The sequence below is a fragment of the Podarcis bocagei genome (genome assembly GCF_964188305.1).
Source record: "Podarcis bocagei genome assembly, chromosome: 2".
Classification (NCBI taxonomy): Eukaryota; Metazoa; Chordata; class Lepidosauria; order Squamata; family Lacertidae; genus Podarcis; species Podarcis bocagei.
In genome coordinates this window covers 48,543,603-48,831,960 of record NC_138126.1, presented here as the reverse complement: position 1 = coordinate 48,831,960, position 288,358 = coordinate 48,543,603, and the positions used below count along the sequence as shown (strand labels likewise).

At 41.3% G+C, this 288,358-nt stretch overlaps 8 protein-coding genes and 1 long non-coding RNA gene across 15 annotated transcripts in view; 3 read left to right on the top strand and 6 right to left on the bottom strand.

Annotated features, from left to right (window-relative positions):
* Positions 1 to 24,560, bottom strand: part of IL17RD (interleukin 17 receptor D) — a 57,647-nt gene extending 33,087 nt beyond the window's left edge. Inside the window, exon 1 of the mRNA XM_081184094.1 lies at positions 24,268 to 24,560. Coding sequence (XP_081040220.1) covers positions 24,268 to 24,408 — 141 coding nt within the window. The 5' untranslated portion in view covers positions 24,409 to 24,560. The remainder of the gene's footprint in view (positions 1 to 24,267) is intronic.
* Positions 24,561 to 50,559: 25,999 nt separating this feature from the next.
* On the bottom strand, positions 50,560 to 59,177 carry HESX1 (HESX homeobox 1). 3 transcript variants are annotated; one of them, XM_081184342.1, is made up of 6 exons: positions 58,563 to 59,177; positions 56,804 to 56,942; positions 56,397 to 56,596; positions 55,972 to 56,073; positions 54,169 to 54,231; positions 50,560 to 52,449 (listed from the first exon to the last, which is right to left on the bottom strand). In XM_081184342.1, exons 2-6 carry the CDS (start codon positions 56,823 to 56,825, stop codon positions 52,105 to 52,107), a joined length of 732 nt encoding a protein of 243 aa, XP_081040468.1. In that variant the 5' UTR covers positions 56,826 to 56,942; positions 58,563 to 59,177; the 3' UTR covers positions 50,560 to 52,104. The 3 variants fall into 3 exon arrangements, with proteins under 3 accessions (XP_081040468.1, XP_081040467.1, XP_081040469.1); XM_081184341.1 differs by having other exon boundaries at positions 56,804 to 59,177; XM_081184343.1 differs by lacking the exon at positions 50,560 to 52,449 and having other exon boundaries at positions 53,830 to 54,231; positions 56,804 to 59,177.
* A 5,527-nt stretch (positions 59,178 to 64,704) lies between these two features.
* Positions 64,705 to 97,106, top strand: APPL1 (adaptor protein, phosphotyrosine interacting with PH domain and leucine zipper 1). The gene is made up of 22 exons (XM_081184112.1): positions 64,705 to 68,135; positions 74,326 to 74,424; positions 75,310 to 75,369; positions 76,041 to 76,112; positions 77,901 to 77,988; positions 78,419 to 78,460; positions 79,036 to 79,094; positions 80,927 to 81,073; positions 81,669 to 81,751; positions 81,854 to 82,012; positions 83,169 to 83,357; positions 84,236 to 84,278; positions 84,903 to 84,959; positions 86,506 to 86,597; positions 87,853 to 88,035; positions 91,175 to 91,224; positions 92,043 to 92,217; positions 92,319 to 92,355; positions 92,699 to 92,845; positions 92,978 to 93,028; positions 94,684 to 94,773; positions 96,155 to 97,106. The coding sequence occupies exons 1-22, from the start codon at positions 68,082 to 68,084 to the stop codon at positions 96,302 to 96,304; spliced, it is 2,127 nt and encodes a 708-aa protein (XP_081040238.1). The 5' UTR covers positions 64,705 to 68,081; the 3' UTR covers positions 96,305 to 97,106.
* Positions 97,107 to 100,208: 3,102 nt separating this feature from the next.
* ASB14 (ankyrin repeat and SOCS box containing 14) lies at positions 100,209 to 117,971 on the bottom strand. Of its 2 annotated transcripts, XM_081184189.1 has the most exons (11): positions 117,898 to 117,971; positions 116,580 to 116,809; positions 114,351 to 114,402; positions 113,580 to 113,715; positions 113,330 to 113,488; positions 111,893 to 112,138; positions 110,283 to 110,454; positions 108,398 to 108,941; positions 107,791 to 107,944; positions 105,799 to 105,982; positions 100,209 to 103,834 (listed from the first exon to the last, which is right to left on the bottom strand). In XM_081184189.1, exons 2-10 carry the CDS (start codon positions 116,699 to 116,701, stop codon positions 105,804 to 105,806), a joined length of 1,764 nt encoding a protein of 587 aa, XP_081040315.1. In that variant the 5' UTR covers positions 116,702 to 116,809; positions 117,898 to 117,971; the 3' UTR covers positions 100,209 to 103,834; positions 105,799 to 105,803. The 2 variants fall into 2 exon arrangements, with proteins under 2 accessions (XP_081040315.1, XP_081040316.1); XM_081184190.1 differs by lacking the exons at positions 116,580 to 116,809; positions 117,898 to 117,971 and adding an exon at positions 116,032 to 116,228.
* DNAH12 (dynein axonemal heavy chain 12) lies at positions 117,823 to 222,421 on the bottom strand. 2 transcript variants are annotated; one of them, XM_081183904.1, is made up of 74 exons: positions 221,982 to 222,421; positions 219,229 to 219,404; positions 214,744 to 214,834; positions 212,656 to 212,682; positions 212,005 to 212,194; positions 209,770 to 209,845; positions 207,730 to 207,888; positions 206,716 to 206,911; positions 205,491 to 205,679; positions 203,628 to 203,784; positions 203,439 to 203,530; positions 201,586 to 201,764; positions 199,510 to 199,645; positions 198,437 to 198,562; positions 198,065 to 198,199; positions 196,621 to 196,814; positions 196,114 to 196,357; positions 195,531 to 195,716; positions 194,773 to 194,973; positions 193,747 to 193,941; positions 192,864 to 192,985; positions 192,461 to 192,743; positions 189,285 to 189,404; positions 186,097 to 186,253; positions 185,229 to 185,401; positions 183,265 to 183,417; positions 181,350 to 181,589; positions 179,877 to 180,122; positions 177,975 to 178,094; positions 175,363 to 175,472; positions 173,454 to 173,637; positions 172,896 to 173,036; positions 171,307 to 171,390; positions 171,028 to 171,216; positions 169,933 to 170,052; positions 168,337 to 168,525; positions 166,022 to 166,173; positions 164,755 to 164,893; positions 162,518 to 162,684; positions 161,892 to 162,147; positions 160,507 to 160,806; positions 158,427 to 158,605; positions 157,183 to 157,375; positions 156,293 to 156,454; positions 155,623 to 155,817; positions 154,640 to 154,773; positions 153,465 to 153,627; positions 152,388 to 152,468; positions 151,739 to 151,915; positions 150,829 to 150,960; positions 150,477 to 150,566; positions 149,648 to 149,788; positions 148,083 to 148,324; positions 147,637 to 147,784; positions 145,029 to 145,174; positions 142,650 to 142,864; positions 140,935 to 141,127; positions 140,616 to 140,808; positions 138,460 to 138,632; positions 138,074 to 138,214; positions 137,187 to 137,345; positions 136,295 to 136,439; positions 135,846 to 135,996; positions 135,351 to 135,604; positions 134,238 to 134,378; positions 132,381 to 132,518; positions 131,160 to 131,393; positions 130,351 to 130,539; positions 129,159 to 129,262; positions 127,738 to 127,942; positions 127,399 to 127,536; positions 124,579 to 124,670; positions 120,826 to 120,893; positions 117,823 to 119,340 (listed from the first exon to the last, which is right to left on the bottom strand). In XM_081183904.1, the coding sequence occupies exons 1-74, from the start codon at positions 222,396 to 222,398 to the stop codon at positions 119,150 to 119,152; spliced, it is 12,318 nt and encodes a 4,105-aa protein (XP_081040030.1). In that variant the 5' UTR covers positions 222,399 to 222,421; the 3' UTR covers positions 117,823 to 119,149. The 2 variants fall into 2 exon arrangements, with proteins under 2 accessions (XP_081040030.1, XP_081040031.1); XM_081183905.1 differs by lacking the exon at positions 155,623 to 155,817.
* A 3,613-nt stretch (positions 222,422 to 226,034) lies between these two features.
* Positions 226,035 to 231,465, top strand: PDE12 (phosphodiesterase 12). Its single transcript, XM_081184182.1, has 3 exons — positions 226,035 to 227,454; positions 229,198 to 229,276; positions 230,302 to 231,465. The coding sequence occupies exons 1-3, from the start codon at positions 226,159 to 226,161 to the stop codon at positions 230,742 to 230,744; spliced, it is 1,818 nt and encodes a 605-aa protein (XP_081040308.1). The 5' UTR covers positions 226,035 to 226,158; the 3' UTR covers positions 230,745 to 231,465.
* Positions 231,466 to 237,303: 5,838 nt separating this feature from the next.
* Positions 237,304 to 249,666, bottom strand: ARF4 (ARF GTPase 4). Its single transcript, XM_081184390.1, has 6 exons — positions 249,263 to 249,666; positions 242,947 to 243,027; positions 241,626 to 241,735; positions 240,120 to 240,191; positions 239,577 to 239,702; positions 237,304 to 238,560 (listed from the first exon to the last, which is right to left on the bottom strand). Exons 1-6 carry the CDS (start codon positions 249,327 to 249,329, stop codon positions 238,474 to 238,476), a joined length of 543 nt encoding a protein of 180 aa, XP_081040516.1. The 5' UTR covers positions 249,330 to 249,666; the 3' UTR covers positions 237,304 to 238,473.
* A 171-nt stretch (positions 249,667 to 249,837) lies between these two features.
* LOC308581687 lies at positions 249,838 to 252,730 on the top strand. Of its 2 annotated transcripts, none has more exons than XR_014005158.1 (3): positions 249,838 to 250,039; positions 251,037 to 251,139; positions 252,449 to 252,730. It is a non-coding gene; the product is annotated as an uncharacterized lncRNA (long non-coding RNA). The 2 variants fall into 2 exon arrangements; XR_014005159.1 differs by lacking the exon at positions 252,449 to 252,730 and adding an exon at positions 251,420 to 251,526.
* Positions 252,731 to 253,207: 477 nt separating this feature from the next.
* On the bottom strand, positions 253,208 to 279,170 carry DENND6A (DENN domain containing 6A). 2 transcript variants are annotated; one of them, XM_081184183.1, is made up of 20 exons: positions 278,794 to 279,170; positions 274,840 to 274,878; positions 274,720 to 274,762; positions 270,799 to 270,911; positions 269,610 to 269,690; positions 268,366 to 268,471; positions 267,967 to 268,046; positions 267,113 to 267,175; positions 265,569 to 265,624; positions 264,662 to 264,784; positions 262,751 to 262,846; positions 261,703 to 261,797; positions 261,099 to 261,164; positions 260,940 to 261,004; positions 260,717 to 260,806; positions 260,431 to 260,484; positions 260,240 to 260,349; positions 259,071 to 259,173; positions 258,418 to 258,492; positions 253,208 to 256,798 (listed from the first exon to the last, which is right to left on the bottom strand). In XM_081184183.1, the coding sequence occupies exons 1-20, from the start codon at positions 278,986 to 278,988 to the stop codon at positions 256,673 to 256,675; spliced, it is 1,779 nt and encodes a 592-aa protein (XP_081040309.1). In that variant the 5' UTR covers positions 278,989 to 279,170; the 3' UTR covers positions 253,208 to 256,672. The 2 variants fall into 2 exon arrangements, with proteins under 2 accessions (XP_081040309.1, XP_081040310.1); XM_081184184.1 differs by lacking the exon at positions 278,794 to 279,170 and adding an exon at positions 275,487 to 275,608.
* Between the last annotated feature and the right edge of the window lie 9,188 nt (positions 279,171 to 288,358).

The window sequence follows — 288,358 nt, the reverse complement described above, 5'->3', positions numbered from 1 at the left end:
TCTTTTCTCTAAACACATTGCATCTTTTGTCTTTTAGTCCCTTTCCTTCCAACTTCCAACTTTTTTTAAAACTGAAAAAAATGCATTTGTTAAGAAGTCTTCTAACTAAAAAGTATAAGCATAATCAAGCCCATTGGTTTTATTTCAGTATGGGAATGCTTCACCCATTAAACTCAACAAATTTACAAATGATGCAGAGTTTTGAGAAACTAAAACATAAAGTGCGAGACTGGCTTCATTATTATCAGATAATGGAGGCATACAATTTGGACAAGAAAATTGGCTTCCAGGTGGAAAAATCAAAATTTGAAACAGAACTGCTAGAACCCAAAACTAAGATTTTGTCAAAGATGTATAACTTGCTGTTGAAATGGAATACTCAGGATGAAACGGTGAAATCTGTTATGATTAAATGGGCACAAGATGTTGGACATAACATAATGATGGCTGACTGGGAACAGTTATGGACCACAGGTATGAAATTTACGGAATGTAATGCCTTAAGAGAGAATATTATGAAAATGATATACAGGTGGTACATGACACCAGTCAAGCTTGCAAAGATCTATCATTTGCCCGATAATAAATGTTGGAAATGTAAAGAAATTGAAGGTACCGTATTTTTTGCACCATAACACTCACTTTTTTCCTCCTAGAAAGTAAGGGGAAATGTCTGTGCGTGTTATGGAGGGAATGCCTACAGGTGGCATGCCTACGGATTTTCCTCCTCTAAAAACTATGTGCGTGTTATGGTCGGGTGCGTGTTATAGAGCGAAAAATACCTTTGGTGGACGTGCCCAAGGATTAAGGCTTTCTGGGAGATGATATATAATGAAATGAAAAAGGTATTTAAATATACCTTCCTGAAGAAACCAGAAGCCTTTCTCCTGGGCATAGTCGGCCAATTGGTGTCAAAGAAGGATAGAACTTCCTTTATGTACGCCACAACAGCAGCAAGAATACTTATTGCAAAGTACTGGAAGACACAAGATTTACCCACCCTGGAAGAATGGCGGATGAAGGGGATGGACCATATGGAATTGGCGGAAATGACTGGCAGAATCCGAAACCAGGGAGAAGAGTCGGTGGAAGAAGATTGGAAAAAGTTTAAAGATTATTTACAGAAATATTGTAAAATCAATGAATGTTAGAATGATGTTGGATAGAAATTAAGTGGTTTTTAGCTGTAATACTATAAGGGAATATGAAAAATGGATTACTAATAGGTAAAAATTTAATGTTACAATATTTTAAGATTAAAGACTAGGATAAATAAAGAGGGGAAGGATTTGCTGAACTAACAAATTGAATTGGAATACAAAAAAGGGAGGCGTGAGGAGGTCCGGGAAACAAGCTAATGAAAAATAAGTAATGGAAAGATTGAGTTGTTTTTAACTGTTTTTTATTTTGTATTTTTCTTTCTTTTTTCTTTTTTCATTTTGTAATATCTTGAAAATTTTAATAAATATCTTCTAAAAAAAACCCAACAAATTTACAAATGATTAACTCTGGCTGGATTGTGCCTTACGTATGTAATGCACGTACATTGTCTGGCAATGAAATAATTACACAAGTTATATGTATCCACAGGGGCTGTGAGTACATGTTCCTCAAGCAACAGTCTACCATGACACATAGCAAGGCTTTTTTCAGAGGTAACTCACCAAAACTCAGTTCCAGCACCTCTCTTCTAAGAGAAAGAGGGAGGCATTCATGGGGAGTTCCGGAACCTCTTTTTCTAGAAAAAAGCACTGCTACAAAGCATACCATTTTGGAAATGGAGAACACTTTCAAAAGCAGTCCACGAGACGACTGCTGCTCAAACTTACAAATCCTAGAGGTCAAGCCTTGGATCTGCCCAAGGTAGCTCTTTGGATCCCAACCTATATATTTTAAGTAACAGGAAAATATTTGTTTTGCTTCTTTTCAGTGGCCTCTTCCTGTGCAAAAGGTACTGTTTTCCAAGGAGATAAACCAGACTTCCTCAACCTTGGCCCTCCAGATGTTTTGGGCCAACAACTCCCATGATCCCTAGCTAGCAGGACCAGTGGTCAGGAATGATGGGAATTGTAGTCTCAAAACATCTGGAGGGCCGAGGTTGAGGAAGCCTGAGATAAATTGATGCACTGCACTAAGAAAAGAGTCCATTTTCAGTTTAAATGCAGTGTTTTAGACTTCTAAAAACGTACACAAAAGGAGGTGGAAAGTTCAGGCAACTGGATCTAGGTCTGCTCATTGTGTGTAAACATTTCTAATTTTTGAGCATACCTGTTGGTGTAAGTTGTCAGAGCCACTCTTTATTGAGCTATGCATAGAAAAAGGTACATTGTAAAGGTTTTTGGAATCCTTACCCAGGCAGACTGCATCAGAATAAAAGAGCAGCAATTACTCCTACTGTGCTTCAGCTAGTTAGCAGGTGTTGGGTTCCAAAAAAGAACGGAACACTAAAACCCTGCTGATACAAAGAGACAGGTGTGGCCCATTTAGATTCCTCTGTGATTTAAGACCAAACAGAGCATATAGTGAGATATTGGGTGTCTAAGGAAAGAAATATGGGAAAGGACCAAATATGAACTATGAAAAGTCTCATTTTCGTAGAGAAATAGATGTGTGCGTATTTTTTAAGAGATCCCTGGTAAAAGTTATGTTTTACAGTCATATTGCTAAAATATGGGACAGGACTGTTCCCGTGATAACTGGATGGTATACTCTATCAAAGCAACAAGGCAAAGTGTGTTTCCAATCCCATTGTTCCACCTTTTATGGAAACCTAGGGACAGTCCTTGCACTTCTTGAGTGGTATTGTTGCTTGCCCTAATAACAATTCAGTATGCCCCATGCACATGGCTGCTGTATTTGAAACACAGCCAGAACTGCTTAGAGAAGTGGTAAACATGATACTAAAGCAATTGAACTGACCTAGCAGTTGTGTGACAGCACGAATGAGTCTCCAACATGCTGTAGCAAGCAGGGCTTGAATTCCTTGATAAATGCATGTTGAGGAATTCAATATTTATTTTATTTAATCTGCACTGTAAAATAAGCAAAACATTTTTTTAAAAAAATTGCACTTTCAGTATTTAAGGTTTTTTAAACTTCCTTGTTGCTTATTGCTGAGCCTTTTGTGCTAGATTAAATACAAACACATCTTTGTAGAAGAGTAACTGGGGAAGCAACAGCTCATAATTAGCCAGTCATTAACAACCCTCTCTTAATCACACTGTTGGCAGGTTCTGCCTCACAGTGGCTTATCTAAGGACAGCATGATTTTAAAAAGCACAAGGTACCACCTGCAACAGAAGGTTAAGCCCAAGGGTCACCAATAGCAAATTCTATTGTATCCAATAAACAGCTTTATGCAAGCCCAGCTGCAGCACAGAGGGTAATTTCAGGGGGACACAGCTACAGAGGGATCTCTCTCCAGTTATGACCTCCCTGGCAGCAAAAATGCTCCTCGCCAGCCCACACTTAAGCTTGCTTCAAACCTAATTTCAGCAGGCAGGGGTGGGGAAAACAAAACCCTGGGGGAAAAACAAAAGCCTAACTGATTGCATGGGGGGAAGCGGGTGTGCATGCATGTATTTGTGGTTGCCATGCATGTTGTTGTGGTGGTGGGGTGTGTGTGTGTGTGTGTGTGCGTTCATGATAGCTTCTCCAGTTTGCAAGAGTGCCCATGGGCCCGAAAAGAGTGGCAACCCCTAGCTTAGCCTACACAGCATGTGCCATCTGAAGCCTTCCATTAAGCTTGGAAATTAGCAGAGCTCCACTTGCCAAAATGACAACACTATACTTGTTTTTCAAGCCTTTTGCAAGTAGAGACGTTCTGAACAGGCTTGGCCTGCCACATTTTTATTGTTATGCAAGTTGCTTGCTAGGAGACGTCCAAGCTGATATGTCACTTTCAACAAAAGCAAGCAAAGTGATGGTAGAAGTCTTCTGAGCGTATATCCAAGCTAATATGCATACCATAAAAGTTGTACTGTCTTGATTGCAGGAGTATAGTTTGTGGGGGGGAAGGGGGGAGAGCAGGAAAAAACCAGGACTTGCATGATTGAAATCAGAAATGAAATGAGAGGCTCTTTTCTACACTATCCCAAGAAAAACAAGGTTTACTATTTTGTACCAGTGGTAATTTAGATATAAGGTATAGAAACCATCTCCATTGTTCCAAGCAAGTTGTTAACAATGCAACTTATGCAAGGCTCATCAACCTCAGTGTAGTTACTCCCAAGTAAGAGTGTAAAGGAATGCAGCTCAAAACATTTTTCTCCTAGCAGTCTTTGCAGAGAAATGATAAATAATTTCAATATTGACAGTTCTGCTTACTATCCACTTAGGTATAAACATAGGTTAGAGGAGCACAGGAAGTGTGGCATGCAGCCTCCGTCTCTAAAACCTTAGCAAGCACCTGGAGATGGGCCAACAGATGGTTTCAATAGATTCCTCAGGAATGGGAGAAAATGAAGTATGCACATTTCAGGAGCGGGAGGGGGGCACTGAATGCAAATTCCATCATTAGTTTTCTTAATACTTATACCATACTAAGAAGTTGGAAGAGATTTCAGGGGAAGGAATGCAAAGGATCAAAAAGAAACACACACTGCAACTGTGTGCTTTGTGTCTTCAAATTTACATATATATATATATATAATTCCTGTCCCACCGCTGCAGAAATATCCCCACTGGCTAGAAACAAAAGTCTCCTTTTCATGCAAGGAAAACTGGGAAGTACAGGAATATCTGAAGGTGAAAAGACAAACTTCCAGTCAATTCCCTCTGTATTCCTAACTCACTTGTCCCCCAGGATATAAGAACAAAGGAAATTATTCCAAGGATCACAAGATTCTGCAGTAGAAATTTTAACCTGGACATCTGAACTGATCATTCAAGAGGAAAGAGGAAGTACTGAAATTTTAAAAGATCTAATTTAAGTAAAGCTGTGTTGAGCATCACCATTTGAGATGCAACAGTCAGTCATGCCCAATACAAATACATTCAATGTACTCCACTGATGTAATGAAATCCTGTGTGTGTGTGTGTGTGTGTGTGTGTGTGTGTGTGTGTATACACATACATACATACACACATCTGAATGTACGGCAGAGTAGACAGTTGTCGCAGTTAGCTACGTAGATGCAAAAAAACCTTCCCTATATACAATAACATAAGCTAGGAATAATCCGCCTGGCCAAGACTGAGTTGAAACGCAAGTTTTAAAATACCAAAATTCCATTCAGACCTTTCCCAACTGATCTCTCCATCTCCCTTTTCCTCCCAGTGATGATCGCTTGTGTGCCTAACCTATTGGACTGGAAGTCTGACAACAGAGCTTGTGTCAAATTTATGTACCCCATCAAGACATTGGGAAGTTGCCTTCCACCACATCAGGATACTTGTTCACCAAGCCTATTTCTGCTTAATCTGACTAGCAATGGCTCTCCAGAGTTTTAGGCAGAGGTCTTTCCCACCACCAGTTACGGTACTTACTCTTTTTAACCTGTAATCTTCTGCGTGTAGAGCATGTGCTCTCTAACTCTACTGCAGCACTTCCACCCACCCACTCCCTGCCCATATCTGGATGAGGGAAAAAAATAGAAAATGAATTTCATAGTTCTAACAAAGAAGCTTTAGTAATTCACTTATCTGTAAGATAAGGAGTTAAACTGGGAGTCAGCAAATAAAAGCAACTGTAGTTTGCTATGCACACACAGATGAAAACTTGTTTTTCTCCAAGCATTTCTAAGTTATGTTGTTTTTTCTGCTGTATGATTGTAGCTGCCTCTAAATTGTATATGATGAAGGTTTGGTCTTATTGTTTTATGTTATTTTAACAGGCTCATTATATACCACCCTGGTATCCAAAAGGATGAGAGCCAGACTAAAAATATTTTAATACACACCAACTTGTAAGATTGTCTTCTACCACCCAAATTTGGGACTGTCTGGCCAAATGCTATGTTCCACACCAGAGTCTCTCTTCCAATCCCCACTACCACTTGAAAATAAGTGGCATGTCCATTTACAGAATGCCCATCCCAGGAAAGCTCAACAATTGTGTCATTATTTAGGTACCCATTGGGGACATTTTAATTAGGCTTTATTTGCTTCAGTATACTTTTATGCTGAACTGTTATGCTGCCTTTTTCAGTTCTGCTTGTTGAGTTTGTGTGTTTACTTTTTAATTGTGCACAACACTCTGATGGGCAGCCTGAACATACTAATGAAATGCATCTCGTATATATTGGCTTGTGTACGACAATCATGCATCGTAAACTAGGGGGACAGCTCTCTTTCTTCTGAAGCAACAGTTAAAACCTATAGGGAAAATCCCTATCAGTAGATGCCAAACTAGGACACCAGGCCTGATGAATTCTGTATTTAAAGACATTCTGATTGGGGTACTTAAGTTTGCTTTCCTTGGGCAAAGGGCAGCTTTGGGACAAGGAAGGTGTGGAATTAAGAGTGGCAAAATAGCACTGGGAGGGTTAAAACTACCCTCCACCCAGTGCCTTTGTCTCAGTCTGAATCAGCCTCCACCCTGTTGCCTTCAACATCAATTTTCAAAGTGTCCTTGTTCAAAGTACCACCCAGTCCACAAGAGGGAGTATCAATTAGCAGGTTTGGGAGAACCTCAGGTTCTGCAGGAGAGCATAAAGCTGGCTGCACCATGTGACGGCACAACGGCACTTTTTCCCTTGGCACTTTTCCCCTTGGCGCCGTTGGGCCCGCCCTCACTTAAATATAGCGCACCCACCTCACAGAACACCAATTCCACGAATTCCTACAAACTACCACAGATTATTTTGTAAGGGACTTGTGTGAGTGAAAACTTAACAATTTGGAGTCTCAGGCAGGATTTGATCAAATAAACAAAGATTTTATTAAACAAAGAAAGTTTATGAAACAAAGTGGGTAAAACATAAGATACTTCAGATTATAATGTTATTTCACTTCAGTTCTTTCTCAGTTGTTGTACAGCTGTTGCTGCTTAAACAAGGTGGTACTTCCTGTCAGTTACACACCCCTTAGACCAGTCGTCAGGGATGATGGGAATTGTAGTCCCAAAACATCTGGAGGGCCGGGTTTGCCTATGCCTGCCTTAGACAACCCTACTCCTGAGGTACTCTAAGTAACAGGCCCAAGGGATCACCACACCCCTCTGAACAGGTTTCGGAGTCTTCTCTTTTTGTAGAAGAATCTCTCCCCTCCTGACGGGAATGAGACCTAAGTAGATTGTATTCTCACATCTTCTACTTCTCCTGGCTCAGCCTCGGCCTCCCAGTTAATTCCTGGCCTATTACTCTTACAAGACACCACACACCGTCCTTCACACTAAGCTCAGAGACTCCTTTCTCTAGCTTGTGATATATTCCTCAGAGTGGCTGTTTCTACCCAGAACCAACTCTCTTCTCTCTCCTGTCATTCCCTCTCTCCCAACCTCTATCCCAACCAAAAAAAACTCCCTCTCAAAATCCTCTCCTTTTCAACTCCCCCTCTTGGACTCCGTTCGTTAACCGTTTGCTGGCAGGGGAAAAGAAAATACTTGGTGACCCAACCTGCCCAGCAAAACAAACTTTTCCGTCACACACCACTCAACAGGAAAGCCCCACATGGCAGTATTTTGAATATTTTAAAACAAAACAAATCTATCCTCATAGTATCTTTTTTCCCCACTTCTGGGCAGTCATATCAACATCCAAAAGAGTTCTTGCCCCATGACAATAGGTCTGACAATACGTCTGTAGGGCAGGGAAGGTCCAAATCCCACTGTCCTCTCAAAACCGTAATGTCAGGTCAAACAACAGAATCAACTATTTTTGTAATTCCCAATTACTGGCCAAGATCAAGAAGGCAAAACATTTTCTGTATTCATCTCAGTTAAGGCCAGCTCATTTGGACACAATTCCAAGTGGGGCACAGGCTCTCCAAGATCTCAGAAAGACACTTTTCCTGGCCCTACTACTCAAGATTGCTTTAACTGGAGATGCCACAGAATGGCCCCAGGACCTTTTGCCTGCAAAGGCTAAGGCACCTTATTAAACCGGACTTGTGTTTCTAAGTTCTGCATTGTGACTGCATTTAGTTTCCACGCAAATGGCTGTTATTCACACAGATTTTGCACTTGGCATCCAGGACAAGATGGAGGGAGTGAGGGGTGGAAGCAGTCTGCAGTTAAAACAGCATGCCAAGTACACAGCGATGGCTACACAGGAGCAACTCCTCAAGCTTCTCCATTGAGGAAGTAGCTGATTACAAAAGCAGCCCATAGCTTTGGCTATGGTTCACAAGCTTATCTTCTTGCTAACCTCCTGGGAATGCCCAATTGTTTATCTGGAAATACATACTATTCTCTCTGCCAATGGGGGGAAAACATATTTCTAGCGCTCAGTACTGCAGACAGAACACACATAATATGTACAGAAATATTCGCTTCTGTTAAAAGCACAGAGGGGGGAAGAAAACACCCTAATGTTGTTTGAAAAGTGATAACATGCATTTAATCAACTAAAATGCCTTCATTACACACTATTCAGTGACTTTGCTGAAATTAGACACTTTTGCCCTAGACCATAAAAGATTGTAGTGATTTGAAATGGAAATATTTCCTGTCCACTCACTGCCAGGTTTGTTCCCAGAGTGATATAACAGATGACATCCAGTACAATAAATTCTTTTATTAACCATACATTTGAGACTGCTTTAGGGATTTAGAGTGTTCAGTTTCATGCTGAAAAAATGTAATGTTATCCATAGACTGTCAATGTGTGCAACAAAAACAGAGGCACAGGTTTCTCTACTTTGATCAATGGGGAAAGAGAATAAGAGAGATGTCTTAAACAGACCCACAACTTGAATTTAAAAAATTAAATTCAAAAGCCATTGATATTATTTGAGCCATTTGGCAATAATAAAAGTTCCATGTAACTAGATTAGAACAAATTTGGGCAGAAGGTGGGTTTCAGTCTAGCAATGAAGAACTACAGCAGAAAATTTAAGAGCATCAAGACGGTTTTCTTTTTAAAACAAATCAAAGTTGTTATTCTTGTCAATTACCCTCCTGGTTTCCTTTTACCATAAATACATTGTCATACTCACTAAAATTAGGAATTTTGCAAATAATTAATTTATATTTAATTACGATCTGTACATAAAACCTCCTGTTAATACAGTGGTACCTCAATTTACTAATTTAATCTGTTTCGGAAGTCTGTTCTTCAACCGAAACAGTTCTTAAACCAAGGCGCACTTTCCCTAATGAGGCCTCCTGCTGGCGGTGCCCTACCACCATTCGGCTTCCGTTCTTAGACCGAGGTAAAGTTTGCAAACCAGGACACAACTTCCAGTTTCGCAGAGTTTGTAAACCGAATACTGTGTAAACGGGGCTGTTCTTAAACCAAGGTACCACTATAATTCTAACTATAAAAAAACTTTCATCCAGACCTTGCTATTTGCAAGTAGCAAATGAAAATAAAGAAATGAGAGAGCTAGGAAAATTGGAAGCCATGGCCATAGAATTTACAGGATGAAGTGCTTCCAACTACGTTAACTGGTGCTATGCCATTAACATGAGGTTACAAGCTTCACCTGTACTGATGGGACAACATGTACCAGAATGTGACATGAACAGGACTAACTTCCAAATGCTCCAGTGGTACAAGGCAGAACCTCAATTCTCTGGCACTGGTCTTAAGTAAATCACTGCAGATTTTAGCCTTATTTTGACAGGAGAAAGAAGGTGAGGGTTTAGCACGCACTAGATTTGCTGTTCTTCAGGATTTCAACTTCCTCCTCCATTTCTCTAAAAGTAAAAACTTTTGACTGACACCACAGGTGCAGCAACTCTAGTGCACAAAACACTAAAGCCAGGTTTGCACATCATGAGAAGCTGAACCATGGCTTATAGCACAAACATGCAAACACTGCGTCCCACAGAGAGACTGTGGCTACTGCCAGTGGCGTAGCGTGGGGGGTGCAGGGGGGGCCGGCCGCACCGGGCGCAACATCTGGGGGTTAGGGTTAAGGGGCGCAAATCCACGGGTTAGGGGGCGCAAATTACTTGCCTTGCCCCGGGCCCTGACAACCCACGCTACGCCACTGGCTACTGCACTCCTCCCATAAGTCTTCCTGTTGCTGTGCTGCCATGAGTTAAGCTACGGCTTGGCCTAGTGTGTCATTTGAACATGGTTTCTGTTGCTCCAGACAAACCATGAATTGCAAACAACATTTGTGAGTAGTGGAATGAGAATTTTCCTTTCATTCTTCAGGTTGCAGGTCCAAATCCAAAATAAGAAATTTTTAATCTCTTTGTCATTCAGTCTTCTGTAGTAACACATGAAAAGCTTCTCTGTGGCAAGGAGGACGAAGGGTGCTAAAAGGTGGCCCAATCTCTAATGTTAACCCATCCCGCCGGTTACTGATATAAGGAACAAACAGCCAGGGGTCATGTCACAGAAGGATTCCTCTAGCAATGCAGTAAGGGTCAAATGTTTCATAAGGCAATGCAGAACCAAGACAATATGGGACACTCTTGATGGTCCCAGTCACTCCATCATTCCATCTGGATTTGGGCCTGAAAGACCAAGGGAAGTTGCGTGTGCATGTAAGGTAAGCTGTAAACAAGCACAATTTATGACACTGCCCAACATCACTGCTCATCACAGGGCAAGTCAGCAATGGCCTCAGTATTATTTTCCTATTTTTCTGTTTTGTAGAACTTGAACAACAAGAGACAGCCTTAACTCTGATTTTAAACCAGCAGATTTTTAAAGCACTGAATAGAAACCTATCACAAAAATACGTTGCATACAGCAAAATTCTGAAAGGAAAAGGAAAACAAGGAACACACACATGTCCAATATCACAAAGGTGGAATGAACATAGTTATTCATACCTATTAAAACTGTTGGATAATACAGGGGTTTTAGCCTTTCATTCAGTTTGCGGCTTTGATTCTTGCATTTACTGCTAACAGCCATAAAGAGAAAGTTCTGTCTTTGCAGCTCATTCTTTAGCAAACTGAATGTTCCATTTAAAAACTCTGCATGACATTTCACAGCTAGTGGTCCTTACTCAAAAAGTCAATGGCATGATTAGTGAATTAATCTTAGAAATGCAACTATTTGGAGATACCTAAGCTGTACCCTCTGGTATTATCCTGAACTTATGAATAAAAGATAGGAAGGTTTTTGTTTCTGCTGTTGTTCTGCAACACCACACATTAAGAGCTTGTCACCTGTTAAGGGACAGAGTTTACTGACACTTTAACCTCTTTTTTGTGATTTACACTTTATTTTGGTCAGGAGTTGGAGTATAAGTGTAATGACGGCTAAGTAATTACAGAACATTAACTCCTCAGGCATCAACCCAGCATCATATTAATGGAGAGAAATGTGTGACAGAGTTTCTTTACACACACATACTATAATTGAATGTATTATTGCACTACTAACTGACAAGGTTTATGTTGTACTTTTGCAACTCTGTACTATAGGTCTAAAAATTGCTATGATTTCCTTGGTTGTGACAAATGCACCAGTGCATTCTGGGGCTGCAAAACAAAAACAAAAGAGTGTTGGTATTTTGGAATGCCCCTAACTCCACATCAATAGCATACCAGACACAAGAGTATTTGTTACAGGATACTGTGTTGATGGAGATGCTACATTTGAGATGAGATGCAAAGCAAAGATTCTTACTTGCCATTATTAAAGGGTCTTTGGATGTTTCTGCAACTGTAGCAGACCTTGCTGAAATTTCACTTGCAAAATGAACCTGGAGTCTAATGAAATTCCCACTGGACTGGTGATGCATCCTTTGTTTCCAATTAAAATAATTCATGTACCGCTAGAGTGCATTATTTGCAACACATTGTGCATTTAGTAAGTGGCTGAAAGTTTTCCTGACTGCAAAAAATAACATGCATTCTAACCAACAAACACTTGGATTTCATGGCAGGAAGAACCACAGACAGACCTGTAGTATCTTAAAGACTAACAGATTTTTTATGACATAAAGTTTGTGGACTAGAGCTTATAGAGCTTATGCCACAATAAATCTGCCAGTTTTTGAAGCTGCCACAGTCTTCTTCGTTGTTTTTGCTGCTGCAGACTAACTTAGCTACCTGTCTGAAAATGCTAGGAAGATGGGACCACAGGAATTGTATCATGAGAAATGATATTGAAGAAAGCTATGCTAGATGACACAGTAAACATCAGTTAAACTTAGGTGGCATGCAAACACACCTGCATAAACGGCTTGAGCACTGTAGTCTAAATGCAGCATCTACATCCGCTGTCACATACCATGAAGCATCACACTACCCCTTCTCTAATAACCCCCTCTCCCATATACACCAAGCAGCACTATTTTAAAATTTCACCTCTACAATTAGGCAGCATTCAGGTGGACATGAGCAGTGGCCAAGCTATTCCAATCCAGATACGGCCTTGGCTGTCACACTAGACAAAGCTGTACTCCTAGATGCAGAGGTCACTTGGACTTCTAATGACAAAGATGCATACCTGCTCTTTCAGAGAAATAAGAATGGGAACCACCTGCCCACAAACAGAGCCTCTGTCTCAGCCTTCAAACTCAGTCTGCTGGATGCTCATCCAGTCCACCACTGCATTCAGACTCTGGTCCAGGGCTTGAACAGCTATTCTGGAGTTATGGAGTTATGGAGAAGTAGAGGTGTATTTCACTGGCACACTGGTGACACCACACTCCAAATTTCCCAATGATCATTTCCAATGGCTTTTTGCAGATGTTAAATTTTTTTGGGGGTGTGTGTGTGTGTGCGTGCGCTACTTCCCACCTACCCCAATCTTCTCAGACCAGCTTCTTCCATGCTTAATATGGCACAGGGTCTATTATTATTTTCTAGCATTTATATCCTATCTTTCTTCAATAATGGAACACTATAATGTCATGTTTGGGCAGACAAGAGACAGGGAACTTGCTTGCAAAGTCGGCCCCTGCTGAAAGCAGCCTTGAAATCTCCACCCATCAATCACTTTTGATCAGCAGGGGCCCAAAGCATAGGACAGAGCTCTCTGCAAGCTCAGTGTGTTGCTTTGAAGTCTCAATTATCATCGCCTGATGTCACTGTGATGTTAGGTAATTGACAGGTGAGTTGCCTCACCCACCTGTCAGGTTTGACCTGTGAGGTATAGGGCAGATTCCTCACCCTGGTCTACACTCACTGGCAGTAGCTCTTCAGAGTTTATAGCAGGCGTAATGACATCAAGGTTCAAGTCCACTGAACCCACAGGGGCCACATGTTGTGTGTGGACAAAAGTGGGTGTACCCTCTCACATTCCTTCATGCACTTTCTCACATGTATACAAGCACATACAAGCTCACAGCTCCACTCCTCAACTGATCCACACAGATCAGCAAAGGAGGAGGTTTAATCCCCTTTTTAAATCAAATGATTGCTTGGATTACTGGGAAGGGGACAATTTGCCATCTCCATTAGGGCGCAGAACTCTACCTACTTCAATGCTGTGTCTATGTTTTTCTTTTTGCAGCTAACAAAATTGGTGGGAGGCTTAGGGTCCAGAACAGGCCCTAAAGTGGGGAATGCTCACCCTCTTTTAGAGTATTTCCAGAATGTGCTCAGGCTTAAACTCTTACAACCCTGTAGCAGGAGGGATTTCCATATTTGGAAGACATCCATCATTGAGCACCACTCTTTATGCAAATTCCTGGCTGAACCAGAAACCCAGATGGTATCATTAAGTAGATGCCCTCGGTGGATTTCAAAGAGCATAACTGGGCACACAAGGAAAAACACACTTTACTACTATACACAGAAGGTATCAACCCTTATTTCAGTCTTGCTTAAGACCAATTATAGCTTGGACATTCATAGGTGAATCACTATATTGACTATTTTATCATTTTAAGGAGATTCAAACGTCTTAATGTGTGTGGGGGGGCTTTTTTAAAAAACTCAACTGTCTACTACATAAATTATCAAACCAGTATAGTTTAGTAATCCTTTGGGATTAAAGTATTAGAAATTTGGGAGTTTAACAGTAAGATCCAGCATTTCAGAAGAGTGCTATTAATTAGAACTCACAGCTTGAGTGGAGCACATTTTAGAAGGAATTCTTATGAGGATCACCTTGAAAGCGTTTGATGCTGAAGAAACACCATAACTTTTTTTCTTCACACAAAAGCAGCCATCAGCAGAGCACAACCAGATGTTACCTTCTCTTAGTTTCTGTAAACCTCCATGACCTCCTTCAAATTAAAAAAAGGCAATAGCATTTTTTTAAACCCGCAGGAGCTATCATTAGTGAAGCATTGTAAGGATTTTCATTAATTCATAGCCAGCCAACCAGGAATTTTCCCACAGCTACATACAAAAAAGTCAGGGAAGTCACTGAGTGCTTGGCTGGATCTGAATATGGTCAGGAGCAAGATCAGAAATATCTAGTCCCTCCCACTGGAGACAGAGAAGGGTTAGAAATTAAAACCTAAGACTGCCTGCTAAGATAATATGCTCTACCAAGTTTTGCTCCACCACTGAGTCCATTCATGGCAAACTACTCAATATACTTTTCATACTATTTAGAAGAGGCAAGAGAGTGTTCAATGCTTAAAATATATCTTTAAAATGAGAACAAAACCATGCAAAGATAATTAAATACCATTTTGTGCCTCAAACCCTTCTTACTGGAGATGAGTACTTGTTAGTACTTTTAATGGCAAAGTATTTTATAATGGGTGTGTATGTGCAGAGGAGACTAAATTAATTGTGACACAAATTGCAAGTTTTTTAAAGCCTTTCAGTAAATTTATAATTTTAAAAGAGAACCTACAGTTCATAGCTTTTTTTATTACTAGAAACAGAAGGAAGGTGCAGAAGAGCAAAGTTAATTCAGAAAAATTAAATCTAAACAGATTACTGGGCAAGTATTTGTTTTAACTGGAAACATTTTACAATCCTATAAACACAGAATTAACTTAATCTGTGCCTTTTACTGTTTGATGCTGGCTCCTCCTTGTAATCAAGGTGCAGAGATGCTTGGGCATATTCACCTACAAGGAAAAGTAATAAGAAAGACTGAAACTGTACTTTTCACTATTAACTCTTGTAGGCAGAATGTTGGGCAGAGTGAAAGAGATATTAGTGAAAAATACAACCAACTGCAGTCTACAAGTGCAATTTAAAGGCCTAAACGCCTGAAAAAAAAGGAATCTGGGCAGGAAATGCCTGTCTCCAGTACTACAGGAGGAAAACCTGGATAATACATTTAGGGGTTTAAGCAAGTCGCAGTCTATGCTTTCCACTGCTTCAGGCATTATAAGTTCCTGTGTGCATCAACAGCATACAGCTATACATGTGAAGCCTCCTGCCCAGTTATTTGTGCTTGATGTGCACATGTCAAGGGGGGGGGGTCATACCTACAAAGAGTGAAAATCAGGGATAGGGCTACTCAGCTCAACCCCTGCTCCTTGCTCCCATATTGTTATGTAAAGGGAACAAATAATGCCTGCATTGGGCTAATAATGTGTTGTAGAAGTGGCTTCCATAGCTCTGTCACACTTGCGCATCAGACGCATGCCAATGGGTTGTGCAGAAATACCACTACATATATAAACCTGGATTCCCTGTCAGTTTTTATACAGGGAGATGAATAGCCTTCCCATTGGCGGTGCAAAAACTGCTGCAAATATTTGCCTTTATTATTGTTCTGCTATCCATCTCTCATCATCAGAGTGGCCCGACAGTCCAAAAGGTCTTCGTTGGATGCTCTGCTCACTGCTCTTGGATGCCCTGCTCACTGCTCTGATCGTAAGTTGATGGCTAAGTGGTTTTCATGCTGTCTGAGCTATTCATATGCTATTCTCATTACTGTCTGCTCTATTCATATGCTGCAGAAGGGAAGGGCCTAGGGAAAAGGTTAGGCAAAGAGACCTGGACCAAGCAGAAGCCTGAAGCAGGAGAAAGCACAAATAATGAGAAAGTGCCTAGAAAGATAGGATTGGAAAATGGGGACAACATTGGTCCAGCTTTGAGGGCTGGCATGATGAAGAGCACTTTGAACCCTTGAACTGTGCAATAAAAATGGTAAATATAAATAGGTGGTGATTTTTACAAATCCCAATGACATGCAGGGCAATTTACAGTACATCTGAATGTTAAAATATCCTTGCACATAATTATTTTCCAGCTCCTGGACCTTACTATCTACTCAAAATCCATGTAATATCTCAGTATACTTGCCCTTACCCCATTCAACAACTGATGCTAGAGTTTGTGGTAGCCTGGAAAACAGCCTAATACTATTCTACCACTGCTTTGGCTACCATCCCACAATTCAGCTTCCTGTCCTTAGCCTGGACAGGTAGTAAATAACAGTCGTGGCAGTAGTAATGACAATACTTAACATTGGCATATCGCTTCCATGTATCTGAAAGTACATTTATCTGTTTGTAATCCTTACAACAACCCTATAAAGGAAGTCAGTATTATTTCCCATATTACTGATACTAGGACTGAGAATGATAGAGGCAGGCTCATTACAAACTTACACTTTGTAAGTTCATGGCTGACGCCAGATGTGAAGCAGTCACTTATCCTTCACACCACACTAGGCAAAAAGCTTGCAACATCCTAGTCAACGGTTTACTAAACTGTAGGGGTGGGGGGGGCAATCCACCCCAAACCTAGAAGGGACAAGATTTTATTTACTGCATTTAGATCCCACTTTTTTCTCTTGAGCTAAGGAGCTCAAGGTGGCATACCTATATCTCCCACACCTAATTTAATCCCCCAACCACCTTGTGAGGTAGGCTAGGCTGAGAATCAGGGACTTGCTGGAACCCATGGGAGGGGACAGTGCTCTTGTGTTCATGCTCTGCTTGCTTGTTTCTCACAGGCATTTGATTGGCCACTGTGAGAACCAGGTGCTGGACTGGGTGGCTATTGGCTATTTGCCTCCCACAGGCTATTCTTACGTTCTTATGACTGGCCCAAGGTCACCCAGTGAGCTTCATGGCTGAGGGAGGATTTGAACTGTGGTCTCCGGGGTCCTAGTCCAACACTTCACCACACTGGCTCCCTCAAGGGAAAAGGACAATGACAAGACATGTCAAGCTCATCGTCTTATTTTTAAATAATAGGATCTTTTAAGTGCTCGTATTTCGCACAGTGCAGCAAAATATGTTTTGTAGAATCAATGTCTTGGCACACGAGTAAAGTCTGTCCTGGTAGGGAACTCCTCTCAACCTGCCATCCAACACTGCAGAAGGAAAAGCGTTTAGTCTGGCTTTGGTGAATAACCTTCGATAATTTGGTGCTGTCAGGTTTCTAACATAAGGTGTTAACTTAAAGACATGAGAGTGGGCATTTAGTAGATCAAGGAAGAAATCAGCTGAACCACATTGAATCCACAATAGTGCATTCATGGCAGGTGAAACATAACTGTGGAAGTAAAATGATCTTATGGTTAAGGAGTGGCAAGACTAGGATCCTAATATCAGGTAAACACAACCAATTTTACCTTTGATCATTGAAACAGGACCATGTTTAACCAAGCCTACTGGAGGTATATATTTGGGTGTGCCTTTTCTATCACTCTATAGCTCCACTCCCATCAGAAGTCATAATTACAATATTCACAATGAAGTTTGGATGTTAAAAGATCGTTGCACACCAAAAACTAGAAGACGTATCTGGGCTTGCAAATTCTTAATTTATTTTCTTGAAAAACTTATATCCCTTTTACCCCTGAAGAAATTCAAAACTGCTTACAGGAACATACAAACAATAAAACCAAAATAAATTTATTAATTACCCATTAGAAAATAGCATCATTTTTTTTAAAAAAAGAGCAGAAGCAAGAGGAAGAACAAGAGAGCTCAACAACTACTTTGCCTCTGTCTTCATGGAAAAGGAAAGCAGTGTCCAACTGGAAGATAACAGAATAAACAATGCCAGGAGGGATACCAAAGACAGAAAAAGAGGTAGTAAGGGAACACCTGGCTACTTTAAATGAATTCAAATCTCCAGGGCTTGATGAGCTGCATCCAAGGATACTAAAGGATTTTGAGGATGTAATCTCAGAGCCTCTTTCTATAATCTTTGAGAATTCCTGGAAAACAGGTGAGGCAGGCAAATGTTGTCCCCATCTTCAAAGGCACCTGAACACAGCCCTCCCTGTTTAGGGAAGCTTTTAATGCTTAACAGACTATTGTATTTTAATATTTTGTTGGACGCCGCCCAGAGTGGCTGGGGAAACCCAGCCAGATGGGCGGAGTATAAATAATAAATTATTGTTATTGTTATTATTATTATTGTTATTGTTATTATTATTCAGAAAAGACCCAGGTGACTACCAACTGGTCACCTTGACATTGATACAAGGAAAGGTCTTAGAACACATAAGAAAACACTTAGAAAAAGATGCTGTGGTTACTAACACTTCATGGATGAGACCAATAGCGGATCCAACAATCAAGAAGGCAATTTCTGCACCTGCCATAGAGGGGCAGATGGGGTTCATCAACCTGGGAAGGTGAGCCATCTAGGAGAGGGAAAACTCTTGATCCTAAACCTCCACTGGCTTGCAGGATATCTTCAGGAGAAGAAAAGGCTAAGGAGTAAACCCTACACAAATCTGGAGTAGAATCCGTAAGATGATTGGATGGCACTTATTGAGGGAATTTTGTATGCTTACCCTGGTAAAGAGGAGACTGAGAGGAGATACGATAGCCATCTTCAAATATCAAAAGGAAGATAGAGCAAGCTTGGTTTCTCCTGCTGTGGAGGCTAGGATCCGAACCAATTGATTCAACATACAAGAAAGGAGATTCCGACTAGACATCAGGAGGAACATTCTGGCAGCGAGAGCTATTTAACAGCGGAACAGACTCCCTTGGGAGGTTATGGACTCTCCTTCATTGGAAGTGGTGTTACTATTACATTTTGAAGTTTAATTTGTCTGCCCCCAAATCATGAACAAAGCACAAGACATTAGCAACAACAAAACAGTACTGTTATTAACTAGGACCACTTTTTGTGGGATACCAAGTTATTGAACTTATCCTTCCTTCCCAGCAGATGGTTGGCGCTGCCGCAGCTGGTGTTCCTGATGCAGTGTTCTACAATTTGCTTACAGTAAAGAAGAAATATATGTGCATCCATGGGCGCTACATCCCCAGCTGCAGTAAACATTAAACCATGTGATAGTAGAAATCTGTTTGCATGGCTTAAACCCCTAATTAGATGGCTTTAGATCCATTTCAGTCCGGGTTCTGTCCTGGTTTTGGGACCGAGACAGCTCTGGTCGCCCTAACAGATAATCTCTGTAGACAACTGGATCGAGGCGGGTTGGGACTGCTGATTCTCTTATATTTGTCAACAGCCTTTGAAATGGTAGATCATGATCTTCTGGACCACCACCTCACCGACGTGGGGATACAGGGCATAGCCCGTAAATGGCTATGCTCTTTTATCTCTGGTCGGGGACAGAGGGTGGCGCTAGGGAGGGAGATGTCATCGCGCCACCGGTTTGTGGAGTGCCGCAGGGCGCAATCCTCTCCCCGATGCTTTTTAACATCTTTATGCGCCCCCTTGCCCAGATTGTCTGGCGCTTTGGGCTGGGTTGTCACCAATATGCTGATGACACTCAGCTCTATCTGCTGATGGATGGCCATACCAACTTGGCCCTGGACACACTGACCAGATATTTGGAAGCTGTGGCTGGATGGTTTCGTGGGAGCTGATTGAAACTAAATCCTTCGAAGACAGGGGTCCTCTGGCTGGGTCGGGATGGTATGGGGATGAGGGACCAACTCCCTTCTCTTGCGGGGGCCCAATTAGTGCCATTGCCTTCCGTTAAGAGTTTGGGTGTAATCCTTGACGCCTCCCTTTCCATGGAGGCGCAGGTTACAGCAACAGCCAAGGCGACATTTTTCCACCTTCGCCACATCAAGCAGTTGGTCCCTTGCCTTTCCTGCCCCGACCTGGCCACAGTGATCCATGTGAAGGTCACCTCCAGGCTTGACTACTGTAATTCGCTCTACGCGGGGCTGCCCTTGTAGCTGTCCCAGAAATTTCAGTGGGTGCAGAATGCTGCAGCAAGGCTCCTCAGGGGGTCTCTGCCATGGGAGCATATTCACCCAGTGGTTTTCCAGCTGCACTGGCTCCCGGTGGAATACAGGGACAGATTTAAGGTGCTGGTTTTGACCTTTAAACCCAAGCCCTTCACGGCCTAGGACCCTCGTACCTACGGGGCCACCTCTCCTGGTATGCCCCACGGAGGACCTTAAGGTCCATAAATAGCAACACCCTAGAGGTCCCGGGCCCTAAGGTAGTTAAATTAGCCTCAACCAGAGCCAGGGCCTTTTCAAGTCTGGCTCCGGCCTGGTGGAACGCTCTGTCTCATGAGACCATGGCCCTGCGGGATCTGATTTCTTTCTGCAGGGCCTGTAAGACGGAGTTGTTCTGCCTGGGCTTTGGCTTAGAATCAATTTGATTCCCTCCCCCTCTTTCTTTTTTCCTTTCTTCTCCTGTGAAGAGGCTGCATCTTAATGTTTTAATGTTGTTTTTAAGTTGTATTTTAATCAACTTGTTTTTATTATTGGTTGTTAGCCGCCCTGATAGTCTTCGCTGGGGAGGGCGGGGTACAAATAAAATTTATTATTATTAATTAGTTAATAGCATTAGTGAATATTATAATTATTAGGAGCTCTCAAAAATTCACAAAAGACATTTTTACCAAGAAACTTAAAAAATGGAGTTTTTTTTCCAGAGAGAGGATACACTAAAAAGTGATACAAGTGATAAAATAATACACAACACTTATTTTATTCTTCCAACTACAACATAATTGGTTATATCCAATGCTGCCATTCCATTGTGCAACAGACACATTGGATATTCTCCCTTCTGATTTCTGCAGCGCCCTCGCACGTGCTCAAAATCTGCGCCAGAGAATAGAGGGCCCCTCTGGAGCGGTTTTTGATGTGCATGTGGAGTAGAGAGGAAGGGGAAGCCCACTGCGTGAGCAGAACTCTACTAACACAGCACTGGATACAACTCACTAGTACAGTATTAGTTTAAAGGTATTCATGCCTATTACCCTTTGTACTTGACATAAATCAACCCAAAAAGTACATTATTTTTAGTTTTCAAATCCAGAAGAATTATTTTAGTCAATCACGAGTGATGTTTTACTCTTTAGTCGTATTTATTATATCATAGTAAAATGTCCCAGTCATTGGCAAGCACTCCTTTTACGATTTATTTATTTGAATGTTTATGATCTGCACTTCTATTTAAAAAAAAAAAATCAAGGCAGCTTACAACATTAAAAAAAAAATCAACCACTAAATATCTATAAAACATAATGAAAGAAATAGATAGATAGATAGATAGATAGATAGATAGATAGATAGATAGATACTGGTTTGTTAAGAATAAGAATTTGTATTTTAAGAACAAAAATGGGCAAGTTCACATCATGGCTCAGTCAGTCCTAACCTATCAGCAGCAGCTAATCTTTATTAAAAGGTCTTCATAATTTCCCCCCACAGCTTTAATTAGCCAATAGCTATAATACAACATTCAGCATAATCCTTTGCATGCTTACTTAGAAGTAAGTCTCACCAAATTCAAGGAGCGGGCTTGTTATTTCTTAAATATGCATAGACACACTTTCTAAAATCCCACTACCTCAGTTATTCTCCACCACACCAAAAAATGTTGTCGTCTCTCCCCCCCCCCCCCCGCATAAGATATTCTGCCCTTAGGTATTATAGTAAGTTATGCACAGCATTAAATTTTATAACTAGAAATTTGAAAAAACATGCTTATTATGATATCAAAATAATGGTGTTCTCACACTCTGAATGCTACTTGCTATTCCATAATTAGCCTACAAATATTTATACTCTTATTAAATTTTACCATCTGTGATGTTTCCCAGAGCACTCTGTGGAACTTAACTTCTGAATAAACAAACTTAAGGTTGAATTACAAGCTACCAACAGATAATTGACTAAAGAAGTATCACAATCCTCAAGCTGAGAACATTTGTGCAAGTCAACCAGCCTATTTTTGTTTTCCCTTCTTAAGAAGGCAGGAAAAAAATTCTACCCATCTTTCATTTCTACGATAACTCATTATAAATAAGCTACACTAAGAATATCTGTCTGAATGGGATGCAATTACTTCAGGGCTTGTGCCTTTTCAATCAGTCAGTGTCCCTGCAGTGTTTAGAGTGGCAGAGGGGAAGTGGCCTGTGGTTAAACAGAGGAAATACCAAGGAATTTTAATAGAGCAAATAGTCTTTTTACTTCCTACAGGGTAGCACTTCAAAGGCAGCCTTGCCCCAGAGCAGACAATGTGTTACAGGGGCCATCAGTCATTTAATAGTATGTCAAGTCTATTCAAAACTTACATACAGCCCAAGATACACAAACAGGACAATGGGTCTTATCCTGCAGTTAATGCTTGGGGAAAGCTCTCTGTGTGTAGTCCCTAAAACTCCCCCCCCCCCAAGAATAAAAACTGCAGGATCCTGGTCTGTATACATTTTACATTATCAGTGACAAATGTATTCCAATAAGTGATTGGCATACAGATTAAAGTTCCCAGTGCTTAAAAGCAAGTTATAACCTTAAGTTTGTTCTAACAGTACAAAACGTGTCAGGTTTTCCCTCACACCGTATCATAAATCTACAAAAGGCTGCATTAAAAAAATAAGGTTTAAATGAATAATGTTTTTTTCTTGCCTCAGTTTTATCAGAAAATTCACTTCCTGTCAGATCACTGAATATCCATTACAAACAAACCAAAATCAGTCAAGCATTATGGCCTTTAAAAAGCTAGTGCTGTTGACCTACAGAACCAGATGTATGTGCAGCTTTAAAATATGCAAATCAAATATCACTTTTGTTATGTGAAACACTAAACCGAAGCAGCAGCTGAATGCATTTTCCTACAGGACCTATCAGTTAACAAAATCCAAGATGCAAATAATATACCCATTGGAGAGTTAAGTTCCTGCAAACGTTTGGCTTCTTTTGTACTCCCCCCCCTTTTAAAGTATTTTTTGTGGACACTTGCCCTTGCACACATACAACTACTCCCTACAAATTCTACCAGTTTTTGGTTTTTTGTTGTGGTTGCTGTTAACTTTTCCCCTCACTCAATGTTATGATCTGAATCCAAGGAAATCTCTGTGACAGTCTAACAAAAAGGGGGAGGCAATGAAAGTCACTCATGCCCTTCGACAAGCGTTCTTCTGGAATCTTTAATAAGGCTGAAAATGGAATGGGGGGGGGAGAAAAATCCCCAAAAAGCGTTACAGAAGTCCTTTTTTCCTTTCCATAAATAAAACAACAAATCACACTCAGGAAACCCATGGGGGTGGGGGTGGGGGTGGAAGTAAACTTCGCAACTTAGCAAAAGCTGCTAACAGGGACAAAAGGTAAAGCCCTAAAACACTCTTTTATCACCTTACAAGCACACCCATTCCCCCCGCTTCCCCTTCGGTCTAATGACTAGGCCTGTAGCCAAACCAGCCTCCGATCATTAAAATAACAAAGCCCAAGCGATCGCCTTTTATCCCTTCTCTCCCAGGGCAGGTCTAGTTAAGGAGGGGGGAGGAAGGCGGAGGGGATAAAAGACCTGTTGAGTGACTTCCCACTTGTTGGCTTCTCCCCTCGGCCGCCCTCCCTCCTCCTCCTCCTCCTTCCCCGAGTTCCTTTGGTGAGAAAATCCAGCCAACCTCCGCCGCCACCGAGCCATCCCCGAAAGTTGCAGAAATGCCAACGCTTCAAAGCAACGGCCGCATCAGAAGAGGGGGCGAGAGAGAGAGAGAGAGAGAGAGAGAGAGAGAGAGAGAGAGAGAGAGAAAGTAAGCACTCAGTGGCAGAGACAGAGAGAGGGTTGGAGCTGCTGCCCCCGTTGCAGAAATGTCTCCCGCTGCCCTTTGCTGCGAGGTTGCACTGCACGCTGCTGCCCGTGCAACAGCCCAGACGCGCCACCTGCAAGCTCGTCGGCACGCGGTGCTCCAGGGCTTCTTCCCTCGCCCACCCCGCCAGGCACCCGCTTCCTGACAGACCTCTGGGCACCTCTCCCCCCAAGTTCTGCTAACCCGTGCAAGAAGGGCGAGGAAGCAAAGGGAGCCCCCGGGGGAAAGCCTGCTCAAGTCACCTCACCGCCGACGCGTAGAAAAGAAGCCAAACACAAAAGAGTCTTTCTTTCTTTCTTCCTTTCGTTTGTTCTTTCTCTCTCTCTCTTACCTTCCAGCCACAAGCATCTCCCGCTGGCCCCTTCCTGCCCCCGCTGCCGCTGGTCCCTCCCGCGGACACGGCCAGCCTCGGGCCGTCGAAGCAGGCAGTGAGGGAGAAGAAGAAGGAGCAGAACTTCAGCCAAGGTGCCATCGTCCGCCTCGCAGCTGCAGCAGCGCCCGGAGCCCCGAATGAAGTTGCTCCACAGGCAACTTCAGGTTGGAGAAGGCAAAGGAGCGGAGGGGAGGGAAAGGGGAACGGCGCGCATGCGCGCAGCAAGGCACTGAGACATATGTCTATACAGTTAGCGCGCTCTCTCTCTGTTTTCTCCTTTGCCCCCACCCCTACCTTGCCAAGGATACGATGGGGGAAGGGGGAGGGGCTGGACAACCACTACCATGTGTCTAGGTGCAGAGGTCAATTGTCCGCCCCTTTCTCTCTCTCTGTGTGTTTCCCCCACCCCGGCCTTCTAGGGCTTTATTATTTAATTTGCAACATCTGAGATGCAGTAAAATGAAGTGAGACCGTTTCTTTCCTTCCTCTGCCCTTGCATCAAAGGGAGAAGGGGAAGCTGTTCAAGAAGAAAAGAAAAGAAGCCCCCCCTCAAAAAACAAAAAACAAAAAAACCAACCCAGAAAGTTGAAAAGAGTGGGAGGTTTGGATCTTGACAACACCAAATAATTCACTCCTGGGGTGTTTACACGTCCAGAAGTACAAGCGCTCATAATCCACAAATAGAGAGTTTGGAGTGAATAGCAAAAGTAGTAGAAATGCTTGTTTCCCCCTCTTTCATTGCTTACCGTGGAACTGGAAGAAGAGTCAAACGACTTGATAAGCCCATGTCCTTGGAAGGATTCCAGGGTTTCCCTATTAAAATGAATTTCACAAAGTCCAGGGGTTTGCTGGTAGAGGCAGTTAGGTTCAACGTCTGATGCACCCTCATGAGCACACACACACACACACACACACACATCAATATTACAACCCATTCAAATGACGAAAGGGGGGGGGACTTCAAAAATACCCTCACTTCAGGCATATAAGGTTTGTTACACTGAGACACAGTGCCCAATATCACCTATTAAGCTTCACATTTGAGTAGGGTTGAGTCTCCTATTTTGACACAGTACCCACTTTAAACCACTGGTTTCCCATGTACTTTTGGGCTAGCAGGACATTCCTATAAAAACTTCAGCCCTACTGAATCAGATCAAAGGTCTGGCTAGCCTAGAGCAGCATCCTGTTTTCCACAGTGGCCAGTCAGGTAGGAAGGTAGGCAACTGCCTTATGCCAGCTCAGACCACAGGCCCATCTAGTTCAGCCTTTCTCAACCTAGAGTCCTTAGATGTTGAACTACAACTCCTATCATCCCTGACCACTGACCATGCTTTCTAGGAATGGTGGGAGTTGTAGTCCAACAACATATGGGAACCCAGGTTGAGAAAGGCTGGTCTACATTGAGTTGCAATGGGTCTCCAGGGTTTCAGGCAGGAGTTGTGGCAACAATAGCTCAGCCATGCAGTGAGCGAATAAATACTATTGTTTGTCTCTCCTGAACATGCTACCCTTCAGCTTCATCAAATGACACCAGATATCATTTCTCCACACTATGCCTAATTTTATACACCTTTATCATGCCCCTCTGACTCATATTTTTTTCCAAGCAAAAAGGGCCCCAAATATCATAACCTTTTCTCATAGGGGAGTTGTTCCAGCCCCTTGATCCTTTCCATTGCCAATTTTTGCACCTTTCCCAGCTCTACAATATCCTTTTTAAGGATTGGCGATCAGGACAGGACACAGTATTCCAGAAGTGGTAAGATCTTATATTTCTATTAAAAACATCACATTGACAGATTTATTTTCAGTCGCTAACATTTTAATTCAGTGTTGGCCCTATTCAGTGTTGGCCCCAAGATCCATTCTCCTGGTTAGAACTGCAGGTTCATATCCCATTATGTGAGCTTGAGACCGAACCACAATTGCCATTTGTTTTTGTTTTTTATAAAATATTTATTAAAGGTTTTAAACAATATAACCAACTTCACATTCACAACCAAAGAAAGAAAAACACCATCACAGTCAATCAAAAAAACCAAAAAATACAAGAAAAACATACGAAACATACAAAAAAACAGAGAAAAAGCATAAAAAGACATGGAAAAAAAAGAAAAGAAAAAGATTCAATTTCTTAAGTATTATTTCCATAACCCTCTTTCTTGACTCCCTCACATCTCCCTTTTCTGTGTTCTCATTTGCAGGATCTTATTCAGCAAAACTTCACCTTCTTTCAAATCTTATATTATACATTTCAGCTATTATGTCTCCAATTTTTTCCCCTTTATTATAAATTATTTGAGCTTGACATAATATTGTTCAAATTTCACCTTTGTTCTTGTAAACCAATTTTGCATACTCCTCTCAAATATGTCACTAATGCCATGTTATCTTCATATCCTGCATCATTCTAACATTCATACAGTTTACAATACTTTTGCAAATAGTCTTTAAATTTCTTCCAGTCCTCTTCCACTATCTCTTCTCCCAGGTCTCGGATTCTGCCAGTCATTTCTGCCAATTCCATATAGTCCACAATTGCCATTTGAATGCCCGTTTACCAAGACTGAGGAGATCCTTGTGGATACCCTTTACAGCTCTCCATTGCAGCAACAGTCCAATTATTCCTCCTCCCTGCTTCCTGCCTCTAATACCTACCTTACCGCTGCTTGTCATCCATGCCGGCACCTCCTGTATATTGCAGTATACATTAGCCCTACTGAGACATTAACTGGTGTGATGGGTAGACATGTGTTCAAAGCGCTTGTGGGACTACATCTTTAGCCCTGGCCCCTTCATTGCATGGCCATAGGCCATGGGTTCAGTGTAATAATCTCTCCTTTGGATGCCTCCCTGATTTCATTCTCCATTACAGGATCTCCCTTGGCTCAAGGGGCAATGGTACAGTCTCCAATGCTAAATTACTTCCATAGCCTGGTGTTGCTAACCACAGCAATCTCATGGAGGAAGATCTGCCCCTTCTGAGACTTATCTAGTTTGTTTGACTCTATGTTCTCTTTGACATACAGAAAAGGGGGCTTTCCGAATTCCTCCAGGTTGCCTTTCAGTGTTCACAAGTGAGACTAGCATATTTTGTCACTATAGATTAATTCTGGTAGCTGCCACCGCCTTATTCATTCATACCGAACCAGATCAGCAGCCGCCAGATGTAAAGCTGATATAGCCTTTAGACACAGTTATTTAAATCTACTTTAGGTGGCGTTTCAAACTACTGTCAATCCTTCCTCTATGTTGTATCAAGCAATGTTTTGAATGTTTGACAATGCTGCTAAATGGAAGAGCTGTGAATAACAGAGGGGCAAAGAATCAGCTAAACAAAAAAGGACTTATTTAGGCCAAGAGAGCATAGCTTCAGGCAAGAAGGAAGTGGCATTCTCACTGATGCATGTGCAGTACAATCCTGCCTATGCATGTTTACTCAGAAGTAAGTTTGATGGTGTTCAGTGGAGGAGTTTATTCCATAGAAAGCATGCTTAGGTTTGCAGCCTGGATTTGCATGGGTATTAAATGCTGGAGATAGAGATGGAAAGCTGAGGAATTCCTTTGATTTATTCAATATAATTTTAGCAACAAAGCAATGTTTGTGTCTCATATGGAAGAAATCAGTGATATATCACTAGGAAGTTTATCACTTAGAAGGCAGCTAGAATCTGAGGATGCTAACAGTATAATCCTACACATGTCTGTCATAAATAGTAAGTCCTATTGAGTTCAATGAGGTTACTCCCAGGTAAGTAGATAAAGGATTGCAGTCTGAGTCATACAGGACACTTCCGACCAAGTTATTCAAACTCAAGAGACATTGCAATTCTGCATGGGAACAGACTCTTCTTACCTGTGTACCATTTGTATGAATTTATGGCTGAGACATAAATGATTCATTCTGCATTTGTAAGAACTCAATCCTTTAGTGTGGCAGCACCCTGCACTTTGGAACTCCCTGCCTATTGAAATCAAGCAGGCTCCTTCACTGTATTCTTTTCAGGTCCTGTTAAGAATAGACAAGCCTACCCAGATGCTTAGAAAGTTGAGGTAATTTTATCTGTTTTAGTATTTTAACTTTTGTATGTTTCAAAGTAGGCTGTTAATTCTTCTCAGTTTTATTTTTATCATTTTGTAAACTGCTTTGAGGGTGTTGTTGTTGCCCCAAGTGAGTGAGCATAAGGTCCAGTTATGCTTTTTAAGAGTCTCATTAAAAGGGTTTGTCTTACCACCCAGATAGGCAGGAAGACACAAATTGTAGTGGAGAGACAAAGACACCTAATAGGTGAGAACTGGTTTCAATATACATTCCAGGAACAAACAACCTGAGATTCCGGGAGGCTGAACTTTTGACCCTAGGATGGTAAGATGGTTACAGATTCAATTCACAAAACAGACATGTTCTAGTATTTTGTCACAGTTACACATTCCAGCTCTTAAAATTTATTACATTCTATTGTATAACCACAACTTGTGAATACGGGCTACAATATAACTAGCCCTTTAATATTTTAATATTTTAACCCTTAAAGCCCATCGCTTCGAGGTACTGTAAAGGCAAAATAAAGCCATAAGGCAAATACTATTAAGTGCTGCAGATTCCTTAGCACAATGCATCTCCATAGTTGGGGTTTCAAATCCAGTTTCCTCTTCCTTCACAACAGCTTCTTGTTGCCGAATAAATATGAATACCTTTGACTTGGAGCCCACTCAAAAGTCATGGCTATCAGCATAATGAGTTCTGCAGATGGTTTTAGTTGCCATTCTCCTTTCTGCAAGCTAAAAACTTTCTCAAGCTTCTTCAGCAGCTGCTCCCAGATGGAGGAGACATGTGGAGTATGACAGTGCCCCTAAGGAAATGGACAAAATCTCAAAATAAGAACAGTAAAATAAGCAGTTTTGCAGAGTGATCAGAGGTTTCCCACCAGTCTTTCTATCACTTGTGGGAAGGGAGGGGAGGATCTTCCTGAGATTTTAGTACACATATATTACACCCAAACTCACATGTCTGGCACTGGCATAAAAGAATGCCATAAATCCCTCCCTGCAGGGAATACCACTTTGCTGGGCTCTTGGCTGTAAAAGTGGTGTGTGTGTGTGTGTGATGGAAATGTAGACTGCAGCCTTATGTCACTTATCCTAGGTAAATACTTAAGAAAAATGTTTTTAGAATTTGGCCTTAGACTGTTAGCAAAATTAACTTATTTCAATACAAAGTTTGCTTAAATCAACAGAGTTTGCTTCCGAGCAATTATGTTTTGGGATGTAGGGTGGATTAGTTAACAGGAGTCACTGAAAACAGTTATTCGCTCCTGGAAATCAGTTTCCTACATGAAACTGAATTTGATTATTACTTCTCATATTTGCACAAAAGTTTAAAACACAACTCAGCTGGAAACCTCAAAGTAAGTTTGGGCATGCCTCATGTCATATATCTCCCTAACCAGGGGACTGTCCCCTCCAAGATCTATGGCAATATTCTACAGTTGATACACTACAAAAACCCTACAAAGCGACTACAAAACTTTGGCACCGGTTTGGATGGGATCCAAGATTTTGGATTTGTAGTTAACTAAGCTGAAGCACTAAAAAGTTTCTTCAGTGCTCATGAATGAGTGATAACCTCAAGTGACAGTAACAAGTAAGAAACTACAGGTATGCATTCTGTAGTAAGTTTGGGGTCACCACAAATCATATACCCACACATCCAGGCAAATGTCCTCTATGAGACAGTATGCAATCATATCCACCCCAAAGCTTTCTTGAGGCACAAGACATTGTCAAATATGGCACCCAGTGTCAATCAAAGTCAAAATATGTAGAAATTCGTAAGAAATTGGGGGTGCACACTACCAAAAAATGAGTGCCACACAATATCCAGGACACAGTCCTCTATGAGATTTCACTGATTACATTCAGTTAAAAACTTTCCTTGGGTGCAAGACACTCTCAAGTGCATGCACCCATGTCAATCAAAGTCAAAATATGTATTTTTAAAAAATTAAAATGGAAGTAGGGGTGCATACCCCAAGATAAGCTTTGGACTGCCACAAATCACACACATATAGGACAGTGAAATGCATTCAGCCAAAAGCTTTCCTTCACAAACCATAATAAAAATAGGTAGAAATTAATAAGGAACTGGGGGTGCACCCCCCCAAAAAAGCTATTGAGCCATCGTAAATCATGCACCCACACATCCAGGACAGTGTTGTCTACTGTTGTAAATAAAAATATGCCCTTTTCCCTTATGGGGTATCCAAGAGCCCATATAGAGTCCTTACATAGGTTCCCTATTGGTAGGAGAAAATAACAGAGGCCAACCAGAGAATATTGAGAAGCAAAGCAGCTAGTAAGCTTGATCTTTATTGATCTGTTGCAACAGGGTACTCCCCTCACACGCAGGAGAGGAAGAGGACCCAGAACAATGGCCTGCAAGGCCTTATAAAGACTTTTGAAATTCCCCTTCTCTAGATCAGGACCACCCCCAGAAACATTATGCATACATCACAGAAGGGGTGTAACCTAAGACCACCCCTCAGATACATCCCACCTACATCACAGAAATTTAAATGTTGTTTTTCTCTTCTCCTTGTTTATCTCCTGTCTAGCAGGTTACTTGATTGGATTTTCTGGGGAGCCTGGCCATTCTTTTGTAGTGCTAAAATACTTATTTCCTGGGCCAGGTCACAGGCTCACACCTTATTCAAACACAGATTAAAGGAAGAGACAATGGGGAGGCTTTTCCATTTTTAACCTTGCAGAGAAAGGATTTGGTCAGTTTAGGAATCAAAATGGTTCCACGTTGGCCTTCCTGTACTGATCTATGTATGTGCAGTTATGAACATTACTATATATCTAAAACCATAAAATTCCTATCACAATATTCCCCCCTTTGGGGCTAGAATTTTTCTTAAAAATTTTTGCCCCACAAATAATAACATCGTATGTTGTAAATGGATGTCTTTGTATGAATATATCATAAAAATAACACATGCTGCGTTTTGCTACTAAATTACTTGTGGCATTCTAACACTTTGGGAGAGACCATTTACTCAATAGTGTTCTATGCTTTACACCTAGCAGGAAGGTAAGGTCCACTAATGACTGAAAAGTGCAGTTTGCTTCCCCCCCGCCATTTTTGTGTTCTCAGGTGTCAAGGTAGCTCTTCTGTGGTCTCACACTGACATAGTGCTACAGCAACACATCTTGTCTGTTGAATCCCCTCAGGGCTTTCATTTAACCATGTCGCCTGGCATTCACCATAGCTGGCACAGGTTTTGGGCATCTCGTGAGGGAGAGGTCTTCGCCTTGGCCTTTAGCTATGGGATTTTATTATAGGCTGTGGTCTTGGGCTCATGAGAAGTTGCTCACTTGCACTTAAAGGACCAAAAAGCTAATTGCAGCCTGGATACACTTGCCCAATTCAAACTGAGTCCAATTTGAATTTATCTTGCCCCATGGTTCTCAAGTCTTCAAACCAATCTGTTAAAGAAAACCATTCTTAAAAAGGGCACTTTGTCCAAATAAGTCAATTTAACTCTATAAGGGATCATTCCTGCTAAACCAAAGCATATCCACCTTCATGTACCTGGTGTTTTATGGATCCAGAAGTTTGTCCTTGGCAAAACGAGGTTTAACACATATTAAAATGGATAGGGAAAGATTGGCATAGTGTCAGGTGGGACAATGAAATGTGGTTATCTAAACATTGGACTACACAATAGTGTGAGCTATTAGAAAGTATAAAATGCATGAGAATTCTCCATTGGTGTGTAAGCAATAAGACATTAAACATAAAAACAGTTACACACAGAAAAAAAATTGCCCCCCTTTGTGGAAATCACACTGTCAGACACATTTCAACATTCTTACATAATAACACATAATACAAAAAATAATAATTAAATATCTGTTACATATCTTGACACAATTGTGATCTTTTACGTATGTATCTTTTGAATCCTGGAGCACAGTCTTAAGGTTCTAGTGAAAAAATGTCCTTGCAATTCAACTCCTCCCCCCTTTGTCAGGTCCACTCCCCCCCCCCCCGGCAGTCTATATCCTTTGAAAGAGATAGCTGTGGGCACTTTGAAAACTCTGGCGTTGCAGGTCTTGTGATGGCGAAGGGGTTGTTGCTGCTTTTCATCATTGCACATCTGTAGAAGTGATATCCTGTAAGGGGGCAGGGTTTTGGGGAGACTTAAAAACACAGACAAGAAAGAGGCAAAAGGCAAAAAGGATGTCCTCCAGTTTCCATGGGAAGCTGCAAATAATAAAAAATCTTAGCACATTAAGCATTTTATTTATTTCAATATTATTATCACATTTCCACATAATTACTGTTATTATCTGCTAAGTTTGTTTGCTTTCCTTCACTTAATTTTTGTTGTTGTTGTTCTTTTCATATTATAAAATAAAAAATTACTCCACATGTATAGAAAGAGAACTGTAAAAATACAAAGGTTAAAAAATAAAAAGAAAGCAAAAAATTAGATTACCAGTTAGATGAAAATGGACTTGACACAAAGACATCAGATTCAGAAAATAACTATTATTAAATAGTACAAAGATATTATCAAAACCACACAGATTACTACTGGACTGGGGGAAAAAATGGGAAAACAATGGGGAAAACTTAAAATTCACCGTGTGCTATCCAATAAAAGAACTTCATGAGACTGACTTTCAACATGTGATGAACATGTCCCCAAAGTAAAACACACACACACAAATGACCTATGAGGAACCAAAAATAAATAAATGCTAAGACACACAATTAATAAGTAACCTGAAGTAATCTGTTTTGGCATTCTAACATCCCAAATGAAAATAAAAGAGTGTTTCTTGATGTGACAACATCAGCTGTAATGTTAATACTGGGAAATGAGTTAATACCAATAAAAAATGAATGGCAATTTTAAAGTTGTGCAAGTAACTTGCACTAGCCAAAATGACAGAATTAATAAGAAATGCTCAGGCCAAAGGTAAACAAGTACCATTCCACAAACAATGTTTGGTTGTGCTTCGATTAACTTCATAGACATCATGGAGAAACTGATTAAATAAATGAAAACAGATTATTTGTAACTAAAAAAAAAATGTCAAAGGCACAAAGAGATAGAGGTCACTAATACAGCAGGGATTCAGACTTGTTTCACAGAACAGAAAAATGTCAAAGGCACAAAGAGATAGAGGTCACTAATACAGCAGGGATTCAGACTTGTTTCACAGAACAGAAAGAAAGTTGCTGTTTGGCTTTTAGGGAAGAAAGACAAAAGAGAAACAAATGCAATTACTTTTTATAGAGTATTTAAATCACTGTTTGCATCCCCTCATTATCATTTGTGCTGTGGGAGAAAAGAAAGGACACTCTGTTAAAAGGGAAAATTATTTCATGTGAGAGGTCTGTCAGGAAGTGCTGTTCCTAAAATGCATAGGCATATACACACACACACACCAAAAAAAAACAAAAACAAAAACAAAAACTTATAAAATTTAAATTCCATTGGGAGGCGAACCTTTTGTTAGCCCCTGGGGCAAGACATTAAGGGTGATTTCCCTCAATGGTTCAAAGTTTTACATAAAGAAATTTGTATAGGTTTCAGGCTCTCCAAACCTTCTCTCTCCCCCCCTCCTTTCTCTCTCTCTCTCTCTCTTTTGTAAGCTGATCTAGCCTCTGTGCATGTGCAGAGTTCATGTCTCAGCAAACCTTTTATACCATTGAAAATGTTGCATCTTTTGGCTCAATTAGAATAAGGAAGGGAAAGGTAAGGAGTAGATTTTAAAAATAGGGTTAGATTTTAAAACAACAAAAAAGAGAAACTCAGCAATTTAAGTATTCACCAAAGCTAGCAATTTCAGCCCAATCTTCCTTTATGTACAGGAAAGGGCTATCATTATTGGTCATTTTATCTGGTCATTCGCGGAACAATCAACCGCTCTCTTATTTATGAGTAAAAATGGCCAGGTAAGGAGTGGTTTTTTTTAAAATAGGGTTAGATTTTAAAACAAAAAAGAGAAACTCAGCAATTCAAGTATTCACCATTCAGCCCAAGCTTCCTTTATGTACAGGAAAGGGCTAATATCCCTCTGGCCATTCGCGGAACAATCAACCGCTCTCTTATTTATGAGTAAAAATGGCCAGAGAGTTAGAATTCATAGGATTTTTTAACATTCTCAGTCATTTCAGCCTTACCATTTGCAGACAAAAAATTATTATTATTATTATTAATATTATTATTTTCTGCGCCTTAATTTACAGGAATGGCCAAGGCTAATTGTACTTGATTATTCATTTGTATGTGCTTAAACTTTGAATTGACTTTTAAGTTTGATTAAAAAAAAATAGTAGACAAAATGATAAATACTGTAATCACTCAAATGCTTGATATTACCAGTTGTGCTTCAAAACATCATGGCTTTTACCTCTCACCTTTTAAAACTAAAAAGCAAAGCTAGGCTGAATTTCAACTCCATTACCACACCAGAATTTAAGAATTACCCTCCAATGCTTGCAGACACATGGTCTTCCACACAGCCACAAATTGGGAGAGTTGAAAGAGACCCTGGGGTCATCTAGTCCAACCCTCCAAAATATAGGGTTCACAGCAAGATTTCGCAGCAAGATTTGTACTACCAGAAACACACACATTCACCTCTCACCTTTAAAAACAAAGAGCAATCTGGGCTGGATTTCAACTCATCAGCCACAAATTGGGAAAGTTGAAAGGGACCTGGGGTCATCTAGTCCAACCCTAAAATACAGGGTTCATAGCAAGATTTGTACTACCAGAAACACACACATACTTATGTACACAGACACAACTGGGGAAGAGATCACAAGCCATGCGCCTATCACGAACCATGCGCCTATCATGTACTAAGGAAAAGGAAAATAAAAGTACCCAATTCTATACAGATCTTGAAGCTAGTTTGAGTGAGTGTTTACTTCCTTAGACTAAAGAGTGAAAATTCCTATAGAAATTATCTTTAAAAGAAGATTGAAGTTAACATTTTTCCTAAGATAGGGAGAGGATCTTTTATAAAGCAAAGTTTAAACAGCCATAGATTTGATTTAAAAGGAATACAAGAGTGAACAATTTTTCCTGAACTTGCAGAGGAATAGTAAGCCTAATTTATGCCCCCCCCCTTTGCAGTTTCCTTTAAAGGAAGCTTACTCGGGAGTAAATTTACCTGGCACAGAATAAGAAGGAGAAGGGGAAAAAACCCTGAAAGAGACAGAATGAAACAAGGGGGGGCATTTTCTAAGAAAAGAGGCCAGGACGTCTTATAGAGACTGATACCAGGAGCCTTACAATAACTCTTCTGTCCAACCAGATCAAAGTTAAAACTGGACTCAGATATTTTTCTTAGAAGGAACACCATACTTTCATAGGCATATGCTTAATGAAATTCATACACTGCATCTTAGCTTGAGAGAGCAGTTGGCTCAACTAGGCTTTTGCAGCAGAAACATTAGGTTAACTTAGACTGGAACACAGGTATACTTGCAAACTCAAAAGTTACAACAAAACATTTACCATTAGACTTAAATCGCCCTCCTCACTTAAACTAGAGGAAGGAGGTGGGGTAATTCCCCTTTCAGAACACAAGTAGCACGTATACAGGATTTTACCACTTGGGAGGAAAACTCTTTTAGAGCCTCTCTCAAATAACAAACATTTGCACACTCCATTCTCCATTTTGTCTTGCTTTAAGATTGATAAGGCTCAACATGGCTTCCTTAGATTTAGAATTGGAGCAAGCTTGCATTTTTATTTTAGATGGCACATTTAAGATAAGCAGCTGCTGGATGTTGCCTAAGCACAATTTAAACACTGGAAAAACGTTTCTTAAACACAAATTGAAGGGGACTGTCAGAGTCCAGGCGGGAAGTAAGCACCAACTGGGCTTCTTTCCCATCAGGAGTCTGTGGGTTCATTTCTTTTGATTGAGGTGCACCCATTTTAAGAATTTTAATAGCGCTAGCTTTTACTTTTATACTGCAGTCGGGGTTTTATCCCCACTTTTCAGGAAACACAATAAATAACCCACAGTACACTCAATTTGGACAACTCCGAGAATTAGTACTGTGACACACCGCCGTTCGTCTGGCCTGACTTACTAGGCTGGTACAGCTGTTGGCCTTTCCTGGCTACTAAGCTAACAGTGCGGTCAGCGATCTCAACCCCCCCCCCTTTGGTCATTACTCAGCCAGGGAGCCCACAGCAACCTCCTGCCTCTTACAATCTAACCTGAGAGTTCCCTACTGGACGCTTGCGTAGCGCAGTGCCAGATTGGGACTCAGAAATGACAAAGAAGGAAAGGAATCAGGTGCCCTTGCTTTCTCTGCTCACAGGTCATCTCTAACAAAGATCGCCATGGCAGAGGTGCGGCTACACCTGGGAGTTATAGTTTTGGGAATTATAGTTTTCAGTGCAGAAGAAATTGCACAACCTTTCTGGGCAAAACTCCGAAGGAATAGGTTGGCATACAGAGTTAAGTGGAAGAAATCACACACAACCTTTGCCTGGGCATACTCCGAAGGGCTAGGGCTGGTGTTGAGATTGAGGGGACAGAAAGGAGAAGGCAATTTTTAGATGAGGAAAAAAGTAGAAATTTTAGATTTGAAGGGAAAAGGAAGAATTAAAGAATTTTGGTTGCTGTGGTTTAGAGACCCCAACCCACTACCCGTGTTTCCTACTTAATACTCACTTCCGCATGCACTGTTCCTGGTGATCCCACGATGTCTTGACTGGTTGTTTAAGGCCGGCCTGATCAAGATTTGCTTCCTCTGGTTAGCCCCGCTGAACTCCAAGTTATTGCCAGACCCTGGGACCGATGGAAGACTGGTTATTCCTCCTGGCAAACTGCCTGGTGCGCGCTGGATAACCAGTCCTTCCTCGTTTCCAGAATCCGGGTAACCAAAAGTCCCTTCGTGCGTGGTCGCCATCTGTTGTAAATAAAAATATGCCCTTTTCCCTTATGGGGTATCCAAGAGCCCATATAGAGTCCTTACATAGGTTCCCTATTGGTAGGAGAAAATAACAGAGGCCAACCAGAGAATATTGAGAAGCAAAGCAGCTAGTAAGCTTGATCTTTATTGATCTGTTGCAACAGGGTACTCCCCTCACACGCAGGAGAGGAAGAGGACCCAGAACAATGGCCTGCAAGGCCTTATAAAGACTTTTGAAATTCCCCTTCTCTAGATCAGGACCACCCCCAGAAACATTATGCATACATCACAGAAGGGGTGTAACCTAAGACCACCCCTCAGATACATCCCACCTACATCACAGAAATTTAAATGTTGTTTTTCTCTTCTCCTTGTTTATCTCCTGTCTAGCAGGTTACTTGATTGGATTTTCTGGGGAGCCTGGCCATTCTTTTGTAGTGCTAAAATACTTATTTCCTGGGCCAGGTCACAGGCTCACACCTTATTCAAACACAGATTAAAGGAAGAGACAATGGGGAGGCTTTTCCATTTTTAACCTTGCAGAGAAAGGATTTGGTCAGTTTAGGAATCAAAATGGTTCCACGTTGGCCTTCCTGTACTGATCTATGTATGTGCAGTTATGAACATTACTATATATCTAAAACCATAAAATTCCTATCACACTACATTAAAGCACTGAATTACATCAAGCCCAAAGCTTTTCCGGGGTCCACACCTACCAGTCAGAACATGTAAAAAGTAATAAGGAACAGGGGGTGTGCTATCCATAATAAGTTATTGGCCACAACAGGTCATAAATTCACACAATGAAGAGATGTGTTTTGACACGCAATATTGTCAAGGGTGTGTACCACACCAGCAAAGCCAGAATATGTTATTGGGCGGAGGGGGGGAGGGAGAGGTCAGTTATGGCTCTTCTGTCCTACCTTAGGGAAATGAACATAGGCCACTTACCTGTTAAATGGAAGTGCTCCAACTGGAGATGCCCTTTCTGTAATCTTCTTTCTTTCTTTTAAATAAATACTTAAATTAAATTAAATTAAATTAAACAGCTCTTCCACAGAAGGGTGCATAATAGTTTCTTTGGTATCTGAAGCAGAACATATGTAGTTCCAAATCATAGCCAATAAAATCTCCACGCTTCAATATAATCTAATACATGTATCCGTCTTCCAAAAATTAAGTTTACTACAGTTGTGCTGTAAAGGTGCTATTCTACTAGGGAAATCCACAAGCACCTGTCCATTGCACCAACATGTACTTGAAAAGGAAGAGCAGTCACTTTGAATACAAAAAGAGAGCTTTTGTGGATTTCACTAATGGGTGGTGATTATATCTGTCTGGAAAGGGTGGGGTTGATAAAAGCTATGCTGACAACAAAGATTTATCAAAAGCTTATTTTGGGATGCTCACCTGCACTTCTATATACATGCCTTCATGTAGGAGAACTATAGCACATATCTACATACAGTGGTACCCCGCAAGACGAATGCCTCGCAAGACGGAAAACCCGCAAGACGAAAGGGTTTTCTGTTTTGGAGGCGCTTCGCAAGACGAATTTCCCTATGGGCTTGCTTCGCAAGACGAAAGCCCATAGGGAAATCTCCGGGGACCTGTTTTAAATTGCTGGCGGTTGGGAGCAAAGACTTTCGCCCACAGCTGGCCTTCAGAAGAGGTCCTGGACCTCTTCTGAAGGCCGGCGGGGGGCAAAAGTCTTTGCTCCCCACCCGCCTGCCTTCCCGGGACAGCGGAGACTTCTCCGCTGCCCCGGGCGATCTTAAAATGCTGGCGGGCGGGAGCGAAGTGTTCGCTGCCGACCCCCAGCATTTTAAAATCTCCCCGGGACAGCAGAGAAGTCTCTGCTGTCCCGGGCGATCTTAAAATGCTGGGGGTCGGCAGCGAACGCTTCGCTCCCGACCCCCAGCATTTTAAAATCTTTGGGCGAGTGTCTGCAAGCCTCGCGCGCCCGGCAGGAGGTCCTGCCGGGTGCGCGAGGCTTGGGGCGGCAGCCTGTCACCCGAAGCACGGGGAGCCCTTCGGAGAGCTCCCCTTGCTTTGGGCGAGTGTCTGCAAGCCTCGCGCGCCCGGCAGGAGGTCCCGCCGGGTGCGCGAGGCTTGGGGCGGCAGCCTATCGCCCGAAGCACGGGGAGCCCTTCGGAGGGCTCCCCTTGCTTTGGGCGAGTGTCTGCAAGTCTCGCGCGCCCAGCAGGAGGTCCTGCCGGGTGCGCGAGGCTTGGGGCGGCAGCCTGTCGCCCGAAGCACGGGGAGCCCTTCGGAGAGCTCCCCTTGCTTTGGGCGAGAAGTCTCTGCTGCCCCGGGCGATCTTAAAATGCTGGCGGGCGGGAGCGAAGCGTTCGCTCCCGCCCCCCAGCATTTTAAAATCTCCCCGGGACAGCAGAGACTTCGCTCCCGCCCACCAGCATTTTAAAATCGCCCCGGACAGCAGGGGCTTTTAAAATGCTGGCGGTCGGCAGCAAAGCCCTCCTGTCCCCGGAGCTTGCGGGGCGGGAGGTGGGAAGAAGGGCTTTTTTCCCCACCGCCAGCCTTCAGAACAGCCTTCTGAAGGATGGCAGTGGGAAGAAAAGCCCTTGCCCCCCCCCAGCCTTCAGAAGAGGTCGGGGGACAGACTGTCCCCGGACCTGGTCTGAAGGCGGTTTCCCTAGGAACGCATTAATTGATTTTCAATGCATTCCTATGGGAAACTGTGCATCGCAAGACGAAAAACTCGCAAGAAGAAAAAACTTGCGGAACGAATTAATTTCGTCTTGCGAGGCACCACTGTATTTGAAATGGCAGTGGCCATTAGGTTGATGATTATGTCTTCAGCCCCCCCCCCCCCAATATTTGGGCTGGGCTTAAAGGTAAAGGGACCCCTGACCATTAGGTCCAGTCATGACCGACTCGGGTTGTGGTGCTCATCTCACTTTATTGGCCGAGGGAGCCGGCGTACAGCTTCCGAGTCATGTGGCCAGCATGACTAAGCCACTTTTGGCAAATCAGAGCAGCACACGGAAACGCCGTTTACCTTCCTGCCAGAGCGGTACCTATTTATCTACTTGCACTTTGACATGTTTTCGAACTGCTAGGTTGGCAGGAGTAGGGACCGAGCAATGGGAGCTCACCCCGTCACGGGGATTTGAACCGCTGACCTTCTGATTGGCAAGTCGTAGGCTCTGTGGTTTAACCCACAGCGCCACTTTAATTTGGCAGATAACTGGCTTCCATGTGTTCACATGCACCCATCCATGCCCCTATATTCCCTGCATGTAGAATTTTCCCATGGATACATTCCCTGCACGCAGAAATCAAATATGTGTACACACCCTTGGCATGAAGTTCAGTGGGAATCATTCCAAATTAATGTCTCTAGGGTTACATCTTTACAGGGCTATCAAATAATTGAGTTTATATACATACTTAGGGGACATATTTTTATTAATTTATTAAATTTACATTCGGCCCTATACTTGCAGGTAAGAGGTTCGTTTATAATTATTTTGGGGAAAGGATTCGTGTTTTTTTGTAGCTGCATTGTTTAATACTTTCTGGATGTCCCGTTATCATATCATAAAGTAGTTATGTTCTATGTTATAAATCAAGTACTGCTAGGAATTTATTGTTTTTGTTTTTCAGTGTATTACTTTTCAATAAAATGTTTGATGTGGCATAAGCAAATTTTTATTCTGAAAGTGTGGCCCAGAGAAAAAGTTTGAGAACCGCTTGTCAAGAGAATGAGTGATCATTTGATGATATTTCTTTGCCTCCCCCCACCCCCCATGATAACACTTACCTGTGAATGTACTGTGCAGGAGCATATTTGTACAGGTGAAAGTATTTTGGATAGTGAACAGTGGGGGCTGGGAGCTTCTATGTGGAAGAATGAAGCGGAAATAGCATTACATGGCTTTTTAGCTGTAGCTGTCAATAATTGTTGTATAAACTTAATTAAGGGCTGGTTTACATACTGGGTTGCTTTAAATTGCTCCACATGGTAACTGTAACTGCACATCATTTGGTTGCAGTGTTTCACCACGGAAGATGAATATTTTTCAGCGTGTCCTTTTTTTCTTGCCACTTGTAATAGCTTGGTTTAAAAAAACCTTCCCACTCTCTCTTTCTTTGAGGTCTGACTATAGGGTATCCCAGAGGTTTTCAACCTTTTTGAGTCCATGGCTCCCTTGACCAACCACACTCTTTCTGTGGCACCCTTGTGGGACTCAGGAGCCCAGTTGTGTCACCCCTTGCCTGCAGAGCTGGCAGTCCCTCACCCCTTTTCAAACACCCTCCCTTGCGAAGTATTCCCTCAGCCTCCTCTCTTCTCCCCTCTCTTTGGGAGTCCTCCAGGAAGCTGCAGCGGCTGCCCCTGGTCTGTGAGCTGCTTCCCTGCCCCAAAGAGAGGTGCGTCCTCTTACTGCCCCACAGGGGCCTGGGAAGCACCCCCTGGCCAGCCCCAGAGGCATCATTCACCTGGGGAGCTTGTAGTCAGGGCTGCTGCAACAAACAGCTGTTCAAGCCTTTGGGAGGCAGAGACATGAGAGGGCATCAGAGGAGGGAGGGAAGGAAAGAGGGACAGAGGTTGGTGTTGCCTGCAGCACCCCTGACCATCATTCAAGGCACCCCAGGGTGCCACAGCACACTGGTTGAAAACCCCTGGAGTATCCTGATTAAGTCACTGCTCAGCCTTCCTGAAGGAAATTTGAAGCATAGGACAAGGGGGTAAAGATGCACAAAGATTGCCCTCTAGAGGAATAAACTCTTCTTGACCTCTCAGCTGCTTTCAGTAACATGGTATCCTCCAGAAGTGGCTGTCTGGGTTGGGGGTGGGTGGCTCTGCATTGTGATGGTTCTGGTCCTACTTGGATGGTTGTTTCCAGATCTTCTTCTTTACACCTGCAGATGTGGCAGTGGATGTGCTGGACCGATGGTTTTGCCTAAGTAATGGACAGGATGAGAGTAAACAAACAGAAGCTCAATCTAGACCAGATGAATGGGAGGTTGCCTGCTCTTGATAGGCTTATACTCCCTCTAAAGGAGCAGGTACTTGGCTCGGAGGTCTTTCTGATCCATTGCTGCTACTGGAGTCTGAGATGGCTCAGTGGTGCAGAGTGCCTTCCATCAGCTTTGGCTGGTGACCCAGCTGTGTTCCTATCTGAACAGGAAAGGCCTAACTTCTGTCATCTATGCCCTGGCAACCTCTACGTTAGATTACTGCAAAGCATTATACGTGGGGCTGCCTCTGGAGACACTTCAGAGACTTCAGCTGGTGCAGAATTCAGTGGCCAGGTTGCTCACTGGGGAAAGACAGCATATAATACCAATCCTGGCCTGATTGCACTGGTTGCCAATTAGTTTTATAGGTTAAATCCAGCACTTTGAATTGGGATTGTCCACAAAAGGCTTATTCCTTTTGTTTTCTTCACCTCTCCACTCCCATCCACTCGCAAGCTTCCTCCAGCTCTGGAAATGTAACTTCCAAAAATTCCCCTTAGGGATTTTCCGTGTCCCCCTCAGCATTTCCTTTACCCTAACACAGTGTTGCCCAACCTTGCGTCTCCAGCTGTTTTTGGACTACGATTCCCATCATCCCTGACCACTGGTCTTGCTAGCTAGGGATGATAGGAGTTGTAGTCCAAAAACAGCTGGCAACTTAAGGGTGGGAAACACTGTCCTAACAGTTTCCCATATTTTTTTTGTTCTGAAGGCTTTGTAGAAGAAAACATGCCATTACTTTTAATCTCAAGTAATCCTATGTACACAGAACAAAACAATGCTACTGGTTAAGTCAGGACCTACATTTCCCCCCATGACAGCTCTGACTTTGAAACAGCCTTAGGTGCTGTGCTCTTGGCTGAATTAGTTCATTGTATGAAAGCCAAATTAAGAAGCTGTGGTTGCAGTCAATTGCCTTTGCCAAACCCTGATCCATGTGGAATTCAGTAGAGCGCTTGGCTTTCAGAGGCTGCAGTTCGGTGGACAGACTTGAGTACATGTTTTGCATGCATAACGTTTCAGGTTGAATCCCTGGCATCTCCTGTTAAAAAGCACCTCAGGTAGAAGGGCTGGGAAACATTTTTGCCTGAGGCTTGGAGAGTCAATGCCAGACACAGCAAATAGTATTTGACTAGAGAAACCAAAGGTTTGACTCTGTCAGATTTATCAGAGCCAAACTAGAAGTGATGTGCTTGGTTTTTGTTTACCAAAGGCAATCATTGGGTGGGTAAATGGGTGGTCTGGATCAGGAGTGGTCAAGGGCATAGGTCAGTGGTACAGCAGGTGCTTTGCCTACAAGAAGTCCCAGGTTCAATCCCTGGGGGACTCTTGCTTGAAATCCTGGAGATTTGGCGACAGTCAACATCAACAACAGTCCCAATCCAGATTCCCACCCTTGCAGCTATTTGGTAAACAACAGCGAAGTATGCAAGAGCCAATAATGTAGTTAAAGTCAGGTCTACTTTGGTCCTAAGTCAGCCTAGGCTCATGCAACTGTGAGGTTTGTTTGACTTAGCCCTATTATTCTGGTACTCATATTAGGGCAATTATACACAGTGGATATGATTTTTGTTCTTCCCATGGGGCTTCTGTGCAACATGAAATTGGAAAGCACCTGAAAGTGCCTCATTTGAATCCCTGCTGGCTCCTCCCACACAATATAAAACTTACAGGATGCACACATAGACAGCTTGGCTAACAACACCCAGCTTTTTTTTTTAAGGCCTGATGAAGATTTCTGGGAACTTGAAGGTGACTATTTCATGACATTTGGGTTGGGCTAATAACAGTATTGCCCTAATCTGAATTTGCATTTTTCAAAACTTTTAAGCTGTATTATTCTGTCTGCTGTGAATAGCAGTGTGCAATTATCTCATATCATAACATTATAGTGTTCCTGTTTTCAGCAGACTGTTTTCACCTTAAGCCATATAGATTTTGATTATTACTGTCTGCTGGCTTTCTAACCTTGTAAAACAGGCCTTGTCAAACTTGGGGTCACCAAGGTTTTCTTTTGACTAGTTTAAAACTGCAAGTCTACACGGTGCCACCAGAGGGGGTTCATGACACACAAAACCCAAACTTTGCTGTGGTATTTGTGAGATGCTGAGAAGACACCAAAAAATGTTGAACAAATTCAGCAGCAGCCCCTTTGGAGACAATACATGATGCCCAACGGTTTCCCTCATGAGGGAAGTGTTAGGCAGTGGTTAGAAAGTTTGGTTTGGATTTCATGTCCCGACTTGGGCCTAGTCCTCACAAATAGATGAGGTAAACCTGTTTCAGGGGCACTTCAGACTGCAAGTGTGAGATGTCAGGGGAAAAGTGTTCTAGCCTAGACTTTCCACTGACATTTCACCTTCTGGGTGCAGGGCACTTTTGGGGGCCCCAACCGTAGACTGCAAAGGTACAAACTAGTAATCAGTTTACTAGTTCATCTGCTGTTTGTGAGAATGAGACTGCAGTAGTACTCATACCAACCTAGGAGTAAGGTAAAAGCTAAAGGACCCCTGGACGGTTAAGTCCAGTCAAAGGTGACTATGGGGTGAGGCACTCATTCCACTTTCAGGCCAAGTCAGCCGGCATTTGCCCATAGACAGCTTTTTGGGTCATGTGGCCAGCATGACTAAACCACTTCTGGCGCAACAGTGACTGAAGCCAGAGTGCACAGAAATGCTGTTTACCTTCCCACCGCAGTGCTACCTATTTATCTACTTGCACTGGTGTGCTTTCAAACTGCTAGGTTGGCAGGAGCTGGGACAAAGCAATGGGAGCTCACCCTGTCACGGGGATTTGAACTGCCCACCTTCCAATCGGCAAGTCCAAGAGGCTCAGTGGTTTAGACCACAGTGCCACCCTAGGAATAAAGCCTCTTAGAACAAAGGGGACTTACTTCTGAGTAAATGTGTATAGGATTTCATGTGGCCATGTGCCCTACTCCACAAAGGGCAGTCCTCTATTTGAAGGGCTGTCTGGTCCAAGTCCAGTTTAAACCATGGATGGGAGGGAGGCAAGGAGGGAAAGTTTCCCAACAAGAATTAGCCCTTGGGCACCAGACTGAGCAGGGACACAATTCTCCTAGTGAGATGTGCTACATTTCTATTTAAATGACAGCAATTACTTCTAAATTTGCATTGATATGTATACATTAACACATGCAGTTTTTATGCAAATGTGTCCCCCTTTGTTCTCTTTTTGGTGCTGCCTACATCTCCATTCTAATAGAATTGTGCAGTGAAGGGCCTTGATCACTATCTTGTTGGTGTGGCTACTATATTGTCCTGTTCTGTGCTAGCCAAGATTTTTCTTATCAGATTTTTCAATATTTTGCATCTCCTATATAAATCGCATCTCAACTGAGCAGTGTTAAGCAATTCAATACAAGAGCTAAATAAACTTCAAAAAGACAACATACATAAACAATGGAAGACTGGTGTGCGTGTTCACATTTTCCTATAAAATATGACTCCTAGAAAAGTGGAGTTAAGGCAGATAAAACCATTCAAAAAGCAAACACTATGCAGACAGGGGTACCCTGGGAAATGACTTTACCATCACAGTTATTAAGACTATTAAGAGATGTGAAGATTATGGGGGGGGGGAGGGAGAGAGCGCGCACAGGAAAAATCAGCAGAAGAGTATAGTGAACAGGCAGAAGTGGGAAATACATTCTGATGGTGTGATTTAAAATAACACTTGTGCATCATACAGTTAAAAACTGTATTCTTCACAAATTGTACAGCTCACTATGAAAATCTAGAAATTCCAAGAAAACGAGGCATATATATGCATTCCAATGAAAGCCTGCTACGTAATACAAACACCCTCTTAAACACACAACAACCCTTATCATGGTATACTAGATAAAGCAGGCAAGATGGTTACAATCAGTGAAATGGAGCTGATCAGACCTTGTGCCGAAGGAAAACAAACACAGTTAATTTATTGTGTTTTTAAATGCTTATAACTAAAGCAGCCAGCTCCTCTGCTCTAATGAGCAAAAGCGAGAGATCACAGGACACAGTATTAGGATCTCTCTGTTTAGTCCAAGGAGACAAGTCGTCCTTTCACTCTGGTGCTAGGACCTGTCTGAGACTTGTACCGAGTTGAGCTTTCTTCTTGTAAAACAGCAAGTGAATAGGCCCACAGTTAAACGTAGTGCTTATAATGCTGGCACTCCAGTATCTCACTGCCAAGAGCAAGTGCCCTGCCACCACAGAGATTAGGAGGAATTCAATTTACTGCGTTTTGTAATTTTGCCAAGTGTAGTGATTTGTTTTCTATTACTCATGCAGAGGTCATTCTGCAGAGGGTGAAAATGGAATGCAAACTTTAAGCCAGCTATGCTAGGCAACTGTGCTCAATACTTTCCAAGAGCTCATCTGAAAATTACTTCAGTACTACTGGGAATCCATTTTACCTACCGTGGGGCATTCCAAATTAATTTTTAAAAAGTACCCAGTTTGCGCAGCTCTATGTGCTTTTTCTTACTCCCACATCTGTGGTCAGAACTGGTTAAGAACTGCAGTTATGGAGACTGACCATAGGCAGGTATACTTGGAAGTAACTCCTCTCGAGTAACATGGGATTTACACCAAAACAATGTTATAAATCTCAGTCTATCCAGGTTAAGGCCATTGGCATGCTACTATAGATTTCCAATTACTCCATTACAGTCCAGTAGTTACATGAAAAATGTAGATCTCACTGGTAAGCGGAGATGGCATTTGTTCTGCTTGGTGATCATTGAAGACACTCTTTTCCTAGTCAGAAGTTAATTTACACTGTTTACAGTGCTGTTTTGGCATTTTCCAAACTTTTTTGCCGGAAGTAAATGAGGCTTTAGAGACATTGATCCAATTACAAAATAATCAGTTCTATAGAATGGAGAGAAAAAAGCAAATAAGATTAACAAGACAATGATTAAGGAAACAGTGAGTTAATCCACTGAATAATAACATTAGCTGCATCTATTGATTTCCTAAACAACCCTGGTTTGGAGATTATGAGTCACAAAGATCTCAAATTAGTGGCATTTAATGACACAGGTACAGAAAGGGGATGAGCAAAATGAAGGTGTTTGCAAATCTTTTGTTCAGTATGCCTTTTGTCAGAGTAAGTAAGATAAACTTCAGAAATCCTTGTTAAGTGTAACATTTCCTTGTATTAGAGCAGCCCATTAAAAGTTTGTTAAGCCAATGGAAAAGTATTTTGCCTTTGTTCAACATATACTGGATCCTGGATTTCATTTGGGAGAAAAACCAATCAAAGAGCCTTGTGGCCGCTTAAAGATTAACAAATTTATTATGGCATAAACATATGTGGGCTCGAGACCGCCTTATCAGAGGCATAAAGTGAAATCTTAGCTGAAAGATATATAAAGGAGAATTTTGTAAAGTGAGAGTTGAATGGCAATGAGACGCAAAAATTACAGTCAGCATATTTCCCCAACCCCAGTCCTTTCCATAGACTGGAAAGAGAAGCTGCTGAATTGCAACTCATTACCAAACTTAAAACCATGGAGAGACCTGAACAGAGACATTGGATTCTTATCTCACTATACATGACTAAGCCATTTCTCACCTTCTCACCCCTTGCCTTTACCTGTAAGACCTATTACAGTCGTTAAGAGTCGTCAACAGGCTCATCTCAGCTATCTGCCAATCTCCCATTCCCACCACCCTTCTGAGTAATACCCCTCCCCACCTTCTCACTATATAGAAGGATCTGGCAACTTCTGTTTCAGTGTATCTGAAGAAGTGTGCATGCACACGAAAGCTCATACCAAGAACTAACTTAGTTGGTCTTTAAGGTGCTACTGGAAGGAATTTTTTTATTTTGACTATGGCAGACCAACACGGCTACCTATCTGTACCCAGTCCTTTCAGAATGAGATCCTACTAATTGCATTTGTTTATAAAGATGATGTTTTACTTTATGAATCCCTCCCGTTACTTTTAAATCCCAACTAAGTGATGCTACAGACTATTTATTTATATCTGAACAATGATTAACAGCCTTGAAAGAGAATTTCAAACAACTAGACCTGTTCTGTAATCCTTTTCAGGAAAACACAGAAAGACTGCCACTTTACATGGCTAAAGAGAAAGCCACACAAGGATTCAATATGGCTTCTCTACTGTACACTTTGCAGTAGTCCCTGCGTATGAAAAATAATGACTCAGTGGCTTGGATCAGAACTTTGCTTTTAGGAACAGAATAAAGGTTAATGGAATGGGGCTTTCCTATCTGCCCCTTGCCCCTGCAAATCTGACCCTGGACAGATGGAGGGGCCTTGAGACTGGTGAGGGGTTTTCTGCCTGTGGAAGCTGCAGGAGGAAGTGGTCGAAATTCATCTCCTCCATTTTGCATGAACAGAGGAGCAGCTTAGAATCCAAGAACACAGAGTTGAGAGGAGCAGATTGCACACCATAACTTTTGAAGTACATTTGAAGCACATCCGCTGCCCAATAATTCCCCAAGGAAAGTGTTTGTCAAGGGTGCCAGTAACTGTAGCTTTGTGATGGGCAGTAGCAGCCAGTGAGGCAGTATGGCTGGGACACTTGTGGCTCTCCTGGAGCCAATCCAATGCTTCTGCCACCCAAAACAAACAAGATGAACTTTAACAGGGAGAAATGTAAAGTATTGCACTTGGGCAAAAAAAATGAGAGGCACAAATACAAGATGGGTGACACCTGGCTTGAGAGCAGTACATGTGAAAAGGATCTAGGAGTCTTGGTTGACCACAAACTTGACATGAGCCAACAGTGTGACACGGCAGCTAAAAATGCCAATGCAATTCTGGGCTGCATCAATAGGAGTATAGCATCTAGATCAAGGGAAGTAATAGTGCCACTGTATTCTGCTCTGGTCAGACCTCACCTGGAGTACTGTGTCCAGTTCTGGGCACCACAGTTCAAGAAGGACACTGACAAACTGGAACGTGTCCAGAGGAGGGCAACCAAAATGGTCAAAGGCCTGGAAACGATGCCTTATGAGGAACGGCTAAGGGATCTGGGCATGTTTAGCCTGGAGAAGAGGAGGTTAAGGGGTGATATGATAGCCATGTTCAAATCTATAAAAGGATGTCATATAGAGGAGGGAGAAAGGTTGTTTTCTGCTGCTCCAGAGAAGCGGACACGGAGCAATGGATCCAAACTACAAGAAAGAAGATTCCACCTAAACATTAGGAAGAACTTCCTGACAGTAAGAGCTGTTCGACAGTGGAATTTGCTGCCAAGGAGTGTGGTGGAGTCTCCTACTTTGGAGGTCTTTAAGCAGAGGCTTGACAACCATATGTCAGGAGTGCTCTGATGGTGTTTCCTGCTTGGCAGGGGGTTGGACTCGATGGCCCTTTTGGTCTATTCCAACTCTAGGATTCTATGTGCTGCACTGCACCAAACTCCCCACACACCTTGCCCCTCCCCTTGCTAAGCAGCAGCAACCTGCTGTGTTAGGAAGCCAGGAAAGACATTACAGGTGAGGGGTAAACTACAGTTCCCTGTATTCTTGCAGGGGGGTGGGAGGTATGTGCTTTAAAGGTATGGTGGCATCTGTGAACAGACTGACATTTCCATGTAAGGAAAGACCAGCTTTTCATTAGTGTATGTCTACAGTGTAAACATAAAGCAGTTTTGAAATAGTTTATCTATTATTGTTACCATTATCATAACTATATTAAAAGAATTAACCAGCAGGTCCCAAAGCGGGTTACAACAATTTAAAATTCAGTATTAAAAATACTTAAAATTGCACTACAGTCACAGGAATAGGGTCATAGCTGTCAACTTTTCTCTTTTCTTGTGAGGAATCCTATTCGGAATAACGGAATTTCCCTTAAAAAAGGGGGAAAGTTGACAGCTATGAATAGGGTGGGTCCTAAAAACACACATCTGGCAAAGATCAGGGCAAAGAGGTGTGTCTCCAGCATTCACCTGCACCTCTGTGGGCAGTTCCACAATTTAGGAGCTGCCACAGAGAATGCCCTCTACTAGGCCACCCAATCCCCAACTTCTGAAATCTGCAGAGCTAGTATCAGGAGACCCTTTCCTGCTGCTCTTAAAGCCCGAGAGGGTCTGTAGGGAAAGAAGCAGTCTCTCAGATATTTGGGACCTAAGTCATTTAAATTGAATTCAGAAATGAATTAGCAACCAATGCAGCTGTTTCAGAATGGGAGCTGTATGACTTTTAAAGGCAATCGGGGTGCTGAATTTTGAACCGGTTGAAGTTTCCAAGTTGTTTTCATCTGGCTACAGATTTCTTTAGATGCCCCCTAGCAAAATAGCACACTCAACATGTTGGGCATTATTTATTTATTTTCCAAAGTTATAGGTCACCTTCAGGGTAAAGGCCTCCCAAGGTGGTCCACTTAAACATTTTAAACCATAAAATACAACTAAAACATCTCATTACAATTTCAAAAGCTAAAAACAGCAGTTCTAGAATACAATATAACCCAGTACAGCAATGCAGATAAAACAGATTTTTAAACAACAACACAACAATTTAACAGTTAGGTACTCAGGCCCTCACCTTATTAAAAGCAAATTGAAATAAAGAAGGTTTTAAAGCTAACACAAACAGGGCCAGACATCAATTCCCTCAGGAGTGAATTCCATAAATATGGAGCTACCACTGAAAAGCCCATGCCCCTAGTGTTTGTCAGTCTAAGAGATCTTATTGACAGTGGCCATGTGAACAAAGCTTTCCTAATCTTTTTTTAAAAAAATTATTAATTTCCTTTTCTTTAGTTACAAATATACTTATAACATACAGCTTACATAAACGTCTCTCCCTCCCCCCTTTTGGACTTCCCTCAACTTCCATTTCTGATTTATTAACCTCATTAGTATATTCTGCTATTTTCTACAAATATCATATTTTTCCTTTTATTACATTATCTATTCTCTATCCATAAAGTTGTGAATGTTTATTTAAAGCCTATAAGATCAACAATCTTTCTTTGTATCTGCAAATATAAAAGGTTCCCTTTTTCAAAATCCCTATTGTCCTTTCCCCAAAGTCTGTGTGTCAGCTTTGCCAATTCCGCATAGTTCATCAGTTTTTCTTGCCATTGTTCTTTTGTTGGAATTTCTCCAGTCTTCCAATTCTGTGCTAGTAGTATTCTTGCTGTCGTCGCATATATAAATAATGTCCTTTTATCTTTTGGCAGGTCTTGTCCGAATATACTCAACAGGAAGGCTTCTAGTTGTTCAACAAATGTTATTTTAAACATTTTTTTAAATTCGTTGTAGATCATTTCCCAATATACCTTAACACTTTTACAATCCCACCACATATGATAAAATGTCTCTTCAACCTCTTTGCGCCTCCAACATTCCCTCTGTTCATAGTTATATATTTTGGCCAATTTCACCGGTGAGATATACCATCTATACATCATCTTCATGTAATTTTCCTTTAACAATATACAGTCTGTAAATTTCAGATTTACTTTCCAAAGTTTTATCCAATCTTCAAATTGTATATTGTGGCCTATGTCTTGCACCCATTTGATCATTACTGATTTCACTTCCTCATCTTTCGTTTCCCATTCCAAAAGGATGTTATGCATTTTCTTTTATAATTTTGAGTTCTCTTCTATTACTTCCTTTTGGAATTTAGAAATCCTGTATAAAAAGCCTTTCTTACTGTCCTCTTGAAAAATATATTTTAGCTGCCTATGATGCAACCAGCTTTGAAGATGTTCCTTTATTTCCTCATATTCTTTCAATTCTAGTTTCCCTTCCTCTTCTACTAACAATTCTCTATATGTCGGCCAGACTCCCTTTCCCCCCAATGTTTTTAGTGACCCCCAAGGTGTTTTGGGTTCTAATAGTTCATTATATTTGTCCCATACTTTGAACAATGCTTTTCTTATTATGACTGCGGAATCCTTTATGGATTTTTGTTTTTCCATACCATAGATAGATATGCCATCCAAACCTATTGTCATGTCCTTCCAAGTCTGTTATCTCTTCTCTGTCAAGTTTGATCCAATCTCGGATCCATATTAGGGTTGCAGCTTCATAATACAATTTTAAGTCTGGAAGTGAGAAACCACCTCTCTCTTTCACATCTGTAAGCATCTTATTTTTTATCCTCGGTTTTTCCCCATTCCAGAGAAATCTTGAAATTTCCTTTTGCCATTCTTTGAAGCATGCAGTGCCTGCTATTATTGGTATTGTCTGAAAAAGAAATAACATTCTTGGAAGCACATCATTTTTATTGCTGCGATCCTTCCTAAAAGGGATAGATTCATCCTGTTCCATATTTCAAGATTTCTTTTAACTTCTAGCCAAACTTTTACATAATTATCCTTATATATGTTAATATTTTTTGCTGTTTACCATATACCTAAATACTTTACTTTTTTGTGGGCTTCTATTCCTATCTTATCTGTTATTTCTTTCTTTTCATGTTCTTTAATATTCTTTAATCTTACATTCTAATCTTAAGGGCCAGGCAACTTCCTTTGGGTACAGGTGGACAGAGTCCTTCAAATAACTTTGTCCTGAACTGTTTAAAGGTCAATATCAGCACTTTAAACTCCTCTGGAAACTAACAGGCAATGCATCTGCTACAGTATAAAATACAAACAACATGGTTTCTAAAAGATGTGGGGAGGGAAGCAGGTATTTATGATATAGCCCAAGTTGTGTTCATTCTGAGAATGACGGGATGTGTACTGACTTTGCACCCTCTGAAAGGTCAGCTGGGTTGTAGTTATTACAGACTGGCAAATCTTGGCGTATATACACACTGAGCTGAAATGGTTCCAAAAAACCAACAAAGGGATCATCGCAGGAGCAACCTGTTTCCTGAGGAAAGTGGGAAGATACAAAATGCTTGCTCTCCCTCCCCAGGGATTGATCTTGCAAAGATTCCCATAATATGATATATGTTGCTTTCATATGTGAATGTCATTTTCTTCTTTTCATGAAGTTCCCACAAAGCAGAGACACATGCACACAAAGTGGGATGCCCCGTATCCTTTTGCTGCATAACATCCCGGCAAAAAGCTTTTTTTAAGTCAATACCCAATAAACATTTGCACATCTCTGGATCATAGTAGGAAACATAGCAGAAAAGATTCAAATCTTACAGAGAGAAATGCTTCTGCCAGAACAGGATTCCCTGCAGCTGTCTGTACTTAGCTTCTCATGTGGATCCTTTGGATTTTATAGTGCAGGCCCCATACATACACAGCTTCCTGAGGGCCAGAGACACAGCTGTAAGGAAAACTGAGCTACAGAATTGTATGCAAAGCCTTCTTGATGTTTGTAGCCCTCCAGATGTTGGCCTCAATGTCCCATTATGCCTGACCATCGGTCATGCTGGCTGGGGATGATGGGAGTTGGAGTCCAACAATATCTGGGAAGTCACAGCTTCTCCGCCCCGTTGTATGTTTAGTCCTCACAATTTACAATGATGCATCACTACCTCCTTTGGTTAGTTATCTGCAAAAATAGCTTCCCCCCCTTTCCCCTGAAAATAAGCTACTAAGCTGTCAGAGGAAATGCCCCCCCCCCTTATTAATAGGAATAATGCTACAATAGTATTTACAGCAGGGATAGAGAACCTGTGGCCCTCCAGATGTTGTTGGGCTCTAAGTCCCATCATGCCTGATCACTAGCCACGCTAGCTGAGGCTGATGGGAGTTGGGGTCCCATAACATCTGGAGAGCCGCAAGTTCCCCATCTTTGATCACCATTTATTTTCCTTCGCAAAATCATTCTTCTCTTTCAGAACTAGTTGACTAACATCCAAGCAAATTTGCAACGTTATAATTCCTCGATAAGAGTTTGCAGTTTATGAACGCTTCACATCACGCTTCAGCAATACACTAGTGTATTGGGTGGGTGATTCTATTATTTTATCATGTTTTGAGACAAATTGTTTTTCACCATTAGAAACTGAGATTCTCTGTGGGATCTCTTCAGCTTTGCCCGGCGATTCTGGAACCAGATCTGAAATTGTTCAAAAAAAAAGGTACGCTTGTTACAGATCAACCATCTTCATAGCACCACTTAAAGGAAAGGGCTATGTTGGAAAATGAAGCCTCAGTGTACAACCACATACTAACATAAAATATTGCCACTGTGAGAATAGGATGGTGGAACAGATGGGCCTTTGGCCTGATCCAGCAGGGCTCTCCTCCTCTCCTCACAATTCAAGAAGGACACTGACAAACTGGAACGTGTCCAGAGGAGGGAAACCAAAATGGTCAAAGGCCTGGAAACGATGCCTTATGAGGAACGGCTAAGGGAGCTGGGCATGTTTAGCCTGGAGAAGAGGAGGTTAAGGGGTGATATGATAGCCATGTTCAAATCTATAAAAGGATGTCACATAGAGGAGGGAGAAAGGTTGTTTTCTGCTGCTCCAGAGAAGCGAACACGGAGCAATGGCTCCAAACTACAAGAAAGAAGATTCCACCTAAACATTAGGAAGAACTTCCTGACAGTAAGAGCTGTTCGACAGTGGAATTTGCTGCCAAGGAGTGTGGTGGAGTCTCCTACTTTGGAGGTCTTTAAGCAGAGGCTTGGCAACCATATGTCAAGAGTGCTCTGATGGTGTTTCCTGCTTGGCAGGGGGTTGGACTCGATGGCCCTTGTGGTCTCTTCCAACTCTATGATTCTATGATTCTATGATTCTATGTTCTTTGAGCTATGACATACCCAATCTGGGTGCTAGATTGAAATGAACACTTTGTAGATAAAGGAGAGAAGAAAACTTGTGGAATGGCTGCATTTGGTGATTGGTTTATGAAATCAGACTGTCACAGTCTCTGATGTGGATCTATCCAGACTTCTAAGCTACTAGAAAGTGCGGGCCGTGGATGCTTGGTCATCCACTGCAGTCCACAAAAGAGACCTGATTTTTTAAAGCATTAAATGATGCAGTAAAACAAAGATAAAAGTCCATCATCAGCACCTGAAGCAGAGTCAGAAAGTATTCTGAACAGCATCCAAAACAAGTTGCAACCAGGTCAGAAAATACAAATTATGTCCACTTAGTAAGACATAACTTCAGTCTGTCTGAAGGCAGATAAAACAAAGTTTTTAAAACTATGTGGAATTTTAAATCAAATGTTGGATAATAAGTCTCAGATTGCTAAATGCACTTTCATCATTTTGTAGTTATAATAAATCCTATTTTAAGTTTCTCATTCCACTTAAACAGAAGTTTGAAAAACGTACAGCACCCAATCCCATGCATGTTTACTCAGAAGTAAGCCCCACTGTGTTCAATGGAGCCTACTCCCTGGCAAGCATGCTTAGAATTGTAGCCTTAGTTTTTGCTGACATAAATTCCTAATATAATCATAATTTTACATTCTCTTGCAATCCTAAGCACACTTACTTGGGAGTAAAGATAATTGAATTTTGGATGAGTTACCTCTCACTATACAATCAAGACATCACACTTCCAAGTCTTAAATCCTGGCAACATACCGTACATGCTTTCGGGTTAAATAAAATGCATTTCTTTTATAGTAAGTTTATATTTAGGCAAATATATGTGGAGTTAGGGAGTGCAAATATATGCAGTGTCCTGTTTTCTCCCATAAAGTACTCCAAAAGCAATCCCAAAACAGTAGGAGTCAGAATCTCTGCAGTTAATTATTATTTCCAACCACTGCGAGATCTGCTAAGCAGACAGACAGACATAATCACAGAAAGATTCAAATAATGCTATTCAAAAGTTACCTGGATCCTGTCTTCATCTAAATCTAATTTTTGAGCTAGTTCTTCTCTAACATCAATCCCAGGATAAGAGTTCACTCTGAAAACATTTTCCAGTATTTCAATCTAAGGAGAATAAAGAGGAACACTATTACTTATTTATTGTTCACTGCAGCAAAAAATAAAGTTGAATCGCCTGATAAAAACTGAGGTCAGATTCTAAACTTAAATACAAATCAACAGTAATCAACTAAGCTATTTTGAACAACAGTGATGATTACATGTTAACATCTATACGTATTTTTATTCAGTAAATGAATGATTGTACAGACTTTTGTGAAACAGGCATTTCTGGATTCTTGCTAATAAATACCCTCTTACTAAACAATGCACCAAGCAAAACATCCATTCTTAGATTTATGAATAGGTTAAATGTACTCAATCCCTACCTGGCTTCGAGTGAATGCAGTTCTTGGCCTCCTACCTCTGTACCAACTCAATTCCCTTTTGTAAGAAAGCTTTTCATTGACTGCAAAATAGTTTTCACATTTCCGAACCCTTTCTTCTGCCTCTGGGTAGCTGATCGCATTAAACAATGGGATTGCATAGGAAATGGCAGGAAACCGTAGAAAAGGGTTGCAATCCTCTCCTGCAAAGTCACAAATGCAGTATTTTAATACCATGAAATGTTGGGTTATACGTTTCAAACCTAAGAAAGACAAAACTGAAAGATAACAACCTGATTTTTTCTTTACAGCTTATTTAATGGATGTACACTGCTTGTTAATTATCTTTTTTAAAGCCCTGAACTCAGGTTAAAAAGTTAAGAAAACAGAAATGAAGGTTTCCCTCTTACCCAAATCACTGCATTTATCCATCCATGGCCTGTGTGGCTTTGCAGCAGTTGTGCCATCTTTTTTCCGCTCTAACCCCAAAATGCTTTCAATGGAAAATGAACAAGATGCCTTTTTGCTTTCCCCAAGATTGGATTTGTCCTGATGGTTGTGAGAAGTTGCATTAAGAGGACAGAGTGATCTGCTTGCCATTCTTGTACTGTCAGCCTAGGTACCAAATGCACCATAGTTCAGGTTTTTCTTTCCCAGTTCCTCCTTATAGCTTTGTTGACAAGGGGGTTGGATTCGCCACGTCATTAATTAAAATCTTTTATTAGAAAGTTTTAGCATGTCAATGAAGATTCTCCCACCAAGAGGCACGAGGAGTTAATTGTTTATTTGTTTGCAAGTAATTAGCAACTAATGGTGACACCAGGGGGGGGCACCAAGAGGGACAAAAAGTGTTATCTCGTCTAACCAGAGCATCAGACTTAACTTTCTCAAAAGAACCAGCGCACAAATATAGCACTTCTCTTTTATTTGAAATCATTAATGTATAAAATCAGGTTTCTTATAAAAAATAGCATTCTAATGGACTCCACTTACCTAAACATAACAGCATGATAGGAAACCAGTCAAGTAATAAGTAATCTCATTTAAGTGAATTTTCTTCCAATGAAATTTTAAAAATAATCTCTTAATGCTATTAGGGTAATCCTGATGAAAAAGCTTCTGTTTTTTCATATGCATATGTAATAGTGAACATGGTCAATAATATAACAATGGTGTTTGGCATAAGGCACACTGCAATGGGTTGGCAATGTTGTCAGAGCTCAGTGTAATTGTCTTCCAAGAGCATGGATTAGTTAACAGGAATTGTTGAACTAAGTAGTTTGAAAAGGTAGAAATTTGTTTGCTTCTCCCCAGCCCCCAGCACTTGTATTATGCTGATGTAATTTTATGCTGATATTCTAAGAGGAGCCCAACAAATACTTGTACAAAACTTTGGAGAACAATCCCAGTAAAAGCAATAGCAGAGGAACCTTTCGTTTTAAAAAAGCAGGATTGTACCCTGTATGCTACTGTTGCTTAGAGGGGAGGTGGTATTTAACATTAGTCAGTCTCATAGTATACCCACTGGAATCAGTTAAGTAATTTTCCATCAATTTCAGTGGGTCTACTCCAAGTTGCAAAGTACACCTTTTTATATCAGAATCTGTTATGGATGGTGTCTTGTATGACTCCTTCCGGCAACTCCTGCAGTCAAGCTGGTGCCAAACATATTGTTCTGCTTTCCTTTGGACCACATCCAGTGGTGGAGCTTCATGCGCGTCCTGGGGGCGTGGCACACCACCCACAGGGGCGTGGCACCCAGCGGGGGCAGGGGGCAGCCCTGATGGTAGCCACCAGGATCCTGCTGCCGGGGGTGGTGTGCTCCCCCCGCACTCCTCTTCCTCTGCCAGTGACCACATCAGTGAGGCTTATTGGGGGTCTTGTCATCCATACACACTGCCCAACCTTGTGTCTGGGAGTTGCTTTTATGTGCTAAGTCAATTGGAATTTAGGTATCATAAATAATTAGTTTTTGCTATCCTAGTTTTTATAATGAACTAATGTAAAAAGTGGGTGGCGCTGTGGTCTAAACCATTGAGCCTAGGGCTTGCTGATTGGAAGGTTGGTGGTTCGAATCCCGGCAATGGGGTGAGCTCCCGTTGCTTGGTCCTTCTCCTGCCAACCTAGCAGTTTGAAAGCATGTCAAAGTGCAAGTAGATAAATAGGTACCACTCCGGCGGGAAGGTAAACGGCGTTTCCGTGCGTTGTTCTGGTTTCGCCAGAAGCGGCTTAGTCATACTGGCCACATGAACTGGAAAAACTGTCTGCGGACAAAACGTCAGCTCCCTCGGCCAATAAAGCGAGATGAACACCGCAACCCGAGTCGTCTGCAACTGGACTTAACTGTCAGGGGTCCTTTACCTTTTTAAAGCATATAAAAGAAGGTTTGAAGTTAAATACATTTATTAAATGCATCAGTACTGTTTGTCTTTGGGATATTGTATTTTTTCCAATAAACTCAATTTCATCTCTGGACTCCACAACCTTGCTGTCAGAAAGCTCTTCCTGATATTTTGCTGGAATCTCCTTTCTTGTAAGTTGAATCCATTAGCTTGGGTCCTACCTCCAGAGCAGGAGAAAACAAGCTTGCTCCATCTTCACTGTGACAGCTCTTTAGATATTTGAGATGGCTATCATATCTCCTCTCAGTCTCTTTTCCAAGCTAAACATACCCAACTCCTTAACCATTCTTCATAAGGCTTAGTTTCCAGACCATTGATTGTCTTGATTGCCCTCCTCTGAACACATTCCAGCTTGTCTTAAATTGTGGCACCAAGAACTGGACACAGTATAAATAAATAAATAAATAAATAAATAAATAAATAAATAAAAAAAAATAATAATAATTGATCATTTATACCCCGCCCATCTGGCTGGGTTTCCCCAGCCACTCTGGGCGGCTTACAACAAAATATTAAAATACAATAGTCCTTCAGATATTAAAAGCTTCCCTAAACAGTATTCCAGGTGTGGTCTGACCAAGGCAGAATAGAGTGGTACTATTTCTTCCCTTGATCTGGACACTATACTTCTGTTCATGCAGCCTAGAATCGTATTAGTTTTTTTGCTGCTGCATTACACTGTCGGCTCATGTTAAGCTTATAGTCTAAAACCTCTAAATCCTTTTAGTATTTACTGTTGGAAATCCAGGTGTCTCTCATCTTATATTTGTGCAGCTGGTTCTCCCTACCTAAATGTAGAGTTCTGTCCCAATCTGTTAAAGACATTTTGAATTCCGATTCTGTCTTCTGTGGTATTAGCTACCCCTCCCAGTTTGATGTCATCTGCAAATTTGGTGTCATCTTCATCCTCTCAATCCTTCATCCAAGTCATTTATAAAGACATTGAACAACAACAGACCCAGGACAGAACCCTGTGGCATCCCACTTGTCACTTTTTCCCAGGATGATAACCATTAGTGAGCGCTCTGGGTTTGGTCATTTAACCAGCTGTAAATCCACCTTGCCCAGCACACATTTTGCCAGCTTCTCTGCAAGAATATAATGGAGAACTTTGTCAAAAGCCTCATTGAAATCAAGATACGCAAAAAGCCCAGAATAAAATTTAAAATATTAACTGATGCTAAAGAAAGAGGGGGGTTTGCCCTGCCAGACATGAAACTGTATTATGAATCAGCAGCTTTCTGCTGGTTGAAAGATTGGCTACTTCTGGAGAACACTGATATTTTGGATTTGGAAGGGTTCAACAATGTATTTGGGTGGCATGCATATTTGTGGTACGACAAGGTTAAAGCTCACAAAGCTTTCAAGAACCATATTGTCAGGAAGGCAGTGTTTAATGTCTGGACAAGATATAAAGATCTACTAGAAAGTAAGACCCCAAGGTGGTTGTCACCAATGGAAGCTAAGGCTCAGAAAAGACTCAATATGGAGGCCAATTGGCCAAAATATTGGGAGATAGTAGAAAAAGATGGAGATACATGGAGATTGCAGAGTTTTGAGAAATTGAAGGATAAAGTGTGAGATTGGTTACACTACGGTCAGATTAGGGAGGTTTTTAATAAGGACAAAAAAATAGGCTTCCAGGTGGAAAAATCAAAACTAGAAACAGAACTGTTAGAACCAAAAGCTAAAGTACTTTCAAGAATGTATAATTTGCTGTTAAAATGGAATACTCAGGATGAAACGGTTAAATCAGCTATGATAAAATGGGCACAAGACATTGGCTACAACATTATGTTTGCTGACTGGGAACAGTTATGGACCACCGGTGTGAAATTTACGGCATGTAATGCCTTGAAAGAAAATATTATGAAAATGATTTACAGGTGGTACATGACCCCAGTCAAGCTTGCAAAAATATATCATTTGCCAGACAATAAGTGTTGGAAATGTAAGGAAACTGAAGGAACATTCTTTCACCTTTGGTGGGCGTGCCCAAAGGTTAAGGCCTTCTGGGAAATGATCTATAATGAACTAAAAAAGGTATTTAAATATACCTTCCCCAAGAAACCAGAGGCCTTCCTTTTGGGCATTGTCAGCCAGAGGGTGTTAAAGAAGGACAGAACTTTCTTTATGTATGCGACAACAGCTGCAAGAATACTCATTGCAAAGTATTTTTTTTTTTTATAATAATTTTTATTGCGTCTTTTTCCACATTACAGATATAACAATAACAAAAAGTAAACAAAAAAAAAAAAGAACACGAAAAGGCAAATAAAAAAAGAAAAGAAAAAAGAAGAAACAAGAACAATAAAACCAGACCATTTCATCAACTTATTTCAAATTTCTATCGAACTTCCCCACGTCTCCCCATAATGCATTCTTGACAATAAAGTTATCAGCAAGTTATTACCTTGTTTCGTGTGTTTTTTGTATTTTCAATTACTATTCAAGTTTAAATCTCTTATATTCCAATTGTTTTAAAAATCTTACAATGTTTCTTTTTTACCCATTTAAACTTTGATTCTTCCATAGATAATTCAACTTTCATAAATAATCTGCTTATATTGCTGGGGCTGACATTCCAAATCATGCGACATCTTAAGATTCATATAATTTATAATACTTTTGCAAATAGTCCTTAAATTTTTTCCAATCCTCCTCCATCGCTTCTTCTCCCAGATCTCGGATCCTTGCAGTCATCTCGGCTAATTCCATGTAGTTCATCAATTGCGTCTGCCAGTCCTCCAGTGTGGGCAAATCTTGAGTCTTCCAATGCTTAGCAATAAGAATTCTTGCTGCTGTTGTAGCATACATAAAAAAGGTTCTGTCCTTCTTTAACACCTTCTGGCCGACAATGCCCAGAAGGAAGGCCTCTGGTTTCTTAGGGAAGGTGTATTTAAACACCTTTTTTAACTCATTGTAGATCATTTCCCAGTAGGCCTTCAATCTTGGGCAGGTCCACCAAAGGTGTAAGAATGTCCCCTCAGCTTCCTTACACTTCCAACACTTGTTATCGGACAAATGGTATATCTTAGCCAGCTTGACCGGGGTCATGTACCACCTGTATACCATTTTCATAATGTTTTCTTTCAAAGCATTACATGCAGTAAACTTCATACCGGTGGTCCATAACCTCTCCCAGTCTTCTGACATGATGTTATATCCAATGTCCTGAGCCCATTTTATCATAGCTGATTTAACTGTCTCATCCTGAGTGTTCCATTTAAGCAGCAAGTTATACATTCTCGATAATAACTTGGTCTTTGGTTCTAACAGCTCTATCTCAAGTTTCGATTTTTCCACCTGGAATCCTATTTTTTTGTCTAGCTTAAAAACCTCATTAATTTGGGCATAATGTAGCCAACCTTGCACCATACTTTGTAATTTTTCGAAGCTCTGCAGCCTCCATTTACCTCCAATATTTTCTATTATTTCCCAATATTTCGGCCAGTAGGCCTCCATATTGGGTTTTTTCCGAGCTTTGGCCTCAATTGGTGATACCCACCTCGGAGTTTTGCTTTCTAATAAGTCTTTGTATTTTTTCCAGACCATAAATATTGCTTTTCTGACAATATGGTTTTTAAACATTCCATATGTTTTTGCCTTGTCATACCACAAATACGCATGCCAACCTAACGAGTTATTAAAGCCTTCCAGATCCAGGACATCAGTGTTTTCCAACAAAATCCAATCTTTCATCCAGCAGAAGGCTGCAGCTTCGTAATATAACCTTAAGTCCGGCAGGGCAAATCCCCCTCTCTCCTTTGCATCAGTTAGTATTTTAAACTTTATTCGGGGCTTTTTGCCCTGCCAGACAAATTTAGAGATATCCTTCTGCCACTTTCCAAAACATTCCACTCTGTCCACAATCTGCAAGGCCTGAAACAAAAACAACATCTTTGGCAAAACGTTCATTTTTATAGCTGCAATTCGGCCTAACAAGGATAACTTCAGTCTTGACCAAATTTCTAAATCTTTTTTAACTTCTAACCAACATTTCTCGTAATTATCTTTAAATAAATTCAGGTTCTTGGAAGAGAGATTAACCCCCAGGTATTTCACTTTTTTAACAATGTTTAGTTCTGTTTCCTTCTGAAACCCTTCTGTTTCAGTAGCTGTCAAATTTTTCCCTAACACCTTAGTTTTTTGTTTGTTCAACTTGAAACCCGCCACCCGACCAAATTTCTGTATCAGTTCCAGTACTTTTTTTGTACTAGATTCTGGCTCCTCTAATGTTAAAACCAAGTCATCTGCAAATGCTTTCAGTTTATATTGTTTCACTCCGACCCGTATTCCTTGTACCTGCCGATCCTTCCTTATCATGTTCAGCAAAACCTCCAGGACTGAAATAAACAATAAAGGGGACAGGGGGCACCCCTGGCGTGTTCCTTTTTCAATCTGGAGTTCTTCTGTCACCACATTGTTCACTATCAACTTAGCTTTTTGTTCGGAATAGATTGCTTCTATTCCGTTCTCAAACCCCCTTCCCACTCCCATCCCTTCCAAGTTTTTCTTCATAAATTTCCAAGAAATATTGTCAAAGGCTTTCTCCGCATCAATAAAAATTAACACTGCTTTAGTGTTAATATTTGTTTGTAAAAGTTCCAGAATATCAATAATATTCCTAGTGTTATCAAACAAATGTCTACCTGGGAGAAAGCCTGCTTGGTCCTTATGAATTACTTCATTTAAAACCTTCTTAAATCTATTTGCCAAAATGTCTGCAAATATTTTGTAATCCACGTTTAGGAGTGAGATGGGACGGTAATTCTTGAGTTGAGTCTTTTCAGTTTCCACTTTAGGTATCAGTGTGATGAATGCTTCTTTCCACGTATCTGGTGCCCTTCCTCCCTCCATAATCTGGTTGCAAACCTCCATTAATGGTTGTATCAAATAGTCTTTTAACGTCTTATAGTACTTGGAGGTAAGTCCATCTACTCATTGCAAAGTATTGGAAGACAGAAGATTTGCCCACTCTGGAAGAATGGCAGATGCAACTGATAGACTATATGGAATTGGCAGAAATGACTGGCAGAATACGAGACCTGGGAGAAGAGACAGTGGAAGAGGACTGGAAGAAATTCAAGGACTATCTGCAAAAGTATTGCAAATTGTATGAATGTTAGAATGATGCAGGATATAAAGGTAACATGGCATTAGTAAAATAGCGGAAAAGAGTATGAAAATAACTGAATTATAAGAACAAAGGTGAAACTTGAATAATATTATGTCAAGCTTAAATATTTAAATATTGATAACAAAGGCTAAAATTGGAGACATAATAGTTGAAAGGTACAAATTAAAACAAGATTTGAGAGAAGGTGAAGTACTGCTGAACATGATTTTGTAAATGGGAACACAGGAAAGGGAGATGTGAGGGAGTCTGAAAAGAGGGTTATGGAAATTGGGTATATGAAATTTAATTATGTTATATGTCTTTTATATGATTTTCTTGTTCTGTGTGTGCTTTTTTATTTTGGTGATGGTGTTTTTTATTGTTTTTGGGTTGTGTATGTGCACGGTGTTACATTGTTTAAAACCTTTAATAAATATTTTATTTATAAAAAAATGAAATCAAGATACGCTATATCCACAGAATTCCCCTGAGTTGGGAATAACGGTTTAGCCGCATAGGTGAATTGTGCCATTTTGTGTCACTTTTTATTTTAAAATGAATGTTAAATTATTTCTTTTTGTTCTACAGTAGTTTGTACTGAAAAGAACATTAACAATAGCTCTATAATGCTGCCATCTAGTGTTGGCAATTTATTGGTGTAAGCTTTGGGGGTAAGGTAAATTATAGAGTTATTAAAAACATTAAAGTCTCTTTAATTCCTTATTCAAAAGAAATTTAAAAAATGAGAGCTTAATTAATCTATGAATAATAAGCTTACATTATTTTGAGTTAATAATCAGTTAATATTTGCATTTATCATAGTTTGTTTTCTGAGAATGGCTTCCATGGAAGGTAAAACCAGAGAAATAAATTACTTTATGTATGGCATACTACTGAAGCCTGCTTTGCTCCTTTCAAGTCCTTTTTTGCTGCCTTGGCTTAGTATGCTGACCAAACCCATGTTTGTGGTTAAGCTCTCTCCAGACTAACCTTAGGTTACCAGATGTACCCGTTTCCCAGGGACAGTCCCTGGATTTACAAATCAATCCCCTGACAAAATCTTATCATTCCTATTGAAGTTGAAAAGTGTCCCCAGATTCATTGAAAAAAAATCTGGTAACCTTAGACTAACCACGAGCTGTAACCAAAGTCTGTCTGGTTAAGCACAAGCCTGAATTCAGAGAACACATGAAGCCAATCCTTGGCTTATTTCAGCACAGGCTTGAAAAGGACCAGGGAAAAGCAAATTAGGTATAAGCTCCAACCAAGGCACACGTCCGTGCTCAGCCAAAGTTTAGTTCAGTGTGATGTGCACAACAACCTAGGGAAATAAGAGCACTCTGTTCCGCACCAGATGGAAACCCAGCAATGAAATGTGGGAAAAGACAGCAAGCAATCTGCAGCAGTGCAAAACATGCGATAAACATGTTCGACTTTAAAAATCCAGTATGTGTACAAACTCTGCTCTTCTTTGGGAATGCATTTACAAATAAAACAGTATTTGAAAGTTTATTGTAGAATCTTTGTTATCTGTTGGACTCTTGAAGTGAGCAGTGCTCTCAAGGTGTACGGTAACTATCTAGCTATACTTGTTCCAATTTTGCCAGTGAACTGTCTGTATTTATCTTCCGTTTAGGCAAGCAGGAAGGGTGGTGAGGGGTGCAGCCTAGGATAAGGAGCCTGGGTGTAGCTAGGGAGAAGGTATGGCCTGGAAAGAGTTCTGCAGGCAGATAGAGAAGGCTGGAGGGCTCCATTTGGCCTGCCTGACCTGAGGTTCCTCACCTCTGTTGTGATTTATGTGAAGGAGGCCCCCCCAGCCTGTTGACAGGTCCTTATATGATCAGTGAAAACAGTTGGTCCTGGCAAGTATTAACTGCTCTCAGTCTTAACATGATAACTGCCATTTGTCCAGATTTTAATTTGTCTGAATTAATTTGAAGATGTATTTTAATTAATTGATGCCTGTTTTTATGTATACTGTGTTATTTGTATGATGTTAGCCGCTCTGAGCCTGGCTTCGGCTAGGGAGGGCGGGATACAAATAAAATTTATTATTATTATCATTATTATTATTAAAATGTAAAGAGTGAATGGCAGATGTAGTATGGGTAACTAATGACAGTGTCCCTTATCTTCCTAAAGATGCAGTTACTACTGCAGAAAAGTATTTTACTCTGGAATGGGTTAAAAAACATGGTTGCACCTTGAGAGTAAGTGCAAATGCAGCCTTATTATGCTTTCTGGTGGTAATGTAACTTCAGTACATTGGAATTTTGATTTATGCTTTATTTATTTCCTAAATTTTTTAAAAAGAAACATTGGACTATTTGGATGTACTATTTTGATGTATCTGGCAGCCCAGCCAGTGCCATCTCAGTATACATAAAAAGAGAGGGGAAAAGGTCAAACCAGGAAAAAACCATAATGGCCTAGGCTGCAGTTCTATACACTTACCTGGGAGTAAGAACCACTGAATTCAATACTGTAGTGCTTATTTCTGAGTAGACATTAGATTACACTGCTAGTTAATCATTTCATTAAAGGTCTTACTTTTTCTAAGTCAGTTTGTATTACACATGGTAAATATTTGATAACGGAGTAATTCTTATCATAATGACTTGGGTTTATATATACTGTATTAATGTACTGCTGCATGTATCCCAGTCTCTGAGCAATGAGACTGCTGGGATTTCTGTGCTTACCTAGGGTTCTATTTTCTTGGAATGAAGGTCAGTAGAGATTTTGGTGTCTTTAGGATATGTGGTTGCATTTACACATATATACAATTTAAGCATAAGATCAGCTCACAGCATTAACACACAAACATATCAATTCTCCATTGTTCCAGGGAAGCTCCAAGCCACAGTGCTTGGGTCCAGCACAGAGCATGACATACCTGTCTCTTCAGCATCCAGTATCAGCCAAAACTTACCCACAAAAACCTGGCTACCATTCTTCTACCTTTCAAGGTGATCTTGATTCCAAGTAGGGGCAGAGTTAACCCCACTTGTCTATATGGCAGCATGGCTACGGTAAACAGCACTATTATACTGCCTGCCATTACCTTACCAAAGGAACAGGTTCAACTGGTTTCCTCACAGAGATTCCACCCCCACATACACTGGATCACAGGTTTGAAGGGGCCCATGGGTGTCATCCAGACTGACCCTGGCAAACTCACAACAGTATTCTTAAAGTGCTCAGTAGAACTTTTAAAAACAGTACTAATATATGATCAATTCTTTTTGATTGGCCTCAGACACTTTGCTGTTGGCTAGGTAAGCATAATGTTGGATAAGCAGAGCATACTCCCTCCTCCTAATGAGTTAACCAGCTGGCAGTTATTAATACTATGGACATCATTTTCAAATCCATCTGGAATTTGCAGATCCCAGGCTCTGCATGCCTCTTAATATATTTCGACCCATTCTCCTTTCGTATCCAAAGAATAAAATAATATTGTAAAGCCAAAAAATCCACACACAAATAAAACCGTGTTTAAAAGATCCACTTAGCAACAGAGATGTGTGCTAGGCCGCAAAGCAGTAATTTTAAGAGTCGGGGCTGGGAGGGCGAAAAGGGCATCGGAAGCGGCGGCTGGGATGACACGCAACATGGCGTGCCTGTGCCATCCTTTGCCCTCGCTTCATGGAGAAGCCCCGCTGTGACCGGTGAGGAGTTGCTCCCAGGTGAGCCTCGCGCAGAGGGCGACCAGCCGCAAACCCTCTGAGGGCCACACGGGGTGGGGGAGGCAGGAAGGGCCGCCAGCCCCGGCGCAACAACCCCCGCATGAGAGGCCAGGAGAGGAGAGAGCCTATGGATCCGGATTAATAAATAAAGAGGCCGCGCGCCTCCTCCTCCTGCTGCTTCTTCGGTTCGGAGTGGCCGCCTTCTCAGCCAATGGGAAGCAGGCGGCGCGCGGTCCGCCGTATCTGAGGGAGGAGGCGGCGGCAGCGGCGGCCTTTGCAGCCGCGGCCCGCTGCGTGGAAGTGCTGGGGCGGGATTTCCTGAGCTTCCCTGTTGTGGCTGCTCGGGGAGGAGGGAAAGGGGAGGCGCCAAGCGGCGGGCGAGCGGCCGGGCGAGAGCGCGAGGGTGGAGACCCGTCAGCTGGGTGCGTCGTGAGGGGGCAGCTGGGCCGGTCCGGCCTGTGAAGATCCGTCCGCCGACATGCCTGGGATAGACAAGCTGCCCATCGAGGAGACGCTGGAGGACAGCCCCCAGGTGAGGAGGGGAAGCGGCGGGAGAGGCGGCGAGCTGAGGGCCCTCGGCGCCGCGAGGCAGGCGGGCGGGCTGGTGGCGGGCTGCGGAGCCCCATCCCTGGCAGCCACCATCCCGGAATAGTAACGCTTCGCTCCCTCCCTCCTTCCTCTCTTCTCTCCCCCCCGCGCCGTCGCCGACCGCCGCCTCACTAGCGACTCCATAGCGACAAGGAGCCTGTGCAAAAACTGTCCCGCCGAGATCTGGTCTTTCCGCTTCGCCCTCTGTAGCATCTTCTCCAAGTGACACGGAGGGTTTGCTGCACCTCGCATGCAGAAGTGCTTCTGCTAAATCTGTGGGGAAATGGTCTTCTGCGTGGGCTCAGCGTTTAGACTTGTTTGGGGACGCCCCCTTGCCCTTTTCCAAGTCGCCACGGGGCGCTTAAATGGAGTCCCAGGAAGCATAATCACGCGACTGTCTTAGGCACAAAAATAATCAAACCCAAAAGGCCTTCCCCACTCCTTTTTTTTTTAAAGTCCTTGGCTAGTGTAAAGGAAGCACTGTCTCCTTTCTCCATGTCTGGGCTGTTGGGGGTTAAATGGGGATGTTGCTTCTGTCGAGTATAAAATCTGGAGGGTACTGGGTGGGACATAAGAGCTCTTTCAGCGTTTTCTTGAGTTTTATACAGTATTGTATTCCCCCACCCCACTGAAGGTCTTTATCTCAGGTCCCACAGAGTCAAGGGAGACAGTCTAGTAAGGGCAGTAGAGCCCAGTGAAATCTGTTCCTGCCTTAAATTGCTGTGCAATTATTGAAATTGCTGCCTCAGTTTCCTCACTACACCCTTACTCCTACATTTGGTGGATTTGTTTATCAGTGACTTTGAAATTGTTTCCTTACATGTAGTGTTAGCTCAATTGCCTTGTAGGGACTCCTGTTCAAAGATTACGTTTAATAATGTACCATTGCCTTATGCACATTTTCTTTGAATTTTGTTCTCTTGTAAGTGTGATTGTTTTCAGGTACAGTTACCTTGCAGTCCACTCCTATACACAATTAAACATTCATTTTTAAAAACTGAAATATAACAAAATTCTTGTGAACCACATACTGTCTCAAGAAAACTTGACAGATGCTTGCCTGTTGATTCTCAGAAAAGTAAAGATGTGTAACAATATACAGTAATGCTTTGAAAACCTTGTTTCAACCACTGAGTTGGTATGTGACCAGATTGGAAAGAGATGATTAGCATCTTCTGTTTCTTTTGAATAATTGGCTTCATTATCTCATATGTTGCTGTGTAAGAGATGTTTTACACTTCCCGTGATCTCATCTAAACAAGCTTTCAGAGTAGTGCTTTGCAGTCTCCTGTTTATGGTCTTGGCCACAGCAATAACATTAGTGTGCAAATGTTGTACGATAGATGCAACTTTGTTAGATTGAGAGAGTTTTTATACTAAGTAAGAGATGGACTACATATAAAATATGGAATTGATCTAGACCTAGTCTAGATATTCATTAAATCTAGAAGATACTTCTACCTCATCTACCTCATCTTAAAATCCCTTCCAGAATTATAGAAATTTAAAAAGAGGGGTTATTTAGTTAAGGGTTAGTCAACATACTGCACTCCAGATATTGTTGCACTACGTCTCCCACCATCGCTGTAGACATACTTGCTGGTGATGATGGGAGTTCTAGCCCAACAATATCTGGAGGGCACAATGTTTGCTACCCCTGCTTTAGTTCATCATGCATCAATAAGATGGATGGTGATTTTCCCCTAATGATGTAAATGGGCAAGAATTAAAGTATAAACTGTTTCAAAAAAGGATTCTCTAGAGACCAGAGGCATCCAAGTTGCTGCTAGCTTGATTAACAAACAACAATCAGACCTTGAAGCACAACAGATTTTAGGGGTACTATGCATAATTTCCTATATCTTAATGAAGTTGTTTTCAAACTGTGTTCTGGGGTTCCTCAAAAACTTAAGGATGCTTCATTCAGAAAATCAGCAATGTGGGCAAGTGCGCTCATTACTAGCAGTCTCCTTACAAAGCTACCCCTAGGGCCCATTTGAGAACTAAAAATTACTGAGGTCCACCAATCACAAAATTGTGCTGCAGAGGATGGATAGATGCAGAAATTGGCACCATCTGCTGACAATTACTAACATCCAAAAATCATTGTGCTTGTGGAATGACTTCATTGAGTGCAATGAACTTCTCCAAACTGGTATGGAGGGTTGGAGGAAGCCCCAAAGCAAATTTAGGGGTCCTTCCTCCTCTGAATGAGGGAGCTGCTGCTGCTAGCATCTGGCCAACCAAAAGTCTACTGTACAATCAGGGGGTGGGTTGTAGCATTGAGGCAGGACCAGAAAGTGGGCTGCAGGCCACTGTCGGTCCTTGAACCAGTTTGAGGAATGCTGCTCTACAACTCTCAGCTACAGTTTGACATATTCTGGGAATTTGGAATGTATTTTCAGTGTGGTGATATAGACCTGGACAGTGTTACTCCTGAATCAACAGTGCATGCTACTGATGCTTCAATACCCTCTGCAATGTACAAGAATTCCTTTACAGAAGTTCCTCATCAAACTAGCATAAACAGGTTTCCCTGAAAGTAGTAAGCTTTGCCATAACTCAAAGATCCATCATGCAAGCAGACAAAAACATTAAGCAAAGTTCTCAAGCTTGAGCATTCAACTGATAAAGTGTAAGCATAGGATTGTACTGTTGGCATCACAGGAATTTGTACCTATACAGGGTCATTTATCACAACCTCATTTTCTTATTCTAAATTTTTGCATCTGCAAAGTGTGAAGTTTCATTCCCTTGCTTTGCATAGCATAAGGACTCTTTCTACAGAAAAAAAATTCTCTTCCAGAGTCCAAAGGGGCCTTTGAGAGCATATCCATTAGTACACACCCCTATATAAGATAACTGAAGTTTGTTACACATACACTTTAACTTCACACTGACACAGCCTGTTTGAAGTCTATTATGAAAAGTTATTTGTCTCATTTAACCAGCAATGGAAGCTCTGTTGAATTGCAGAACTGGATCAACTCTGAAAGGTTGGCGGCAACGCACACTGAACAAACTGTGGCCTACTTAAATTCACTGCTTAAGCAAAATTTGACTCATAGTGTTCCTGACTCTTATCCACAATGCTACGCCAGTCTAGAACATTAATAAGTTTTTACACACATTATATTTTATCAGAAGCTACTATTTTAATAGGTTTACTTCCTTTTGGAGAAGAAAATATACATTCTATTAAAAATTCATTTTGACTCAACTTTTGGAGGCATGTGATTGCACATAAATTATAAAATGAATAGATAAGGCTATAATCCCAATATCTGTCAAAATTATTTTCCACTGAGCTCATTTGTTGATGAACATGCATAAGATAAGGATGGAGAGATCATTTAACATGCCAGTATTATAGTAATAATAATATAAATAAATAAATAAATTTATACCCCGCCCACCTGGCTGGGTTTCCCCAGCCACTATGGTTGGCTTCCAACAAAGATTACAAAATACAATAGTCCTTCAGATATTAAAAGCTTCCCTAAGCAGGGCTGCCTTCAGATGTCTTCTAAAAGTCTGGTGGTAGTTTTTTTTCTCTTTGACATTTGGTGGGAGGGTGTTCCACAGGGCGGGCGCTACTACCGAGAAGGCCCTCTGCCTAGTTCCCTGTAACTTCGCTTCTCCCAGTGAGGGAACCGCCAGAAAGCCCTTGGCGCTGGACTTCAGTGTCTGGGCAGAACAACGGGGGTGGAGACGCTCCTTCAGGTATAGTATTGTTACCATGTTAGGACAAAAACCACTGTACTCAAATTGCAGCATAAAGGCTGTTCTACTTCTCCAGAGGTGCAGCATTTAAACAGTTCCACAAATAAAAACATAAATATTTAAAATGGTGTTTTCCCAATCAAGTAAAAATTCATATAGCTGAATAATAAAAGATGAGCTAAAAATGTAGTGTCCTTTCTGGCACCAAAAGAACAGCAAGTTTGATGTTAGGCAAGTGTCCATGGTAAGCTGATTAGTAGTTTACAAGCACACCTAGGTAGTGTTTGTCATTCCAATTTAAATCCCAAAGTAAATAGAGATGGGTGGTGGCTCCAGTTTTAATGTCTACACTTCTAAATAGCTCATCGTCAGCAATACAAAAAGTAGGACATACGTTATAGGTGTTGGCATATGAAATAGATTTCATGCAGCCTTTGGAATCCATAATGATCTATGATGGACATAAGAAAATAGCAGGCCAGTGGGGGAGAACTTGTCGCCCTCCAGATGTTGCTGGACTACAGCTATCATTCCTGACCATGGACACAGCCAAGGGGGAGCAGCGGGGCATATGCCCCCCTAGAGCAAGTAAATCAATACAAATACTTAACTAACTGAGGTTCTGCCCCCACTAATATCAAGCCTGCCCACTAAAATAAATCCTGGCTACATCCATGTCCCTGATCATTGTTCATGTTGGCTTGAGCTGATGAGTCCAACAACATGGAGGACTGTAGCTTCCCTATTCCTGCTCCATCCCTCCCTTTTTCAAACAGCTGCTCAATGATCTGTGGTCACAGAGTATGCACGGTTGTTAATAGGTCTGCACCATAGGGTTTAAAGTTTTTTGTGCTTCTGCAAACATAAAGGTTAAATGGTTGTTTTGGCTATTTAAGGGTCAGCGCTTGACTATGATCACATTCATGTACTTGAGGCACATGCCTTCCCCCAATGAATCTTGGGAACTGTAGTTTACCCTAACAGCTACAATTCCCCGCACCCTCAACAAATTATAGTTCCCACAGTTGTTTGGGGGAAGAAGCTATGTGTTTTAAATGTAAAATGTGGATGTGACCTATGAGTTTGTTAATAGGACATAGGATATAGAATAAATGATTTTATTCCCCCCTCCCAAAAAGAAGTAAATACAGAAGTTTATGCTCTTTGAAACTTGAGATTTATGGGACATCTTAAATTGAACCAGAAGCTGTAAAGTTAGTCTTTCCCTCTCCCCCTCTGTGTTTGTTTGTGTGTGTATGTGTGTATTACATAGACCAGAAACTATATATTCCAGTACAGTGGTACCTCTAGTTACGAACTTAATTCGTTCTGGAGGTCCATTCTTAACCTGAAACTGTTCTTAGAGGCGTGCTTTCGCTAATGGGGCCTCTTGCTGCCGCTGCGCCGCCAGCACACGATTTCCGTTCTCATCCTGGGGCAAAGTTCTCAACTCAAGGTAACTCTTCCAGGCTAGCGGAGTTTGTAACCTGAAGCGTTTGTAACCTGAGGCATTTGTACTTGGTCTTCATTAGCAGCTAGGTGGCTGGAAAGCTCACAAGGAGGACATGCTGGAAATGGCTGTGCCCATTGTTTGTCATCAGGTTCCCCTAACTGGAAGCATAAGTTGTCTTCAAAGACACGAGTTCAAGTTCTTGTTATTACAGCATGTAGCCATCGATGAACCTATTATCCATAATTCTAGATTCAGGTAGGTAGCCGTGTTGGTCTGACACAGTCAAAATATATATAAAAAGTTTGTCCAGTAGCACCTTAAAGGTAAAGGTAAAGGTACCCCTGCCCGTACGGGCCAGTCGTGTCCAACTCTAGGGTTGTGTGCTCATCTCACTTAAGAGGCTGGGAGCCAGCGCTGTCCGAAGACACTTCCGGGTCATGTGGCCAGCGTGACGAAGCTGCAGCTGGCGAGCCAGCACCAGCGCAGCACACGGAAACGCCATTTATACCTTCCTGCTATAAAGCGGTACCTATTTATCTACTTGCACTTAGGGGTGCTTTCGAACTGCTAGGTGGGCAGGAGCTGGGACCGAACGACGGGAGCTCACCCCGCCGCGGGAATTCGAACCGCCGACCTTACGATCGGCAAGTCCTAGGTGCTGAGGTTTTACCCACAGTGCCACCCGCGTCCCTTAGAGACCAACTAAATTTGTTCTTGGTATAAGCTTTCGTGTTCATGCACACTTCTTCAGATAGTGTATCTGTATCTGAAGAAGTGTATCTGAAGAAGTGTGGTAGTGTCTTAGGAGGTCTTTCTGCTTCATGACTGCTAGACGCATGTCAAATGCCTAGTAGCAATACGTTTTATTCCAATATGGTTTGAGTCCCTGGAAACTAAAATGTAGCTACTACACTATAATTTTAATGTTAATGTTATGAATGTACATTGTTATTTTTAGACACGTTCCTTGCTGGGTGTATTTGAAGAAGATGCTGCAGCCATTTCCAGATATATTAGCCAGCTGTATCAAGCCATGCACCGAATTTATGATGCACAGGTAGGGTGATTATTGCAGAATGCATATGTTAGCTACTCTTGAGTTAGCTCTCCAAAATAGTGTGTTTTATATTTTCTATATTCTATATGTGTCTTTGCTTCTTTTTTTCTTTCTATTCTTTCCCTTTCTGTCCATTACTTCACACTCCAACTACTAACTGCCTTGTACCGACATTCCATGTGAATATGTGTCTTTTCTTTGGTTTTTATTTGCTTATTTTTTCAGCTGCTGTTGTCCTCCTGGTTAACTTGTTCACCTGCTCTGGAGCACTATCCAGCTGCTCCTTTCAGAGTTCTGAGGCTGCTCCCAAAGCTATGATAACTGCCTTCCTGAACTCCACTCTCCCTCTTCCCTCTCTCCCCACCACCACAGCACATATGAGCTCATGCATGCACACCGAATTATTACTATTTAACTGCCCCCTTTGTGGGTGTAGTTTTTAATATATGTATACTTCTACATAACTTGTCGTTTCCCCAGGGATGCAGCAAGCTTCCTTCTCATTTGTTGGGTTTTCTTCCAAACTGATTGGCAGGGGGCTAATCTTGCTGTTAGAGAGAATGATACTGCCTTTTGTTTTGAATGATGGTCCCTTTTACATTGGCTTAACAGCAATCTAAGTGTGATCATGTATTGTTGGTTTAACTTAGAAATGCCTGGTATCCGCAGCTTCTGGTTCAAAAGTGTGAAATTTATGATATGACAAAAAAGATCTTCTTTTTTTTACTTAATAGCTAAGCACCACCTTACCATGGTTAAATAATCCAGAAGGTTGCATCCAGAGTGGCTCTTTGCAGTTGTGTGGTGTTTTTATGAAATCTACAGTATATTTTCATTATCAGTGCAAAGTAGGAAATATTTCTTGTCTTTTTCCCCCTTAACCAGAATGAATTAAGTGCAGCAACACATTTGACTTCAAAGCTTCTAAAGGAATATGAGAAACAGGTATGAATGAACATATTTGGGTTATGTTCTTAGAACTCTACAATTCTATGTTACAATCTGAAGATTGCTAGCCTCTTATACTGGGTCAGCTTATGTTCATTTAATGCAGGGCGGGGAATTGGTGGTCCTTGGTTGTTGTTGGACTCCCACCTTCCATCAGCCCCAGCCAGTCTGGCCAGTGAAAATCAGAACTGTAGTTCAGCAACACACATTCACTACCTCAGCTTTAAAAGTAGCCAGTCATGTGGGAATTAAGGAGGTGAAGTGTTTCCTGTTTCTTTATTTCTGTGCCAGGCAGGGAAAGCTCCATTTGCTTAATTTCTTCATGTCATTCTTACTGTTAAAAACACAGAACCTGACTAGTAAAGAAACAGCATCCAAGTTAAAACCACCACGAATAAGCAAACTTAACATTTCAGTTTTAGAACAACATAGGCATTCTACTAACATCAGCTAACTTGTCTTTTTGTCAGGTATGTTCATTCAAAAAAGTTCCACAAATGCATTTTTTCTTGGCCTATAATCAGCCAGGAATTTCCATTCTTTGAGCATATCAGTGCTATTAGATACCAGCATATTTTGCTAAAGCTTTGGAGTGTTGTTCTAAATCTTTATAAGAAAAGTAAACGGAGGTTAACTTCTGAGTAAAATATGTGTTTTTGTTTTGGTAGCGCTTTCCCTTGGGAGGTGATGATGAAGTTATGAATTCTACACTGCAGCAATTTGCAAAAGTGATAGATGAGGTAAGTTTGTATGTTTGCTGTTCTTTTTTAGATTCACATTTGTCTATGTATTTACAAATCATAGTGATGGTTTGCAATAGTCCAATTCATACTGAGCCTTTTATGTAAAACTGGTGACTCTTCCCCTTTTCTGATGCTTTCAACGAAGAGTCTCAGTAGAATGCCTTAAATTAGGAAGGGCCTGTTTTGCTTCTAAAGCAACAGAGCATGCATTTCTTTAAGTTCATTTAAGAGTAACGTCCTACTTGTTATTCATGGTTAGTGCTATAATTGTACCAGAGGGCCTTGTTTAGGATTGGTACCCCATTGTGCTAAGTGGCGTAGTTCCTGATAAATTGAAAGAAGTCAAGTTTAATAGTTATGTTCTTTTGGTGACAGCATTTCATGGCTGAAGAAATTGGTCTTTAACTGTTGAAGAGACAGGTGACTGTTAGAGAAAGCTTTTAGCCTATGTTAAATGTTACTTTAATCTCCAGAATGTAAGTCTCAAATGAGGTAAAGGTAAAGGGACCCCTGACCATTAGGTCCAGTCGCGGATGACTCTGGGGTTGTGGCGCTCATCTTGCTTTACTGGCAGAGGGAGCCAGCGTACAGCTTCCGGGTCATGTGGCCAGCATGACTAAGCCGCTTCTGGCGAACCAGAGCAGTGCACGGAAACTCCGTTTACCTTCCCGCCAGAGCAGTACCTATTTATCTACTTGCACTTTGACATGCTTTCAAACTGCTAGGTTGACAGGAGCCGGGACCGAGCAACGGGAGCTCACCCCGTCGCGGGGATTCGAACCGCCGACCTTCGGATCGGCAGGCCTCCTTGTGCTTTATATCTCCCTATACTATAGTTTTGTAGGTGTGATGATATAGTTTGCATGGCTACCCACAGGTGGCCATGCCAACTTCAGTGCAACAAGAGAGCAGCAGGCAAACAAATGAGCAAGTGTGGGCGGGGGGTGGAGAGCCAGCCTAGGTGAGCTGCTGAGGAAGAAGAGATGCTTAATGTGTTGGGGGGGGGGAGCACTTCAGGGATAAATTTTCCAAACCACTATTTGAAGCACGTCTCACCGTTCTTTAAGTGCTGCTCCAGGAATCTGAGGATGCTTCATAGAATGCTTCAGCAAATCACTCTTTCATGCACCCTATCTCCATTAAACACATAACAACCTGTGAGGGAAGAACTGTTTGAGCAGGATGTGAAAGAAGCAGGCTGGGATTTGGTGTGGAATGAGTGGGGGAGTTTGGTCAGGTGTTAGGGAAGGGACATTGGCCAGGTGCGAGAGATTGGTGGGGTTGGGGAGGGGGAAATAATTAGATCCTTGATTGCTGTACAAAATTCATAAGGCAGTCCCTGTCCAAATGACCCTGCTACCTAACTTACACAAATACCATGAATAACCACTTTGAAGTTTTTACAATCAATTGACAACCAAATTTTAGGAAACAAACAAATAAACTAAAACCTGTTAAAGGTCGAAAGAATAGGACAGACTTTATGAAGGAAAAGAGTTGTAAGGACCACCCTGTGCATATCTGTTCAGAGAGTTCAGTGGCACTTGCTTCCAGATAAGGGTGTACAAACTGGGGTGGCTGTACGTAACTTTAATTGGCATTACTGGAATGTTGATGTGCTTAATTTTGGCTGGATTGTGCCCTCTTTGTCTGTTTTTAATGAAGACTTGTAAGTTATGTTCAGTTGAAACTTGATGTTTGCGTTAGTTGAAGTATTTGTGAAACAGGAGAAATCTCTATCTGTAGATAAAATTGTGTACCTTTGTGGTTTCCCCCTCTCCTTAGCTCAGTTCTTGTCATGCAGTACTATCAACTCAATTAGCTGATGCCATGATGTTTCCCATTACCCAGTTCAAGGAAAGAGATCTAAAAGGTACGGTAGTTACTGTCACAAATGATGTAGAGAAGTTGATCATGCTTCAGTTCACATAATTTGAATTTATAACATACTCTGGTTTCAGTAAACAGAACTCCAGTATTATATTTTAAATAATTTGAAAATTACTATTCATTGTAGTTTTTTGGTCTTCAGAGTCACTTTTGAGTAGAAAAGTAGGCTAATTTAAAAAGAAAATAGGCAGTACTCAATGCCTATTAGACAGTTAGAAATGTAAGGCTGAACCCTTATGCACATTTACTTGGATCTTTTTTTCAGAAATAGTTGCAGAATTGGTGTTCTGTACTGAATGTTCCGTTGTCCAATTATAAAACCCTGAATCAAGTCTTTTTCTATATTTTATAGTACAGTTAGCAAAATTGCATTGATATTATGTGCTTCCTTAAATAAAATGCATTCATTTCAGAGATTCTGACTTTGAAAGAAGTTTTTCAGATCTCAAGCAATGGTAAGTATACCTTAAATGTTAATTCTCTGGCACTTCTATAATGTTATGACGTATGGCTGAACTCTTGAAAATAGTGAGGCTTTACAGATGTTGTGCAGAGCTTTGAGAGGAGTGAAGCATTAACATAGTCTCCATTTCTAGCTTCAGTGGTTTGTTTTGCTAATTTGTTGGCTGAAGTAGGTATCTTTTAATTTGAAAGACATAGTTATTTTAAACACAGTGGATGGGAGGAAACTTTTTACAGGTTGGTAAGCCCTTGACATTCAGTTTGCTAGCAAACTCTTACCATAATAATATCTCAAAAGCTATTAAAATACTTCTGGAATAACTAAACGCATGGGGGAAAATCTTAGTAGCTATTTTGTATTACAGTATCCTACTATGGCATTTCATAATTTAAACAATTCTGTTGTGGGTAGTGTAACATAACTTCTATGAAGAGAAGCTTGTTTTATCCTTAAATTAAGCACTTACAGTATCATTGAATTGTAGAGTTGGAAGGGACCCTGAGGGTCCCTTAAACTTAAATTGTTTTGTAGCTGCTACTCAAATGCAGTGTAAACTTCATTTTGCAGATCATGATACTGCCATCACCAGATATAGTCGACTGTCAAAAAAAAGAGAAAATGAGAAGGTTTGAGAAATTTTCAATACAGCACTTAGATTTCATGTTATAGAATGGCTACAAAATCTGGTAATTCTTAAATGATGCACATGCTTAATTATATTAACTGTTACACACCTCCAGCAGTTCAGATAGTCTTGTATAGAAAATATATATTGTGCCATTGTAAATATGGTGTCATGTGGGATTTTTCTTTGAAATTACGTAGTTCAATACAGCAGAATGGGGAGAAGGCATTAGTTCTTTTTTTAAAACATGAGGTGTTTATATTTTAAATCTCCAGAGCTTAATGCCTGTTAACTACAACCTGGCCATGAATAAGGAAGCTGATTTGCTGTTGCAGAGATCTGGTTGGGTGGAACAACTCCAAATTACCCTCTCCTGGGTAATTTGGTGCAGCACCAGCATAGATTGAAAGGTAGAGGAAGCGGGTATTGCATCTATCAAAATGTCATCTCTTTTACAGGAAGCTAGTGTGCTTGAGTGCTAAATTTGAGGGTTGATATTTAGTGCTGGACCAAAGAGACAAAAAAAGGCATCCTCTAGGTATACCACCCACCAATAGTTTCCTGTCAAAGCTGGCTGAGGTGGTCTCAAAGGTGGTGTTGGAGAATCCACAGACAGTTGTACTGAGGACTTCAGCATCCATACTGAGGATGTCTTCTTAGGTCCAGCTCAGGAATTCATGGCCTCCATGGCAACCATGGGGCTATGTCATAAGAGCATAAGAGCAGCCTGCTGGATCAGGCCAGTGGTCCATCTAGTCCAGCATCCTGTTCAGGGAAGCTTTTAATGTTTGATGGGTTACTGTATTTTAGTATTTTGTTGGAAGCCGCCCAGAGTGGCTGGGAAAGCCCAGCCAGATGGGCCGGTTATTATTATATTCATACAGTGGCCCAGTTGCTGGTGATCGTTGATCTGGGCTTTGCCACACAGTGGACCTATCTGGTTCTGTGATTGGGGTGGTTGTCCTTAATACTTTCTCATGGATGGACTGTTTCCTAGTATCGTTTTACTTGACACCCAATTCCCCTCCATAGGTATGAGGGGACTGATTAGTATGATCTACCCCTAGAGGCTTATTAAATCTCATGAGTTCCTGAATTTGCTGGGGAATTTTCTGTTTGATGCTCCTGCTGAGGCCCTGGTTTTGCTGTGGAATGGTGAGGTGGAGAGGAGAGGCAGTTGGCAGGATTGCTCTTAAACACCTCTCACTCCAGAGCCTAAATTGTGCCTTGGTTTTCTACTGAGCTTTTGATGATGAAGCAGATCAGAAGAGAGCTGGTGCATATGTCCTAAAGTGAAGCCTATCTAACACTATATGCTGCCAGGCCTAGTTTAAGGTGCTGATGTTAACATACAAAGCTCTGCACAACTTGGCTCCTACGTACTTGATGCAACATCTTTACCCATATCAGTCGTCCTGAGCTCTGAGATTGGCTGAAGGAGCCCTTCTTGTCTCATTGGCGAGTGTTGCTTGCTGTATGTGGAGGTTACACTGGGCCTTCTTGGTGGTTGTGCCTGATTCTGGGCACTAGTTCTCCCTTGAGGCACAGGTGGCCACATCCTTGATGGGCTACTTAGAACATTCTTGTTCTCTGAGGTTTTGGAAGGATTTGGTTAAGCTTGCTTTGGATCTTGGGATTGGCTTTATTGCTCTGTTGATCTTCATTTATTATTTTAATTGATTTATGGTTTGTGTAACTATATAGGACAGTGTTTGTGAACATAGCATGTTAATAATAAAATAAAAAGAGTTGTTAATTAATAAATGTCATGTAAAACAATTCTTTTATTGGCACAATACACTGCCTTGAGTCAGAAATTCTGTTTCTCCTCAGGTCAAGTATGAGGTTACAGAAGATGTATATACTTCCCGGAAGAAACAACATCAGACCATGATGCATTATTTCTGTGCATTAAATACTCTGCAGTATAAGAAGAAAATTGCTATGTTGGAACCCTTGTTAGGATACATGCAAGCTCAGGTGAATGTCTGTGAAATAAGATGCATACATAAAATTATTCTGGTTAAAGAATAAGTGTACTTGGGATTTATGTCTAGGCGTGCTAGTGTTATAGGAGTGTTTTTGATGCTTAATACAATTTAAAAATATTAAAACCTCAAAAATAAATATGCCAGTTGCATGAAAATTCAGTACATGAGGAAATAGGACTGCCTTGTGCTACCATTTGCATTTAGTATCGGCAGAACAAGTCCTTGAGTGTGACGGGTGAGGTGTGGGGAGACTCCCAACATGCAAATAAATTGTGGAGACTGAATCTGTCTAAGCTTTTTGAGGAGATAAAGGCATATATAAACAGAAGTTAAAACACTGTACAGTCTGTATAGTTCTTCCTCCTTGTAATTAGTGGGGATTATTCTTTTAGTTAGGAGAAATTGTGAATATAGTCTTACAGGGGTTGTGTTTTTCTCAGTTTTCTCTTTAATCATATAGTGTGACTGATTATCCTGCTCTGCGTCTGTAGCTATATTTTTGTTTCTTTAAAAATACAATCTTAATTTCCATTATATACACCTAAATATTAATTGTTAAATGATTTGATTCTCCTTTCTAAAAGATAAGCTTCTTTAAGATGGGCTCAGAAAATCTTTCTGAACAACTGGAAGAATTTTTAACAAATATTGGGACAAGTGTTCAGGAGTAAGTTAACTTTTTTCTTTTAAAATGAATGGTTTAACGTCTTTTTCTTTTTTAAAAAATACTTATTACAGTTAAACTAAAGCATTTGCCCAATTTGTTTAGTGTTCGTAGGGAAATGGACCATGACGTAGAGACTATGCAGCAGACTATAGGAGACTTGGAGGCAGCCAGTGACCCATTGTACCTGCCAGATCCTGATCCTACAAAATTTCCTGTCCAGCGGCACCTTACTCGGAAAGCTGGTTATCTTAATGCAAGAAAGTAAGAATCAATTTCCTCTGTCTTTGTATGAATTGCAACAGCCTAAGCTAGTTTGTAGGACCTGAATTATTGCTATGTGCATTTAAAAATAGGAGTATTTCCTGTGTCTTCCAAATATTTGAAATGGTTTAAGTTTCTAATCTTTCCCCTAACACTGTGTTGAATAAACTATTTTGAAATGACATGCTTACATTTCATGGCAAGTGATGTAGAAAATTTAATAGAAGAATTTGCAAAAAGAACTTTTGAAATCAAATATTTTTAAAGAACTATGCTAGAATGCCAGTAAATGCTTAGATTACAAAGTTGAAATGCAATGTGTATGCTTTTGTCTTAATGTGGTAGAGACTTTTTATGTTCTTTATTTGCAGTTTTATAAGCAGCTTCACAAACTAAAGGTATTAAAGCAGTGTACAATAAGATAAGATACAAAAGATTACAGAGTTGGAAAACTGAACACCAATAAAATCATTTATTATAATTAATTCATTAATATTCCATAACATGACTGGGCCACACTTCAGGGAAAGCATTCTTGGAAAAAAATCTATTAGTGCCCTAAATACCAAGATGCTTGGTGCTTATCTAATTTCAGGTAACTTATTCCAGAGGGCTGGAGCTGCAACACTAGAAGCCTGGTTTCTAGTACATACTAAGTGCATCTCTGGAGCATGTGGCACACTCATCAGTGGCCCATTCCAGGAGTACAGTTGCTGGGCAGGGAAATATGGGGTCAGCCAGTCTCCTTGGCGACCTGGTCCCAAGTTGAGAACTTTAAATGCTAAAAGCAAAACCTTGAATCAACAACCTACCTGCTGCTTTCTGTATCAGCTGCAGCTTCCAGACTAAGCCCAAGGGAACCCCTACATAGAGTGTATTGCATTGTAATAATCCAGCATTGAGGCTACCAGTGCCAGAACCACAGTGGCACAGCTATATCAGTCCAGGAATGACCAAAACTGTCTTATCAACCAGAGCTGATAAAAGGCACTTGACTGATAAAATAGCTGCCACGCACACTCTTGTTAGATTGGAAAGTGATGATACGAACTTTACACCAGGCCTTGGATTTGTGAAAGCTCTTCTGTGTGGAGATGCCTGCCTATGCTCGCCTCCAGCTAGTAAAATATTAAGTTAATCTCTTTTCTTATTTCAGTAAAACGGGGCTGGTGTCTTCCAGCTGGGACAGACAATTTTACTTCACTCAGGGTGGAAACCTAATGAGTCAGGCAAGAGGTGATGTAGCTGGAGGACTTGTTATGGATATAGACAACTGTTCAGTAATGGCTGTGGATTGTGAAGACCGAAGATACTGCTTTCAGATAACCTCTTTTGATGGCAAAAAGTTTGTATTTTGTTTCTTTTGTTTTAACTAATGCAGCTGTTAGAGAGAAAATTGAAAGCACTTTGGGTTTGAGGGGGGAATTATTAAAAAGAGAATGTGTGGGTAGAAGGGAGGGAGGCTTCATTTTTTGTCCATCAGATTGGAGAAAATGGCAGGCATGTAAAACTTCTAGTAAAATCCAAATTTTTGATATGAAATCAGATCAGTTGATCAGGACTTGATATCATTCTGTGTGCTGAAATTTTAAGTAAATTTTGTAGTCCAAAAAAATGAGAGGATGTGCTGTATTCAATCTTTACTTGGAGTAGGCTCATTAAAACAAATGTTTATATTGGGTATATTACCATTTTAGATTCTTAGTTAATATTATTTTGGTTTATCTAGCCCTAGATTATATTCTACTGAACTCTTCATTATCTGCTGCTTGCCTGCCTGCCACCTCTGTTCTTTTACTGAGAGGACAGTATTGCACAACCCCAGGCAGGGCCAAATTCTTGTTATAACAGACACCTCAAGATTGCTGACTTTTACCACTCTTGTATCAGTGAGTGGCTGTCTCAGTTGCTTAGCTCATGGACGCAGCTGGATATGTGCTATTCACCCCTGGGACTTGGTAAGCCCCATGGCACATAGATAAACTTTCCAAATGTGAAAAATACACCTGGAGTGTATTTTATCTGGAGTGTTTTATCTATAGTTTAGAAAGCAGCAAAGTGTCAATCCTATATTTAGTAAAGAAATACACTGCCTAAATAGTATCAAAATTCCTTATATTATATTATATTATATTATATTATATTATATTATATTATATTATATTATAATTTCCCTTGAGAAATACATTTAAATCTGTTCATTTTTACTTACTTTTCTGCCAGGTCTTCAATTCTTCAGGCAGAGAGCAGAAAAGATTATGAAGAGGTAAGCTGCTGCACAAGAATGAGTGCTAAAATTACAGATTGTCTTGTGGCGCTTCAAAGACTTAAAGGATGAGCATCTGACAAAGTTGACTGTACACTGTGAAGCACCACCACAGTAAAACCAATTCAGCGCACCTTATTAAAGCAGATAAAAAGATGGCATCATCAAAAGTACCCAGAGAGTCATAACTGGAATTCTCACTTCCAGAACCAACCAAATTCCAAGTAATTCAAGAAAAGCTTGCACAATGAGATTAATTCTTCTCCTTATTATTAGACTTATTCTGTGTACCATTATGAACAACTGAAATGAGTATTGTCAGTAGGTCATTGTAAGGAATGCTTTGTACTTTTGACCAGGTATAAACAGCTTGCTCAATAATTTTTATTTTAAAAACAGCATTATCTGGAATCTCTATACTGTTGGTTTCCCGCGACTTTCCACTGTTGCCCCCATGTGATCAGATGAATCACATTTTTAATCTCCCTGAAAAATTAGCTGCTTCAGAAGTTAAATATGAACATGTAGAGGAAACAAATTACATGGAGAAAATGGAGTGAAAAATGTGGAAGAAGATTTTGCACTATTTTAAACTTAGTTGCACCTATTGGCTTTCTTTTTCAGTGGATATGTACAATAAACAACATCTCCAAACAGATCTATCTAAGCGAAAACCCAGAGGTAATGTGATTTATTTCTTCTAATGTCAGAGTAAATTTTATTTATAAACATAAATGAAAAGTTAAATTTGTGTTTTAATGAAATTTCCTAATCTAGTCTGTGCTGGGAAATTAAGAGGAGTGTTTTATAAATTAGTTGTAGTATGGAGTATGAAACTTCAGGTTTAAACCTACATTTACGATTTAAAGCAACTTACACTGCTTTCCTAAGCATACTATGATTTAGAGCTACTTGCTTGTTTTTGTTTTCCATTTGTTCAGCTTTTCTGTTTCAGTGTTGTAGCTGCCTCAGAGACACAACTATAGCTGTAACTTCAATTTGTCAGTTCATTCATTGTGCAAGCCTAGACTCTTCTTCACCATGATTTGGAATAAAATCTGAAGCTATAAGTAAACGAATCCTTGACATACCAAAGGCTTGCATGGCAAAAATGAGTTACTAAAATTTACCTATAATTTTGCACTTGTGTCTTTAGAAAATGATACAAATTGTATTGTGCAGTAATTGGATGGAGAGGGGAAAGTTTCATGGAGTTTCTCCTTCTCAGCCATAATGAAGTCAAATGTAATGCTTTGTACTGGAGAGAATGAATGGAATTTGTTAGAGTACTGATAATGAGACAGCCTCAATTATTCAAGATTTTACTTGCTCCATTTTAAATATTTTATACTTTTCCAAGCCAATAAATTAATAAGATTGGAAGAAACGAAACGCTATACAGGCTCCCCACCACCACTTACACATAGTTGACTCGTGTGTGACCATGCAGCGCTGGCAAATAAATAAATAATTTAATTCAAACCTGGAAATGGTGGGAGAGAGCTGGAGAGTCTTTGTGCCTTGCAAGGAGACTCTCCCCGGAGCCCAAAGAGGATGCCAGTGAGGAAGCCCCAAAGAGACTGGAGGCACAGTGGGGGCTTTGTTTAAGCTGCTCAGCCTCCCCAACTAACAGCGGATGTGTGCAGTAGTGCAGCAGCCACTTTTTTGCGCATCCTCCAGGTTCCAGCCGGTCTCAGTGTTGGAAACAGTATTGTTGGTGTGGACTGGAGAAAAAGTGGCAGAGAGGGCATTTAGAGGGTGCTCCCCACTTAATGCAATTTTCGCTTATTCACACAGCAGCTTGGAACATAACACCTGTATAAGTAGGGAGGGGGGTGCCTGTATCTATCAGCTTCATCATCAGTATGTGATAAATACACCTCTGCTATCATTTAGATGTTTATAAATTGCATTTTCACTATAAAGATCACTCTGTATTTGGGAAAGAAATATGCAAAGCAGCTCTGAGATGTGAATTCTTTTCTTGTACAGTAAGGCTCTTTATTCTAGAAATATGCCATTTGCACCCTTATGTGTCTACTGCATTTGCCAAAATGCTTACAATGGAGCAGGGTAAAGATTTAAACATAATTATTTATAAAAATAATTTTTGAGAGGGTAAAATACAGTTGGCACACAGCTTCTATATGACTGTCAGTGAGAAGTGTATATTCAAATTTAACTGAAAGGAAACTCCTTTTTTTTGTCGCCCTCCCTGCAAACATAGGAAATTGCTGCACGTGTAAATCAGTCGGCTTTAGAAGCTGTTACCCCCTCTCCTTCCTTCCAGCAGAGACATGAGAGCATGAGACCAGCTGTGTAAGTTGTAAAACAGCAGACTGATTAAAGATTATGTTCAGTCAAACCTGGTTATTTCTCCAGGAGCCAGTGAAGTTTGGATGGTTATTTGGGGTTGTTTTAAAATATCACTGAAGGTTACTTAAATCTTGCAATGAATTGCCATGCATTTCCTCTCAAAGTTAGCTTTGTAAAAACATTTCATTGATGGTCTCTTATTGCAGAAGTGGCTCCCATTGGTTTAGGGAGAGCTTGCTGATAATCTAAATTCTTTGATTTGTCTGAGTATCAATTTGGATTTGTGAAGTTTGTTGGCTCTTTCTAAAACTGTCCTGTTTGGGATGTTCTTCCCCTTCTGCTTTGTATTTCTTTTAGCAAGTCTGGAAGTTAGGCTAAGACAGAGTGTCAAGTAATTTTCCATGCAAGCTGTATCTAACAGTTTAGTCATTTCACTATTGCTTCTTTGCTCATAGGGTTTGATGCTTCCAATTGCCCTATTATGTGTTTCTGATGTATTAGTAGGTACTATTTGGGAGAATGGTATGTGGGATAACTCTCATAATATTGAGTTCCAGCTGCAGTTAATATTTAATTTCTTTAAAAAGCAAGCTTGGGCACTAATTCTTAAGTTACAGAGATATTGCAGAGAACAATAGGAATGGGAACATTTGGAGAGAAGTATAAAGTTCCTTGTCTTTAAGCAGAGCTAATGGAAGGGAGCTGCAGTCCTGTCTTTATACTTCTCTTACAGCTTGATGGAATGAATGCTGTAGGTATGTCACTTTAATAGCCTGTTTGACCTGGACATGATCTGAGGAATTATCACATTATCTTATTTAGGCCCTTGCTTATTATTCTTCATGACCATTCTGTTAAAGTTTCTGAATTGATGGTGAGGGTAACTGTTAGATAGGCTTTGAGCTGTCTTCAGACATCGTTGGACACCCAGTTCCCATCAGCCTTAGATCAGTCTTAGCCAGCATGGCCTATGGGCAGAGATGAAGGGAATTATAGCCCAGCATCTGGAGGGCACTGCATTGGCAATCCTGATTTAGGGTGTTTCCATGATCCTGAGTTTCAGGTGGTTTATTTAAAACCATTATACTGACTTGAAGTGGGATGACTGGCAGGTAGTTTCAGATTGGTAAGTGGGAAGGAAGGAAGTGATTATTGATGATGACAATGATGATGACTAGGGATTTCCCCAGAATCCACTGAAACATAAAATATTGTATAGCTTGAGACAATTCCTTCTGTTCTTACTTGTTTTTTTTAGACAGGCTCGTCCTCCCACGACTCGTACTAGCAGCACTGGGTCTTTGGGATCTGATTCAGCATCTCTATCAGCTCTTTCCTTGGACTCTCTTGTTGCACCTGACACTCCTATACAATTTGACATTATTTCTCCAGTAAGCGAAGATCAACCTGGCCAAGCAAAATCCTCAGGGCAGGCAGGCAGGTAAGATAAGAGCAACAAAAGATGTCCAAGTGCCAAAACACAACTGAAGCACATGCTGCTGATTTACAATATATAATGCCTTCTACTGATGTATCTGAGCCTATGCAGACTAATGCTCACAATTCTTTACAGTATTTGATAATTTATGTGCCATTCAAAATGATTTACAGAAGATAAAATACATATTACAGCAATTTAAAATGGGGAAACCAATTTGCAGACAATAAGGGAGACATGTCCAGTGCTACTTTAATGGGATGAGGAGCATGCTGTGGGATAGCTTGCTGTCTCCCATCATGGCTGTATGCTTTCAGTGTACCATCAGCTACTTTCATCAGCTTTAACTATGTTTAGTCCTAAATAGGGCTTGCTTTTAATTAAGTTTTAAGTTTAAAGGCTTGAAGCAAATATCAAATCTTTGGTTAAGAGTGAAACCAGAATAGCATGTAGCCACTATTAAGGTGTATGCTGACATGGCCATTACCTGTTTAAAACTCTGTGAGGAATGCATGCATGTAAAGGCAGGGGGCTGGCTTCTGAAAGTGTCTGGTTCCACAGCCTCTGGCTCAGTCCTTTAAGGGCTAGGTTTGCCAGATCTGCAATGGCCCCTCCTGTCAGAGAAGAGCTGCAAAATCAAAATAATGCACAAATGGAAAAGCGTGTGCTTGAACCTCTGTGTGCAATGTCTTAATTCTTGCAGCAGACTTCTTTCATCCTTCTGAGCAAACTTTACCCTGTATGGTTTTTTTAAAAAAAAAAAAAAAAACCCCCAAAAATCATATTTTCCTTTCCTACTGCTTGCTTGCCCCAGCACTTTGGGCATTTCCTCTTGGAAACTCAAAAGAAATGTGGTAGCCCTGCCTCTAGGTAGTGATATCAGACTGATGACTGTGATCCTAAGCTTAAAAAGGTTAGTGAAAATGATCTAGGCTTCTAGGGTCACATCTCCTAGGAAGATAAATTTTGACAGTTTTTAAAGATATATATTTCCTACCTATTCCCAATAATTTTATTTTAAATTTGACTATTTTAAGCATTTGCTTTTTATCAGATAAGTAAATTATGCTTTTACATATATGAAAAATGAAGCAGCAGTCAGTACCTACAGTAAATCTACAAGGCTCCAATAAATGCAGTTTTGTAACATGAAGACTAGTCTTAATGGAGAATGAGGAAAGTGATAGAGAAGCTTTAAAGCTAAAACAGGAGCAGGCAGTATCTGACTCAAAATACTGCATGTCTTTGTCTTATGGCTCTGCAAATATGCTAAGACTTCTGCTCTGGACAGAAATTAGCATGAGGAGAACTACTGCTTTCTACTTTATGTGGTGCCTTAGGCACCCTCGTGATAGATAATGGGACAGCCAAGTGTTGACTGAGACAGTTATGTCTTGGATTGATTTTTGTGAGCTAAAGGAATGAGTGAATTTCAGTTACCACTAAGAAAAGTTCAAAACAGGTACAGTGGTGCCTCGCAAGACGAAAAGAATCTGTTCTGTGATTCTCTTCGTCTAGCGGTTTTTTCGTCTTGCGAAGCAAGCCCATTGAAGGATTAGCGCTATTAGCGGCTTTTAGCGGCTTATCTGCTGATCGGATCAGCTGATAAGCGGCTTAGCGGTTTAGAAAAAGGGGGGGAGGGAAAAGACCAGCAGGAACTCGCAAGACATTGTCGGCTTGCGAAGCAAGCCCATAGGAAACTCGTTTTGCGAAGCACCTCCAAAACGGAAAACTCTTTTGTCTAGTGACTTTTCCGTCTTGCGAGGCATTCGTCTTGCGGGCACCACTGTAGAGAACTGACTCAAAGAGAACTGTTGGCAGAAGAAATGTGAGTTCATATTTAATATTTGAAATAAAATGTCTGTGATACAAAGTTGCCAAGAACTCATTTGAACACCACTACCAAGGTGCAATGACAGTAATGAAGCTCAGTTTCTTGAGCTTTGCTCTGATGGAGACACAAGCTATTTCGGTGAAAAGTCCAGAACTGAGTGATCATTGCTAAACTGAGTGAATTTCTTAAACTATGCTGAAAATGTCTCAGACTTCAATTAGTTCTGACCCCAAAGCTGAAGGCCAGTATTCCGATACATTTAGTTGTGTTGAGCAGATGCATTCTGGTTGTAATTCTGAATGGCACTTGGAAACTCCAGTCAGAAAATTAAGTCTAGTAGTTCCTATCCATGAAAAGACAGCAGTTTTTAAAGTTTCCTGAGAAACTGCTATAAATAAATTGGCATCACAATTTAACTGAGATAACCAATCATTTGCTGCTTATTTGTTTAAGGGGCTTCTGTTTAAAATTAACGTAGCGAAAGTTGCTCTTTTCCCCTACTATTGTGAAAACATAAGCTCTGAATGTGTTATACAACAATTGGGTGGTATTCAGCTAAGTTTTGCTTAGAGTAGACCCACTGAAATTAATGAATATGACTAAGTTGGGCCTATTAATTTCAGTAACTCTAATCTGAGTAAAACTTAGTTGAATACCACCCACTATATTCAAAAGTATTATTAACAAAATAAGACCCAATTTTTAAGTTTTGTTAAAGTTTTTCATTTGCCTGTGATACACACTAGAAGCCTAGAGAATTTTCACATTTAATGATACTTCTGCTGATAGTCATGTGTAGCACATGTTTCTTTTAAGACTAAATCCAATTAATGCTTTCAGAAAGCTGTATTTTAAATGGTAGTTGTTTATAACTAAATAGTATAACAAATAAATGGGATGGTATGCATTCTTGACAGGAGAAGATGGCCTTTTGCTCTGTTTGCAACTTGCAGTCTTGCATTGTATTTTTCAAGTGAACGAAAATTAGCTAACTTGTCAGACTAGAATTGAGGTACATAAAAGTTTCTCATGGGTTGCTTTTGATCTTCTAGCTAAAACATTGGGATGGTACTCCAAGCTACTGATCTTTTCACTTGATTTTTACTGAAGTGCAGCAGTTCTTCAGTAGAATAGATCTTCAATAATTTTGTATTGTGAAACCCATTGCTGCATATATCATCACATGATCTTAAAATCTTGATCGTTGTTTTGTTATAATACAGAATTAGATTATTGGGTTTCAGTGTGCAAGAATCACATCATCATTATTATTATTATTATTATTATTATTATTATTATTATTAACAGACGAACAAATCCATTTGGAGAATCTGGAGGAACCAAATCAGAAACAGAAGGTAGAGCAAAACTGTACTTAAATTGAAGATGTATTTAATTATAATCTCTGTAGCCCCCTCCTCCTCCTTCTAAATGTGTTGATAAAAAGTGTTGGCAAACACCTTTGCAGTTGAGCCTGAACAGAATTAAACAGTTCCTAGTTGGAGTTTTAATAATTTTCATAGCTAATGCCTCCTATTAGGGAAGTGGGGTAGGGTTTGAGACTAGAAATTCCTGTCTTTCTCCCAGTGTTCCTGTCCATTTCACACCTTGTTCATCCTAAGGAGAAAATAACTGAAAACTGGCCATCCTGTTTGCTTGACAAAAGGGTGAAAGACTTTTGATGGTGAGCGATTAACTGAACCATCTCTTTGTCTGCCTCCTGTACCATTAGCTTGAAGGCCTTCATTCAGGAGTTTGGATAGACTTTGCTAGCAGCTTGATTTGCAAGGCATGAAGTATTTCCTGAGATGAGGCCAGCATCAGGCTTGTACCAAGGTCAAGCAAGGTTCAAGATGGAGAATCTCATGTCGTGTTTAACCTATGTCAATCTTGTACTTATGCCATGATCTACAGAGTTATATAAAGTTCAGATTTGCACACTCCTGTCCACATCTCCAAAGGCAAGGAAGCACAACTTTCATTTGACAGCGCCTTTTCTTGTCCTTAGATTGGGGAATGCTTAAATTTGCTATATCCTTTTAAAGTAATTGAAACTGAATTAAATGTATGAAAATTGGGGCAGTGTGTATTGTTATTCTGTTAGGCCAAGGCCACCGGTTTTCTAGAAAGCCCAGACGTTGTTCATATCATTTTGTTTAATATGTGCTTGTTCCAGATTCTATCCTACATCAGTTATTTATTGTAAGATTCCTTGGATCCATGGAGGTGAAGTCGGATGAAAGTCCTGATGTTGTTTATGAAACAATGCGCCAAATACTAGCAGCTCGAGCTATACACAACATTTTCAGAATGACAGAATCACATTTGTTGGTCACATGTGATTGTTTAAAGTAAGTATTCTCATTCCAAACCAGCACATTTGTCAGTGTTTAATTACAGCTCTCTTTTTCTTTGTATCATAACTTATAGTTTCTTAAATTAACACTTCTAGGTTAATTGACCCTCAGACGCAAGTTACAAGACTCAGGGTGAGTTGCTAAAATCAAAGCAGTTATAGAAACATGCTTCATGACACATCAATACACTCTCTGTTTTCTGTCAATTATAAGTTGCACCCAAGCTTACCTTCCACTTACTATGTGTACTTTTACCACAACTTAACAGGTTCAGGTTCCACATATTTATCATATAACATCCATTCAGTAGTGTCACATTTACACCAGCATTTGTAACTTGTAACACTTATAAGTTATAACAGCAGCCTCCAGATGTTGTTGAACTACAACTCCCATCTGGCCCAGCAACTAACATTAAACATGTTTATCTGGTATTCAATGAGCTTTAAAGTTCTGTCATTTTTTTTCTTGACAGTTTCCATTGCCAAATGTAGTTCTGTATGCCACACACCAGGAAAACAAACGCCTTTTTGGATTTGTGCTTCGGACTTCAGCAGGGAGAGCAGACAGTAGACCAACGTCAGTCTGCTATATATTCGAATCAAATAATGAAGGGGAAAAGGTATTTATCATGCTCCAGCTAAAGTTCTCCAATATGCTGAACTATTCCACACTTGCAGCAATGTGATTTAATTATATATTTAAAGATGGTCACAGTTGATCATGTTTACTGACTTTTCCCCCTCCCATTTAGATTTGTGACTCTGTGGGACTTGCAAAACAGATTGCCTTTCATGCTGAATTGGTAAGACTTTCATTTGATGTAAAATATGTATGCATTCTGTTGGCACCACAGAATTAATGAGCTGAAAGGAACCTGAAGGCCATCAGTTTAGGCATCTTCAATAACACAATATATTTTGCCTATTAATCTTTTGTAGCATGTTCTGTTAACCAGTTTCTTCTTAAGTGTACTATGACCAGTGCTATGGGCCTGCATTTCTTCCAGTGTTTTTTTTTCTGCAGAAACATTTCTGTTTCGTAAGTTCTTTATTAACAGTGAATGGATGCCAATTGGAAATATATTAAGCAAGCTTGGCAGTTTGAAAGTTTTTTAGTTTTGTTTACTAAATACAAGTAAAATAAAGATGCTGAAGTAGATGACTCCTTAGGCCATCAGAAACTTTTCTGATGCAAGCTGCAAATTATTCTATGATTTCTTTTTTAATTCCAATTTTAACTTTTTGGGAACATCCATATCACTGACTTTTACAGAGATACCTGTAAGCAAACACTTTAGTAAAGCAATCCAGATCTGCATTGCATTTGGCATGAGTTGCTAGCTATCAGGAGTTGGAGAAGAAAAACCGTATTAACTTCAAAGCAAAATTAGAAGTGTCCTTTGTGACTCCGCATTTAACCACCCTGAGCTAGAGAACAGGAATGTATTTACAGCAGGGGTGGCCAGCTCCCAAGAGACTGCAATCTACTTACAGAATTAAAAACTGGCACTGATCTACCCCCATTTTGGGGGGTTTCAGGTCAAAGTTGCTGACTTTTTTTTTAGGGAGGGGGAAAGCCACGATTTTTAGGGGTACAGGGCAAGGTTGTTGAGCTTTATTTAGGGAGGAAGAAAGCCTTGTTTTTATGGGTTTTGGGAGAAAAAGAGGAACAGCTACTCACCAGCAGATCTGGGAAAACAAACAGCCTCACTGAGTAAACTCCGTCTTCGTTCTGCAGATCGTGCAACAATGGAGGGCGGGGTGAGGGGGCGGAGCCAAATTCTTTTTTACCAATGCTAAGGAAAGGGACCCAGCCATCAACTGTGATCTACCAAAACCTCCCAGGGATCTAACAGTAGATCGCGATTGACCTGTTGGACATCTCTGATTTAAGGGAACAGAGTTCCTTAAGCCTTTAAAGGCCATTGTCTCAAATTAAGGACTAGACATGCTGCCTGAAACCACTTTTCCAGGTTTTTTGGCTTTACAAATCCCTACCCACTGCCCAGCCATATCTTTTGAGAGCATGCTTCATGACTATCTGCCACTAAAGTATTATTAACTCATGGCATGTGGTCACTGTGAAATCATGCTGAGTTTTCGTTTAAAAAGCAACAAAAAACTTGCAGCATTGCAAAGTAGGCAGGAAATTCCTTTTCACACTAGTATTTGGTAGTGTTGCCAACAGTGTCCGGTATAGAAATTATCTGGTCTGGTAGTTTATTACATTTCTGCTGTAATCTGATGGTGCAGAAGAATCATGCAGGCAGTTCCTCTATTTTGAAGGGCAGCAGCAGATATTTATTAAAAATATTTGCTACGTACATCAGTTCTCTGAATTGAAACTTTCCATGGAACATATTATATAACATACTAATGCAATTTTTCATCAAGTATTTTTAATGTAGTATATTACTTTAACAATTATTAATGTGCTGTGCCTTTTTTAATTTTCCAGGATCGCAGAACATCAGAAAAGCAGAAAGAAATGGATAGAGTGAAAGAGAAACAACAAAAAGAACTCAGTAAACAGAAACAAATAGAAAAGGTATGTTGTTTGCCAAAATTTTACCTGGAAAAAAACTTGTATGCAAGAAAACAGATTTGTTCTAATGACTAAACTACAATGCAAATTTAGCTTTAGAATTTGCATGAGCTTGGGCCTTCAGAGGAGATGAAAGTGCTGAGAAAGTGGATAGATTTTTCTCTCTGTTCACACTGGAGCTTGTATTCACCTAATGAAGTTAATGGCAGTACATTAGGATAGACAAGGGAAAGCACTACTTCGCATAACACATAACGAAGGTTTAGTGTTCACTGTCAGAAAATATGCTGATAACTGTAGACTTGGATGGCTTTAGAAGGGAACTGGGTGAATTAATTGAGACCTGTAGAACATCTGCATTGAGAAGCATTGAAAACTAGTTACTGGAGAAAAGGCAAGCAGTGGGGGAGGCTGGTTGTCTTCATGCCCTGGAGTCTTCCAAGAATTGCCCAGTTTTATAACTTGTGGTTTGGTGGCCATAGTAAAATTCCTACTAGTCTTTTATGGTTGAAAATCATTGCACTATTCGTATGCCTATTATATATAAGAACATTAAGAATAGCCCTAGACCAAAGGCCTATCCTATCCCACAGTGTCTGGCCAGATACCTCTGGGAAGCCCACAAACTAGACATGATGGCAATAGCCCTCTTCATTGTTTCCCTGCAGCTGGTATTCAGAGACATGGTGAGAAATTTGTCGCACCCTTCTGATTTTGGCTTGCCAGACAGAACATTCCGCACTCTCCTCCCCCTATAAAGTTTCCTAGGAGTTCTCCTGGCTCTCCGGAGTGGATTTGAGGGAGGCACAGTGAAAGGAGGCAGGGAAAGCTCTCGAGGGAGCCCTGGCAGTGGCTTCTGCTAACGCTTAAGATCCCTTGAATTTGGGCCATGGTGTCACTGATCCTGGAGGTAGTATGCAGCCATCATGACTAGCAGCCATTGATAGCCTTATATTCCATAAATTTGACCAATCTCCTTTTAAAGTAATCCAAGTTGGTGGCTACTGCATATCATGTGGTAGCAAATTCCATAGTTTTAGCTGTGCATTGTATAAATGCTTCCTGAATCTTTCACTATTCAGCTTCATTGGATAACAATTCCTGATTCTAATATAATCACTTTCACCATGCCATGCATAATTTTATAAAACCGTATTGTATCTTCCCTTACTTCTCTTGTTCACCTTTTTTCTAAAACAAAAATCTTACATTGTTGTAAACTTCCTTTGTAGGCTACCCTTTCTGCACCTTTTCCAGCTCTGTAATACCTTTTGGGGGATGTGATCAAAATCTACACTGGTATTCTAAGTGTTTCAACAGCATAAATCTGTATAAATGCAATTGCAGTGGAAAGTCCCATTTAAAACTGAATGCTTTCTTTCAGGATTTGGAAGAGCAAAGCCGGCTAATAGCTGCTTCTAGTAGATCCAACCAGAGCACTGGGGAGGGACAATTTGTAGTCCTTAGCAGTAGTCAGTCAGAAGACAGTGATTTGGGAGAAGATGGAAAGAAGAAACGAGAATCTGAAGCATGAAGTGACTCTGGTGTGCAAGTCTTCGGACCTGTTGTCTGACATGGAAAGTCAGAGAAACAAAGGTGGTGGGTTTGCTTTATTAGATGAAACTCCATTGTGCTTTGATTTTTCTTAAACAGCCAGCTTAATGTGAGTATGGACTTTCTTCCATATCATAAGGTACCATGGTGAAACTTAGCAGAAGTATACATGGCTATATATGGATCTTTTTTTCTTCTTCACTTGCCTTGCTGTGCAGATAATTTCATGAGGAAAAAATGGTATAAGGTAAGCATAATGGACAAAAGCTTTTGTCTTCACTTTCAACCTGCATTGGATAACCATTTGGTGTGTTGTGGCAAAAACAGAGTCCTTTGACTCTTTTAAAGACTTAACAAATATATTATGAAGTGGAGTGTAGTCTGAGAAGGGCTCTGCTATAATAAATTTGTTAGTCCTTATTTTTTCAAAGTTCATTTTGATTCCCAAAGATTACTGAGAACAGAAACAGAGTGCTTGCTTGTAGTTTAAACATGTCTGAAAATGAATTGCCAGCAGAGAAAAGTTCAGGAAAACTGGTAATGCTGCAATGCTATTTTTACTTGAGAATGTACTTGGTGGTACTGCCCTTGGCTATTCTGCATTATACTTCAGAGCACTTTGGTGTAGAGGGTGTCAGAGACATTAAAGCACATATTAGAAGTTAGGCTGCAATCGCAGTATGTGTTTTGGTAACGTACAAATACGTTTTGTAACAGATGAGAAGAACAATTTGTATGGAGACATTGCCAACTATTATTTCAGATAAAACTGATTCTGTGATCCATGCCCATATTTGCACAATTTCTCTAAATACCATTTAGCAAGACTTACTGAACAATTCCACATACAGCATAAGTGCATTTACAGTAAACCTGCTGAATTACTGAGGAAAATTATGCTGACCCTCTTCTTGATCATTTTTAATTGCAAGTGCATGACAAGTTTAGTTATATCAAACGTGCATTGGCCTTTTCCTCCAGCAAAGTAATACTATTAATACAAAACAGTGCATCTGTTTTTACAATAGTCAGATCCTTTGGTTTTTGCAAAAAGAACAGTTGGTCTTAGCTGAAGAGCAGACTTGATAGGTTGCTAATGACTTGAATGAGTTGGGTATTATCTTATCGTGTGAAGGAGGCAGGAGGGCAAAGAGCCCTGGGAAGCAGGTGCGGTCATTCCTCAGTTTTATAGGATTCGCCGAACTCTCAACAGGCATTGAACTGACAGTAGGAATGAAAATTCTCTACATATGTCTGCCTCTCTCCTGGCTCGATATGTAAACTTTAAATAAACATATGTTGAAAACAAAGCAGCAACTAACCAAATTATCAATATCACCGCAGTCTATTCCAGGGAGAGGTCCCATTCATGTCATCAGTAGCCTATCAAATCTACTCTTCAGATAAGACCAATTGTTCTGTTTGATTCAGTTGCTGATGCCATGAATGGGATGAACGTATCACAGCTTTCCTAATTAGGGCGGGTCCCAACTGCAGTTACAGTGACTAAAGCACCTGTTGAAGGACTGCGTGCCCAGATAGCATCAGCCAAAGCAGACAGGTCCATTTTGTAATGCCTGGTGAATATACTTGGTGAGGACCAAGTAGCTGCTTTACAGATCTTTAATAAAGGAGCATTAACTATAAACACAGCTGAAGTTGCTGCTGATCTAGTGCAGGGGTCAGCAAACTTTTTCAGCAGGGGGTCTGTCCACTGTCCCTCAGACCTTGTGGGGTGCCGAACTATATTTTTTTGGGGGGGAAGAACAAACACCAGGCAGGCCCCACAAATAACCCAGAGATGCGTCTTAGATAAAAGGACACATCTACTCATGTAAAACACACTTATTCCCAGACTGTCTGCGGGCCAGATTTAGAAGGCGATTGGGCCGCATCCAGCCCCTGGGCCTTAGTTTGCCTACCCATGATCTAGTGGAATGAGCCAATATGTGCAATGGCTGAGGCAACTTGAGTGACTCGCACGCTAGAGGTGTGCAAGCCCTGCTCCACCTTTCAAAGGTGGAAGGAGCAACCTTTATGCCCATAGTTGAAAGGATATGAACAAGGAGTCAGTGATTCTAATGTCCTTTCAATAGACACCTCCAGTGTAGGGCAAACATCAAAGCTGTGCCACGTTTTCTCTCTCAGATGTTTTGGATCTGGACAAAAGATAGGTAGCACCAACCAACTCTTGCTGGACATGAAAGTGGGAAAGGACCTTCCGTAAAAAGGAAGGATCTGTTAGAACCCCTTTGTCTTTGTGAAAGATGCACAGATATTTAGCTACCAATAATACAGACAACTCAGACACTCGACATGCAGACATAATGGCCATGGGGAAGAGAACCTTAAAGGATAGATGCTTTACAGATATCTTGCACAAAGTTTCAAACGGTGGTTTCTGCAGTGTTAACGAATGAGTTTTGCAAATTTGTGAAATGGGGGCACTACCTGTAGTGCACAAAACTGAAACTTGCCTTTTTAGAGCATTTGGTTTCAAACCATTCTGTAGCCCATGCATTGAAAGTGTAACATAGTTGACATAGAGCTTCAGTTGTCCAGAACTGGAACTCTTATGTGGACACAGCTTCACTGTAGAAACACCAAGTTGATAAATTGGTCCAGGTTGCCTGATATATCCACACAGTGGAAGGTCTGCATGAGGCCAAAATGGTGAAGATGACAGCTGTATCCAACCCTTGATGTTTCAGACGGCTGCATTCAAATGTCATGCAGTCAAACATAGCCACTGTGGATTTGGATGGAACAAGGGTCCTTGCTGCAGTAGGTAGGACAACACCAGAAGATGGCAAGGACGTGAGATGGCTAGCTCTTGGAGCTCCAACTTCCAAGGCCTGCAGGGCCAGAAAGGGGCCACCAGGATGATCTTTCTATTCTGATCTTTTGGAGAACACGTTGCAGAATTGACTGTGGGGAAAAGGTATATAGGAGACATTTTGGTCAAGGTACCATCAAGGCATCCCATGCTTCCGCTTGACTGTCTTTGAACCAGGAAAAATAACATGAAACTTTATTGCAAACAGATCCACTTGACATGGACCTAGATACTCCTGGATCAGGTGGAAGACTTGCCTGTTGAGCATCCACTCCCCCGGATCGAGAAGGGAGCGACTCAGCCAATCTGCCTGTAAAGTGCTGTCTCCCGCAAGACTAAGGGTCGTCCCCCCCCCCCAGTTGAAGAGGAGCAATGATTCTTTTTGCAGAGAAATCAATCGTGTCCCACCCTGCCTGCAAATGTGTGATTTTGTGGTGGAATTGTCTGTGTGCAGCAGCACATGGTTGATGTGCAAAATGAAACATCGCCAGCCTGGAAGCTCTTCGCTCCAACCAATTTATGGAGTGCTTCTGATTTTGTGGTGACCAGCATTTCTGTACAAAGTGACCTTGATAATGAGTTCCCAAACCCTGAAAACTGGCATCTGTGGTGATCACAGTTCTCCGGATCACGAATGGGAGTTCCGTTCTGTAGATTGGATTCTGCCGTCCACCATCTCATTGGCAGCCTGACCAGCGGAGGTAACTTGAGCACATTGCAATGCTTGTGAGTGATTGTGCATTGATGAGGAAGCAGAAACCATTGTAGGTGATGGGCGTGATCTGAGAAGCTGACATACAGAGGCTCATGATTATCGATAGATGCTTGATATCAATTTCCTTGGTAGATTTCAGCAGAGATGCTGCTGCTCTGATCTTGTTGGTGCACTCTGGAGACAGAGCCACCAAACCTTTGACTATGTCCAGCTTGGCTTCCAGATGGATAAGCTGCTGTGATGGCTCAAGACAGCTCTTCTCCTTGTTTATCAGAAAACCATGGGATTGAAGGGCCAACATCATCGCTTGGAGGTGCTCCTTGAGCTCCTTGCAGGGTTGTCAAGACATTTCCAGAGCCGGTTTCCTTGATGTTTTCTACACGCCACACTCTCCAGTTCACACTGGCTGTCGATACAATGCACATCATCAAGGCAAAGATACCAGTCAGAAATGCACATAACTGGAGGCAAGAAACTAAGGACACCCATCTTACCACCAAAGATCCTTCTCTCGCCTGCAGGTGGGGTTTGGAGAGGAGATGTCCCAGGTAGACAATGGCAGGCATCGGTCTTCATGCAGATACAGTTCCGTGCAGGGGTTTTGCCAACAAGTTCTTCCAGAGTGTGGTGATGTTTTCAGGGGCTGTTTACTTTACTTTCCCTCCCTCCCCGTTTCACCCTCACCTGAGGAGATCTTGGCCATTCTCTTGACAATGACCCCAGTTCTCAGGCCTGATTTCTGTTTTCCTTCATTCCTCCTCCTGGTCTGGTTCAGATGGATATGGTCCATGTAATAAACACCAATCTGTTGATCATAAACAGTTTCCCATCCTAAAGGCAGTTCATTGCCAACACAGTCAGCAAATGTCAATGGCTTTGTAATCCACATCATCTGTCAGTGTCTTGATGTGCAAGTGAAACTTCAGCTTTTGAGTGCTGCTGCCTCTGCCCGCCTCCCTGCCAGGCTTTTCCCCGTCACTACAGAGCAGCTTGCGCCCCTCCTTGGCCCTTCCCTCAAGGGCCCCCTCCCAGCTCCCTGGCTGGTGCTTGGCCGCTCCTGCAGCACTCGCCGCTGAGTGGGAAGGAGCCCTTGCTAAATGCTCTCCTGCCTCTGTCACATGACGAGATAATACCCAACCCATTCATGGCATCGGCAACCAACTCAAATTGTGAGTAGATAACAAAGAAATCAATTTCAACCTGTTGATTCACCACTTTCTCATGTGGTCTGCCTTTTATCTAAATCACTTCTTAAAAGAAATCAACAAAATATATTTAGTAACTTTTTAGAAACAAGGTGAGAGAAGAAACCAATGTTCTTCTCAAGCATTGTAAAATCTATGCATCACTTCTTTCAACCTCAGCAGGTTTTCAGTTACTAAGAACACCTAACTTTGGGGAAAATTAACCCAAAGGAGAATTTAGGTCTTCTGTAGCAAAAGAAAGTGCAGCAGCCAATATTCAGGACCTTTCAGAACACGCCAGACCTTTTCCACCCTTCTCCAGAGAGCTGGGGGGGGGGTTCATTTTGGCCTTTATAACACTTCATTGTAATGTGTGTTAAGAAGCTTTTTCATACACATTGGGGGTGTTTCTGTTCTAAGCTATCTGAAGGAGAGGGATATCACTCCAGTAAACCGAATGGACTGCAGGAGCCCATTGAGCAGTAGTGCCATCTTCTTCTGTCTCCCTTAGAATAAGATTGAGGGAATGTCACCCATATAGTTCGTAGTTCTCTTCATTGTAAGGTAGACTAATTTTAATTAAGTTTTCATATTTTTGGGCAGCTCAGCTGGCAAATCTATATTAAATTATACCACTTTTTTGAGCCCTTAGAGCCATATTTAACAGGGCTCCCAGAAAATATAAAATTTGATATAACCAGTTTACTTCATCTGACAGATGAGTTGCATTGTTCTCATGTTTCAAGCTAACCTCTAGCAGTTGTCACCTGCAATTTGGACATGTATATGTGTGTGTGTATACATGTATGTTAAATCACTGTATTATAATGTGTATAATACCAAATTTTCTCATTTATATAACCAGTTATTTTTTATCTTCCTGTTAAATATTGATCTCAAAGGGCTTAATGCTCTTTGTGGAACTGAAACTTGTCAATTGTTCCCATATATAATCTGTATGTTCGAAACATTAAGGGAGAGTACGTTTATACCTGCATAATAGTGGAATTCCCATTGTCAAAGTCTAGACATCTAACCATGAATTTGCAAGTATCTGGTTTATGTGGTGTGTACATGTCCCACAACTTGCTAGAAAAGGGGCCACTGGTCTAACCTGAAAGGTTTTTCTCTTGGGTAATCATCCCTCAACTGAGAAAGGCAGGAAATGCATCAAATTCAAGAAAGTAGGTTGCTCTGCTCACTCTGCCCTAGCCAGCCTCTTTCACGATATGACCAGGACACAAAGATACATGAAAATAGAAATACAGTGGTACCTTGGTTTCCTAACATAATTCAAGTTCCAAAAAGTTCAAAAACTGAAAGTGGAGGCCTCAAAATGCAACCCTCAATATGGAAAACTCAAAACGGAAGCTGCGTTTCCAGTTCAAGTTCCAAGGTACGTTCGAAAACCGAGGCATTTACTTCTGGGTTTTTGGCATTTGAATTCCGAAATGTTTGACTTCAAAGGCATTGAGAACTGAGGTACCACTGTAACACAATCTGCATTGCTACCATATCTGCTTCCCCATCACAGTTATATATCAAACAGAAATAAACATAAAATTTGAAGAACATGTTAAAAAGTAGAAATTGTAAAACAAATTACAAGTTACAGATAACAATACATTAAAAGAAAATTCATTTGAAGATAATGCTGACTGACAGCTGCCCTTACCCCAACATATAATCTGAGGCCTTGATGGACTATCATCAAGGAGACATGTTTCAGGCGAGATCAACAGTGCCACCTTCTTGAATGATAGTCCAGCAAGTGGGATGCACAAAAGCAGGCAATATTAAGGTGGGGAAAGCATGCTGTCTATGTCTTCAAGACATATCACGTGCCTCCTAAGACATAAGTAACAATTTTATAATGCTTTGTGACTGCATTTGGTAAACCCATCAACCCATCACTCGGGTCTCAAAATAGATTCATTTGTAGGGAAGGCTGCTGTGGTTGTCTTAAATTTACTTAAATGAACCATAATGTTTCTTGGTACAGGTAACTTTAATGCTTCATAGGATGAAATAAATGCTGTTATAAGCCAACATGCTATGATAGCGGATGGTACCTTTTAACTAAAGGTTGTAGGATGAAAAGACACAAAAGAGGCTTTGTCTAAAGTTTATAATTCCGTTGATGTGAGGAGGGCATTAAAAGGGTACATTATCGCCTTTCTCACACCAAGGGAATGGACAAGATCAGGGCAAAAAGTTGACAGTGTTTACCATGGAAGCTAGTGTTAACCTTTGGCACAAAAGAAGGAACAACTCTTTATATCACACTGTCCTTATGAAAAAGCACAGATATCTTGCTAAAGAAAGAGCACTTAGCTCTGAATCCAATGTGATTGCAACTAAGAACACTACCTGGAAGGACAGGAGCAGGAGAGGCATAGACTTCAGTGACTCAATAGGATGATGCTGTAAGACCAAAATAATTTTGTGAAGGTTCCACAATGGGTTCCACATTGAGATGTCATTTAGACTTAAACGTTGCTGCTCAAGCACCATGCTGTCTGTCTCAACCGCCCTGGTTCTTCTTGTAATACTGGGTCCTATAACAGTAGATCTGGCTGAGGTGGCAAGGCCCAAGGGTGTGACACCAATAAATGAAGCACTCCTGAGAATCACACATGTCCAGGCCAAGAATCGGTTGTGCCTTTTCTTCCTGGAGCTTCCAGAGTGCAAGCAGTGAGGAATATTTGGGGAGAACGGAAGCATGCATAAGATCCTTCAGCCATGGAACTGGGAGCATATCCACTGGTTCTGCTTCTAGAGATGGATAGTGGGCAAAAAAACAACACATTACTGACTATTGTATTTTATTTTTACATTTTTTGAGAAACAAATGGAGACTAAGAGCACAATTGGCTAGACAAAAGGCAGGAACTGGACTGGCCAGGAGAAAGAGCACAGAAACCTAGTTGCTTGAATTTTTATGCATTTCTTGCCTTTGGATGCTAGCTGGCATGAAAAAAAATCTGATCACTGTGCAAATTCATTCTATTTATTGCATTAGTTTTACTATTGGATACGATCGCTGTATCTAAAACTGGCAATTTGGTCAGTATGGTCATGGTGCATAACTCACCAGTGCCACACTTCAAATTGTATGTTAAAAATGAGGTTTCCTACCCAGAACATGTTCATATTGGAAGATTCTAGTGTGTAAGGTAATGTCATGAAGCAAACTTACCCTTTTATTTTTGAAATAAAGAGTGATACAGTTCCACCCCCCATTGTCAGATTAGGTCTTTGAGTAAGCTACCACATTTCAAGTGGGACTTAATTTTGAGTAAAAAAGCATAGGATTGGGCTGTCAAGGAGCAGAACAGCTAAACTCCACAGTGAGCACAATTGCTTTATTATATCTTTTATACTTCAGTTTTGTAAACTAGAATGATCAATGTTTCAAGGCCAAAATTGAAGAAAGGAAGATTATTAAATGTTTGTGAGAAGTGAGCTTCCTAAGATGTGCTTTTCTGTGTTATCCAGAAATATAGCAAAACAAAAAATATTTTTGCATGTCCCTCTCTTCCCTAACATGCTGTAATTGAAATGCATTCCTTTTAATTGTTTGCATGTGAATCTGAGGTTAAAAAAAAAATCAGATCAGCATTCTCACTTGTGTTCTCTGCCAAAAAAAAAGCACTAACACCCAAGTTTGGTGAAAATTAATTTTTGAATTACTATTTCTGGACATCTCTTTTTAAAAGATCCTTATGTGAGTACTCCTCGCTCTGCAAAACTGAATTTGCAACCAGTAGACTAAGATCATGTGCTGTAAGCGGGTAGAAAGAATAAACCAGCACACAACTGAAGGAACAATGATCTATAGTGAGGTTTATATGCAAGCAAAGCAGCTTGTATAATTATTATGGGTGACTTTTATAATGTAGTGGATGGTCAAATTCTTACAGTAATGTAATGGTTTGGTTCTGTTCTAGTGATTGTGATTTTTTGCAATGTTTTAAGAATCTAATACAGTTTCCCTGAATACTTGTTAATAATATCCAGTGATTGTCAAGTTGGTATTGTCAACTGCAGACTGAAATCTAGATACTAAATAAACCTATCTGGGAAGGACCTTGGCAAAGTCCAGTCAATTTTAGAAGATGGTTTTCTGTAATGATTATGTAAAATATATTTTGTTTGCAATTGCTCCCTAAAAGGTCATCACCATCATCATGTTATCCAAAAAAATTAAAAAGATCCTGAAATTTTGTCAAATGTATTTTAAGTCTGTCAGTCATTCAGGAATCTTATTCATATATTTAATATAGTCAGAGATCATTTATTGTACTTAATAAAAAAAGTTAACAGCTGGAATAATGTCTTTATTTATTTCCAATAGAACAACAAACATGCGCTTATTGTTTGTAAGAGCTTATATATAATTTTTATTTTATTTTATTTTAGTGTGGTTAAGATTGGAGAAACTGAAGCCATGTCCCTCCTGATGTGACTGGGATTTTATTAATCCATCTGCTTTATATGTAATTTGCAAAGAATGAGTGGATCAGTCCCTATACCTAGGGATGTTTGACATCCAGAGATGTAAAAGGGGAAGAAATTGCAGTACTTTGCATTCTTAAACTTTGTTCTTTGTGGTCTCTGTGCTGCCACACACTTGGGCTAAATCAACTCTTTCACAAACAGAAGGACTCCAATAGCTACAACTTAAACATGCACAGAATTACATATAGGACCCCCTCCAAATACGACTCTATATATACCTGCATTAGTAAATTCCTTTCAGGTTTCCTTGTCCATAGAGATCATATTCCTTATAGAGAATGTAGTCTTTCAAACGGTTTGGTAATCGCAGAAATGTAAGGAAGACAGGGCAGCGTAGACGCAAGCGTCCCAAGCACTTGCGGATTTTCAGACGACAAAGATGTTGCAGAGAACGGGTGTTTGCTGGAGGAGGAAAGAACATGCATTCATCGTTAGGCCTGCTTTTGAAACTTCTTGATCTGGTGGGAATGGGTACCCAGGATTAAATCACAGGACAGCCAATGATATCTATAAGCACGACCTTGCATAAATCACTGTCTTTCCTATTTTTAAAAAAGGAGTGACTTATTTGCTTCCCAGAGTTGTGAAGAACATCTGGTGAGATAAATGGCTCTCAAGACAGGAAGAACTGCAATACTCTCAAGTTGCAAACCTATGCCTACTTACCGAGGAGTAAGGGCCATTGAACGCAGTGTGAATTACACTTGAGTAAACAGATTGTTATGCATGGATAGGAAAAAGCTCTCAGGCTGAATTGAGAGGTAACAGGAAACACTTTGAACACTGCAAAGTGTGATATAAAAAAGGCTAATACTTTTATTACATCAAACTTTATTTTGGTCATGTGTAGCCTCTGTCCTAGTGTAACCTTTGCAAACTGTGAGCTGTGACAACTGGTCCAGTGCCTTGATCAATCAAAGCAGAAAAGCTAGGTGTCAGCTCAGCCATCCCATTGTGGATTGACTCTTGCAAGTACACAGTGTGCTGAGTAGGATATAAATCATGTACTCAGCATTTGAATACACACCTTACTGTATCACTCATGCAGTGCATTAGTGATCCATTGGCAGCGTGCTGGAGATATTTTGGATTTGCTGAGTCCCAAGCCCCCTTGTTCTCCCACCATCCCCCTAGATAGGCCAAAAAATTGTGCAAACATGGGAACTTGCAAAGTTATTTTCCTTCTCAGTGGAAGGATTCCCGCCCCCCTTTAAAGCCAAATAGGCAAGATAGAGAACAGAAAATCATCCCATATCCACTCTTTTTGTCCTGGCTGGCACAAAGGGGCTTAGAAATGATGCATCCTTAGGATTTTTCTGCTCTGCTCAGTCAGTTGGAGAGGTTGTTGGTCCACAATGTCGACATTTGCACATAATGCTAGGCCAAACCATGGCTTAACATGAACGTGGTGGCTGGTGAGAAAGAGATCACAACACTTTGGATCCTCCCTAGTCCTTTTAGCTTAGTGTGGTTCAGCAGCTAAGCAAAGGTTTGGATTAACGTGAATGAATGCAAGATTGTGGTTAAACACTTTCATCCTTAAGCATGATCTGTAGCCAAGTTTGCTCCCGGCTTACCTTGACATGTGCACCATGCTGACAAGTCATCTTCTATCCAGAGGTCTGGATAACACAAGCGTAAATGTCTGTATCTCCTTACAATACAGTGAAGGGTTTATTATAGGCAGTCTAGGTGACTTCATAGAGACATGGGTGATGTCAGTATGACCCACAACAATTACACTGAGTACTGTGGCTTCGAGTCACATTTATCAAAACCAACCCTGGTGGATCTTTGTACCCATATCCAGCAATTGTTTTAATGATATTTTAAGCTTCTAAGGGTGGTGGTGAATGAAATACAAACGTTGCACTGCTACATCCCTACCCAACCTTGCCATTACATGTAGCATTTCCTCCCATTGGCTCCAACCACTGCCTGCCACATCCCTTTGGAGGCTGCTGACTTCAGAGCACTGGCATTGGTTGGACCAAGGTTGCTGCAGAAAGGGAGGTTCCAGTGTTGGGGCTCCTATGCCTTGAATGTTGGAAGAATACGTCTGATCTAGGGATTCTGGGAGGCCCTTGCAGGGACCACAAGTTTGCACCCTCAAATGTGATGCAACCGGTAATTGGAGGGCTACAACGTGCCCTGTCCCTCATATTTGAATATCACATTTCTTGAGATGCTAAAATGTACTTGACACTTACTCAAAATTTCGTGGATTTCTGGCCAGAGTTTCTGTTCTTGAAGTACAACTTGAAGCTTAGAGCAGATCTTGACATGATCAACATAATCTAGCATCACACGCACCACTTTCCCAGACAGGTGCTTTAACCACGCTACTGTTATCACCTCACAGAACTGAGAGAGAAAAATAAGAGCATTTGAGACCAGTTCATTCAGCATTTTGCATTATTAAAGTCCCCCAGAGGACTCAACCCAGTAAAGCCCTGGCCAAAACTGCAGAAAAGCAAACCAGCCATAGAGCAAATTCAGCTCAGAAAAAAATAACACCATTTGCAAACAGGATAACCAAGTACTAGCCATTTACTCTAAGGAGTGCCATCTTAAGGGTAGCATTCCCATATATCAGGCTCCCTATTTGCCTTGAAATGCTAATACACAGGGTCAGCAGATGGTGCTTATTTCTTCCACTGTGACAATATCCAGTTGTTTTTTAAAAAACTTCCCACTCATATGCAGACTCACAGTTCTGGAGTCCAGCTGGGGGGAAATGGCCTGATGGGTGTTGTAGGGGCAAATCAGAAGATGGTGCATATGTAAGCAGTCCTCCCTCCCATCAGAAGCACTCACCATTGTGTCTTTGATAACAGTTGAGGTCCACCCTTCAAATATGTACTGGGAATGCACACTGGCTCCATGAGGACAATCGAAGCAGCGGTGAACATTGTACCCATAATTCAGCAACATCCTTAACATTACTTCATCTTTCAACGTGTACTGCAGAGCTGATGGGAAATGTGTTGTGTTAACCCTACAGAAATAGTTCACATTGGCCCCATGGCGAAGCAGGATACCAATGAGCTCATAGTTGCCCATTCTCAAGGCCAGCTGGAGACAGTTAACTGGGTCTTGGTTTGGTAGGGCTCCAGCATCCAGGAGCAACTGAACGGAGTCAATATCCCCATTAGAGACAGCAAAATACAAGGCTGACCTCCTCTCGTCGTCATAGCCTTTGCGAATTCTCTGATGCAACATAAAATTGGCATCAAATCCAGATTTGAGAAGGAACTCAAGGCACTGAGGGTGTCCGCCTGCAGCTGCAGAGTGAACTGGACTGATCCCACTCTCCTTGATGGCAGCACTGTCCGTCACTGGAACCAAGATCTGTACAACTCTAGGGAGCAAAACAAATCAAATCAAAATATTCTTCAAGATAGCTCCTGCTTGATGAAGTTTTGACAATGGGTCATTTGTTGCTCCTCACTCAGGCAAAAGAGGAGAGGTTGTAGCTGCATGTGTTGGGAGTTTGTTCCTACAACTTCTGCATTTTTCAAAAGATGTAACATGGTGCCATAGGCACATGGGCAGACAAAGATCCCAAGAGGAAAAAGAAAATGCATAAATATATCCAAAATAAAACTGCAAATTGAGGAAATATATGAAAAAGAGGGTGGGGAGGAAGGTTGGTTTAGTTTGTAGCTAAAAGGAAAGGAGAAAGGTACAAATGCTGCTGTGGTACTGGTGGTAAGAAAAGAAATGAGTGGGAAGTTGCTGATCTTGTCTGCTCAGGAATGCACTTCAGTTGAATTGGTGGACCTTTGCACCCAAAACATTTACTGAGTTAGCCCTCAAAGCTTCTGTACAAGGGTTCTGTGCAAGTGTAGAACCTGTATGGAGAACTGCACAGAGACACTACCTGCCCACGGACTATCTCACCAGAGCAGTGCATGCTCTGGTTATCTCCCGCTTGCACTACTGCAATGTGCTCTATGTGGGGCTACCTTTGAAGGTGACTTGGAAACTACAACTAATCCAGAATGCGGCAGCTAGACTGATGACTGGGAGTGGCTGCTGGGACCACATAACACCAGTCCTAAAGTATCTTCACTGGCTCCCAGTACATTTTTGAGCCCAAATCAAAGTGTTGGTGCTGACCTTTAAAGCCCTAAATGGCTTTGACCCAGTATACCTGAAGGAGCGTCTCCACCCCCATTGCTCAGCCTGGACATAGAGGTCCAGCTCCAACGGCCTTTTGCTGGTTCCCTCACTGCAAGAAGAGAGAGTTACAGGGAATCAGGCAGATGGCCTTCTCGGTAGTGGCACTCTCCCTGTGGAACGTTCTCCCTTCAGAACTACATAACTTTTAGAAGACATCTGAAGGCAGCCCTGTATCAGGAAGTTTTTAATGTTTGATATATTACTATATATGCTGTAAGCTGCCAATAGTGGCTGGGGAAACCCAGCCAGATGGGTGGGGTATAAATAATAAAATTATTTATTATCATCACCATCATTTCAGGTTTTGATCAGGTTGTTTACATCCAACTTGCAGACGAGTATATGATAAATTATTGCCCTGCTCATCTCCCGCAAATAGTTATGTCACAAGGCAGATTTTGGGAGAGAGCCGACCTGTAAGGCAGTGTTGACATGCCCCGGGCATATGACTAACTCCACTAACCCCGCCCACCCACCTCCATCCCAATTGTATAACCTGTTGGCTTTCATAACTCACAAGAGGTGTCCTCTATAAGCAGCTCTGTGAATGGGCAGGTGACCTGAATGCTTTGGTACATTAGCATCAGCTCCATACTCTAGTAGAAGAGAGACACAATCGGGATTTCCTCCTCCAGCAGCTTCAAATAATATGGATGCACAATCAGATGCCTGGGAAAGAACATTGGCACCTAAGGGAGGAAGAGCAACAGAGATTTAGTGCAATAGTAATTAGCACCCTCATTATAGCAGCCCAGACTGCTATAATGTGAATTCTAGTTCTTTCAGAAAGAGTTGTGCTGGAATAAGTTGGGGTTTTTTGCAACAACTTTGAGATATGGGATCAGTATTACACTGCAACAGGACCAGTCCTGAATAAGGGTTCTTGTAGGCAAAAGTGGCGTAACACATTCACAAACCAGCAGATCTCTTTTTGCACATCCACACACATACATCAAATTGCTACAACAGTCTCAGTTCCCATTCTGCTTCCTGGTGCCTCTAAAACCTTATTCATCCTTTCTGTGTCCTTTATGCCTTACATCTGTGTTCTGAAAGTATGATGGAGCTAAAGAATCAACTTGCCACTAGTATCCCCAAACTAGAATGCAAATGCAACCACACCCAGAATGGGCCGTCTACAAAATTCCCACACTCAGGAGCCACAGTGGTCTCTGAACTTTCAATCGTGTCCTGAATATATACACTGAGTTTCATTCCAATGTTTCAATGCTCACTGTAATGTAATATCTACCTTATGTTTTACGTCTCTTGGCTCCTTTTTTGTAGTAGCTGAATTGGTGAACACAAAACATAAATGTGTGTTGGAGATGCTCGCCAGATATAGAAACTGAGAATGATGAATGAGCACATTTAAGCAAAGGTCTTTCTTACTTTGCTCATCCAGCAAAGTTTTTGCAAAATTCCCAGTGTATACACCTCTCCATCAGCATTGGCTCCTTCAGATTTGCTATCAACAGATCACTATGGGTTGGCTGCTGTGAATGAGCATTCAAAGACCAAGAGAGAAAACATATACAGTGGTATCTCGGGTTAAGAACTTAATTCGTTCTGGAGGTCTGTTCTTAACCTGAAACTGTTCTTAACCTGAAGCACCACTTTAGCTAATGGGACCTCCTGCTGCCGCCACGCTGCTGGAGCACGATTTCTGTTCTCATCCTGAAGCAAAGTTCTTAACCTGAATAACTATTTCTGGGTTAGCGGAGTCTGTAACCTGAAGCATATGTAACCTGAAGTGTATGTAACCCGAGGTACTACTGTATGTACTGTATTTTTTGCACCATAACACTCACTTTTTTCCTCCTAAAAAGTAAGGGGAAATGTCTGTGCGTGTTATGGAGGGAATGCCTACGGGTGGCATGCCTACGGATTTTCCTCCTCTAAAAACTACGTGCGTGTTATGGTCGGGTGCGTGTTATAGAGCGAAAAATACGGTATATGCCTGGACAAAAATCTCTGTCATCCACTCCGTACAGAGTATTTAAAATTCTATACCTGTGTTCCCTTAGTTAGAACAGCATTCTATCACAGGATTGCTCCGGCAATTACCAGAAAAACTAACCTTAGGTGCACCACTGAACTTCCAAGTAATTGTATAGAAGTCCTCACCTTTATGCAATAGAATTTCCAGAATTTCTGTATGCCCATTCTGCGCTGCCAGTGCTAGAGGGGTGAGTCCATACGCACTCCGTGGATCCGGATCTGCTTTAGACCAAAGCAAAAGCTCCACCATGTTTTTGAAGCCTAGCCTGGCCGCCTCATGTAAAGCTGTCCTCTTGTTGACACACTGGAGATTGACATCGGCACCAAATTGTATCAGCAAGGAGACAATTTCGTACGAATTGTGTTTAATTGCTGTAAAATGTTAAGAAAGAGCAGCATTTTACACGGTTAATGAAAAAGACATCAAATCCAAAAGCTTCCCTCTCTTGTGAAACCAAGACAGGAGAAACCATTGCTTGGCTGCCTTGTGCTATTTATATGCAGCAATAAAGGTCACGTAGCACTGCAAGGGGCTAAACTTAGAATCAGACTTTGCGTTCAGTCCCAAATTTAGCAAAATGCAACTAATATTGACAGTCTTCTGCTACTTTTGCAGGGTTTTTCAGAGATTGAAGAAACTCATCCCGAACTCCTTCCGATTCATGGTGGGCCTCCCTTTGAATGGGGTGCAACCAAAGAGGGAAGCAGCGGTGTCGCTTGATCTTAGTTGATCAAGGTATGGGGAGAAGCACATGATTTACAGTGGTACCTCGGGTTAAGTACTTAATTCATTCTGGAGGTCCGTTCTTAACCTGAAACTGTTCTTAACCTGAAGCACCACTTTAGCTAATGGGGCCTCCTGCTGCCACTGCGCCGCCAGAGCACGATTTCTGTTCTCATCCTGAAGCAAAGTTCTTAACCTGAAGCACTATTTCTGGGTTAGCGGAGTCTGTAACCTGAAGCATATGTAACCTGAAGCGTATGTAACCCGAGGTACCACTGTATTTGTAAAAGGTCCCAGGTTCAATCCCAGGCACCTCCAGGTGGGTCTGATAAAAGTTCCTTCCTCAAACCCTGGTTTCAGAGTTTCAGGAAACTCAGTGTTGACAATTCTGGGTGGGCCAATGGCAGCTTCCTAGCCAAAGCACGCTCTTTCATAAAGGTAGAGAGGGCTTCTGGGCAACTTAAAATGGTGTATGGCTGGGTCTCCATGGCACAGAGCTTTGCAGCACACCTAGATGCCCTGCAAACAAAAGGGGAAATAAGAAAGGGCAAGGTGATCTGAGTGCTGTCCCTCAGTCACAAACCTCAACCCTGCCACCGCTGTCTAGAGCTTGGACTCCTCCCCTAGTCCCAGCACGGCTCAGAGAGGGGAAAAGGTAAGACAAGGCAATGGAATGGAATGAGTCAAATTCAGGTCTGCTATTTGACCAGCACTGAAATAGACAATTGACCCCGAGTCTTTCTCAAAATGAGAAAAAGTTTTGATACACTCACATTATTTAAAAACACACAAAAAGCATCCAAAAAAATCACTACACGAAACTGTGCAATTTGATTTACCAATAATTAAAGCAGAATCTCCTTCTTCATTCTTCACATCAGGATTGAAACCATTGATGAGGAGAAATTTGACGTTTTTCTCAAGACATTTGTCCACTGCTACAAACAGAGGTGTTTCCCCTTTCAGGTTTGTCAGTTGCCACACCACGGGGTGTGAAGCTGAAAGATAACCAGGAGAGACACATGGCTTTGGCACCAAGTGAGCATACAAAACTGACTTGAGAACAAAGCTGGGGGGAGATCCTTCTACCTTTCAGAGTTATTTCTAGAATATTCTTGTTGGGTTGTGCTGCAGCTTCATGTAAAGGAAGGCACCCTTGCTGGTCTGCTTCCCGAAAAGCAGAGCCACACCTCATTAACTTAAGCAAAGCCTCTTCTTCACCTGTTAAGGGTGAAAGAGGTCACAATAATGCACTCTTCATGCTTTTTATGTCCAAAGATATATATGAGCATTGTTAACCCAATGAACTCTAATTAAAATGGTGAAGGGGGAAGTTTCACACATCAAGTGCTTTTTTTCGGGGGGGATGCAGAGGTACATTTTGTGAATCTAACGGGAGAATAAACTATTTTTTTTAAAAAAAAGTTTCTTCTCCAGCACGGTGAATCGTCAGTTCCATTGAATACCATGGTGAATCGACAGTTCCGTTGCTACCCCCGATGGCAGCCTCATTTCCTGTCACAGTGTTTCCTGAGTCTCAGACGGAAGCGAGCATTTAATGTGTGAAGCAGGAGTTGGAATCTAGTGCAGTGATTGGCCAGTTTCATTGTATTTACTGTATTTTTCCTGATTTGAACTATAAAATGGTGATTTTCTTGAATCAAAATAAGAGTACCCCTAGACATATATTTTTTTGAAAAAAAGCACTGCACACATCCATGTGCATCCCTTGATGGTTCATTATCAGTTAATGAATCCAGTGCTTTAAAAGTCTGTGCAAGATAAAGGAAATCAAGTATTCCTCTTTGTGTCGGAATCCCACTTAATTCCCCAAAGAAGTCAAATCAGATACTTAACTGTCCGAATGGCAGTGATGATCTTCCTGTAATCTGTACTTGTAGCAAAACTAAAGCTGAAAGACAACCAAAAATAATAATTAAAATCAGCCAAAACTATTCATTTCTCCCTCTTGTTGCACAGCCTCCTAGCATTGCTCCTTCAGGATATTTCACCCCCTAACATGAAAAGAAACAAGAGACAATGCTCACTTGTTATCACTCCAAATAGACATTTAATATGTTTGTTTTTTACCCTCTAGGCGTTTGGATCTGGCTCAGTTTCTTCTTGTGTTTTTTGTTGAATCATCCCCCCTAATACCATGCTTGGATGGTCAGTTATCAGTTTAGAAATAAAACAAGAGCACTAAAAATAAAGTAATGATATCTGCACATTTAGGGGACTTATTTAGCCACACAGAAGTATATCTACTTGCAAATTAAAAGAAAAATCAAAGTGTAAATATTTGATCCCCTAAAGCTCAACAATGGCCTATGGGCAGTGCTTTCCAAGAGCTACTGAACGCTGCAGGCAACTCCGCCAAAGCATGTTAAGACTCAAGCAGCCTTTGCCAATCTGGAGAAGAGAGAAGATTGTTCAATCTGGCAAGCGGCAATGTTTGTGCAGACAGAATATTCATTTAATTTCACTCATGGTTCTCTGTAGGTCTCCCATTCAGATATCTTAAAGCATGGGTAGGCAGTGGCGTAGCGTGGGGGGGTGCAGGGGGGGCCGGCCGCACCGTGCGCAACATCTGGGGGGGGCGCGCTCGCACTCGCAGCTCTCTGCCCCTACCTGGCTCACTCACTCTCACTGCAAATTACTTGCCTTGCCCCGGGTGCTGACAACCCACGCTACGCCACTGTGGGTAGGCAAACTAAGGTCCTTGGGCTGGATCAGGCCCAACTACCTTCTGGATCCGGTCCGCGGATGGTCTGGAAATCGCTGCGTGGATCACCAGCATGCGCGTGCGTTCTATCCCTCTCCCTCACACGGCAGCGCTGGCGGCACCTCCTCCCTCCCTCCTCTTGGCTTCTCCCCGCCCTGCCTAGAGGAGGAAGGGGGCTGGGCTTTGTTGGTGCCAGCAGCAGCAGCGCTTGAGCAGCTGCCATTTTAAGCAACCCCTCTCCAGAGCCCTTTCGCACGCCGCTCATCGTCCCTCCGTTGCTGCCGCCAACCCCTGCCACTCACAAGACACAGGGAAGCAGCCACCGGGGCTCTTGGTGCTCTTGCATCATTCCTCCCCCCCAAAAAAAAATATAGTCCGGCCCCCCACAAGGTCTGAGGGACAGTGGACTGGCCCCCTGCTGAAAAAGTTTGCTGACCCCTGTCTTAAAGAGCTGCAGCAGCATAGGTCATCCGGGGGGCTTAATTCTCCCACTAAAATAAATGGGATTTAAAAGCCCTTTGCTGTCTGTGTCACCAGAATTCTGACAGGAGGTTCGGAACAGTGTGGGAAAGGCTGCTATTTCAAAGACACACAATGGTACCTTTGATAGCAGCATTCAGTAGTGGACATACTTTGGGAGAATATAGGATTCATCATTAATGCGACTGCCAGCCTTAAAATTCTCTCTCTCTCTCTCTCTCTCCTTCTCTGGTGGCATCCCATAGCCTTAGACACCTTGCAGCTGAAGCTATGAGGGTCTGTATGTGATTGTTTCTAAATGTTTTAAATACTTAAAAAAATGTTTTGTTTCACTACCTTGTTGTTTTCCACCCTAGGCAACTTTGAGAGGAAAGTCAGGAGAAACTTAATTAACTGATGTTGATGATAACGATGCTGTATGGAGACAGCTTGCCTCTCTTTCCAGTGCAACAGGTGAACAAGACTTCTGAATCTTATGAGGAAAGGAACCGTAAAAGCGTGGCTAATGAATGTACAATGCTTCACTTTGGCTGAATCATTACTAAAATGACTATGTTCTTCTCTAGCCGTAACATAAAGCATGATAACCACTCACACTCAAACAAATACATAAAATGGAGAAAAACCCATGTACATAACACTATTATGCAAAATCACTGAATGTCACCATAACAACACTATTGAAAGAGTTTATAGCCTCCAGCATGGGTGTAGTCAAGATTTTTGTTAGGGGGGCAAAACCTCAGATTTGTATTGATTTTGATGAATTTAGGGGGAGCATCTTCCCCCTGCCTCCCCTTGGCTACACCAGTGCTGGCATCCAGTGCTATGTTTTGAAGCCGCACATTCAAAAGTTTCAACAATATCTAGAAGGACATACATACCTGTCATTTCTTGCTGTAGCCTCTTTCTCACTCTTCTGAATGTCCTGCAAACTTTGCTGAATGACATACTGAGTTGGAATGTCATCATCAACATCATCATATATATCTGTAGTATTGTACATGCTAAAACCACATATCTTGGGAAACAAGTAGGATCAAATAGCTGTTCTATGCTGCAAAGACGATTTCTAATTCTTTTATTTCTTCTGCACTTCCAGAAGCATTAGTAGCTATATATGTGGAAATAAATATATAGAATTAGAAACAAATAGAGCTGAAACAAAAGCAGAGATGTCTTAACTTAAAAGTCTCAATTTATCTCTTTTTTTAAAAAGCAACAACTTGATTTCCTGTCCACTGTCAGATTTTTCCCATGGTAGGAAAAAAGGGATCACATCAGATACGATGCTTAGAAATCTATTCTTGACCTTTACTATTGCTTTGCTCAATACTTGTTTAACTATTGGGGAACATACAGCTGTTGTGTTCTTGCCCCACCTCAAAAAGGTCATTGTAGAGTTGGAAAATGTTCAGAAAACGGCAATCAAAATGATCAGGAGCCTGGAGCAACTCCCCTACGAGGAAAGGTTGCACAATTTGGGACTTAATAGTTTAGAGAAGAGGTGACATGATAGCAGCTTACGAAATTATGCATAGCATAGAAAAAGTGGATAGATAAAAGTTTTTCTTCTTCTCTCATAACATTAGATGTTGGGGACATCTTTGCAATTTCTTCAAGTACTCTGGAAGGCATGTAGGACACAAAGTGGATTGCACCCATTAACAACAACCCCCCCAAAAAAATTCCAGAGTAAAACTGCTCAGAATTTAACTTCATAAATAAAGTATAGTAACATATAGCTTCAGAGCTTTTTCTCATTGACAGACAAGTATTTACATCTGTTATACAGATCTGGTTACTTTATGAAAGCACTAATATTTGCCATGCATAGCAAATATGGTGAAATGTTATTCTCTATTACTGTTCAGGCAACACTCCCTATGGTAAGATGGTTCTGGTTTCTACTATTCATGGATACCAAATAGATATTTGAAAAAGTATTACAAACATTTTCAAACTAAGCAGGTGGCTAGAGGCAGTTTGAAACAGAAAGTATTTATCTACTAAGCTACCAAACATTTTACCATCAATAATTTTGGCTTAAAGCAAAGCATGCAGGTAAGTAGAGGTTTTTAGTACTACAGTTGCAATAGGATTTAAAAAATGCCAGAAGTACATATATACTCTTTAAAGTTTTTATTGTTGCTTTTAGAATTTCATTAAAAAGATTTAAGAAAAAGCACAAATCCTCCTCACCTTTCTTCCACATTTGAAACAGAGAAGACCTCACACTCTAAGCAAATGTTAAAACGAAGTGTGACGTTTTATGTATTGAAAAATGATCCTTTGCTTCTTGCATAGCCCATATCCATTAATAACTTACTATAAATACCTGACCATAAGACACTCTGTTATGCATGCCCACAAGTTTCCTCATGAGGATTACACGAGGGTTAGCAGAATTCAGAGACATGAACCTGACATGTGAAAAAAAAGATCAGAAGGCCAGACATTTTTCATCACAATTCAAGAATTGCTAAAGGAAATACATTTCTCAATAGTACCCACTCAGAAATATCTTAAATGCATGGGAATGTAATTAAAACAGCTTCAAAAACACAATACATTAAAAACTGATAAATATCAGACAACATATCATTATCTACACTTTTCATAAACCTGGGGACATGATGTACCCAAATTTGAGGATTTTTAAAGTCCCATTGATTTTATTGCAAGATAAACCAACGGGTTCTCAATTACCATTGAAATCAATAGTGAATAAATGTGCTTAACTTTAGTTAGACAAATGCTTAGGACAAATTTCCAACAGGTTCTAATTTATTTACATATCTTTGCGTTCGCTGTGCCAGAGCATAACTAATCCTGGCCAGTACAATGTCACATTGCAACTTTTTAGTTTACCATTCTTTCTCCACCATCTGGGTGGGAAAGAGACTCTCCCCACAGTTTCTCCTTGAGCTTTGAGTGACTGGCTGCTGGCAGCACCACAGAAGGTGCTCACTAGTGGGTAACTGGCACTGCTTACATAGACTCTCTTCTTCCAGGATGCTAGGCAATTGCTAGTGCTATTATTCTGAATAGCACCCTGTGCACCTGTTTTTTCTGCTTTTCATGTGATGCCTTGCACCACTTCTTCTGAATCCACACTACTGCTCTGGGCAAGTTGAATGGACATTAAGAGATGAAAGGGGAAAACCAACATCTGTAAGCAACAGGAAAGTGATCCTTCAACAGCCTCAAAATGCTTTGTTGATACATTAAGTAAGCCATTATTTCATCCTAGCAACTGACAATATTGTTACAAAAGAACAGGAGAATACATTGGTAACTTTACAAAGGAATAACAATCACGTTTAATTTTTAATTGCAAAATACTGCAATCAATTTAGAAGTTCAAATGATCAAACTACATCAGTAACAAAGTTCTTCACTTAGGGGAAGAAATCCCCCGTCTTGTCACGCTTTGATTCTGAGTTTTTCAACATTAGTCATCCAGCTGGCAAAGCAGAGCAACCCCTCGCTTAATCCAGTGCTGGACTGGTTGATCAGTTAACAGCATTAATGCAATGACAAAGTTAGTAGAATGCCCAGTGGTCGAAAGGGTTCCTTTACGCTCACTTGTCTTGTAGAGTGGACACATGTAAGCATTTGATTTTTTTATGGCTGATTTTTTTGCTGTAAGGAGAAAAAAAACCAATTTTTATTATGCTCTGTTAAAAAATATTGAGAGTACTGTATTGCATAAATAATTTCAGTGCTAAATAAGTATGGTTTTTTATTCCATAGAGCCTAGGAAAAAATTACTGTTCAACCTTATGTAAGCAACAATTTGTAGGCTACCCTGTAACACAGCAGAATCGGTTTCATCAAGAGGCAAAACAGAACAGCCACCCAACATGATGCATCTGTTGCTGGATTGTATGAATTCAGGCCGCAGGCGGGGCTATCAAAGCCATGAGGGCTGCCCCAAGGGTATATTTAAAAATCCTACACCTACCAGATCTGCAAGTCAGGGAGGAGATTCTAGCTTAGACTTCTCTTTGACAAGTTAGTTCAGGGAGTTTGGTTTGGTTGTTTTTCTTTTACATCTATTTGTTTATTCAAAAATATACCCATGCTTTCAGCTCTGTAAGCTGTTGATGTGGTTTGGCAGGAATTAGAGAATAAAATCAAATGAGACCTAAACATATCTAGGAAATAAAATTTAACCCTCATCCAGGAACTGGGCACCATCTTAAACTAGTGACAGGAACTCTGCATGACACCAGCACAGCCAAAGTAAGGACTGGATCCAACAGCACTCAGAGTCTGCTTGAGCTTAACATCAGAGAGCATTCAAAAAGCCAGCCCTCCACCCAGAACATCTGGAAGGCACCCGAGTGGGGAAGGCAGCTGCTTGGCTTTTCAGCTCTGATACTGAATGAAGTCTTCGTGTACATCCAAGCTCCTACACGTGTAAGGAGCTGAGTAATTGACCTTAATGTATATGCAGTAATACATTGATTTCCAAATACTATTAACTTCTGAATTGTCAAAAGGTATTGAAGTTTAACAGAGATGCTGAAGTAAAAGAATGCAATGCTGGATAATAATCACATACTATCTATTTAAGGACAGTCTGAAAGTGAGCCCATAGATTTGACTTGGGAGCCACAGACCCAATTACAATTCTGTTTACCCATTAAGTCTAAGTTCACCATTAAGTTCACCCACATGCAATCCAACCAGACTCTTTACACATTTAGCTCTGAAATAATGGCCCTTTGATAACTAATATATATATATTGCTTCTATGCTTATGTTATCCTGACAAATAGGACACTACATGGATGAACATGAAACAAAATGCTATTCTTCTTTGTTAACCAGTCACTAGCAAAAGAAAAATATTTATGTTGCAGTTTCCAAACTATGTCCAGGATTCAGATTTAAAACATGCATTTCAAATTAAGTCAGCAAAAGAATACACAGGAAGGAAAAGAGTAAATCTCTTCTCCAAAGAAGATTTCCAGATATTTAGGAAAACAGAAAATATATATATATATAGTCAGAAAGTGCAAACAATGCAATCTAAGAGGTCACTGAAGATCAAAGAGATCTACTATACAGAAGGATGGGACATTTCCAGTTAATTATTTGCCAAATATCCAGTTTACTTACATGGCTTTATCCATATAATTGGCATTGCATCAAAGAGTATTTTAGGATATTGTTCAGCTAGAAGTCCTCTGATGAAAGAAAAAAAATGAACAGTGAGAAACAAATGTACACAACACACATAATACTGGCATAGATATTAAAGAAGCTCTCAAAAAGAAAGTGTAATAGAAATAAGAGGGTAGAAAAAGTGTTGTGAAGAAAGGAAGATGGAAGTTAAAAGATGTCAGAAACCTGAACTTCTAAAAGCAATTGCTCCAAAATAGTTTTCTGGGTGCTCTAATGAGTTAATGAAGCTTCTAAATTCAATTAATTGTGTGTCTTCCATTCTAGTTGTTAGAAAAAAAGGTTCCAGTTGGTGAAGCTCCAAGTAGTGTTAGATGGAAATTCAGATTAATGTCTTCATAAAGCGAGACTTTAAAGTAGTAGCAGAACCTTTGGACCGCAAACCTACTAAAGGCCCAGCAAGGGTCCCAATTGGGCCTGTGAGAACATTTCCTGTAACCATATTCTCTAGTCCCATATAGGATTTCATATGGCCCCTTTGAAGGCATCGTGACTGGTGCTGACAGTGAGCCCCTTTGAAGTTGTCAATTTGAGGGCATGATTTTAATTCAAACTGCATCTGCAACAGGACCAGCCCACCCATGAGGGAAGGTAAAGCAACTGCCTCAGGTGGCAGGATCCATAGGGGCAGCAGATCCCAATGTAGATTTTTACTCCCCTCCTTGTTCCTGATTGAGATCTTCACTCATCCCTTCTTTGCCAGTGGAAGGGTGGTGGTGCCATTTTGTGGTTTACTTCAGCTGTCAAAATGTCTTGGGCTGGCCCTAACCTACAAAAAGACATTTTTCTTCTGGAGACAGTTTTGCTAGATGCTTGGCTGCATCTGCAGATGGACAAAGGAGAGCTTGCTGTCATTGCCAATGAGCTGATCAAGCCCTTGTGTAGCAGTTAAAATGCTGGATTACAACCTGGGACACCAGGGTTCATATCCCTATGTACCAATGATCCATACTGGGTAACCTTGGGCCAGTCATTGTCTCTCAGCCTAGCCTACTTCACAGGGAAAGAGGGGAATATGTATGCTGCCTTAAGCTCATTGGAGGAATGATGGGATATAAATCTAATAATAAAAAAAAACATAATATTGACATCACTCAACAGACAAGTGAGTGGCCCCACCCACCACTGAAAAGTGGTCCATAGAGGATAGGACAGTTCTGCCATCTGGTGCTCAGGCTGAAAAAGGACACCCTCTGCCATTTTAAAAATAACTTAAAATCATGATTTGATATTGTAACATGCTGTAGGAATACTACTGTTGTTGAGAATGTTTTCAAATATTTCAAGCAGAAGTTTGTCTTCAAATCAATATAGCAAATAATACATGACTATATTTATAAAAAGTGTTTCGATGGCTAGAACAAATACATTCATATTGTTTTTCTTTTTAAAAAAAATAATATTTATTAAAAGTTTCGGAATTACAGAAAAGAAGAAAAAATAGGAAACAACACTACAATACATAAAAAAGAAGAGAAAAAAACAAAGCATAAAAACCAATACAACAATACAGCAAAAAGAAAAGAAAAAACACAAATCCCATATTACGTATCTTTAACTTCCATTTGCTTGTTTCATTGACCTCCTCACACCTCCCTTTTTGTATTCTAGTTTAATTAGTTATTTCAGCAAATTCTTTCCATCTTTCTCAATTTTTATTGAATAATTTATCTTAACAATTTAACCTATTAATTAACAAATCCTTTCCATCTTTCCCCATATTCTGTTATTCAAATTGCCTTGATTTATTTAACCTTATCTTACCGTAAAATACCTTAGAGCTTGAAACTTAATACTCAATTATACATAACTCCTTATATCATTTCTACTAAAGCCATATAGTTTCATTCCAACATTTTCCCTAATATTCATTAATTTTAGGCTAATTCCCTAAATAAAATTTTTTCTTTATAAATTTTCTTCCAATCTTCATCCAACGTCTCTCCTTCCTGGTCTCAGGTCATGTCAGTCCTTACTGTCCATTCCATCTAGTCCATCAACCTGGTAATCTTATGTCCGAGGCTCTTAAGTCTCTTCCATGTCCCTTCTGCAGATCTTCTTCTTCTTGTTTATACCTGCACTTTTCCTTGTCTTTTTTGGTCTCTTTCTTAATTTCTTTCCTTTCTCGTTGAGGAGTAGGTCTCTGGGAGGTTCCAGCCCAAAATTATCTCCATCTCCCTTCATCAAACCAGCCCATTCCCCACAGTCCCACTCCCCACAGTCATCAATGTAATCCAAAAAAATATTTAAGAGCATATTTCAAAGTCCCTCCGAAGTTAAGAACCTCCTCAGCTCCAGACTCCCCCTGGCCCACTCCAACTTCAATCTTCAAAAACAGCGGCTTATGCTCCTGCAGGGCCTCGGATCTCTCCATTTGTATTATTTGAGGTGCAACCGCAACCTCCTCCATTATCTTCTGCACTTGCCCAATCAATACATGTTCCTGAGTTGGTCCCTGAATGGTTTCTATATCAATATTCCCTGTTTGTCCACAGTTATTGACCACAACAGTCATTAAATCCGTTTTCTCATTCATCAAATCCATCTTCTCATGCATCTGTTCCAACAAAGCACTTGTCTTGCATAAAGCAAGCACCAAAACTTCCTCCCAGCTCATTTTTATTCAAGGTCAAAAGGACTGGTCCCACGATCTTAATCTCACAGCTGTAGAGTCCTCAAGTAGACTGCAGCAACAATTTAACAAGCTCCCTCTAGAGGAGACAATTTCTATTTGTATCCATCTTTTTAAGGCAAGTCCAACAAAGGAAAATTACTTTCATTTTTCAGATATTTTGTTTCTTTAGAATGCAAAAGGCAACATTGGAATCAGTTTATTTCTCTTCTTTAGCTATCTGTCAAAGTATTCCATTCACAGTCAGTGAACCTCTCCAACAATTTCTGTCTCTGACACCCCGTTGCCAGGTTTGAGACGATGGAGACTTATCTTTCTTCACTCCCTCTCCAGCAGGCTTAAACAAAGTCCCCCCCTTTTCTCCTGCTTCCAAGGGGGTTTTAGTGGTTATAAATGAAGGAAATTTAGACTTTTTAAACGACTTTCCAGACTTTAGCTTACAAGGTTTTTGCTTCAGTCTATATACAAAAAGCGGAAGGCGGACTTCCTGTTTTGAACCTTCCCGCTTCGGTGCCAAATTAGGATATTTCTTGATCCAATTTTCCGTTTCTACTCACGGGTACTTGTTTTAAATCCAATTGTCCACAGGAAAAAGTCAGCGCTCTCCAGCAATGGCTGTGCGGCTTCACTCCGTGAAAGTAGCAATCAGTTCGCAGCACCGCGCCGCTCACCCCACTTGACTCCAGAACCCCAAAATGGGGTTCCCCGTGAGTAGGGGAGGCGCTCCTGGTGCCCTGCCGAATCCCACGTTCCCAGGCTTCCTCCGCCTGGGATTTCTAGCGGGTCCCCACCTTCGCCGCAGCGGGAAGACCCAGTTTCCACGGAGCCAGTTCCTCCGATCGGAGGAACTCCGCCATTTGCCGATGGCGCTAACCCGGAAGTCCCCATATTGTTTTTAAATCTAATTTGATAGAGGAAAGTACTGTAGTCTTAAAATATTATTTCAATATTAAAAATATGTCAAGATATTAAAAGAAATTAAATATTAGCATGCATGAAGGACGTGGGAAAGCACTTTAACACATGCCAATTAACTGCACATTTACTGAATTACTAACTTCTTTCTGTCCCAGCGGGCTCCATCTAAAAACAATCCATGAATATAAACACCATCTTCTGGAGCAACTTTAGAAGTGTCCTTAGGAATAACCTAAACAAAACAGAAATACATTTTCAAAGAATAAATAAAGTTACAGTTCCATTTTTTTTAATCCTGCTGTGTTTTTTTCAAATGGTTTGTGGTATTGATGGTGGTGTTAGAAACACTATTTTGGCACCAAACTTTCCAACACAGACAGCCAAAGCATGAGGGGCTTTTCAGTGCTCCTATGCCTTTAATTTAAAATTTCCTATTTGCAGGCGCTACCCATCTCCTGCTTCTTGTTGACAATGGCTGAAAGAGTGGCATCTTACTTGCCCCAAACAGTCTTGCAATTTATACCTCTTTTAAAACAAATTTTGCTATACAGGCATTGACTGCATTGAGAGACAAAAGTGTGCACTAGGGCACAGGGAGGATCTGATTCAGGAACAGACAGGCAAGTCTCTGTAGGGCCACAGGGTCATAACATGGGCTAAGATGGGCTGATGGGCTGGTTTTGGAGCAGGCAGAGGAGAAAACCAGATGTGGCATGACAGAGCAAGTTTCAATACTTTTCAGCAGCTACTCCCAGCAATGAGCTGCTCGGTCTCTGAAGCAAAGATTTGGGGGTCTGGACTAGCCTATGGAGTTAGCTGACAACATTCAAACCATCTGGTACTGTAACTTAGAAGGTACCCTTGACTCACAAAACTTCGTCTGCTGTGCTTGCTGAAGAACCAGAACACTGACAGCACAGGAAGTAAGCCTCTAGTGCCTGACTGCTGTGAGCCCTGTGATAACACCTTGTTTGTAGAACTCTCCTTGGGGGGGGGGGTATGCCTGATGGTGTTTAGAAGACTGAAGGCATATTGGTTCACCTGGACTTTTGAAACGTGAAGGTTGATGGCAATCTTAGCAACTTGATATTTTTTCCCCATGTTTTCTGGCTTTAGAAATGTATTCTTGCTTTTAATGTTTTTAATATTATTTTGGACCTTCCATTCCCTCCCGACTCCTTCACACACACGCATATCCTCACAGCTCCTCAGTGTCCCCTCCATCCCTGCTTTATTCAAACCTCTGCTGTCGTTTAAAACTGTCATTTTAAAATCTGCCTTCTCTTTTGCTCCCCTCCTCCGCCTTGACTTCATGCAAATACAGGATTGTGATGAGGCACTACAAATTCTCCAATGGGGGCTGCCCAATGATAGCCTTACATTTTTATGTATATAGGAAGATTGTTCACCCAAGGCTCCCATGGGCAGAAGGGCAGTATACTGCTACATGCAGTAGTAGTGGAGGAGTAGTAGTAGTAGTAGTAAAAAACAACAACACTGCTAATAGGAACTTTTAATTAACCATAGAAAGGCTCTTTGCCTGAAGCTGAGACTCCAATACTTTGGCCACCTCATGAGAAGAGAAGACTACCTAGAAAAGACCCTGATGTAGGGAAAGATGGAGGGCACAAGGAGAAGGGGACGACAGAGGACGAGATGGTTGGATAGTGTTCTCGAAGCTACCAGAATGAGTTTGACCAAACTGCGGGAGGCAGTGGAAGACAGGAGTGCCTGGCGTGCTCTGGTCCATGGGGTCACAAAGAGTCGCACACAACTAAACGACTAAACAACAACTACTTACTTGTGAGTAACCCTCGTGGAAGGATCTTGGTTACAGAAAAGGGCACTGCTGGATAAAACAGCACTATATTAAGTGCTTTGTTTTAATTCCACTTCCAGCTACCGTATTTTTCGCCCTATAGGACGCACCTTTTCCCCTCCAAAAATGAAGGGGAAATCTATGGGGCGAAATTCGCCTATGGGGCGAATGCAGGCTTTCGCTGAAGCTTGGAGAGCGAGAGGGGTCGGTGCGCACCGACCCCTCTCGCTCTCCAGGCTTCAGGAAGACATCCGCAGCCTAGGCAGCTCTGCAGGAGTTCCTGCAGGGCTGTCTAGGCTGCGGATAGCAGACTGCTTCCCGGAGTGCCTGGCGTGCTGAAAGCAGAGCGCCCGGCGCTTCGGGAACACATCCGCAGCCTAGGCAGCCCTGCGGGCACTCCTAGCAGCCTGCCGCCCAGTGCACGGGGCACCCTGAAGCAGAGCGCCCCGTGTGCCGGGCAGACATCCGCAGCGTGGAGAGCCCTGCGGGAGTTCCCCGCAGGGCTCCCCACGCTGCAGATAGCAGCCTGCCACTCCGCACGCCGGACAGACATCCACAGTGTGGGGAGCCCTGCGGGATTTCCCGCAGGGCTCCCTACGCTGCGGATAGCAGCGCGCCGGGCTGACATCGGCCAGCCCCACAAGCTCGGGGGACAGCAGGGAGGCGCAGCGCCGCCATCCCGCTGTTCCTCGACCTGGTTTGGTTTCCCCAACCTGGTTTTGGGGAGGAAATAAAGGGAAAAAAATTCCCCTTTATTTCCCCCCCAAAAAACTAGGTGCGTCTTATGGGACGGAGCGTCTTATGGGGCGAAAAATACGGTAATTATGGAAAAGCAACCTCCTATAACAGCATTAAAGGGCTCTAGTATGGAAGTAAGCACGATTGGTTCTGAAAGTCCCCTTAACTTCAAAAGTTGTAGACCACTTGGCCTGGCAACTGCTTGAGAAATATAAGCCAAAGTCCCCTTGGGCATGTGAAATTAGTTTTCTTTGGATCTGTGTCAGCTATATTACTGAACAAGTGCTTGACTTCACACAACAAAAGAGGAACAGGTAGAAAACCCTTTACAGCATATGAACACCAAAGATTAGTAGCAAGCTGTATCCAGTCTGAAAAATGTGGCTTAAGCAGCTTGTTATACCTGAAATTCATATCCAAGTAGATCAATAGGAACAGTGTATTTTCGCGCATAGTTCTGCATCGCTCCAGTTAAAAATGCTTGCGTGAAGAAGAACCCTGACAGCCAAAAGACACAGGGCTTTCCAGATTCATACCATTCCTTAGAAGAAGAACAGGAGATTAACATACTGGCTATAGATGTATCATATTTTACAAACATGTAAGTAAATTATGCTGGTAAAAAACTCCTTTACTGACAAGATTCCCAAAATACATTCCAAATGTTATGAATATTTCTTATTAAACTAATTCATCTATTAGAAATTTACAGTATTTAGTAACACAATACTTCTTGCTTTACCTGTAAGAATTTCAGCCTTTCTAGGAAATCAAGGATATAACTTCCCAGTGGTTTCAGACTTGGGTATGAACGCTTAGCCCAGTTCTCAGCAACCTTTCCAACGAGGAGACTGCCACAAAGAGCTTCCAGTTCAGAATCCATCACAACCAGTCCCTTAATGGCTTTCTTCAAGTTCACCAAAGTTGTACGTATGGTTCGTATTAAACTAAATATGCAGAAACACAAACACAGACATACAGTGGTGCCCCGCAAGACGAATGCCTCGCAAGACGGAAAACTCGCTAGACGAAAGGGTTTTCCGTTTTTGAGCTGATTCACAAGATGAATTTCCCTATGGGCTTGCTTCGCAAGACGAAAACGTCTTGCAAGTTTGTTTCCTTTTTCTTAACACCGTTAATACAGTTGCGACTTGACTTCGAGGAGCAACTCATAGAACGCAGTGTACATAGTAGCCTTTTTTGAGGTTTTTAAAGACTTTGGTATTTTTGAAGCTTTTCCAAAATTTCTTTTGCAGCAATTTGGTAAGTTAAGCTTTTAAAACTTTTTTTGGGGGGGGGTTGGATTTTGGGTTGGGGTGTTTGGAATTCAAGGACTTGGTGTTGGGAAGGGGTTTGCAAGAATCTGGAAGCTTGTGGTTTTTTTCCTGCATTTTTATGATTTTCTGTGACCATTGGGCCACTCTGCTGTTTTTTTTTAAAAAATCTGGATTTGAATTTCTGTGTGCTGGGTGGCTGGGGGAACAGTTGGGGAGGGGTTTGCAAGAATCTGGAAGCTTGTGGTTTTTTTCTGCATTTTTATGATTTTCTGTGACCATTGGGCCACTCTGCTGTTTTTTTTAAAAAAATTCTGGATTTGAATTTCTATGTGCTGGGTGGCTGGGGGAACAGTTGGGGAGGGGTTTGCAAGAATCTGGAAGCTTGTGGGTTTTTTTCTGCATTTTTATGATTTTCTGTGACCATTGGGCCACTCTGCTGTTTTTTTAAAAAAAATCTGGGTTTGAATTTTGAAATGCTCTTTACAGTATGTGTGACTTTAAAGAGCACTTAATAAACTCTTGTTGTACCAAATTTGGCTTTGTTTGGACTTTTTTTGACCATAGGAACGCATTAATTGATTTTCAATGCATTCCTATGGGAAACCGTGCTTCGCAAGACGAAAAATTCTCTAGACGAAAAAATTCGCGGAACGAATTAATTTCGTCTTGCGAGGCACCACTGTATCACTAAAATTACCAGTTATATATGGCCTGCAAATGTTATATCCACTCATTTCAAAAATGATACTACAATGTTATGATGGCTGTACTACAAAATCAACTGATTCTAGTGTAAGATTACATGGATTAATGAAGTCCATGGGAGTTTAATATTTTTAAAAAAATAATGCTGTAAAATATAAGTATAGAAAATAATTCCCCTTACTTGTTAAAGCGCTCCATTTCTTGTACTAGCACAGTGTTCATACTTTCTTCATATCTCACAGGATACTTGAGAAGTGCAGCTTCAATATCATAATCACTTGGAAGCTAGAAATGTTGACATATTTGTTTCCATTTTGACAAATGTAAATAGGTAAATAGGTTTTCATTTATTAATTCTGTGATAACATAATAAATTGACATGCTCATGCTGAATGAATGATGGTCAAATTCTTATTGCCAACAATATCACCACTACCTCTTTGTGTGCTTTCTAGATAATTCTGTGCTGTCATATAATTCAGATGAGAACTGAAGGTGGCTTTTTAGGGACCACAGCGCAACTCAATAAATCATTATCAAATGAATCTTCACTAGTTCGAACTTTGCAATGAAAAAAGTATTAACAGGAATATTTAACTGGCTCAGACCTGGTAAAGCTGGCTATGTCTATACCAGTTGTTTTCCTAAGGTAATCCCCTAGGCCACAATAGTAATAGGTAGTGCAGTTTGCATCTGAACCCCAACCCATGTGTTTGAGTAGGGCTCCTCTTTGGTTTTGTTCCAAGGAAATCTATTTCTTTGTAAAATAAATTAACTTTCATACAATGTCCCTTACAATGTTTGGACAGACACTGCAAAGGAAGTACCCTCTTTAGGCTTGCCACTTATTTGTGGGTAAACTGTTGCTGTCTGAAATGGCAAGGTGATATACCCACTCATATGTAAACGGTTCTTGTGACATTTACAACTGACTTTTTGACATATGTAGTGCAAATACACAAACAAGAAACACAGGCGAATGAGCCAGTGAGGAACAGATTAATATTGCTGTGACTAATGCTGTCGTTTTACTCTTTTTAAGTCTCATTGTTGATGGGGCAATATGAACACAATGAACATGTGGTGGTTTCAGGAATCCTAACCAGGTTCCAGTGTGGGGCTGAAACCTGATGGTGACTGAAACAGAAAAGTAGCACTTTTCTGAAGTTATAGATTTGAAGGATGAAACTGATCTTGCTATGAATCTCGTACTATGTGCTTGCTTCAGTACTCCTAAAACGCATGATCAATTTCAGCATTGGTACCAATACAAAATATATCACAAGGTCTCCCCCTTCTGCAAAGAAAACTCATTGTGTAAGGAAGGGCCTGTGCTTGTAGAGCATGAAATTTCTCTAGGAAAGACTAAATACCTTGCTCAGGATGTCATCTGCAATTTCATACAAAGCAGTGTCACCACCACCTGAAGACCCTCCTTGATGGCTTCCTCCTTGTGTCAGGATCAGAGATTCAAAGAGGATTTTTGTTTGCTGGAGATCCTTTGAGATATCTACATTATCATGCAATCCAAACACTTCTGGCTGCTGACTGAAAGGGAGATTCTAGGACAAACCACATGAAGTTCATTATAGACTGGATGGCTACTAAGTATTTCAGAAAGAGTCCCTTTAAGTCAAGGACAGGGAACATCAAGACTGGGGGCTTAGTTAGGCCTGCCAGACCTCCCCATTTGGCTCACTAAGTCATTGTGACCAATCCACACTCACCTGACAATCACCTGATGTCATATATCAGTTGTGGGTAGTTAAATGTCGGCTGAACTGGGCCAAAAGGGGTTTCTTAGTACTGCCCATCAGCTAATAGGGATTCAGAAGCCCTTGCAGAGTTTCAAAGACTACACACACTTGGATTCTGAACCTCCAATGATTAGCTGATTGACCAGGATTCTGAAGTTCCAAAGATCAACTGAGCATCAGGACTTCAAAAGGCCACACCAGACTCCTTGAAAGCCCCTTGCTCAGAGCCCTGCACAGCACTTTGAAGTCGCAAGGATAAGGCAATTGTTGAGGCTTCAAAGTGTCACCTCACCTAATATCAGTGTGACCTTAAATTTGGCCCACAGGAGTTTGGGAGATAAAGATCTGTCCCACAAGTCTCATTCCCTACCCCTATTTTAAGTAAAGTTGGTATATGACCCAAGTACAGAGAAACAAGACAGTACCTTAATAAATTCAATGTAGTCATCATAGGTACCCCGCGGTGGGGCATAGTAACTGCCACTAGGAGAAAAGAAATACTGAGGATTTTCAACTATTTCTGGGTTGTAAAAGTCAGCAAGCATAGTTAGTAGTAGGCGTCTGTCCCAATCATCTGTCACTCGCCCTCCGTAGTTGCATTCACCCGTAAGGTAAGATATTGCTTCAAATGGAACATGTTCATATTCATTTATAAATAACTGAAATTGGAAATAAAATAGTGGGTTTAAACAACTTTGCACTATGATATGGCTTGCTCATAATACAACAAATAAGCAAAGTTTGGGCAATCTCGATGAATTTATTCAACTGAAAGCATTCTATGCATATCACATTTTATCAATATTACTGGTTATATCCAATGCTAGTTCTGCTCAGAGCAGATCCACTGAAGTGAGTGGACCCAAGTTAAACCTGTTCATTAATTTCAATTTTTAAGTAGGCTTAGCATTGGATGAAACCCTACATATAATATATAAATTTTGTAAACCACATTGAATTTAGATTTTCAAAATAATTCAATTAGTTTATTTAAATAACCATTGCTGAACATATGAATGAAGTGGCATAGGGAGCTTTTGAAATTACTGTTATAAGCATCCAGGCTATACATGACATAATACCTTACATTCTTATTTGCTCTAATTTACGGATGGTTTGCATGATGAAAAGGTGCATAATTCATATATGAACTCTTTGATCAAAATCTAGTATTTGAATAACTTTAACATAGCATATCTAACTGCTGATTAGCCAATTGCTAAAGGCTTGTTTCAGCATACAGAAACCATAGTCTGCAGCTACAGATTAAGCAACATCCTATTATTTGGCAAGTGTACTTGTCAAAGACCTTGTTTTTTTTACTAACAAACAAAAAAGCAAATCTTGAACACGGTTCTAGCTAACACTGGGTCTGGTATTGCTTTTTGAGATCCCTCAGGATCTTTCATAAGGAACAGCTGTCACCTTTTTTGCACAAACCACCCCAAATTCCTTTACACAGTGGTGCTGTGTTACACAGAACTTGCCAGACATCACCAAATTGCTGTTGACAACAAGTCTTGTTACTTGTGCAAAAGGTCAGATGAACACTTGTACCATCATTGGGACCCTGATGCATAAGTGAAACCTATTTACGATTCTTTACCAAGGCCTAGATGTGCTGCAGAAGGAATAAATGTCTTTACCTGAAGCTGTCTTACACTGATACGCAAGTCTGATTCATTAAATCCATATGGAATATTCCATCCAAGAGGCCCAAATTTCTTCCTCTCCTGAACAAGAGCATGAAAGAAACAAACTCCAAAGAGCAGTTTCTCCCATCTCTTTAGGAAATAAAAACAAATGGAAATAGCACAATGTAAGCAAAGCTGAAGAAAGTATATCAATCTATATACATGTATATTACTAGATATATTAGGATAAATATATATACTATAGGGTTGCCATGCATCCAAAATTTCCCGGACATAGCCGGAATTCTGCCGTCGGGAACAGTGTCTCAGCAGAAATTGCTGAAATGTCTGGGGAATTCTGGATGTATGGCAACCCATGTCAGCAGTGTCAGCAATTTCCCTTAAAAATAGCTCAAAAACTTCCTCCCCCCCCCTTTTTTTTAGATAGCTCAACAACTTTTGTGTCTGGATTTTCACCTTTTGAAATACAGCAACCCTAATATACTAAATGATATCACTCATTATCCTGAATGATACTGATACATCTCAGGAGTCCCAATACAGTCAGTAAGTCCATACCTAAGTGGATATCTTTATTTTTCTCAGGCTGCATCCACTAAACATCCTTTAACCTCCAGAACTTCAATTGCCTATGTCCCCTCCGTTTCCAAGTTCCTAGAGTTCCTTTGACCCTCCCCTGAGCATAATTTCATGGGCAGAACATCCCCTTTAACTTTTGACTTTCAGTTTTTGACTCTCCTATGCAGGAGAGCTTTTAAAGCAGAAATCAACCATTGTACAATGCAACATGGCTGAAAGTTCTATTCCTTCACAGATACTCAAAAATCAAAATTAATTTTTCTTTATTGTGATTAGTATTTTGCACTATATTCAGCAATAATAAAATAGGGTGGTGGTATTATTGCTGCCCTGATCTATTTGAAAGAAGGATGAGATAGGCCTCCTCCTCCTTATTTTTTAAGTAGAAGGCAGCTGAATAGAAAGCCTACTAATTATTTGTCTAGCAGAGGGAGAATATATGCTAACAGGTAGATGATAGAAAATACGTGGACAGAAGCTATTGTAAAACAAACTATGGCAAATACAGGCACCATACATCCATGCAAAATATAGGTCTATACTGTACAGTTGACTTGCAATTTGCACACATTTCACTTGTGTGATCACAGCTTCACGTGCTTGGCAACTGGCCAACTGATGTTGCACAAAATAAATGCACGCAAGCCTTAAATGCTCTTTTCCAGGGCTGGAAACAGCTTTCAGACTTGCTTATTCGAATCTGGGAAGGTCTCTTGTGGGTTTTGGGAGGCTCCCTCGAGATCATGCAGGAGCCTCTCAGAGCCCCCTAAGCAAGGCTGCTCAATGTGCTGGCTTCAGAAAGAAAGGGATAGTTGCATGGGGGAAGTTCCAGCATGGTTTTGTGTATACAGTCGTACCTTGGAAGTCAAATGGAATCAGTTCCGGAAGTCTATTCGACTTCCAAAATGTTCCCAAGGCGTGGCTTCTGATTGGCTGCAGGAAGCTCCTGCACCCAATCGGAAGCTGCAGAAACTGTGTTGGACATTTGGGTTCCAAAGAACGTTCGCAAACCGGAACACTCACTTCCAGGTTTGAGGCATTTGGGAGTCAAAACGTTTAACTTGTAAGGCATTTGACTCCCGAGGTACGACTGAACAGGGTTTCAGCTTTATGTGCAATCCCCTCAAATGTAACTCCCACAAAAGATGCAACCCTGCTGTGAACCTTAAAGTTAAAGGTCATACTGAAGACAACAATCTTGAGCAAGCAAAACAACCAAGAAGTTTTGTGGATACTTAACAAGTTAACAACTTCTGAGAGAAAATTTACCTGTTCCTTTCCAGGGCACCCAGCAAAAAAGGCAGGATCAGAAAGAGGATCGGAGACGTAGGACTGAAGCAGGTTTAACCGAAGGCCTGTAGGAGGCTCGTTTGTCATCTTAACACCATTCTGTAAAATGGTTACTGGAAACTAGGAAAAACAAGTATGGCAACAGCACCGCATTAGGAGATTTCCATTTTTATTTATGATTTCTGTTCAATTATTTGGTATAGAAAGTGGTTCAAAACAAGAATGTAATATATTGTCATATAATTAATATTCCTATTCTTTTTGTGTCCTGATATCTCAGGCACAAGAGATCTTCAGATCAAGGGACAAAATAGGACTGCCTTGTGGACACAAGGCTGCATACAGACAGTATCAGATGTGTGTGGCAGATTAAGCTGCAGCTGCAAACAAACAATTGAGAACTTTAAAGTACACCAGGGGACAGGGAAACTCTGCCCCCTAGACTAAACCTGGTCTATGGGGCCTCCCAGTTTGGCCAAGGAGGCTATCATGGAGAAATCATGCCCCAAATGGGAAAGGGTGGGGCTGGGAAAGGGCGGGGCTTTAAATGGACTTCCCAAGCTTCCCCTTTCAACCTCTGATTGTTACATAACAACAGGCCTTGATAAGAGAATTTAATAAAGCAACATGTTCACCCTGTGTATCAAAGGGTGGTATTCAGTGCTAGTCCTACTCAAAGTAGACACACTGACTCAGATGGTGGTGTTAGAGAATCCTTCTCTTTAAAAAAGGAAGAGCTGAAAAACTTAGCAAAAGGCATGATCATTTACAGATTACACACCTCTTATTTAGTACAGAATATAAAACTATTTTATAAATACGCAGTTGACAAGACACTCACACAAATCGTCAAACAAGAGGAGCCAAAGTCACAGGACAAAGAGGTCACAGGACAAAGCAGATGAAGGCAGGAGATGGACTAAGTGAGGAAAGGAAGTAGCTGCAAATTCCTCAACTCTCATGCATTTCCTGCCTTGGACGCCAGGTGGAAATGAAGACCCATGGGACAGTTTGACACTCATGGAAAACCTATAACATGATTTTATAGGTTGTTACATCTCTCATTAATGGATCCTTGGGAAATAAAAGTACCTTGGGTGATGGATAGCTAGTCAGCCAGAGTCTGAAAGTGCCATTGCAAGTTTCAGCACTGAACTCTTCACAGATTTTCTCTAGCATTGGCATCCAGGAGACAGCAAGGTGGCAGTTTTGTAAGCAAACCCAAGTCCCTTCCTCCATTCCTGATCTAATCATTTTTGCCGCTATTGGTCCTTGTCCCTGTCCCAGAGATATGGACTGAAACTTGTTTCCAATCATATTTTTGTCATTTGCAAATTTCAGAAGACCTGTCATGAAAGGTGTTATATTTTATTCTGTGTTAAGTGGAAAAGGCAGAGTACAAAATGCAAAACTGAAGCTATTTGTATCATTTCATTTTCACTTATCAATGCAGATGACTAACAAGTATTTTTTATTGATTTTAAAATATACACAGTTTCAAATTAATCTTTCAGAGACACATGATGAATAAGAGCCTTAACTGGAAGACTGATTCAAAAGAAAAATGCACCACAAAATTTAACTTACTGGCCATAGGATCTGCCCCAGGAGACAAAACAAAGATGAGTGGGATTGTAGAATTTGAATCTAAGTAGCTTTTTGTTAGGTCAAATGGTGGTGGCTCAACAAATTTCTTTCCAAGTTTGTCAGTCACAAAGATGGTTATAGCAGGTGAAATCTGTTTTAAAAGAAATCTTCAGCATAAAATAGGATTTTGTTGCAAAAAACATAAAATCTAGCTTGTTTCATCTAGGACCACTAAATGGTAACTATTTAGGGACTTTGAAGAAACAGAAATCTAAATCTTGTAGTCAATGACTGTAATACACACATAGGTAGACTCAGCTCATAGCTTAAGAGCAATCTTCCTAAAGAAACTAATATTAAATTGATCTGAATATTTGAAATAGCCTTAAAGAAACCAATAATGCATTTATGTTTTATTTCATTTTTGAAATTACGTTCATGTATTTTACCTTGTCAGGTCTCAGGCATCGAAGAACAATCATCTTCTTTATTTCATTCAGGTTTGTATTCCATGGTTTTGGTAAGGGAACATTTTGGGGTTCTTTACTGTCATAGATTTTACGCCATTCTTTGAGTTCTTCAGCTATATGACTCCTACAGAAAGTGTAAACTAGAAATGCTTAGACTTCAGCTTTCTACTAGTAAGAGCTCTTCCAGATGTCAACCTTTTCTAGAGCTCATGGTGCTTGTGGGTGACCCACAAGGAGCGTGGGACCCCGTGGTAGCTTCAAAATTGCTCTAGGTCCTCACGCACCCAGCACAGATTGCTGCAGTGGTGCCAGAAGTCCTATCATCATGCTTGTTGGGCAGCAGGCAGGCCAGAAGTGGGTGGTTCTACCTATGCCAAACCTCTTACATCTGTAGCCAGTGAAGCTGTTGCCATGTACCAGTTGTCATGTCTTGCTTCATTGAATTTAGGTGGTCTATAGGGCAGGGGGGTTGCAATGGCAATATCACTACTGCACTAACGGTATGTACCATATTTTTCTGTCTATAAGACGCCCCCATGTATAAGATGCCCTCTATTTTTGGGGACTCTGATTTAAGAAAATGGGGAGAGATTTATCCATGTATAAGATGCCCCCAAATTCTGGACATTATTTTTTAGGAAATACCTAGTCTTATACACGGAAAAATACTGTATATGGGGAGGGGCCCAGAGCAGGGTGCAGAAGTCCACTACTTGGTATGTGCTGGAGAGGGGCTCTAAGGTCACCTTATACTCACCTTGACTATAGGAAAGCCGCATCCTAGCACTCATTTCCCCCCTACATTTATTGGAGAGGGCTTGTACCCCAAGGAAACAAAACTAGTAATGTTACAGCAGATTTTCTGTTTTACCGTAGTCCTTTAAAAGCAGTCATATCACTTGCACGGCAGAGTTCATCCCAGCTTTTATCTTGTATCCAAGATGGATCTGGATTCTTGTATTTGCTCTTGAGGCCAACTCCTCCAGTTAATAAGAACATAAATTCTTGGTGCTCTATTTCTTTTTTAGCCCTATTTTAAAAAACAATGTTGTTTTAAGTCTCCATCATTCTTCTAGTTTGAAATGCAATTATGTGACATAATCTTTTCTTTTATAAAACACACCACAGAATAATGTTCATGTATTGATTTATAAACTTTTGCTCCTGCAGTTAAAATGACATGCTGTTCTGGGCAACTGGAGCAGCGCTCATGTCCCACTTGTAACAAACTTACTACACATTTTATGACAGTCAGTGGTTCACTGGAAAGCATGCCTCCATCTGCTTTTATTCACTCCTACCTACACTTACTAATGCTCTTGTGTAGCATAGTTGGGTTGTACAGGGACTGGGGGAAGCACTCGTGCAATTTCACCAATAGGATCCAGTGGTGGAATTACAAGCTGGAACACCCCTGTCCAATTCAACAGTCAAGCACCCTCCAAGACTGAAGCAATGAAAGTGTCTATGGAAAAATGAAAGGAAACATGTGGACAGAAAAGAGGCAAAGAATTGAGAAATGAGACAATCTGACAAAATAGCTAGAGCGGCTAATCTGCACAGTCCAATTACACCCCCTACTTCATTAGCTGTGGTGCAAGCAGGATCCTCAGGCTCCATGGTGCAATAATTTGCCAGAGCAAAAACACTGGTACTTGGAAGACAACTGCTGCTTTTCTTGTTTTTAAGATGCTCCTGCCTAAAGAAATCAATGTATTACTAGTTAATCAAAAGATTCCAGGAAACAGAGCCTCTTACATTAGAAGATTACAGCACAATAAAAATGAAAACAGCAGCTTATCCTTCTCAAACAGGGAACGGCAAACGTTGCAATACAAGTTGTATGTGAAATGGTCATTCAGATATCGCAGCCTTTTTTCCAAGATTTTAGACTTGTTGCTAAAAATAGAAAAGAAAGGACATATATGTATATTTAATTTAAAATGTTGATCTAAATAAATAAATAAACTTTCAGCATCCCCCACCCCCCAAAAAATTGGTTGAGGTCCAAAAAAATAGGGGTTGTCTTATACGGGGGGGGGGGGGTGTTATACACGGAATAATATGGTACATGTGCTTAAAAATTGGCTTCAGTATTTCAAAACACAACAGAAATTAAAGAACTAAAGTTAGTAACTGCTCACCTGTCATGAATAGAGTTGATGTAAAGATTTACAAACCAACTGAGAGAATACTGGTACATAGGATCAATATTAGCCAGATCAGCAATACTAAAGAACAGTACAGATGAATGCTTTGCAATGGGTCTGTAGCCTTCTCGAGATTGTGCTATTTTAATTTCAGTTTTTTCTGCAATCTAAAGAGAATATATTTATTAGTAGAAACTAATAAAATGATGTCCAAATGTAGCACATGATATGGCACTTTCCCTTGTTTTCAATAAACAACAGTGTAGAAGGCTGGCCCTAAACCTTTTTCTCATTATATTTTCATACAGCAACGGTCCGTGCAATGTCAGTATAATGTCATGGCTTGTGCAGCAAGTCCTATGATCCGACTCCCACTGTGGGATGGAGTACCATGTATCCATGCTGTCAGGACCGGTCGTTGTCCTGTTCTTTTATAACTTTTTATTGCGTATTAACAAAACAATCTTATAAACGGTTCTTAACTATTATTCCTCAGAGTCACTTATTTCAGATACCTTCTGAGCTCTGCTTCTCCGTGACCAGCCACTCTCAAAATGGCGAAGGCGCCCTTCCCTTCGCTTTCCCGCTCTTTTTTCTAACCTCCTGGCTACAGCTGGCTTGTATCTCCCCTCCTCCGAATCTGAGCTAGAACTTAACCCTTGCCTTTCCTATGAACAGCCGATCCCTCCCTGTTGTTCCCTTCTATTAGATTCACTGCTCTCCTCCCCCCCCCCTTGGGGAATGCTTTCTCCCTCTGACAAACTGGAAACTTCTAACTCTTCCCTGACACATGCAAAGCATATTGATGTGAATGAAGGACAGCTGGAATCGGGGATCAGAGGAACCAGATCCTTTACACCAGGGGAAGGAAAATGTTTTCACCCTGAGGGTCACGTTCCATTGTGGGCAAACTTTCAGGGGGCACATAACATGGAGGGTGGGATGAGATGTAAACGTGTTGAGCAATGGATGTGACTCTTATCTTTATACACTCACTCCAGCTATGACAAAACTAGAGGTTTTCAAACACACACACAAGCACCTATGGATGGGCAAACCTGTCGATTTCAGTTTCACTGTGTTTCTCACTTTGCCAATCTTAAGTTCAGTTCTCCACATTTTTACACCAGCTCTCAATTTTTAAAATTTATCAGCATTTTTGTGTGAATTTCTTCTAGCATAAACACTTTTGCCAAGCAAGTTTGCCTAGTATAATGTATTTCTGCATGCTATTTTGACCCCAAGACTGAGGTCTCCCACCCCTGCTTTGCATTATTTACATCAGCAGCATGAGAGCAGAAGTGACAACAGGTGAGGCTGCCTCCTTCACACTCCTCCACTGCCCTCGTTAATAGTGTTACAGGGTAAGGAGAATATGGGAACTGTAGTTTTCAAAATGACTCCTACAAGTTCTGAGTAGTAGTTCCAGTAATTCTCTGCACTCAATCATGCTGTTAGCCAGGGCAATAGAACGACAGAAGCAGAGTGAAAAAGTTCCTCTTTTTTTAGTATCTCCTGTTCCTATGTTTGTGCAGCCACCACTAACCTTAATGGAAGGAAGGAGTGTGATTTGGGAGTGCTGGGGGCAGTGATAACGCTTAGGGATGAGGAAGGACACAGAGATGCATGAGGGGGGCTTGCCAGGTATTCTTCTCCCACTCAGATTTTGATCTAAGTTGAAGAGGCTTGGGGCTCGTGACAGAGGCAGGAGATCAAAAAACTCTGGGAGGCAGGCACAGTCTCCGCAGTTTTTTTGGATTCACCAAGCAGTATCAGTCATTGCACTTATCTAAAAAGGCAATTTCTACAAACCTGCCTAACTCCCTACCAGCTCTACCCATGTAAACTAAAGGTAAATAAATTTATGTTCACAATACAGTAACTGCAGACCACACTAGAGATGGGTCCCATTCTGGTCATCAGCAACCTATTAAAGCTACTTTTGAGACAGGGAAACGCTCTGTATTAGAGCAGCTGCTTTGTATGCAGAGAGGTTGTCCCTTTGGTCTGATTTGAAATAAGGCAGCTTTCTATGTTCTTGGTTTTACAGGTTCCTGAGGTTCAGCTCCAAGCCTGAGCTTGGATAACTTCACAAACAGTGCACCATTCATTTAATACAACAATCACTTACGAACCCTGAAGTTGCTTACCTGCTGTTTCTTTGTAATTTCATTAGACATTAGTTTGGCAGAGTCCAAAATCGTTATGGCACTTTCATCTTCTAAAATATTCCCTTCAGAAGACTGCAATGTTTCTAAAATCTTATTTTCTATATCTTTTAGTTGTTTTTTATTGCTGGCTGACTGGAGAATAAGAGCATTCCGTTCCTCCTCTAATTCTGGTCTAAAAAAAGGATATATATCAAATATTACATGCTATGCTGGTTGCACAGGGAGGAGCCACACTCCACATTGAAGCCCATCACCTGCCACCCTTCAAAAATGCCCTGTGGAGAATACGAACATTTACCTTTCCTTTGCTACAACAATGCCTAGAAGCTGATCTTCAAGTCCTTCTGGAGTAATCATGAAGTTGAGTAAAGAAACCTTGGTAGCTAGTTCAGGCAAATAATGTGGATTTCTTAATTTGGTGGTAATATAAAATTTGAAATCAAAGGAATATTCAATAATTGTTTCACCAAGCCGAATGCAATCCATGCCCCCTAGAGTTGAAAAGACAAACATATTTAGTTGTTTTTCCCTATGCACAAATATATATATATTCTGCAATCAAGCTTTCCTAATTGCAGAATAACATCCGAATTGTGCAGTGGAGAAATGCAGAGGAGCTAGGCAGCATTCTGCATTGCTTTCAGAAAAGTCTGGTGTTTATTTTAATTCAAGGGAGCTAAAACTAGAGAATCCATTTGATTTCTCCAAGTCTCAACATGAAGTCAAGTCATCTTCCTGTGGCTGGGTGACTTGAACAGTTAATGGGAACCCTGGGACCTAGGTGTCTAAAATCTGCCTACTTTCCTGCTTCAAGAGAAATTGTCAGCAGTGACCAGAACACCGAGCTGGAGGCTACAGTGCTGTTAAGGAGCCAGACCAGGTTCCTTGCTCTACCTAAGGCTGGTAATCAGGTCACACTGAACCTGAGACTGGCAGGCAGAAGACCACTGAACCAACTCTTACAGCACTATGGTCTCTAGAGCCACAGCCAGAAACCCTCATAGACACCTTCCCTTGGGTCTGAGGAACTGAATGCCTTCCACAATGCCTCTCCTGCCCAACAGGACAGGGAGCATGCCAGGTGGGAGGCCCTGGAATGCAGAAATGCCTATCTTCAGATGAGAGGGTTGGCACTTTAAAAGAACAGTTCTCCATGAGGAGACAGAGCCTTGGAGAGAGAGACTGGAGGAAGAGCCTCAAAAGGACTCCGTGTGCTTCCAACCTTTGTTGGAGCAAGTAGCTCATCAGGCGTTGTCCTTGGTACTGCAACAACAAACCTGCTTTTCTCTATGTGCTCTTCTGTAGCACCAGAATTAAACAGAAAGATGTATATATTTTTACTTCTCACATGGCCAGACTGGAGCCTTAATTGGTACAACACCAGGGAAGAGGAAGCAAACTACCTCCTTACTGCTATTAGTGTGTATTTTGGCGGCATTAAGCAAATGTTTCCCTCTTAGACGTTTTAAAACTGGTATAAATTACTTTGTATGCATTCAGGAGAACCCAAATTTTGTGACTAAGCTGAGTCACTGGCGAAAGAGTGAGGCTTCTTATTTTTATTTAAAACTAGCAGAGTGTATGACAAGAATATCTGCACCTGCCAAAATATTATCCTTTATACAACTGTTTAAGGAAATTAAGTTTGGTCCTTCTTTAAAAAAGGTCCTTCTAACTCTCTTCACTTTGTAATTGTTGCTTAACAGAAGAGAGTGATCAAAGCAGCAGAAAACGTTTCTGATTGCTGTATATGCAGTATGGTAACTCGATCTTAAAGAAAATAGTATTAAGGTTCTTCTATTTCAATCTATTACTATACAAGACACTGCATGCAGACTATTTCATAAAATAAAGATCTAAACTCAAACATGCTTTCATGTATTACCTTCATCTGTCGCTATGCAGCAGTATTTAAGGAATAAAAAGAAAAGTATTACACAATGCAATAAAGTGTACAAGAAATATCCAATAAATACTCCAATATAGTTTGGAGATCATAATGATTTGTTGTACCTTGTTTAAAAGTTGATTTAAGAAGCAGAGGCTCCAGTGAAGGATCAATTTCTTCTCCAACATTTTCAAGCAGAAGTGGAGTTCCAAACTGAATGCAGTTTTCTAGAATTCTCATGTAGTCTGTGTCTGTGAATTTTATTACACTCAGCCTGTTCTCTTTTTCAGAATTTTTTATCCATTTATTTGCTTGACCCTGGGGATCAATCATTAACGGCCTGCAACATATCAGATTTTCATTTTTTTAAAAAAAGAACGAATGCTTAATAATCAATTACTGCCTACAGCAATTTACTTTTTAAAAACACATTAGAATAGTAAGGTAAGGTAAAGGACCTCTCGACCGTTAAGTCCAGTTGAATTTGACTATGGGGTGCGGCACTCATCTCCGCTTTCAAGCCGAGAGAGCCAGCGTTGGTCTGCAGACAGCTTTTCTGGGTCATGTGGCCCGCATGACTAAACTTCTTCTGGCGCACGGGACTTCGTAATGAGTGCCAGAGCAGACGGAAACACTATTTACCTTCCTGCCGCATTGGTACCTATTTATCTACTCATGGTGGTATGCTTTCGAACAGGATCTCAAAGGGAACTTTACAATAGAATCCACAGTATGGTTATATAACTGGAATCTCTGGATTCATAATCTGAATGATTTACTAGTTTATGACTACTGGGCTACACCTTTACAATATATTTTTTCCTCAGTCTCAGAAATTGATTTGGCATTTGAGTCAGTAACTCTTTTCCCCTTCAAAGCCTACAATTGTTTTAAACTACTAGCTAAAATAATAGCTGCAGTTTTTCAGGCTTTCCCCTACTGCATCAAAATTTAACTTGCTTTGCCGCTATATGCACCTTTCTGCTTTTTTGATTCATAGGCAAACTGAGTGAAATGCAAACCAAAGGCTTTTACCCTCTATGACATATATCATTGCTGAGGAGAATGTGATCAAAGTCAGCCTCTCTCTTCAGATACCCCATGAAGTTTGACGTAATATATTTCCCCCATATTTTGTTTCATGTCATCAACACAATAAATCTGACGTCAGGAATCACAAGACAGAGAAACTAGTAGGAGAACACTTCAGTCTCCCAGGACTTTCTATACAAGATCTCAAAGTAGCTGTCTTATTACAAAAGAATTTCAGAAACAGACTGGAAAGAGAAGTTGCTGAATTGCAACTTATTGCCAAACTTAAAACCATGGAGAAACCTGTTCTGAATAGAGGCATTGGATTCTTATCTGATTATACATGATAAAGCTATTTTTAGCCATCTCACCCATTGCTTTTTCCTGTAAGACCAATTGCAGTCTTTAACAGTCGTCAACAGGTTTACCACACCTATCAGCCAATCACCCATTCCCACCACCCTTCTGAGAAATACCTCTCCCCACCCTTTCACTACAGTGGTGCCCCACAAGACGAATGCCTCGCAAGACGGAAAACTCGCTAGACGAAAGAGTTTTCCGTTTTGGAGGTGCTTCGCAAAACGAATTTCCTATGGGCTTGCTTCGCAAGACGACAATGTCTTGCGAGTTCCTGCTGGTCCCCCCCCCTTTTTCTAAGCCGCTAAGCCGCTTATCAGCTGATCCGATCAGCAGATAAGCCGCTAAAAGCCGCTAAAAGCCGCTAAAAGCCGCTAAAAGCCGCTAATAGCGCTAATTTGCTAATCCTTCAATGGGCTTGCTTCACAAGACGAAAAAACCGCTAGACGAAGAGAATCACAGAACGGATTCTTTTCATCTTGCGAGGCACCACTGTATATATAAGGGACTGGTGACTTCTGTTTCAGTGTATCTGAAGAAGTGTGCATGCACACGAAAGCTCATACCAGTAACAAACTTAGTTGGTCTCTAAGGTGCTACTGGAAGGAATTCTTTTATTTTGTTTCGACTACGGCAGACCAACATGGCTACCTACCTATAACAATATTTTGCAACACACACACCCCCCATCAATTTTGCTGCAAATGCCCAAGGACCCTCCATCATTACCGGTAGTTCCTTATTCCTGCTCTCTCCCTTGGTCCAATTTGACTGGCCGCTCATCCATACATGGGACATTCACTTTCCAATAGCAAAGACCACAGGCTCCTTGCTGTATAAAATACTGAACAAGATGGGCCAATCGTCTGACTCAGTGTAAAGCAGCTTCCTATGTTCTATGCATTCAGGCTGTCATGATTATTTTTATTTTATGTACTTGACACTTTATATTCTCAAAAAGCAGTCAAATACATATTTAAATCATTTTGAGGACAATTTTGGCCATCATAAAAAGTATATTAGAAATCTGAATCAGCGTTATGGAAAGTATAAATATTACTGCAGTAATCTCATTTTAGTTTAGTTTAGCAAAATAATAGGTTTGCATTACCTACCAACGTCTAGAGTTGTTGACAATCACACCATTGTCTATAGAAAACTGATCTGTTGGAAGACCTGCAATATTCCAGGCTCTAATTTTTATTGGATCACCAAGTGTTTTACTCAGGGAAAAGCTCTCAGAACAAGGTATTTTTTTCTCCTGTAAAGACAAATAATTTTTTTCTTAATATCAAGTATTTATGAACAATTTATATAAAACCAGTTAATGGCTTGCACTGAAACTCAGTTTCTAGGAGGGCAGGTGACAGAAAATGAGGAAAGGACACAGCAGGCAATCACAAAAATATTTTTCCAAGTCACTAAAATGAGTTATAACCAATTATGCATAGTAGGCTCTTGGCTTAGTGGTGGCTTCTCTGAATGGTAAGGAAAAGGGCAATTTTCACAAAAACCCTTGCAGCCTTCCCTGGCACCACCTCCCACCATGTTTCAAAGGGTCCCCAACCACACTGGAGCAGTTGGAGGGGGGCACAGGAGGCTGAGGAAGAAAGAATATGCAAAAATTGGCTTCCCAGATTCCATTCACAGAAACACCTGCTGAACTGGAGAGACGTCTAAGAATGGAGAATTAGCTGAATGCAACCCAACTTTTAAGAATATGTTCTGGCTAATAAGCTCTTAGAGGGTATTTCTTGAGTTGGGATTGTTTTGTTTTTGGCTAAAGCCACAAAACCACATTAAAATGCCTGAAACCTACTCGAATGTGTTTCCCTGGACTGACAAGAGTGGCCCAGGAAGTGAGGATCCTTGCATACAACTTGGCCATACAGTGGTGCCTCGCAAGACGAAATTAATTCGTTCCGCAAGTTTTTTCTTCTTGCAAGTTTTTCGTCTTGTGAAGCATGGTTTCCCATAGGAATGCATTGAAAATCAATTAATGCGTTCCTATGGAAACCGCTTGCCAGGCTGGCGGTGCGGAGAAGGGCTTTTCTCCCCACCGCAAGCCTTCAGGACAGGTACGGGAACAGAGGGGAAGGGGCGCAGCGCTTCTCCTCTGTTCCTGGGGTTTGCGGTGGGAGGAGGGTTTTTCCTCCCCACCGCCGACATTCAGAACAGCATTCTGAATGTTGGCGGTGGGAAGGAAAACCCTCCTCCCACCGCAAGTCTTCAGGACAGCCATCCGAAGGCTGGCGCGGGGAGAAGGTCTTTCCGCCCCACCGCCAGCCTTCGGAGGAGCCTTCCGAAGGCTGCTGCGGGGAGAAGGTCTTTCCGCCCCACTGCCAGCCTTCGGAGGAGGTCCGAGGACAGTGGGGAAGAAGCGCTGCGCTTCCCCGCTGTCCCGGAGATTTCCCTATGGGCTTTTGTCTTGCGAAGGAAGCCCATAGGGAAATTCGTTTTGCGAAGCGCCTCCAAAACGGAAAACCCTTTCGTCTAGCGGGTTTTCCGTCTTGCAAGGCGTTCGTCTTGCGGGGCACCACTGTACATTCTTGAAAGCTGCTGACTTTTCCTCCAGTTATTTATATTGTTTCCATCTGTCAATCACATTCCTAGCAAAAGTATATCCAAACACTTCAGATAACACTAAATCAACAAGAAAGCAAATTGAGAGACAAAGGATCAGGCCATGTGTCCCATTATGTTGTATTCAATGTTAGTCCTTACAGTAGACCCTCTGAAATAAATGGACCTAAATTAGTCATGCTCATTCTTTTTAATGGATCTACTCAAAGAAGAACTAGCAATGGATGCAACTCAAAGGGCAAGATTCAACTAACAAGTCCTGCTAGCAGAAGCCTGCTCATAGACTTCTACAAGCACAACAGGACTTTCCCCCCATCACCTCTACCTCCCCGCCCCCAAATTAATTCAAGGAGTATTGGGAAAGCCCCCAAAACAGTACATGGAAGAAAGAGAGGGAGAGTTCATTCCATCTGGCAAGCTGAAATGTTTGCACTAATGTAACAATTGCCATAGTGCTACACTGAAGTCCTATCAAAGCCATCAAAAATTATTTAATTCCATTAATTTAAAAATCCCCATAAACACTTGAAACTTACCCACCATAATCAACAAAATACATTTCACTGTACCTGACCTGTACATAGATATGGGATCTACTGAAAGAGCCAACACTAGGAGAGGGCTTTGTTCTGGAAATTAATAACAATACTTTACACAGAGGTTTTCAACTTTTATGGGCTGCCTCAACCAACTACACTCTTTCTGAGGCACCCCTGTGGAGCTCAGGAGCCCAGTTGTGTCACCCCTTGCCTGCAGAACTGGCAGCCTCTCACCCTTTTTCAAACACCCTCCCTTGTGGAGTTTTTCCTCAGCCTCCTCTCTTCTACCCTCTCCTTGGGAGTCCTCTGGGTAGCTGCAGCTGCCACTCCTGGTCTATGAGCTGCCTCCCTGCCTCAAAGAGAGGTGCCTCTTTGCACTGCCCCAGAGGCATCATTCGCCTGGGGAGCTTGTAGCTAGGGTTGCTGCAACAAACAGCTGTGCAAGCCTTTGGGAGGCAGAGATGCGAGAGGGCATCAGAGGAGGGAAGGAATGAAAAAGGGACAGAGGCCAGTGTTGTCTGCGGCATCCTGACCATCATTCAAGGCACCCCAGGGTGCCACAGCACACTGGATGAAAACTACTACTTTCACACAATCTTACTTTACATAGCTTGCTCCAATCTTTTGCACACTCTTGTCGAAATCCAGAAGTGAAAGCACCCAGATAAGCTATCACTCCCGCTGATATCAAGACATCTCCTGTCAAATTATCATATGTGTTTTGAAGGTCATTTGCTGCATTAGACCACCTAGGGGGAAACACAATATTAAATTAGGTAAAAAAAAAAAGGCCTATTTCATCAGCATTTATTCCAGTTACATGGGAACTGTTATAAGAATTAAAAGTGCCATTTGTATCGTATTTAAAAATCATGTTGTATGTTATTTAAACAATTGAAATACAGATAATGTTTGGGGACATTTTTTATTTATGTAAGCTAACTTTTTCATTTCAAAATGTTTCTGTGTATTCTACTAAATATAATTTATTTTATACAACATGTGTGTCTTAAATCTAGTTCTTGCTAGAATGTATTTTCATCTGACCTTGATTTTTCTCCACCAAGTCCTCCAATAAGCTTTTCTGCTCTTTCCAGCTTTTTAGCACACAAGTCCACCTGAAATTCTAGGCGAGCTTTTTCTTCAGTTTTCTCAACAAAGGTTTGTTGCAATGCTTCCAAACGGTCTTCAACCGCTTGAAGTTCAGCTCTTTTCTGATTAAGTAATGCCATCGTTTGTGCCAACGACTGTTGTGCTTCTGCTAGACGGGCTTTCTTAGGAGCAACCACCTATTAGATACATTTAATAAAATTTTACTAAATTTTACTAAGGGTGATAAAGTAATATAAAATGAATCTAGAAAAGTACATGAAATCAGTGTATCTGGGTGGGATTTACTCTCAGGTAAGCGGGTACATTGCTTGCTTCCATGCACCAGGCATTTGGTTAAGACTTGTGCCCTAAGAAAAATTAAGTTTTCTTTTTTAGCTAGTTTACAAGTCCACCCCCCCTACATTTAAATTTTCTGCAAACTCTGGTTACACTGGAAGTAAATTCAATGTTACTTTTTAATTTCATGCTGCACCTTGGGCCTTTTTCAGCCAGATGCCTATTATGGCAAATGTATACTGGTCAAAAAAATCATATGCAGGATTTTAAGGGGTTTTGGCAGCTAACTGGTCAGTGTGTTGTTTCCTTCTGTTTGTCTATTTGCCACTTTTGTATCCCTCCCCTCAGAGAATATATGGGCTTTCCAACCAGCTTTCCATTCAGCACTGGCAAGACTGAGATCTACTCACCCTCAGTGGCAGAGGTGTAGTGGGCGTGCTGGGGTGTGGGGCTTTGGCCTGGGTGCATTTTCTGGAAGGGGCACAACCAGGCACCCCCACAACAGACTCCAGCGTGCGAGGGAGCTACCCAGAAAGCTTCCTTGTGCCCAGACGCAGCTCCGCTTCAGCTCTGCTTCCAGGTCACGTCTGACCCAGGCCAGAATGGAGAGTCGGCGGCAGAGAGCTGCCGCCTCTCTCCCTGGCTGAGCTGTGTTGCGCAAAGCTCCACCATGGTGGAGAGAAGCTGCCAGCTGTGACAACTCCACCCCAAATCAACCCTGACCCAGGGGAAGAGAGACTGCAGGCATGCGAGGTGCCCAGCTACAGCACCTCCATCCATGGGTCAAGCCTGACCTGAGGAACAGAGAGACCTGTTGCTTCTTCGCACCCAATGGAGAGAGGAGGGTAGGTGGCTATGCTGCCACTCACTCTGCTGGACTGTGGCATGCAAGTGTACCCCCTGCACTGTTTTGCAAGGAGAGCCACAAGGGGCTCCTTCTGCATCACACCCCTCCCAGGGGCGCATCCCGCCCTGGGCAGCGTTTCTTTACGCTCCACCACTGCTCAGTAGTAGAATCTTTTAGACATTTTCAGCCCATTCTAGGGTTAGTACACTATGACTTGAAAAGGATAAGACAAATCACTGAGGATGTCTATCCATGGCTGGTAACCACTATATTTAGATGCAGTATACATCAGATGTGTATGTGAGTATCCTAGAGGATAAATTAGCATTATGTAATAATTTTCAGTGTTGAGAAAAAATAAGGTAAATAAGCATACCTTTGCTACTCTGTCATAAACTTCCATTGCCATAATCCATTTACATAAACCTTCTGCTGCTGAGGATGCTTTAGCCACTTTAGGGGGATCAAACTCAGGATTAGTTAGATATTCAGCACGAATCTTCTGCATCACAGATACCTATATGAAAAATACATTACATACAGTTGAATATAAATTTATATTTAGGATCCAGTAATTCAGTTTCTGCTAATGCATGCACCAAGGGAGTATATGCACAGCCACACTTCCGCTTGTCCCATCTTTCCCAAGAGCTTTTTTAGTTGCCCTGCTGTTTCCCCAGGAAGACCCACTGTTTACCACATTATTTATGTACGCAACCACGGTGGCTCAAATTTTGCTAGCCCAAAGATGGAAAGTGAGCGAGATCCCTAGTAAGGAAGATTGGCAACTTAAGATGATAGAATCTGTGGAAGCAGCAGGTTTAACTTATATAATAAGAGAGCAAGAAGAATCTTTATTTAAAGAGGAGCGGAAAGTTTTTGCTGAATATTTAGAAAATAATTGTGTACAATTAAACGCTGGTAGCATTTAGATAAATTCAACAGTATGGTAAATATTTGAAGGATGTAAAATGGAGAGACAATTAGATTGGCTATAGTAAAATATGCAGTAATGATAGATAAGTAAAATGAACTATGAAAGGGGAAGGAGGGAAGTCAATTGTTACATGGTATTATGCAAAATGTTTATTTTGAGATGTATAAACTGAAAATTTTATTTTAAAATTTATTAAAAAAAACTGGAAGGAAGGAAACCACTTTCACATTGACTCTCTAGCAAATAAGAACATACATATGAAACTTACTGGAATGTTATCCTTGTCATACTCTCTCAGATCTCTTAAAAAATTCATGTCACCCAAAAGTTTTTTGCTAGGTCCCCAGTAGTCTAAAATCTTTAAAAGAAAGTTAAAGCAGTATGTAAAATATTTCAACACAAAAGAAAATAAGAAAATACAAAAGATTCTAAAGAGCTATTCAGATATTAATTAACAATCTAATTCACATTTTTCATGAGATTTTGAGTAGTATGATGGAAGCTGAAGCTTCCTGCATGAGGAAGTAAAACTTCCTTGCTTGAAGATCAAAAATATTCCCCTTGTACATCCTAGGAATTTTGTAATTAGATATTTGTTGTTCTACTGTCACCCTTTTTACCTTTCCTCCAATCCCTGAAGGATCTGCAACTTTTTCAGGTTTTATGTCTTTCATGACACAGATGGCAGCCATAACAAGTTTAACACCAGATGGTGGATTCTTCATTGATTTCACAATTGTAATATCTGAAGGCTAGAATGAAATAGATTGTTGACTTCTATTACAGTATATAATCCTTTAAAACATGATATATTAAAACAAAATCAGTCTTCTTGTTGAATTTTTCACCTATATCTAGAATTTACCTAATAATATGATCAGTCAACACATAACATTTATGTGACTTATTTATAAGTCAACATATAGCAGCTGGAATCTTTAGAAATCCACGGTCCAATTAATTCATTTTTATCTTCATATATTAAAATATGAGAAGGCAAAAGAGTAAAGCTAAGCTGAACCCTTTACAAGAAGTTAACTCTACAAATTGCTGATACATTAATCACCTGGACTTGTATGGGGAAAAGCCCCATTCACTCCGATAGGAACTTCCCTATCACCACCACCATCATCATGCAAACAACAGGCCTGGATGGCAATATCTGATCCGGACAGCAGGGACCAAAGGGTTAAAGTCCCCTATCCCACACACCAGTGTCCTGAACAAGAATGGAATCTTTATGCTGATTATGTGGGGGAGAAAAAAATCTTGTATTCAAGGGCAAACCTAGTGATTAACATAACCTGCAGTTTGACTTTGACTGGCAATGGCTCTCCAGGGCTTTAGGGAGAGGTTTTTCCAATCACAGGCTACCTGATCCTTGAACTGAAAATGTCAGGGAATAAAAATGGGACCTTCTACGTGCAAAGTATGTACTCTACTGCTAAGCTTTGGGACCTCCCCTTCAATTCATCCATATCAAAATAATGCTATTCCAGGTCATGCTCTTATTCTATTTATTTAACTTGCCTTCAGTGTATCAAGTGCAGACAATGCTGCCTCTAGGGCTGGAATGGCCTCTGCAAGATCACTTTCACATTCATTCTTCAGTGCTGTGGCTTCTGTTGCTTTTTCTGTAGCAAGCTCTTCATCTATTTTTACAGTTTTGCTTTTTGCTTCAACTTCTGCAGATTCTTTCTCAATTATCTAAAGAAAGAAGACATGAAATGAAATGTTCCATGTAGTAGAATAGTCCTGTAGAGCTCCATCAGATTTCTTTGTTAATTTATTCAGAAAAGCTATTATTTTAGAAAAGATGAAATGATGTTATAAAGGAGAACTTTACATAAAATTCTAAGCCCTGCTTCCAGTCAGCTGATATTATACAGCTAGAGGCACACTTTGTAGTTACACCCTCCCTGGGGTGCAGTGTGGTAGAGTGAAATTATTACAAAAAGGGCCGCAGCTGATATTTCAATAAAAGTGCATGTATGTGTAGAAATCTAGACCTAGCCTGTTAATTAACAAATAGCATACTGGATTGCAACTGGCCTGAAATAAAGCAAACTGGACATTCCCCAGCTGCCCTTTGCTAGATGCCCAGTTAAGCTACACCAGCAACATTTAGACCACTGTGTGCACTGCAGCATTGACACATCTTTAGGAGCAGAAAAATTACCTTCATCATATTTGCATTGTCCACTTTAGCCTGCTCCAACTTAGGCTGCAAATCAACTAATTCTTGCTTCATTTCACCAACCTAAAATGAAGAGCAATTTTCCATGAGTTGCTTTAAAGTATGGCAAATGGGGGGGAAAGATAAATGAAGCATTTAAATGTGTCATTAAGAAATACTTAGGGGGAAGTCCCACTGAACGCAATGGGCCTTACTTCTGAAGAAACATTGGATAGTGCCATAAGCAAAGTATTATAAGGCAACATGATTGATTGATTGATTGATTGATTGATTGATTCATTCATTCATTCATTCATTTGAAAGATTTTTAGACTTGTTTACATTTAAATATCCAAACAGTTACATTGGATAGTGCCATAAGCAAAGTATTATAAGGCAACATGATTGATTGATTGATTGAGTGATTGATTGATGGATGGATGGATGGATGGATGGATGGATGGATTGATTGATTGATTGATTGATTCATTCGAAAGATTTTTAGACTTGTTTACATTTAAATATCCAAACAGTTACCAAAAAAAGAAGAGAGTACAGAATATAATATGCTCTAAAGATAGAATAAAACTAATTTCAACACAATCAACAAGTTTTAGGAGTGAAACACAGAGCACACAGAAACAAATAAATGAAAACAAAGGGCAAAACAAACCAGGCTACCGGCTGTGTTTTCTCTAAGTTGTGGTTTGTTTTAGTGCAACTATGGTTGCACCACACTTCCTGAGCCTGACCCCTTCCTTCTTGCTCTTGTTAAGCATGGGCAACAATCTGTTTTGGGAAGCCTGGGAAGCTGCAGTGCCCCACCCACATCTCCTCACCACCCTTCTGGATAGTTGGGATTCTGGACTACACTGCAGAGAATAGTACCAGTGTTTCTGACCAGCATCAGAGAAATAATATGGCATGGTTTGGCTGTTGCCCAGAGCAGCTGAAAAGCTGCAAGGACATAGTAATTAGGGTGATGATGTGTTGAGCTTATGCCAATACTTGAACAAATCACAGCTTCACACTACATGAAAACCAGGCATGGGTAAGCAACCTTAGTTACAATGGACATACCTGAGATTCAGCGAAAGCTAGTTTATCTAAGCCATTAGTATATCTTTTCTTTGCTTTCATGACATTATCTCGGTTCTGAGTTAAAAGTTGTTGGAAGGAAGCAATAAGTTCAAGATAGGAGGTAGGAGTAACGTAATTATGCCGTCCCAATTGGTTCAAAAATCTGTGGAATAAGAAAGAAGTATTGCATTCTACCAGGTAATAAAAAGGAAGGATCTATTTGTTTCATTGAGCATCTGATATTACCTGAATATTTGTCAAACTTTGCAAGGTTATGATACTAAATGCTTTTTCAGACAATCAATTTTTTTCTAGAAATGCAGTTGTGTTACTTACTGATTGCGCAATTTCCAAGTTTCTTCCTCCTCCCCCCCCCCCTTAAATCTGCAAGGCTTCCTCTTCCCTTGAGTAAGCCTATCTCCTGCTCTTTATTACTAGTGGGGTAAATATTTTTTTCAGTTTTGAATAAGGATGGTGAGACTGTTGTACAAAGACAATCTGGGAAAGCTATAACAAAATGACTCACTAGCAAAACCTATTCCATTAGTTTAGCTAAGGGTCAATCTAGATATGACATGGATGATCTGTGAACAGAATCTTGTGTTGCTGTTTTTTAATTTATTCTCTATTCCTACCTGAGGTGGTGCATGAGAGAAGCAAACATGTTGGCCCATTTACCTGATTTATCCCCCTATGAAGCTGAGATTTGCAATGCAGAGGAAAATACACAAATATCATGTGTGTGTAAGAGAGGGCGAGATCTCAATCAGGAATATGGGGAAGAGGGAGGCAACACTTCAGCATCATAGTCTTTATCTGAATCTCTCCATCTCTTTGCTTAAAAAAAATGCAAGAGATCCCATTGACATATTTCATGCTTCTTCTAATTTGATCCTGAGTTGAGGATGAGGCTCTTGCTACTCAAGTCTATTTACTCTGGGTAAATTCAATTCATATAAATGAGATAATCTAAAGCTGGCTTACAGAAGGTGTTCTAGCATGACTTCTAAAATATTTTGTTTATTTCTGTACTAAATTTTAATTTTGTTTAGCAATATTATTTTAATATTATTGATCAGAAACATAAAAAGACTTTTCTCTACCCTTCTAGTATTTCCCTCCTCCCCCTTTTATTTACAACAGCTTGCTTTATGAATGTATTTTAAAAAGACCACCTTTCAGAAAGGGACAACACGGAAGTATGGAAGTGTTTACAGATGGGAACAGCTTCCTGACGTTCATTGTCTGTGAGCTCAAGCCTTTCCAAAAATTTGATAGCCACACGTTCAAGAGCATCTTCAGGCCATGGCTGGAAAACATAAGAATAGAAACATTACTTGCGATATTCTCTTCATTATTAAGCATAGCACAGCATATTTGAGTATGTCCCCAGCAGCAGTTCTTCATGAAATCTGCTGCTAGCAGTTCGGGAAAGGAGGAATGGTTCATATTATTTTCCTGCAAGTCAGTGTCTGAACTCCACTTTCTGGATTTCTTATTCCCCTGACAAACAAGCTGCAGCAGTCAACACAAATCTTTTTCTAGTACCACCTTACCCCTTCAACCAACATCCCCCACTGCCTTTTCCTGACTGCATCCTAGTTTTTCCTGTGTATTTCCAGGCATATTTTAAGAACAACTCTTACATAGGTTTTAACCTCTTCTAAACGTAGCCTACTATAAGCATGCTGTTTATTGATTTTAAGATTTTTCGTAAACATGCTAATTCCCTTTTGATATAATCAGATTTACTTCTGATTTATCTCTGTTGTCTGTGTTAACTCTTGGGGTGCCAAACTCTGGAGTGCATCCAACTCTCAACAGCAAAAGATCCCCAGAGTTGAATGTCAGATTGCCTGTGAATGGCACACTTTATAATACAAACCAGTGTGCTTTGAGACAATTTGCTGTAGAGGGAGTTTTTAGTTTTTTGCTTTTACAAAAGCAGCCTTACTTTTATAGCACAAATTCCCCTCAATTCACTGTGACCTGGTAACAGATGTACATGGTACTTACAAAGCTGGATTACTCTCTATGGGAGGAGGCATACGTAATTCTTGCAACGTGAGAGAACATGTAATAGAGGCGAAAGCAAGCTTCCATAGGCCAGACTATATTGAGGAAGCTATATTGAAGTCTCAGTACATAGTTTAAGTACCTGGAACCAGTCAATAGTACAGCAGTTGATGAGAGATGGGAACTGTCTCAGTCGGTTGCGAAAAGCATCTCCTATTGGGCTGAAGGCTACCACAACATGCAAATTGTCTTTGCAGCGGTTCACAAAGAAAGCAAATAAAGCCAAGGGACTGAGCTCTTCATGCTTACTGCCTGCCTGGGCTACTGCACGAACACCCTAAAGGATAATAAATGTACCAAAAAGAATTACAAAAATTCTAAAACGTGATTCTGAAAAGTAATAAAAAATAAGTAGTATAATCTATGCAGGATAAGACAAAGAAATTATATTTCTAATTGTGAGTTAGATATCAGCAATCTTTGTTAATATGCAAGAAAATCATGCCTGTTAAACTAGTTTATAAGAGCTCCTAATCAGGTGTAATGACCTCATTATGAGCATAAGAAATAGTCCTCTTTAATGCTTAATCTTTAAAAGGGAAATAGCACATAGCAATTAAAAATAATCAGCTACTCGTGTGAGAAAAGCAGATGGTTCTACTCAGCCAAGTCCTTCTTAAAAAATATCCATTGAAATTAATAGTTTGAACTGAATTCTAAGCAGTATGTTTACATATTTTTTAAAAGCAATGTTTAATTGTAACATTATACTTTACGAGAAGTAGTAAATTATGCATTTCTCATTATAGTACCTCCATAACTTCTTGCTTTTCATCAGCTGCAAAAAGGTTGGGGACTTCTCCAGTGTTAAGCACACTATCAACATCTTCTAAAAATCCTTCTTCCTTAATTTGTGTGTCTGTGATCAGAAATACAGTCTTCAAGCCCTTCACGCCAGCACTCCTCAAAAGATTCTAAAAGCAACAACAAATATTTAAGTACAATAAATGTACTTAAATGTTTTCAATAAATGCTTGCATTAAAAAAATATATTCCTGGGTGCACATCCTAATGAAATGTGTTGCGTACGCCTACGCTAGGTGTACAGAAATGTTTGATTTGTGTAAAAAACAGAACAGTGAAATGAGAAGTTGATTGGTAAATCTTCTGATGGTGATGGTTGGTCCTCTTCCCTGCTGCAAGAATCACTTGTCTTTTGAGTGGAAAGGACATCCCAGTTACCTGCCAGGGGAAGAGCAAGAGCTGTGGGGAGGTTTATTCCCTTCAAGCAGAAGTTCATAGTTATGAATGGTTTTTAACTCCCTGGCTTTAAGAAGTTTAATTCTTTCCTTTACTGTTCTGTTCAGGACAGGAGTTGCTGGAGCAAGTTGCTCTTGCATTTAATTCCCTTTTAATAGCACTCAGGTTCGGGACTGGTGATACAACATAGGAAACTGGTATGTAAACTCCACTCCTCACACTGTACTGCTCAGATTGGAGTCCACCCCCCACTCTTTTCCCACAACCAATTCATTCTTCCTGCTAGAAATCACTTTGGGTAGAAAGGGAGACTGCATCTTCCTGCGAGTTTTCCTAGGCTCCCAACTTGTAAAGTTACCGTTCACATCCAATAAATAAGACAGCATTGAGCAATATAAAGCTTATTGATTCCAGACTAACGCCAGCATATATAAATCTTTACCTTCAGATCGTCCCTCCACTCATTCATTCCATAGCTCTTAGAGATCTCTGGTTGGAATATATTCATTTTTGCCATAGATGTAGCTAAACGCGTCATGGACTGACGCCCACTTCCTCCCATTCCAACAAGTAAGGCATTACCTCCTGACTGCTTGAGCACACGGCATATGCGAGACAAATGTTCTAGCACATACCTATCACAAAAAATATATACATCGTTATTAAAAACAAAGATCACAAAACTAGTGCTTTTAGTTATACAGACTCCCAGAGGGTATTCTCATTTGTCTCACTCTTTGGATAATCCCTCACCTTGGCTTAAGTGGGCAGCACTAACACTTTGCTATAGTTCATGGGCATAGCTAGGATTTATGTTGGGGGGGGGAGGGGGCAGAATCTCAGTTAGTTAAGTATTTATTATTGTCCGGGAGGAAATCACCTTTATGTCCAGGAAAATCTGACTTCTATGTCGGAAGTGCAAATTTCCTTAAAAGTTTGGGCAAAAATTTAAAAAGCTCAAAAAACTCAAAAAACTCAACAACTTTTCTGTCTGGATTTGAAATATGGCATTGACTTATTATATTTCACTGGGCTATCCGATTCAGACTGTATGACCTTAGGGAGCATGGAAGGGAGTTTCACTACTCTCTCTCTACTATCTGACGTTTAGAAGACATCTGAAGCAGCCCTGTTTAGGGAAGTTTTTAATGACTGATATTTTAATGTATTTTTAATCCCCTGTTGGAAGCTGCCAGAGTGGCTGGGGAAACCCAGATGGGTGGAGTAATAATAATAATAATAATAATAATAATAATAATAATAATAATAATAATTACTCTGGATTTAGACTTTTGGTCAGATCATGAAAGATTGCTGGCACTTTATAAGTTGTAGGAGTAGGTGTCTCCTCAGGTGCATTTAAATCTAAAGCAAACAGTCTTTCACTGTGGATAATTGAGAGGATATTTACTAAGACTTTTCACAGTAATGCATGTGTATACCACCAGCTGTGGCCTTTTTGAAACAGCTGACATGTTTCAGCAGGTTGTACAAATAGTTGGTGAGAACCAGCAAGTCAGTTGATTAAGTTCTGCCTGGATCATCTTAAGTAAAATTCTGTCTGGAAGCACCCTCAGAAGCAGCCCCAGATACCACAGTTCTAAAGAGAAATAATCTATACAAACCCTAAGACAAAGGACCACATAAATCATTATAAATAAATAAATAAATAAATAAAGTATGCACCTGAAAATTACTAGGTTCATTCTTGTTTTATGAGTTTGGTTATATTCATCCAAACACAAATCCACAACATCACTAAACATTTGTACACTTGGGATTTCAAAATAAAGTCTTTCATCTCCTTCAAGATCTGGATTCATGTAGTCTCCAAACAACAGATTTCTCATATCTTCCTCAGTTACCTATTGGCAGAAAATAAATAGCATATAGTCTACAAGGGAGCAGTTAGAGTGTCGGACTTGGGCCTGGGAGATCAGGGTTCAAATCCCCACTCAGCCATGAAGCTTCCTGGATGACCTTGGGCCAGTCACTGCCACTCAGCCTAAGCTACCTCACGGGGTTGTTGTGGAGCTTAAACGAGTAGGGAAAGAACTATGCAAGCCACCGTGGGTGCCTTGGAGAAAAAGATAGGATACAAATGCAATAAACAAATAAGCAAGCCTAAATGTCTTAACAACCTATTTTAAGAAGGTAATAAACATAGGGTCTTGTGGTGCCTTTTAGAAACTAAAATATTTATTGTGGCATACGTTTTTGTGGATTAAAACACACTTCCAATCCTCAGTTGGAGTGCATGAATGCTAGCCACAGGAGAGAGAGAAATTGTACAGTGGTAACTCGGGTTAAGTACTTAATTCGTTCCAGAGGTCTGTTCTTAACCTGAAACTGTTCTTAACCTGAGGTACCACTTTAGTTAATGGGGCCTCCTGCCACCGCCGTGCCACCGCCGCCCGATTTCTGTTCTCATCCTGAAGCAAAGTTCTTAACTCGAGGTAATATTTCTGGGTTAGCAGAGTCTGTAACCTAAAGCGTATGTAACCTGAAGCGTATGTAATCCGAGGTACCACTGTAATCGAATTGGAATGTGGTGGCAACTGTTGCTAAGGAGCCAGTGATGGCAGAGGACAGTTGCAGAGGCCAACAGTAACTTTGGAGAAAAAAGCCGTTGGCACGTTAGGGATCAATAATAAATAATAATAATATTTTTTAAAAAAACCTTGCTTCCAGTCAATTAGAGGAAGCAAGGGAATGGGAGTGGAGATAAGAAAAGAAATGAGTAAAGTTTGAAAACGAACACGCACACAATACTATAAAGTGAAAGGATATAGGAGGGAACTGAAAAGGAGTAGAAATGAAGTACTGTTAAAGGTAAAAACACTTTGCTGACAAAGAAGATCAGAGAGATCCGGGAGAAAATGACCTGATCTGCCAGGCAGGAGAGAAAAAACTGAAGGGGACTGAGCCTGCCTCCCAGAGTTCATTGCTCTCCTGCCTCCGTCACATGATGGGAGTCATAACCCAACCCATTTGGGTCCTCAGTAACTGTATCAAATTGTAAGAGGCATCAGTCTGACAATTCTATGTACAACTTAAATATATACAGAAAAAGCACACGGCACATTCACAATAGCAGTTATTCCTCTTTTCATTTTTTTGTTTTGTTTTCTTAACTTAACATTATACAATTATATATATTTGCTGTTTCAGTCATTGACATTTTGCATCTGGCCTCATGGGCAGAGGCAACCCAGCTGTGATGTTTTCGTAATATAAATAAATGGGACACATATGGTCTCAAATAAATATATTTATTTACTTATTTATTTATTTGTGTCAACCAAAACGTCTATTATTTTATAATTGTGTGTATTGTTGAAATTACTGGACATGAGCAGGAGTTAATTTCCTTCAATAGTATAAATCACCTCATGGGTGAACTAATCACAGGTGCAAGCTCAGCCAAGCCAGTTGCTATGACAACGGCCCAGTGTCTTGACTATATCTGTGACAAATGCATGTCAGCTCAGTAGTGTGTCTGTCTTTAGTCAGCATTACTTATCCAGTGTTACGTCTTGAACTGCTAGACTTATTTACAGCAACTGAGATACTTTATGTATCTATATGTAAATAATATCAATGTTTTCCTAATCCCCAACAGACAAGATTGCTTTTTGCACATGGAATGATACAAGGTGGTATGGTTTTGCTCTGGTTCCAATAAAACTAGTCAGTCAGAAATAGGCATGAATATGGGAGAGAAAAAGAGAGTGATCATCTTGTAATGAACAATATGAATACTCACTGGTGCATTTCCTTGTCTCAGATGTGAAAACACTGCATCAAATGATTCTTTGAAATGTTCTTTCACAATATCCTTCATTAGTTTGAACAGCCAAGCTCTATCAGTGTCATCCACAAGGCGGTCATAAAATACTCGAAATACTTCATGTACAAAAAGACGCACCATTGTATGCTTGTTTACAACTGAATCCTTCTTGATGAGCAAGCAGCCTAGGATAACTCGTGCAAAGTCACGCAGATTGAATGTATAATGGGATTTGGCGGGTGTTGGTAACAGGTTGTCCATGGCCTTCTTATATACCTTGAAGATTGAAAGAAAAATTAACAAAACTATTTAAATGAAGTTTTGTACTTAAACACTTTTCATACTTCGGGCACACAGATGTTTCTTGCACTCTTGGTTTAGTACATGTAGAATATTTCCCTGAAAAAATGTGAATGCAGAATCTAAAAGAAAAACTGCATTGTTGTTGCTCTGCACTTGGGACAATGTCCACACTGACCATAAATGAGCTACAATTAAAGGGAAGGACCACAGAAGACTGGATGCTGAATAAGAGCATCAGATTCCTGAATATCCTCTATGCTGACACATCCTTAAATTGCTGCAATATTGATGTCAGAAAACAGCCGAAATGTCAGTACTGGAGCCTCTATAGCTGTGTATAATATATGAAGAACTGAATAATACTACATGGCATTAAGTTGAACAATATCAGTATTGCAGATTGAACTATAGAAGGTAAGCAGTCGTCATAATGGCTTAATGCTAGGCTATCTGATGGACTATATTCTCCCATATGAACCTGCCCAGGTTCTGAGATATTCTGGGGAGGCCATTCTCTCATTCCCTCCACCCTCACAGGCAGATTTGGGGGGTGGGGAAGAGAAGGGATTCTCAGTGGTTGCTCCCAGACATTGGCATTCCCTTCCTAGAGAGGTCAGACTGCCTTGCGATCCTTCCACTGGCAGCACAAACATGAAGAACAAACTAAAGGAGAAAGTAGCAAAGCATTAGAAACTATTCCCCCTTGGAAACTAGCCAGGAATAGGCAGATAAATGGACTAACCATCCTTAACTATGGACTAACCATCCTTAAATGGTTAGTCCATAGTTAGGCTAATTAATCTGTAACAGTAAAAAGCACTTTGAGTCAAGAAAAGGAGTTTTAATTGCACGTGCAGACATACACATGTCTAATATCTGAACTGCCCTCTGAAATCTTAATTTCAGAAGCCTTTTCATGTGCCTTTCTTTAAAAAAAAACACCAGCTACGTGCCTTTCAGAACTGATATGCCTTTGAGACCCTCTGACCCGCCTGGAAGTCACCTATATATTCTGCCTGTGAAGGTAAACCAGAAATGTGTATATATTGGCATCATACCTCCATAGTGCCACTGACAATTTGGTTTCCAACTGTGAAGTATTCTGGGATAAATTCATTTGCTCTGAGGTAGAAAGATACAACAGTAGAGAAAATCCGGACCATTGTTTCATCACTAAAGGTATTAATCGTGCAAATGTTGAAGTGTCTCAGAAAACGAGGTGTGACTGGATTCCTTCCACCACCTGGTGGACCCATGGCAGCCATCAACTGTATTTCAACTAATACAATTTTATTTGTATCTTTTAGGTCATACCTTCAAAAGAAATGGAAGTATGATCATCAGACAATTATAAATAGAACAGTACTTCTGCACTTGGAAATCTCTCATGTACAGTATCATGGGGTTTGTATTCTGCAGCAATAATTATATGAACACATTACATTAACATAGGATACCTCCTTTACTTTTATGACTAATTTCAGCAAGAACAACAAAAGAACCTTAGATGAAGATGAAAATTAGAGATGGAAACTCTGAATATCAGTAGTCTGGGACTTACAAATAAAGTTTTGGCCAATGTTCACAAATCTAGTTTACTAATGCATTGCATAAAAGCAAACTGATAAAAATGACACTTTTCTTTTAACTATGTACATAAAAATAATTTAGTCTCAATAGTTACCAGATGCCGTGGTCAAAAAACTGTCTCAGAAGTTCAATAGGAGGCTGTGCTCCATACTGTTCTAATGCAGGCATATTCATGTCATCCACAAAGATTATACACTTCTTTCCCATAGGTGGGCCAAATATTCCTTTCCGTCTCTTGTCGAGTCTGGCCATGATAATGTTCTAAAATTCAAAAGCAGGACATATTTCTTAACAAACCAGCTCATTCAAAAGAACAGTCAGTGTTGTTTCCAGAGGAAAGTGTGCATAATGGGACTGGTGAAAGCCGACTTCTTCACTGCCTCCCACTCACAGAAGTTTGTTCATCATCCCACCCCATTCAGCAACCCTCAGGGGAATCTTGTGGGATCTATTGGAGAGAGAAGGGAGCAGGAAAATCAGCTTCTGCCAGCTTGCTATCCATGCTTTTCTCTGGATCCAATCCATCAAATTCTAGGATGTATTCTATAATAAATACAGGTGTGTCTAAAGGTAAGTTTATTCTATTAATTTATATTGACTGCATTCACATGATACATTAAACTTTGGCTTACCAAAACTGTGGATGTCAGGGCTTCTAAAGAGTCCTTTTTACTCTCACATCACATTGCCAAAGCTTAACCAAAAGCCAAGGTTTGGTGCTTTCTGAAGCACCATCCTCTGTTAAGTGCTTCTCCAGTCATATTTAATGGGAGAGAGGCACTTCCGAAGTACCTCCTTCTCCTCTTTTGAACAGTTCACTTGGGCTACCTACTCCCCAACCATGCTTGTTAGCTCGTTTGCCTGCTGGTCTGTTGTCACACAGGAGTTGCCATGGCCGCTTACTGACAGCCATACAAACTGCAGCATGACAACAGCCTTACAATTTTATTATATAATGAAATATGCAGTTGTAAACTGCCTGAGGGCCCATTTGCATCAAAAGCAGTAAGGAGTTTCAGTTTGTCCCTATTTGCCATTTTTTTTCTGAAAATGTTTTCCATGTGCTTCTTGAGAAGACTTTCACTACTTGATTTAATAAAACCCTAGGACTTAAACAGCTGTGCAAATATTCAAGCTTAAAAACAGTGAAAGGGGGGAATTATTGTTTTCAAGTGGCCCATTAACCCACATATTCCTGTTTTCTATGTATGCCAATAAAGGTTTATTAATTGATTGACTGAAGTGACCCATTACCTGCTTGTGAATGTAGCTTGCGCAGATCCACCCTAATGAATTTTTATTGATTAAAAAAATGGTGGTTATAAGAATAATCCAACCTGAAAAGCTAATATATTTTACTTCATATGAAGTGGTAAAACTCCCAAAAAGGTTTTTGAGCAAAGGTAAAATGCTATTCTACTGGTGAGTCTCCATCTGAGAAAAATACTTTCTGGACATGTGAAAGACCGGCTTCAGTAAATTGAGTAGATGAGACTAATAGTGGGTCCAGTGGTCAAGAAGGCAGTTTTTGCACATGCTGTAGAGGGGAATGAGTGGCAGATGGGGCTCATCAACCTGGGAAGGTAACCCATCTAGGAGAAGAAAAACTCTGATCCTAAACCTCTGCTGCCTTGTGGGACAACTTCAGGAGAAGAAAGGGCTAGAGCAGGCATCCCCAAATTCGGCCCTCCAGATGTTTTTCAGACTACAATTCCCATCATCCTTGACCACTGGTCCTGTTAGCTAGGGATGATGGGAGTTGTAGTCCCAAAACATCTGGAGGGCTGAGTTTGGGGATGTCTGGGCTAGAGAGTAAACTGTAAAGAAATTCAGATGGTAGTCTTCTAAGATGGTTGGATGGCGCCTTCTGGCAACTCCTGCAGCCAAACTGGTGCCAAGCATATTGCTCTGCTTTCCTTTGGACCACATCAGTGTGGCCAAGAGGGGGGTCTTTTCATCTGGGCAGCCCAAGACCTCCATACACACTGTGCAGGTTCGTGTCCCAGTGCTTCTTCACCCCAGATGCGCACTCCATTGTTTCTCAGAGGGATGCCAAAATACCCTAATCACATGACATGTACCTCTTATATTTATTTAATGTTATATGCTCAAGCCCTGGGATCTTCTACACTGAGACTAAATCTCCTACCTCTTCCCTCCCCCTTTTAATTAAAAAAAATACTTGCAGGGTGGAGTGTCATGTAAAGCGCAGGGCCTATAGAACTCCAGCAACTCACCATCTTAATTTACCCCAGAGGCCAATTTGTGTCATTGGCTTAATGCACAAGATCTTTAAAATACCTAGCGACACTGCTGTTTATTTTTACCAACCTGAGTCTGGTTGGCACTGGTTCGAGCAGAAAAATTAACAAAGAATGGAAAGTAGAGATTCTTTTCTACATGGTTCATTAGCTTGTCCTTCACATATACAGATTTTCCAGTACCTGTTGGTCCCACAAAAAGCAGCGGTCTTGGAAAGAAATTCATATATTTGTATTAGTTTCTCATTAGTGTATAAATATTGTTTGGAAATTAAACATAATTATCAGCAAATAAAGACTGTTGATGGTAGCATTTTTACAGCGATTTATAAACATATGGCATTTTTCTGTTTGCATGAATATATAGCTAAGATCACAGAAATGTAAGAGAACAACTATAAATAAAATGGGATGTAGAAGTACATGTTAGGCAAAAGACTCTTAGCTACAATTCCTGAATTATATTACAGAGTTGGTCCCCATAATTTTATTCACAACTCAAGTTTTTTTATATGAACAGTAAGTATTTCAGAGTTTATAACTAAGAATTATAAAATTATAAAGAATATTTCTAAGACCAGACTAGTGTAGATTAATGTTTCTAAACTCTTAACTAGTGTCACTTACTTTTGTGACACAATACAAAGTGATAGTTTACCTTTAAAGCCATAAACAATGGTCTCCAAAGGGCTGTTTTCCTCTCAAATGAACCTGGATACTTCCAGGTCAGGTGGATGGCTATCAGAGAGCGCCTTTTTGGTGGCAGCAAACAAATCACGAAACATGTTCATCTAGCACTTCTTTTTTTACTGTTTTTCAAAGTCCAGTTTGAGCCATCCAATTATTCCACATCTTAATTCTTATAATGGCCCAATTTGTCTGTTATATATGTGTATGTGTGTGTATATGTATATACATATATATATGTGTGTGTGTGTGTGTATCAGCAGGGATCCCAAGTAGTCTGCACAGCTTGAATAAGATGGATCAGTGCATTTTCACATAGATCTTGGGCAAGAGCCATGGCTTTGAGCTGGAATATACATACTAAAAAGTGCAGTTGGGAACAATTCAAAGAAACTTAGCACCCTACTTCTTGATGACAATTCTCAGAATAAACCCCCTGATTTGTTATTATGGAAACTTTTTTTCAAAAAATAAGATTAATTCACCAAGGAGCACAAAAAACCCCAGCTGGACACAAATCTAAGAGGATAGTTTTTCTGGGGGTTCTATTTCTTAGAGTATTTCTTGGAGTATTAATAACATTATTAGAATAGTATGATCTCATGAACATTGAAAACATTTTCACTATTATAGGGAGCAATTTTTCTTACTTTCCATATTTAATGCACAATTCCATCAAATAGGTATATCTCACTGTGTCCATTGTTGGGACTATAATGTCTTGAACCTTAAGATTTTTATCATTATAATTGATGCTTTTAATGGCTTCATTCCAATGCATCCAGCGGCCCTTGCCTTTCATCTAAAAAGAAATGCAGAAATAAAGTTTTGCAAAAGATACGGTACTGACAAAATATATTCAAAATAGTTTCACTAGAACTTGATGCTTTTAGCAGTTAGTTGTTTTAAAACATTTAATTGAATCTCAAAGCAATGGTTTCAAAATTATCACCATTATAGATGTTTAACATTGTACATCTATAATTTGCTACATACTTAGGAAATTCAAAAATACATTGCAATTTACCCTAACAAGTAATAATATTTAGTACTGGGGCTCAATAAGCTCACTCTCTTTCTTGTTCCTTTTACATATGGTATGCAGAGCTGTGTTTATATAAAAAACCTTCCTTGCCATAAGCACAGTGGTGTATTAGTTGGAGTGTGGGACTAGGAGCTGGGAGAGACTAGGGCAGTGTTTCCCAAACGTTTTTGGGCAACGGCACACCTGTGTACTAAAAAAAAATCTCGCGGCACACCACCATTAAAGCCCCGCCCCGTGACGTCAGCGCGCAGCGTCACGCCGGGAGGGACGCACAAAAGTGAACGTTTTTTCCCTCGGCAGCTCCTCTCAGCTGCGCTCAATCCGCCTCCGCGCAGGCTGAGGGAGGGAGGGAGGGGCGCGTGTGACCCGTCTCTGCTGGGAGACCAAACCCAGCGAGACAGAGTCGCGCGGAGGCGCCCAGGCAGCGCTGCCGGCTGCGAGGAGGAGCGCCAGGCAGCAGCAGGAGGCGCGGCCTCTCCTCGCCGCCCCCGCCCCGCCTCTCGCCGCCCGACTCGCCCGCCTCCCTCCAGGCATCTCGCGGCACACCAGCCGGTGTCTCACGGCACACTCATGTGCCGGGGAACACCGGTTGGGAAACACTGGACTAGGGTTCAAATCCGCATGAAACTCCCTAGGTGAGCTTGGGCCAGACACTTACTCTCACAGCCTAACTTACCTTGCAGGGTTGCTGTGAGGGTAAAATGGGGAGCAGAGCTTTGTCTACCACCTTAAGCTCCATGGAGGAAAAAGGGTGGGATACAAATGAAATGAATTAATAAATAATAAATAATAAATTCCTCCTTCCCCAAAGAGGAAAAGAAATGTGTTTTCACTTCTTCAAAGTGAGCTTTGGCCTCACTGCAGCCTCCTTGCAAAAACCCAGTTGGGAGGAGGAAATACCCTTTTTTCTCTGTGAAGAAAAGGATGAGAAGTCTTGTTCTCTTCAGTTTTTGCAAGAAGCAGCAAACTAGTGCTTGTGCTACTTCCAAAAACCTTTCCTTTCTTATCTCTGCAGAGAAAAGGAAGGTAAGAAGATAAAGCCTCCACCTTGCAAGCTGACTTTTTTTAAAAAAAAGTTTTTATTAAGGCTTTTTGTGTTACAAAACAAAAAGGGAAAGGTACATCTATTGTCTCCACTCTATTTGTAGCCATTCCTCATAACAATTGCATATTGCAAAAACAAGGAGGAAGGGAAAGAAGAGGAACAGACTTTTCTTTTGTTTCTCCCCTGTCTCATTGGGTTTCTTGTAGGAGGCAGCAGCAGCAATGCAGCCCTTTTTGCAAAATATCTATTTAAAAATAAATGTAAGCGATATTTTAGCAATTTATTAGGTTTATTTAATACATATACAACACAGCAGTAATTATTCAGGCACATAATTCAGCAACCTTGCTTCTATTATGCAGTCCTGTTTATATATAAACATAAACATACATACATATTTCAGTGTTAAGGAAAGTGCAGATCAAGAGGCCCATGTATGAAATCCATGAGCCCTCTTCTAACTGTTTTTAATGCAAATAGTGGGAATGTACAGATACCATACAGTATTTCCAACTGTATGTGTCATGCAGTTCCCAGATAATGCAAAGCCATTTGAAGGAATGGACAAAGGGGGGGCAGCTGCCCCCCCCCCGATCCAGTAAATGAATAAAAATACTTGACTGACCAATTGCATTGCAGATAACTCAGTTCTGTCCCCCCCCCCCCAAAAAAAAACAACAACATAGCCTGCCCCTCCTAAAGTAAATCCTGGCTATGCCCATATTTGAAGGCAAAGCTTTTGTGGATGTATCATATATAGGTGTATTACACAGCTTCATGTTTTCAAATTCTATGGCTTTCAACAGCTATTCATTCCTAATGAAATATTTAAGAAATTCAAATACCTGTTAAAAATTATATTAATTATTCCGTACCTCAAACATGAAATCATACACCAAGCCTCTCTCTTCAAACGGATGCTCCCATTTCCCCACAGCTGCAGGCATTGGATGTTTGTCCATCTTCCCTGCTATAATATCCCTCATAAAGGCGTCAAACAGAACCCGACCATCACCATCACAGGTTCCACCAATGGACCAGACCGTAGCAAAAGCAAAACAACCCTTCCATTTTTAAAAAGAGAAAGAAATTATGAGGACGATGATGTACTCATGGCAAATCTCACTTGAAAGGCTTTAAAGTTATACTATTTATCTATAGCGAAAATACAGTGGTGCCCCGCAAGACGAATGCCTCGCAAGACGGAAAACCCGCTAGACGAAAGGGTTTTCCGTTTTTGAGCTGCTTCGCAAGACAATTTTCCCTATGGGCTTGCTTTGCAAGACGAAAACGTCTTGCGAGTGTTCCGATTTTTTTCCGCTCCCCCCCCCTTTTCTAAGCTGCTAAGCCACTAATAGCCTTTTAGCCGCTAAGGCACTAAGCCTTTAATAGCCGCTAAACCGCTAATAGCGCTAATCCGCTAAGCCGCTAATAGGGTTGCTTCGCAAGACAAAAAAACCGCTAGACGAAGAGACTCTCGGAACGGATTAATTTCGTCTTGCGAGGCACCACTGTAGTATTTTGAGGATGCAATCCGCCAGCCAGTTTTCTGGATATTGAACTTAGTGGGACTTACTTAATAAACTTATTGGGACTGCAATTGTACATCTGTTTACCCATAAGCTACCCATTTCAGAATCTCTTGCAGGCTGGATCTAGATTTGCCCTTCTGTGAATAGAAGGGCTTGTCACTTTGTGGAACGCCCTGAGAGCCAAGGAAGGCAACCTGCTAACTGAAGGCACTTTTGCAGATTCTACCTTCCCACTGCAGCCCCAAGCACCACACCATATGCTGTTCCAGAAGGTCCACAGGTGCAGCAGCTTTTCAGGGTGTGCAGAGGAGACAGAATCAGCAAAACACACCTCTACTCCTTCCTCCAGCATGAGAATCTTGTGAGAGAAACATAACTCATGTCAATTATGGACAGTGGCATAGGAAGCTGCTAGGGTGCCTGGGGCAGATGTGCAGACTGCCCATGGGGGCAGAGCAAGCTGGTAGGGCAGGGTGCACTGCCAGAACTGTGTCCCAGCACCCTCAACCTGGAGGGCGGCTGTGGGGGAAGTGGTGTGTGTGCACCAGCACTGCTTACAAAAGCAGTGTGGGGCTGGAGCCCGAGCCAGCATGTTCTTGCAGGGCGCCCTTCAGCTGAAGGGCAGCTGAGGGGGAGGTGGCGGGTGGGTGCCAGTTGTGTCCTTCTCAGCTGCCCTCTGGTGGCTGGGAGAGATACAGCAGCCCAGAGCGCTGCAAGCCTAGCCCCAGGCCGCACTGCTTTTGGGAGCAGTGTGCCGGGCTCTGGGGCTCCTGGACTTGCATGTCACCTTGGGCTCTAGTGTGCCACCTCCAAGGTAAGTGCTATCAGGGGCGCACCCCCCCGCCCAGCTACGCTACTAAATATGGATTCAATTCAAGTGGGGTGAAATAACTCAAAAGTTTGCTCAAAGAAGTGAAAAGATAAAAACACCAGACCAACCATAATCCATTTGCGGATGTGTGGACTGGAAGGCTCCTTCTCCACTGCGTCACTAAGCAACATTTCAATAAGCCGAATGAGAGAAACCACATTATTGCTATTGCTGGTGGGGACCAGCTCCTATAAAAGTAAAAGATTTTTAAAAAAATAAATAAATATGAATGCCTCATGAACTTAATCAGTTATAGAACATTTCAGTCAATAATATTTTGTGTTTAAAATGTGCACTGATTATTATTTGTGTGTGTGTTCCGTATAGACTTGATAAAGATCACAAAATACTTACTAAAAATACTATAGCAAACCAACTGAAGTTGTCTTAGTTCAACATTAATTCCTTCACCTCAGTTAACATGTTTTACAATAGATTTCATTATGGTAAGACTGAACATTTCTTTATTTACCCTGCACCAAATTTACCCTCCAAATAAATCATCAACAGTGGATTCTTTCTTTCTCCTGTCTAGGCTTTAGCTAGACCCCTTCTATGCTTCTACTTTCTCTCTGTTTCTTTGCCTGCAAACTGTGTTTACTATTTTTGTTATGTATTCAGTGCTTTTCAGGAATGTATATAAGCAGTTGCTTTGCCCCTGTTTCCCAGTTACAGTATGTAGTTCAATAAAGGTTCTTGCTGTTATCGCTGTCTCTTGCCTCGTGGGAACCCACCTACACTTCAATTTTCTTTTTGGATTAGTCAGGATCCACTTCAGAGAGGTACCAGCCAGTACCCTTCTAAAAGGTAAGATCTTTAAACTAACTTAATACAGTTAAGAGAACCAAAGGAGGAAATTCAATTTGGTCTCAAGGGATGCCTTATCAATCACTCCATCACTGCCTGAGTCTTAATGGGGATAGGGATTTATTCCAGACAAAGGCTGTGGAAAGGAATCACTGAGGGAGAACTGAGATTCCTCCATGAGTATCTTTGCTGGCAGAATCCCTGCCTGTCACAGTGAGAACTCTGGAAGCTGAGGGTTAGCATTACAGTCTCCTATCAACTTTTAACACCTTTAACAAACAAAAAAACCCTGTAGACCCAACCCATGTACTTAACAATAGACATACTAAACTGGTTTTTTTTTAAGAACAACCTACTTTGCATTTTTTCTGACGCATTCTTAATGCTGGTGGTACTATCCAATTAAAGAGATCTCCAAAAAGTTCTTGATACTCCTTTTGGTCCAGAGGTTCAGGAAGTGTACCCAACCAAGATGTTACAAGTGGCAACCAGCCCAGCTGTAAAGGCTCCAAATAAATCATTCCACAACGACTGACTGTAGCAGGCTGCAGGATAATAATATTTATCTCTCTTAAAATTCCATTCTATCTCCAATTTCAAGTCCTGTGAATTATTTGAACTTGCCTTTAACATACCGAAGCCTGAGACAGATCCATAGCTTCAAAGATGAGGCTCATCTGAGGGGACATTTGAATGATTTCTCCACTCATCAAACAAAGCTAAGAACAAAAACAAAAAACAAAACCCACACCCAGTTTTAGACTGCTGTAAATGTTATGCTCCAGAAGCAATCCAGCTTCTTTAACCTTATTTTGAAATAGGGAGGGTATTGGAAAATTTGAGCAAGTACAGGTATTGTGACTTATCTCATTTATTGAAATGTCAGGATCTTCCATAATCAAATTTGGAAAAATGCTTATTTATTAATATCCAGTTTTTGGCCATTGCTCTGCTCCACTATCACTGCATTGCTGTTGTTTTTATATGCTTAGTATCCTATCTAAAACTATAGTTCCTCTAAACAGTTATTTAATGAAAGAGGAAGTACCAAGTTCAGATTTAATGCAGCTCAGAAACTGTTGCGTGACTAAGTCTTTGCGATAGAAAATAAGCCCTAAAATACTGAAATCATAATTGGATTTGGATAGAAGACTGCAGATTTTACCAAATACTGGATATATATGCATCCATTGGTTCTGTATGGCTCTTCTTAAGCTATTTTTTCTGCTACTTACAAAACTTGGCACTTAGTTATAGTGCCACAGGGTCCTGAGAAATTTTGGGAGAGAAGTTTTTAAAGCATATTAGTTTTACGATGCCCCCCCCCCCCATTAAGAAAACCTAGTAGTTGACTGGTTTCCAAGAGTGTGTGTGCTGACTGGCTCAAGTAAGCTGGCTTCTAAAGATAAAGGACCCCTGACAGTTAAGTCTAGTCGCAGATGACTCTGGAGTTGTGGTGCTCATCTCGTTTTACAGGCCGAGGGAGCCGCCATTTGTCCGCAGACAGTTTTTCTCGTTCATGTGGCCAGCATGACTAAGCCACTTCTGGTGCAACGGAACACTGAAACCAGAGCGGCACATGGAAACGCCATTTACCTTCCGCCGGAGCGGTACCTATTTATCTACTTGCACTTTTTGGCGTGCTTTCGAACTGCTACATTGGCAGGAGCTGGGACCGAGCAACGGGAGCTCACCCCGTCATGGGGATTCAAACCTCCAACCTTTTGATCAGCAAGCCCAACAGGCTCAGTGGTTTAGACCACAGTGCCACCCGCATACTAAGCTGGCTCCTACTTGCACTTATTGTTAAATCTGGTACTACAAGGTTAGAAAACAAAGTGCCTCTCAAAAATACAAACATGAGTGCCAGAGATTATGATGATGATGATGATGATGATGATGATGATGATGATGATGATAACATTAGATGTGTATGATATGGAATGAATTTTAGAATGATTTGACAAAAGACCTGACTGCTTATATATCAGCTCTGCTACTGGCACTCTTTCCAGTTTCCTCTTTTCTGTAAGTGTTTCTTCTTTAAAAGCCAGCAAACCCAATATGCATCTGTGATGTCATTTGTGCTGTAGTTACACAAAGAGCTAGCTATTTGGGGCCAAGGCTCAATGAGTAACTTCTCAACCTGTTTTATCTCAATACATTTTAAATTCCTTGAACAATTTTACAATTGCCTGATGTATTTGGATTACTTAGACATTACCTTTTTGTTATCATCCAACACAGTGTTCATGCTCTCTATCCAAAGGGTATCAATAGGACCATCAAAAACAACCCATTTGCGATCAGGTGTCTCAGTTAAAGCAAATTCTCGAAAAGTGTTGGCAACTATGCCATCTGTCCACTAAAATAAGGGACAAAAGACTTTTTAAAATTTGAAGGAAGCATTCAACAGAACCTAATTGTGTAAATCATTTGAATATGGTAATCTGTTCTACTGAATGGACAAAACCTAAGCAAATAAACATCCAAGAAAAAGCTAAGCTTAAATTGTTTTCTGGACACACTTTGAAATAAAACGTAGATATGTTACAATTAATATGAGCTAGGCGGAGAATGTGCATAAATACTACCTTCCTTTGTATGAATATGTATTCATGCTAAGGGTTGTGTGCTTCTGCCCACACTGTTGGCAATGCCACCTACCCTCTCACTGCCAACCCCAACCCTTCACACCTCACCCAAGGGCTTATATGGTTCATTGCTGTAAGGTACTTTTCATTTCTCCCTGCTCCTCCGCTTTATTTTGTGATGAACTTACCTCATGAGATACTGGATCAAATCTTCCAAAAAGTTGTCCCATAGTAATAGCTTTTGGATTCACAGTTCTGTGAACTACCTTTTCTTCATCCCCATACCCACGTTCATTCATAAGGGAAAGTGTATCTGCCAACACATGCAAAACTTTGGTCTTTCCAGCAAAAGGCTCACCTACAAGCATAAAACTGATAAATAAAAAGTCGTTATTTGGTATTTTCCTTTTTGGTATTTATTTTTCCCTTTTTAGTCTCATGACTAAACATGAACATACATTTAATTGTTTATTATTGCAAAAGCTAGAACATTCAGCTTCTTGTAAAAGCTATAGAAAGGTAAGGAATGAGGTCGCAAAAAATACAGTGAGTTTTCTTTACTCTGCTATAAGGGAAACTATGTCTTAAAGAAATGGGAGAAACTATTTCTTAAAGAAATGGGAGTGCCTGATCACCTCATCTGTCTCCTGAGAAATCTCTATGTGGGACAAGAAGCTACAGTTAGAACTGGAAATGGAACAACTGATTGGTTCAAAATTGGGAAAGGAGTATGGCAAGGCTGTATATTGTCTCCCTGCTTATTTAACTTATATGCAGAACTCATCATGCGAAAGGCTGGGCTAGATGAATCCCTAGCCGGAATTAAGATCGCTGGAAGAAATATCAACAACCTCAGATATGCAGATGACACAACCTTGATGGCAGAAAGTGAGGAGGAATTAAAGAACCTTTTAATAAGGGTGAAAGAGGAGAGCGCAAAATATGGTCTGAAGCTCAACATCAAAAAAATGAAGATCATGGCCACTGGTCCCATCACCTCCTGGCAAATAGAAGGGGAAGAAATGGAGGCAGTGAGAGATTTTAGTTTCTTGGGCTCCATGATCACTGCAGATGGTGACAGCAGTCACGAAATTAAAAGACGCCTGCTCCTTGGGAGAAAGGCGATGGCAAACCTAGGCAGCATCTTAAAAAGCAGAGACATCACCTTACCAACAAAGGTCCGTATAGTTAAAGCCATGGTTTTCCCAGTAGTGATGTATGGAAGTGAGAGCTGGACCATCAAGAAGGCTGATCGCTGAAGAATTGATGCTTTTGAATTATGGTGCTGGAGGAGACTCTTGAAAGTCCCATGGACTGCAAGAAGATCAAACCTATCCATTCTTAAGAAAATCAGCCCTGAGTGCTCATTGGAAGGACAGATCGTGAAGCTGAGGCTCCAATACTTTGGCCACCTCATGAGAAGAGAAGACTCCCTGGAAAAGACCCTGATGCTGGGAAAGATGGAGGGCACAAGGAGAAGGGGACGACAGAGGACGAGATGTTTGGACAGTGTTCTCGAAGCTACAAACATGAGTCTGACCAAACTGTGGGAGGCAGTGGAAGACAGGAGTGCCTGGCGTGTTCTGGTCCATGGGGTTACGAAGAGTCGGACATGACTAAACGACTAAACAACAACAACATGTCAACTTAACCAGACCAGCTCTGCTTGGGAACCACGGGGCAAAGGACTTTGGCCAATGGTAAGGCTACTAAGCTGATTTCTTCAGGGTTCAGTGGTGTAACTGATTTTCCTAAAGGGAACTCAGTCATGCAGCCAAACCAGCAGTGTTCAATTCACCACCCATAGCTGTGAATTCAACCCTACTTCCTGCTGGGATCAGCTGTACAATCAAGCTCTCCATGAAGAACTTGGTTGCACAGTCAACCAAGAAGGACAGAAGTATACTTTCTTCATGCCATGTATAACTTTCTTAACTTTCCTATCATGTCACCTCTTATTTGCCTTTTCTCTAAACTAAAAAGTCCCAAATGCTGCAACATTTCCTCAGACATGAGTTGTTCTATCCCTTTGATCAGGTTGGTTGCCATTTTCTGAACCCCATACCTATGAATATTATTTATCATAATTATACTTACCCATGTCTAACTATCATCATTTCATAGGTCTGTATCATCTTTTCTAGAAAAACTTTAACAGGCTGAACATTGTGTGCTTTACAGCATTCATTTGCACATTCCAGAAAATCCTGAAATACAATTTTAAAAGGTAAATCTTAGCTATTTCTCATTTCTGGTATGCATTTGCACATGTACACAAACACACTTTTCATTTGAAAAAAGATTAACATTCAGTTTTCCTTCTTTTTCTTGAAATGAAACTCATATACTTCAAATTGTCCATTAAGTGTTTCAGTTGAGTTTAGCTAGGCTAGAGAATGGTAATCTCAATTCAACAAACATCAAAACCAGGTGAAATTATGCATTTACAGAAATGAACAGAATTTTGCTATGTTGTCGTAGAAAGACTCTCCTCCCTGAAAGAGAGGGGAGTGGTTGTGGGCGGGAGCTCGAACACCGCTCCTAGCAGGGGGCGTTGCCCCCTGCCTCCAGCTCACCTGGCTGGCACTCACGCCCCCCCCGGTGGCCGCCCAACCAGGTGCCATGGGGGGCGTGTCCAGCAGCCTTTATGCTGCAGTGCCAGCCTCTCCCCGGCCTCATTTCTCTTCGTCGTCCTGTGCGAGTCACCCACCCTCCACTCCCTTTGAGTTAGGGCTTAGGTCATTGGCCTTGCTATGGACCTTAGGTTGGTCGCCCCGGTTGCCCGGGGGGCCTGGTAGGAGTTTTTCCATTTGGCATTAGGCTTTTTGGTTTTTTCGCCTACCTCGTAGCAATCGTCACAACTTTCTGGTGGTATTGGTGGGTAGGTTAGGCATTGGAATAATGTGTTGTGGTGTGTCGAAGTGCTAGGTGTGGCCATCGCCTATGCCTTCAATTTATAGGGGTATTCCGGTAAAGGAATCTGGCGGTCGTGTATTCCGTCCGAAGCCTGCTTGTCGGGAGGCCATGGCACGACCCGCGGTGACATCAGGGGTGAGCCTATAGTTGGATTAGCATCAACAGGTGATGAACCCCTGGTGAATAAACCCACTTGTTTTGCGATCCAATGCCTAAGCCAATACCTTTTCATTGCTGTAATCAATAAAGTTGTGGCCTTTTCTAGCCCATTAACCTTATATCATGTGTCCCTGTGTCTTCATTTTACTTTGCGGGGGTCGGGTCCTCGAACCACAACCACAAAAGGAATGATACTATATAGTTACCAAGTAAAGAAACAAAGACTTTGAAGGATATGCAGAAATTAGAATGAAAGGAGCTCTGTGAACACCTTAAAACTGAGCAAAATCATAGGAACTGCAATTCTGTACACACCTTGGAGTAAGCGCAATTGAAAATACAGTAAAGAGACTTATTTCTAAATAGGCATGTATAGGGCACATGTATGTATATTGAGACTGCCACCATTAGACTGGTGACCTTCTTTTTAAATGACATGAGGCAGTGGCAGCTAGAAGCTGAAGAAAATCTTGAGGGACATTTGTGACAAGTTACTAAGAGACTAGGAAGATAATCCAACTAGGAATGAGATGGATGTCATGATTACTAGCAGTGCAATCCCATGCACATCTACTCATAAATAAGCCCCACTGAATTCATTGGGGATTATTTGTAGGCAAGTGTATGTAGAAATTAAAAGATGCTTGCTTCTTGGGAGAAAAGCGATGACAAACCTAGACAGCATCTTAAAAAGTAGAGACCTTGCTAACAAAAATACCTATCGTTAAAGCTATTGTTTTCCCAGTAGTGATGTATGGAAGTGAGAGCTGGACCATAAAGAAGGCTGATCATCGAAGAATTGATGCTTTTGAATTGTGGTGCTGGAGGAGACTCTTGAGAGTCCCATGGACTGCAAAAAGATCAAACCGATCCATCCTGAAGGAAATCAGCCCTGAGTGCTCACTGGAAGGACAGGTCGTGAAGCTGAGGCTCCAATACTTTGGCCACCTCATGAGAAGAGAAGACTCCCTGGAAAAAACCCTGATGTTGGGAAAGATTGAGGGCAGAAGGAGAAGGGGACGACAGAGGACGAGATGGTTGGACAGTGTTCTCGAAACTACCAACATGAATTTGACAAAACTCTGGGAGGCAGTGGAAGACAGGAGTGCCTGGCGTGCTCTGGTCCATGGGGTCACGAAGAGTCGGACACGACTAAACGACTAAAGAACAACGTATGTAGCAGTGCAGCCTAAAGTAGATACTGAAAGATTGCAAAAGGATGAAGCCCTTTTGCTATCTATTACAAATGCTGGGGGGCTTCTACAAACAGAGAATTGGTCCTAGAGTAGTGTCTGAAGGTACTTGAGGCTACCACCTTGCTAAAGCTAAGCAGGTTTGACTCTGATTAGTTCCTGAATGGATGACCATCTGGGAACCACATGTACACTACACTGGGTTCCATGATTGAAGAGCAGCTGAATATAAATGTGAGAAAATAAAATAAACAAACACATCAAGTTCTGAAGCAGACTTTGGGTTCTTGGTAAGACTGGGTGAACTGAAGTTTTTTGAAAACAATCCACTTAAAAAATAGACACAGCACATCATTCAGTTAGAAACAGACAACCGCATAAGCTAAAACTGTCAAATACTGAAAGGATTACTGGGGAACAATGCCCTAAAAATATACTCACATTGTAGTCAGCTTCAGGAAGCTTAATACCAGGGAATAAATCACTTGTAATGCCCATAAACAGAGGTATGTCATGTGACAAAAACTTAGGTTCATTTACATCTTTGATTGATCGAAGGAGCTGAACAAAGGAAGAGAAACAGCAGCAGAGTTGGAAAGAAATAATGTTCTAGTTTATATCACAAATATCAATCTGCTCAGCAATAAAAACAAAGTTCCATCAACCCACTGTGTCTCCTACGAGTATTTTTCTTTCAAGCTGAATCCTAACATGAATAAAAACTTGTCTCTAAGGAAGAGAAATTAGTTGGGGTGAGGGAGGATAGGGCAGTGGTGGACCTACATATCTAGTTATAGGAAGGCAAAAGTCTTTACTGCTACTCTCCTCTCTTGCATGTTCATGTCTGCCTCTTGCTGCCACTGGCACCACCAAGAGAAGAATGCCTACACACAATTCCTTCTCTTGGTGGCAGTGCCAGCATGGGAAAGTCACAAAGTGGAATGTTTGCTCCCCCTTCATGGTCTATGCAGGCTTCCTTCTCCTGGTGGCAGAAGTGACAGCACAACAAAGGAGAGCATTCTTTCCCTTCATCTCCCTCTGTTGCAGCAGCTTCTCACCTTCTTCTTCCTGGGGTGAGCAAGGAGGTGGGGCTTTCTATAGCCACCCCCTTCTAATAAATGGAACTTCTGCTCATTAGAAGAGATGTGTGGGCTGTAGCCAGCCACAGCACATCGTCATCAGGGAGGAAAGAGGCATGTGCATGCTCAGTGACTCCTTTTATTCTGGCCAGGTTCCACTTATTAGAAGAGTTGTCTACCCAACGAGACACTGCTTTGCTGCCCCCTAACCTGCCACCTGGGGCATGTGCCTCCACTTCCTCCCCCATATTGATACAGGCCTGGGAAAGGGAAACATTACTCATTCCTATAATGGGTATGGCAAACCACTTCTATGACTTCTAGACTGAAAGGGCTTTGTAAGTGTTAGTTATGCTGATTCAGTATGCCTAACACTTGCAATCCATCTGAGGATTTTGCTGATCTCTATGTTGATCATAGCTAGCTTAAGCAGCCTGGGAGAACACTATAGGTGACAAAGCAAACATTGTTCAAAGCCACATAAAACACTTGTGCTTTTCCAAGGAGTACCTTTCTCCCCCACTTGCTACTGGTATTACAGTTGCTGGGGAAAGTCCTTACATGTATAATTTTGGGGTACTCTGAGGGTCTGGTATATGAAAACATATGCCACAATGTAACTGTCAGTCTTTAAGGACACACAAGACTCCTTGTAGTATTTCTAGTACAGTCGTACCTTGGAAGTCAAACAGAATCCGTTCCAGAAGTCTGTTTGACTTCCAAAACATTCAAAAACCAAAGCGTGGCTTTTGAATGCCTGCAGGAAGTTCCTGCAGCCAATTGGAAGCTGCGGAAGCCCTACCAATTTTGTGATGAATTATAAATAGTATTCAAAAACTGGAACAGTCACTTCCGAGTTTTGATCTTTTGGGAGCCAAAACGTTTGAAAACCAAGGTACGTCTGTACTGTTCTTGACTTTATTTATAATTCATCACAAAAAAATATTCATTTAAATTGTGTGGGGAACATCAGACCCAGGGGCTGAATGTGGCCCCTGGGACTCTCCTCAGGCTCCTCCCTCTCCTCATTTTGCACCTCTCACTGGTCATACAGGAGTCCATTGTATACTGACATCACTGAACTGAACTGCTTTAGACCACTGAACTACAAAGACATCTGCTAGCTGATCTTCTAAATTTCATACATGGAAAAATTACACCAATGTTACTGGAATGGGATAAAACAGCAAGATACTAAAATGCTCTAAGTCCATTTGAGAACTAACGACTATTTCTAAAGTCAAGTTAATAATGTGCCACTTACCAGTATATCTTCATTTTCAAAAGGGAATTTCAGTTTTAGATTGCCAGCAGCTATCAGCACTGCTTTGACTGCACGCATACCATAGTCATAATGGAACTGAGATGAAAGCTGTTCCGAGCACAATCTGTAGGTCATTACTATTTTCACTGATAAAGGTTTAGCATTCAGAAACCCATATGAATAGAGAGAGATTTCAGCAATGAGAGCATAGTTAGGAACCATCATAGCAACAGTTCGGAAGAGGACCTAAAAGGCACATCAAGGAAAGTATGATTGTTAAAAAATTCAAAAATCGAAAAATAAAACATATGAACAAATTGGGGAGGGGGGGGGAGAAAGTATGGCAATTCTGCCCCCCTCCAAGGCTATATTTTTTCAGTGGCACTAGTATGCTTATTTATACATTTGTCTTTCACTTCAACAAAACAAAAAAAAAACACCTCCACAAACGTTTAATGAATTTTCATACAATTGTTCTGGAAACTTTATCTCATAGCTGCTAAACACCCTCTTATTAAAGAAGAAAGGACTTGCCATCCAAGCTGAACCATACAAAAAAACCTACTGAGCTGTTTTTTCCAAGAATATCCAGAGCAAGAAAGCTACTATTTGACCACCACTTATATGCCATGCATAGGGAGCAAGCCAAACTCAAAATCCGCTGAGATGAGCAGAGTTTGGAATAGGCAGGTCTGTGGCTCAGCTGGGGCTACACTGACTAAAATCCCTCATCCCAGCTCAGAGATATGCCAGAGTATCTCAGTTCTTCATCCTGGCCCAACTGGGACTCAGCCAGCTCAGTCATGAGAAGGGGACATTCTGGAGGAGTGGTGGAGCTTGGCAGGAACAAGGGGTAGGGATAGGTTTACTCCTATTCAAAACTAATTCAGCTCAGTCACATGACCAGCAGACGTTACACTTGAAAAAGGGTGGTGTAAGACAAACTCTCGTTTTATAGGCTCCCCCCACCCCCCACCCTGCTCACTTTGCCTTAGGACAGCTCAGCCTCACTCTCACTCGTGAAAGGAGTCTAGAAGTACAGTGGTGCCTCGCAAGACGAAAAGAATCCGTTCTGTGATTCTCTTCGTCTAGCGGTTTTTTCGTCTTGCGAAGCAAGCCCATTGACGGATTAGCGGATTAGCGCTATTAGCGGCTTTTAGCGGCTTATCAGCTTATCGGATCAGCTGATAAGCGGCTTAGCGGCTTAGAAAAAGGGGGGGAGGGAAAAAAACCCCGCAGGAACTCGCAAGATATTTTCGTTTTGCGAAGCAAGCCCATAGGAGATTCGTTTTGCGAAGCACCTCCAAAACGGAAAACTCTTTCGTCTAGCGAGTTTTCCGTCTTGCGAGGCATTCGTCTTGCGGGGCACCACTGTATGCATATATCATAAAACAATTTTTAGAGAAATCATGCTTTTAAAAGCAGTATCTGAAATGACTCTCAGTTAACATGGTTTTTCTTTCACTATTTTACCTTGAGATTGTCCGGCAGTTCAGAGCGCCCTGCATAACCTGGATTCATAGTAATCGCAACAAAGCAGTTGGGGTTCAGCTTCAGTTCAGTCCCTTCGAAATTAAACGTCTCCAGCTTCAGCTGTATAGCCCTCTGGATGCAAAGGATCTGCTGAGCCACTACAGACAGGACTTCCAACTCAATGCGATTGAATTCATCAAAGCAGGCCCAAGCACCTGAAGAGGCCAAACCCTTGAAAAACTAGAAACAAAATGGTAAGCCAGGCATTATATAACTAAGCAATAGTTCCAAAATATAAAAAGGAGTATTGTGATGCTTTGGGAATATTTATTTACTACTATTCTTACAGCCTCATCAAATCTAGCTGTATTAGGCAAATGAAAAAATTGGGGTGCCTCTATATAATTGTTGCTTGCTTAGACTGTGTACAGGAAATGATTTCTGTGGAGAAGCAGGAATTATTTCCCTGTTACAGCTATCATGACAGTAGTCCTCCTGATCAACTACTGGTAACTTAATAAATACATAAATACCAGAGAGGCAGTGATGGAAGTGAACATGTTCTCTTCATGTTTCCTAACTCTCAGTTACAGCTATTTAACCAACCCCATAAGAGCTGATGAAGTAGTGAAACCAATTAAATCAGATCAAAAGCACTCTTATGAGAAACTGTACTTTAACTTATAAGGGCTGTATGAGTTCATGTGTGACTGTGGGCTGTTCAAACACTAAAAATAATTTTGCAAGAACCTTTTAAAATCAGTTCCAAAGCTGGCAGTACATTACTTGCCTTAGAATCTGTTTAACAAGTGCCCAAGCGAATCACATCAAATGTGTATTCTTTGATTGCAGCAGCATTAATTATGTTCCTGGATACTGCTTCAATTGCAATTTTTAAAAGACCTGCAGAACTTGTTTGGTTTGGACACATTAGCAACTGTCTTGTCAAACTATCCTGACTCCTCAAAGTTTAAAAGCACAGTGTATTGATGAAGTACAGTTGTACCTTGGAAGTTGAACAGAATCTGTTCCAGAAGTCTGTTTGACTTCCAAAATGTTTGACTTTCAAAATGCAACTTCTGATTGGTTGCAGGAAACTGCTGCAGCCAATTGGAAGCCACAGAAGCCCTGTTGGAAGTTTGGCTTCCAAAAGAACATTTGAAAACTGGAACACTCACTTCTGGTTTTTGATCGTTCGGGATCCGGAACGTTCAACTCCCAAGGTGTTTGGGGGCCGAGGTACGACTGTACTTAAAGAGACAGATCCTCTGCAAGTTTACTCAGACTCCCAAGTTAAGTTTGCATAGCACTGCAGCTTAAGTATCAGGATGGATGACCTCCTTGACAACGTACTTAGTAGTTGTTGATATATGTAACTTCCAGGAATAGAGAAGGCCTTCCTGTGCTGGCCAACCCATGAGGCAAGATGAGGGGACCACCTTAAGCAGCAGGATCCACAGGGGTAGCAGATTATGGCCTCCAAGGAACACACAGCCCTCTGTATTATGGTATTTTAATATTTTGTTGGAAGCCGCCCAGAGTGGCTGGGGAAGCCCAGCCAGATGGGCGGGGTATTAATAATAATTATTATTATTATTACAGCAGCCTCTTGGTGAACAGGAGGCACTGCTGGTCTCCTCTCACCCCTAGGGATGAAATGGTGGGGGCTGCCCTCTGGGGTGTCCTGGGCTTTGCACCTGATTCAGAGTGGGCCCTTTTCCCCTTGCGATGGCCTTTGATTCAACTGATAGTTGTGAAGTTAACTGTACAGTTCTGTGAACAATTGGATTGTGTGACCAAGGTATGTGTTATTGTTTTTAAATGTTTTTGTTAAAGTTGAGCATCTACTGAAAATGAAAAACTGTGCCACCTTTAAAAACTGGAAATCAGACAATAAAAGATTGGTTCAATTTACCTTCCCCATGGCTAGGTAATCAAGGCCATCAGAACAGTTGAAGACAACACATTGCACAGCAAGAGCTTTAGCCAAATCTTTGGTGGTCTCTGTTTTACCTGTCCCAGCTGGGCCCTCTGGAGCACCACCAAGATTTAAATAAAATGCTCCAATCTAAGAATAAGAAAAGTTCATGAAAATATTTCAGAAGTCACATAATGTTTGGATACAAAAAAACCTACATCCAGTTGTATATGGCAGAGATGAAATATTGTAGAAAACATGTACCCTCCCCCTTATTTTCTTACACATTGCATACTTTGTCACTGCATTCTCACCTCCCACCAAATTCTTCTTTTCTTTCGTTTTTGCTCTCTCTCACCCTAAACCATTATTCATTCATCTATTTATCCCAGGTTTCTGTTGTTCCGCTTGGGAAAATACACCTACACAAATTCTAATGCAAGCATACACATCAATCGTCTCTATTTCTCCATCCATTTTTCTATTTCCATTCTTCATTCCTAATGTCAACTTTATCATATTTTCTTCAACTTTTTCATAGGGCTAATGAAATAGCCTGCAACAGCACAAGTGTTACTTTCTTTGATTCACTGATCAATTTAAAAAGACATTTTCTGCTGCATTACTAAGAGATCTGCAATCTAGAACAAAAGGATCTATATTTGCCTTGTCTCACAATTTTATTTACACCTAATCAGAATCAGTTTTAAATTTTAAACTATGTTTCCAGTAAAGAGAACATTAATGATTTAGTCCCATTGAATTTAATGGAGTCAAGAGTGCTTCCCTTATAGACAGGAAAATTGGCTTCCAGGTGGAGAAATCAAAATTAGAAACTGAATTGTTAGATCCCAATACTAAGAATTTGTCAAGAATGTATAACTTGTTGCTGAAATGGAATACACAAGATGAAACAGTTAAATCAGCTATGATTAAGTGGGCACAGGATATTGGTCATAACATCATGTTTGCTGACTGGGAACAGTTGTGGACCACCAGTTTGAAATTTACGGCATGTAATGCCTTAAAGGAAAATATTATGAAAATGATCTATAGGTGGTACATGACCCCAGTCAAACTAGCAAAAATTTACCATTTGCCTGACAATAAGTGTTGGAAATGTAAGGAAAATGAAGGTACTTTCTATCACCTTTGGTGGACGTGCCCGAAGATTAAGGTTTTCTGGGAAATGATATATAATGAAATGAAAAAGGTACTTAAATGTACTTTCCCTAAGAAACCAGAGGCCTTTCTCTTGGGCATTGTCGGCCAATTGGTGTTAAAGAAAGATAGAACTTTTTTTATGTATGCTACTACAGCAGAAAGAATACTCATCGCAAAGTATTGGAAAACTCAAGATCTACCCACCCTGGAAGAATGGCAGATGAAGGTGATGGACTATATGACATTGGCGGAAATGACTGGCAGAATCCGTGATCAGGGGAAAGAGACGGCGGAAGAAGATTGGAAGAAATTTAAAAGCTATCTTAAGAAATATTATAAAATTGATGAATGCTAAAATGTTGAGGTTTTTAGAAAGAAAAGGAGATTACAGCGACAAAAGATTAAGTAAAAGAAAAGAATAAAGAAGGAATATATTTGATAAAAATAAGTTTAGGATTTGCTGAAATAATTTTGGAAATTAGGATGTAGAAAGGGGAGGTTTGGGGGAGTCAGAGAAGTGAGGGATATGAAAAGAAAGGATACAAAATTATACATGTTTGTTTGTCTTTTTTATTGTTTGTATTGTCTATAAAAATTTTGTAAAACCAATAAAAAAAATTTTTAAAAAAAGAGTGCTTCCCTTATTGTCAGAGAGTTTAATACAGTAGTTCTGAGAACCTCAACAAGACAAAATCTCTATAAGCTACTGTCATAAACATAGGTGGAGAATATGCCTCATTGTAGCCAATTCAGATTTATAAGAATTCTTATTAGCAATTTAATATTAAAAAGCATACCAGAGTGCGGTAACATCTGTCTGTAAGAGGAGTGATGACAAGTCGAGGAGAGTTGCCAAGGTATTCATATGCATATTTTACATTGCAATTGATGATGCGCACCCGGACGTTCTCATACTCCCAGTAATACCGTAACTGAGCAAGCCACTGAAAATCTGTTTCGTGCAACACACCTGAAATAATACAACCATGGGAAATGTCTTAGGCTCTACTCCTCAGCATACCATGGAAAGGAAGCAGGAAGGGGAAACAAAATGTTTTGAAGTTGCAGCTGTCAGCTCCAATTTTTCTTTCATCTTAAACAGTGCTTTTTTCTGGGGGTACGCAGGGGTACGCATACCCCTAAACATTTTGTGAATCTTTGTACTTTTGTCCATTTACTGTATTTATTTCCCCCGATTTGAACTATAAAATGGTGATTTTCTTGAGTCAAAATGAGAGTACCCCTAAACATTTTTTTAGAAAAAAAAGCACTGGTGTTAAAGCAATGGGTATACAGTGGAACCTTGTGTTATGTATCGTCCTCCTTACAAACGCTTCGGGTAACAAGCTCCGCTAACCCAGAAGTAGATGCTCCTGGTAGCAAACTTTGCCCTGGGATGCGAGTGGAAGTCGTGCGCTGACAGAGCAGCAGCAGAAGGCCCCATTAGCGAAAGTGTGCCTCAGGTTAAGAATAGACCTCGGAACGAATTAAGTTCGTAACCGGAGGTACCACTGTATGTCTTAAAATAATAAAATCAATATTTTAACACTGAGAATATTAGTTTAAAAAGCAATGATTTCCCGGAACAACAGAGAAATATCAGGCAATGTATTAATATTCTCATTTATTCTATGACAAACAAGAACAAGCTATTAGGTTACATACCACTTTCAATCATTTCTATGACGACATCTCTAGCGTGCACATCAATAGTAACCAAAGCACCCAGTGTGGTCCTTGTTTGTTTAGACAACTTCCCTCTTACCAGCTCCACAATATCATTTAACTGAAACTGAAGGTTAGCGTAATAATTCTTTAAGCCCTGCAGAATGAAAATGGATTTTGATAAATTCTATCTGCCACAAACAACTACCAAGAGGAAGCTTAGTGGTCTCTCTATATTATTATCCTGTGATTTATTTATTCAAAAGCTCATTAGTGATTGCAATACCAATTTTTAATATAGATGCCCCAGTCAGGTAGATCTGGCTTGCATAACACATTCCCATTCATATTTACTGTTCTTTTGCTATTAAGTTATGTATTTTGTGTTTTTATGTTGTAAACCACCCTATGATCTTCTGATGAAGGGCAGTATAGAATGAATGAATGAATGAATGAATGAATAAATAATCAGCACATATTGTTCTGTGAGCAGGAACATGGTCTCTGCACCAAAATGGGTGCAGCTCTTGGAAGCAGAAGAAGCCAGTGTGTGTGTGTGTGTGTGTGTGTGTCTAAAGCTCCTGTACTAAAAAGACAATTGCTGGATTGGGATGCTGGTACAGTGGTACCTCGCAAGACGAATGCCTCGCAAGACGGAAAACCCGCAAGACGAAAGGGTTTTCTGTTTTGGAGGCGCTTCGCAAGACGAATTTCCCTATGGGCTTGCTTCGCAAGAAGAAAGCCCATAGGGAAATCTCCGGGGACCTCTTTTAAATGCTGGTGGTGGGGAGCAAAGCCTTTCCCGCCCTCCGGCCTTCAGAAGAGGTCCAGGAAGGCCGGCGGGGGCCGAAAGGCTTTGCTCCCCACCGCCAGCATTTTAAAAGCAGTCCGGGATAGCAGGGAAGCGCTTCCCGCTATCGCGGACGGCTTTTGAAGGCAGACGGGGGGGAGCAAAGACTTTCGCCCCCCACCCGCCTTCAGAAGAGGTCCTGGACCTCTTCTAAAGGCGGACAGGGGGCGAAAGTCTTTGCTCCCCCCTGCCTTCCCGGGAGAGCGGAGAAAGGCAGCGCGTTTCTCCGCTGTCCCGGACGGCTTTTGAAGGCAGGCGGGGGGGAGCAAAGACTTTCGCCCCCTGCCCGCCTTCAGAAGAGGTCCAGGAACTCTTCTGAAGGCGGGCGGGGGGGGCAAAAGTCTTTGTCCCCCCTGCCTGCCTTCCCAGGGGCTTTTACATCGCCCCGGACAGCGGAGAAGTCCTCCGCTGTCCCGGGCGATTTTAAAATGCCGCCCGCCAGCATTTTAAGATCACCCCGGACAGCGGAGAAGTCCTCCGCTGTCCCGGGGTTTTTTAAAATGCTGGGGGTGGGAAGAAAAGCCCTTGTCCCCCCCCCCAGCCTTCAGAAGAGGTCGGGGGACAGACTGTCCCCAGACCTGGTCTGAAGGCGGTTTCCATAGGAACGCATTAATTGATTTTCAATGCATTCCTATGGGAAACCGTGCATCGCAAGACGAAAAACTCGCAAGAAGAAAAAACTTGCGGAACGAATTAATTTCGTCTTGCGAGGCACCACTGTATTTAACATTACAAAAGTATTTATGTCATTGGGGGTTCATAGGGTAAAATGAACAACAGCTTCTCATATATACTAGAGTGAAATTTCTCAGAAGACAATTTTCAGTGAAAAATCCTCAGGCTTTTTTTCTCCTGAAATTTTCTTCACAAATAGGGTGAAACATTTTAAGAGCTCATTTGTGCACATTCAGTATCTGACATTTATCTGTCCCTCCAAATATTTAGTTGCATTTTAGTTGCATTTTATTAGGATTCATTTTTTAAAAAAATAATTTTTATTAACCGACCAATCAAATCAAATCAAATCAAATCACATCACATAAATTCCAAATTACAAAGCCGAATTTTAAATTTTGTTGAAGGGACCCATATTTCAAGTTCCGAAGGGGGATTCCGATCATCTTCTTGCTACTGCGTTAATGTCCAAATCAGTCCAAATAAAGTTCATAATTCTATCCAGTCTTATCTTGCTGTTTCCACATCTCATCTTGTTCATATATTTTTTCTCTTTTTTCTTTATGATCTCTTCTGATAATCTTCTTAAGCAGATAAACACCAATTACAATCCTGTGTGAATTTTTCCATTCGTCCAATCCTCAAATCGAGATGGTTTCCATATAGCATCGCTTTCATAAATAACATCGCTCTTTCCATCATTAATCGCAAAACTGTCGTTCTTAAGTCCCTCTGAGGAGTCTCACCCACAATATAAAAACAGCTCTATTTCTCCTCCCAGACTTAAGTCCTCCGACAGAACTTGCCAACATGGCGACGGTATTTTTAACTGTGTCATTCCAAAGCCCTTATACATTCCACAATCTTCTTAAAACATGCTTTGGTTAGAATATTTATCTCCACACAGTCATAAATCCACAGCTTAAGTCATGAAAATGACATTTCTGACTTGTGAGGGGTGGGGATTCTTGGTTAATCACTTAGAGGGGGGGGAAAGGAAAGTTTTCCCCCCTCCCCCATCCAGTCCTTTTGCCATACCGAGCCTTGGCGTATCTTCTCATGATTTATCTTGTTCCTCTGACCCATATTGTTTATCAGAGATCTCTTCAGTTAGCAGTCTTTACTCCCCCTCCTTCCTTGAAATATGTGCATTCGCTTCCTCCTAATTATTCCTTTTGAAGTTCTTGCAGCTAGAGGCGCGGATCGGAGACAGCGTCCAGGAGCCCCGAAATCCACAGGAGGGCATTCTGCCTAGTGCCCCCATCCCCACAAATTCGGGGGTGGTATAGGGCACAGCAGGCAAGGGCAGCCCCCCCCCAACCTTGGGGGGGTAGGGAGGCTATTTACTCCCATCACAGCCTCCTAATTACCTCGTGTGGGTCGGAGAGATGTTATTGTCAGCCATCTTCCGATGCGCCCCTAGTGGCCCCTTGAGTATTAGGATTCATTTTTAATTGTTGTGTTCAGTTTTACTTCAAGGGAAAAGGTGGAAAATTGACATGAAATATTTATTTTATGAAATTATATCAAGCATTATTAATTCAAAGAGGCTGGTGACAATTCCATAAACATCTAAATCAAATATGGTTCAGTGTGAACAAAGTACCAAAATAAAGCTAGGAAACATTAAAAGGAAACAAAAAGCTTTGTGCAGTCACCATACCTCTGGGCCACTAGCTATGGCTTCGTGTACTTCACTTGTCCAGAACATCTGTGAGACACAAATAACTACTTGACCAGGCCATTCTCTCACCCAATCTTTTCTTTCTGTTTCTGGATATGCCTAGGAAAAGTAAAAGACATTTCCCAACAGGATCACTACTAACCACTGAAACTATTACACTGAATCATTTATACAACCTATTATGAAATCATAGTTGTTGTTACTGGCATCCATCAGTCTCAGTGTGTCTCTGCGGGTGAAGTCAAATTGTTATGAAATCACTCAGTGCTCACTCCCTTATAAAAAGTATAATGTTTATGTCTGGGTCTCTCACCAACATCTTCCATATGAACCAGTGCAAAAAAGTCATTCATTAGTCTCCCCCTCCTCCTTCTATAATGCGTTTGCATCACAGATTTCCACAGATTAAAAACAGGTAACTGTGTCCAGCATTGTAAAATATTTGTATCTAGGTTGTCTTTTAGATCAGTGATAGGGAAGGGTTCATTGAACCCATCTGAAGGGAGTGTCTCAGGGGCACTAGCAGTATCATGAAGAGGACTGGGCAGTGTCCACTGGAGAAAATAAAGTTCCCCAGATGTTGCCAAACTACAGCTCCCATCATTTCTGACTCTTGGTCATACTGAATTGGAGAGATGGGAGAGTTATGAGTCCAACAACACTTAGAGGGCCACAGCTTCCCCACCCCATTTTAAATAAATGTAATACAGTGGAACCTTGTGTTACGGACGGGATCTGTTCTGGAGGCCTGTCCGTAAGACGGAACTGACGCAAGCTGAAGCACCGTGTCTGCGCACGCATATGACACAATTTAGCGCTTCTGCGCATGCACGAGCGGTGAAACCCGGAAGTAACCCATTCTGGTGCTTCCAGGTTGTCGCAGGACGCAACACGAAACACGTAACCTGAAGCGGACGCAATATGAGGTATGACTGTATATCAGAAAAATCCCCCCCCCTTTTAGTTCTCATTTACATTTTACTAAGAAAGAATTCAATGTATTAGTTGCTATAACAATCCAGTTTTATATGTTGGATGACAGTAAGTGGAACAATATAGAGCTAAGTCCTCACAGATACAAAATTCTCATTGACTTCATTGTTCCATTATGATTTTTGTGTGTGTGTGCAATTCTGCCTCTAGTAACTTCAGTTTTTACTTGCTTAAATAGCAAGAAGAAAAAAGAATAGGATTCTAAAAACAGAACAGAACTAGCCTGAAATCAAATAAACGAAATGCGAGGACTTCCGGGTTGGCGCGATCGGGAAATGGCGGATTCCCTCCGAGCTCCGGAGGGAATCGGCTCAGCGGTGGATGGGTCTTTGCCGTGCCGGCGACACGGGGACCCTTAAAAACCGCAGGCGCGGAAGCCTGCGGACTGAAGACTCGGCGGGTGCCTTAAGCGCCCCCCCTGATTCGCAATGAGCCTTTTTAAAGGCTACGGAGGGGATACAGGGGACGGCGTGGCACTGAGAGTCGACCGCTACCGCCGCTGAGCGAAGCCGCGAGCCATAACTGGAGAGCGCTGACTTCCTTCCTTGAAATTCGGACTGAAAAAAAGAACCCGTGAGTAATTTGGAACTGAACTTTAAAACTTTTACCTTTTGAATTTGAGACGACCGGGGGGTGTGCTAAAAGGAAGTCCCCACACCCCCCCTTGCAGACGATCCAGAGCAACGAAATAAGAACTAAGCTGGAGTGCCTACCCTGTAAAGGGTGAGTTTTAAAAAGACAGTAACTTCCAAGATTTAGAAAGGTAAATTTGAGCAGGAGAGTGGAGTGTTGGAAGAGTTTTTGTTTTGTGGTAAACAACCCTCCCTCCCGGGCCCGGGAGCGACCTGCTTTGGAGCCTGTATAGAGGAGCAGAATTTGACAGCTGTCAAAAGCTGTCAAATGGACTATTAATAGTGGAAAAAAAAATTGCTGTCTAAGACCTCTCCGGATTAAAAGGAGTTACAATTGAACTAAAATTTTGAGAAACAAAGAAACAACAATAGGACAGAGGATTGTTGGAGAAAAGGTTACTCAGTAACCAGATTCCCTCTAGGGGGAATTCTGTGGAATTACAATGGCTGTGGGTGGAAAGATACTGAGAGAAATCGAAAGAATGTTCTCACTGGTGGGAACTCTACAGGAGCAGACTACAGCTATGAGTAAACAATTGACGACCTTGGATTTGGAAACAAGTAGTTCTGCTGAAAGTAATGAGGGCCTGAGTGAGAAAGAACCCACAGCTGAATTTGAAACAATAAGCAAAGAAGAGGAGAAGACAAAACAAGAAAGAGAACAAGTTATCTGGGAAAGTACTAACCAGGAGCTGACATCTGGAGAACACAAGCAAGGAGATTATTGGATTAAATCCACTCAAAGCCTACGAAAGATACAGAAGATGAAAGTGGAGGCCCTGGGACTTTATGGAATTCAGGAGCTCGAAATAAAGAAGTACAATTGGGGCCTCCACATTGACTTTGATTTTGACTTTGATTTTGACTATCAACAAGACTTAGGCCTTGTGGAAATTCCTCAGCAGTTGCCTTTAAATATGGGAAAAGACTATGGACTGATCGGATTGATTGTTAAGGAAATCTTTCGAGACTCGATGATAGACAAAAAGGACTACCAACAAAACCGGCGGAGAGGGACTAAAAGAGAATTGAGAGCCTCGGATATCCGGAATCCAGGCTAAAAACTGTTAATTTGGACATGTCTCGGGAAAGGACGCAAAGCGGGGAGGGGAGGGAGGGAAGAGTTAAATTTAAACAACACTCAAGACCAGGGGGTTTAGTATTAAGAAAATTATGTAAGAAAAATTGAGAAATCGAGGGAAGAGAATTGGGGTCCAACTTAGGGAAATTTATTTTTGTTTTTTATAAAAGGCCTAACATTAAGATGGAAGAAATGCTAACTTGCTGACATAAGTTTGGGAATAGGGATGCAGGGGAGGGTGTGGGGGGAAGTCAAGGACTAGGGTTAGAAAATAAGATTTTCGGGATTTATTCATGTTCGTTGTTTTTTATGTCTGTTTTGGTGTGTTGTTTGTGTTTACATAAAATGTGAAAACCCAATAAAAATATTTAAAAAAAAAAAAAAACAAATAAACGAAATGCATGCATGTTTGGCAAGATCAGATTCTATATATTTAACGGAAAACATACCAGTCTTGATCTTGTAATGACATCATGTATACTTTTCAGCATGATATCTTCCACTTGTATTAGCCACTTCTCCACAGCACCTCGAGCTTCAGAAGTTGAGATTGTTGAAATAAACTCCACCCGTTCACCTTCAGTGCTGAACATTGACTTAATGTCCAGATTGGAAAGAAATTCCAGTTTAGAAATGCCCTCAAAACACTTTTTCAAGTGAGGCTGGACTCTGAGAGGGTCTTTCGTCTCTGACAGGATCTCCAACATTTCATCATTAGACAAGAAGAAAAAGCTGCAAAGAAAGTACAAATGCATTAAGTTTCTATGACTGCATGTATTTGTTTGGAATCAAATACTAATTGAGAATAATAAATATTTATTCTAGCTTAATGACAATCAACACACAGCATACCGAGGGAAAAAGAGACGCTTTTTCTCAAGATATGCATTCAGTCCTCTCATTATTTTGTCCAGAAGTTCATTACAATTCTGAAGCTTTTCCAATAAGCCTGTCAATGAAGTAGCAGCAAGAACCTAAAAAACAACAGGTTATTTAATAAGCACACCTTTCCAGTGGAGAATAAAATTGTAATACAAACAAAATATCAATCCATTGGTCATATAAAAAGACATTGTTTTCTGTTCCGCCCTGCATCCATTGCCTGCAGTGCTGTTTCCTTTTTGCTGCAGCCCACACCATTCATTTCACTGGGTGGGGAATGTGAACTGGGTGGGGAAGACCCCCAGCATACTGCAGATTGGGGAGAAATGAAGACAGTGAGTACTGATTGTATTTGTCCACCTGATCTCTGCCCCTGTTTGTAGATGGACCCACTAACTCTCATCCACAACTTTTGTCAGTTTTTAAAATCTAATTTTTAGTTTCAAGTATACTGAAGTTTTTAGTTACAGTCTACATTTTCTTTGAATTCATAAATATGGTTGGGATACAGAGAGCCTTGAGGGCAGTGCTATTTTTCTAGAAAAAGAGGTGCAGGAACTCATCCTGAATGTCTCCCAATGGCCCCCTCCTGAGGTGCCGGAACTAAGTTCCAGCAAGCTGCCCCTGAAAACAGTTCTGTTTGAGGGTATGTGTAAGATCTTCTGTGTGCTAACAAGGACTGCCTTGATTTTAATTCTGACTGCTATTTTGTATTCTCTGGCAGATATGACCTTTGTGGTGGGCACAATAGCTACAAAAAGAAAGACAAAGAACCTGAAATGTTCTTGTGCATAGTTTAAGAACTTGTGGTTTGTTTCACCTGCTAACTACAGGCTCATCATTACTACTTCACCTTGGGGTCTTTGGCACAGTATTTCATAATGTCTTTCCAGTATCTATCCACCGTCTGGAACTGACGTCCCTCCTCTGGCATCTGTTGCATGATGTCCTCTGAAGAAAATATTGGTTCTAAGTAAAGCCACTGAGCCTGTACTTTCAACCACTCATCGATAGTCTCTTGAATCCTAATCAAGCGATCTTCCCATTCCTTAAAAAACATAGTATAGTTATTTGCATAAGACATACATAGCATGTAAAGCAAAAGACAAAAATAAAAGGCATGAAAATAAAACAACTTATATATATACAGTGGTACCTTGGTTTTCGAACATCTCCATTGATTGTTTCAGTTTTCGAATGCTCTAAACCCGGAAATAAATGCTTTGGTTTTTGAACGCACCTCGGAAGCTGAACATGCCACACAACTTCTGTATTGAGTTTTTAGTTTTCAAACGTTTCGGAACTCAAACCGTCTTCTAGAACGGATTATGTTTGAAAACCGGAACACTCACTTCTGAGTTTGCAGTGTTCGGGAGCCAAAACATTCAACTCGCAAGTCCCTTATTCTTTAATTTTGGGGACAATCTGAGCTACTACTTCTGACCTCTTAACCATGGCTAAGAAAAAGGCCACTCTCTTCCTGCTTGCACAAAATAATTCCCCAGACTTCACCAGCCAGCTTTAATCATGGTTAATGTTTACATCAGGACAGACATGAACCATGGTTAATGCTTACCATAGTTTCAGTTTCATCTGAACTAACCAACAAGTTTAGATGTAGGGTTATATTTTAGTTGCAGTGATTTAAACACTTGAATGACACAATGTTTTGCTTCTTATAATTGAATTGTAAGCTTCTTGGGGTCTGATGAGATACAAACAAATCTGAAAATAAATTTATGAATTTAAGGTTTTTTTAAAAGTCTCAAGAGAAATTGTTAGCTTCCTTCAAGAGCCTCAAAAGTGTACTGTATATGTAAACACACTTTACAAAGGAAGTGAATAAAAAGAAGCTGTATAAATAAAAGTTTACAAATACCTTCATTTGTTTTTCAAAAGGCTTTATGAACGGCGATCCCCTCATTGTTTGGGTTTTTATAATCTGGTCATCCAGAATAGTCTGAATTTCATCGACTGCGCACAGAATATTAACACCAGTCTCACGGTATAAGCTTATTTGGAAGGAAATTGAATCCCAGGTATCCATCATAGTGTGCATTGCTTTCTCTAATGAGAATTCCTACATCATAGGGAAATAAATGGTGTTATTATTATTATTCATTTCAGACAGATTCTTATGTATGAAATTTCATCATATCTGATATCCTTCAAACGTTGTTTGAAGACACATCTTTTTAGAATGGACATTAAATGGCCTTCTTATAATTGGTGTTTAAATTGGGATATCAGATAATGAAGCTACTGTCCAATAGTTTTATTGTTCAAATGCAATGGGTTTTTTAAGAGATATGAAATCTTATATTAGAACCATAAAATTGTAGAGCAGGAAGGGACTCTGAGGATCTTCTAGTCCAAGCCTCTGCAATGCAGAAATATGCAGCTGTCCCTTATGGGGATTGAACATGCAACCTTGGCATTATCAGCACCACGCTCTAACCAGCCGAACTATCCAGGCTGGGTAGTTATATTAACTCAATTGTTAAATTAACAATTTTGACAGTTTTATGGACTGCACATCACTTTCTGAAGCAACTGTCCTAAGAAGCAGAATAGAAGTCTTTTAAATAAATAATAAATCATCTGTACTGGGGCAGAAAAGTTTATGCTTGTTCTTACCTTGCTTGCTCCCATACTTATAGTTTCAAATTTCTCTAGGAAAGGGGTCAAGTTCTGCTTTAAAACCTTTCTTAGGGTAGTTCCAGAATCTGGAGTTAAATCATAGCCAACAATTTCTGACATCTGTTTCCAGTGACGAGCCCTTATGCCTGGGTTACAAAGGATAGTCACCAAAGGGATATTTTCCTGGTTGAGAAAAAAAATATTGCAAAACAACTGTCACCGATGTAACTAAAATCACTTGGAAATTATGTTTTATTCATCTAAAATCTTTAATCCTAGAATTGTAAAGTTGAAAGAGGCCACAAGGAACGCAGGAATCTTTTGCCTGATGTGGAGCTCAAACTCACAACCCACAGATTAAGAATCTTATATTCTATCGACAGAGCTATCCCTTGGACGTAGCTTAGATCTTCAAAGAACTTCTAATGTATCTTATTATTCAATGTTATGGATGTGGGGGATTGTGAGCTTTCATGAAGAGGCCACATATTTTTTCCAAGTGCTCAAATAATATTTGTACAACAGACTCTAAAACATTTTCCATGTTAAGGCCATCTTATTTTTATAGATCTCCAGTTACCTTGAAATCTTTAACTTGCTCCATTACTGCAGTACACATTGAAATAGTTGGGCTGTCCTTCTTTTCTTCCTCTACCCTCTCTTCTACTACTGCTCTCCGCTGCAGCGACTTTTTTCTCTCTAGTTCAGCTTTCTTTAGCTTTTGTTGAAAGAACCTTACTGTCTTATAAATTTCTCGAAAAAACTCATCCACCTCCGTTTCCATACTTTCACCATTGAGATCTAAAAAAGCACCATCCATCCATCTAGCAAAAGAAAAACAACATTTTTAATGCATCATGGGTCATAAAAAGAAACCCATCACATAACATGGTGAAGTAAAATATAAACCATAAGACACCAAGAATTACAGCCTTGTTACATTAGCCAGGAATGCATACTTCTGGACAAACAGAATTACTTAAAACAAAGAAGAATTTAATTTTAAAAAAGAAACTTGGTCACACATTTTTCTATGACAAATAAAAGCACCCTTGAAATTTCAGTCACTTTCTGTATATATAATTACCTTTTTTCAGTCCGCTGCCATTTCAATATAAAAGCAAAAAGTTTTTGGTAGGGCTCAATGTTAACTTTTAAGGTCTCCAACTCTGGGTATTCAGTCTGCTCCCAATTAAAAAGCTTTTCTTCCTTGTTAATGAAGGCAACAGTTTCGTCAGCATCTTGAAGGCGTTTCTGCATTGTTCTCATGTCGGTCACATACTGGAAACAGATTTATCTCTCTTGAGAAATACTGGGCAATTCACTTAATAATGTAGTAGTCCTTAACATTACAAGACAACAGGCTGTATCCAATCTTCTCACCTGTGAGTGCAAGTCTCTTGTGCTAGCAGATGGGAGAGTTTTAATGTTGTGCAACAGACAAATCCAACTGCACTAGCCTTCAGTTAGGCATGTACTTGGGAGTAAGCCCCACTGAACTCAATAGCACTTACTTCTAAATAAATGTGAATAGTGAATCCCCCTAGTTTAATGCAATAATCTTTTCAAGAGGTTGAGAGACTGACAGCTGTAGCTTGTGAGATGAGTGGTTTGATGGTGGACTACCAGCTTCTGCTGCTGAGTACCATGGAATAGTAGAATGGGACCAAATGCCCTTTCTATAAGGTGCAGGATGCAAATAGAGCAAAGCTGACTGCTACTTCAATATCATACATGAAGATGACTAGTGAGTGCCTGCAAGGAGAAAATATATTAGCCCTCATGCTTCCACCCATGCCAGTTAACATTCTGGTAAAGACGCTGAGAGCGGAGATGAGCGCCGCATCCCATAGTCAAATGTGACTGGACTTAACAGTCCAGGGGTCCTTTACATTTGCCTTTACCATTCAATGGAGCTTCAATGTGGAATTTGGAAGTGTACTAGTGAACCACTGTATGAGCTACTGTTGAATTCTTATGGATGGATTTTGTTGGATTTTTTGCTGGGTAAGGTTCAATAACTCATCCCTTCCCTGCTGCAAATAGGCTTGATAAAGTCTTATATTGGCTCCAATAAAGGGCTATTTTCAAGCCTAATTGTTGTGTGGAGGAGTGATCTTCATGGAGACTGCAGTTCAGGGTCGGGGAGGCTGACTCTTACCTCCATAGATGCACTCTCTTGGAAGATCCCTCCCCATACATTAGGCTTGAAAAAAGTCAATAACACTTCTTTTCAAGACTAATTGCTGTTGGGGAAAGTGTGAGTGTGTGGTTATGATGAATGTTGTTTATGCAGTTGTCATGTGTGCATGGCTGCAGGGTGTATGTGTAGTGCCCACAACAGTTTTCCTGGTTTGGGCCTAAAAAGCTTGGTGACCCCTGATCCAAGCAACAAAATTCCATTATGATGTTCAACAGCAAAGTGCTAAATTTAATTAGCATTATAGCACATAAAGCGTCATCGTTACACACAAAGTATGTGTATTCCTTATGCAAAGCAAAAAATCCCCTTTACACCATGTGCCACAGACCTGTTGCATGCGATCCAAATCCTGGTATTCTGTAAACTCATGCATACGACGAGTTTGCCTATCTATTTCCAGTATCAGTTTCTCACGTTTGGCCAATAAGTCACTTTCACCTTTACGTTTAGACCTTTCAATAAGCTATAAGACAGAGAAGTAGTTAGTGGCAGGCATCCATGAGGATCAAGATTTGTGAACATTATCTAGAATCACTATACTACACGATATCAGACCAACTTCAGTTGTCCTCTGATGTTAGACATGACTCACAGAAGGCTTCAAAATCAGCTCTCAAGACTACCAGTATTTCCAACTCTGTAGTCTAAGCATTGCTTTTTCACATAGTGTAGTATCTGATATAAAAATGTGTATATTTACTTCATCATTTTCATCAAAGATGGGATTAATATTCTGAGGCCATAGTAGGACAGTGGCATTCAGTGACAATCCTTCTGGGTCAAAGGTAAAAACATCTAGGAGGTAGTTCATTCGCCGTTGACTTTCCTAGAAAAGTAAATAGTTAAATAGTTTATATCTATTTATAAATTAACAGGAGCCACCATTTCTTGCAGCCTGTCTGAAAGTTATCTTTCCTCCATGCAGGCCTCATGCTAGGAGGCCCCCAAGTAGCTTATAGCCCACCAAACAGTCTGAGTTGCTCTTAGGCCCACTGCCCACCTTCCCCTCCAGAACAGAAACTAAATCCATTGCTTTGGCAAACAGCTGCTGCTGTTGCCCCAGAAGAGCCCACATATTCAAAGGGGAGAGATTCAAAAGGCAAGCTGAACCCAGTGGGATAATGCAGCTTCCTAACTGGATGCAGTGAGGCAATGCAGTCTTTACCCTGCTCCTGGATGGATGGGGGTTGTTCTCTCTTTACTGAGACAATGAAAGGGATGCTTCAGAGTTCAGTTGAGAAAGACTGGTGGGATCTTCCTTTCCCCCCTTCCTTCCCAAGAACCCAGCATAGTTGGGATTTCTGTACTTACTTGTGTTCTATCTTCCCACCCCAAGATGTCTTAAGGAAAGAGCCCCTCCCCTTTTAGTGCATGTAGAACTTTCTATTGTTTTTCCTTCTCTCTTTTCCCATAATTGTGTGTGTGTGTGTCCCCCTAATGTTAAGTCCAGCAGATTTGTTTTTCCTTTGCCCAGTCATCCAAAGAAGCCAAACCAAAATGGTTCAGTAATTTCCTTGAGGATTATATGTACCCATCCCTCAGGTTGGATAGGGTTGCAGCTGTACAGCCTGAGCAGGTTTACTTGGTGAGTAAAGCTTATTGGGTTCTACTATGCTGGCGCTTACCGTACACATAGTGACAGAAGGCAGAAGGAACAGCACAAAATGAAAAGCCAGTTGAAGTTAAATGGCTTTAAATCAACATCCTACCTATGATTGTGCATTTAGTTTAAAAACAACAACAACCCAACCCTAAAAGTATATGATACCTTACCTTGATCCTTTCATATAAACTGTGGATTCCTACGGTTTTAGCCTTGTCTATATATACTATGCTTTCCATCATTTCTTCTGTTGTCTCAGGAGGTTTTAATGCACGTACTTTGATGGTCTCAAATTCCTTGCATATCCTAAAAAAATATTGTTATGTTGATATATGCCAAAGTTTAAGAGACATAATTTGTTTTTTCCTTGAACCATAAACATTATTATTTAACTTATCTCATCGGGGAGAGGGGGAGTAATTGCATTTAAGGAAGCTCTAATGAATTCAACAGAGCTTACTCCCAGGTAAGTGTATCTGGAAATGCAGCTTTGAAGATGGGGGAAACACACATGGCTATGACTGCCACCTAGTGCTCAAGCTTCAAGACAGAATACAGAATCCATAAGCTGTGAAAATAACTCATTTAGAAGCAATGTATCACCATTCAAAGCAGTTCATCCACCTACCACTATGGAAGGCAGCTTTGACAGAACTATTTGTCTCAGTCCCAACTTGCATTTCAATGGCCTTCAATACTCAATCTGACACATTTGATGGCACATTTCTCCACCATCTTCCAAGGCACTGGGCTACCCGCCTTAGGTCAAGTAGACCTGCCTCCCTTCACAATCTTTCCCCAGCTATTTGCATAGTCTTTTGCACCGTTTAAAACTTAGTTGTTGCTGTTTTGCTTATAGAATTTTATTTATTTACAGATTTACTTATTTTCAGCACTTGCAATGCCATCTTCCAGGAATAAGCCTTCCAAGGTGGCTCACAATATATGAAAGCACAAACTACTATTTGTAAAATTACGGTCTAAATGCTTAGCAGTATTATAGTCATCAGCATTTAATATGACATAAGACAGTTAAACATATGCTAAATACAAAACCAAGAATGCTAGTAATGTGAAAGTAAAAAGAGCCGCAGTTAAATAAGAAACACTAAGATATCAATTAAAAGCAGAATCAGTGGTTTAACTGAGAACTGGCACTGTCGTTCCAGCAGCTGCTAACACTTCACTGCAGTGGCAAGGGTAGTTATTCATGCTGGAAAAAAAGATATGAGCACTGGGAGTCTAGCACCCAATTCTATACTGTACCAGTGGAGGCTGGTCTCCTAGAACAGAAGGGGCATTACCCCATCCAGCAACTTAGTCTTCCTTCATCCAGCCTTTCCCCCCATCTGCCTTCTTACTTACATCTAGACCAGTTCTCCTCCTTGGTCTTAGTGTTGTAACTGTAGAACTCACCAAGGAGAAGGATGGAGGCAAAACGAGAATTGGGAACCCCCAAGAAGGCTTGGAGCCCCGGGATTGGTGGTGGGACAATGATAAGTAGTCAGAGGGAGAAGAGCAAGAAGATTGGGGGGATGTGTCAGAAGCTGAAGAGGTAACAGGGTTTAGTGAGGAGGGAGGGTCTGCGGCAGGAAGAAGTCCAGAAGCAGAAGGGGAAGGGGAAGCAAGAGAGGAGGGAGACTAAGAGGCAGAGATGAGTCAGGCTGATGAAGAATGACAGGGATCTCCCCCTCCTGTTGTGACAAGTTCCCCCTCCCCACTGGACTCCCAGAGGCATGAAGCAGGAGGACCAAAGGCAGGCACACTGGTATAGTCTCAGATTGCTTGGGAGAAACCCTGGAGAGGAGACCTGGGCAGCTGTAGGAAGGCAGGGACCTTTAGTCTCTGGTAGACCTACCAAAGAGAGTCGCTGTGCTCATGAGGCCTAGCACTCCTGTACAGAGTGCTTTTCTAATCAAGAGTTAACTGAACCTACTCCGTGTGATTTACTGCGGGCTCGCTTCTGGCAGAACTCATTGGTTCTGCCTGTCATTGGTTCAGGCTCCAACTACTGTTGACCAGCCTGTCTTCTGTCCTACCAGCCCCAAAGGGCAACAGTCACTACTGTACTATGCGGACATCATACAGCAGAGCTTAAGGCCAGGATCGCAGTGTGCAGCAATAGTGAATTACAAGGGTTATTCTAAAGAATAATACACAAAGTGGGGTGGGGTGGAATTAACAATGTTATGCATATGGCAAAAACTATTTTAAGTGAAAGATGATTAATAACAAGATTTACTTACATTTTATTTTCCGATTTGTGATTTTCTGCTATTATGTACAATAATTTATTTGCAAAGCTCTTTGCCTTGTCGCTCAAACCTTGCTTCAAATCTTCACAGTCTAATCGCACCATAGGGAAATGAGCAATCATTGGCAAGCTCATTATTTCCTTTGCAAGACTGAAAAAGTCATCTATAAACTTCAAAAGAACATTACATTTGTTAATTTAAACTGCAGTCTTTAAAACATGTACGTTCTTGAATAGGACAACAATCCTATACAGTATACCAGGGGTGGGAAATTTCAGGCATGCAGGCCAAATGTGACCCTTGAGACTTCTCTATCCAGCTCTCAGGACTCTGCCAAGGCAACATTTCTTACTGGCCCTACTCCACACACCCCTTTAGTAATTTCCCTGGCTGGCATGGATCCTTGAATTGTGATAATGATTTGTGCTTGCCTGGAGGGATTTGTGTGTGTAGGCTTCTCTAGGACTGAAATGCAGTGCACCATACAAAAGTAAGAGTCACATCCGTTGCTCTATCCAACCAAGCAATCCCTGGAGGATTGTCCTTTATAAAATGATGTGGTTGTAAGGATTGCTGCAGTCTTCTTTCTGGCCTCCTATTGTCTCCCCTTTGTCCACTCACATACACACAGTGCTCTGCTGCCAAAATGTCTCATCTCTCTTGCTACAGATAGGACAGAATGTGGAGTTTCAGAACTTCCACTGCCTTTTAATACAGTACAACTGAATTAGACTTGGAGAACAGGAGATGAAGGGCATTCCAATAGCAGCAAATACATTTTATCTATTCTTGCAGAACACAAGCTGCCAGCTGTGCTGCTGGGAGCTTGGAGCTAAAGTCCAGCCTGCTCCTTAATAACCACCAAGAGGGGGTCAGACTATGGGAGGCACTAACAAACAGGCCTAGCATCAGCACCTGGGCCAGTATGATTATGTCAGAGTTCATGGAAGCGGGGTTGGTGCTGGTCACCTCAGCCTTCTTTCTTCTCTTTTAAAACTACGTTTCCGACCACAATTCAAAGTGTTGGTGCTGACCTTTAAAGCCCTAAATGGCCTCGGTCCAGTATACCTGAAGGAGTGTCTCCACCCCCATCATTCTGCCCGGACACTGAGGTCCACTGCCGAGGGCCTTCTGGTGGTTTCCTTGTTGCAAGAAGCCAAGTTACAGGGAACCAGGCAGAGGGCCTTCCTGGTAGTGGCACCTGCCCTGTGGAACACCCTCCCACCAGATGTCAAAGAGAAAAACAACTACCAAACTTTTAGAAGACATCTGAAGACAGCCCTGTTTAGGGAAGCTCTTAATGTTTAATAGACTATTGTATTTTTATATTCTGTTGGAAGCCGCCAAGAGTGGCTTGGGGAAACCAATAAATTATTATTATTATTACAGGCAGGAAGCAGTGGGCAGACATGTACATGATTACGGGGGCTAATTTAATTATTTTTCCTTTTTTTAAAAAATATCATTGTTGCAACAAAATTATACTTCTTCCTATGTAAATGTGTTCAGCCCTAGGGCAGCAGAATCAAACACCATTTTATTCCTACAGACATGATGATGTCATGATTTAAATGACAAAGAAAAAGAATAGGTTTTTTTAAATCGGGGCTGGAAAACATGGGGGGGTTGCTCTAACATATCAAAATATCTAAACAGTTGTAAATCATGGGAAAGAGTGTGGGGGAGAAGAGAAATGTTACTTATGTGCTTCACAACTGAAGTCATACACATGTGGCTGTCTAAAAGGGGGTGCAGATGGCATAAGACTGCTAAATCCAGAGACAAAACATACTTAACTACAACTTTGCAAGCTGGATTTACCTGTAATTATATAGGGAAATTACCTCTGTATATTCATCAAAACTATGCTCCTCAGTTACAAATTCTCTTATTCGATCATCTGCAGTCCCATCTACTAGCCAGCCATATTTGTCTACTGCAAAGCAACAATCACAATAAAAGTTTGTTAACTATTATTTTGCAAGGTTATTTTGAGACCACTATATTTCAAAGCTCCACTTAAAATGACTTACAATAATAATCCAACTGTGCTTTTGGCCCTTTCAAGTTTTCATTAATTGCTTCCCTCAGTACAGAGTTTGCCCATGATATAACGTGCTCAGGAAGTTCCGTATCAATAGTTGCAACTGTGGTCCCACCGGCTAGCCAGGAATGTACTGCCTGGACACTCTGTTCAAAACACGCAAGAGTTCTTTAAGGCCTTTAAATTGCGATTTCATGATTACTAGCAATAATAAATAAACTTGTCAATGATTCCTTAAAACACATCCAAAAGAATAACTTAACTTTTAGAAAAGTTTTATATCACCTTACAGTGATCAACATAAATTTAATATGCACTTAGAATTACTTGTGAGTAAACATGCGGCACATTGCTTTTTTAAATGAAATTGTTCTCTAAGCCTCTTTGCAATTTGTTTCGGATCTCACTGTTCAGCTATTTTGCTTCAACAACAGATTCTGCCATCACACTTTGGATACTTTCAAATGGAAGCTTTATAGTACAAATGGGCTGTTCAGGTTCTGTTCTGTGTGCTTGATTAACACGTTACATTCCACACGTTCTGTTTGGATATTTGCTGCTAATCAGACATTTCGTGCCCAGTGAGTGCAGCTTCACAGAATGTGTCTGGGCTCTGTTATTTTGTCCGTACCCTCAACTGCTCCTACCGCACCCTCCACTACCCTCTTCCATTCTGACATTTGTGTAGGTATTTCTGCCTCTGTGTATAGGCACATTTTCCCCTTTAAAAAATGCACAACAGCACAAGAATAGATATCTCTCATTAGGCAAAACGGAAGGCTGTATTCTGGGAGAAGGGGAGAATAGCAATTTCCATTTGTTTGTTTTTTAAATTTTAATACTGAGGTCTTGAACCAGAGTGATAGGTATATCAGTCTGTAGTTTGGAGTGAGATGGATGACAATGCCCCAAAGAATTAGGAACACCCCACAGGAATAACCCTTACCACTACCAACACAATCACACATTCTCCCACCCCCCGAATAAACCACAGCCATAATGAAATACTAATAATGAGGTCATATACATGACCTCCATTTTTTTTAAGCACAATGTGTTTCCAGTTTTCTCCAGAGTGAATAGTTTCTTCAAATCAGGTTGCTGAAATATGGGTGTGCTTTTAGCACATGTGGTCTGCCAGAAACAAAATGTCTTGGTCATGCTGAGATAAGCAGCAAACAGAAGTTGGGAGCGCTGACAAAGGACACCCACCAGAATCTCACCAACCCCAAAAATGTGTTAATGAGGCTCCATACCCCACAGTGACTGTGGATGTACAGTGGTACCTCGGTTTTCAAACGCCTCCGTCGACAAACATTTCGGTTTTCAAACGCTGTAAACCCAGAAATACTCCAGTTTTCGAACATGCCTCAGAAGTCAAACATGCCAAGTGGCTTCTACTAATCTCAAGAGCTCTCTTGCAACCAATTTGTTTTTGTGACTGTCTGTGCTTTGGTTTTTGAACATTTCAGAACTCAAACGGTCTTCCAGAACACATTACGTTAGAAAACCGAGGTACCACTGTATAATAATTTTTATTAATTTGATTCTTTGCAGAAGAGCTCAGTCTGCTAAAATGAATAAAAAGTATGGGCTGGCATTTGATGACAATGATGTTGTGGGGACAATGCAAAAAAAAAATAATGTCCAAGCACGAGCAGCAGGGATTTCACAACAAACTCCCTTCTGGGAAAACCCTTGCTTTTTGCTACAGATGACTAATGAATACATTCAACAGTGGAGCTGGCATGTAACATTTATGATTACCTGTGTTCAATTGAAATCTATAGAGGTATAAGTTATTTAAATTCTTAAAGAATTTATGAAATAAAGTAACAACATATTAAACAACCTGCAGAGTCTGTGAAATCAAAAGAACTATAAACAAAATAGCTTCTTCCAGATCTTGAAACGATGGATAGAAGTCCATTTTCTCATCATCAAAAGTTAGCTCCATCTTAAACAAAGGCAGACGTCTTTGGTCTTCAAGATCAAATAGTTTCACATAAGCCTCAACCGTTCTTTTCAATAATTCCTTTAGCTAAAAAATACATAAACCACAGGTAGATTTCATTGCACGTGGCCAGTAAATAACCACATAAAGCTAACCCCCACTCCCAATCATAGCAAGTTCATGCAAACAAGTATTTTAGAGACATCTAAATAATTATTCTAATACACCAGGCCTAAAATCTAGTTCAGCATTAAGGATTCCAAATTATATTAAAATGCAAATTCTGAAATTTCAAGTAAAGCATGAACATTTAGAGCAACAAACCACAGGAACCATCTGTACCACCCCTCGGGTGCTAACAGGAGGGGATTCTCTGCTGCCACTTTTCTGGCAGGTGTGCAGCCTAAATATTATGTCTGCTTTGGGGCCCTCACTGGTAGAGAATTGCATTTATTAATTTAAACCATTTATAACCTGCCAATCTGCTGAAACACTCAGAGCTCAGATTAACTAAAATGCTAATTTGTTTCATGCTGAATATTCAGAATGACACCTAACATTGTATGGCGAAATATTTTCTCCGGCTTTTAAAAAAGTAACATTAATCTCCAGCTGCTGGGGGACAATAAATGTTATCATATATATATATACACACATACATACACATACATATACATACACCCACACCCTGACGCACTGAACTCTTGCAGGTACAGATTTTTTTTTTCTTTTTTGCCAATTAATTTTTCTTAGTTTTCAAAAGTTTTAACAAATTTACATCCAATACAAATTCATTGTTGACTTCCCCAAAAACGCTCAACAACTTTTGTGTCTGGACTTATAGTTCTTGAAATATAGCAAGCCTACTGTTCCCTTCTCCCACCTTCTTGCTGCAAAAGTAGTACATACTATAGAAGTAGAGTAAAGCAGGTACACAATTTCTGATTCACAAACAAAGCTCTACTTCTTCCACAAGAGGGTTTGTATGCATTTCAACGAAGGCAGAGGGTTCTTTGTCTGTTAAAATTATCTGGGAACTCAGGACTTCTGAAGATGCACAGTGGGGCAACAGAAGCTCTGGATAGGACACACATTTGTTACTGACATGAAAAATTAGTCTTACCTGATTAGACATAAGTGTAGACACACAATTATAGAAACTATCAACTTTGTCGGGCTTTACACCCTCCAGGGCTTCTTTTCTAGTGAAGAGATTGATAACCCTCGGGTACCATGTGTTTAATAACTTTTCTTCAGTTTTTAAGCAGTTTATAGACACATCATTCTGAAGAGATTCATACTCAATTGGGCCCCTCGACCTATATATTAAGAAGAGAAGACTGGTCTGGAAAGGGAAGCTGCATTGAAACACATCTAATTATGTTGCTTATCAGAAAAAATGTGATCAGCATACACAATGAAAATGTAATGTTAAAGAATTAAACACTGAGCCCATATCTTATATATCAAGACTCTTGAGCACATTGGTTGCAAAAAAAAAAAAAGCCTCCAAACCAAAGATAACACAAATAGGACCTTCAACAAAACATTGCAGTATGACACGCTCCTATTCAGGGTTCCAGTCAGCTGGTGATACCCACTTCCAGGACACTCCGTTCCATTCCCCATTTCCTTTCAGTTTTCTGTCAGTCTCTCAACAATCAGCATTTTGTGCCCGCTGAGCGTGGTCAGTACTCATAGGGCTGTTTTTGGTTTCCCCCACTTAGGTCCCCCCCTAAATATTTTTGTACTTCTGAAAACCTTGAAGTTTCCCCCAAGACTGCCAATACCTCACTCTTTTGCATGAGGGGTGCCCCTTTGACTATATAAGGACCCAGAGAGAGAATGAATTTGCCATTAATATATAGGAAAATAATAGTTATAGGATAGCGTAAGTGCAGCAACATTTCATTTTGGCTGCCTTACATGACTAGCATGTAAAGATATTAGACTACAACCTTAAACTCATTTACTAGGGAGTAAATCTAATGGAATTCAATAGGAATTGTGGTCTTAGTATGACACATTAAATATAATTTTTACATAAAATAAACTGAAGTTTAATGCTATGTGAACCTAATTAGAATTACACGTACACACCATATTTAGAATATTAATGCAACAACATCAACTTTACCTGAAATTTGACACATCTACTACAAGTAACTTTGAAAAGGTTTTATAACCAATATCCAGTAAAATTCTTAGAGTTGGGTGCAGAATATGTAGATTTGCAAATATCTGTTTTCTTGCTTGTAGAAAGCTTTTATGCCAGGGTCTGGAAAAGTCTAATCCTCTGAGAGAGGAGGAAATGAATAAAATTAAGATATTAAACAGAAGCCCATGCAACAAAGCTTAATCAGAAATAGAAGTGGATCATACATAACTTCTGCCTTTAAAACCTCCAATGTATGAAGATGGCTTGGTACTATCTCGGTTTTCAGGCAAGGGGTTCATCATATACCTCACCCAAGGAGCCAGAATCTAAGTTGCACCATTTCACCTACTGCTTAAGATCCTTTAATATTCAGAAAGTTTCTAGCTAAGAGGACAGAGTGCACATTTCTAACATAAGAACAGAAGGAGAGGCTGCTTGATTAGGCCAGTGGCCCTTCTGGCCCAGCAACAGAGGTAAACCAGATGCTTATGAGATGCCCACAAGCAAGATCTCAGTGCAACAGTATTCTCTTTGGCCGCCTGTGCTGCGGAGAGCAGCCACAGCCAGCTTTTGTGCATTTCTGCCTGCGTGGACATGGCACACAGCCAATGGCTGGCCAGGCGGCAAGGCACTGCCCCTCCAGCAGGGCCTCTGATTGGCCCATTTATTTTTGACTTTCTGGCAGGGAATCCAGCTCAGTACTTCTGCTGGCTGGGTAATTCCCTTAATGGCTGGCAAGCGCATGAGTTTCTGCCGCTGGCGGTGGTGGATGGGGTGAAGGTCCGTAACCACCTGGGAAGGGTGAGCGGCCATTCTCTCCCCCCTGTGGTTTCCAGCAACTGGTATTCAGAAGCATACTGCCTCTCTGCGGTTTCAAAAGTTGAAATTCCAATAATCTCAATCATTTAATTCAAATGCTATAAATAAGGGCGATTGGGGGGGGGGGACTACTGCAGCAAATTAAATGTTTCAGATCATTTAAAGAAAGTGCTATGTTTCCCAATAAAAAATAAAACATTTCCAGTTTTTAAAAAAGAGGTTTCAGTTTGTGATTATCCATCACAATGGAGTACTCAACTCCAAGCCACAGCATTGCTCGTTTTAATATCTGACAGGTCATAGCAGAGGCAACCTTTCCTTAGCTTTTCCTGCATAGGACCCATTTAAAGGAGTGAGAGTATTGCAACATCATGTTCTTGCACATGTTGCATTCATTTCAGCAGACACATGAAAAAGTATGCTCTCTTTGGTGATGTTAAAGGCCTAAGGTATACTTTAGTTCTTGCACATGGCATCCACAAATTTAATCACAAAATATATTATTAAAGCTGCAGCCAGTGTATCCCCTCCTATCTTTGTGGCCCAGGGTCACACCCTCACAACCTGCCCACACCTCCTGCTGTAACTAATTTCATATTCACAGTCTTAATCCATTTTAAAGGTATACAAGGACATGGAAACTCAATTTTCAAGAGATTATATTTTCAACCCCTAGCCTCATATTCCAGTGATCTTTTTGCTGCTCCAACTGCATATGCACACTCAAATGGAATAATGATGTGGAACGTCTATGAAATTTTGTTTGAAAAATCTGCCCTTTGTTTTCAAATGACCATAATTTGTCATTATGTCTGAACTGGGACAAACTGTAGTTAATTTTAAATATGGCTGAAACCATGGTTTACAATCATAGATCGTTCAGATCGATCATAGTTAACACTAATTGCAATTCCCAGTTTGGACATAATGACAAACTTGGTTAGCAAAAAACGGGGGGGGGGGGGAACGCTTCCAATCTCTTCCTTATATTTGCACTAAAGCAGGGGAAGCAAGAGTAGGCCCATGTCTCCAACACAAAACTATGACTTAGTATGATGTCTAAACCAGCTCATAGTGAATTACCATCTCAATATTAGCCACCAGCAAACTACAGGTGTGAGTAGGGTGCCTTGTACTGGGTATACATTCAAATGGTGGGTTGATTAGACCCTAAAGCATTCATTAATTTAATTTACTCACATAGGTTCAACCGGCAAAGGTTCCTCTTTCTCATATTCAAGCAATTTTACGTTTGGTTTGACAAGAACACTTCGCACTGTAACATATGTATAAATTGTAACATTTATACAACTGAAGGGAGTAACAATATTATAAATTAGGAAACATTATTTTAAAGAATGCTACCTCATTTTTTAAAATTTCCTACTAACCAAATCAACAGGACTTACATTTTTTAATGTGTTCCCTCAGGTACTACGGGAAAACAGCTTTTACATTTTATATTAGCACATTTGTTAAGTAAACAGAGATTTTGATTTTTTTAAAAAACAACATATTGACATGTGTCAAGTAAGGGTACAGATGTTGGTTTCTGTGTGTTGCCACTGTGCAGTGCTCTTGGAATCACAAGACTCTTTTGCATTCCAGAGACATTCCAGACTGTTGGAAGTCTCACGGAAGACAGGAGACGGATGTGATGTTACTGGTTTCCTGTTTCTTTGTTGTTCAGTTGCTCTCTGCTCTCACAGAGAGAGGATGTTTCTTTTCTGTCTGCGTAGCGAGAAATAAAACTCTTTAGCCATGTAGCTCATACTATCTCGTCCTTCCCTGTGCTGGATACTCTGCGTAATGGGGGAACATGCTTGGAGCCTTATCAAAGGCTCAGGTTGTTAATCATCGTCAGAGGAATAGACCGGAGGAGTCACTCGGTCGAACACTAGTCTGACAGCAGTGTGGAGACTATAAAATCCCAAGCTCAAGTCTTGCCTTAACTATGAACTCACTTGTATCCTGTTCCCAACAGGGGTCATCCAAATACCCCTGGAAAACCCACAAGCAGGTAAACCACCATCTCTTAGCCTCAGCCCCCACCTACAATATAGGGACGATAATAATGGCAGTGGTGTAGTACAGGTAACTCGCACCTTAGAATCACTAAATCATAGAATCGTACAGTTGGAAGGGACCATGAGGGTCATCTAGTCCAACCCCCTCCAATACAGGAATCTTTTTCCCAATGTGGGGCTCAAACCCATGATCCTGAGATGAAGAGTCTCATGCTCTACCAACTGAGCTATCTTACGTGATCACAGCTCTGCGCAGGTACGAGGGGTGGGGAATAAATAAATGAAGAGTGGAAGAAACCTACTCTCCATTTATTTATTCCCAAACCCACTCATGCAGAGCTGCGATCAAAGGCTTACCCGGCTTTGGGAAGGGGTAAGTGAGTGCTCTGGGATGCTGTCAGAGCACTAATTCTTCCTTGCTAAAGCTGGGTAAGGCAGGCACCAGGCTTTGGGCAGGAAGCGTGAGGGCTCTGGCAGTGTCCTAGAGTTCTCGTGGCTTCTCCCCAAAGCCTGGCGCCTGCTTACCAGGGTTGGTGAATTGAGTGGGGACATGGCTCTAGAACACTGCCAGAACCCTCATACCTCCTTCTCAAAGCCAGGTAAGCATGCATTTACATGTGGATCCCCAGAACCAAACACTTGCTTAAGATGCAAGTTATTTAGAATGCTGGACTATGAACTTCCCTGGGTGGCCATGGACTCACTATCTCTCAGACTAAAATACTTCTCAGGGTCATTGTAAGATGGGAATGAGAACTATGTGCACTGCCTTGGGGTCATTGAAGGAAAGGCAGGATATAAAAGTTAAAAAAAAAAATTACTACAGTTGTTGACAGCACTACAGTGGTACCTCCGGTTGAGGACAGGATCCGTTCCGGGGCTCCGGTCGGATCCTGAGGTTTCTGCAATCAGAGGGACCGCTTCTGCGCATGTGCGCGGTGCGGTAGAGTGCTTCTGAGCATGTACACGCGGTGAAACACTTCCAGGTTTGCCGCTTTCAAAATCCAAAGTTTATGTTACCCGACGGTAACATTAGCAGAGGTGCTACTGTACTGAGGTGATGTATGTGATGTGCTATGCAAATACCAACAATTACGAAGAACAAAAATAAAAGCATGCTTTGAAGAAAATTAGAATGCAGAAAACGTCATAAAGACAAAAATTAATGTAGTTTTTGGTACCTCTTTTGTCAAGATTTTATGTAGCTGAAAGCTATTATTGTTTGATTTACATTACTGCTCCTCTAAAATAAAATACCAGCTATAAAATATGCTTTATGTTCTACAAAAGCATTTGTAGGTATATATGGGGAAAATAACTTGCTAAGGGATGTTTTGCAGTATCAACATAAACATAAGGTGGAATATAACTTGTATAGACATGAGACAATATTGCTAGTGGAACTCACCCATGTATCTCTTCATGCTCATTTCATAATCATTTGTTATCTCAGCTAAGAGCTCCTCCACCAATTTCATTCTGCCCTTGCCTTCCATTAGATTATCAGGTACCAAAGTGAGCATGGAATCTAACCACTCTTGCTGAATAGGCACTACTGGATTACTTTCAACACAATTCTTCAAAAAGAGATAGTTGTTCTGAAATGACATGACAATGAAAATGAAATGACAATGACAATGAAATGATCATGAACACAATCTGGTTGACATGACCAGATCAGTTATTAAGGAAATTAGGCAACTTTCTTTCAGTTAAATGCAAAAAATGTATTAGCAAAAAAGTAAAAAAGTAAACGTTGCTTGACTATATAATCTAACACCTAGAATACAAAACAGCATAAATTATATTGGTTTAGCTCAGCACACAGTGCATGAGTAAAGAATACTAGGGAGGGGAAAAGCAGCTCAGTTGTTCACATGGTCCCAGTAAACCATAGTTTGGCTTACTGTGACCTGCAAACCAGGCCTACATTACTTCTCCATATAGAGATCAGCAACTAGATATTGGACATATTTACATAATTTCTAATTCCTTATGTACACACTCTTTAGAAAGAATCTATCAGAATCTTGCAACAAGTTAAAAAAACAACACTTACTCTTATTTGTTTCTGCTCACTGTTCATCTGTGGGGGAAATGCAACAAAAATATGTTATATAAATCAAGAAATAATCACAAAATAGAACAAGAAATCATTTGTTTGCAGTGGCACCCAGTGAGGGTAAGCATGTTTTTACTGATAACTGCTGGGAGAGGTCATTTCATTCAGCACCAGGCTACTGAGCACTTCCTGGCTGGTTGGTAGATGCAATACACGTAAGGGCTGCTGATGTCAATAGGGGCTGAGAATCATCAGCAACTGTAAGCTTCTCTGGTGCTGACTGAAACACCATTTGCCTCCAATACAACCTATTGATGGCTATGCATGAGTTTTTAAAAGCTAAATGTTATTCTTGAAACACATATGCCCGTGAACACTTTTGATAATTAAAATATTCATAATGACCAAAGTATATGCATGGGTTTTTCTAGGATTTTGCTTTATATAAACTTTTTGTACCAGTTCAAGACACAACTTCCTACTAAGACAGGAAACAATAAAGAACGCTGATCTCTCACTCAAGGCAGGAAAGTGAGCCAACTACTTTCCTATTAAACACTTCCTTGCCTCTAAGCTCCCTGTTTCACACTATCTTAAGTTTACAATAGTGTAGCTCATTCAACTAGTACAGTTCTGCAAAGAGATGGGGCAGAATTCAACATGCATGCATGAAATGAGGTCTGATCATGCAACGAGACTTCACCCCTTTTCCTCCCCATGCCTCCCTTGAAATCTGTTTGGTGGGTTGCCCAAAGCATCCAAAGCAGATTTAGGGGGTTCAGAGGGCATACAGGGAGCAGAGTGTGGGGGAGCCCTGTTGTGTGAGTGGACCTCATTCCATGAACACAACTTAATTGAATCGTACCCAGGGATCCAAATAAATTTACTAGGGTGAGAAAAATGGAAAGGGCAAGGGAAGCAGATTTGCAGAGATCTATCCTAAAAGAGGGGGCCAGTTAGGGTCCTGAAATTACTACAAATCTAACCTGTAGTAACTTTGTTACACATTATTATGAGAAAGCGAAGGGAAGCATTTAGGATCAAAACCATCTCTATCAATCAAGTGCAATTCCATAAACTGGACACTAGTCCACTTGCACAACGGACACAAACACAATACTCAGAGGCCAGGAATACCTACCAAAAAGCGCAGTACACACAGAGACAACTAGTACTGAGTACAGATGCACAATCCTTTTATCAAAACACAACATTAGCAGTGAGGGCATTAGCAAATGACACTGTTTTTGCAAGTATGAATCCATCATATTTTTGCTTGAGTCTCTAGATCCCTCTTTGGCTTAAGTAGAATCTTCTGCTTTTCTGGAGGTGACAGGAATTTTGAACTTAACCATGGACGTAGCTAGGATTTTTGTTGGGGGGGGGGCGGCAGCCAGGATTTGGGGGGGGGCAGGACACCCACCTGTCATCATCCTCTGTCTGGCTCCGTCTAGCAGATTCGGAATGAAATGTCTCAACAACAATTATTTCAAATTACTTCCTTTTGATCGCAAGTGCTCAGAAAAATCTGTCAAAATCTTTCTACATTTTCTACTTTTAGTTAAATATTTTTATTTATTTACTTGATTTAAGGGGGGCATCTGCCCCCAGCTATGCCCATGAACATAATCTAATTACTCTGAACAGTGGCTGAGGCAATGTGTGCTTTGCGTGTAACTCTGTCCTCCTCCCAAAGATGCAACATGAGCGTAGGTCTTAGATATACCAAAAATCTTTGTGGATTATGTGTTTGATGAAACTTTACTACAGAATTCCGGTTCCATGCAGGTGCATGGGAACAACCAGGTTAGCATGCTGCTAACTCACAGTAAATCATGATAAACCAGAAAATCTGGCTGGTTATTATGAGGGAAAACAGCTTTTAGAACCAACTCCTTGGCAAGGTTCTTAATGCAGGCCTGCAATGGGGATTTTCCAAGACAAAGGAAGGGGCGAGGCTGGGTTGTGTTCAAGAGGACAGTAAGTCATTAATACACTGTGCCTGCCCACCACACATATTGTGTTTCAATAATCTAACAATAACAACAGAACCCAAAGAAATTATTCAATAAATGAGAAACGTACAGTTAAAGGCAATTGTGGAATAGGAGATGGGGCTTCTCTTCTAATAAATTCATCTGTGGCGTCTTCATACTCTCTTTGGGCCTCTTTAACTCTGAAGTAAAATTTTCAGTTAAATCTGAAAACTGTAAACAATGATTCGAACAGAAATACAAGATACAGCAAAAGAAATGGTCCCTTAGTCTTTTGTCTCTCCCCTTCCACAATTATTCCATCAGCATATAGGCACTCAGCAATAATCAAACGAAATTATGTAAAGGTGGGCCAGGTTAGATAGTAATTCATTATGTTGTCCATATTTTCTCAGTGTATCTTTGTAGAACTTACTTTCGGGTAAGATCCTAATCCAATAAAGTTAATGATTCATACAACAATCAGGCAACAGAAGGCAATAGCTCAGTATTCTAAATTCCCTGGAGTACCTCTGGTGTCTGTTTACTACCCTAAATTGAAACGTTTGAAACATACATTTGACTGTAACAAAATGTATATGTATTGATGTACATCATTTTGGTACCAGTAGTAGATAGGTAGCCGTGTTGGTCTGCCATAGTCAAAATAAAAAAAATTTCTTCCAGTAGCACCTTAAAGACCAACTAAGTTAGTTCTTGGTATGAGCTCATACCAAGCTCATACCAAGAACTAACTTAGTTGGTCTTTAAGGTGCTACTGGAAGAATATTTTTTTTATTTTTATCATTTTGGTAGTTAGCCTGCTACGGAAGTATACTCACCGGACTTGTAACACACATGTATCCATCTTCCCCAGGACCAGGAAAATCTTTATTTACTGGAGTAGAATCTGAATTTACACAATGCTGATTGGCTAAATGTTGTGTCCCATAGTGTAGTAGGCCACTACTTTAAACAGCTTGATTATTATATTTTTATTAATGTTATTATAAAAAGATATAACCTATTATATCTGCAGTGAGCTGTGGCTAATTAAACAACCTATGGCCTTTTAAATTGGGAGGGGGGTATTGTTAGTATATCATGTATTTTTGAGGTTTTTATACTGTAAACTGCCCTGTGATTCTTGGATGAAGGGTGGTATGTTGCTGTTTAGTCGTTTAGTCGTGTCCGACTCTTCGTGACCCCATGAACCAGAGCACGCCAGGCACTTCTGTCTTCCACTGTCTCCCGCAGTTTGGTCAGACTCATGTTTGTAGCTTTGAGAACATTGTCCAACCATCTCGTCCTCTGTCGTCCCCTTCTCCTTGTGCCCTCAATCTTTCCCAGCATCAGGGTCTTTTCCAGTGAGTCTTCTCTTCTCATGAGGTGGCCAAAGTATTGAAGCCTCAGCTTCATGATCTGTCCTTCCAGTGAGCACTCAAGGCTAATTTCCTTAAGAATGGATGCATTTGATCTTCTTGCAGTCCATGGGACTCTCAAGAGTCTCCTCCAGCACCATAATTCAAAAGTATCAATTCTTCAGTGATCAGCCTTCTTTATGGTCCAGCTCTCACTTCCATACATCACTACTGGGAAAACCATGGCTTTAACTATACGGACCTTTGTTGGCAAGGTGGTGTCTCTGCTTTTTAAGATGCTGTCTAGGTTTGCCATCACCTTTCTCCCAAGGAGCAGGCGTCTTTTAATTTCGTGACTGCTGTCACCATCTGCAGTGATCATGGAGCCCAAGAAAGTAAAATCTCTCACTGCCTCCATTTCTTCCCCTTCTATTTGCCAGGAGGTGATGGGTCCAGTGGCCATGATCTTGGTTTTTTTTATGTTGAGCTTCAGACCATATTTTGCGCTCTCCACTTTCACCCTCATTAAAAGGTTCTTTAATTCCTCCTCAATTTCTGCCATCAAGGTTGTGTCATCTGCATATCTGAGGTTGTTGATATTTCTTCCAGCAATCTTAATTCCGTCTTGGGATTCATCCAGCCCAGCCTTTCGCATGATGAATTCTGCGTATAAGTTAAATAAGCAGGGAGACAATATACAGCCTTGCCGTACTCCTTTCCCGATTTTGAACCAATCAGTTGTTCCATATCCAGTTCTAACTGTGGCTTCTTGTACCACATAGAAATTTCTCAGGAGACAGATGAGGTGATCAGGCACTCCCATTTCCTTAAGAACTTGCCATAGTTTGCTGTGGTCAACACAGTCAAAGGCTTTTGCATAGTCAATGAAGCAGAAGTAGATGTCTTTCTGGAACTCTCTAGCTTTCTCCATAATCCAGCGCATGTTTGCAATTTGGTCTCTGGTTCCTCTGCCTCTTCTAAATCCAGCTTGCACTTCTGGGAGTTCTTGGTCCACATACTGCTTGAGCCTTCCTTGTAGAATTTTAAGCATAACCTTGCTAGCGTGTAAAATGAGTGCAATTGTGCGGTAGTTTGAGCATTCTTTGGCACTGCCCTTCTTTGGGATTGGGATGTAGACTGATCTTCTCCAATCCTCTGGCCACTGCTGAGTTTTCCAAACTTGCTGGCATATTGAGTGTAGCACCTTAACAGCATCATCTTTTAAAAATTTTAATAGTTCAGCTGGAATACCATCACTTCCACTGGCCTTGTTATTTGCAGTGCTTTCTAAGGCCCATTTGACTTCACTCTCCAGTATGTCTGGCTCAAGGTCAGCAACCACACCACCAGAATAAAAAATATCAAACTACAAAGTAGTAAAATTATACTTGTTTTCCCTGAGGTTTGGGGGAGGTGTGCATTCCTGAAGGACACTCCATAAAGCTGACACGACTACTAAAAATGCCATGCTTCTATTGTATAGCAACTGCACTTCAGTTATTGGTAGCACATGAAGAAGGCACTCAGATGTTGAACCAAATGCATGGGGAACACATGCATGGGGAAGGTGCTACAAACATGCTCAACTGGCTTGAAGGCAATACCAAGCTGTAACACTCCAGCTTACACATCTGCTATCACCTCTCAATCTACTCTGCCTCCTGAGCAAAAAACAAAACAAAACTCCAAGAGCTGCTGGTGAATTTTCAATCTTGGAAGAGACAGTTACCAAGTAACTCCCCAGTCACTGATTTCAAAATATCAGTTTAAGAAGCTTTACTGAGGTTAAGGATGGAGAAATAAGGAACAAGGGGGAAGTTAACAAAGAATAAAACTAAACAAAGAGTCTATTCTCTAAATAACCTACACTAGAAAGTTTTAAATTAGAATCTTTATATTGTAAAGAACAAAGATCACTCTTGATGTTCAACAGACAACAACTTTTCACAAGTCCTAATCTTATATGGAATCAGGGGGAGGGTTTTTTTCCAGGGCAAGATGGATCATCTAATCCATGGGTAGGCAAACTAAGGCCCAGGGGCAGGATCTGGCCCAATCGCCTTCTAAATCTGACCTGCAGATAGTCTGGGAATCAGCGTGTTTTTACATGAGTAGAATGTGTTCTTTTATTTAAAATGCATCTCTGGGTTATTTGTGGGGCATAGGTACTCATTCGTTCCCCCCCCCAAAAAAAAATATAGTCCGACCCCCAAGGTCTGAGGGACAGCGGACCGGCCCCCTGCTGAAAAAGTTTGCTGAGCCCATCAGATATGGCAATAATGGCTTCGCACAACATGCAGAGTGAATTACAGTAGTCCAATCTGAAGGTGATCTAGGCACAAATGATTTGAAGACACCATACTAGCAGTATGAAGTGTGGGTTGATAACTGTTGATAACAAGGTGAAGCTGCTCCAAGGTGAAGCTGCTCCAAGCAGCATAACTGGCTGGTTAGTAACGCTGCCAACTGATTAGGAAATAAAAATTGTCCTGGTCTGTTCTTTTGCTTTTATCATTAAATAAAGTTGTTTGCTTTATTTATATGTTATTGTGTTTGATAGTATAGTTACCACAATGTCTTTTTTAAATGCGTTTATGATTATTGTGAGCCGCTTTGAGAACAACATTTTTTGTTGGAAAAGCGGGATAGAAATATTAAATTGAATCATGATGTACAAAAATCAGCAAGTAAAGCTTTTCACAATGTGGATATACACATTTTCAACTGCCAATGTCTGCACAGCTAGCAGCAGTTAGAAGCACAGCACCAGTGGCTGGTTGAAATGTTAGCATCCTCCTGGCAGCAGAGTAATTCAAGGCATGGATGGGAGCCATCCTCATCGCATAGAACTTTCCACTTGATAAAGGATACAGTGAGTGATGTGAGAACTCTTGTCCTTTCATAATAGCTCTGTTCAGGTACCATACCCATGTGTAAAAACCAACACACAAGAGGGGAACAGGGTCACAAGCAGTAGCACCCCCTCTGCACTGAGTAACTCTTCCCCTCAATGGCCATGTATACAGCACAAACTTTTGCATGAAAGGGGCCTTCACACTTACAACTCTATGCGCTAAGGCCATCTCTCTGCAGATGCTCACGCTCTATAATCTGATGCTGGGGGAGGGACTGCTTGTCACTGGAGGTGAGTGTAGGGATACTCAGTATGGCCCTGCTTATGTCTTAGACTGACAACACCACATATAATACCTAAGAAAAAGAGACAGGAATATTACATGATCTGATTAAGCATCTTCTGCTGTTCCTTGACTCTTCGGTATCGCATTAGTTTTTTTTGTTTTTCTGTCAAACCCTGAGATGTGGAGGGCAAAGCTATAGGTGGCAGCTGAACATTCCACGCGTCGTCGTCATCATCATCAGGGGAGCGTGAAGATTTTCCTGGAGCTGACATCTAAAATAACAAGGAAATAATGTTCATATGATTAAACTGCACTTGAATTTGAGCATCCAATTATGATGATGGCTCTAAGAGCACCTACAGTTTATGTACCTGTTCCTCTGCACCTCTGGAATGCAACTGTATCCAGAACTGCCAACCTCCCCAACTCCTGGGAACTACCTACCCACAGAACCCTATCTTTTCTGGATTCCATTTTAATTTATCCAGCACCCACTCCACACCCCGCATCCAAGCACTGGTCCAACAGCTGCACAGACTTACCTGATTCAATGGGTACAGAGATACAGGGCTGAGTATCATCAACATGCTGATGACATCTCAGAGATCTCTAATGACCACTCCCAATGGCTTCATAGAAATGTTAAACAGCATTGGAGCCAAAATAGAACCCCATGGTACTCCACAGCCCAAAAGACCCTAAGGGGTCAAGCAGGTATTACCAAATGTCACTTTGTGTTAGTGACCCTGTAGTAGAGTACAGCACTCTTGTGTCACAGCTCCCTACTCACAGATACCATGGCTGATGGTATCAAAAGCAGCTGAGAGATCGAGGGGAACCAACAGGAACACTCTCTCCCTGTCTCTTTCCCAATAAAGATCATCTATCACAGCAACCAAGGCTGATTCTTCTCCCAAACCAGGCCTGAACCCAGAATGGAATTGAGTTACATAAACTGTTTCCTGGAGTACCTGGAGATAGCGGCGTAGCTAGCCGCTCAAGTGCCCAGGGTGGAGAATGTCCTGTTCCCTGGGGTGGGGCAAGCCGCCCATAGGGTGGGGCAAGCCAGGACAGGATGCACTACACGGAGCTTCCAAGGACTCTGTCTTCCCCCTCCCCCTCAGTTGTAGGGTGGCTGAGGGGGAGGCAGCAGGCAAACGTAAAGCCCCCTACTGCCATTTCGAGCAGAGCAGAGCCTACAGGCGCCCAAGCCACCACATCACTCCCAGGAGAGTTGCATGGCTCAGGTGCGCTGCAGGCCCCACAGTAAGTGCCGCCCCCCACAGTGTGGGGCCCAGTGCCCTCCACCCCCTGCCCCCCCCAGCTACACCTCTGCCTGGAGATGCACTGCCACCACCCGCTTGACCACTTTTCCTAAGAAGGGGATATTTGCAACCAGGAAGTTGTTGTTGCAAACCTCCAGGTCTAATTTGGGTTTTTTAAGCAGTGGTTGCACCACTGCCTCCTTCAGAGTGGCAGGCACCAACTTCTTCTGCAGCAATGCATTCATCACACATCAGACCTATTCAGGCAACCTCTTCTGGCTTGTTCACCCAAGTCACATAGGAAAAGGGTCCAGAGAGCACATGATACTCCATACCACTGTGTGTTTTGTCCACATGCTCAGAATCCAAAAGCTGAAACTGAGCCTATAAAACTAGACCAGCCAGCGAATTGTACACCTTCCCTGGACTTGTTATATTTACTCTAGGGTCCATCTCAGCACAGAGATAAGCAATTTTATCCTCAAAATGCCTTGCATACTTGTGTGCAAGTGATCCAGTCTGCCATTGACTGGGGCTAATGACAAGAGCCCTTCACTTTTCAGAACAGCTCTGCTAGATGGCAGTGTGATTTTCTGTTCAACAGTGCTTACTCCCAGTTAAGCATGCATAATAAGGCACTGTGCATTTAGGACTGAAATCTTGTGCCAACTAATGTAATATGAGGGAGCTGAGCTTGATGTGGATAGAACTGTCCTTTCCCAAAGGCTTGTTTACAAGCCCAATTTTATATGTATTTATTTGCAAGTAAATTCATCTGTATTCAATGTGGCTTACTCTGAAGTAAGCATGCACAGGATTGCAGGTTTAGTGGAACTTACTTCCAAGCAGAAACCATGCATAGGATTGGGTAGTATCTTGTAGCTCACTGAAGGCCACAGGGTCAACCCCTGGTATATTTATGTAGGGTTTGGAAAGGCTCTCATCTGCAGTCCTGGAGAACAAATCACTTTAAGCAGCACTAAGCTTGCCAGATAGACCAATGTAAGTCCAGTCACTTTTCAAGTCCTCTGCAGAGGCTGTGAAGACAAAAGAGCAGCTGCTATGGTGGGTGGGGTGGAGAAAGCAAAAGTGCCTCTGTCTAGCCCTGTCCGTGTAAAATCTGCACTGGGATTTTGTTCCAGAACCTCTTCTCAGTCAGTGCCATGGCACGTCTTGAATAGTTAGCACCAGCATCACCTTGTGAGCAGTGTTTTTCTCTTCCGCAGCATGTGTGGGGTTGCTGGAGGTAAAGGAATGCTGCTTTTGAGCAGCTCATCTCGTTTTATGAAACCCAGGAGGGTTTCATAAACAAGAAGGTTCTTGTTTCGTTCTGTTCTAGTTTTTATTATGTATTTTGAATTTTTATCTTGTCTTTTTATGCTTTGTATGTGAATTGCCCTGAGATGGACAGATGAAGGGCAGCATGCATATGTAAAACAAAACAAAACAAAACAAAACAAAACAAAACAAAACAAAACAAAACAAAACAACACAACTTGCTGGTGGTGCCAAGGCTCCCCGCCCCCTGGCCGATAAAGAACTGCCGGTCTGACTTCCGGCCTTGCTCGCCTCCCGGCTGCTTACCTTTCTCAGCGCGGGAGCCCCGCAAGAAGGGCGAAAGTGTGGCGGGCGGCGGAGGGTCTGCTGCCCTTTTTGGGGGAGACAGGAACGGGCTTGAGCTGCGGCGGCGACGACGAGCTCCACACACGCTTCGCGGTTCGTCGCCGGCGGCAGCAGCAGTGCGTTGTCAACAACGCCTAGGTTGCTATGGCGACAGGAGGCCGGCCATTTCCCCCAGGCTCCTTCGCGAGCGGGCGCTGGAATCCGGCTCTGAATAATGGAGCCCGCAGGGCGCAGCAAGGGAAGGCTCCCGACAGGGGGAGCCGGAGGCTGAGCGGAGCTGCCGGAGAAAGGGGCGCTGGAAGACGACGTGGTTTGATGAAGCGAACTGTTGACGCTCCCTTTATAATCACAATCGCAATTATGATTAAAGCCAGGCATAGGCAAACTCGGCCCTTTAGATGTTTTGGGACTACAACTCCCACCATCCCTTGCTAACAGGACCAGTGGTCAGGGATGATGGGAATTGTAGTCTCAAAACATCTGGAGGGCCAAGTTTGCCTATGCCTGATAAAAGGGGTGGCTGGGTTCAGCCATGCTGCTTTGGCCCCAAAACCAATCCTTCAACCACCCGAGTGCCTGCATTTACTTCATAGTGTATAGGAAATGCACCCTACACCTGCTCAGAGGTAGACTTGGTATAGCTTCACCTGCTATCAGAGATGCTGGTTCAAATCAGAGGGAAGCCAAGTCTTCATAGGAACATAGCAAGGTCCCTTATACTGTGGGCAGTGGCCACGCAGAGTTTCAGCCTTTCCCAAACCCTACTGGCAGATACCACGGTTTGAACCCAGGACTTTATGTGTGCAAGGTGTGTGCTTTGCCGCTGAACTACAGTTCCTTTCACGATCACCTTGGATGGCACACAAACAAGGTTTTCTGCCCTGGATCATGCTTTTTCATATTTTGTACAAGTACTTTATATACAGGTTACAGAATGCTGTTTGTCATAGGATTTAATAAAAAAACACTGCTTCTATCATATGGCCCAATGCCACATAACATTTCTGACATGCAGAACTGTGGAGGTTTGCTGCAAACTGTTCGAATGAACTGATAGGCCTGCATCCAGACTTTACAGTAGAATCATACACGTGTCTCCTCAAATGTAGGAGGTAGGTGTGTAAACAGGATTGCAACCTCAATCGCTTCCAAGCTGGATGCACTTTAGATTGTGCTGTCCTTGAAGACAGTCCATAGCTTTAACCACTTCAGAATGGTGTGGCTGGAGGTTTTTTTCTGGGCTTAGCAGGAAATACCATATTGTGCTGTTTGTGAATCAGTTTAATTCATTTCCAGTTTGTTTTCAAGCTAAACCCAAGGCACTGTCTCAACCTGGTGTTGAATCAGTGCATATCAAGAACTACCTCCCCCAATCTCACATGAAACTGCTCATGACCTTTGCTCAGTTTCAGATACCCTTCTTGTTCCCCTGTCAACAGAGATGTAGTGGGTGGGAATGAAAGAGAAGGCCTTTTCAACAGCATTCTAAAACAGATTAGTGGGGCCCCTTCTGCTTTTGTCTATTATTTTATTTCAGTGCTTGTTGGCTTCCAATAGGGATCTGGGGGGAGACTGTGGTACCTTAAGGCTGAGCTATATAGGCCTTTGGTCCAATCCAACAGAGAAGGCCAGAATGGTAGTCATGTTAACCTGAAGCACCGTAAAGACAAACACACTGGTGAGGGCATAATCTTTCATGGACTAGTCTACTTCTAGCCGTATGAATTGCTATCTTGAGTCATGAATGGTTGTGGGGAGGAAAATCATACACCGATTCATACTACGGGGGCCACTTCATTCTATTGTTGTTCATATCTGCTAAAATTACATTTGTTTAGGTAAGTCTACCAAGAAAATGGTTGATTTTATCTATATTTTGATAATTTTATTATATCTGCTTGTTCTTAATTATATCTGCTTGTTCTCAATCAAGTCCATTGATTTTATCAGTATTTTTAAATTAACATTTTATATAAAACTTTTGGGTTTTTTGATTGAGCAATGTATTTTATCTGGTTAAATAAATCAAAATAAATAAACAGTGGGGTGAACAGTTAAGGGTGGTCCGCACTGGGCAGCAGCTTCCAGAGGGTGGCCCAACTGTGGGCCTGCAGGCGCCTCAGCTGTCGCCTCCCGCTCAGCCATGGCCACCCTCCAGCGGACCAAGCACTGCTGGAAAAAGCAGCGCAGGGCACAGTGCCAGAAAAACACCCAGGAAGGGCGCCCCACGCCTGTGGGTGGTGCAGACACTCAAGGGTCACACGCAAGCCCTGGGTGCCTTGCTATACTGCTGGGGGTGAGAAGAAATAAAGTGCAGAAAAGTACAGACAGTGTTAATTACATAATTAAGACTTGGTAGAGCATGGGACTCTTAGGGTTGTGGTTCGAGCCCCACATTGGGCAAGAGATTCCTGCATTGCAAGGGTTGGACTGGATGACCCTGGTGGTCCCTTCCAAATCTACAATTCTATTGTTGTTGTTTAGTTGTTTAGTCATGTCCGACTCTTCATGACCCCATGGACCAGAACCAATTCTATTACTGTACAGTGGTGCCCCGCAAGACGAATGCCTCGCAAGACGGAAAACCCGCTAGACGAAAGGGTTTTCCGTTTTTGAGCTGCTTCGCAAGACGATTTTCCCTATCGCAAGACGAAAACGTCTTGCAAGTGTTCCGATTTTTTTTCGCTTTCCCCCCCTTATCTAAACCGCTAAGCCGCTAATAGCCTTTTAGCCGCTAATCCGCTAAGCCTTTAATAGCCGCTAATAGCCTTTTAGCCGCTAATCCGCTAAGCCTTTAATAGCCGCTAAGCCTTTAATAGCCGCTAAGCCTTTAATAGCCGCTAAGCCTTTAATAGCCGCTAAACCGCTAATCCGCTAATAGGGTTGCTTCGCAAGACGAAAAAACCACTAGACGAAGAGGCTCGCAGAACGGATTAATTTCGTCTTGTGAGGCACCACTGTATTCTAATTCACGAAACAGTTGTTGATAACATCCAGGCATTTCTAAGTCACGCAAGAACTATTTCTCAATTTAACCCACTGAAACTCTTTATGTATTGCAATGTAAAGCTGTACAGTAATGCAATGAAAAATTCTCTCTCCCCCCCCCCCCCCAGGATAACCATTTTAAGGCCCCTTAACAGTGTTCAGGGAAGTTGAAATGTTCCCCCATTCACTCTGGTTCAGATGTTTAGGTTGTGTCATTCCTTAGGTAGCCAAAATGACATTACCCATGCACAAAAGGGGAGTATCAGCAGGCTTGAGAGAAGCCTGAACGCTGCACACGGCTACATTTGACTGTACAGTACATCCGACCTGCATATACTAATAGAGAACTACCACCACACAGAAAGTGGTAAGTCTTAGCAGGACTGGAGGCGGGACCCCCAAGAATTGTAACAGAACAAAAAAAGAGACAAAAATCCCTTAAATGGGAGGACATCCCCCCCCCCCGCAGAAAAGGGCATGCTCAGCTAGCATGGAGCGTCGGCTGATAAAAAACGGCTGCAGCGTTCTGTGGCAAGTCCAACCTTAGTCAATATACAGTGGTACCTCGGGTTAAGTACTTAATTCGTTCCGGAGGTCTGTTCTTAACCTGAAACTGTTCTTAACCTGAAGCACCACTTTAGCTAATGGGGCCTCCCGCTGCCGCCGCGCCGCTGGAGCACGATTTCTGTTCTCATCCTGAAGCAAAGTTCTTAACCTGAAGCACTATTTCTGGGTTAGCAGAGTCTGTAACCTGAAGCGTATGTACCCCGAGGTACCACTGTAATTGCGAAATACGTAAGATGAGATCTGGGAAATAACGATCAGGCACTTCCAGCTTGTTCTACTCCAACCCCCCGCATAAGATTTATTGATAGATTCACAGGTTACCAACTTCCGGGTTCCTCTCCCTCCACGCTCCCGGTCCCCCCCACCGTTTTAAAAGGAGGCGTGGACACAATTTCCCAGCAGGCCTCGCGTTTCCTGCTCCGGCCCTCCTCGCCTCTCGCCCCGGCTTTTCCCATCATCCCTTGCGGGGCGGGGCAGCCAAAGTGGCTGAGTCCTGCCTGGCAACGGAGGAGAGCCGGAGAGCGAGACCGGGAGGCGCAGGGCAGAGCGGCGCGAATGGTGCTCGCGTGGCGGCTGCGAGTTCATGTGGCGCCTGCTCCGCGGCACGCTGAGAGCCCTTCCCGGCCTGAGGAGGCGGCGGCCGCCGCAGCCGCGGCCGAGCGGTTCGGGCCCCGCCAGCGGCGCGCTGCCCGCCATGGAGCGGGCCGTGGTGCGCTGCGTGCCGGCCGAGCCTAAGCTGAGCGTGTCCTTCGTGCTGGGCGACGGCAGCGCCCGGCACATGCAGCGCGACCAGGCGGAGCCGCTGGGCCGGGCGCTGGCGCGCATCGCCAACAACGCCGGCAAAGGCCACGCCAAGGCGGCCAAGAAGAGCAAGAAGGCGCGGGCCGAGGCCGAGGCTGCCGTGCCGCCGCCGCCGCCGCCCGCCGTCTGCCTCTTCTCCCAGGACGGCGAGGCCGTGGCCGAGGACGTGCCCAACGCCGAGGCCTGGCAGGACGGCGCCGTGCTGCAGATCGGGGAGGCCCGCTACCGCGTGGAGCGCAACCCGCCGGCGCTGACTGAGCTGCAGCTGCCGCGCTCGCTGCTGGCCGGCTTCCCCGTCTGCCCCAAGCTGCGCGCCGAGTTCGGCTCGCCCCGCGACTGCCTCTTCCGCTGGTACCAGGAGCAGAAGGCCGAGCCGGCCGTGGGGACGGCGGCTGCCGCTGCTGCCGCCGGGGGAGAAGCTCCGGGCGGCTGGGTGGAGGCTCCGGGCGGCGCCGAGCGGGTCTTCACGCCCAGCAACGCGCACATCGGGCTGCGCCTCAAGCTGGTCTGCACGCCGGGCAACGGGCAGCGGCGCTACGGGCTGCCCCGCGAGGTGGAGAGCAGCGGCCCCGTGGAGGCCGGGCCGGGCGCCTGCACTTTCGACGCGCGCCACCTGTACACCAAGAAAGTGACCGGGCCGGGCCTCATCCGCACCGTCACCTACAACGTCCTGGCCGACGTCTACGCGCAGACGGAGCTCTCGCGGACCGTGCTGTACCCGTACTGCGCGCCCTACTCGCTGGAGCTCGACTACCGGCAGAACCTGCTGAAGAAGGAGCTGGCCGGCTACAGCGCCGACATCATCTGCCTGCAGGAGGTGGACAAGTCCGTCTTCGCCGACAGCCTGGGCCCCGCGCTGGACGCCTTCGGCCTGGAGGGCCTCTTCAAGATCAAGGAGAAGCAGCACGAGGGCCTGGCCACTTTCTACCGAAGGGACAAGTTCAGCCTCCTCAGCCAGCACGACATCGCCTTGAACCAGGCGCTCCTCGAGGATCCCCTGCACAAAGAACTGCGAGAGAAGCTGGCCCCCTATCCGGAGGTGCAGGAAAAAGTGCACCAGCGGTCCTCTGTGTTGCAGGTAGAAGTTAAAGGGAGAGGGGGTTAGGGGGATAGGGAATGGTGGAAGTTGGCTCTAAGCTAAGTAAGGGGACCAGATCGAGAGAAAGGCAGGCTTCCTGTGCTTTTCATGCAAAAATTGAATAGGTACACCTTTTTCAAAGCTGTCTCTCTCTTAAAGGTGCACCAGGCTGCTTCCCTTTACATCCCATTGCTTTGGGGCCAACTGCTCTCCCCTCAGTACTCTTCCCAGGCCACACACTTCAGTGGTCCTGTTCCAGGCCCCCTTCAGGTCCTTTTGTCTTGCTGGAATGTTGTCTGAATTGTAGCAATGCCTCTTGCATCCCTTGAGTGGAGATTTCTATGTTGGGGGAGGGGATATGGAAACCTTTGATTCTTGTGTGTGTCAAAAATGTACCCTCTGCATAATAGTAAGAGTCACATCCATTGCTCTGGCCGCTTTCTTTTACTTCTTGCCCAGCCCATCTCAGGCATTCAGCCTCCAGATGGTTGCCCATAAGGGAATAGAAAGTTCCCCACCCCTGGTCCATGGCTAGGTATGAGCAGAACTTTGTTTGTTTTTTAAAAAACCATCAGAAATAGACCATCAGTCATGTATCTTAAATCCCCAAGCAGACATTGCATTGTTGTCTTAGTGCCTCTTTTCCTCTAGAGCAGAAGTAGGGAACCTATAGCCCTCCACATGCTGTTTGACTCCAATTCCATCCACTCAGCCAGCAGAGCCAAATGGTCAGGAATGTTGGGAGTTGTAGTTCAGCAACCTCTGGGGGTCAAGGGCCAGAGGGTTCCCTATTCCTGCTCTACACCTTTGATGTCAAATGAAGGATTGCTAGGCTGGAGTTACAGCTAGCAATTCCAAATGGAGTTCCACTTAATACTTGTAAGCAGTGTTAGAAACTGAGATATGAAAACTAGGAACTAAACGGTACCTTAAACCTAGGTTATGGGTGCAACAACAAAATGTCTGGGTGCGCTTTTTTATAACAAGAATACAGTGCTGAAAATGAATGAACTGCGGCTAAAATATTACGTTGATTTTTCACATGGTCTAGGCCTTCCTCTGCCCATTCCCCTAATATTCTTAAGAGGGTCTCTTCTCCACTCTTCAAAGAGTAGCCAGAAGTGGGGAGGCAGAAAAGGGTCCTCCTTTCCTTCCACTCTGCCGTTTTAAACTGAAATCTTAGTTGTGGTACTGCACCCAGAGCTTGGAAACTGCTCGTACTAATGAAATTCCCAGTCGCAAAATGCTCCGAGAACAATGGGAGTTTCAAACATTACTTGTAAACAGAACATGGCTTGGAAATGGATGCCAGGATATAAAGAAAGGGGAGTAGAGTAAGCTTAGTTCGGTCCAGCTGGTTGACAGTGGGGGTGGGGTGAATGAGAGACCCACACATCACATCTATAATTTTAGGCCAGTAGTTTTATTAGCACAGAATTGTTATAAGAAGTCAGTTTTAAAATACAGTAAGCCTGCAACTTATGCAGGAGTTATGTGCCAGGGTTCACACCTAAAGCGAAAATCATGTATACTGTAGTAAAAATCCATTGGGTTCAATGGTGGATGAGGTTGCCCAAGTCATTTTTCCTGGAACCCTGCCCCCTTTCCATCTGCTATCTATCTATCCATCCATCCATCCATCCATCTATCACCACATGTGTAAAGCTGAATGCCCACAAGATAGAGGCACGTTGCCAGCTTACAGTACTTTCTGGCTTACCGTAATTTCCATGTTACTTGTAGGTTTCTGTTCTTCAGTCTACAAACGATTCTTCAAGAAAGATTTGTGTTGCCAACACCCACCTATACTGGCACCCAAAAGGTAATTCTGTTAACAATACTATGAACCATTCTATGGTATATTTTGGGCCCTGGGGTGGGTTATAAATTCAGTATATTTATGTATTTCAGTATTTCTAGGCCACATTTTCATAAAAAATACAGCATGTGTTAAACAACAAACAAAATTACAACGCCATCAGTAAAAGCTGGGGGGTGGGGTAGAATCCATGTTTCAAAGACCTGTCTGAATAACATATTTTTCTGGAGACGTATAAAAGTAGGCAGGAATGATTCCTGATGTGGGGAACCGCCAGAAGTGTCCAATCAGAGGATCTCAGTGGTCACAGTACTAAGAGCCCAAGTTGTTTAGGGCTTTGTGAACTAGCACAAGAACCTTGACTGTGGCCCAGTAGCAATCTGGCAACCAGTGCAACACTCTCCTGTGAACAGCTGCTGCATTAGTTGCAGTTTCCAGCTCAGATGCACGGGCAGCTCCACATAGTGGGTCTTGGGGTTATCAAGCAGTAATACATATGCAATGTGTGAATCCTTCCAGGAGAGCTGTTGACTGAACTGACATCCTGAGTAGTCTCAATAAGGAAAATGCTTCCTAGCCTAATAGCTGGACAAATGTGTGTAATTCCAAAGGAAAAGAAATACAGTGGTACCTTGGTTCCCGAATGGCTTAGTTGTCAAACAAATCTGCTCCCGAACGCCACAAACCCGGAAGTAAGTGTTCCGGTTTGCAAACGTTTTTTGGAAGCCGATGCAGCTTCTGACTGAGTACAGGAAGCTCCTGCAGCCAAATGGAAGCTGCGCCTTGGTTTTTGAACGGTTTCAGGAGTCGAACAGACTCCCAGCACAGATTAAGTTCGAGAACCAAGGTACTCCTGACACACCCTTGGCTTTTTTGAAATGGCTTGCATTTGTAAGTGGTGATAAAAATTCCTCAAGACGGTTTGGGGTGGATGTTGAATGACTTAAGCTGAATTTTAAGTGTTATTGATTGAAATGACTTTAAACCTGAAGGTTAAAAATAGGTCCTTGTTTTTATTTTGTCCTTAGGTGGGAACATCCGTCTAATCCAAGCTGCAATAGCATTGTCTCATATTAGGCATGTAACACATGACATATATCCTTCTACTCCTGTCATATTCTGTGGGGATTTTAATAGCACACCATCAAGTGGAGCATATAGTTTCATCAGTTGTGGCAGCATTGCTGAAGAGCATGAGGATTGGGGCTCAAATGGAGAAGAGCAGCGGTGCACAATGTCTTTAGCCCATCCATTCAGACTGAAAAGTGCTTGTGGAGAACCAGCTTATACTAATTACGTTGGAGGCTTTCATGGATGTTTGGACTACATTTTCATTGATGCAAATGCTTTAGAGGTTGAACAAGTAATTCCACTGCCAAGTCATGAAGAAGTAACCACACATCAGGCCTTACCAAGCGTTTCACACCCTTCAGATCATATAGCACTAATATGTGACTTAAAGTGGAAGTAGACTAACAAAAAGTTGGTATCTGTTCCTTTCTCTTAAGCAAGAAATTTGGGGTACTTAGGAGAATTCAACTTGAATCCTGGCTTGGCTACCAACTTTTACAAAAGATAATTGCATAAAATGTGTTTATATCCCTATTAGGAATGTTAAACCAGATTTTCATCTATCTTTAACTTGTCATAACCAGAATGTTCTTATGGCAAATACTCCCCCTTTTTTACACTAATAAGGAAAGCAATCCATGTTTAATGCTTCTTTTAAAGTTAAATTATCTTGTTTCCTTTTCATATGGTTTTTGATTAAGGATATTTTGTTTAAACTGAATTTATATAAGAATTGGAAGAACTAGAAGGGCTTTGGTATTCTCAGCAAGTAGTATGCCCTGTCATATATTGCTGTTGCCTTTTGAAAAGATAGTCCTTGACAAGCTGCCAAAATTTAATACACTTATGTTGACCCTACGCAAATGTCCATGTCAAAAGTTAGCATTCCAAAATGATTTGACACAATTACCTGCTCTCAGGCATTGTTGGGGGAGGGGCTGTCCATGTAAACCAAAATAATTGTGCATAAATAAATAAAAATCATGACTATATGTGAAAGTGTTGATTCCCCCCCCCCCCGAGTATGTAAAAGGTAATCTACAGTGATTCTGAAGTCTTTTCATAATGTACTGAAGTGTAAACAGAACTTGAAAAATACAGTTTGTCTCATTTGCTCTTAATACTGCAATTGATTTATTTTTCTAGTTGGCTGTGTCTCTGTGCAATGAAGTTCTGAATTTCCAGTTATGCATGCTTCACAGCATAGAAACGATTCACTTCAAAATGTCATGTTATGTATGATACAGGGCCGCATTAGGGTGAGAGGATAAATCTGTGTACGTGTTATATATTTAGATATATATTTGGGGAAATGACATGGGAGGAAAAGTCTACAAGAGAAAGTTGCAGTAGTGTAGTCACAAGTTGACTAGAGCACAAGTTTAAGCAACAGGTAAATGAGTATGGGAACACAAATGCCCTCAAAAGAGGGAGTGGACTGTATAAACCTTCATATATATACTGTAGGTTCTGATATGTTTGTACCTTGTTAAATGAGTCTATTGCTTTGCTCAGCTGTATGAGCATAGTGGCCCCTCCAAGAACTGTTGAAGACAAAATGTGGGCAGCCCCAATGTGTACAATCTTGCATGAACACGTGAAAAAATAACAGATTTATCTGCTAATAACAGTGATTAAGAGAGAGAACACTACTGATTTGATCTTCCGCCAGTTCTGCTATCATACTACTTGGAGCTAAACCATGGTCTGTCTGAACCTGGGCTTTAATGCCAGACCAAAGCTGTAACCAAGGTTTGTTCTTGGATTACCTAGGCTTGCACTAAGCCAAACCAGGGCTCAGCTGTTGGTAACGTGCAGTAGGAGGACCATGGGAAAGGTGAAGCAAGCCCTGGTTTAGCCTGCTGATAGCTGCACACATGCTTTGGCATGGTTTGCCTTAGTGCTGCATGCAGACTGGGCCATTGTATGCATACAGATGCTTAGAAGCCCTCCTTTGTGCTGTATCTGTGATGGTTTAAAGAGCTCGGTGATATTGGAGAGACGGCTTGTGTGTGGCCCTTAAACCATCTGTCTTGGACCTTGCATGTTCAGGAAAATGCCTGAATGGATTTCCCCACCTTAATTATCCATATTCAAAGTCTTTCCCTAACCTCTGCCTGTTGTTAATCTGGTGTAGGTCACCCACTCTCTTCCCTCTTTAAATCCCCCTTTAACTGTGCCTTATTATTTTTTAACAATCCATGTCTTTGCTCCTTGACCTTGCTCGTTATTGCCAATCAATCCCCAAAGCACTTTTACGCTTGTTGCAGGTTGATTTTAAGTGTCTGCAGTTAAACGTCTGTGGTTTCAGCATACTATTGGTAGGAGTGTTAAATAAGTGCCAGAAATACCACTCTAAATGTTTTTGTCCAAGGAGGGGAGCTAACCTGTGGCCATCCAGATATTGCATCTAATCAGCCCCAGCAAGCATGGTCAATAAGAGTTAGTTTGCCAACATCTGGAGGGACAAAGATTAGCTGCTCCTGGATTAAGATTTGCTAGATCAACCAGAAGAAGTCTGGAAGGATACTTGGTCATACTTCTTGCAAATAGAAGCAAACAGCTGCTTACCTATTTCTACCTTTACTTTGAAATTTCTGTTATATGAAAATGGAAAATACAGTCTGACAAACTGTCGGCTATACTATATACCATGAAAGGTGATATAAATATAAAAACATAAGAGGTGGAACAGAGAGGGTCTGCCATCTTAGAGTCAAAATATATGCCCATTCCTTGGGTGCAGCATTATATTCCAGAACATTCTTTAAGAATGAGAATCCTGGATAGTTTTCAAGCTTTGAACAAGGTAATCCATATTTGATGCGTTTTATGTTACCCCTCATATGTAAAAAATAAACTGGCAATACTTAAGATCTATCAAATCTATGCTATGATTATAAGTATAACCTAAATTATAGGCATGTTGTTGTTTAGTTGTTTAGTCATGTCCGACTCTTCGTGACCCCATGGACCAGAGCACGCGCCAGGCACTTCTGTCCTCCACGGCCTCCCGCAGTTTGATCAAACTCATGCTGGTAGCTTCAAGAACACCATCCAACCATCTCATCCTCTGTCGTCCCCTTCTCCTTGTGCCCTCCATCTTTCACAACATCAGGGTCTTTTCCAGGGAGTTTTCTCTTCTCATGAGGTGGCCAAAGTATTGGAGCCTCAGCTTCACGATCTGCCCTTCCAGTGAGCACTCAGGGCTGATTTCCTTAAGAATGGATACGTTTGATCTTCTGGCAGTCCATGGGACTCTCAAGAGTCTCCTCCAGCACCATAATTCAAAAGCATCAATTCTTCAGCGATCAGCCTTCTTTATGGTCCAGCTCTCACTTCCATACATCACTACTGGGAAAACCATAGCTTTTACTATACGGACCTTTGTTGGCAAAGTGATGTCTCTACTTTTTAAGATGCTGTCTAGGTTTGTCATTGCTTTTCTCCCAAGAAGCAGGCATCTTTTAATTTCGTGACTGCTGTCACCATCTGCCATGATCATGGAGCCCAAGAAAGTAAAATCTCTCACTGCCTCCATTTCTTCCCCTTCTATTTGCCAGGAGGTGATGGGACCAGTGGCCATGATCTTCGTTTTTTTGATGTTGAGCTTCAGGCCATATTTTGCGCTCTCCTCTTTCACCCTCAATAAAAGGTTCTTTAATTCCTCCTCACTTTCTGCCATCAAGGTTGTGTCATCTGCATATCTGAGGTTGTTGATATTTCTTCCGGCGATCTTAATTCCGGCTTGGGATTCATCCAGCCCAGCCTTTCGCATGATGAATTCTGCATATAAGTTAAATAAGCAGGGAGACAATATACAGCCTTGTCGTACTCCTTTCCCAATTTTGAACCAATCAGTTGTTCCATATCCAGTTCTAACTGTAGCTTCTTGTCCCACATAGAGATTTCTCAGGAGACAGATGAGGTGATCAGGCACTCCCATTTCTTTAAGAACTTGACATAGCTTGCTGTGGTCGACACAGTCAAAGGCTTTTGCATAGTCAATGAAGCAGAAGTAGATGTCTTTCTGGAACTCAATTATAGGCATACTCTTGTAATATTAATCCAGCCACTGAGTCTAGTGAATTTCATCATGAAATATTCACCCCCCAGTTGGTGTTACTTCTGCCACATTCAACAAGCTTCAAAACCTTATTTTGCCATTGACCTTTCAGCTGTATTCTTTCCTACACTACATTTCCTACGTACTTTCCTACACTACCACGTTCTTCAGTAGATCAGTTTTATTTATGCTTCTCCTCTAGCACGGCTGTAGTAAATCAACTTGTTTCAGGCTGCTCTTCAGAACATGAATGTCCCAAACACTGCAAACCTCCAACATAGGATGGAAGAATTACTAAACCCAGCAGCATATAACCTTTAACCTTTACTGTCAATCTTCTCCAACTCTTGTGCATTCCTGATTTGGCCTATTACTGACCCGAGTGTTGCGTAACAATGCCACATTTTATATTCTTTTATAAAGAATGTGGTGGTGGCGGTGGGAGAAAAGAGTGGGGGATTCTGGTATGTCTGGTGATGTGATGGTGGATCTCACCCATGGTATACCATATAGGCACTATATTGAACAGGTATGGGGAGAACTCAAGCTTTTAGCCTCCAACTCCTGTCAAGGATGGTCAAACCCTACGCCAAAGGATAAATGGACATAAATCTGGTATCAGGAATCACAAGACAGAAAAACCAGTAGGAGAACACTTCAATCTCCCAGGAGATCTCAAAAGTAGCTGTCTTATTACAAAAGAATTTCAGAAACAGACTGGAAAGAGAGAGACCTGGTCTGAATAGAGACATTGGATTCTTATCTCATTATACATGATAAAGCTATTTTTAGCCACCTCACCCTTTGCTTTTTCCTCTAAGACCAATTGCAGTCGTTAACAGTCGTCAACAGGTTTACCACACCTATCAGCCAGTCACCCATTCCCACCACCCTTCTGAGTAATACCCCTCCCCACCCTCTCACTATATATAAGGGTCTGGTGACTTCTGTTTCAGTGTATCTGAAGAAGTGTGCATGCACACGAAAGCTCATACCAACAACAAACTTAGTTGGTCTCTAAGGTGCTACTAGAAGGATTTTTTTTTTTTTTTGTTTCGACTATGGCAGACGAACATGGCTACCTACTTGTAACTAGAAGGATGGCAACTGTAATCCAACATCCAGAGAGCAACAAGTTCCCTGCACCTGACACAAAGTAAATATTAATTGGCCCTATGACAGAAGCAACAGGGCAGGTTGTAATTATCAGAGATACAAAAAGAACAGAGCTGTCAAGATTCCAGACACAACTGCAGAAGCTGTGTATTTCACAAAATGTCAGGTTCAGATTTCTGTTCACGCATGTGCTACCTCACAGGGTTTCTGCAAGGTGGCAATTCAACACATGATTCAATTAATTGTCTGGAGAAAGTGCATGATTCAGATGTGTTAAAAATAAATGGTTCCCTTCACACTTACTGCTGCTTTAGACTTCTGTCCTACGTGTAGAGCAGTCGATGTTGCACACCTTAAGACTGTAGAAGCATGAAGTTGCTGTGAGAGTTTCTCTTGCAAAGCACACTAATTTTCACTTTATAAAGGTAGAGAGACCCCTGACAGTTAGGACCAGTCATGGACTGGGGTTGCGGCGCTCATCTCGCTTTATTGGCCGAGGGAACCAGCATACAGCTTCCGGGTCATGTGGCCAGCATGACTAAGCCGCTTCTGGCAAACCAGAGCAGTGCACGGAAACAGCGTTTACCTTCCCGCCAGAGTGGTACCTATTTATCTACTTGCACTTTGATGTGCTTTCGAACTGCTAAGTTGGCAGGAGCAGGGACCAAGCAACGGGAGCTCACCCTGTCGCAGGGATTCGAACCGCCGACCTTCTGATCAGCAAGTCCTAGGCTCTGTGGTTTAACCCACAGCGCCACCTGCGTCCCTAATGGCACATTTAGGGACCTATTGGTCCCTAATGGCGCGGGGATTCGAACCGCCGACCTTCCAATCAGCAAGCCCTAGGCTCAGTGGTTTAGACCACAAAGATTAAATATGAACATCCAAGACATTTCAAAAGCAACTGTGCCTGTCCTATATGATGGGTTATACCATAAATACTGCATGAAGTGCCCTCAGCCTGGTGAGGACTTAAAATCCCTTATTGTAACTCTAGATACCAAGGATGTCCAACCAGTAGATTGTGATCTACCGGTAGATCCCTGGCTGATCCTGGTAGACTGGGATCCTTATCATGTACAAAAAGTTATGGGGGAAAAGCTAAAAAACTCTGTGCAATCCTCCCCCCAAAAAGCTCAACTCTGGGCAATCCACCCACCCACCCCACGCATGCTCCTCCTCCCTCCAATGACAATGGGTAGATCACTGCCAGCTTTTTTATACTGGGAGTAGATCACAGTCTCTTGGGAGTTGGACATGCCTGCTATATACCAACTTAAACTACAATAAGAATTCCTTACTGCAGATAATGATACAGCATTGGAATCTAATACAGTGGTACCTTGGTTCTTGAAGTTAGTCCATTCCGGGAGTCCGTTCGACTCCTGAAACCTTTTGAAAACCAAGGAGTGGCTTCTGATTTCCTGCAGGAGCTTCCTGCACTTAAGTGAAAGCCGTGTCGGACATTCAGTTTCCAAAAAACGTTCGCAAACCAGAACACTTACTTCTGGGTTTGTTGCATTTGGGAGCCGTTTGAGAACCAAAGTACCACTGTATTTCTGGTTTACTGTATTTCCTCTCAATGTGCCAGTTCCAAATTTGGCTGGAGTAAAATGAGGGGGGGGGGGGGAGGAACACTGAAAACTCAGCTTGGAAAGAGGGATATGAGAGTAAAATACAGACGATGTTAGATTTTCTAAGCAAGTGAACTACAGGAAAAGGGTTGCTAGCAAGCACAATGCAGTCCTCTCCAATTAAGTATGAAACTGACACAGTATTTGGGCAGTTTGTACTTTATTACAATTTTCAACTGTTAGTACTCTCATATCTGGACATTTTAATTTAGATTTACAGCTTCAAAAAACACTTTTACAGGATTTTAGTCTTGATGATTAACCAACTACACTGTACACAAGTTTAACTGCCCATCTTAATTTTTTGCCAAATTGAAAACAATTCAAAGGCTATTCAGATCTGTGTTTGTGTTCAAAGTACAGAAAAAACTCCGTTTATTGAAAAAGAATAATCTGTCACACATTCATATTATCAGTTCCACAAACTTAAGATTCAAGGAGCATACACAAAGCTATACATCTGTTTCATTTTTATTAAGAATAATTCTTAGTAGGTTATGAAGAAATTAATCCATTGAGTCTGAAGAATTTTCCAAAATCTGTCTTCATGAAGATATGTTCACCAATAAACAGTAAACTTTAGCAGAACTATTATACACTGGGCAAAACAGGCTGATATCAAAAAGCAACATGCAACAACAGAAAAAAAGATACAATATAAAGGAAGACAATCTGCTGAATATTGAAAACCTCAAAGAGCTTGTTGCAACTGGCACAAAAATGTTCTACCAATCAGATTCAATTCACACAAAGGCAAAAGTGGGTTGACAGAACCCAAGGGGTTAATTAAATGTTCCTCAGTGCAGAATATTTGAATAGTGTTTTAGAGCATTTTTCTGACGAACAATAATAGGAAGTGTTTTTATAAGAGAGAGAAATAAATATAAATGGAATGCTAGATTAAGTCAGCAGACTGTCTTAAGGAATGAAGTAAGATATCAGTAACTTAAAGAAGAAAAGGGGAAAATCTTTTTAAAATGTACTTAATTTAATTGGGGCTCAAGAAGCATTCAAACAGATTTCAAAAGTCACAACTATATTCAGGCATTTAGGCTAACAATAGAAGTAAAAATCAGAAGATACACTTTTTCCAAATTAAGGAGTTTTCTTTTTAACCCAAGCATATTGTTACCCTGGCAACATATAGCTTGGGTGAAGAATAATTGGCAACAAAATAAGTCAAAATGCTGTAATATCCTGCCCAAACCAGTTCCAGATACTGTACTGTATAATAACCAAGATGCAAACTAATTTTGATGTAACAAGCCTAGACCACTTATATCAAACATGTCCCTGGTGTGAAAGTCATCCAGTTAGCGCTTTGATAGCTCATTTGACAGCCAGTCAAGTCCCTCATACAGACCAGTTCCTTGTGTAGCACAGGTAGCTTGAACATACCACTGTTGGGAATGAGAAAGTGAAATATTTAATATCATACAGTCCATTTTTGAGAACGTTACAGCTCTCCAAGAGAATATTCTCATCCCCCCCCATCATGCAAGGCAAATTCAAACATCAGAACATAAAGAAGCTCACTTGGCCAAGGCATAGATTAGAACACGGCAGAAAGACCAAGTAAAGTGAAAAACTAGAAGGGCAACACAGGCATTATGAAATCTCTAGCTGAAACATCAAATGAAAGGTCTTAAAGAGCTATCACTCAGCATAAAGGGAACGTAGCCAGTCCATAGAGCTGCTTAAGACAGGAACATACAAGCAGGACATTCCACCACCCAAAAATGTAAAGGGGTAAGACAGATGCCATCTCTAGTAAACACACACACACACACACACACACACACACACACACACACATGACTTTATTGTATGGAACTATGACTAACTATGACTATCAGAAAAGATAAATAGTAGTCATTTTCTCTGCGCAAATGCATGATAACAGAACAGTAAAGGCAAAGTAAAGGGACACCTGACCATTAGGTCCAGTCGTGACCGACCCTGGGGTTGGTCATCTTGCTTCAGGCGAGCCAGAGCAGCGCACGGAAACACCATTTACCTTCCTGCCAGAGCGGTACCTATTTATCTACTTGCACTTTGATGTGCTTTTGAACTGCTAGGTTGGCAGGAGCAGGGACCGAGCAACGGGAGCTCACCCTGTCATGGGGATTCGAACCGCCAACCTTCTGATCGGCAAGTCCTAGGCTCTGTGGTTTAACCCACAGCACCACTCGCATCCCTTTTAACAGAACAGTACTAGCTCCAAGAACAACCTTCAGTGATTTAAAACCTAGCAGAGGAACTCAACAGTTTGGATCCAAGGATAGCCTTGTTAGGCATTTCTACTTACAGAGAATGGGAAAGAAAAGTACTTGCTATTCATACGTTCCAACCCACAGAATATATCAAGATGGGGAGAAAGCCACATGGCAAACTATTTTTGCTTTACGGTACTTACAGTTCTGTTGCGCAGGGACTGAAGGCCTAGTTTATCTGTCATTTCACTTATTGCCATGGCATTTGGCAAGTCTTGTTTGTTTGCAAAGAGAAGCAGCACTGCATCTCTCAACTCGTCTTCCTGAAGCTGGAGGAGGAAACACCATGCTAGTTATTTCCCCTGTTGATAGTTGTTAGCACCAAAAGTACAAGTTAGGGAGGCTTTGGGGCTGGCAATATTTTTGGTCCTTCACATTTCTCCCAGTAGTTTTCAGTAGCTAGTTGATTTAGTTACCATCAGTGTATGTAAGCAACTCAGACAAGAAACACTATGTCAAGTTAGGGTGATAGTTGCAAGAAGGATTTCACTGAAACCCAATAGGGAAGTTCTGAGAAGCACCACCTCTCATATTATTGCCTCTAAACACAGAACAGTGCATGCTAACATCCCACACTAAAATATCTGATGTTTTTGTAAATTAACCTCTCGATTTTATTAGATACGGAGGACTAAACCATTGGAGTCAGACACAGGAGGAGTTCAGATTGAGTTAGAGGCAGTTACCATTTTCTGGAGTTCTTCTGCTGCTTCCTGGATTCTCTCTCTGTCGTTGCTATCTACCACAAAAATGAGACCCTGAAAAGAAAGTGTATTTCTTATCAAGCATGTTTGACATCTGAAATGCTATTCAAATAAAATCTGAAGTCACCATTATAGAGATATTTAATGAATCTTTACTCCTGTGACAAATGGGAACGTATGCAAGAAATCAGAAGGTATCAGAGACCAAAGATCCATGCAAACTATTCTATCACAATGGGCTAACACCTCAGAAGGGCCAGGGACACTAACAGTTTAGTCTCATTGTTTATTTTTAAAGCAACAGTAACATATTACAACTTGCAGCAGAAAGCAATACTCTCTTCACCAGAGGAATTATTGCGACAGTGTCATCCAAGTCAACATGAATACAAGCAATTTTATTTGCAAACAATTCACAAAGTTGTCACAGCAGGCTGCCAAGAGTGCTTCTACATCACTAGGATGGTTTAGCTATAATAGTTGTTGCGCTGCATGGAACAGTTGTGCCACGTCACATTGTTCAGATGCAATGATGACGGTGAATGAAATTTCTTCCCTACCACAAGTATAGGTTTTCAAAATATGCTCCAAGCAGTGTATAGTCAAGGCTTGGCTCATGTTTTCTACCAGCTGTGATCCACAGACCTCATTGCTGTTTCACTGCTGGTAATTTTTCGTAAAATTGCAGCAAAAAGTATTTGAACTGCCTGGTCAGAGACAGGCAGTAGTTCACTCTGCAAGCCCAACAGGTAAGAGAGAGATCAATAAACTACACCCACCCCCTGACAGGGGCCATTAGTCTCCAGAGGTATACTATTTTCATTGATGCAGTTAGTGATCTGTCTGTGGCAAGGACATAATTGGCTCTTGAACTCAGATCATTATTTGCTTGGCCTCTGAAGAACCAACTTGAGCATGCATCCTGCTATGTGCACAAGGCCATTAAAAGGTGGAATGCAAGACTGCACAAACAGATGTCTTCCTCCCTCTGCCCACTCAGAGCCCATGTGCCCCCAAAATATGTTTGAGGGTCCCCCAACCCTCTGAAGCAAAATTTGAAGGTATATGGAGGGCTGCAGAGAGCAAGAGAGGAAGCACAGCCTATTTATTAGTGTGAGGAAGGTGAATCCCATTTATTAAAGAGGAAGGGCGACAAAGAGCACATGGAACCATATTTTCCTTTTCGGCCTAACTGAATGCAAATTATTGCCTATTAAAACCTTGGACAGCTTGGATTCTGTGTGCCTTAGTACTAGTTAAGTCCACAGTAGCTTTAATGGTCTCAGGAAAATTATCACAATGCCGATTTGAAAATTCCAGTGTTTTAAAGTAGCACTGAAAGTTAGTGTTGGCCTATGCTGCTATTGGGATTATACTGGGGGTGGGGGGTATTAGTACAAATCTTTTTACTAGGCAGTATAACTTTGCACCAGTCTACAAAAGAGAGAATGAAAATGGATTTGGCAAAGTGTATGTTAGAGGAATTACCTGTGTGTTCTGAAAATAATGCCTCCAGAGTGGCCTGATTTTATCTTGACCACCAACATCCCAAACAGTGAAACAGATGTTTTTATATTCTACTGTTTCCACATTAAAACCTAAATGGAAAAAAACCACAATTATGACAATAAGGACCAGCGAGCAACCAATTTTCTAGCACTACTCAAGCTAGGCAGATGTGAGCCCAATGACTAGGAGAGCATGGGATGTCTTCATTTCCTAAAGGACTATGAAATAAATTTAATAAATGTAAAGTCACTAAGACCTGCAATTAGAGTTTTACATATTCATACTTCAAGCTCTATGTAGAGCAGGTGTTTGCCAAACATTTTCAGAAAACTATTACATGTTAGTTTTCAGAACAATTCTGGTTTCTTTAATTTGTCTATACAGTAGCACCTCGGCTTACGTTACCCTCGGGTAACATAAACTTCAGGTTGCAAAAGTGGCAAACCCGGAAGTGTTTCACCGCGCATGCATGCGCAGAAGTGGTCCCTCTGGTTGTGGAAACCTCAGGATCTGACCGGAGCTCCGGAACGGATCCCACCTGCAACCGGAGGTACCACTGTATTACAAAGGAATATATTAAGACCTGTCAGAAGAAAAGCTGGGCTTAGAAGCAAGCAGTGTTCCAAATTCACCAGGAGCATTTTGCACATGGCTATCAGCCGCTTGCGACCAAGTGAAGACGTCAGGATAACACCTGAAGTCTCCACCATCTGGAGGTGCATGCCTGGGGATCCCTAGATCTTGACTATTTTCACACACCAGCAGCACATCCTGTAGAATTCTATCTGTTTTTTTTTATCTGCACAATCAGAATGAATTTCAGGAAAAGTCATATTGAAAAATACGACTTTCAAGCTACCTGGCCCAAAAATGGCAAGAAGGCATTCTGTTTTGGCAACTGTAAGTAACCCTGGTTTAAGGAGCCATTTGGTGCCTGTATATCTGAGTTTCTAACAATGGAAGCAAATGGAAGATGTTGCTAAAATCTATGTAGCAATCACATACATCTTCATCCACAAGTGTTACACTAGTTCCAGGATGCTCTCTTTGTTGGCTTTGCTACCCAAAGCAAGAATCCCCCATTTCAGGGAAAATTCACAATCTTTCAGGAATTGTGAAATCCAGTAATATGTACCATAAACATTGTGTGGGAACAAACTTCAGGAGTTCTACCTCTATCATATTCTCTGGCAAGTTCCTCTATATCAATTCCTGAAAACATAGAATATATATTTTTTGTTTCAAAGTTTTAAACAAAAATGGTTGTTAATATTGACAATATGTATCTGATCTTGCTTACCAATTGTGGGAATTGTAGTGACAATCTCTCCTAACTTCAGCTTATACAGAATGGTCGTTTTTCCAGCAGCATCCAAACCAACTAGAGAAAACAAATGTTTATTAGTTTAAAAAAATGAACACCCCATTTCATAAAATCTGTTTTGACAATGAAAAACAAAGACTGTGGTACATTTTAAAATCAAATAGTTAGTTATTACTTTTAAATATGTTTTTTAAAATAGAATTTCCATTCTGGGTTAGTTCAGACATAATTTTACACCATGTAAACCAAACTAGATATAACACATGTTCCATTCTTTCATTGTATTCTGCAATTCCCTCCCTAGTTTGCCAAGTAAGCCACTTATTTGCCTTACATCCAAACTAGACCTCACTCATAAGAGCTGATAACCAAAATTTTGAGAAGTACAGCTCTCTGAAATAGATTCAGACAGACAAGACAGCCTGTAACATCAACTGAAAATTGCAGTTTTTGACTTTCTGTGACTATTTTACTGCTTTTAAAAATGAGACCAATGTTCTTGGTATTATGTATGGACATAACATGAAGTTCCCAGTAGCTTCCTCAGAGTAGGGCTAACAAACTCAGTGCTGGCTATTAACAAAACATAGTACAGTCGTACCTTGGATCCCAAACGCCTTGAAAGGCGAATGTTTTGGCTCCCGAACGCCGCAAACCTGGAAGCGAGTGTTCCGGTTTGCAAACATTCTTTGGAACCCGAACGTCTGATATGGCTTGCGATTGGCTGCAGCCACACTTTGCTTCCCAAACATTTTTTAAGTCTAACAGACTTCTGGAAAGGATTCTGTTTGACTTCCAAGGTACCACTGTAAATGGCAGAGGTTAACACAAAGGTATCAGAGCATAAAAGAGTTTATTCTTTAATAATTGAGTGGGATGCGGGGTGGGGGAATCCTGAGAACTCTATATTACTCCATCTGATAGTGAACTGAGGGAGGGAGTGCTGACAGTGCTGTAGTCAAAATAGGGAAACTGAGAAATAAGAGGTCAGGGGAACCCCAAAATTTGTAAAAGTAATGGCATGAACAGAATCACTATTGCTAGGAGTGGAGGATACACTGCTGTATTTTGTGGCAGGTCCCACCCATTAGAGCAATTCCCTTCTTCTCCATGAACCTTCAGAATATTTCGAACATGAGTAAACAATAATGAAAGTGCACCTGGTAGCTAGATCACGCATCCAAAATGGTTTCCAAAGCTCATTTTTTACTGCTTAAAACTTAAGAAAACCAGGAAAATTGTATAACATAGTGCAAGAAACCTTGGTTTACTATAAATTGCAGCTGTAAATTATATAAGCTCAAAATCCTATGGTTTCTACCCTATACGGTTATGGACCCAGCTCTACATGGAGCAACTAAAATGTTTTAGTTTTTTCCCCCTACTTTACTGTTAGCTGTTCAAGTACAAATGCTTTAATACATTTTTTTCAATAAAACATGTTTATAAGTCTTCAAATTGTGGTGGAATAGGTCTTCTACTAGTGCAAGACAAGATGTAGTCTGAGATTGCCTGCAGTACTGACAGAGTACACCAAATGTATTTTGTGGGCAGAATAGTAAATCATTAGGGACTATTTAATTGTTAATTAAGGAAATATTAAAACGCAGTGTCTGAGCTAGGAAAAAAATTAAGTTGTGCTATAAATTATTTTCACTGCATTCTTAGCACAGTGCAATCTGGGACTGAATGCTAAAACACTAAATAAAAACAAATAACTGCATCTTTAATTTTTTTTAAAAAAAACCTTCAGCAAATAGTTGCTAGGGTAGAGCCCAAGGACTATGGCACTGTCCAAGGTATCTTCCGTTTCTTGAATAAGCTATCAGAATTATCCTATACTGCATATTAAAAACCTGCTTTTCTATTTTTGCATCTCCCCTATTATCCATTAATTCACACCAAGCAGTGTTTAGTAATTACAGTATACAATGAGGCTGCTACCCTGAGAACTGAGTGGAAGAAAACTGCTCCTTTGTCACATACCACAACAGCCTTCTGCAGCCACAAAACAGCTTATCTGAAAGTGGGGGGAACCTCCTGAACAGCATTTTATGGGGCACAGGGATTGTTGCTCAAACATGCACAACCAACTAGAGAAGCTTTTAGAGATGAGTGGGGTTACAAGGAATAAGAAGGGACAAGGAACCACACTTCCACTCACAGTTCTCAGGATCCAAGCTAACAAATCAGGCTGCTAATTTTTCAATTTAAAGAGAATACATGTTGGGCATAGCGCTTCTTTGCACCTGCATGAACTATGCCAATGCAGAACAAAGTGGAAATGATTCCCCATCACCACCCCAGGCTATTACAGGGAAGGGGAGGCTTCCTTCTAGCCCCCTCTACTTGGTCAAGGAATGAGAACTTGAAGAAGCCAGAAGAATGAAAAGGGGGCTTTGTTATGTCCAACTGAGATCCTTTTACATACAGATGCTGCACTTGCACGTGAGAAGCCTGTGCAGTATCTTCCTTCATACAGTATATTTAGGATCTTGGAATAGTGGTTATTATATTGTCTTCTGGTGTTTGGTAAATGAGAATGCTTTCTTCTGATGTTATCTAAAGAACTTTCTGTACAGGCTGGAAAGTTTAATGTCCTGTCTATTTTTTCAAGCTCTGCTGAGTGAAAAATAACTTCAGCATGTTCTTACATATTGACAGTATATAAAACGTACAAATCTAAGATCTGCAGCTTCTAACGCATTTGCTTTACCTTCCTGCCTTTTCAGGGCAATTCTATATTCTGGACACAGGGAAAGCAACCTAGATATCGCACTGGTTAATGACCAGTCTTATGTGAAGAAATTGGTTTTTCTAATTTATAAAATTGTTTTGTTAGTTAAGCCAAGAAATATTTACAGAAGAGGTTTTTATAAAGAAAAAGTCAAGTGCATGAATACATGCCATCTAATCCTCATGTGACCTGTAAATTCTGTGGCTGGGATTCAGAACTCCTGTGAGAGGTACTTCACTCTAGGAGTCTCCTGCTGGGGAGGTGGGGACCTTTTGCCCTGCAATGGATGAGATTCTGGAATGATGTGGGAAATAGTGCAGGGAAGAATCAACAAAAAATGCCTTCCCCCTTCTCCAGCGGAAGCCTCTACTGTACATCATCTGAGTTTGAAGGCAACAAGAATTTAGGATGCCTTAATGGGAGCCTAAGTTCTAGATGCTCTTAACACCAACAGTGGTAAAGCTGGATATATAATATATAAGCTACAGTACTCTAAAGCTATGTAACAAAATTACCATCAGATAAGTTAGTATTAGATGTAAGCAAGGTTCATTACCACTTCATGTGGTAACTATCTCCTAAAATGTTCCCTGTGAGAAAGGAGGGGGGGGACTATAATTATTATTATTTATTGGATTTATATACCGCCCTATACTCAGAGGTCTCTGGGGGGTCTTCAGGACTAGGATTCCATCTTTTCTTGACCTTCAAAGTGCACAGATAAGGGAGACTAGAAGGCATTGCTTTTGTGTTGATTAATGCCTGAGCAAAGAAAGATGGATAAAAATGAAGCTGCTTATTTAGTATACATTGAGAAGTGCTGAAGGCAACTGGTTTTGACTGAAGGTAAAATTGAGGACAGTCCAGGTGAAGCTGTAACAGGAAAATCTTCGGTGTGTAATGTATTTGCATGGGTTGGACATATTTTTGAAAAACACACGAAAGATCCACTTTATTTTTCTATAAAGCTGATTGTCTACTATAATCAAAGCATCACCATTCAGATTAGCAATATAAATATATCTAAAGTACCATTTCTAACAATATCAGTAATTGCTAGGGAGAAACCAAACATCAGCTGCTTTGTGGGAAGCAACATGAGAATGCTAAGTGATTTGAAGCAGTTGATAAGGCTCCAAAAGTCTTAGCACCACTAGAGACACAGAATACAACTTAGTATGTTTAATACTGGCAGAAGAGATAAATAACCTGGTTTTGAGTCCACTTCTATGTGTAGTCCTGCCAAAATGAAAACTTAAACACACATGTTACTGTCTCATCAGCAATTGCTAACAAGAGTGCTTCACCAACAGTGACACACATACAAGCCTACTTCACCCCTCCCCCTCCAACACATGCAAGGAGGAGATTGGAAGCTTCCATTTCCTTCTTTGAAGTAATCCAAACCGTGAAGTGTAGTTAGTTTAAATGATGGTTTACTGCAAAAAGACCACAGCTGGTCTTGACTTGTTCCAATAAACTATAGTTTAAGCTAACCATGGTTTGTGATTGTCAGATGTAATGACAAACAAAATTTATTTTAAATCTGGAAATGGATTCTTTCAATCTCTTTCTCTGGCATATGTCCAAAGAAACAGGAGGAGGGAGTGCTCAAGTCCAAGTAGGCCTGTTTGCGTAGCATTAAGCCATTGTTTAGTGTTGCGCCCAATGTGTCCCTTTACGAGTTATCATCTCAGACACAAACACAAGAGATAATTCTAGAACAGATACTGGCCTTTTAAAATTCAGATTATGGTAACATAAGTCCAAACAGAACTTCAACACTCAAAACAGTTTGTGACTACATACTATCGTTCTGGAATTTGAAATGAAATTTTTAACGGGAGGTATGTCAGCATGTTTAGCATCATAATCATAGGATATTCCCACATGCATTATAACAATAATCCATTCTATGTCTCAGTTCTCTCACTAACATAGTTCAATTGGCTGCAAAGTGATCCGCCAGGAAAGACCCCTTGTGTTGTGCTTAACAGCAACCATTTGAGACAATTAAGAGCTGGTTTTTAAAAAGCTGTGTCTAGACCATGGACACTTAGGGATCCAGGATAAAACAACACTAGAACTCATTAATTTGATGGGGAATTGGTTAGGGTGCAATATTAACCCTGGCTGGCAGCAATGGAGCTTTATGGAGCAGTACAGCCAGTAATGCATTCACAGTGTGATGCTCATGCTGGCCAAGGCAAGGGAAAAAACGCTAGCTTTGGGCAAGCATATAGGAGAGCTCTTCTGCACAGGGTTGGACAGAGGGCTATCTCCACACCATCCAAAAGCCCTCCAGCATGGTGGATCTGAGGCTTGGGCTGCTCTGCCCAAGGATGACAAGACAAGACAAAGCACATATGGGTGACATTTACCATTTTAAACTTGCAGCCATGCATCCTTGAGACAACAGCGTAATTCCAAATTCAAAACCAATGACCTTTCACAACAGCCACTGTATATAATTAGGGCAACATCCTAAGTTAACATGCCAGGCTATCAACAGGATACAGGCAAAGAGTTATAAGCATCTTTCTGTGAACCACCCAGCTCAGTACTGATTTGTGTAATCTTAAACTGAACGAACCAACAAGGCAGGGCATGCCCCTTAACTCCATACATAAAAAAGTAAATACAAAATGTGCATCTCATTTTAATAAAAACTAACAAATACTAAGAACCCGCCCTGTCCAAAATACTAATGGCATGAAGCAATGTGGATATCTGCACACTGATTATTCACCATCCCAAAAGTGTTGTGGGATAGGATGAGAGGCAGGGGGAGGGGGGAAAAAGTTATGCTAATACAACTGTCTGTAACAAAAAAAAACTAGGAGACAGCTGTCAGTGTAACTGACTCTTCCATTTTTATTTGCAGTATAATTATTACCGCATTTCGCTTTACATTTCTGCATTTGGAAAAAAATTGTGCGTGTATTGTCTATGTATGTATGTACATATGTATGTATTAAAAGAACAATTCCTACGATCACAACAAACGCGAAGGCTCTCTGTGTGCGCCGAGGGTTAGCGAGGGATCAGACTGACGGCACCGGACTTATTTTGAAACACAGGAAGCCCATCGGGACGGAAAACGAACCCACATCCTGAAAAGAGCAGAAGGCCCCGGGCGAAGATAAATTCCGCTCGTTCTAAAAATGTCTCCCAAGGTGGATTCCTTACGAACGTCCTGCAAGGAGGGCGCGGGGGGGGGGAGGCCATGGAGACCCTCCCTTCCTCTCTCCTTCTTTCTCCCCCCTCCCTCTCTCCTTGTCTCCCGACAGCACAAGGCCTGGCCCGAACAATGCTGCCTGCCTGCCTGGCGCCCGCCCGCCCCACTGCTGTGCCTTCCCATCCCAGCCCCCGCGAAGACTCCAACACTCCCCCCCCCTCGCTAGGCGAACGGGGAGCGAGGGAAGCAACCGGCCGCCGGCTCCTCTGCCCGGGGTGGGGTCCCCTCAGGCCCGGCTCGCTACCCCTGGCGGAGCGGGTGTGGAATTGAGGGGGGGGGGTTTGAAGCGCCTCTCTCTCTTTGCCCGCCCGTCTCACCCATGAGGATGCGCATCTGCTTCTTGCCGAAGAGGCGCGAGAAGAGGGAGGAGATGGTGAGGCCCATGGCGGCTCCCGGCTGGGCGGAGGTAGCGGCGGCGGCGCAAGAGCGGAGCGGGCCGAGTGCGAAGGCGGCGGCGGGGAAGGCGAAAGCAAGAGGCCCCGGTCCCTCTTTCTCGCTACTTCTCTTCCTCCTCCTCCTCCTCCTCCTCCTCCCTCTCTCGCTCCCGCAGAGACGACGAAACCAGCTGAGCCTCGGGAGCAGGCGAAGGGCGACCGCGGCGTCCGCGCACCGGGGCTGATCTGTGTCGGGGGAGCCTGGCTCTCTCTTAGCTCTCTCTTTTCTCTCTCTCTTTGCCACGTCACGGCCGCCCCGGCTCCAACGCGGACAAAATCGCGTCACGCCCGCCACATCCTCACCGCGGCACCACCCACACGAACCTCGAGCAGGCCTCACGACACGCAGGAAGACTACGGCTCCCAGGCCGCCTCTCGCCGCCGCAGCCTTGGCGGGTCTGGTTTTCGGCTCGCGAGGCACGATGGGAAACGTAGTCCTCAAGAGGCTCGGCTGCTTGCCCCTCTAGAAAGAGAGTTTCTGTGTGTGAGAGAGAGAAAGAGGCGCAGGGAGTGCTGGGAAGTGTAGTAGTCTCCCCCCTCCTTTTCTTCTTCTATCGGCTTCCCGTCTGCTATTTCTGCAGCAGGGAGTGCTGGGAGTCATTGTCACCTCGTGCTGAGCTTGAGGCCTAGCCCCTTCGTGTGGATGGTTAGAGAGCAAAGGTAGTTGTGGAGCCACCGGCAGCCATAGACCTCATTCCCACAAAGCAGCAAATGCAGTGGTGGCAAACCTAGTCCTGGACTATATCACTTCAGAGTTTGGGGGTGGAAATTGTGTATATTAAAAGCTAAATGTTAGGCGCTTCTGCTTCTCCCTGACATGCTTTATTTCTAGGTGCAGGGAGGAGTCTTATGAGACTGTACTTGTCGCTGGAAGTGGTACAGCAGATTTACCACTGCACCAGCCGCTTGTGAGACTTGTCCAGATTATACTAGAAGGAACTGCTAATGTCACATTGAATCAAATCCTGGATCCCCAAATCTCTGCTTCCCTCAAAAGTAATTCTTGCTCATCTGGAAGGATTAATGACACAGACACATCCTTTTTTTCTCCTTATATATTTCTGTAGTTAATCATGTTATTTCTCATGAAGAAGACCATAATGATTTTAGATTGCCTGCATTTGAGAGAGTGGTGCCTGTTCACCTTTCAACTCAGGATCCTGTTTAATTATTTCCTTGGAATTTTGAAGGAGACATATTCCTACATAATGAAAACAACTCCAGGTAGATGGTCCCCAGATTTATTTGTCTATAAATGATGCTTGCAATGAAAGCAAAGTGGGAAGGGCAACAAGACTTCTCAAATGTTAATAAATGTTTGCTATGAAATATTGCCCATCAGTAGTTGTGCTGGATTACAGGTTATTTGGAATTTAATATCTGATACGAGTATATTAATAAATTCTCAACTCCATCTACAAAAAGAGAAATAGCTTCTGCTCAATCCTAATCTGGTTTGTAACAGAATCACTAGAATGAAGTACTGTACATGATGAGGTCTTGTCACTTGTGTTGCAAGACAGAGGTGTCCTTAAATTGCTTGCTTTGGATCACTGTTTTGGTATAGGGTATGATATTACAGCAAGGGAAAAGGTTGGCTGGGATGCCTCAGCAAAAATAGATTCATGGTAGTTCTGTTTGATTATTATTCTTGCAGCTGGCAGTTGACAGGTGGAGGCAGAGTTCAAGGGAAGAATGCTGCTACCACAGCACAGAAACACACTTATCATTCCTCTCCAGGTATTGCTCTTCAGTGTCTGGTATGTCCACATAAAAGCTCCCTTCAACTTTTTATAACGCTTTTCTTAATAACTTAATTTTGATACAGTTTAAGTTTCATAAAGACTTTAGAAAGGACCAACTGTTTATTATTGTAAAATAAGTATTGTTTATGTCACCCTTTACCAACCTTGTACTAGAGCTATTTGTCACTGATGTGCCAAGAACTCTGCTGATCAAGTCACATGCTTTTTCAGGGCACCCAGACCAAGTGTTTTCCACACTGTCTACATCTTTTCCTTTTCTTTTTTTGTACAAAAGGTTGGAACCTTCTTAATGAGGTACAGGCCTTCTTGAAAATGAGCTGAACAGAATTCCAACTGTCTCACCATGGCCATTGTTCTCAATTAAAAGAGCTTCTTTTGCTATATTTTCGTTTTCACTCATGTGCTCATTTACTAAAGGTTCTTTAGCTAAAGCTAGTTCAGTCAAAAAATATGTGCATTATGAAGATTTTCCTCATTTTTTCCACTGCACAGCACATTTATTGGTTCCAAGGATCCCTGTAGGTCATTTCAAAAAAAATATTCCTTTTTAGTAATAGGCACTTAATTAAAATAATCATAATGGATTGTTATCGTGGCATCTTGCTTTTGTGAAAACAGGACTCCCCTCTGTATGGCCCCAAAATCTGCTCCAGAGGGTTAGGGGACTCACTGGGTGCATCGAAGGGCACAAGGCAGAGGAGAAAGAGGAATTCCATTGTGCCCATTAGGACGGCATTGGATCTATCCTAAAAATAGTAAAATGTGTCAACTATTAGTACCTGGACTTCAAAGGTTAAAGCTCAAATAAAATGCAATATGTGTTGGTCTAGATGCACCCTTAAATTAGCAGTAATGGCCTTCTTGCCCTTGCTGATAAATTTAGCCCTGCTGTCTCATAATTTGGCACTATTATCTCTTGGCCTAAGGGCTCATGTTTCACTGTAACGATTCAATTGGTGTTGTTCTACTGATGGAAGGCATCTTTCTGCCATGGACTGGCTAGATGCAGAGGAGTGGCGGGAGGCACCAACTGGAGAGCCCTCAAGGAAACCCTCAGGGAAGAAGACTCGGAGCCAGTGGATTGGTGGTGGGATGACGGTGAATGGTCAGAGAAGAGGGAGCAGACTAAGAGAGGTGTCAGAAGCTGAAGAGGTAACAGGGTTTAGTGAGCAGGAAGAGAGGCATCCAGACTCAAGAGGCAGGAGAGGAGTGGGGCTAGGAGACAGGTGAGGCAGGCTGCTGAAGAATCCAGGGATTCTCCTCCGCCTGCTGTGACCAGCTCATCTCTCCCCTGCTCTCCTAGAACTTGCAGAGAAATGAAGAGGGCAGAGCCATAAGAGACAAGGTGATGAAGCTGTCGGCTGCTGGGGAACGAACCTGGGAAGGAGCCTTAGAAAGCTTTGGGAAGGTGGGGATCTTCAGTCCTTGCAACTGCTTCATTGGGTCTAGACCTACAGGGAAGGGTTGCTGTGACCACTAGGACTGAGTTGCTTTGTTTCTTTGAATAGTTAACTTCACCACCATCAGGTGCTTTATTATTTTATTGCTGACCTATGCCAGCTCCTGACACTGTCACGAGTGGAAACGGGAGAACATAACAGTAGCCTTCTGGATCAGTCCAATGTCCCAGGTAGTCCTGTCGTCACAGCAGCCAACAATATGCTTGTAGGAAACCTGCAAACAGTACTTGCGCACAGGAGCGCTCCCGCATCCCTTGCCCAGTGATTTCCAGCAAGTGGTATTCAGAAGTATTACAGCCTCCATCTGCCAATGGAGCACCACCAAGTGGATACCGTCTGTCTCTGGTATGGTCCACAAAGAAGGCAAGAAGGGACAGGCAAAGTTGGGGAAGCAGCACAAGACTCGAGGCAGTTGCTGCTGATAAGTAGCATGCACTTTGACCCAATGCTTGCTTCCCCAAGTCTAGTGTCAAAAGTCCCACACAGTTATGCATAGGATTTCAGCCGCAGAATTATAAGCAAGAATGAAGTTCTTCATAGTAAGAATTCCACTGGATACATGTTTTTATTTCATGTGGTTTACTGAATAAACACGGACAAAGTTTCTGTAAAAGTGAAATTTATTTGCCTTAAAAAAATACATTTAGAAAATAAGCTAATGTAGCTAGTTCCAATATGCTATGCAATGCTTCAGTTAATGAAGATTTAATGGCCATATTTTAAAAATGCTACTTAGTTGTGCAAAACAGTGAGTTAAATATTAATGCAATAGTGGCATAATTGTCGAAGTCCTCTTTTATACATGTTATTCTCAACTTCTGATTTGGAATTCATGTAAGTGAATATTAAAAATACATCTCCTTAAAAATACAGAGGGTAGTGTATAGCTAAAATTAAAGAATCTAAACAATGGTACAAAATGTCATAGAAAGGCAGTCTTTTTCCTACAACGGGTCTGAAATAAATGAATAAAATGTGGTGGAGTATTGATCATCATTAAATCTTGACCCAGCTGTTGCATTTCTGCTCCTAATGGTAACATACCACAATATACTGGTACATGTTAGAATTGGTATAACATTCTTGGAAGGTTCCTCCAAGTCCTATTTCATAAGAGTTATCAAACTCCTATGTTCTTGTGTTAAAAAAAAAAGTTATGCATCTAGCAAGAATAATTTATTACAATGAGAAATGGCTCATTATGCATGTATTTATAGTATATACATTAACCCTCTTCAGGTATTCTATTTCTCTGTAAAAGTAAGTGGAGTGGAGAGAAATGCACTAAATGTGTACTACCCAGAAGCTGGGAGCCTCCTGTACTTGTGAAAGGTCTCAAGATTTTTGAACCCCCAATTTAAAATCACACAGGAAGCATCCACAAACCCAGAAGGGCTCCCAGCTTCAGAAGTTTGTTCTCCAAGCATACTTGTCCACACTTGTCTGGTGCTTTTACCTGTGGACAGAATACTTGAAGGTTATTGTTATAGCAGGGAATCACAAAAGGCTTCCCTAGAGAAACAGGAGATTAAAATCAGCCTCTTCTTACATAACCACATTCTTTGAAGGCAGTTAAAATTAAGTATTATGACATGATAGCAAAGCACCTAATGCATTTAACAAAATTGGGACGGACATTGATTTGATGCAAGTTAGTATTCCTGTTGCTATTTAACTGACATACTTTGGTGTAAATGATCATCACCCCAACCCACCAAGGGGAATCCACACACACAAACCTGCTTTTGCACATGATCAGCCCCATGTATGCATAATGGTGCTGGAAAAGATAAAGCCCTAACTTGGGGCCAGGGAGGTGAGGTAGCTCTCTCTAGCCACCACCATACAAAGAAGGCTGTGGCTGTACTCAAGGCACTCTCGTCTCCCCATTCGTGCTTGGGCAAGAGGAAATAAGAGGCATTTAGTTCAGCAGCCTGGTCTATGTGCAACAAACTCCGCAACACATTCAATGTGTATTTTCTGGAATGGCCATTATGCAAAGTTTCTGTTAATCAACCTTTGCCATTTTAATCTTTGTGCCACAATTTAAAATTTAGACTTATGATAGCAAGCTTAAGACTTTAGACAAGAAGCACCCACTTAATTTTGTTTTCTTTTTTTAAGGGGGGGCACCACTAGTTTTATATTCTAGAAACGTATCTGTGACCTGATAGGTAGTAAATTCACTATTACACACTGTAATCTCAAAGTCATTTGATTCAGATGTCTCAAAGCTGATGTGAGAGGGAGGAAAATCACAATTCTGTGTGCTCCTCTTCCCTGGGCTTCCATATTCCTTTCCATAGTTTAAAATAAGCTTGAACTGCTGTAATATCTGAACTGCATAGACTATGGTTACCTCTAATCACACCACCTCAAAACTAAGAATGAATCGGGTTTCAGTCCTGGGTGGGGACACAGTCAAAGTGGATTAAAAAAGCAATGTTTAGTTTCAGTTTTGTTTTTTAAAAAGCTCAATTCCCCACCTGTTTTTTTTTTCAAATGTGAAATTTAGTTTTAAAAATGTAAATACGAAGTCTAAAATACCAACTAGGTTAATATTAAATAACCTCAATATAAGCATGTTGGCTCTAAAAGTTACACTGTAAACTGAATACTGTATATTCCTATACAGTACCAGATCCATTGAATTAAATGAGGCTTTTCTATGTATGAAGAACTAATTGGATAATTTATCAGATATTAATATTTACTTTCCACCTACACTTTGCCAAATTACTTCTGTTGTATCAGTCATGGGCATTTCAGTTTTGATTGCTACTTTTGTTTGCTTCTGTGAGGCTAGGGCTTGGCAAAAGCATAGCGAAACAGAAAGGAGCAACACTGGAGAGAAGACAATTGTCCAGTGTTCAGCTTCCTATACTCCCAAACTTAACTTCACAAACTGTCATGGGTGCCAAGTGCAAGAAAGAATCTACATGCAAATATTTTAAAAGGTTGAATAAGGAAAGCACACAAAATATATGTAGTGAGGCAAAAGATGAAAGGCCTGGTTACAAGAATGAAACAGTATAAATACTTATTTAGTTATAAATTAGTAGGGCCCCAGTAGTGAGATTTGCACCATTATTTAGGAAATAAGATGATTTATCCATGAGAATGATTTAAATCAGCCTTTTTTTCTTGCTGATTTAAATTGGGATTTGTACTGCCTTGATTTAAAATCAATACACCCTGCAAACTATGATAAGCAGTAACCCGAGTTTTCCCAGTTGAAATACTAGAGCAGGCTCCAATTATTGTAATTTGGAATGTGGGGCAAAGATATATGGACCTAACAGAAGGAAAATGGAGGAGTGTTCAAAACTACAAGGATGATCCCAATTGAACCAGTGTGAGAGCCAGGGTGGTGTACTAGTGGTTAGTAATGGACTAGGACTGGAAAGATCTGGGGTCAAATGTTCACTCGGCAATGACTCTCACTGACCCTCAACCAGTCACTATCTTTCAGCGCAGTCTACTTCAAAAGGTTGCTGTGAGGGTAAAAGGGTGGGGAATCATATACCGTGCCTTGAGCTCATTGAAGGAAAGGCAGGATATAAATTGAATAAATGAATTCACGTTTGGCCATCAGCTCTATAATAACCGAACTGAATTATAATATTTAGTAGACTAGCATTTGAGATCTTAAGAGGAAGTAAAATATCAAGACGAAGTACTCACTGGACAGCTACTAGCTATTCCATTAAGTGTGATAGTCATTGAAACCAACAGGAATATTGCTTCCCCTGAGTTTAATACAATTGGGCAGATCAGCACCCATTTAAGAAGCTCTGCAGTGTCTGCACTGCATTGTGGAAGTTTAAGATGCATGCAGATGTTCAGTAAGAGCACTTAATTTTAAACGTATGCAAAAATAATAATAAAAAAATCAGTTCCTTCCATAATCAAGTTGAACCTAAGGGGCTGCTTAAAATAATGTTTTAAGTATTAACACGGTCTGTTTCCAGTACCATATCCTTTGCATGTCCACTGTTCTTTGCAAGTGCCTTTACACCTTTCAAATGTGCGATGTGGTACATATGGTTGCAGAAAAGTCCAGTTAGTCACGTTGAGCCCGTTTTGATGAGTATACCCTGTAAATCTTCTGGCAGTGCAAGAATAATTGAATCAATGTGCATCTGTAACTTTTCCACAGTGCCTGGTTTCACAGGTAAGTTTTCTCCATCAGCCTATAACCACAGAAATTGCAATTAAAAATTCATGGTCATCTTAAAAGAATCCATAAGAAGTCAGCATTTATGAAAACAAGCATGACAGAAGAATCAGGAAAATACACACATTGGCTAAATATTAGTGCAAGCATCCAAAAAGAGACACAAAGTGGCTCATGTGTAATTGAGACTAAAAGGGCCTCAGTACATTCAGGATTCATGCAAGCTGAGGTCACTGTAGCTGGAACCTTCTCTTGGGGCATACCCTTGGCTGCCATCTGTTGATTTTGCTTTTTGTTTACAGATAAGCTTTCAACACTCTTCCAATTTTTAAGGGAGCATTTGCATACAGAAGGTCACAGGTTCAATCCCTGGCATGTCCAGGTAGGGTTAGGGAAAGATTCCTCTGAAATGTTGCCACAGCTGTTCAGTGTGCACAATATTGAGCTAGGCAGACCAATGGTCTGACTTGACATAAGGAAACTTCCAATGTTCTTATTTAAAATCAAGCTTTGGTTGAAGTGGTCTCTCACACTGAACAGAAGTGATAGCAGATTTAATTTAAAATTTAATGGAAAACACAACTACCAAGTATTCTCTAAGAATGTTTGTAAATGCAGTTCTCTTCAGGAACTACATGCGACCACCAGAGGGATTTACTATCAAGAAAGCATATTCTGCAAGCAACTTTCTTCAATCTCAAGCAAAGCTGCAGGTAGGGAAATGTTGGAAGTACAGTAGTGATGTACCTTTATAATGCAAGCTACCCAAGGAATGGCTACTTAGATCTGCTGGAAAGCAACAAGTGTGCCCAGGGAGAAAATGCAAGGAAGCTGCCTCAAAAAGGGGGGCTTAAGTAGACACATGACAAAGCCAGCAATAAAAAGGGAGTAACAGTGCTAAATAAGAGAGAGAATGAACCTAGTATATGGACTATTGCAATCCACATCCTTCCAATCTAGCCAAGAAACTCAGCAGAGAAGGCTTATCAGTGCTCAACCTGCTACCTCCCACCCTTTTCTGGTCAGGAGTGGAAAGCATGCACAGAAAATGATAGCTGTGTGCTGGATTTCCCTAAGCACTTTGGCTGCTGTGCAGGTTTTCTTCTGCTAAGAAGAGGAAGAACATTCACGTTAAATGTTTTCCGACAGATGGGGTTGTAGTATCTTAATTATGAGCTATTTCCATTGCCCAGGAAGGCAGAAGTCAAGTAAGACTAGCTCTTCCCATAGGAATGAGAATGTGCTCTGTCCCCTGAGTATCCTTGTGATTAAAGATGAAGAATTATGTTGGGCCTTTAGAGAGGCTTGATAATCCTGCTCTGTAGCTTTGTCCTTTCTCCTAGAGAAGCCAAATAATTTAGCTTCTTTAAAATCACTACTCTTCCCCCTAATAATAACAGTACTCAAAAAATGAGGTGATTGAGCATTCCAGGAGGTCTGGGGACAGGTCCAGTATGACAAGTACAAGCTAAGCAATGAGTCTGTGGGGGAGATGGAAACCTCTCATTGGTGAATTCAAACTCTGAAGGACTAGATGATACTTGACTAGACTAGTAAGAATGAAACATAACACAAAGCACTGATAATGGACGAACAGTACGTTGAATACATTTACCCACCAATTTGTCTACCTACCACTTTATCCTTTAATTTCAAAACTAAATCCACTGTTTCCACTTCAGTATGCTTCTGACTCCAGAAAAGCAAATCCTATCAGAAGAATATGTTCAAAAATCAGATTCAGTTAATTTCTTTACAATGAAAGCATGGGGGGGGGGGGACTTTTATCATTGGAGCTTTAGGAAATGTCTTAAATGCCCACTTTATTGAGTGGTAGCCCCTGTACCTAAGGCAGTGCTGATCTCCCAAGACAGCAGCTGAAAAGACCCAATGTACATAAGGGAGAATATGCATAGCCCTTTGGATCCCAGCCATTAACAAATGCTACTCTAATCAGGGCTTATCCACACTTCCTCTTGTTCCACTACTTTCCCCCAGGGGAAGCTGCTCCTTAGTGCTCCATCGGAGCAAACAGGTATTTGGGTTTTCTCCAGCTTGCTGTTTGCTCATAATTTAGAGCTAAATAGTAGGTTTTTCCTGGGAAAGGAGTAGGGCAAGGGGAAAACTGCTTGGGGCCCATGCTTTCTAGGCACAGGGCAAATGAAAAGTGTGGAAATGCCCTCACTGGCCATACCATTTAAATTGGGTTTTCAAGGACAAATTATGCTTTTTATTTCTACAGAGAAGACAAGGAAGAAAAAGCTTAAAGCAAAGCAGTTTTTCCTGACCTCATTACATAGCGCTTCTAAGTGCAATGCCTCCAGCTTCTGTGTCATTTCTTTCCGCCGAGTCCTGAACCAGCCGTCAAAGTTGTACGATTTCAAAAAATGCCTTTAAGACAAAGGGGAAATTAGTTTTACTAGTGGAACAAGGTGACACTCCGAAATCAAAGTTACAAGATTGCTCTGCCAAGCATATGGCTAGAGGTTGACATAACGTACTTTCAAAAAGCTTTCGACAAGGTATCTCGCTAAAGACTCCTGAGTGAGGTTAACAGTTATGGAATAAGAGGAGCGGTTCACTTATGGATCAGGTGTTGGTGAAGTAAGCAGCAGAGAGTAGGTTTAAATGGACAGTTCTCTGAATGGGGGAGTGTTATTGGGTTGTTGTTTTTATTCTGATTTATATGCTGTTATGTTTTCTGTGAACCGCCCTGAGACCTCCGGGTATAGGGTGGTATATAAACTCAATAAATAATAGTAATGTAGAAAGTGGAGTCCCCAAAAGGACCTCTCCAAACTGAGTGAATTGGGTGGTAAAATAACAAATGTAACACAATGAAAACAAGTGTAAAATGATGCACAGCACTACAACAAATTTTTTCACATACTGTATATGCTCAGGGGTTCTGAAATGGTGGTGACTTACCAGCAACAACACCTTGGGGTTGACCCAGCAGTTGGGGAAAAAAGATTAATCCATGCTATATCATGCATCTATCACTATCATAATGCCATTATACAAATCTATAGTGTGACCACACTTGGAATACTGTATACTATTCTTCTTGCTTCAGCTCAAAAAGGTTTCTTTATTATTTTATAAACTGCTTCCCACAAAACAAGCAGTTTAAAAACAAACAATACATAAGGCTTTGTACATCAGTACTAACACTTTGAACTTAGCCTGGTAGCCAACTGTTGATCAATTAGTCATGAAAATCCACTGATATATAAGACTCTACTAATGTGAACAACAAGTTAAACATATTTATAAATTCCTGTAAGAGAAAAGGGGCAACAACCATAACATGATTTTACAAAGTAGTTCAATTAGCATTAGAAGCAAGGGTTGTTTGTTGTTGTTGTTTTGCTGCTTCCAAAATATTTTTAACATGAAATTTGGATGTCTCTCAGGCTGTAATCTTAGCAATAGTCAAGGTATAAAACAGAATTACCTGTAGAGTCCTATCCAGTCTCCTTTTAATCTAGAGGTGAGCTGAGGCCCTGCTTTCTCAAGAGTTTTCATAAATTCCTCTTGGTTGAATGGCTTCAACTGTGGCGGGCTCTATGAGAGAAACACAGCTATAAGCACAGAAGCTGGCAGCTATTCACAAAATGAATATTTAGGTTATCAATGAATTTTCACCTTCCAAGGTGATATGCTCTTTTGCAGAGGCATCAGGCTTGCTACGTATCGTTCCTAGAACAATAAATAGATGCAAAAATAATGATGTTGAATCTCTGCGTTTGGCAAATCCATATTATTACATTTCTTAAGCATTTTCTGATGGCTGTTCAAAAGCTGGCCTCAGAACCCACTGTGACTACTCTTCAGATTATTAACTTTATTTTAGCTTCTTAAAGGTTTAGATTACAAAGCCTTGGTTATGTTCATTGTTCAGTATAGAAGTGTCATAGACATAACAGCTTACTAGAGGAATAATGAAGCTCTGGGTCAGTTCCAAAAAATAACGACGAAGGATTATGCTTTGAGCTTCTCCGGGACGCTTCTGCTGTACTCCCTAAAAAAGGCAATCACAGTAAACGAGGAGAACCTCAAGCTATAGCAATACACTGTTGATAAGGGTATCTAATATTTAACAGACTTGATACTATCAGTGCATTCATATAGTTCAACTACAAGTCTAAAATTACCTTTTGTAACTGCTTGATGATTTCTTCATCTCTGTTCAAGTATGACTTATAAGATGTATAAACACCTATGGGGGGGAAAACAACCACCATGGGATTGTCCTCTGGTTTTGGCCCATAACAATATTCTGCAAATAGTAGGTTATAGTGATGAAACATTACCAGGCTTAGAATCCAAAGTCTTTAAGTTCTTTAGCTTTTTCACTTTCACCTGCTTTGGTACTTCACCTGCCAAAATGAAGGAAGAGACACTGTGAGTATAATCACTCAGATACTAAGATCTGAAGAGCCCTGGGCATGTTCATCCAAGAGGTTGTTGCACATCTTTTGGTGTAACCATGTAAAACATAAGTTTAATACAATTTTGTAAACAGCCAAGCTTACAAAATATTTTCATAGATGAAAGCATATTTATTCAGCTTCATGCAGAGTTTTGTTGGTTTAAATGTACACTTCATCACATTTCAAAAAAGTTGGAAATACGTTATGAAAGATAGTACTTTGCATATTTTTTTCCTATCACTACTTATACCTATTCCAGTTCAGTTTTTGCAAAGTCTAATCTATAAAGTGACTTGAGTCAACTGAAGAGGCAAAACCAGCCTGTAGATTTTCATTAAATCGAAACCACCTCTCTACTTCTTAACAATAATGCCCCTATTATTTCATATTTTGTTCACATTTAACTAAGCTAAAGGAGGAAAGACAGTAACTTGTAATACTCTGTACACTGCAGAAAAAATCTTCAGTCAATTAAAAAAATTACCTGACAGTTTAATATCTCCTATTCGGATGATGTGTGGCCAGTGTTGCAGAGTTTTAGCAAAAAATGGATTCGTCACTCCTAATATGACAGAAGGCCTGAAATATGGAAGATTATCAATAAGATCAATAACCTCTGCATAGATTTAAAGTAACCACATTTCAGAGAAGTAGTCTGGATAGTCTGTTGTAGAAAACACTAATATTAGCCTCGTGATGAACTGAAGACTAAGGCTTGGATCTACAGTAGCCTTTCCATGAAGAGGAAAGCTCCTTTCATTGGTGCAAGGGGAAGAGGAAGGACTAATTAATTAATTTTCATTAATTTCAATAGGTCTACTCTGCGTAAAACTAGTTGAATGTCACCCATACATAGGAATTCTGGTATACCATATAGGATATTCTTTTCAAAGCAGGTCCCTAACTGCAAATTTATTTATTTAAAATATATACAATCATTTGACAATTATTAACAGTAATCAACAAAGCTGCTAAAGGGAAAAAAACCCCTTCAGGTCCACAATGTTCTACAAGAAAATATGACATAATGTAAAATTACAATGCTTCTTTTAAAAAAGAAAGACAAAACATACTTGAATCTTTTTTTATGGGATGGCATTACTTTCTTGACAATATTGTGTTAAGGGGCAACCTGTTTTCCCAGAATTTATTTCTAGAGTCCTTTGCAATTCTCACTCTTAGGTGTTATTTTTCCTATTATTACCATATAGGATCTTACTAGATTTAAGAAATGTTTATTCTGACTAGGAGGATGTCTTGACAGTCCTGTAATCAGAATTTGTATTAGTACAAGTTGAAACTCTATATACTGGAATATATCAAAACATCAGCTGCTTTCTATTTTCCATCTCTCAACACGAGACTCCATTAAAACAGTTGACTGTGGCCTGCACTGTTAGAAAACTGAAGGGCAGGTCTTTTGTTAAAGCTTCCTAGGCTAAGGTCCCTAGTCTACACGGATCCTTTAAAGTCAAGAGTTATGAGTAAATGATGAGTCTAAATATCAAAACTGTATAATCCATTTTACTTACGGGGTCTGAGTACGAGTGGTATATTCTTTGAATTCACTGTCATGTATTGTAAAATAAGGCCTAAAATCACTATAGTACTTCAGAGGTGAGATACAGCTGTGAAACAGACACACAGAAGAAAAGTGTGTGAGTGGAAAGAGAGAGATTATTATAAATTTACTCAATAAATTATCAATTGGAGACAGGGTCTTTTCCATGATTTTGGAACATCCCCTACCCAGGGATGTCAGCTTGGTGTTGACATTGTCCATTAGATGGAGAAAAAAAACACTCTCTTGGGTTCTTACAGATAAATTTTGCTACATTGTTGCTATTTTACTACTGTCTTTCAAAATACATGCTACTGAACTGTTACCCTTATCCTAATAGAGAACATATTTTCCAAATGTAGATCCTTATGTGGCCAAAATAGCATACTAGTTAGAAGTATCAGCAGACTAAATGAGTGCTGGGGGAAGGGATGAATGGAGTGTCAAAGAAAAAAGCACAGCTGGTTCGCTGAAACCCTGAACAGGAACTCTCCACACTAAAACATTTTGTCCTGAGTCCCACTTGCTATTAATTTGATTCTATTTTCGAAGTGTTTGTAAGCTGCTTCGAACACTTCACTTATTTTATACACTTCACTTATTTTAAAGTGAAGTACAGTGGTACCTCTGGTTACTCATGCTTCTGGTTACACACGCTTCAGGTTATGAACTCCGCTAACCCGGAAGTAGCTGCTCCTGGTTGCAAACTTTGCCCCAGGATGTGAGCAGAAATCATGCACCAGAGGGAGACCCCCATTAGCGAAAGCACACCTCAGGTTAAGAACGGACCTCCGGAACGAATTAAGTTCGTAACCAGAGGTACCACTGTACTTTAAAATAAAGGTATTTGTTTAAAATTAAAAAGACATCAACAAAATTTTTAGGGGATTAACTCCAAGTCTCCACCACTTGAAGTTATGGTAATCTGTCCTATTGGTTTCAGAGAGGCTTAAGCCCCGGTACATGGGGTCAGTTCCATCCAATACTGGTGGTGAAACACAACCCATGTCCTTCTGACATCCAATTGTGTCTATCCACAGGGAGAACACATTTCTGCTTGCACAACAGTACTTCCTTCCTCATGTAGACACCTCCAATGCCCCATAAATCTGGTCTGGAGGGTTGGGGAATGCTCAAGAAGAAGAGTTTGGATTTGATACCCCGCCTTTCACTCCCCTTCAGGAGTCTCAAAGCGGCTAACATTCTCCTTTCCCTTCCTCCCCCACAACAAACACTCTGTGAGGTGAGTGGGGCTGAGAGACTTCAGAGAAGTGTGACTAGCCCAAGGTCACCCAGCAGCTGCATGTGGAGGAGCGGAGACGCGAACCCGGTTCCCCAAATTATGAGACTACCGCTCTTAACCACTACACCACTTTGGGGGCACACATGGAGGAAAGTCCAGCACTTCCAATCACACAATGTTGGATATCACTCATTATTTTGTAGCATTTGATAATATTAACTTCTCAGAAAAAATCACTGTAATTATTATTTAATCCACATTCCATGCTTAAAAGATAATGCAAATTACATCAGCTTGTGCAAGTAGGGTAGCAGGTGTTTCCTGAAGGTTTGGGGTTTGCACAATTTGTGGTTTTCTTTTAAGTGCCTTGGAAAACAAGAACCATTCTGGGTCACTAAAAAGGCAGAGGGTGACGCTGGAAGCTCTGCGAAGACTCTTCTCAGACTATCAGCAATAACCCCCTCCCCCCAAAGTATTACGGTTTTGCATGCTTTTCAAAACTTTTCTTCAGTTTCACAGGGGTGTTGTCATTTTTAATGAAAACCAAGCCATTCCTAGGATTCTGCTTGAGCTTTCACATTCTGTGACTCATGGTGAGATCACAGTCATGCAGCTTTTTCGACTCCTCCATATGTTTACCTTACAAGTGCCAAAACGGTTTCTGAAGACTCCGATGGTGATGGTGCCATGACAACAAGCGGTTCCCCTAACAACACGAGCTCCCATAGCATCTGGATGTGAAAGAACACTGGCAAGAAACATCTGAAACAGATTTACAAGAATAGTCTTTTCTTTCTTCTTCAAGAAAAAGAAAAGCAAAAAAGAGAGGCGGGGAGAAACATGCAACTGAAAATGTGACCTTGGCTCACAACCATCTTGAGAGTCTTAGATATGCCTGGCCGTTGAGGCTTATTGAAGGGTGTAAAAAGTGAGGGACAGGAAAGCCGCAAATATGAAGTGTGGATAGATCTACAGCCAGAGGCCATACAACTACAGCTGTCCAGCTTTGGCCAGGTTATGTGGTGGCCAAATACATAATTATTACACTGTGTTGCACCTGCTATAAAGAGAGCATAAAGGTGCTAAGATATTTGGACAGGGCTGCAGGAGTGTGGCCCAGCGGCAAGAAGAATATGAGTACTTTCTCCCTTTACACTCTTGCAAACTGTATCCCTGAGAAATGGCAGAGCTTATATTAAAGGAGTAATGAAAATCTGTGTTCTCAATGCACTCAACAGAGAGACTGAGAACACCAACATAACATCTCTCCTCAGAAATAAGCCCCACCGGATTAAATGAGACTTACTCCCAGGTAAGTGTATACATATTTGTAGGCATATTAATAATACAGTTAAATTAATTGCCACAACGTTTATAAACAATCCCTCCTTTTGTATGCTCTAGATTACCAACAACGCCTCGCTTATGCTCAATATCCATTTGCTAGGCAGTGATTAAAACCCACAGTGTTTGAAACTCTCTCTGATGGGGTACGACAGCTTCAGGACTTCAGAAAGATTAAGCCAATATGCCTTTCAGTTTTTACCTGAAGAGATCAACTTCATGGACAGTAGGCAACGCAATGGAGACCTGTGTGTCTGTCTAAAAGCAAAACAAAAAGCTTTTAGTCAAATTAGCAGCAGATCATGCAATAAAAGGCCGGGTGTACTGTGCTACTTTTAAAATGATGATGAACTCTCTTACTAAATATATCACAAAAGTCTTGATTGGCCCTGCTCTCTTATGGCTGCTGTCTTAAGCTTTCCTCACCTACCCACCCGCTCCCAGCCAGCAGGGCTTTATGGAGCATCAGGGACCCTGCTACATACACAGTCTACCATTCATGGCAGCTTGAGAGGAAGGCATGGGGCAGGCAGTAAGAACATTGTGCCAGCCTGGAGCACGATAGCAGGTAGCTTGGCCCAGACCCACTCCATTTGGGGGCATTGGCTGGCTCCCACTGGTACTTCCCACCTAAATGTTCAGTGGCTAGCAGGAGGCTTAGCCAGGAGAGCTAGGCAGAAAGATACCTCCGCTCATTCCATCCTCCCAATCTGAAGTAAAGGGGGGTTGGACTTCTCTGCCTGTTGCCTACAGTGACTAACATTCTCAGAGTTACTTTTTTCTCAGTGAATATTTCAATTGATACCCTGAACGGGGTTTCACAACTGCTGCTCACTGGGTCAAAATTTTCAATGGGCTATCTACTTATAACCCCAAGGTTTCGTTATTGGTCATTCGCCACCAGTTTCATGAACTGGTGTTCCATATGTTCCATGAACATATATATGTGCAGTTAACATTTTAAAAATCCAGTGTACATCACTTTATACTTGCTTACACTGTATTTTATTTGCCATTTTATGGCCTACCCACACAGTTTGGAGAGATCCTTCTAGAACTCTCCACAATCCCTTTTTGGTTTAACTACCCTGAACAATTTGGTATTGTCAGCAAGCATGGTTACCTCAACTACTCACCCCTCATTCTACATCATTACAGCTATGGTAGAAAAGCACACCTTACTTTTCTAAAGTAGGCTACTTCCTGCACATATCTCTCGTATCTCCCATCCAGGCATGCCAAAGGCCTTCTCAGAGGTCAATGAAACTTTTGAGCAAGGGGGGAAAAACCAACAGGGCCAGGGAGGAGTATGGGAAGAGTCATAAGAGCCAGATAGGGAGGCTTAGAGGGCCTCAATTAGCCACTGGCTACAGACCAAGGTCTACAGACCAAGCCTGTACTGGAGGGATGATATGTTAATATATGAATTTTATGTTTTAAAGGGGCTTCAAATAACTTCTTAAGGTATTAAGGATTAAATTAAGACACAGGGCTTGGAGGCAAGCTGTACTATGCTTCAGTTTTAACAGACAGAAAAGCTTATGGAATCTAATCTATGTTTGCAAAAAATGTTTGTGCAGATTTCCACTTTCCAATTCCTACGCTACAGTTTTGTACTTGCAACTCTACAGCTAGTCCTCATTTACAGAACACACATTCCCTTATACTTAAGGTCTGGAAATAACATTTGAAAGTCAGCCCCTTGTTTTGATGGAGTATTTAAGTGGCAGGTGAACCATTCACTACCTGCTGTGTGGACTGTAATACTTGGGTTGTTCCAGGATTGTCGTGGCAGGTAGGAATCCGCACCTTAGGAAACAGATATTATATGCTTCATTTATTATTAAGAATAATACAAATAACCTAATAGGCTAAGAGGCACCAGCCACTTCTGAAAGCAATACTTAGCTAGAATTATATTGGTACAAATATTTATTATTAATGTTTTTATTCAATTTTGATATGACCCTTCATCCAAGGATCACAGGGTGGTTTACAATATAAAAACACAAAAATGTGTAGCATTTTAACAAACAAACTAAAATATTCTTCCCTAAAAACCATTGCGTCAATCTCAACATCCCAACCTATGGGTACTAGCCCTGTGAACATCTGAAGTCTTCAAAGAAATTATGCAAAGAACAAACAGGGAGACATACTGAAGCCACTATTAATTACTTAAGAGCAATAACAGAGATGTTAATTTTAAAAAACACAGAAGTAAATTAAGTAAATACTAACACAATGTCCATTTCATGAGTGCAGCTACAAGCCTGATCTAAATAAATACTCTTCAGTAATATGGATTTCAATAGGTCAGTGTAAATTACATGTTTAAATTACTCCAACTGAAATAATCCAGCTTCAGGAGACAAGTCTAAATATGATGGGGGAAATTCAAGTTCTAGAATACCAGAATTTTCATACATATCCCTTCTATTCAAATACACCCTCTGCTCCTACCCATTATGTGAACCTCACAAGCATAAAATCAACGCAAACATACAGGGATTACGGTTTTGAAAAATGTTCATTGCATTGTTACAAAGCCACAGCATGAATTCATACAGCAAACAAGAAGGGAAGAGGCTCAGCATTACCTTCATTACAATGCCCATAATAGGCAAATGTAAGGTTTTTCCTGGGACTGGTGGTGGCCATCGATCAATATCGCTACAAGCTGAAAAATAATAAAGCAATAGGATTTGCATGTAAAAACAACAAACCCTCCCTTAACAAATATCTCTTAATATTTGTGGTTTATGAGACCTACCAACAACCCACCCTGACCAAGGCTACAGCTTCTGTTATGCCATATGGCTTCTCAGTGGGCAAACTGGCAATCCACACATGAATAAACACCTTCCAACCTACTGATCTTCTCGGCTGCATCCCCCCCCCATCTGAATGTCATATATTCATAGTGCACTGCAACTTTAAAAGGTCCCCAGAACGGCACAAATGTGCAGTTAACTGTAATTTGTAACAATATTACCAACCTGCTTCCAAGAAAGGTTCGTTTTTTTCAAAATATTCAGGTGCAATTTTTCCAAGCACAGTGTGAAAAATGTGGCTATAAGGCAGCTTGCTGATCAGAACCAAGGACTAGTACAGGAGAAAGAAAATAATCTGAAATTAATCTTTCCTCAAGCCAGTACTGGTATTTAGAGTTATAAATTCAGGATCAGTTCCTCACTAAATACTTATAATGCCTATAATTAGCTGTTATTTTTTATTCTGCTACAAGCAGTAACATTGTTCCTAACCTACATGATGCACCTATTATGTGACAATGTCTTAAATGCGGAGAAAGTCCATGGGGCAAACTGGGAAGACTGATTTTGAGCAAAGCATCAGCAGGGATGGCTGCTAATCTCTCCCTGTTTACCAATCCCCCATCAGGGGCGAACAAAGGCTAACCAACACCCGGGATGGGGCAAACCGCTGGCTGCGCACGCGTTGTGCCACTATGTACAACGCATGCATGGCGTGGCTACGTATGACGTGTGTAGCAGTTTGCTGCCAGCGCCGTCCAAGCGCCGTATGGATGGTAGCGGGATCCTATGCTTGCAGCTGCAGCAGTGGCGGAGGGATCCCACCACTGTCCATACGGTGCTCAGGGCGGCGCCGGCGGCAAACCACTATGTACAACGCATGTGCGGCGTTGCTACATACAGCACATGCGTGCAACACCGCACATGCATTGTATGTAGCGGTTTGCCGCTGGTGCCACTCGAAAACCACACGGACAGTGGCAGGATCCTCTGCCCGCGGGGTGTCTTCTTGTCACCCCCCTAGACATGGCACCCAGGGCGCACGGCCCCCCCTTGCAATGCCACTGTCCCCCATGTCAAGTTGCAATATCCCCCTGCCCCGTGTTTCCCCCTGGGGGTTCAAGGTTTTTCTACTAACATGCATTTGGGAACTTGTGCATAACTAGATCTAAAAAAAGGGAGAGATTAAATATGTTGTTCACTGCATTGGGGGTGGGCGGGCCAAAAAGCAAATATGGAAATAAACCAGATTGTCAACAGTAAATCCAGCGAATGAACTACACAATTTGTAATCCAATGATTCCTTTACTTACTTATCTCCAAGACTGCACATTGGATATATTACTTTGCATTTATGCATGCTGGTTTTAGTCTGAAAATTAACAGCCAAGACTAAAGGCATTCACCTCTCATTCTTAAACACATTATATGATTTCAACACAACTTATTTCTTTCCAAAACTAGATTACCTTCTGGAAGTAGCCTCTTTTTAAGGTTTTGTCTTGTACTTGTCTGAAATATACATAACCATAATAATATGCAGGATCCTTCTGTAAAGAAACCAAAACCTTTACTGTTTTTAAAAAACAAATACATTCCATAATACTTTATACTTTCTGAGCAATATTTCAACTTTAGGGATGAGTCAATTATGTACAAAAATAAAATGAGAATAAGCCTCCTTCTCATAAGAGAATCAGTTTTCATATTTCATTTTGCTTAATGCTATATATGACACTGTAAAAATACTTAAGTCTTCAACTCATCTGAATATGAAAGGTAAGAAAATCCATTGTTATAACTTAGAAGCAAATGTTTTCCAAGATTGTTGAAAAAAACTTTGCATGGTTTAGCTATATTTTTATAACTAGGAATCTGAACACAGGAGGCAAATAAAAGCAAGCCTGCTATGAAATAAAAAATGCCTCCATCTAACTTGGGCTGTGATTCTAACTATATTTAAAATAAAAATAAACTTTCAAATAAATATACTAATCATTCAAACTACTGAGATTTAAATTCTCTTAACCTTGAATAGGTTACCAATAGTAAACAGTAATGGTTTACAACTTGGTGTTCCTGGAACCCTCTGCATTTTGCAACCATGGGGTGTGCTGAATGTATTCTAGGGCATGTATAGGAAACCTGTGGCCCTTCAGCCCCAGCCAGCATAACCAATATTCAGAGATAACGGGAGTTGGAGTCCAGCAATGTCTGGAGGATCACAGGTTCCCCATTGCTGCTTTATGGTCAACTGATACACAACTGAATGTTCACCATAGATACTCCTCTGCAATAATCAGGAATTATTTGGCAGACAAACTGACAAAGTAAGGGTTTCCCCAAAACAGAACATTTGAAAACACTGTACATAGGAACACTGAAAACAAATTTCCAAAGGATGGAAGTATTTGCGGAAGATTAAATATGCTATAATAGTTAATATTTCCATGCCACCAGAAATAATATGTTGATCATTAGAAGTTACATGACTCAGTACACCACCAGCTATTTGCTGAGCCGTGCCTCTTGAAGAACACGTTTCAGAATGGACCTCACAATTTCATTATGAAGTATCAGCGCAATACTTGCTTGCCAGTTACAGAAAAGCACTACAGTATAATGTTTGGCCAAGTGAAGATAAGCTACTTTCCCAACCTTCAAGTAAATGGGTAGGTCTCTGTCAAACTGGTCCAGTAGACAATGCCATGAAAGCTTTCTGCTAGAAGACTGTCGAAATCTAAAACAAAATTGTGTGTCTCCAAGACAACCTAAGCCAAAAGGAAATGGGAGGGGGACACACACACAAAGTAAATACAATCAATAAATACATTTACTGAAATGTCCCATCATTTTGTGTCTAACAGCAGCTAGCGTGCATCAGTAGGAGAAAGACAAAGGTCTGGCGTAGCTGTGCTGTTTTCTTTTGAAAGACAGAGAGAGCACCCATACTGGGACAGCCGAAGCAGGATGCTGTGCTTCTCCATTAGACTAATATAACAGCATACTATGGTTTTTGCAAATTCTAACTTTCCTCTCTTGGCAGAAAGAGAGAGTGCACACACAATACACATGCTTAGTATACACCAAGAGTGGGTCTATTCCTGCCTGTCTACACTAATATGCATTGGAGGTTGAACAGTACTGGAGTTCCTACCATTGCTGTCCAAACCACAGGAAAACGGGGTAATGGTTTGAATAGTGAAAATGAGTCATGATAAAGCTCCTGTCTTAGTTCTGCAAAGTTTCCACAGGCAGTATTAATGTGGTGTGGCTTCCTGTCCCATTGCCCGGCTTACATTCTGTGCTTAAAGGGAGATCGTCGAGAGCTGCCACGGTATTATTACCTGTTAAAGCAGGGGTGGGCAAACTAAGGTCCGCGGACCGGATCAGGCCCAATTGCCCTCTGGATCCGGCCTGCGGACGGTTCTGGAGTTGCCACTTGGATCGGCGTGATTGTCATTTTTTCCACGATTTCCCCCCTCCTTCCCTCACGCACACAGCACCGGCGCCTCCTCCCTCCCTCTTGCTGGCTTCTCCCTGCCCTGCGGAGGAAGGGGGCTGGGCTTTAATAGGAAGCCTCGCCGCCCACCTGGGGAAAGCTGGCACAGAAAGGAGAGGCGCTGGCGCTGGCTCCCAACAGCAGGCAGAGCGGCGGAGAAGGTAGGGGAGGGGAGGGCTGGGGGAGAGAGGGGGAGAGAGAGAAGCCCCCTCCACCCTGCACACTCAGCCCGCCCCACCAAAAGGACTGGGGGACAATGAACCGGCCCCCTTGCAAAAAAGTTTGCTGACCCCTGTGTTAAAGCAACTAAACTTGCACTCTCTGCAGCAACTAGGAAGCACCATATTTAAATCCATGCAATTTAAAACTGTGGATCCAGTAGCACGGGAAAATTTTCCCCGAACAAGGTTTAGGAAATACTAACAAATTTGTATCTCATATGCCAGAGCTGGAGCTATACTAGATATGCCATAATGGAGTAATTACAAATAAAACAGAAGTAGATAAACTGTTTAAACTTCTACAAAAAAACATGATTGTTTCTCCCATCTCTTATTGCCAGTGGCTCAGTATAATGACCATTCTGTTTTCCATGCTCTACACTTCAGAAGCAGAACAAAGAGTATTAAGTACTTGCTGGTTTATATAGGGATAATGCTAAGCTAAACAAGATATTGATTAAGAACTGCAAGGATATATATACACTATCTTAGTACAAGAGCTGGACTTTGAACTATTTATCCAATGGGCTGGGCAATCTTTGGGGCATGTGTATAGGCATTTTTAAAAAAATACATTTGATTTTTTTTTAATATTCAGAAAAAAGCTACGGGACAACAAAAATGTACACATAAGGGTAAAAGCTCATCATTTAAGGTTACAATTATTTACACTACAAATTGATTCCCAAAATTCCATATTCTTACTCAAATTTCCATCTCTAAGGTTCTCCAGTTAATATTTAACTGTAACATTAGCTCAATATTAAGAAATTATAGCAGCAGCAAACCAGGCTCTTCCTTCAGTAAAATGCTGATCCAAAACAGGTTATTGTTTTGCTAAAGAGCAATCATAGAGACCTTGATTCTTGGGGTGGGAAATCAACTTTAAAGGGAAACACAAGTTGTAACTAACTGATTTTTGTTGCAATACTGGTATAAAAAGCTGTAGCTAATAATGTGTCTTGAAAGAACTATTCAACAATAAATTGAATAGGAGAGTTACATGCAATTTGATCAAGATTCCCCAGAACATTGTTAATGCAGTATCATACAAATTGGCTACTGCATCACAGGGAACTGATTATCCAATTCTAAGGCAAAAAGCAACTTCAGTGCTTAGAGACTATAAAGAGGAAAACCTTCCATGTGATGGAGTGCAGGATTACACAAGGTGAAATAAAATACAAAATTATAAAAGTTAATTATTGGTTTGGCCAGGGCCAAAATCATGGAAGGACCTATGCAGGCCAGTGTCTCTCAACACTTTCCTTTATAAAAAGAAAAGAAAACCAGCTTAGAAAAAAACAACGACAAAATAGGCCTCTAGCCCATTTGCTTAGAAAGAAATAGCTAGTAGTATACCAAATTGCTCTCTAAAATAGAAAGCACACATTCGCTGGAATGGTTGTCCATTAGGCAGCACAGCATGGGGAGGCAGGCTGATGCACAGGCCGGACTATGTTTCCGCCAGATTCACGGCCCATTTCTGCTCATACCTAGGAATTCCAGATCCATACTCTTTTGCCATCAACGTGCTCTGCCATGTCCTACCACCACACCCAGGGAACCTCCAGACATACGTATATTATGTAACCAAAAGCATAAAAAGAAATGTGAGAACTGAATCAACAGTGCTGATTCTGAACAACAATGAGATTATGACTAAGGTTGGTGATACCTGTTTTCATAAAGAAAAAGCAAGTATAATATAGGTGCTGAACATTTTAAAACAAATAAATAAAACAGCCAAACTTAACCACCACATAATTTAAAAGAATTTATTTCTTTTTTATGTTCCAACATGAAAAGCATGTACAGTAGTCCCCAACTTACGCAGGGCTTATGTTCTGGAGATCGCGCCTAAAGCCAAAATCATGTATAGTCAAAACACACTGAGTGCAATGGCAGGTGGGATTGTCAAAGTCATTATTCCCAGAATCTTGCCCCCTTTCCAGTTTTTCTCATTTTTTAAATTGCCATAAAGCTGAATGTGCACAAGTGAAATGTGCGTAAGTTGCTGGCTTTCTGTAATGTACTTGTAGATAAGCACCTAGTTATGCAATGGGAGTCTGGAATTGCCCAAAACCAACCACACTGAAAATATCACAGACTATTGCAAAGTGATAAAGGGAAAAAATGCTGTTCACTACTGAGTGCTATTTTTTCAAATCCTATCCATGGGGCGTCCAGTTTGAAATGTTTTATTTTGCTTGAATTTACTTTGTTACTTTTTTTTAACAAAAAGAAAGATCACAGCTGAACATGTATTTGATACCTATACATGAGACTGCGTTAATTAATTCATATCTCAAAAGCACTTTAACACTTGCAAATCCTTCTACATACTGGACGTAATCCAGTCAAAGTTAAGCACTTTGAAGTCCCATTGATTTCATTCAGACATTTAAGCAAGTGTTTAAAATCAATGGGACTTCAAAGTGCTTAATTTTGGAGTCCCGTCCCCCCCGCCAACAGCAGTAATCGTAACCTTCCACCCCACCCCAGGATGTTGATGGCTGCTTTACCCCGTCATTGAGAGAGCTACCGCTGGCTGTTCACATGCTGGTGGCAGCTAGTGGAAAGTCCTGAAATGGGGTAGTGCCACAGCATCTTTGAATCCAAAGGACCCAAAGCCCTGCAGATACCCTGAAGGGACAGATACTCAGACCCCTCAGCTATGCCAGCCTTGATTTGAATTCTCCATGTAGGACAAACAATAAGTGTTTAGTTTTTTCCTATCACATGCACTTAATAAAATTGAACATTAATTAGAATGACAATGGTATTAACAGTACAGTTAAAAGAAGCATTTCATTTTTCATATGCATACAGCATGAATATCTAATAAATAATTACCTGAATTGGAATCTGGGAAAGACAAATAGCAAATATTGGTTTTCTAGGGGAGAAAAATAGAAGTTACATTTTGGCAGGAGAAAAGCGCCATCGTAAATGTATTTTAAAACTTCTACTCACCTCTTTATCTGTAAGTTTTGCATGTTGAGGATGTATTACCTGCAAATGATAAAACTTGCATTGGTTGACAAAAAGATGGTGCAATCTACCAGCATTACGAATTGTGCAAAGTTATATGCACTAGCATACCTGTGACCACATATTCTCATAAATGGTGGGGTATGCACTTATAGACAGTAGCCCCCACCTAGAGATTTCAAGGTTTATTCACAGCAGCTTTGCAAGGGTTTGCATACATCCAATAGATTTTTTTTTCTTGACCAGTCCCTTCACTTTACACTGCAAACAGCATTTGGAAAGTTCAAAATCCAATCCATTACATAAAGGCAGCAACGATATCCAGGGAACATCAGGAACAAACTCCATGCATTTCCCTGCAAACATTTTTGGCCTGTTCATTCCTGCTTATATCATCCATTTTTGTTAATAAATCACAATGCCTTACCTTCCAAGGTACATGGTATTACCTGGAACACAAAGAACTCTTTCCAGCTATTTATAGCTCTGTGCAGATGAGCTGAACCTGTTACACTTATATCCATTTATATCTTTCTTGTATTATAGCATACTTTCAACTGATAATACATGCTATAGCTCAACTGCAGATTAGGGATCAGAAATGTGCCAAAGACTCCCCTCTCGCTTACCATTTCCCTCCTTAATTTGCAAGTTGCTCAAGCCATAGCTCTCCATGATCTCGAAAGAAGGCAACGATGGTTAGTGCTATCCTACAAATGCCTTGTAAACTGATTTAAAATAATAGTTATAAATAATTTTTTGGAGGTTACCATTAACCTTTTGCCTGATTCAGCTATCACAGTTAGACCAACCTAGAAATGGAGGAAGGGATTAACATCAAAGAGATTGTGTACATTCCAAACCTCCATAGTTTCAAAGACAGTCACTCTAAACTGAACCAAAAAGACCATATTGCATTACAAGATTTCAGTTTACCGATCAGAATAATGGCTTGCAAGCATTTTGTCTTTTAGATGTTCATTAGTTAACATTAGTTCTAGGGAACTTCCAGTCCATGAGCCTAGCTAGACACTCACCTGCCCTAGACCTAATGATTGCAGGGTTTGCAGCCATTCCTGATAAGCTGACTCTCTGTGCCTACAAACCATTGTGCCTTTGCCCATGAAATGTGGTTTCAAAGTGCAATGGCAAAGGAAGCAGAGTTTGCAGGAACTGACCATCAGCTGATCAGGAATATGTGCAAAATTTGTTCCTTTTGCCCACATGGTTTGATTTCAAACAGCACAGGCAAAGAAAAAAGCTTCACCTGATGTCAGGTAACTGACAGGTTAGTGGCTGCACCCACCTGTCAAAATTGCCCACAGTGGTTGGGGGAGGTCATCCACTTCCTCAACTCTGCTTACCATACATTATCATTTTAAGGAGTTCAAGATAATGTGCCGGATGTATGTAGGCTAGCTAAGGCTAAAAGTGTGTTTGCTTTGGAATTTGTCAGCTTTCAATTCTACAGAGGGATCTAAAAGGATATCAGTATTTAAATGGAAAGTGCCACAGTGCATTTTTAAAATGTTTGAAGAATCTAAAACTTACTTTTGAATACAGCCACAGGTTTACATTTCTGACGTGTGAAACACATTAATTTAGTTCATTTGAATCACCTATTCCTTCAAGGAGCCAGAGAGACATATATGCAGTTATCACGTTTTAGTTATTTATGATTTCTTAAATATACAATACTACTAGAATTATAGAATTGTAGAGTTGGAAGGGACCCAATCTAGTCCACCACCTGTAAAGCTACTCTTTTTGTTGTTTCTTGCTGTTATTATAGACTTATTTCAAGGTTAAATAGTGAGCTTCATAGCTGGGCAGGAATACACATCTTGGGTTGTCTAGATTCAAATTTAACACTCCAATGACCATTGCACGCTAATTTTCTCAAGAGGAGACAAACAACTGGAGGTTCTTTCTCTTTCAGCCGCTGCTAGCAAGAGGTAAAAAATAAACAAATGAAAATGCCCTAAGTTAATCAGTTATTTTGCGGCGGGCAGGGCTGCTACATGAATAGATTTGGAACTCGGGACTGTGGTCTATGATCATAAGACACGCACAATTTTGTTAAACTGGATTATCATACTTAATCTATTCCAAATACATTAGAGGTATAGAATCCATTATTTTACAGGATACTCCCCCCCCCCAGAGTAAAAGGTTTGGGACCAGCTGTAATCTATTATGTATATCTTAACATGATTGGAGTTCAGAAAACACAAATCACACATAGGAACTAAGTCTTTTATGTGCCCTGTGACACTCCCTACCTCTAAAGATGTGGCAGGATCCGTCCCTACCTTCTTTCAGAAGTCTTCTGTCAACTGTACTCTTTAGACAAGCCTTCAGAATATGATTTTTTTATTTTTAACCAGCCAGTATCTACTGATGTTTTATTGATATGTTTCATTATGTTTTATGGATATTTGTAGACTGCCTTTATTGTAGCTGGATAGCACAGCTGGCTACAGCACTGCGCTGATACCACCAAGGTTGCAGGCTTGCTTCCTGTATGGGGCAGCTGCATAGTCCTGCACTGCAGGGAGTTGGACTAGATGATCCTCAGGGTCCCTTCCAACTCTACAGTTCTATGATTCTATTTTTTTTATTGTAAGCTGCCTTGATATATTTTATGAAAGTGTGGATTATAAACAGTTAAATAATCACCCCCTTAGTTAATCCAAACTGGTGAAGGCCAATGAAAACTGAAGATCAGGGTGCTTGTAGATAGGTGACAGTGTCTTATGTGCACTGGATATGAACCGAACTCCAACAAAAACTATTGCAGAACAGACTTGCCCCTCACTTGAGTTCAGATATGGCTTTTACACTTCCCAGGCTCACTGAACGAACACTAATATACCATGATGCTGTGACCACTGTAATGGCCCTTTACAATGAAGCTCACAGTGTAATGAGGGCTTATCACCCTCGGCTGGCTTCTCCTAATGCACCCCATCAGTCGAAGCCCAAGGACTTTCACTTGCACAACACAGTCTCCCCTTTCTCTTCCTCCTGTGTGCCCCAAAATTGAGAAAAAAGGCACCGGGATCATTCCATCCAGAAAGATGCAATGCTTGCACATGCTGAAGTCCACCCCATGTCTCCCAAGCTTAACTTGCCTCACAGAGCTGTTAGGGTGGTTTAGAGTTATCTAATTTTTATGACTGAGTTTTTTGGGGAACTGATGAGGAAAATTATAAGACCCAAATATCACAATTAACCTTGTATTTTGCTTCCAGTCACATATTACATTTGATACATGAAAAACAAATCTTGGACTAAAAAGGTACTTGGGAAAGGAATCTGGGCGGAATACAGTAGCTACTTTTCTCAAACAAGCCAATCTTGAAGGAACTTGTAACAAGAGCGCTGTTTTTTATTTTATTTCTTTTGCTATCACTTTCGTTAATGAAGCAGCCTCCTTTCCCGCTTTCCAAACAACGGAGTCTCTTGGATAAGGAAAGTGGAGGCTCTTGAGAGCAACAGCAGCTGATAAAAGGAGAGCCGCCCAAACTCCGCACATTTCAAAACACGTTACACGCGTCTGCTTTTACTGTTATTACGCGGAGCAAGACCAGCAAACGGGGGGGGGGGGGAATAGAGACACCCTCTTCTCGGGAAGCAGTAGTACTATTATCCTGAATAATGCTCCAAAAAAGCGATTAAGAGCCGCTGTATCAACAAAGACAGCTTGGCGCAAAACACAAGAACTGGCGACCGACCCGCAGCGCCCCGGGGAGATGCCGGGAGGGTCTCCACTCCATCCTTGGGGAGCGGCGTTCCCACGACCCGTCTCACCCCGGGGCAAAGGAAACGAGCCAGCCCCGCCTTTGCCTGCCCTCCTCCCCACCTGCAGCCAGAACCCGCCGCATCTCTCCTGGTGGGAGGACGGGCGGGCTTCCCCGTCCCTTCCCCGCTCACCTCCACCGCCTGCCCGAGCTCCAGGTCGAAGCCCACCACGCACACGCAGTGCAGCCAGGCCGAGAAGCGGTCCCAAGGCAGCAGCGGCATCAGGCGCCCGCCCGGCGCGCATTCCGGGAGCTCCCGAGCCTCCTCCGGGGAGCCCGCCCGCCTCGCGCTTCCGCCGCCGCCATCGCCCGGCTTCCGCAGGGACATGGCGATTGGCGGCGCCGCACCGAAACGGCCGCCGGCCCCCGATCAGCAGCCGGATTCCCCCTCACTTTCGCCCTAAGCCGCCGTGCAGCCGGTTCTGCCAGAAACCCCGAGGGAGGGCCACGTGACGCGGGTCTCTGGGGCCGCGGCCGCCCCTAACCTCCCCCCCTCCCGCTCCGCTATGGGAACGTCCACAGCAGACCGAGAAGAGGGAGGTGGAAGAGTCCAAACGAGCATCATAGGGGTGGAGACAAGCAGAGGGGAGGAGAATAGCCCTTTGGCGGCCGCAGGGAGGAGGGAGAGTATTTAGTCAGTCTTTGGAGGGGGCGTAAGAAGCTTCTTCAATGAATTTTTTTTACAAACAACCCTCCCAAAGAATATGCTATGTTCACTGGGTTGGTGGTACAGACCCTCAGGGGAAGGAGTTTTCCTACGCATACTTTCAAATCTGCCTTTTCCCCACCCTGAATACCCAGCCATAGAGCGTTCCAGGCGCTTCTCCGGTTATATTTAGCTCAAGGCCCTTTAAAACGGCAACTTTGTTGGCGTAAGGCTGGGAAGCACTTTAAGGTCATGACATCTGAGCCAGTCCCATGCACTGAGGCAAGCTTCTCTTCCCCATTCTGGAATTATAGACAAACACACACACACACAAAACAATTTTTACTTTGCTTTAATGAAGCCAGAATAACTACAGTTCTCTTCTATATTTGCAACCAGGAACATTAAGCAGAATTCTAACTGCATAATTCATGTGCAACCCACATTTGTTTATTTAGGGTACGGTATTTGCTACCTTGCTCTTCTGTCCTCAAAGGGTTTTCCAAGGCAACTTACAAAGGAACTTACAAAGGAACTTTCAATATAACAGCAAACAAAGCTTTTTATTACCCTTTAAGCTTTCTGGGTGGTTTATAAAATACGTTACATCTTTAGCTGCAGGAATTGATCCTGAATATATATCGACACCTATATATTTTCCTCCCCAATTTGAAGGTGCAAATTTTAATACTCATGGGGATGGGTAAATTCCATCCTTCCCGCTGCTGTACTTCTCTTTGATTTGGGATGCATCTATGCAACTGCTATGAATTTTTTTTTCCTGCACTCCATAAGATCCCTGTCACAGATCTGTGCCCAAGCCTAGGGTAGCGCTGAAATTGTATCTGATCTGCACCAATGAGAGCTTTTCTCCTGACACAAATAGCAGGCACTAGGATTTGGGATGGGGGGAGAAATTTAACTTTGTTTGCATTTTAGCAAGATAATACCTAATTTGTACTTCTCAAATGAATATGAGAACCAAAACACAGCCATCTTTGGAAATCTGCAATTCTCTGAATTTTGTGATGTAGAACTGTCCAGGGTTTCAGACTGAGGTCTCTCCCAAACCAACTTGGAGATGCTTCAGATCACCTCTCCCTGTATGAACTGACCTGGAAACTGCAATCATCATATGAGGACCTTCTTTGTGTGCCTCCTCCATGAGAGGTCCAGAGGGAGGCAACATGAGAACGAGCCTTTTCTGTGGTGGCTCCCCACCTTGGAATGCTCTCCCCAGGGAGGCTCGCCTAGCACCATCATTACACATCTTTAGGGACCAGGCAGAAACATTGCTCTTATCCCATGCCTTTGGCTAATTTAATAATCTATGGCCCTTTAAACTATAGAGGGGTATTGTTTTTGTTTGTTATTATGGTATGTATTTTTGTGGTTTTTATATTGATCTTCAGGTGAGGGGTGATATAAAAACTTAATAAATAATAGTAATAATAAAAAATAATACTAGGGATTGAACCTGGGAGCTTCTGCATGCAAACCAGACGCCATACCACATAGCTGCACAGTTTCCCTAAGATAGAGCCAATACTTCTGGCTTTCCTCAGTGCAAAATTGGGTCATTAACTAATATACAGTGGTACCTCGGGTTACATACGCTTCAGGCTACATACGTTTCAGGTTACAGACTCCGCTATCCCAGAGATAGTACCTCGGGTTAAGAACTTTGCTTCAGGATGAGAACAGAAATTGTGCTCTGGTGGCGCGGCGGCAGGGGGAGACCCCATTAGCTAAAGTGGTGCTTCAGGTTAAGAACAGTTTCAGGTTAAGAACGGACCACCGGTGTGAATTAAGTACTTAACCCGAGGTACCACTGTAAATGATTGGCTAGCCAAGCACATACATGATTATATAGAGCTGCTCTGGGAGCCAGATGAGAGGGGGGCATTTTGCTTATCACCAATATAAAGCTGTTAGGGCAGTTTCACAAGACACCAAAAAGAGGGTGTGTGTCCCCCCCATGCATATTCTGTAAAGTGATTTTTTAAATTCTACACTAATGTAAGTTTTATAATCACATTACAGAACTTTCATTTGGAGCTTCAAAGATTAGCTGTATCAATTTTTCAACAAGCAGATGATTGAATTAAACATTGAATAGTTGCTCTGATAGTTAGCTTTGAGGAAGAGCTCTAATAATTTATTGATTTCTTTCATTTTACATGGTAAAGGTTAAAAAGAGCTTTGACATATTTTCCATGAATGAACATGCACACGAAAACCAGGAAATTGCACCTCACTATGTCTCCTGGTAGTTCTATTTCTTGGGGATAAAGGTACTGTCAACCTTTAGCATTATGTAACCATTAATTGCATTCTAATTATTAGCTAGATTAAAACTAGTTAGATTAGTGCCTTGAAGCACACGTCTATGTTTTCTCTCTCTTCAATCTAGACTTATATTCTGGGGAAGCTTTCACAAATGATGCTAATAACATATTTTATCTGGAATGTGTCCCTTGTACATGTTTCTACTGCAAATAGAAAATGCATTTTAATCAAATGTACATTCTAGCCTTTGTAAGTTTTACAATTACCAGTAAATTACTTATATAAGCGATGGAACAGTGTGAAATTAAAGCTGCCTATAGGGGGCTACTCTCGACTATGAGAACCTTTAACTCCTACAGAATGTGCTAAGGTTGTGTCAGAGATTGTGATCCAAAGCATGTTTACTCACAACTCCAATGGAGCTTGCTCGAAGCAAGAGCATTTAGCGTTGCAGCCTGAGCCAGGCTTCTCATACAATGTTTTGTATTTGGGTGTATAAACCTGATTACAAAAATTAGCAGTTGCAAAAGGTACACATTATTCACTTGTTGTTGTGATGGCCACTAACTGAATGGCTTGAAAAGACAAATTAATGGGGGATAAGTAGCAGCAACTAATTTTGATAGCTATAAATTACCTTCAGAATCAGAGGCATGGTGTGTCGGAATATCCTGTCACTGGGGAACAACAGCAGGAAGCTATTGCTCTTATGCCATACCTGTGAGCTTCCCATAGGCATCTGGATGCTGAATTAGATAGGCCTTTAGTCTGGTCCAGCAGGGCTCTTTATTCATTTCTGTGTTAATTTTATTCAAACAAGAATTACAAATATAGTCAGTGTTATAGTTTGAACTGAACCCTAAGATACCTGAGAAGAAGTGTCACTGAATTCAGTAGGACTTGCTTCTGGCTAAATTACACTGTATATATATTTGGCTTTTCCAACTAGGAAAGTAGCTAAAAGTTTTATTTTAATAGCTTCACTATTTTATTTATTTGCTTACAAAAAGGAAGATTTTATTATTTGGGTCTGGAAAAGGTAATCTGTATGGAAGTAATCACTCAATTTATTCTGCGTGCTCATAAAGGCTTTGTAATTGTGTTTCTCAAACAAAATCCATTGCTTATGGCAAATCTCTTGAATTTTAAAGCAGTTTGTGATACGGCATTGGGGTCTGCTGTTCAAAACAAAACAAATGATTGGGCATGTCCAAACCCTTGAGTTCCCCAGCCTAACATATCTATTTGGATCCCTGCCACTTTGTAGACTTCAGGGTTATCATTCTGAAACAGAAGAAACAAACACGTCACGCTAAAGAGCTCAAGAAACAAGCACCCCTACAATGGTTGTTTTCAGTTTATATATTTATAATGCAGCTGAAGGCAATTCAGTTATGTTTATAAAAATATACCATTACAAACAAAAGCCTCCAATCCTTTGTGCACTGGATTCTGAATAAGCATATACAGGATTGAGCTGCAACTGTCATAGTTGCCATAAATTAATTTAGCTGCCCTGAATCCATTTTTTGTGTATATCCCACTCCACCACAGGACAATTGCACTCTCATCTCATATTCAATATCTCATATCATAAGAGCACTGCCACCATATCATCAACATCATAAAATATATTGTGAACCACCCTGAGATCTTTGGATAAAGGGCAGTATGTAAATTTAATCAGAATAAGAATAAAATATTACCCACCCATTTAAAACCACAATATACCTGCTGAAAATTGAGAAGCAGCAGTTAATTTATCATAAAGGTAAAGGGACCCCTGACCATTAGGTCCAGTTGAGACCGACTCTGGGGTTGCGGTGCTCATCTCGCTTTATTGTCCGAGGGAGCTGGTGTACAGTTTCCGGGTCATGTGGCCAGCATGACTAAGCCGCTTCTGGCGAACCAGAGCAGCACACGGAAACACCGTTTACCTTCCCACCAGAGCAGTACCTATTTATCTATTTGCACTTTGAGGTGCTTTCGAACTGCTAGGTTGGCAGGAGCAGGGACCGAGCAACGGGAGCTCACCCTTCCTTGGGGATTCGAAGCGCCAACCTTCTGATCAGCAAGTCCTAGGCTCTGTGGTTTAACCCACAGCGTCATCTGCGTCCCTTAATTTATCATAGCCATTAATAAAAAGCAGATCAAAATAACTTCTATGTTCATGTCCAAATAATGGGGTCACAGCAGGTGGTGCTGTGATCTAATCCACTGACCCTCTTGGGCTTGCTGATCAGAAGGTCGGTGGTTCGAATCCCCGCATCAGGGTGAGCTTTGTGCACTCTGGTTTCAGTCACAGTGTTCCATTGTGCCAAAGCGGTTTAGTCATGCAACCTTTTTACCTATTGGGGCCTATGTGTATTTCCTGGGTGAGGGAATTCCATAGGTGCAGGGTAACCAACAAAAAGGACCTATTTCCTTGGTTCCAGATATAATCTATCTAGAAAGCCTCACTCAGTGATTGTAAAATAGTGGTGGTGGGGAACCTGTGGTTCTTTAGATGTTGTTGGACTCCTACCTCCCATCAGCGCCAGCCAGCATGGCTAATGGTGGGAACTTTCTCAGCCCTGCTACATGGGATCCTACAATATGGATATGCTAGATCAGGCTTCCTCAAATTCGGCCCTCCAGATATTTTTGGCCTACAACTCCCATGATCCCTAACTAGCAGGACCAGTGGTCAGGGATGATGGGAATTGTAGTCTCAAAAAATATCTGGAGGGCTGAGTTTGAGGAAGCCTGTGCTAGAGACTCAACCTGGGAATGTACGCATACAAACATGTGTTTTTACCACTGACCTATGACTGCTCCCCAATTACAATATTTTCTTGAGTGATTATACGCAGGTGGGAGGGATCGGGTTGTAGCTAGATGTAGTCATCAGAATCACAAATCACTACTATTACTGGCGTTCTCATGTGGGCCACCTTCTGCAGGCCACATGGCAGCAGCCCATGAAGCGAAGTGAGGGAGTTGTCTCAGGCAGTAGCCCCAGCTTCCTCTGCCACTCACCTCTTTTGCCTCCTATGCACCGACTCGTGTTGCTGCCACGGCCACCTCTTTTGCGTCTGCCCAGCACTATGCTGCTTCCCACTGCTGCTGCTGCCCCCCTTCACCACTGCCTCTACCACCTCCAGGCCTACACGCTGCTGTGGCTGTCTCCTTTGCACCTGGCAGCGGTTGGTGGTAGAGAAGACGGGTGTTATGTACTGAAGTTCTCACCCTGGGCCAGCAGGGGGATACTGTAGATAGTTTTCACTCAGGTCCACGTCAGTTATTTTAGGCGGGAAACCCTGGGTTGTTGTTGCTACAATGTTGACAGCCGGCTGCCTATAAAAGCAGGCCGGCTGAGCTGTTTGCTGCTCAGTTCTGTTCCAGCTTACAAAATAAAGAGCTGCTTTGGAGAAATCGCTGTGTCGTCTGCTATGTCCGCCCACAACTTAACAACGGGCATGCATGGAAGAGGCAGCTGTGGTGGTGGGTGGCCATGGAGCAGGTAGCGGGGTGGGAGGGGCATTTTCTGTGTTTCCTGAAGTGGCAAGAAGACCTGGGTTCATCCTGGTAATGCATGGGACCAGAGGCAAAGACTGGGTGAAGCAATGTCCGTGATGTTGACTTTTGATTGTGAGGCTGCATTTCAGCCACAGAAAATTTGGGAGTTTCCACACATGCACATGTCCATTCAGCCAAGCAGGGGGTATTATCACAGTTCAACGACATCTTACAAGCATTTGAGGAAGGTGCAGATCAGGTACAGGGAGAAGTGTGGGCCGGGGGAGAGTCACAGGAGAGCAAATAGAGATAAGCCTGGAGGGTGTCATTTGGCTCTTAGGCCTCAGGTTTCACATCCCTATGGAAGCTATTAATTTTAAAACACTGTTTTGAAATGTTCACTCATTCTGAAAAAGCAAACATGCTTTTAAATCCCCCAATCTCCATTTCAAGCCTCAGTAAAATAGCAACAACCCCCTTCAAGCTTTCACAGTTCTACTCTCACACAGAGCTGACAACTAAATTTAATTATAGAATCACAGCTTACAAAATGTCTTAATTTTTTTTATTCTGAAGTAGAAACACGATCTACTTAGTGTCTTGCATTTTTATTGCAAACTTTGGACGTGTACTTTACCAAAACATTTTGAACTGCCCTTTCCTTCTATATGCCAGCACAAGAGGACATTTGCTGACATTTTGTAAACCAAACAGCTTTGTCTTCTCCCTAAAGCATTTTAACTGATGCATTTGAGCTAGTTTGTTTTTATGAAAGGATGATGGGAAGCTTTCCTGGCAAAAAAATGCTGATAATCATTGGCAACCTGCCAGGCAGCAGCAAAGTCTAAGTAGATTAGTGTAGTCAGAACTGGTTGTCTGTATTGCGTAACTTTCCATAAATTATTATCTAAATTCTACATTACTTTCTGGACCCTTGATTTGCCTCAAGTCATTTTGCAGGTCAAGTATCATGATATATCATCCACCAATTTTTTGTGTCTACTTCAGTACATAACATAGCTTTTTGAAATATTACCTTAACTTTAGAATCTGAACACTGAAAATAACAGATTATTATTCCTTTTTTTAAAACACACATGACACCTTGATCATAAACATATTTCCTTGCAATTCATATTATTTTTAGCTAGATAATTCTAAGCATGCTTAGATATACCAGGAGATCATAGTTACATTCATATTTTTAAAATATATATTTTATTTTTCTGTTACAAAATCGCACACACAAAGTACAGTAATAAAAAATGGTATGATTGATAAAAAATGGATCACTAGTGGGGATAAATACTTAATATTAATTTTATTTGTGAACCTTTAATCATTTAGGTTCCTCACTCCTTAGCCCTTACTTTTGCCTCAGCCAAATATATATATATATATATTTTTAAGGAGTCAAGAACTGCATTGAATTTCTATTAACCCTTCCAGTCTGTTCCTTGATTTCCTCACATTGCATAACCAGTCTCTTACACATACCTCCTTCCCTGCTTCTTGCTCCTGAAGTATATTCTCTCCACTCCATCTGCAGTCCTGCAGCCTGCTCCATTAACCTTGACCTATCTTTTCCCTTCGTCCTCATCCTCTCGTTCATTTCTTCCTTTGCTAGGAAGCCTTCAGGCTGTTTCTGTCTTATGGCTCCTACAAATGTGTTTTCCCCCCATATTCCTTCCAGGAAGAAGAAAACAAAACCCAACCTAAATATCACATTTCCTTTTCCTGAAGCTTCTTCAACCTTTCCATCTTCAAGATTTCCTAGGCCCTATCTGCATATGTTTAAAGCAGTATCTTATTTCTTTAAACTATCGGCTTTTCCTAAAGGATAATGGGAGTTGTAGTTTGTCAAAGGTGCTGAGAGTTGCTAGTTGTTATGCCCCTTGCAGAGCTACAGTTCCCAAAGTGGTTTAACAATCAACCACCTCTTCCCAGGAAACTCTGCTACTTGTCGCTCTTAACAAAGTACATTTCCCAGGATTCTTTGCAGAATGCCATTCTATTATATTGCTTTAAATCAAGGGTCGGCAACATGCGGCCCATGGGCCGGATGCGGCCCCCAAAGACAGTTTTACCAGCCCATGAGCCACCCCTGAACTGAGCCTCCCACTCGGCGAGTCCCCTGTGTGCTGCACTAAATCGACTCACCAAGTGGCACCAGAAATCACGTCTGCGTACGCGCAGATACTGGAAATCACGTCTGCACATTTCCAGATGCCAAAATCGCTTCTGTGCAGGCGCGATTTTTGGCGTCTGGGCATGCAGAGAATCAGTTTCCGGCACTGCAGACATGCGCAGAAGCCATTTCTGGCATCGTGCTGTGCCAGTCCGGCCCACGGACGATCTCTGTGGGAGTGATCCGACCCATGGTCGGTAAACCTTGCCGACCCCTGCTTTAAATGTATAGCGCAGATGAAATTATACATCTATATATGGTAAATATAACAAACAAGAGCAATTAGGCTCTTACTTATGATGACTATCATAGAATTACAGAGATGTGTGGCAGCCTTTCCTTTGTCTATGGTGGCAACTCTACCTGAGGTGGTGTGTACCATGGCAAACAACCAGTAAGGATGCAAAAGAGGCAACATCTGTCAAAAACCAACCATTTCTAAATGGCAGTTTCCGCAAACTGAATAAGTTCATTTAAGCCCTTTTCTAGTTTACTTCACTGGATCACATCCAAATTATTCTGAACTCCCTTACTGAGTTAATTGTTTACAATATGTAATTATTTTATTCTTAATATTTAATGTTGCTTAAAAATATTACTAAAAAGGCTGCAGCTTAAATAATTAAGCCATACTGCTACAGCTACACACCTGCAGAAAGATTTTGAGTAGCTTAACTTCATTATATGATCCATTAAATTAGGAGAATTGTACATGCAATAAGAGTCAGGCAATTAGCATGTAAGAATTTGCAGAACTGGCCTCTCTGTTCTCCACACATAGAAACACACCCATGTTTACACACGATAACATCTTTAACCAAGACAGAAAGGAATTCAGAATACAAAAACATACAGTACAAAATGTGCCATCATGACATCTCAAGCAAGTGCCTGAGATTAATAACAAACGTTAGCAATTATATGAGTACTTGAAAATAGAAACAATGTACAGTGGTACCTCGGGTTAAGTACCGGTACTTAATTCGTTCCGGAGGTCCATTCTTAACCTGAAACTGTTCTTAATCTGAAGCACCACTTTAGCTAATGTGGCCTCCTGCTGCCGACGTGCCAACGGAG

Bases quoted from the DNA above. Each gene is read 5' to 3' on its own strand.
- HESX1 (XM_081184341.1), bottom strand. From the start codon at position 56,993: ATGGCAAGCAGATCACTCTGTCCTCTTAATGCAACTTCTCACAACCAT. The intron at 56,074-56,396 runs GTAGGGATTGAG...TATTCTCCTTAG, and splicing joins CTGCATTCACTCGAAGCCAG to ATTGAAATACTGGAAAATGT. The intron at 54,232-55,971 runs GTAACTTTTGAA...GAACAATTTCAG, and splicing joins TAGATGAAGACAGGATCCAG to ATCTGGTTCCAGAATCGCCG.
- APPL1 (XM_081184112.1), top strand. From the start codon at position 68,082: ATGCCTGGGATAGACAAGCTGCCCATCGAGGAGACGCTGGAGGACAGC. The intron at 76,113-77,900 runs GTAAGTTTGTAT...CCCTCTCCTTAG, and splicing joins TTGCAAAAGTGATAGATGAG to CTCAGTTCTTGTCATGCAGT. The intron at 81,752-81,853 runs GTAAGTTAACTT...CAATTTGTTTAG, and splicing joins ATTGGGACAAGTGTTCAGGA to TGTTCGTAGGGAAATGGACC.
- ASB14 (XM_081184189.1), bottom strand. From the start codon at position 116,701: ATGTACAATACTACAGATATATATGATGATGTTGATGATGACATTCCA. The intron at 114,403-116,579 runs GTATGTATGTCC...GTTGTCTTTCAG, and splicing joins GCTACAGCAAGAAATGACAG to CTTTAGTTTTGCTACAAGTA. The intron at 107,945-108,397 runs GTGAGTGCTTCT...TTTCTCTCTCAG, and splicing joins CTGTTATCAAAGACACAATG to TTCTGTGAGGTGATAACAGT.
- DNAH12 (XM_081183904.1), bottom strand. From the start codon at position 222,398: ATGCCTGGCTTTAATCATAATTGCGATTGTGATTATAAAGGGAGCGTC. The intron at 196,815-198,064 runs GTCTGTGGCACA...ATCTGTTTCCAG, and splicing joins ATTTGGATCGCATGCAACAG to TATGTGACCGACATGAGAAC. The intron at 150,567-150,828 runs GTAAAAAGGGTG...TTTCTTTTAAAG, and splicing joins CTTCAGGGATTGGAGGAAAG to ATTTTAGACTACTGGGGACC.
- PDE12 (XM_081184182.1), top strand. From the start codon at position 226,159: ATGTGGCGCCTGCTCCGCGGCACGCTGAGAGCCCTTCCCGGCCTGAGG. The intron at 227,455-229,197 runs GTAGAAGTTAAA...TGTTACTTGTAG, and splicing joins AGCGGTCCTCTGTGTTGCAG to GTTTCTGTTCTTCAGTCTAC. The intron at 229,277-230,301 runs GTAATTCTGTTA...TTTTGTCCTTAG, and splicing joins CCTATACTGGCACCCAAAAG to GTGGGAACATCCGTCTAATC.
- ARF4 (XM_081184390.1), bottom strand. From the start codon at position 249,329: ATGGGCCTCACCATCTCCTCCCTCTTCTCGCGCCTCTTCGGCAAGAAG. The intron at 240,192-241,625 runs GTAATTCCTCTA...CTTTCTTTTCAG, and splicing joins ATTATTTTCAGAACACACAG to GGTCTCATTTTTGTGGTAGA. The intron at 239,703-240,119 runs GTAACTGCCTCT...TTCCTCCTCCAG, and splicing joins CAGAAGAACTCCAGAAAATG to CTTCAGGAAGACGAGTTGAG.
- DENND6A (XM_081184183.1), bottom strand. From the start codon at position 278,988: ATGTCCCTGCGGAAGCCGGGCGATGGCGGCGGCGGAAGCGCGAGGCGG. The intron at 274,763-274,839 runs GTGAGTAGAAGT...TTTCTCCCCTAG, and splicing joins CAAAACTTACAGATAAAGAG to AAAACCAATATTTGCTATTT. The intron at 261,005-261,098 runs GTAATGTTTCAT...TCCCCCCCATAG, and splicing joins GACTTTGGATTCTAAGCCTG to GTGTTTATACATCTTATAAG.